Raw genomic sequence first — 288358 nt, 5'->3', positions numbered from 1 at the left:
CTCATCTGTCTCGTACTTTCGCATTTTTCGCATACTTGTTGTCCAGATCCTGGCCTTTTTCTGGCTTGGACCACGTAGTGATGTGGTACCACACCGAAACAGTCAATAGAAGCTGGTTGCGATTAACATTTTAGAGGATAACGCTGGTTATGGCTGGGTTAGTTCTGGTATTTGTAATCATCTGGCACGTACTTTCGCATTTCTCGCATACTTGTTGGCCAGATCCTGCCCTTCTTCTGGCTTGTACCACCTAGTGATGTGGTACCACACCGAAACAGTCAATAGAAGCTGGTTGCGATTAATATTTTATAGGATAACGCTGGTTATGTCTGGGTTAGTTCTGGTATTTGCAATCATCTGGCTCGTACCTTCGCATTCTCCGCCAACTTGTTGGCAAGATCCCGGGCTTTTTCTGGTTTGGATCACGTAGTAATGCGGTACCACACCGAAACAGTCAATTAATCCTGGTTGCGATTAATATTTTAGAGGATAACGCCGGTTATGTCTCGGTTAGTTCTGGGATTTGCCTTCATCTGGCTAGCACCTTCGCATTTTTCGCCTACTTGTTGGCTAGATCCTGGCCTTTTTCTGGGTTGGACCACGTAGTAATGTGGTACCACGCCAAAACAGGCAATTAAACCTGGTTGCGATTAATATTTTAGAGGAGAACACAGGTTATGTCTCGGTTAGTTCTGGTATATGCAATCATCTGGCTCATACTTTCGCGTTTTTCGAATACATGTTGGCCAGAACCAGGCCTTTTTCTGGTTTAGATCACGTAGTAATGCGGTACCACACTGAAACAGTCAATTAAACCTGGTTGCGATTAACATTTTGGAGGATAACGCCGGTTATGTCTCGGTTAGGTCTGGGATTTGCCCTCATCTGGCTCGTACCTTCGCATTTTTCGCCTACTTGTTGGCAAGATCCTGGGCTTTTTCTGGTTTGGATCACGTAGTAATGCGGTACCACACCGTAACAATCAATTAAACCTGGTTGCGGTTAATATTTTGGAGGATAACGCCGGTTATGTCTGGGTTAGGTCTGGGATTTTCCCTCATCTGGCTCGTATTTTCGCATTTTTCGCATACTTGTTGTCCAGATCCTGGCCTTTTTCTGGCTTGGACCACGTAGTGATGTGGTACCTCACCGAAACAGTCAATAGAAGCTGGTTGCGATTAATATTTTAGAGGATAACGCCGGTCATGTCTCGGTTATGTCTGGGATTTGCCCTTATCTGGCTCGTACTTTCGCATTTTTCGCATACTTGTTGGCCAGATCGTGGCCTTTTTCTGGTCTGTATCACGTAGTAATGCGGTACCACACCGAAACAGTCAATTGAACCTGGTTGCGATTAATATATTAAAGGATAACGCCTGTTATGTCTGGGTTAGTTCTGGTATTTGCAATCATCTGGCTCATACTTTCGCAATTTTCGCGTACTTGTTGGCCAGATCTTGGGTTTCTGGTCGTTTGGATCCCGTCGTAATGTGGATCCACACCGTAGCAGTCAATTAAACCTGGTTGCGATTAATATTTTAGAGGATAACGCTGGTTATGTCTGGGTTAGTTCTGGTATTTGCAATCATCTGGCTCATACTTTCGCAATTTTCGCGTACTTGTTGGCCAGATCTTGGGTTTCTTGTGGTTTGGATCCCGTCCTAATGTGGATCCACACCGAAGCAGTCAATTAAGCCTGGCTGCGATGAATATTTTAGAGGATAACGGTGGTTATGTTTGGGTTAGTTCTGCTATTTGCAATCATCTGGCTCGTACTTTCGCATTTCTCGCATACTTGTAGGCAGATCCTGGGCTTTTTCTTGTTTGGATCACGTAGTAATGCGGTACCACACTCAAACTGTCAATTAAACCTGGTGGCGATTAATATTTTAGACGATAACGCCGGTTATGTCACGGTTAGGTCTCGGATTTGCCGTCATCAAGCTCGCATTTTCGCATTTTTCGCATACTTGCTGGCCAGATCCTGGCCTTTTTCTGGGTTGGACCACGTAGTAATGTGGTACCACGCCAAAACAGGCAATTAAACCTGGTTGCGATTAATATTTTAGAGGAGAACACTGGTTATGTCTCGGTTAGTTCTGGTATATGCAATCATCTGGCTCATACTTTCGCGTTTTTCGAATATATGGTGGCCAGAACCAGGCCTTTTTCTGGTTTGGATCACGTAGTAATGCGGTACCACACTGAAACAGTCAATTAAACCTGGTTGCGATTAACATTTTGGAGGATAACGCTGGTTATGTCTCGGTTAGGTCTGGGATTTGCCCTCACCTGGCTCGTTCCTTCGCATTTTTCGCCTACTTGTTGGCAAGATCCTGGGCTTTTTCTGGTTTGGATCACGTAGTAATGCGGTACCACACCGAAGCAGTCAATTAAACCTGGTTGCGATTAATATTTTAGAGGATAAGGCCTGTTATGTCTTGGTTAGGTTTGGTATTTGGCCTCATCTGGCTCGTACTTTCGCATTTCTCGCATACTTGTTGGCCAGATCCTTGCCTTTTCCTGGTTTGGATCACGTAGTAATGCGGTACCACACTGAAACAGTCAATTAAACCTGGTTGTGATTAATATTTTGGAGGATAACGCTGGTTATGTTTGGGTTAGTTCCGGTATTTGCAACCATCTGGCTGATACTTTCGCATTTTTTGCATACTTGTTGGCCAGATCCTGGGCTTTTTCATGCTTGGACCACGTAGTAATGTGGTACCACACTGAAGCAGTCAAATAAACCTGGTTCCGAGTAATATTTTACAGGATAACGCCGGTTATGTCTGGGTTAGGTGTGGGATTTGCCCTCACCTGGCTCGTACTTTCGCATTTCTCGCATACTTGTCGGCCAGATCCAGGTCTTTTTCTGGTTTGGATCACGTAGTGATGCGGTACCACACCGAAACAGTCAATTAAACCTGGTTGCGATTAATATTTTAGAGGATAAAGCCGGTTATGTCTCGGTTATGTCTGGGATTTGCCGTCATCTGGCTCGTATTTTCGCATTTTTCGCATACTTGTTGGCCAGATCCTGGCCTTTTTCTGGCTTGGACCACGTAGTAATGTGGTATCACACTGAAACAGTCAATTAAACCTGTTTGTGATTAACATTTTGGAGGATAACGCCGGTTATGTCTCGGTTAGGTCTGGGATTTGCCCTCATCTGGCTCGTACCTTCGCATTTTTCGCCTACTTGTTGGCAAGATCCTGGGCTTTTTCTGGTTTGGATCACGTAGTAATGCGGTACCACACCGAAGCAGTCAATTAAACCTGGTTGCGATTAATATTTTAGAGGATAACGCCGGTTATGTCTTGGTTAGGTCTGGTATTTAGCCTCATCTGGCTCGTACTTACGCATTTCTCGCATACTTGTTGGCCAGATCCTTGCCTTTTCCTGGTTTGGATCACGTAGTAATGCGGTACCACACTGAAACAGTCAATTAAACCTGGTTGTGATTAATATTTTGGAGGATAACGCTGGTTATGTTTGGGTTAGTTCCGGTATTTGCAACCATCTGGCAGATACTTTCGCATTTTTTGCATACTTGTTGGCCAGATCCTGGCCTTTTTCTGGTTTGGATCACGTAGTAATGCGGTGCCACACCGAAACAGTCAATAAAACCTGGTTGCGATTAATATTTTAGACGATAAAGCCGGTTATGTCACGGTTAGGTCTGGGATTTGCCGTCATCTGGCTCGAATTTTCGCATTTCTCGCATACTAGTTGGCCAGATCCTGGGCTTTTTCTGGTTTGGATCACGTAGTAATGTGGTACCACACTGAAACAGTCAATAGAAGCTGGTTCCGATTAGTATTTTATAGGTTAACGCTGGTTATGACTGGTTTAGATCTGGTATTTGCAATCATCTGGCTCGTACCTTCGCATTTTTCGCCTACTTATTGGCAAGATCCTGGGCTTTTTCATGCTTGGACCACGTAGTAATGTGGTACCACACTCTAACAGTCAAATAAACCTGGTTCCGATTAATATTTTACAGGATAACACCGGTTATGTCTGGGTTAGGTCTGGGATTTGCCGTCATCTGGCTCGTATTTTCGCATTTTTCGCATACTTGTTGGCCAGATCCTGGCCTTTTTCTGGCTTGGACCACATAGTAATGTGGTACCACACCAAAACAGTCAGTACATGCTGGTTGCGATTAATATTTTAGAGGATAACGCCGGTTATGTCTGGGTTAGGTCTGGTATTTGCCCCTCATCTGGCTCGTACTTTCGCATTTTTCGCATACTTGTTCTTCAGATCCTGGGCTTTTTCTGGTTTGGATCACGTAGTAATGTGGTACCACACAGAAACAGTCAATAAAAGCTGGTTCCGACTAGTATTTTAGAGGATAACGCTGGTTATGTCTGGTTTAGTTCTGGTATTTGCAATCATCTGGCTCGTACCTTCTCATTTTTCGCCTACTTGTGGCAAGATCCTGGGCTTTTTCTGGTTTGGATCAGGTAGTAATGCGGTACCACACCTTAACAGTCAATTAAACCTGGTTCCGAATAGTATTTTAGAGTATAACGCAGGTTACGTCTGGGTTGGTTCTGGTATTTGCAATCATCTGGCACATACTTTCGCGTTTTTCGCATACTTGTTGGGCAGATCCTGGGTTTTTTCTGGTTTGGATCCCGTAGTAATGAGGTTCCACACCGAAGCAGTCAATTATACCTGGCGGCGATTAATATTTTAGAGGATAACGCCGGTTATGTCTCGGATAGGTCTGGGATTTGGCCTCATCTGGCTCATACTTTCGCATTTCTCGCATACTTGTTGGCCAGATCCAGGGCTTTTTCTGGTTTGTATCCCGTCGTAATGTGGTTCCACACCGAAACAGTCAATTAAACCAGGTTGCGATTAATATTTTAGAGGATGACGCCGGTTATGTCTGGGTTAGGTCTGGGATTTGCCCTTATCTGGCTCGTATTTTCGCATTTCTCGCCTACTTGATGGCAAGATCCTGGGCTTTTTCATGCTTCGACCACGTAGTAATGTGGTACCACACTGAAACAGTCAAATAAACCTGGTTCCGATTAATATTTTACAGGATAACGCCGGCTATGTCTCGGTTAGGTCTGGGATTTTCCCTCATCTGGCTCGTACCTTCGCATTTTTCGCCTATTTGTTGGCAAGATCCTGGGCTTTTTCATGCTTGGACCACGTAGTAATGTGGTACCACACTGAAACAGTCAAATAAACCTGGTTCCGATTAATATTTAAGAGGATAACGCCGGCTATGTCTCGGTTAGGTCTGGGATTTTCCCTCATCTGGCTCGTACCTCCGCATTTTTCGCATACTTGTTGGCAAGATCCTGGGCATTTTCTGGTTTGGATCACGTAGTAATGCGGTACCACAACGAAGCGGTCAATTCAACCTCGTGGCGATTAATATTTTAGAGGATAACGCCGGTTATGTCTCCGTTAGGTTTGGGATTTTCCCTTATCTGGCTCGTAATTTCGCATCTTTCGCATACTTGTTGGCCAGATCCAGGCCTTTTTCATGCTTGGACCACGTAGTAATGTGGTACCACACTGAAACAGTCAAATAAACCTGGTTCCGATTAGTATTTTAGAGGATAACGCTGGTTATGTCTGGTTTAGTTCTGGTATTTGCAATCATCTGGCTCTTACCTTCTCATTTTTCGCCTACTTGTGGCAAGATCCTGGGCTTTTTTTGGTTTGGATCAGGCAGTAATGCGGTACCACACCTTAACAGTCAATTAAACCTGGTTCCGAATAGTATTTTATAGGATAACGCTGGTTATGTCTGGTTTAGTTCTGGTATTTGCAATCATCTGGCTCGTACCTTCACATTTTTCGCCTATTTGTTGGCAAGATCCTGGGCTTTTTCTGGTTTGGACCACGTAGTAATGTGGTGCCACACTGAAACAGTCAAATAAACCTGGTTCCGATCAATATTTTACAGGATAACGCCGGTTTTGTCTCGGTTAGGTCTGGGATTTTCCCTCATCTGGCTCGTACTTTCGCATTTTTCGCTTACTTGTTGGCCAGATCCTGGCCTTTTTTCTGGTTTGGATCACGTAGTAATGTGGTAACACACTGAGACAGTCAAATAAACATGGTTCCGATTAATATTTTACAGGATAACGCCGGCTATGTCTGGGTTAGGTCTGGTATTTGCCCTCATCTGGCTCATACTTTCTCGTTTTTCGCATACATCTTGGCAGGATCCTGGCCTTTTTCTGGTTTGGATCACGTAGTAATGCGGTACCACACCGAAACAGTCAATTAAACCTGGTTGCGATTAATATTTTAGAGGATAACGCCGGTTATGTCTGGGTTAGGTCTAGGATTTGCCCCCATCTGGCACGTACTTTCGCATTTTTCGCATACTTGTTGGCCAGATCCTGGGCTTTTTCTGGTTTAGATCATGTAGTAATGTGGTTCCACACCGAAACAGTCAATTAAACCTGGTTGCGATTAATATTTTAGAGGATAACGCCGGTTATGTCTGGGTTAGGTCTGGTATTTAGCCTCATCTGGCTCGTACTTACGCATTTCTCGCATACTTGTTGGCCAGATCCTTGCCTTTTCCTGGTTTGGATCACGTAGTAATGCGGTACCACACTGAAACAGTCAATTAAACCTGGTTGTGATTAATATTTTGGAGGATAACGCTGGTTATGTTTGGGTTAGTTCCGGTATTTGCAACCATCTGGCAGATACTTTCGCATTTTTTGCATACTTGTTGGCCAGATCCTGGCCTTTTTCTGGTTTGGATCACGTAGTAATGCGGTGCCACACCGAAAGAGTCAATAAAACCTGGTTGCGATTAATATTTTAGACGATAAAGCCGGTTATGTCACGGTTAGGTCTGGGATTTGCCGTCATCTGGCTCGAATTTTCGCATTTCTCGCATACTAGTTGGCCAGATCCTGGGCTTTTTCTGGTTTGGATCACGTAGTAATGTGGTACCACACTGAAACAGTCAATAGAAGCTGGTTCCGATTAGTATTTTATAGGTTAACGCTGGTTATGACTGGTTTAGATCTGGTATTTGCAATCATCTGGCTCGTACCTTCGCATTTTTCGCCTACTTATTGGCAAGATCCTGGGCTTTTTCATGCTTGGACCACGTAGTAATGTGGTACCACACTCTAACAGTCAAATAAACCTGGTTCCGATTAATATTTTACAGGATAACACCGGTTATGTCTGGGTTAGGTCTGGGATTTGCCGTCATCTGGCTCGTATTTTCGCATTTTTCGCATACTTGTTGGCCAGATCCTGGCCTTTTTCTGGCTTGGACCACATAGTAATGTGGTACCACACCAAAACAGTCAGTACATGCTGGTTGCGATTAATATTTTAGAGGATAACGCCGGTTATGTCTGGGTTAGGTCTGGTATTTGCCCCTCATCTGGCTCGTACTTTCGCATTTTTCGCATACTTGTTCTTCAGATCCTGGGCTTTTTCTGGTTTGGATCACGTAGTAATGTGGTACCACACAGAAACAGTCAATAAAAGCTGGTTCCGACTAGTATTTTAGAGGATAACGCTGGTTATGTCTGGTTTAGTTCTGGTATTTGCAATCATTTGGCTCGTACCTTCGCATTTTCGCCTACTTGTTGGCAAGATCCTGGGCTTTTTCATGCTTGCACCACGTAGTAATGTGGTACCACACTGAAACAGTCAAATAAACCTGGTTCCGATTAATATTTTACAGGATAACGCCGGCTACGTCTCGGTTAGGTCTGGGATTTTCCCTCATCTGGCTCGTACCTCCGCATTTTTCGCATACTTGTTGGCAAGATCCTGGGCTTTTCCTGGATTGGATCACGTAGTAATGCGGTACCACACCGAAGCGGTCAATTCAACCTCGTGGCGATTAACATTTTAGAGGACAACGCCGGTTATGTCTCCGTTAGGTTTGGGATTTTCCCTCATCTGGCTCGTAATTTCGCATTTTTCGCATACTTGTTGGCCAGATCCTGGCCTTTTTCATGCTTGGACCACGTAGTAATGTGGTACCACACTGAAACAGTCAAATAAACCTGTTTCCGATTAGTATTTTAGAGGATAACGCTGGTTATGTCTGGTTTAGTTCTGGTATTTGCAATCATCTGGCTCGTACCTTCGCATTTTTCGCCTACTTGTGGCAATATCCTGGGCTTTTTCTGGTTTGGATCAGGTAGTAATGCGGTACCACACCTTAACAGTAAATTAAACCTGGTTCCGAATAGTATTTTAGAGGATAACGCTGGTTATGTCTGGGTTAGTTCTGGTAGTTGCAATCATCTGTCTCATACGTTCGCAATTTTCGCATACTCAATGGCAAGATCCTGGGCTTTTCCTGGTTTGGATCACGTAGTAATGCGGTACCACACCGTAGCGGTCAAATAAACCTGGTTGCGATTAGTATGTTGGAGGATAACGCCGGTTATGTCTCGGTTAGTTCTGGTATTTGCTATCATCTGGCTCGTACCTTCGCATTTTTCGCCTACTTGTTGGCAAGATCCTGGGCTTTTTCATGCTTGGACCACGTAGTAATGTGGTACCACACTGAAACAGTCAAATAAACCTGGTTCCGATTAATATTTAACAGGATAACGCCGGCTATGTCTCGGTTATGTCTGGGATTTTCCCTCATCTGGCTGGTACCTCCGCATTTTTCGCATACTTGTTGGCAAGATCCTGGGCATTTTCTGGTTTGGATCACGTAGTAATGCGGTACCACACCGAAGCGGTCAATTCAACCTCGTGGCGATCAATATTTTAGAGGATAACGCCGGTTATGTCTCCGTTAGGTTTGGGATTTTCCCTCATCTGGCTCGTAATTTCGCATTTTTCGCATACTTGTTGGCCAGATCCTGGCCTTTTTCATGCTTGGACCACGTAGTAATGTGGTACCACACTGAAACAGTCAAATAAACCAGGTTCCGAATAGTATTTTAGAGGATAACGCTGGTTATGTCTGGTTTAGTTCTGGTATTTGCAATCATCTGGCTCGTACCTTCTCATTTTTCGCCTACTTGTGGCAAGATCCTGGGCTTTTTCTGGTTTGGATCAGGTAGTAATGCGGTACCACACCTTAACAGTCAATTAAACCTGGTTCCGAATAGTATTTTAGAGTATAACGCAGGTTACGTCTGGGTTGGTTCTGGTATTTGCAATCATCTGGCACATACTTTCGCGTTTTTCGCATACTTGTTGGGCAGATCCTGGGTTTTTTCTGGTTTGGATCCCGTAGTAATGAGGTTCCACACCGAAGCAGTCAATTATACCTGGCGGCGATTAATATTTTAGAGGATAACGCCGGTTATGTCTCGGATAGGTCTGGGATTTGGCCTCATCTGGCTCATACTTTCGCATTTCTCGCATACTTGTTGGCCAGATCCAGGGCTTTTTCTGGTTTGTATCCCGTCGTAATGTGGTTCCACACCGAAACAGTCAATTAAACCAGGTTGCGATTAATATTTTAGAGGATGACGCCGGTTATGTCTGGGTTAGGTCTGGGATTTGCCCTTATCTGGCTCGTATTTTCGCATTTCTCGCCTACTTGATGGCAAGATCCTGGGCTTTTTCATGCTTCGACCACGTAGTAATGTGGTACCACACTGAAACAGTCAAATAAACCTGGTTCCGATTAATATTTTACAGGATAACGCCGGCTATGTCTCGGTTAGGTCTGGGATTTTCCCTCATCTGGCTCGTACCTTCGCATTTTTCGCCTATTTGTTGGCAAGATCCTGGGCTTTTTCATGCTTGGACCACGTAGTAATGTGGTACCACACTGAAACAGTCAAATAAACCTGGTTCCGATTAATATTTAAGAGGATAACGCCGGCTATGTCTCGGTTAGGTCTGGGATTTTCCCTCATCTGGCTCGTACCTCCGCATTTTTCGCATACTTGTTGGCAAGATCCTGGGCATTTTCTGGTTTGGATCACGTAGTAATGCGGTACCACAACGAAGCGGTCAATTCAACCTCGTGGCGATTAATATTTTAGAGGATAACGCCGGTTATGTCTCCGTTAGGTTTGGGATTTTCCCTTATCTGGCTCGTAATTTCGCATCTTTCGCATACTTGTTGGCCAGATCCAGGCCTTTTTCATGCTTGGACCACGTAGTAATGTGGTACCACACTGAAACAGTCAAATAAACCTGGTTCCGATTAGTATTTTAGAGGATAACGCTGGTTATGTCTGGTTTAGTTCTGGTATTTGCAATCATCTGGCTCTTACCTTCTCATTTTTCGCCTACTTGTGGCAAGATCCTGGGCTTTTTTTGGTTTGGATCAGGCAGTAATGCGGTACCACACCTTAACAGTCAATTAAACCTGGTTCCGAATAGTATTTTATAGGATAACGCTGGTTATGTCTGGTTTAGTTCTGGTATTTGCAATCATCTGGCTCGTACCTTCACATTTTTCGCCTATTTGTTGGCAAGATCCTGGGCTTTTTCTGGTTTGGACCACGTAGTAATGTGGTGCCACACTGAAACAGTCAAATAAACCTGGTTCCGATCAATATTTTACAGGATAACGCCGGTTTTGTCTCGGTTAGGTCTGGGATTTTCCCTCATCTGGCTCGTACTTTCGCATTTTTCGCTTACTTGTTGGCCAGATCCTGGCCTTTTTCTGGTTTGGATCACGTAGTAATGTGGTAACACACTGAGACAGTCAAATAAACATGGTTCCGATTAATATTTTACAGGATAACGCCGGCTATGTCTGGGTTAGGTCTGGTATTTGCCCTCATCTGGCTCATACTTTCTCGTTTTTCGCATACATCTTGGCAGGATCCTGGCCTTTTTCTGGTTTGGATCACGTAGTAATGCGGTACCACACCGAAACAGTCAATTAAACCTGGTTGCGATTAATATTTTAGAGGATAACGCCGGTTATGTCTGGGTTAGGTCTAGGATTTGCCCCCATCTGGCACGTACTTTCGCATTTTTCGCATACTTGTTGGCCAGATCCTGGGCTTTTTCTGGTTTAGATCATGTAGTAATGTGGTTCCACACCGAAACAGTCAATTAAACCTGGTTGCGATTAATATTTTAGAGGATAACGCCGGTTATGTCACGGTAAGGTCTGGGATTTGCCGTCATCTGGCTCGTATATTCGCATTTTTCGCATACTTGTTGGCTAGATCCTGGCCTTTTTCTGGCTTGGACAACGTAGTAATGTGGTATCACACTGAAACTGTCAATTATACCTGGTTGCGATTAATACTTTGGAGGATAACGCCGGTTATGTCTCGGTTAGGTCTGGGATTTGCCCTCATCTGGCTCGTACCTTCGCATTTTTCGCCTACTTGTTGGCAAGATCCTGGGCTTTTTCTGGTTTGGATCACATAGTAATGTGGGACCACACTCAGACAGTCAATTAAACCTGGTTGCGATTAATATTTTAGAGGATAGCGCCGGTTATTTCTCGGTTAGGTCTGGGATTTGCCCTCATCTGTCTCGTGCCTTCGCATTTTTCGCCAACTTGTTGGCAGGATCCTGGGCTTTTTCATGCTTGGATCACGTAGTAATGTGGTACGACACTGAAACAGTCAAATAAACCTGGTTCCGATTAATATTTTACAGGATAACGCCGGCTATGTCTCGGTTAGGTCTGGGATTTTCCCACATCTGCCTCGTACCACCGCATTTTTCGCATACTTGTTGGCGAGATCCTGGGCTTTTTCTGGTTTTGATCACGTAGTAATGCGGTACCACACCGAAGCAGTCAATTCAACCTGGTGGCGATTAATATTTTAGAGGATAACGCCGGTTATGTCTGCGTTAGGTTTGGGATTTTCCCTCATCTGGCTCGTAATTTCGCATTTTTCGCATACTTGTTTGCCAGATCCTGGCCTTTTTCATGCTTGGACCACGTTGTAATGTGGTACCACAATGAAACAGTCAAATAAACCTGGTTCCGATTAGTATTTTAGAGGATAACGCTGGATATGCCTGGTTTAGTTCTGGTATTTGCAATCATCTGGCTCGTACCTTCGCATTTTTCGCCTAGTTGTGGCAAGATCCTGGGCTTTTTCTGGTTTGGATCAGGTAGTAATGCGGTACCACACCTTAACAGTCAATTAAACCTGGTTCCGAATAGTATTTTAGAGGATAACGCCGGTTACGTCTGGGTTAGTTCTGGTATTTGCAATCATCTGGCACATACTTTCGCGTTTTTCGCATACTTGTTGGGCAGATCCTGGGTTTTTTCTGGTTTGGATCCCGTAGTAATGAGGTTCCACACCGAAGCAGTCAATTAAACCTGGTTGCGATTAATATTTTAGACGATAACGCAGGTTATGTCACGGTCAGGTCTGGGATTTGCCGTCATCTGGCTCGAATTTTCGCATTTCTCGCATACTTGTTGGCCAGATCCTGGGCTTTTTCTGGTTTGGATCACGTAGTAATGTGGTACCACACTGAAACAATCAATAAAAGCCGGTTCCGAATAGTATTTTAGAGGATAACGCTGGTTATGTCTGGTTTAGTTCTGGTATTTGCAATCATCTGGCTCGTACCTTCGCATTTTTCGCCTACTTGATGGGAAGATCCTGGGCTTTTTCATGCTTGGACCACGTAGTAATGTGGTACCACACTGAAACAGTCAAATAAACCTGGCTCCGATTAATATTTTACAGGATAACGCCGGCTATGTCTCGGTTAGGTCTGGGATTTTCCCTCATCTGGCTCGTACCTTCGCATTTTTCGCCTATTTGTTGGCAAGATCCTGGGCTTTTTCTGGTTTGGATCACGTAGTAATGCGGTACCACACCTAAACAGTCAATTAAACCTGGATGCGATTAATATTTTAGAGGATAACGCCGGTTATGTCTGGGTTAGGTCTAGGATTTGCCCCCATCTGGCTCGTACTTTCGCATTTTTCGCATACTTATTGGCCAGATCCTGGGCTTTTTCTGGTTTAGATCATGTAGTAATGTGGTTCCACACCGAAAAAGTCAATTAAACCTGGTTGCGATTAATATTTTAGAGGATAACGCCGGTTATGTCTCGGTTAGGTCTGGGATTTGCCCTCATCTGGCTCGTACCTTCGCATTTTTTGCCTACTTGTTGGCAAGATCGTGGGCTTTTTCTGGTTTGGATCACGTAGTAATGCGGTACCACACCGAAGCAGTCAATTAAACCTGGTGGCGATTAATATTTTAGAGGATAACGCCGGTTTTTTCTCGGTTAGGTCTGGGATTTTCCCTCATCTGGCTCGTAATTTCGCATTTTTCGCATACTTGTGGCAAGATCCTGGGCTTTTTCTGGTTTGGATCAGGTAGTAATGCGGTACCACACCGTAACAGTCAATTAAACCTGGTTCCGAATAGTATTTTAGAGGATAATGCAGGTTACGTCTGGGTTAGTTCTGGTATTTGCAATCATCTGGCTCATACTTTCGCGTTTTTCGCACACTTCTTGGCCAGATCCTGGGTTTTTTCTGGTTTGGATCCCGTAGTAATGAGGTTCCATACCGAAACAGTCAACTAACCTGGTGGTGATTAATATTTTAGAGGATAACGCCGGTTATGTCTCGGTTGGGTCTGGGATTTTCCCTCATCTGTCTCGTACTTTCGCGTTTTTCGCATACATCTTGGCAAGATCCTGGCCTTTTTCTGGCTTGGACAACGTAGTAATGTGGTACCACACCTAAACAGTCAATTAAACCTGGTTGCGATTAACATTTTAGAGGATAACGCCGGTTATGTCACGGTTAGGTCTGGGATTTGCCGTGATCTGGCTCGAATTTTCGCATTTCTCTCATACTTGTTGGCCAGATCCTGGACTTTTTCTGGCTTGGACCACGCAATAATGTGGTATCACACTGAAACAGTCAATTAAACCTGGTTGCGATTAATTTTTTGGAGGATAACGCTGGTTATGTTTGGGTTAGTTCCGGTACTTGCAACCATCTGGCTGATACTTTCGCATTTCTCGCATACTTGATGACCAGATCCTGGCCTTTTTCTGGCTTGGACCACGTAGTGATGTGGTACCACACCGAAACAGTCAATAGAAGCTGGTTGCGATTAATATTTTAGAGGATAACGCTGGTTATGGCTGGGTTAGTTCTGGTATTTGTAATCATCTGGCACGTACTTTCGCATTTCTCGCATACTTGTTGGCCAGATCCTGCCCTTCTTCTGGCTTGTACCACCTAGTGATGTGGTACCACACCGAAACAGTCAATAGAAGCTGGTTGCGATTAATATTTTATAGGATAACGCTGGTTATGTCTGGGTTAGTTCTGGTATTTGCAATCATCTGGCTCGTACCTTCGCATTCTCCGCCAACTTGTTGGCAAGATCCCGGGCTTTTTCTGGTTTGGATCACGTAGTAATGCGGTACCACACCGAAACAGTCAATTAATCCTGGTTGCGATTAATATTTTAGAGGATAACGCCGGTTATGTCTCGGTTAGTTCTGGGATTTGCCTTCATCTGGCTAGCACCTTCGCATTTTTCGCCTACTTGTTGGCTAGATCCTGGCCTTTTTCTGGGTTGGACCACGTAGTAATGTGGTACCACGCCAAAACAGGCAATTAAACCTGGTTGCGATTAATATTTTAGAGGAGAACACAGGTTATGTCTCGGTTAGTTCTGGTATATGCAATCATCTGGCTCATACTTTCGCGTTTTTCGAATACATGTTGGCCAGAACCAGGCCTTTTTCTGGTTTAGATCACGTAGTAATGCGGTACCACACTGAAACAGTCAATTAAACCTGGTTGCGATTAACATTTTGGAGGATAACGCCGGTTATGTCTCGGTTAGGTCTGGGATTTGCCCTCATGTGGCTCGTACCTTCGCATTTTTCGCCTACTTGTTGGCAAGATCCTGGGCTTTTTCATGCTTGGACCACGTAGTAATGTGGTACCACACTGAAACAGTCAAATAAACCTGGTTCCGATTAATATTTAAGAGGATAACGCCGGCTATGTCTCGGTTAGGTCTGGGATTTTCCCTCATCTGGCTCGTACCTCCGCATTTTTCGCATACTTGTTGGCAAGATCCTGGGCATTTTCTGGTTTGGATCACGTAGTAATGCGGTACCACAACGAAGCGGTCAATTCAACCTCGTGGCGATTAATATTTTAGAGGATAACGCCGGTTATGTCTCCGTTAGGTTTGGGATTTTCCCTTATCTGGCTCGTAATTTCGCATCTTTCGCATACTTGTTGGCCAGATCCAGGCCTTTTTCATGCTTGGACCACGTAGTAATGTGGTACCACACTGAAACAGTCAAATAAACCTGGTTCCGATTAGTATTTTAGAGGATAACGCTGGTTATGTCTGGTTTAGTTCTGGTATTTGCAATCATCTGGCTCTTACCTTCTCATTTTTCGCCTACTTGTGGCAAGATCCTGGGCTTTTTTTGGTTTGGATCAGGCAGTAATGCGGTACCACACCTTAACAGTCAATTAAACCTGGTTCCGAATAGTATTTTAGAGGATAACGCTGGTTATGTCTGGTTTAGTTCTGGTATTTGCAATCATCTGGCTCGTACCTTCACATTTTTCGCCTATTTGTTGGCAAGATCCTGGGCTTTTTCTGGTTTGGACCACGTAGTAATGTGGTGCCACACTGAAACAGTCAAATAAACCTGGTTCCGATCAATATTTTACAGGATAACGCCGGTTTTGTCTCGGTTAGGTCTGGGATTTTCCCTCATCTGGCTCGTACTTTCGCATTTTTCGCTTACTTGTTGGCCAGATCCTGGCCTTTTTCTGGTTTGGATCACGTAGTAATGTGGTAACACACTGAGACAGTCAAATAAACATGGTTCCGATTAATATTCTACAGGATAACGCCGGCTATGTCTGGGTTAGGTCTGGTATTTGCCCTCATCTGGCTCATACTTTCTCGTTTTTCGCATACATCTTGGCAGGATCCTGGCCTTTTTCTGGTTTGGATCACGTAGTAATGCGGTACCACACCGAAACAGTCAATTAAACCTGGTTGCGATTAATATTTTAGAGGATAACGCCGGTTATGTCTGGGTTAGGTCTAGGATTTGCCCCCATCTGGCACGTACTTTCGCATTTTTCGCATACTTGTTGGCCAGATCCTGGGCTTTTTCTGGTTTAGATCATGTAGTAATGTGGTTCCACACCGAAACAGTCAATTAAACCTGGTTGCGATTAATATTTTAGAGGATAACGCCGGTTATGTCACGGTAAGGTCTGGGATTTGCCGTCATCTGGCTCGTATATTCGCATTTTTCGCATACTTGTTGGCTAGATCCTGGCCTTTTTCTGGCTTGGACAACGTAGTAATGTGGTATCACACTGAAACTGTCAATTATACCTGGTTGCGATTAATACTTTGGAGGATAACGCCGGTTATGTCTCGGTTAGGTCTGGGATTTGCCCTCATCTGGCTCGTACCTTCGCATTTTTCGCCTACTTGTTGGCAAGATCCTGGGCTTTTTCTGGTTTGGATCACATAGTAATGTGGGACCACACTCAGACAGTCAATTAAACCTGGTTGCGATTAATATTTTAGAGGATAGCGCCGGTTATTTCTCGGTTAGGTCTGGGATTTGCCCTCATCTGTCTCGTGCCTTCGCATTTTTCGCCAACTTGTTGGCAGGATCCTGGGCTTTTTCATGCTTGGATCACGTAGTAATGTGGTACGACACTGAAACAGTCAAATAAACCTGGTTCCGATTAATATTTTACAGGATAACGCCGGCTATGTCTCGGTTAGGTCTGGGATTTTCCCACATCTGCCTCGTACCACCGCATTTTTCGCATACTTGTTGGCGAGATCCTGGGCTTTTTCTGGTTTTGATCACGTAGTAATGCGGTACCACACCGAAGCAGTCAATTCAACCTGGTGGCGATTAATATTTTAGAGGATAACGCCGGTTATGTCTGCGTTAGGTTTGGGATTTTCCCTCATCTGGCTCGTAATTTCGCATTTTTCGCATACTTGTTTGCCAGATCCTGGCCTTTTTCATGCTTGGACCACGTTGTAATGTGGTACCACAATGAAACAGTCAAATAAACCTGGTTCCGATTAGTATTTTAGAGGATAACGCTGGATATGCCTGGTTTAGTTCTGGTATTTGCAATCATCTGGCTCGTACCTTCGCATTTTTCGCCTAGTTGTGGCAAGATCCTGGGCTTTTTCTGGTTTGGATCAGGTAGTAATGCGGTACCACACCTTAACAGTCAATTAAACCTGGTTCCGAATAGTATTTTAGAGGATAACGCCGGTTACGTCTGGGTTAGTTCTGGTATTTGCAATCATCTGGCACATACTTTCGCGTTTTTCGCATACTTGTTGGGCAGATCCTGGGTTTTTTCTGGTTTGGATCCCGTAGTAATGAGGTTCCACACCGAAGCAGTCAATTAAACCTGGTTGCGATTAATATTTTAGACGATAACGCAGGTTATGTCACGGTCAGGTCTGGGATTTGCCGTCATCTGGCTCGAATTTTCGCATTTCTCGCATACTTGTTGGCCAGATCCTGGGCTTTTTCTGGTTTGGATCACGTAGTAATGTGGTACCACACTGAAACAATCAATAAAAGCCGGTTCCGAATAGTATTTTAGAGGATAACGCTGGTTATGTCTGGTTTAGTTCTGGTATTTGCAATCATCTGGCTCGTACCTTCGCATTTTTCGCCTACTTGATGGGAAGATCCTGGGCTTTTTCATGCTTGGACCACGTAGTAATGTGGTACCACACTGAAACAGTCAAATAAACCTGGCTCCGATTAATATTTTACAGGATAACGCCGGCTATGTCTCGGTTAGGTCTGGGATTTTCCCTCATCTGGCTCGTACCTTCGCATTTTTCGCCTATTTGTTGGCAAGATCCTGGGCTTTTTCTGGTTTGGATCACGTAGTAATGCGGTACCACACCTAAACAGTCAATTAAACCTGGATGCGATTAATATTTTAGAGGATAACGCCGGTTATGTCTGGGTTAGGTCTAGGATTTGCCCCCATCTGGCTCGTACTTTCGCATTTTTCGCATACTTATTGGCCAGATCCTGGGCTTTTTCTGGTTTAGATCATGTAGTAATGTGGTTCCACACCGAAAAAGTCAATTAAACCTGGTTGCGATTAATATTTTAGAGGATAACGCCGGTTATGTCACGGTAAGGTCTGGGATTTGCCGTCATCTGGCTCGTATTTTCGCATTTTTCGCATACTTGTTGACTAGATCCTGGCCTTTTTCTGGCTTGGACAACGTAGTAATGTGGTATCACACTGAAACTGTCAATTAAACCTGGTTGCGATTAATACTTTGGAGGATAACGCCGGTTATGTCTCGGTTAGGTCTGGGATTTGCCCTCATCTGGCTCGTACCTTCGCATTTTTTGCCTACTTGTTGGCAAGATCGTGGGCTTTTTCTGGTTTGGATCACGTAGTAATGCGGTACCACACCGAAGCAGTCAATTAAACCTGGTGGCGATTAATATTTTAGAGGATAACGCCGGTTTTTTCTCGGTTAGGTCTGGGATTTTCCCTCATCTGGCTCGTAATTTCGCATTTTTCGCATACTTGTGGCAAGATCCTGGGCTTTTTCTGGTTTGGATCAGGTAGTAATGCGGTACCACACCGTAACAGTCAATTAAACCTGGTTCCGAATAGTATTTTAGAGGATAATGCAGGTTACGTCTGGGTTAGTTCTGGTATTTGCAATCATCTGGCTCATACTTTCGCGTTTTTCGCACACTTCTTGGCCAGATCCTGGGTTTTTTCTGGTTTGGATCCCGTAGTAATGAGGTTCCATACCGAAACAGTCAACTAACCTGGTGGTGATTAATATTTTAGAGGATAACGCCGGTTATGTCTCGGTTGGGTCTGGGATTTTCCCTCATCTGTCTCGTACTTTCGCGTTTTTCGCATACATCTTGGCAAGATCCTGGCCTTTTTCTGGCTTGGACAACGTAGTAATGTGGTACCACACCTAAACAGTCAATTAAACCTGGTTGCGATTAACATTTTAGAGGATAACGCCGGTTATGTCACGGTTAGGTCTGGGATTTGCCGTGATCTGGCTCGAATTTTCGCATTTCTCTCATACTTGTTGGCCAGATCCTGGACTTTTTCTGGCTTGGACCACGCAATAATGTGGTATCACACTGAAACAGTCAATTAAACCTGGTTGCGATTAATTTTTTGGAGGATAACGCTGGTTATGTTTGGGTTAGTTCCGGTACTTGCAACCATCTGGCTGATACTTTCGCATTTCTCGCATACTTGATGACCAGATCCTGGCCTTTTTCTGGCTTGGACCACGTAGTGATGTGGTACCACACCGAAACAGTCAATTAAACCTGGTTGCGATTAATATTTTAGAGGATAACGCTGGTTATGTCTGGGTTAGGTCTGGGATTTGCCCTCATCTGTCTCGTACTTTCGCATTTTTCGCATACTTGTTGTCCAGATCCTGGCCTTTTTCTGGCTTGGACCACGTAGTGATGTGGTACCACACCGAAACAGTCAATAGAAGCTGGTTGCGATTAATATTTTAGAGGATAACGCTGGTTATGGCTGGGTTAGTTCTGGTATTTGTAATCATCTGGCACGTACTTTCGCATTTCTCGCATACTTGTTGGCCAGATCCTGCCCTTCTTCTGGCTTGTACCACCTAGTGATGTGGTACCACACCGAAACAGTCAATAGAAGCTGGTTGCGATTAATATTTTATAGGATAACGCTGGTTATGTCTGGGTTAGTTCTGGTATTTGCAATCATCTGGCTCGTACCTTCGCATTCTCCGCCAACTTGTTGGCAAGATCCCGGGCTTTTTCTGGTTTGGATCACGTAGTAATGCGGTACCACACCGAAACAGTCAATTAATCCTGGTTGCGATTAATATTTTAGAGGATAACGCCGGTTATGTCTCGGTTAGTTCTGGGATTTGCCTTCATCTGGCTAGCACCTTCGCATTTTTCGCCTACTTGTTGGCTAGATCCTGGCCTTTTTCTGGGTTGGACCACGTAGTAATGTGGTACCACGCCAAAACAGGCAATTAAACCTGGTTGCGATTAATATTTTAGAGGAGAACACAGGTTATGTCTCGGTTAGTTCTGGTATATGCAATCATCTGGCTCATACTTTCGCGTTTTTCGAATACATGTTGGCCAGAACCAGGCCTTTTTCTGGTTTAGATCACGTAGTAATGCGGTACCACACTGAAACAGTCAATTAAACCTGGTTGCGATTAACATTTTGGAGGATAACGCCGGTTATGTCTCGGTTAGGTCTGGGATTTGCCCTCATCTGGCTCGTACCTTCGCATTTTTCGCCTACTTGTTGGCAAGATCCTGGGCTTTTTCTGGTTTGGATCACGTAGTAATGCGGTACCACACCGTAACAATCAATTAAACCTGGTTGCGGTTAATATTTTGGAGGATAACGCCGGTTATGTCTGGGTTAGGTCTGGGATTTTCCCTCATCTGGCTCGTATTTTCGCATTTTTCGCATACTTGTTGTCCAGATCCTGGCCTTTTTCTGGCTTGGACCACGTAGTGATGTGGTACCTCACCGAAACAGTCAATAGAAGCTGGTTGCGATTAATATTTTAGAGGATAACGCCGGTCATGTCTCGGTTATGTCTGGGATTTGCCCTTATCTGGCTCGTACTTTCGCATTTTTCGCATACTTGTTGGCCAGATCGTGGCCTTTTTCTGGTCTGTATCACGTAGTAATGCGGTACCACACCGAAACAGTCAATTGAACCTGGTTGCGATTAATATATTAAAGGATAACGCCGGTTATGTCTGGGTTAGTTCTGGTATTTGCAATCATCTGGCTCATACTTTCGCAATTTTCGCGTACTTGTTGGCCAGATCTTGGGTTTCTGGTCGTTTGGATCCCGTCGTAATGTGGATCCACACCGTAGCAGTCAATTAAACCTGGTTGCGATTAATATTTTAGAGGATAACGCTGGTTATGTCTGGGTTAGTTCTGGTATTTGCAATCATCTGGCTCATACTTTCGCAATTTTCGCGTACTTGTTGGCCAGATCTTGGGTTTCTTGTGGTTTGGATCCCGTCCTAATGTGGATCCACACCGAAGCAGTCAATTAAGCCTGGCTGCGATGAATATTTTAGAGGATAACGGTGGTTATGTTTGGGTTAGTTCTGCTATTTGCAATCATCTGGCTCGTACTTTCGCATTTCTCGCATACTTGTAGGCAGATCCTGGGCTTTTTCTTGTTTGGATCACGTAGTAATGCGGTACCACACTCAAACTGTCAATTAAACCTGGTGGCGATTAATATTTTAGACGATAACGCCGGTTATGTCACGGTTAGGTCTCGGATTTGCCGTCATCAAGCTCGCATTTTCGCATTTTTCGCATACTTGCTGGCCAGATCCTGGCCTTTTTCTGGGTTGGACCACGTAGTAATGTGGTACCACGCCAAAACAGGCAATTAAACCTGGTTGCGATTAATATTTTAGAGGAGAACACTGGTTATGTCTCGGTTAGTTCTGGTATATGCAATCATCTGGCTCATACTTTCGCGTTTTCCGAATATATGGTGGCCAGAACCAGGCCTTTTTCTGGTTTGGATCACGTAGTAATGCGGTACCACACTGAAACAGTCAATTAAACCTGGTTGCGATTAACATTTTGGAGGATAACGCTGGTTATGTCTCGGTTAGGTCTGGGATTTGCCCTCACCTGGCTCGTTCCTTCGCATTTTTCGCCTACTTGTTGGCAAGATCCTGGGCTTTTTCTGGTTTGGATCACGTAGTAATGCGGTACCACACCGAAGCAGTCAATTAAACCTGGTTGCGATTAATATTTTAGAGGATAAGGCCTGTTATGTCTTGGTTAGGTTTGGTATTTGGCCTCATCTGGCTCGTACTTTCGCATTTCTCGCATACTTGTTGGCCAGATCCTTGCCTTTTCCTGGTTTGGATCACGTAGTAATGCGGTACCACACTGAAACAGTCAATTAAACCTGGGTGTGATTAATATTTTGGAGGATAACGCTGGTTATGTTTGGGTTAGTTCCGGTATTTGCAACCATCTGGCTGATACTTTCGCATTTTTTGCATACTTGTTGGCCAGATCCTGGGCTTTTTCATGCTTGGACCACGTAGTAATGTGGTACCACACTGAAGCAGTCAAATAAACCTGGTTCCGAGTAATATTTTACAGGATAACGCCGGTTATGTCTGGGTTAGGTGTGGGATTTGCCCTCACCTGGCTCGTACTTTCGCATTTCTCGCATACTTGTCGGCCAGATCCAGGTCTTTTTCTGGTTTGGATCACGTAGTGATGCGGTACCACACCGAAACAGTCAATTAAACCTGGTTGCGATTAATATTTTAGAGGATAAAGCCGGTTATGTCTCGGTTATGTCTGGGATTTGCCGTCATCTGGCTCGTATTTTCGCATTTTTCGCATACTTGTTGGCCAGATCCTGGCCTTTTTCTGGCTTGGACCACGTAGTAATGTGGTATCACACTGAAACAGTCAATTAAACCTGTTTGTGATTAACATTTTGGAGGATAACGCCGGTTATGTCTCGGTTAGGTCTGGGATTTGCCCTCATCTGGCTCGTACCTTCGCATTTTTCGCCTACTTGTTGGCAAGATCCTGGGCTTTTTCTGGTTTGGATCACGTAGTAATGCGGTACCACACCGAAGCAGTCAATTAAACCTGGTTGCGATTAATATTTTAGAGGATAACGCCGGTTATGTCTTGGTTAGGTCTGGTATTTAGCCTCATCTGGCTCGTACTTACGCATTTCTCGCATACTTGTTGGCCAGATCCTTGCCTTTTCCTGGTTTGGATCACGTAGTAATGCGGTACCACACTGAAACAGTCAATTAAACCTGGTTGTGATTAATATTTTGGAGGATAACGCTGGTTATGTTTGGGTTAGTTCCGGTATTTGCAACCATCTGGCAGATACTTTCGCATTTTTTGCATACTTGTTGGCCAGACCCTGGCCTTTTTCTGGTTTGGATCACGTAGTAATGCGGTGCCACACCGAAACAGTCAATAAAACCTGGTTGCGATTAATATTTTAGAGGATAACGCCGGTTATGTCTCGGTTATGTCTGGGATTTGCCCTCATCTGACACATGCCTTCGCATTTCTCGCATACTTGATGGCCAGATCCTGGCCTTTTTCTGGCTTGGACCACGTAGTAATGTGGTACCACACCGAAACAGTCAATACAAGCTGGTGGCGATTAATATTTTAGAGGATAACGCCGGTTATGTCTCGGTTAGGTCTGGGATTTGGCCTCATCTGGCACATACTTTCGCATTTCTCGCATACTTGTTGGCCAGATCCAGGGCTTTTTCTGGTTTGTATCCCGTCGTAATGTGGTTCCACACCGAAACAGTCAATTAAACCCGGTTGCGATTAATATTTTAGAGGATAACGCCGGTTATGTCTGGGTTAGGTCTGGGATTTGCCCTCATCTGGCTCGTACTTTCGCATTTCTCGCATACTAGTTGGCCAGATCCTGGGCTTTTTCTGGTTTGGATCACGTAGTAATGTGGTACCACACTGAAACAGTCAATAGAAGCTGGTTCCGATTAGTATTTTATAGGTTAACGCTGGTTATGACTGGTTTAGATCTGGTATTTGCAATCATCTGGCTCGTACCTTCGCATTTTTCGCCTACTTATTGGCAAGATCCTGGGCTTTTTCATGCTTGGACCACGTAGTAATGTGGTACCACACTCTAACAGTCAAATAAACCTGGTTCCGATTAATATTTTACAGGATAACACCGGTTATGTCTGGGTTAGGTCTGGGATTTGCCGTCATCTGGCTCGTATTTTCGCATTTTTCGCATACTTGTTGGCCAGATCCTGGCCTTTTTCTGGCTTGGACCACATAGTAATGTGGTACCACACCAAAACAGTCAGTACATGCTGGTTGCGATTAATATTTTAGAGGATAACGCCGGTTATGTCTGGGTTAGGTCTGGTATTTGCCCCTCATCTGGCTCGTACTTTCGCATTTTTCGCATACTTGTTCTTCAGATCCTGGGCTTTTTCTGGTTTGGATCACGTAGTAATGTGGTACCACACAGAAACAGTCAATAAAAGCTGGTTCCGACTAGTATTTTAGAGGATAACGTTGGTTATGTCTGGTTTAGTTCTGGTATTTGCAATCATTTGGCTCGTACCTTCGCATTTTTCGCCTACTTGTTGGCAAGATCCTGGGCTTTTTCATGCTTGCACCACGTAGTAATGTGGTACCACACTGAAACAGTCAAATAAACCTGGTTCCGATTAATATTTTACAGGATAACGCCGGCTACGTCTCGGTTAGGTCTGGGATTTTCCCTCATCTGGCTCGTACCTCCGCATTTTTCGCATACTTGTTGGCAAGATCCTGGGCTTTTCCTGGTTTGGATCACGTAGTAATGCGGTACCACACCGAAGCGGTCAATTCAACCTCGTGGCGATTAACATTTTAGAGGACAACGCCGGTTATGTCTCCGTTAGGTTTGGGATTTTCCCTCATCTGGCTCGTAATTTCGCATTTTTCGCATACTTGTTGGCCAGATCCTGGCCTTTTTCATGCTTGGACCACGTAGTAATGTGGTACCACACTGAAACAGTCAAATAAACCTGTTTCCGATTAGTATTTTAGAGGATAACGCTGGTTATGTCTGGTTTAGTTCTGGTATTTGCAATCATCTGGCTCGTACCTTCGCATTTTTCGCCTACTTGTGGCAATATCCTGGGCTTTTTCTGGTTTGGATCAGGTAGTAATGCGGTACCACACCTTAACAGTAAATTAAACCTGGTTCCGAATAGTATTTTAGAGGATAACGCAGGTTACGTCTGGGTTAGTTCTGGTATTTGCAATCATCTGGTACATAGTTTCGCGTTTTTCGCATACTTGTTGGGCAGATCCTGGGTTTTTTCTGGTTTGGATCCCGTAGTAATGAGGTTCCACACCGAAGCTGTCAATTAAACCTGGTGGCGATTAATATTTTAGAGGATAACGCCGGTTATGTCTGGGTTAGGTCTGGGGTTTGCCCTCATCTGGCTCGTACCTTCGCATTTTTCGCATACTTGTTGGCCAGATCCTGGGCTTTTTCTGGTTTGGATAACGTAGTAATGTGGTACCACACCGAAACAGTCAATTAAACCTGGTTGCGATTAATATTTTAGAGGATGACGCCGGTTATGTCTCGGTTAGGTCTGGGATTTGCCCTCATCTGGCACGTACTTTCGCACTTTCGCATACTTGTTGGCCAGATCCTGGCTTTTTCTGGTTTAGATCATGTAGTAATGTGGTTCCACACCGAAACAGTCAATTAAACCTGGATGCGATTAATATTTTAGAGGATGACGCCGGTTATGTCTCGGTTAGGTCTGGGATTTGCCCTCATCTGGCACGTACTTTCGCATTTTTCGCCTACTTGTTGGCAAGATCCTGGGCTTTTTCATGCTTGGACCACGTAGTAATGTGGTACCACACTGAAACAGTCAAATAAACCTGGTTCCGATAAATATTTTACAGGATAACGCCGGTTATGTCACGGTAAGGACTGGGATTTGGCGCCATCTGGCTCGTATTTTCGCATTTTTCGCATACTTGTTGGCTACATACAGGCCTTTTTCTGGCTTGGACCACGTAGTAATGTGGTATCACACTGAAACTGTCAATTAAACCTGGTTGCGAATAATACTTTGGAGGATAACGCCTGTTATGTCTCGGTTAGGTCTGGGGTTTGCCCTCATCTGGCTCGTACTTTCGCATTTTTCCCCTACTGATTGGCAGGATCCTGGGCTTTTTCTGGTTTGGATCACGTAGTAATGCGGTACCACACCGAAGCAGTCAATTAAACCTGGTTCCGATTAATATTTTAGAGGATAACGCCGGTTATGTCTGGGTTAGGTCTGGGGTTTGCCCTCATCTGGCTCGTACTTTCGCATTTTTCGCATACTTCTTGGCCAGATCCTGGGCTTTTTCTGGTTTGGGTAACGTAGTAATGTGGTACCACACCGAAACAGTCAATTAGACCTGGTTGCGATTAATATTTTAGAGGATGACGCCGGTTATGTCTCGGTTAGGTCTGGGATTTGCCCTCATCTGGCACGTACTTTCGCATTTCTCGCATACTTGTTGGCCAGATCCTGGGCTTTTTCTGGCTTGGACCACGTAGTAATGTGGTACCACACCGAAACAGTCAATAGAAGCTGGTTGCGATTAATATTTTAGAGGATAACGCCGGTTATGTCTGGGTTAGTTCTCGTATTTGCCCTCATCTGGCTCGTACTTTCGCATTTCTCGCATACTCGGTGACCAGATCCTGGCCTTTTTCTGGCTTGGACCACGTAGTAATGTGGGACCACACTCAGACAGTCAATTAAACCTGGTTGCGATTAATATTTTAGAGGATGACGCCGGTTATGTCTCGGTTAGGTCTGGGATTTGCCCTCATCTGGCACGTACTTTCGCATTTTTCGCCTACTTGTTGGCAAGATCCTGGGCTTTTTCATGCTTGGACCACGTAGTAATGTGGTACCACACTGAAACAGTCAATTAAACCTGGTTCCGATAAATATTTTACAGGATAACGCCGGCTATGTCTCGGATATGTCTGGGATTTTCCCTGATCTGGCTCGTACCTTCGCATATTTCGCCTATTTGTTGGCAAGATCCTGGGCTTTTTCTGGTTTGGACCACGTAGTAATGTGGTGCCACACTGAGACAGTCAATAAAATCTGGTTCCGGTTAGTATTTTAGAGTATAACGCCGGTTATGTCACGGTAAGGTCTGGGATTTGGCGCCATCTGGCTCGTATTATCGCATTTTTCGCATACTTGTTGGCTACATACAGGCCTTTTTCTGGCTTGGACCACGTAGTAATGTGGTATCACACTGAAACCGTCAATTAAACCTGGTTGCGAATAATACTTTGGAGGATAACGCCTGTTATGTCTCGGTTAGGTCTGGGGTTTGCCCTCATCTGGCTCGTACTTTCGCATTTTTCCCCTACTGATTGGCAGGATCCTGGGCTTTTTCTGGTTTGGATCACGTAGTAATGCGGTACCACACCGAAGCAGTCAATTAAACCTGGTTCCGATTAATATTTTAGAGGATAACGCCGGTTATTGTTGGGTTAGGTCTGGGGTTTGCCCTCATCTGGCTCGTACTTTCGCATTTTTCGCATACTTGTTGGCCAGATCCTGGGCTTTTTCTGGTTTGGGTAACGTAGTAATGTGGTACCACACCGAAACAGTCAATTAGACCTGGTTGCGATTAATATTTTAGAGGATGACGCCGGTTATGTCTCGGTTAGGTCTGGGATTTGCCCTCATCTGGCACGTACTTTCGCATTTCTCGCATACTAGTTGGCCAGATCCTGGGCTTTTTCTGGTTTGGATCACGTAGTAATGTGGTACCACACTGAAACAGTCAATAGAAGCTGGTTCCGATTAGTATTTTATAGGTTAACGCTGGTTATGACTGGTTTAGATCTGGTATTTGCAATCATCTGGCTCGTACCTTCGCATTTTTCGCCTACTTATTGGCAAGATCCTGGGCTTTTTCATGCTTGGACCACGTAGTAATGTGGTACCACACTCTAACAGTCAAATAAACCTGGTTCCGATTAATATTTTACAGGATAACACCGGTTATGTCTGGGTTAGGTCTGGGATTTGCCGTCATCTGGCTCGTATTTTCGCATTTTTCGCATACTTGTTGGCCAGATCCTGGCCTTTTTCTGGCTTGGACCACATAGTAATGTGGTACCACACCAAAACAGTCAGTACATGCTGGTTGCGATTAATATTTTAGAGGATAACGCCGGTTATGTCTGGGTTAGGTCTGGTATTTGCCCCTCATCTGGCTCGTACTTTCGCATTTTTCGCATACTTGTTCTTCAGATCCTGGGCTTTTTCTGGTTTGGATCACGTAGTAATGTGGTACCACACAGAAACAGTCAATAAAAGCTGGTTCCGACTAGTATTTTAGAGGATAACGCTGGTTATGTCTGGTTTAGTTCTGGTATTTGCAATCATTTGGCTCGTACCTTCGCATTTTTCGCCTACTTGTTGGCAAGATCCTGGGCTTTTTCATGCTTGCACCACGTAGTAATGTGGTACCACACTGAAACAGTCAAATAAACCTGGTTCCGATTAATATTTTACAGGATAACGCCGGCTACGTCTCGGTTAGGTCTGGGATTTTGCCTCATCTGGCTCGTACCTCCGCATTTTTCGCATACTTGTTGGCAAGATCCTGGGCTTTTCCTGGTTTGGATCACGTAGTAATGCGGTACCACACCGAAGCGGTCAATTCAACCTCGTGGCGATTAACATTTTAGAGGACAACGCCGGTTATGTCTCCGTTAGGTTTGGGATTTTCCCTCATCTGGCTCGTAATTTCGCATTTTTCGCATACTTGTTGGCCAGATCCTGGCCTTTTTCATGCTTGGACCACGTAGTAATGTGGTACCACACTGAAACAGTCAAATAAACCTGTTTCCGATTAGTATTTTAGAGGATAACGCTGGTTATGTCTGGTTTAGTTCTGGTATTTGCAATCATCTGGCTCGTACCTTCGCATTTTTCGCCTACATGTGGCAATATCCTGGGCTTTTTCTGGTTTGGATCAGGTAGTAATGCGGTACCACACCTTAACAGTAAATTAAACCTGGTTCCGAATAGTATTTTAGAGGATAACGCAGGTTACGTCTGGGTTAGTTCTGGTATTTGCAATCATCTGGTACATAGTTTCGCGTTTTTCGCATACTTGTTGGGCAGATCCTGGGTTTTTTCTGGTTTGGATCCCGTAGTAATGAGGTTCCACACCGAAGCTGTCAATTAAACCTGGTGGCGATTAATATTTTAGAGGATAACGCCGGTTATGTCTGGGTTAGGTCTGGGGTTTGCCCTCATCTGGCTCGTACCTTCGCATTTTTCGCATACTTGTTGGCCAGATCCTGGGCTTTTTCTGGTTTGGATAACGTAGTAATGTGGTACCACACCGAAACAGTCAATTAAACCTGGTTGCGATTAATATTTTAGAGGATGACGCCGGTTATGTCTCGGTTAGGTCTGGGATTTGCCCTCATCTGGCACGTACTTTCGCATTTCTCGCATACTTGTTGGCCAGATCCTGGGCTTTTTCTGGCTTGGACCACGTAGTAATGTGGTACCACACCGAAACAGTCAATAGAAGCTGGTTGCGATTAATATTTTAGAGGATAACGCCGGTAATGTCTGGGTTAGGTCTGGGATTTGCCCTCATCTGGCACGTACTTTCGCATTTCTCGCATACTTGTTGGCCAGATCCTGGCCTTTTCCTGGTTTGGATCACGTAGTGTTGCGGTACCACACTGAAACAGTCAATTAAACCTGGTTGTGATTAATATTTTGGAGGATAACGCTGGTTATGTTTGGGTTAGTTCCGGTATTTGCAACCATCTGGCTGATACTTTCGCATTTTTTGCATACTTGTTGGCCAGATCCTGGCCTTTTTCTGATTTGGATCACGTAGTAGTGCGGTACCACACCGAAACAGTCAATAAAACCTGGTTGCGATTAATATTTTAGAGGATAACGCCGGTTATGTCTCGGATATGTCTGGGATTTTCCCTGATCTGGCTCGTACCTTCGCATATTTCGCCTATTGGTTGGCAAGATCCTGGGCTTTTTCTGGTTTGGACCACGTAGTAATGTGGTGCCACACTGAGACAGTCAATAAAATCTGGTTCCGGTTAGTATTTTAGAGTATAACGCCGGTTATGTCACGGTAAGGTCTGGGATTTGGCGCCATCTGGCTCGTATTATCGCATTTTTCGCATACTTGTTGGCTACATACAGGCCTTTTTCTGGCTTGGACCACGTAGTAATGTGGTATCACACTGAAACTGTCAATTAAACCTGGTTGCGAATAATACTTTGGAGGATAACGCCTGTTATGTCTCGGTTAGGTCTGGGGTTTGCCCTCATCTGGCTCGTACTTTCGCATTTTTCCCCTACTGATTGGCAGGATCCTGGGCTTTTTCTGGTTTGGATCAAGTAGTAATGCGGTACCACACCGAAGCAGTCAATTAAACCTGGTTCCGATTAATATTTTAGAGGATAACGCCGGTTATGTCTGGGTTAGGTCTGGGGTTTGCCCTCATCTGGCTCGTACTTTCGCATTTTTCGCATACTTGTTGGCCAGATCCTGGGCTTTTTCTGGTTTGGGTAACGTAGTAATGTGGTACCACACCGAAACAGTCAATTAGACCTGGTTGCGATTAATATTTTAGAGGATGACGCCGGTTATGTCTCGGTTAGGTCTGGGATTTGCCCTCATCTGGCACGTACTTTCGCATTTCTCGCATACTTGTTGGCCAGATCCTGGGCTTTTTCTGGCTTGGACCACGTAGTAATGTGGTACCACACCGAAACAGTCAATAGAAGCTGGTTGCGATTAATATTTTAGAGGATAACGCCGGTTATGTCTGGGTTAGTTCTGGTATTTGCCCTCATCTGGCTCGTACTTTCGCATTTCTCGCATACTCGGTGACCAGATCCTGGCCTTTTTCTGGCTTGGACCACGTAGTAATGTGGGACCACACTCAGACAGTCAATTAAACCTGGTTGCGATTAATATTTTAGAGGATGACGCCGGTTATGTCTCGGTTAGGTCTGGGATTTGCCCTCACCTGGCACGTACTTTCGCATTTTTCGCATACTTGTTGGCCAGATCCTGGCCTATTTCTGGTCTGTATCACGTAGTAATGTGGTACCACACTGAAACAGTCAAATAAACCTGGTTCCGATTAATATTTTACAGGATAACGCCGGCTATGTGTCGGTTAGGTCTGGGATTTTCCCTTATCTGGCTCGTAATTTCGCATTTTTCGCATACTAGTGGCAAGATCCTGGGCTTTTTCTTGTTTGGATCAGGTAGTAATGCGATACCACACCGAAGCAGTCAATTACACCTGGTTGCGATTAATATTCTAGAGGATAACGCCGGTTATGTCTGGGTTAGGTCTGGGATTTGCCCTCATCTGGCTCGTACTTTCGCATTTTTCGCATACTTGTTGGCCAGATCCTGGGCTTTTTCTTGTTTAGATCATGTAGTAATGTGGTTCCACACCGAAACAGTCAATTAAACCTGAATGCGATTAATATTTTAGAGGATAACGCCGGTTATGTCTCGGTTGGGTCTGGGATTTTCCCTCATCTGGCTCGTAATTTCGCATTTTTCGCATACTTATGGGTCAGATCCTGGCCTTTTTCATGCTTGGACCACGTAGTAATGTGGTATCACACTGAAACAGTCAATTAAACCTGGTTGCGATTAATTTTTTGGAGGATAACGCTGGTTTGACTTAGTTCCGGTACTTGCAACCATCTGGCTCATACTTTCGCATTTCTCGCATACTTGGTGACCAGATCCTGGCCTTTTTCTGGCATGGACCAAGTAGTAATGTGGGACCACACTCAGACAGTCAATTAAACCTGGTTGCGATTAATATTTTAGAGGATAACGCCGGTTATGTCTGGTTTAGGTCTGGGATTTGCCCACATCTGGCACGTACTTTCGCATTTTTCGCATACTTGTTGGCCAGATCCTGGGCTTTTTCTGGTTTGGATAATGTAGTAATGTGGTACCACACCGAAACAGTCAATTAAACCTGGTTGCGATTAATATTTTAGAGGATAACGCCGGTTATGTCTCGGTTAGTTCTGGGATTTGCCCTCATCTGGCTAGTACTTTCGCATTTCTCGCTTACTTGTTGGCCAGATACTGGGCTTTTTCTGGTTTGGATCACGTAGTTATGTGGTACCACACTGAAACAGTCAATAAATCTGGTTCCGATTAGTATTTCAGAGGATAACACTGGTTATGTCTGGGTTAGTTCTGGTATTTGCAAACATATGTCACATACTTTCGCGTTTTTCGCATACTTCTTGGCGAGATCCAGGGTTCTTTCTGGTTTGGATCCCGTAATAATGACGCTCCACACCGAAACAGTCAATTAAACCTGGTTGTGATTAATATTTTGCAGGATAACGCTGGTTATGTCTGGGTTAGTTCTGGTATTTGCAATCATCTGTCTCATACGTTCGCAATTTTCGCATACTTGTTGGCCAGATCCCGGGCTTTTTCTGGTTTGGATCACGTAGTAATGTGGTACCACACCAAAACAGTCAATACAAGCTGGTTGCGATTAATATTTTAGAGGATAACGCCGGTTATGTCTGGGTTAGTTCTGGTATTTGCAATCATCTGTCTCATACGTTCGCAATTTTCGCATACTTGTTGGCCAGACCCCGGGCTTTTTCTGGTTTGGATCACGTAGTAATGTGGTACCACACTGAAACAGTCAATAAAAGCTGGTTCCGATTAGTATTTTAGAGGATAACGCTGGTTATGTCTGGTTTAGTTCTGGTATTTGCAATCATCTGGCTCGTACCTTCGCATTTTTCGCCTACTTGTTGGCAAGATCCTGGGCTTTTTCATGCTTGCACCACGTAGTAATGTGGTACCACACTGAAACAGTCAAATAAACCTGGTTCCGATTAATATTTTACAGGATAACGCCGGCTATGTCTCGGTTAGGTCTGGGATTTTCCCTCATCTGGCTCGTACCTCCGCATTTCTCGCATACTTGGTGACCAGATCCTGGCCTTTTTCTGGCATGGACCAAGTAGTAATGTGGGACCACACTCAGACAGTCAATTAAACCTGGTTGCGATTAATATTTTAGAGGATAACGCCGGTTATGTCTGGTTTAGGTCTGGGATTTGCCCACATCTGGCACGTACTTTCGCATTTTTCGCATACTTGTTCTTCAGATCCTGGGCTTTTTCTGGTTTGGATCACGTAGTAATGTGGTACCACACAGAAACAGTCAATAAAAGCTGGTTCCGACTAGTATTTTAGAGGATAACGCTGGTTATGTCTGGTTTAGTTCTGGTATTTGCAATCATTTGGCTCGTACCTTCGCATTTTTCGCCTACTTGTTGGCAAGATCCTGGGCTTTTTCATGCTTGCACCACGTAGTAATGTGGTACCACACTGAAACAGTCAATAAATCTGGTTCCGATTAGTATTTCAGAGGATAACACTGGTTATGTCTGGGTTAGTTCTGGTATTTGCAAACATATGTCACATACTTTCGCGTTTTTCGCATACTTCTTGGCCAGATCCAGGGTTCTTTCTGGTTTGGATCCCGTAATAATGACGCTCCACACCGAAACAGTCAATTAAACCTGGTTGTGATTAATATTTTGCAGGATAACGCTGGTTATGTCTGGGTTAGTTCTGGTATTTGCAATCATCTGTCTCATACGTTCGCAATTTTCGCATACTTGTTGGCCAGATCCCGGGCTTTTTCTGGTTTGGATCACGTAGTAATGTGGTACCACACCAAAACAGTCAATACAAGCTGGTTGCGATTAATATTTTAGAGGATAACGCCGGTTATGTCTGGGTTAGTTCTGGTATTTGCAATCATCTGTCTCATACGTTCGCAATTTTCGCATACTTGTTGGCCAGACCCCGGGCTTTTTCTGGTTTGGATCACGTAGTAATGTGGTACCACACTGAAACAGTCAATAAAAGCTGGTTCCGATTAGTATTTTAGAGGATAACGCTGGTTATGTCTGGTTTAGTTCTGGTATTTGCAATCATCTGGCTCGTACCTTCGCATTTTTCGCCTACTTGTTGGCAAGATCCTGGGCTTTTTCATGCTTGCACCACGTAGTAATGTGGTACCACACTGAAACAGTCAAATAAACCTGGTTCCGATTAATATTTTACAGGATAACGCCGGCTATGTCTCGGTTAGGTCTGGGATTTTCCCTCATCTGGCTCGTACCTCCGCATTTTTCGCATACTAGTGGCAAGATCCTGGGCTTTTTCTGGTTTGTGTCAGGTAGTAATGCGGTACCACACCGTAACAGTCAATTAAACCTGGTTCCGAATAATATTTTAGAGGATAATGCAGGTTACGTCTGGGTTAGTTCTGGTGTTTGCAATCATCTGGCTCATACTTTCGCGTTTTTCGCACACTTGTTGGCCAGATCCTGGGTTTTCTCTGGTTTGGATCCCGTAGTAATGAGGTCCCATACCGAAACAGTCAATTAAACCTGGTGGTGATTAATATTTTAGAGGATAACGCCGGTTATGTCTCGGTTGGGTCTGGGATTTTCCCTCATCTGGCTCGTAATTTCGCATTTTTCGCATACTGGTGGCAAGATCCGGGGCTTTTTCTTGTTTGGATCAGGTAGTAATGCGATACCACACCGAAGCAGTCAATTACACCTGGTTGCGATTAATATTCTAGAGGATAACGCCGGTTATGTCTGGGTTAGGTCTGGGATTTGCCCTCATCTGGCTCGTACTTTCGCATTTTTCGCATACTTGTTGGCCAGATCCTGGGCTTTTTCTGGTTTAGATCATGTAGTAATGTGGTTCCACACCGAAACAGTCAATTAAACCTGAATGCGATTAATATTTTAGAGGATAACGCCGGTTATGTCTCGGTTGGGTCTGGGATTTTCCCTCATCTGGCTCGTAATTTCGCATTTTTCGCATACTTATGGGTCAGATCCTGGCCTTTTTCATGCTTGGACCACGTAGTAATGTGGTACCACACTGAAACAGTCAAATAAACCTGGTTCCGATTAATATATTACAGGATAACGCCGGCTATGTTTGGGTTAGTTCCGGTACTTGCAACCATCTGGCTCATACTTTCGCATTTCTCGCATACGTGGTGACCAGATCCTGGCCTTTTTCTGGCTTGGACCAAGTAGTAATGTGGGACCACACTCAGACAGTCAATTAAACCTGGTTGCGATTAATATTTTAGAGGATAACGCCGGTTATGTCTCGGTTAGTTCTGGTATTTGCAATCATCTGTCTCATACGTTCGCAATTTTCGCATACTTGTTGGCCAGATCCCGGGCTTTTTCTGGTTTGGATCACGTAGTAATGTGGTACCACACCAAAACAGTCAATACAAGCTGGTTGCGATTAATATTTTAGAGGATAACGCCGGTTATGTCTGGGTTAGTTCTGGTATTTGCAATCATCTGTCTCATACGTTCGCATTTTTCGCATACTTGTTGGCCAGATCCTGGGCTTTTTCTGGTTTAGATCATGTAGTAATGTGGTTCCAAACCGAAACGGTCAATTAAACCTGGATGCGATTAATATTTCAGAGGATAACGCTGCTTATGTCTGGTTTAGTTCTGGTATTTGCAATCATCTGGCTCGTACCTTCGCATTTTTCGCCTACTTGTTGGTAGGATCCTGGGCTTTTTCATGCTTGGATCACGTAGTAATGCGGTACCACACCGAAGCAGTCAATCAAACCTGGTGGCGATTAATATTTTAGAGGATAGCGCCGGGTTTGTCTCGGTTAGGTCTGGGATTTTCCCTCATCTGGCTCGTAATTTCGCATTTTTCGCATACTTGTGGCAAGATCCTGGGCTTTTTCTGGTTTGGATCAGGTTGTAATGCGGTACCACACCGTAACAGTCAATTAAACCTGGTTCAGAATAGTATTTTAGAGGATAATGCAGGTTACGTCTGGGTTAGTTCTGGTATTTGCAATCACCTGGCTCATACTTTCGCGTTTTTCGCACACTTGTTGGCCAGATCCTCGGTTTTTTCTGGTTTGGATCCCGTAGTAATGAGGTTCCATACCGAAACAGTCAATTAAACCTGGTGGTGATTAATATTTTAGAGGATAACGCCGGTTATGTCTCGGTTAGGTCTGGGATTTTCCCTCATTTGGCTCGTAATTTCGCATTTTTCGCATACTTGTGGGCCAGATCCTGGCGTTTTTCATGCTTGGACCACGCAGTAATGTGGTATCACACTGTAACTGTCAACTAAACCTGGTTGCGATTAATTTTTTGGAGGATAACGCTGGTTTGACTTAGCTCCGGTACTTGCAACCATCTGGCTCATACTTTCGCATTTCTCGCATACTTGGTGACCAGATCCTGGCCTTTTTCTGGCTTGGACCAAGTAGTAATGTGGTACCACACCAAAACAGTCAATACAAGCTGGTTGCGATTAATATTTTAGAGGACAACGCCGGTTATGTCTCCGTTAGGTTTGGGATTTTCCCTCATCTGGCTCGTAATTTCGCATTTTTCGCATACTTGTTGGCCAGATCCTGGGCTTTTTCTGGTTTGGATAACGTAGTAATGTGGTACCACATTGAAACAGTCAATAAAAGCTGGTTCCGATTAGTATTTTAGAGGATAATGCTGGTTATGTCTGGTTTAGTTCTGGTATTTGCAATCATCTGGCTCGTACCTTCGCATTTTTCGCCTACTTGTTGGCAAGATCCTGGGCTTTTCCTGGTTTGGATCACGTAGTAATGCGGTACCACACCGTAACAGTCAATTAGACCTGGTTGCGATTAATATGTTGGAGGATAACGCCGGTTATGTCTTGGTTAGGTCTGGGATTTGCCGTCATCTGGCTCGTATTTTCGCATTTTTCGCATACTTGTTGGCCAGATCCTGGCCTTTTTCTGGCTTGGACAACGTAGTAATGTGGTATCACACTGAAACAGTCAATTAAACCTAGTTGTGATTAACATTTTGGAGGATAACGCCGGTTATGTCTTGGTTAGTTCCGGTATTTGCAACCATGTGGCTGATACTTTCGCATTTTTTGCATACTTGTTGGCCAGATCCTGGCCTTTTTCTGGTTTGGATCACGTAGCAATGCGGTACCACACCGAAACAGTCAATAAAACCTGGTTGCGATTAATATTTTAGAGGATAACGCAGGTTATGTCTCGGTTATGTCTGGGATTTGCCCTCATCTGGCACATACTTTCGCATTTCTCGCATACTTGATGGCCAGATCCTGGCCTTTTTCTGGCTTGGACCACATAGTAATGTGGTACCACACCAAAACAGTCAATACAAGCTGGTTGCGATTAATATTTTAGAGGACAACGCCGGTTATGTCTCCGTTAGGTTTGGGATTTTCCCTCATCTGGCTCGTAATTTCGCATTTTTCGCATACTTGTTGGCCAGATCCTGGGCTTTTTCTGGTTTGGATAACGTAGTAATGTAGTACCACACCGAAACAGTCAATTAAACCTGGTTGCGATTAATATTTTAGAGGATAACGCCGGTTATGTCTCGGTTAGTTCTGGGATTTGCCCTCATCTGGCCAGTACTTTCGCATTTCTCGCATACTTGTTGGCCAGATCCTGGGCTTTTTCTGGTTTGGATCACGTAGTAATGTGGTACCACACTGAAACAGTCAATAAAAGCTGGTTCCGATTAGTATTTCAGAGGATAACGCTGGTTACGTCTGGGTTAGTTCTGGTATTTGCAAACATATGTCACATACTTTCGCGTTTTTCGCATACTTCTTGGCCAGATCCAGGGTTCCTTCTGGTTTGGATCCCGTAATAATGACGCTCCACACCGAAACAGTCAATTAAACCTGGTTGTGATTAATATTTTGCAGGATAACGCTGGTTATGTCTGGGTTAGTTCTGGTATTTGCAATTATCTGTCTCATACGTTCGCAATTTTCGCATACTTGTTGGCCAGATCCCGGGCTTTTTCTGGTTTGGATCACGTAGTAATGTGGTACCACACTGAAACAGTCAATAAAAGCTGGTTCCGATTAGTATTTTAGAGGATAACGCTGGTTATGTCTGGTTTAGTTCTGGTATTTGCAATCATCTGGCTCGTACCTTCGCATTTTTCGCCTACTTGTTGGCAAGATCCTGGTCTTTTCCTGGTTTGGATCACGTAGTAATGCGGTACCACACCGTAACAGTCAATTAAACCTGGTTGCGATTAATATGTTGGAGGATAACGCCGGTTATGTCACGGTTAGGTCTGGGATTTGCCCTCATCTGGCTAGTACTTTCGCATTTTTTGCATACTTGTTGGCAAGATCCTGGGCTTTTCCTGGTTTGGATCACGTAGTAATGCGGTACCACACCGTAACAGTCAATTAAACCTGGTTGCGATTAATATGTTGGAGGATAACGCCGGTTATGTCTCGATTAGGTCTGGGATTTGCCCTCATCTGGCTAGTACTTTCGCATTTTTTGCATACTTGTTGGCCAGATCCTGGCCTTTTTCTGGTTTGGATCACGTAGTAATGCGGTACCACACCGAAACAGTCAATAAAACCTTGTTGCGATTAATATTTTAGAGGATAACGCCGGTTATGTCTCGGTTAGTTCTGGGATTTGCCCTCATCTGGCCAGTACTTTCGCATTTCTCGCATACTTGTTGGCCAGATCCTGGGCTTTTTCTGGTTTGGATCACGTAGTAATGTGGTACCACACTGAAACAGTCAATAAAAGCTGGTTCCGATTAGTATTTCAGAGGATAACGCTGGTTACGTCTGGGTTAGTTCTGGTATTTGCAAACATATGTCACATACTTTCGCGTTTTTCGCATACTTCTTGGCCAGATCCAGGGTTCCTTCTGGTTTGGATCCCGTAATAATGACGCTCCACACCGAAACAGTCAATTCAACCTGGTTGTGATTAATATTTTGCAGGATAACGCTGGTTATGTCTGGGTTAGTTCTGGTATTTGCAATCATCTGTCTCATACGTTCGCAATTTTCGCATACTTGTTGGCCAGATCCCGGGCTTTTTCTGGTTTGGATCACGTAGTAATGTGGTACCACACTGAAACAGTCAATAAAAGCTGGCTCCGATTAGTATTTTAGTGGATAACGCTGGTTATGTCTGGTTTAGTTCTGGTATTTGCAATCATCTGGCTAGTACTTTCGCATTTTTTGCATACTTGTTGGCAAGTTCCTGGGCTTTTTCATGCTTGGACCACCTAGTAATGTGGTACCACACTGAAACAGTCAAATAAACCTGGTTCCGATTAATATTTTACAGGATAACGCCGGCTATGTCTCGGTTAGGTCTGGGATTTTCCCTCATCTGGCTCGTACCTCCGCATTTTTCGCATACTTGTTGGCAAGATCCTGGGCTTTTTCTGGTTTGGATCACGTAGTAATGCGGTACCACACCGAAGCAGTCAATTCAACCTGGTGGCGAATAATATTTTAGAGCATAACGCCGGTTATGTCTCCGTTAGGTTTGGGATTTTCCCTCATCTGGCTCGTAATTTCGCATTTTTCGCATACTTGTTGGCCAGATCCAAGGCTTTTTCTGGTTTGCATCCCGTCGTAATGTGGTTCCACACCGAAACAGTCAATTAAACCTGGTTGCGATTAATATTTTAGACGATAACGCCGGTTATGTCACGGTCACGTCTGAGATTTGACCTCATCTGGCTCGAATTTTCGCATTTTTCGCCTATTTGTTGGCATGATCCAGGGCTTTTTCTGGTTTGGACCACGTAGTAATGTGGTGCCACACTGAAACAGTCAAATAAACCTGGTTCCGATTAATATTTTACAGGATAACGCCGGCTATATCAAGGTTAGGTCTGGTATTTGCCATCATCTGGCTCGTACTTTCGCATTTTTCGCTTACTTTTTGGCCAGATCCTGGCCTTTTTCTGGTTTGGATCACGCAGTAATGTGGTACCACACTGAGACAGTCAATAAAATCTGGTTCCGGATAGTATTTTAGAGGATAACGCCGGTTATGTCACGGTAAGTTCTGGGATTTGCCGTCATCTGGCTCGTATTTTCGCATTTCTCGCATACTTGTTGGCTAGATCCTGGCCTTTTTCTAGCTTGGACCACGTAGTAATGTGGTATCACACCGTAACAGTCAGTTAAACCTGGTTCCGAATAGTATTTTAGAAGATAATGCAGGTTACGTCTGGGTTAGTTCTGGTATTTGCAATCATCTGGCTCATACTTTCGCGTTTTTCGCACACTTCTTGGCCAGATCCTGGGTTTTTTCTGGTTTGGATCCCGTAGTAATGAGGTTCCATACCGAAACAGTCAAGTAAACCTGGTTGCGATTAATATTTTAGAGGATAACGCCGGTTATGTCTGGGTTAGGTCTGGTATTTGCCCCCCATCTGGCTCGTACCTTCGCATTTTTCGCCTACTTGTTTGCAAGATCCTGGGCTTTTTCATGCTTGGACCACGTAGTAATGCGGTATCACACAGAAACTGTCAATTAAACCTGGTTCCGATTAATATTTTACAGGATAACGCCGGCTATGTCTCGGTTAGGTCTGGGATTTTCCCTCATCTGGCTCGTACCATCGCATTTTTCGCCTATTTGTTGGCAAGATCCTGGGCTTTTTCTGGTTTGGACCATGTAGTAATGTGGTGCCACACTGAAACAGTGAAAAAAACCTGGTTCCGATCAATATTTTACAGGATAACGCCGGCTATATCTGGGTTAGTTCTGGTATTTGCAATCATCTGGCTCATACTTTCGCGTTTTTCGCATACATCTTGGCAAGATCCTGGCCTTTTTCTGGTTTGGATCACGTAGTAATGCGGTACCACACCGAAACAGTCAATAAAACCTTGTTGCGATTAATATTTTAGAGGATAACGCCGGTTATGTCTCGGTTAGTTCTGGGATTTGCCCTCATCTGGCCAGTACTTTCGCATTTCTCGCATACTTGTTGGCCAGATCCTGGGCTTTTTCTGGTTTGGATCACGTAGTAATGTGGTACCACACTGAAACAGTCAATAAAAGCTGGTTCCGATTAGTATTTCAGAGGATAACGCTGGTTACGTCTGGGTTAGTTCTGGTATTTGCAAACATATGTCACATACTTTCGCGTTTTTCGCATACTTCTTGGCCAGATCCAGGGTTCCTTCTGGTTTGGATCCCGTAATAATGACGCTCCACACCGAAACAGTCAATTAAACCTGGTTGTGATTAATATTTTGCAGGATAACGCTGGTTATGTCTGGGTTAGTTCTGGTATTTGCAATCATCTGTCTCATACGTTCGCAATTTTCGCATACTTGTTGGCCAGATCCCGGGCTTTTTCTGGTTTGGATCACGTAGTAATGTGGTACCACACTGAAACAGTCAATAAAAGCTGGCTCCGATTAGTATTTTAGTGGATAACGCTGGTTATGTCTGGTTTAGTTCTGGTATTTGCAATCATCTGGCTCGTACCATCACATTTTTCGCCTACTTGTTGGCAAGTTCCTGGGCTTTTTCATGCTTGGACCACCTAGTAATGTGGTACCACACTGAAACAGTCAAATAAACCTGGTTCCGATTAATATTTTACAGGATAACGCCGGCTATGTCTCGGTTAGGTCTGGGATTTTCCCTCATCTGGCTCGTACCTCCGCATTTTTCGCATACTTGTTGGCAAGATCCTGGGCTTTTTCTGGTTTGGATCACGTAGTAATGCGGTACCACACCGAAGCAGTCAATTCAACCTGGTGGCGAATAATATTTTAGAGCATAACGCCGGTTATGTCTCCGTTAGGTTTGGGATTTTCCCTCATCTGGCTCGTAATTTCGCATTTTTCGCATACTTGTTGGCCAGATCCAAGGCTTTTTCTGGTTTGCATCCCGTCGTAATGTGGTTCCACACCGAAACAGTCAATTAAACCTGGTTGCGATTAATATTTTAGACGATAACGCCGGTTATGTCACGGTCACGTCTGAGATTTGACCTCATCTGGCTCGAATTTTCGCATTTTTCGCCTATTTGTTGGCATGATCCAGGGCTTTTTCTGGTTTGGACCACGTAGTAATGTGGTGCCACACTGAAACAGTCAAATAAACCTGGTTCCGATTAATATTTTACAGGATAACGCCGGCTATATCAAGGTTAGGTCTGGTATTTGCCATCATCTGGCTCGTACTTTCGCATTTTTCGCTTACTTTTTGGCCAGATCCTGGCCTTTTTCTGGTTTGGATCACGCAGTAATGTGGTACCACACTGAGACAGTCAATAAAATCTGGTTCCGGATAGTATTTTAGAGGATAACGCCGGTTATGTCACGGTAAGTTCTGGGATTTGCCGTCATCTGGCTCGTATTTTCGCATTTCTCGCATACTTGTTGGCTAGATCCTGGCCTTTTTCTAGCTTGGACCACGTAGTAATGTGGTATCACACCGTAACAGTCAGTTAAACCTGGTTCCGAATAGTATTTTAGAAGATAATGCACGTTACGTCTGGGTTAGTTCTGGTATTTGCAATCATCTGGCTCATACTTTCGCGTTTTTCGCACACTTCTTGGCCAGATCCTGGGTTTTTTCTGGTTTGGATCCCGTAGTAATGAGGTTCCATACCGAAACAGTCAAGTAAACCTGGTTGCGATTAATATTTTAGAGGATAACGCCGGTTATGTCTGGGTTAGGTCTGGTATTTGCCCCCCATCTGGCTCGTACCTTCGCATTTTTCGCCTACTTGTTTGCAAGATCCTGGGCTTTTTCATGCTTGGACCACGTAGTAATGCGGTATCACACAGAAACTGTCAATTAAACCTGGTTCCGATTAATATTTTACAGGATAACGCCGGCTATGTCTCGGTTAGGTCTGGGATTTTCCCTCATCTGGCTCGTACCATCGCATTTTTCGCCTATTTGTTGGCAAGATCCTGGGCTTTTTCTGGTTTGGACCATGTAGCAATGTGGTGCCACACTGAAACAGTGAAAAAAACCTGGTTCCGATCAATATTTTACAGGATAACGCCGGCTATATCTGGGTTAGTTCTGGTATTTGCAATCATCTGGCTCATACTTTCGCGTTTTTCGCATACATCTTGGCAAGATCCTGGCCTTTTTCTGGTTTGGATCACGTAGTAATGCGGTACCACACCGAAACAGTCAATTAATCCTGGTTGCGATTAATATTTTAGAGCATAACGCCGGTTATGTCTCGGTTAGGTCTGGGATTTGCCCTCATCTGGCTAGTACTTTCGCATTTCTCGCATACTTTTTGGCCAGATCCTGGACTTTTTCTGGCTTGGGCCAAGTAGTAATGAGGGACCACACTCAGACAGTCAGTTAAACCTGGTTGCGATTAATATTTTAGAGGATAGCGCCGGTTATTTCTCGGTTAGGTCTGGGATTTGCCCTCATCTGTCTCGTACTTTCGCATTTTCCGCATACCTGTTGGCCAGATCCTGGCCTTTTTCTGGTCTGTATCACGTAGTAATGCGGTACCGCGCCGAAACAGTCAATTAAACCTGGTGGCGATTAATATTTTAGAGGATAACGCCGGTTTTGTCTCGGTTAGGTCTGGGATTTTCGTTCATCAGGCTGGTAATTTCGCATTTTTCGCATACTTGTGGCAAGATCCTGGGCTTTTTCTGGTTTGGATCAGGCAGTAATGCGGTACCACACCGTAACAGTCAATTAAACCTGGTTCAGAATAGTATTTTAGAGGATAATGCAGGTTACGTCTGGGATAGTTCTGGTATTTGCAATCATCTGGCTGATACTTTCGCGTTTTTCGCACACTTGTTGGCCAGATCCTGGGTTTTTTCTGGTTTGGATCCCGTTGTAATGAGGTTCCATACCGAAACAGTCAATTAAACCTGGTGGCGATTAATAGTTTAGAGGATAACGCCGGTTATGTCTCGGTTAGGTCTGGGATTTGCCCTCATCTGGCTCGTACATTCGCATTCTTCGCATACTTGTTGGCAAGATCCTGGGCTTTTTCTGGTTTGGATCAGTTAGTAATGCGGTACCACACCGAAACAGTCAATTAAACCTGGTTGCGATTAATATTTTAGACGATAACGCCGGTTATGTCACGGTCATGTCTGGGATTTGCCGTCATCTGGCTCGAATTTTCGCATTTCTCGCATACTTGTTGGCCAGATCCTGGGCTTTTTCTGGTTTGGATCACGTAGTAATGTGGTACCACACTGAAACAGTCAATTAAAGCTGGTTCCGAATAGTATTTTAGAGGATAACGCTGGTTATGTCTGGTTTAGTTCTGGTATTTGCAATCATCTGGCTCGTACCTTCGCATTTTTCGCCTACTTGTTGTCAAGATCCTGGGCTTTTTCATGCTTGGACCACGTAGTAATGTGGTACCACACTGAAACAGTCAAATAAACCTGGTTCCGATTAATATTTTACAGGATAACGCCGGCTATGTCTCGGTTAGATCTGGGATTTTCCCTCATCTGGCTCGTACCTTCGCATTTTTCGCCTATTTGTTGGCATGATCCTGGGCTTTTTCTGGTTTGGACCACGTAGTAATGTGGTACCACACTGAAACAGTCAAATAAACCTGGCTCCGATCAATATTTTACAGGATAACGCCGGCTATGTCTGGGTTAGGTCTGGTATTTGCCATAATCTGGCTCGTACTTTCGCATTTTTCGCTTACTTGTTGGCCAGATCCTGGCCTTTTTCTGGTTTGGATCACGTAGTAATGTGGTACCACACTGAGACAGTCAATAAAATCTTGTTCCGGTTAGTATTTTAGAGGATAACGCCGGTTATGTCACGGTAAGGTCTGGGATTTGCCGTCATCTGGCTCGTATTTTCGCATTTTTCGCATACTTGTTGGCTAGATCCTGGCCTTTTTCTGGCTTGGACAACGTAGTAATGTGGTATCACACTGAAACTGTCAATTAAACCTGGTTGCGATTAATACTGTGGAGGATAACGCTGGTTATGTCTCGGTTAGGTCTGGGATTTGCCCTCATCTGGCTCATACTTTCGCGTTTTTCGCATACATCTTGGCAAGATCCTGGCCTTTTTCTGGTTTGGATCACGTAGTAATGCGGTACCACAACTAAACAGTCAATTAAACCTGGTTGCGATTAGTATTTTAGAGGATAACGCCGGTTATGTCTGGGTCAGGTCTGGGATTTGCCCACATCTGTCTCGTACTTTCGCATTTTTCGCATACTTGTTGGCCAGATCCTGGCCTTTTTCTGGTCTGTATCACGTAGTAATGCGGTACCACACCGTAACAGTCAATTAAACCTGGTTCAGAATAGTATTTTAGAGGATAATGCAGGTTACGTCTGTGTTAGTTCTGGTATTTGCAATCATCTGGCTCATACTTTCGCATTTTTCGCCTACTTGTTGGCAGGATCCTGGGCTTTTTCATGCTTGGATCACGTAGTAATGCGGTACCACACCGAAGCAGTCAATTAAACCTGGTGGCGATTAATATTTTAGAGGATTTCGCCGGTTTTGTCTCGGTTAGGTCTGGGATTTTCCATCATCTGGCTCGTAATTTCGCATTTTTCGCATACTTGTGGCAAGATCCTGGGCTTTTTCTGGTTTGGATCAGGCAGTAATGCGGTACCACACCGTAACAGTCAATTAAACCTGGTTCAGAATAGTATTTTAGAGGGTCATGCAGGTTACGTCTGGGTTAGTTCTGGTATTTGGAATCATCTGGCTCATACTTTCGCGTTTTTCGCACACTTGTTGGCCAGATCCTGGGTTTTTTCTGGTTTGGATCCCGTAGTAATGAGGTTCCATACCGAAACAGTCAATTAAACCTGGTGGGGATTAATATTTTAGCGGATAACGCCGGTTATGTCTGGGTTAGGTCTGGGATTTGCCCTCATCTGGCTCGTACCTTCGCATTTCTCGCATACTTGTTGGCCAGATCCTGGGCTTTTTCTGGTTTAGATCACGTAGTAATGTTGTTCCACACCGAAACAGTCAATTAAACCTGGTTGCGATTAATATTTTAGACGATAACGCCGGTTATGTCACGGTCAGGTCTGGGATTTGCCCACATCTGGCTCGTACTTTCGCATTTTTCGCTTACTTGTTGGCCAGATCCTGGCCTTTTTCTGGTTTGTATCCCGTCGTAATGTGGTTCCGCACCGAAACAGTCAATTAAACCTGGTTGCGATTATTATTTTAGACGATAACGCCGGTTATGTCACGGTCAGGTCTGGGATTTGCCGTCATCTGGCACGAATTTTCTCATTTCTCGCATACTTGTTGGCCAGATCCTGGGCTTTTTCTGGTGTGGATCACGTAGTAATGTGATGCCACACTGAAACAGTCAAATAAACCTGGTTCCGATCCATATTTTACAGGATAACGCCGGCTATGTCTGGGTTAGGTCTGGTATTTGCCATCATCTGGCTCGTACTTTCGCATTTTTCGCTTACTTGTTGGCCAGATTCTGGCCGTTTTCTGGTTTGGATCACGTAGTAATGTGGTACCACACTGAGACAGTCAATAAAATCTGGTTCCGGTTAGTATTTTAGAGGATAACGCCGGTTATGTCACGGTAAGGTCTGGGATTTGCCGTCATCTGGCTCGTAATTTCGCATTTTTCGCATACTTGTTGGCCAGATCCTGGCCTTCTTCATGCTTGGACCACGTTGTAATGTGGTACCACACTGAAACAGTCAAATAAACCTGGATCCGATTAGTATTTTAGAGGATAACGCTGGTTATGTCTGGTTTAGTTCTGGTATTTGCAATCATCTGGCTCGTACCTTCGCATTTTTCCCCTACTTGTGGCAAGATCCTGGGCTTTTTCTGGTTTAGATCACGTAGTAATGTGGTTCCACACCGAAACAGTCAATTAAACCTGGTTGCGATTAATATTTTAGACGATAACGCCGGTTATGTCACGGTCAGGTCTGGGATTTGCCGTCATCTGGCACGAATTTTCGCATTTCTCGCATACTTGTTGGCCAGATCCTGGGCTTTTTCTGGTGTCGATCACGTAGTAATGTGGTACCACACTCAAACAGGCAATAAAAGCTGGTTCCGATTAGTATTTTACAGGATAACGCTGGTTATGTCTGGTTTAGTTCTGGTATTTGCAATCATCTGGCTCGTACCTTCGCATTTTTCACCTACTTGTTGGCAAGATCCTGGGATTTTCCATGCTTGGACCACGTAGTAATGTGGTGCCACACTGAAACAGTCAAATAAACCTGGTTCCGATCCATATTTTACAGGATAACGCCGGCTATGTCTGGGTTAGGTCTGGTATTTGCCATCATCTGGCTCGTACTTTCGCATTTTTCGCTTACTTGTTGGCAAGATCCTGGGCTTTTTCATGCTTGGACCACGTAGTGATGTGGTACCACACTGAGACAGTCAATAAAATCTGGTTCCGGTTAGTATTTTAGAGGATAACGCCGGTTATGTCACGGTAAGGTCTGGGATTTGCCGTCATCTGGCTCGTAATTTCGCATTTTTCGCATACTTGTTGGCCAGATCCTGGCCTTCTTCATGCTTGGACCACGTTGTAATGTGGTACCACACTGAAACAGTCAAATAAACCTGGATCCGATTAGTATTTTAGAGGATAACGCTGGTTATGTCTGGTTTAGTTCTGGTATTTGCAATCATCTGGCTCGTACCTTCGCATTTTTCCCCTACTTGTGGCAAGATCCTGGGCTTTTTCTGGTTTGGATCAGGTAGTAATGCGGTACCACACCATAACACTCAATTAAACATGGTTCCGAATAGTATTTTAGAGGATAACGCAGGTTACGTCTGGGTTAGTTCTGGTATTTGCAATCATCTGGCACATACTTTCGCGTTTTTCGCATACTTCTTGGGCAGATCCTCGGTTTTTTCTGGTTTGGATCCCGTAGTAATGAGGTTGCACACCGAAGCAGTCAGTTAAACCTGGTTGCGATTAATATTTTAGACGATAACGCCGGTTATGTCACGGTCAGGTCTGGGATTTGCCCTCATCTGGCTCGTACTTTCGCATTTTTCGCATACTTGTGGCAAGATCCTGGCCTTTTTCTGGCTTGGACCACGCAGTAATGTGGTATCACACTGAAACAGTCAATTAAACCTGGTTGCGATTAATTTTTTCGAGGATAACGCTGGTTATGTTTGGGTTAGTTCCGGTACTTGCAACCATCTGGCTCATACTTTCGCATTTCTCGCATACTTGGTGACCAGATCCTGGCCTTTTTCTGGCTTGGACCAAGTAGTAATGTGGGACCACACTCGGACAGTCAATTAAACATGGTTGCGATTAATATTTTAGAGGATAGCGCCTGTTATTTCTCGGTTAGGTCTGGGATTTGCCCTCATCTGTCTCGTACTTTCGCATTTTTCGCATACTTGTTGGCCAGATCCTGGCCTTTTTCTGGGCTGTATCACGTAGTAATGCGGTACCACGCCGAAACAGTCAATTAAACCTGGTTGCGATTAATATTTTAGAGGATAACGCCGGTTATGTCTCGGTTAGTTCTGGGATTTGCCCTCATCTGGCTAGTACTTTCGCATTTCTCGCATACTTTTTGGCCAGATCCTGGGCTTTTTCTGGTTTGGATCACGTAGTAATGTGGTATCACACTGAAACAGTCAATAAAAGCAGGTCCCGATTAGTATTTCAGATGATAACGCTGGTTATGTCTGGTTTAGTTCTGGTATTTGCAATCATGTGGGTCGTACCTTCGCATTTTTCGCCTACTTGTTGGCAGGATCCTGGGCTTTTTCATGCTTGGATCACGTAGTAATGCGGTACCACACCGAAGCAGTCAATTAAACCTGGTGGCGATTAATATTTTAGAGGATAACGCCGGTTTTGTCTCGGTTAGGTCTGGGATTTTCCCTCATCTGGCTCGTAATTTCGCATTTTTCGCATACTTGTGGCAAGATCCTGGGTTTTTTCTGGTTTGGATCAGGTAGTAATGCGGTACCACACCGTAACAGTCAATTAAACCTGGTTCAGAATAGCATTTTAGAGGATAATGCAGGTTACGTCTGGGTAATTTCTGGTATTTGCAATCATCTGGCTCATACTTTCGCGTTTTTCGCACACTTGTTGGCCAGATCCTGGGTTTTTTCTGGTTTGGATCCCGTAGTAATGAGGTTCCATACCGGAACAGTCAATTAAACCAGGTGGTGATTAATATTTTAGAGGATAACGCCGGTTATGTCTCGGTTGGGTCTGGGATTTTCCCTCATCTGGCTCGTAATATCGCATTTTTCGCATACTTGTGGGCCAGATCCTGGCCTTTTTCATGCTTGGACCGCGTAGTAATGTGGGACCACACTCGGACAGTCAAATAAACATGGTTCCGATTAATATTTTACAGGATAACGCCGGCTATGTCTGGGTTAGGTCTGGTATTTGCCCTCATCTGGCTCATACTTTCGCGGTTTTTCGCATACATCTTGGCAAGATCCTGGCCTTTTTCTGGTTTGGATCACGTAGTAATGCGGTACCACAACTAAACAGTCAATTAAACCTGGTTGCGATTAATATTTTAGAGGATAACGCCGGTTATGTCTGGGTTAGGTCTGGGATTTGCCCTCATCTGGCTCGTACTTTCGCATTTCTCTCATACTTGTTGGCCATATCCTGGCCTTTTTCTGGCTTGGACCACGCAGTAATGTGGTATCACACTGAAACAGTCAATTAAACCTGGTTGCGATTAATTTTTTGGAGGATAACGCTGGTTATGTTTGTGTTAGTTCCGGTACTTGCAACCATATGGCTCATACTTTCGCATTTCTCGCATACTTGGTGACCAGATCTTGGCCTTTTTCTGGCTTGGACCAAGGAGTAATGTGGGACCACACTCAGACAGTCAATTAAACCTGGTTGCGATTAATATTTTAGAGGATAGCGCCGGTTATTTCTCGGTTGGGTCTGGGATTCGCCGTCATCTGGCTCGAATTTTCGCATTTCTCTCATACTTGTTGGCCATATCCTGGCCTTTTTCTGGCTTGGACCACGCAGTAATGTGGTATCACACTGAAACAGTCAATTAAACCTGGTTGCGATCAATTTTTTGGAGGATAACGCTGGTTATGTTTGGGTTAGTTCCGGTACTTGCAACCATCTGGCTCATACTTTCGCATCTCTCGCATACTTGGTGACCAGATCTTGGCCTTTTTCTGGCTTGGACCAAGTAGTAATGTGGGACCGCACTCAGACAGTCAATTAAACCTGGTTGCGATTAATATTTTAGAGGATAGCGCCGGTTATTTCTCGGTTAGGTCTGGGATTTGCCCTCATCTGTCTCGTAGTTTCGCATTTTTCGCATACTTGTTGGCCAGATCCTGGCCTTTTTGTGGTCTGTATCACGTAGTAATGAGGTTCCATACCGAAACAGTCAATAAAACCTGGTGGGGATTAATATATTAGCGGATAACGCCGGTTATGTCTGGGTTAGGTCTGGGATTTGCGCTCATCTGGCTCGTACCTTCGCATTTTTCGCATACTTGTTGGCCAGATCCTGGGCTTTTTCTGGTTTGGATAACGTAGTAATGTGGTACCACACCGAAACAGTCAATTAAACCTGGTTGCGATTAATAGCTTAGAGGATAACGCCGGTTATGTCTCGGTTAGTTCTGGGATTTGCCCTCATCTGGCTAGTACTTTCGCATTTCTCGCATACTTGTTCGCCAGATCCTGGGCTTTTTCTGGTTTGGATCACGTAGTAATGTGGTACCACACTGAAACAGTCAATAAAAGCTGGTTCCGATTAGTATTTTAGAGGTTAACGCTGGTTGTGTCTGGGTTAGTTCTGGTATTTGCAATCATCTGGCACATACTTTCGCGTTTTTCGCATACTTCTTGGCCAGATCCAGGGTTCTTTCTGGTTTGGATCCCGTAATAATGACGCTCCACACCGAAACAGTAAATTAAACCTGGTTGCGATTAATATTTTGGAGGATAACGCTGGTTATGTCTGGGTTAGTTCTGGTATTTGCAATCATCTGTCTCATACGTTCGCAATTATCGCATACTTGTTGGCCAGATCCCGGGCTTTTTCTGGTTTGGATCACGTAGTAATGTGGTACCACACTGAAACAGTCAATTAAACCTGGTTGCGAGTAATATTTTGGAGGATAACGCTGGTTATGTCGGGGTTAGTTCTGGTATTTGCAATCATCTGTCTCATACGTTCGCAATTACCGCATACTTATTGGCCAGATCCTGGGCTTTTCCTGGTTTGGATCACGTAGTAATGCGGTACCACACCGCAACAGTCAATTAAACCTGGTTGCGATTAATATGTTGGAGGATAACGCCGGTTATGTCTCGGTTAGGTCTGGGATTTGCCATCATCTGGCTAGTACTTTCGCATTTTTTGCATACTTGTTGGCCAGATCCTGGCCTTTTTCTGGTTTGGATCACGTAGTAATGCGGTACCACACCGAAACAGTCAATAAAACCTGGTTGCGATTAATATTTTAGAGGATAGCGCCGGTTATGTCTGGGTTAGGTCTGGTATTTGCCCCTCATCTGGCTCGTACTTTCGCATTTTTCGCATACTTCTCCTTCAGATCCTGGCCTTTTTTTGGTTTGGATCACGTAGTAATGTGGTACCACACTGAGACAGTCAATAAAATCTTGTTCCGGTTAGTATTTTAGAGGATAACGCCGGTTATGTCACGGTAAGGTCTGGGATTTGCCGTCATCTGGCTCGTATTTTCGCATTTTTCGCATACTTGTTGGCTAGATCCTGGCCTTTTTCTGGCTTGGACAACGTAGTAATGTGGTATCACACTGAAACTGTCAATAAAAGCTGGTTCCGATTAGTATTTTAGAGGATAACGCTGGTTGTGTCTGGGTTAGTTCTGGTATTTGCAATCATCTGGCACATACTTTCGCGTTTTTGCATACTTCTTGGCCAGATCCAGGGTTCTTTCTGGTTTGGATCCCGTAATAATGACGCTCCACACCGAAACAGTTAATTTATTCTGGTTGCGATTAATATTTTGGAGGATAACGCTGGTTATGTCTGGGTTAGTTCTGGTATTTGCAATCATCTGTCTCATACGTTCGCAATTATCGCATACTTGTTGGCCAGATCCCGGGCTTTTTCTGGTTTGGATCACGTAGTAATATGGTACCACACTGAAACAGTCAATTAAACCTGGTTGCGAGTAATATTTTGGAGGATAACGCTGGTTATGTCGGGGTTAGTTCTGGTATTTGCAATCATCTGTCTCATACGTTCGCAATTATCGCATACTTATTGGCCAGATACTGGGCTTTTCCTGGTTTGGATCACGTAGTAATGCGGTACCACACCGTAACAGTCAATTAAACCTGGTTGCGATTAATATGTTGGAGGATAACGCCGGTTATGTCTCGGTTAGGTCTGGGATTTGCCCTCATCTGGCTAGTACTTTCGCATTTTTTGCGTACTTGTTGGCCAGATCCTGGCCTTTTTCTGGTTTGGATCACGTAGTAATGCGGTACCACACCGAAACAGTCTATAAAACCTGGATGCGATTAATATTTTAGAGGATAGCGCCGGTTATGTCTGGGTTAGGTCTGGTATTTTCCCTCATCTGGCTCGTACCTCCGCATTTTTCGCATACTTGTTGGCCAGATCCTGGGCTTTTTTTGTTTGGATCACGTAGTAATGCGGTACCACACCGAAGCAGTCATTTCAACCTGGTTGCGAGTAATATTTTGGAGGATAACGCCGGTTATGTCTCGGTTAGGTCTAGGATTTGACCTCATCTGGCTCATACTTTCGCATTTCTCGCGTACTTGTTGGCCAGATCCAGGGCTTTTTCTGGTTTGTATCCCGTCGTAATGTGGTTCCACACCGAAACAGTCAATTAAACCTGGTTGCGATTATTATTTTAGACGATAACGCCGGTTATGTCACGGTCAGGTCTGGGATTTGCCGTCATCTGGCACGAATTTTCGCATTTCTCGCATACTTGTTGGCCAGATCCTGGGCTTTTTCTGGTGTGGATCACGTAGTAATGTGGTACCACACTGAAACAGGCAATAAAAGCTGGTTCCGATTAGTATTTTAGAGGATTACGCTGGTTATGTCTGGTTTAATTCTGGTATTTGCAATCATCTGGCTCGTACCTTCGCATTTTTCGCCTACTTGTTGGCAAGATCCTGGGCTTTTTCATGCTTGGACCACGTAGTAATGTGGTGCCACACTGAAACAGTCAAATAAACCTGGTTCCGATCCATATTTTACAGGATAACGCCGGCTATGTCTGGGTTAGGTCTGGTATTTGCCATCATCTGGCTCGTACTTTCGCATTTTTCGCTTACTTGTTGGCCAGATTCTGGCCTTTTTCTGGTTTGGATCACGTAGTAATGTGGTACCACACTGAGACAGTCAATAAAATCTGGTTCCGGTTAGTATTTTAGAGGATAACGCCGGTTATGTCACGGTAAGGTCTGGGATTTGCCGTCATCTGGCTCGTAATTTCGCATTTTTCGCATACTTGTTGGCCAGATCCTGGCCTTCTTCATGCTTGGACCACGTTGTAATGTGGTACCACACTGAGACAGTCAAATAAACCTGGATCCGATTAGTATTTTAGAGGATAACGCTGGTTATGTCTGGTTTAGTTCTGGTATTTGCAATCATCTGGCTCGTACCTTCGCATTTTTCCCCTACTTGTGGCAAGATCCTGGGCTTTTTCTGGTTTAGATCACGTAGTAATGTGGTTCCACACCGAAACAGTCAATTAAACCTGGTTGCGATTAATATTTTAGAAGATAACGCCGGTTATGTCACGGTCAGGTCTGGGATTTGCCGTCATCTGGCACGAATTTTCGCAATTCCCGCATACTTGTTGGCCAAATCCTGGGCTTTTTCTGGTGTGGATCACGTAGTAATGTGGTACCACACTGAAACAGGCAATAAAGGCTGGTTCCGATTAGTATTTTACAGGATAACGCTGGTTATGTCTGGTTTAGTTCTGGTATTTGCAATCATCTGGCTCGTACCTTCGCATTTTTCGCCTACTTGTTGGCAAGATCCTGGGCTTTTTCATGCTTGGACCACGTAGTAATGAGGTGCCACACTGAAACAGTCAAATAAACCTGGTTCCGATCCATATTTTACAGGATAACGCCGGCTATGTCTGGGTTAGGTCTGGTATTTGCCATCATCTGGCTCGTACTTTCGCATTTTTCGCTTACTTGTTGGCAAGATCCTGGGCTTTTTCATGCTTGGACCACGTAGTAATGTGGTACCACACTGAGACAGTCAATAAAATCTGGTTCCGGTTAGTATTTTAGAGGATAACGCCGGTTATGTCACGGTAAGGTCTGGGATTTGCCGTCATCTGGCTCGTAATTTCGCATTTTTCGCATACTTGTTGGCCAGATCCTGGCCTTCTTCATGCTTGGACCACGTTGTAATGTGGTACCACACTGAAACAGTCAAATAAACCTGGATCCGATTAGTATTTTAGAGGATAACGCTGGTTATGTCTGGTTTAGTTCCGGTACTTGCAACCATCTGGCTCATACTTTCGCATTTCTCGCATACTTGGTGACCAGATCCTGGCCTTTTTCTGGCTTGGACCAAGTAGTAATGTGGGACCACACTCAGACAGTCAATTAAACCTGGTTGCGATTAATATTTTAGAGGATAGCGCCTGTTATTTCTCGGTTAGGTCTGGGATTTGCCCTCATCTGTCTCGTACTTTCGCATTTTTCGCATACTTGTTGGCCAGATGCTGGCCTTTTTCTGGGCTGTATCACGTAGTAATGCGGTACCACGCCGAAACAGTCAATTAAACCTGGTTGGGATTAATAGCTTAGAGAATAACGCCGGTTATGTCTCGGTTAGTTCTGGGATTTGCCCTCATCTGGCTAGTACTTTCGCATTTCTCGCATACTTGTTCGCCAGATCCTGGGCTTTTTCTGGTTTGGATCACGTAGTAATGTGGTACCACACTGAAACAGTCAATAAAAGCTGGTTCCGATTAGTATTTTAGAGGTTAACGCTGATTGTGTCTGGGTTAGTTCTGGTATTTGCAATCATCTGGCACATACTTTCGCGTTTTTCGCATACTTCTTGGCCAGATCCAGGGTTCTTTCTGGGTTGGATCCCGTAATAATGACGCTCCACACCGAAACAGTAAATTAAACCTGGTTGCGATTAATATTTTGGAGGATAACGCTGGTTATGTCTGGGTTAGTTCTGGTATTTGCAATCATCTGTCTCATACGTTCGCAATTATCGCATACTTGTTGGCCAGATCCCGGGCTTTTTCTGGTTTGGATCACGTAGTAATGTGGTACCACACTGAAACAGTCAATTAAACCTGGTTGCGAGTAATATTTTGGAGGATAACGCTGGTTATGTCGGGGTTAGTTCTGGTATTTGCAATCATCTGTCTCATACGTTCGCAATTACCGCATACTTATTGGCCAGATCCTGGGCTTTTCCTGGTTTGGATCACGTAGTAATGCGGTACCACACCGCAACAGTCAATTAAACCTGGTTGCGATTAATATGTTGGAGGATAACGCCGGTTATGTCTCGGTTAGGTCTGGGATTTGACATCATCTGGCTAGTACTTTCGCATTTTTTGCATACTTGTTGGCCAGATCCTGGCCTTTTTCTGGTTTGGATCACGTAGTAATGCGGTACCACACCGAAACAGTCAATAAAACCTGGTTGCGATTAATATTTTAGAGGATAGCGCCGGTTATGTCTGGGTTAGGTCTGGTATTTGCCCCTCATCTGGCTCGTACTTTCGCATTTTTCGCATACTTCTCCTTCAGATCCTGTGCTTTTTCTGGTTTGGATCACGTTGTAATGCGGTACCACACCGTAACAGTCAATTAAACCTGGTTGCGATTAATATCTTGGAGGATAACGCCGGTTATGTCTCCGTTAGGTCTGGGATTTGCCCTCATCTGGCTCGTACCTCCGCATTTTTCGCATACTTGTTGGCAAGATCCTGGGCTTTTTCTGGTTTGGATCACGTAGTAATGCGGTACCACACCGAAGCAGTCATTTCAACCTGGTTGCGAGTAATATTTTGGAGGATCACGCTGGTTATGTCGGGGTTAGTTCTGCTATTTGCAATCATCTGTCTCATACGTTCGCAATTATCGCATACTTGTTGGCCAGATCCTGGGCTTTTCCTGGTTTGGATCACGTAGTAATGCGGTACCACACCGTAACAGTCAATTAAACCTGGTTGCGATTAATATGTTGGAGGATAACGCCGGTTATGTCTGGGTTAGGTCTGGGATTTGCCCTCATCTGGCTCGTACTTTCGCATTTCTCGCATACTTGTTGGCCAGATCCTGGGCTTTTTCTGGTTTAGATGACGTAGTAATGTGGTTCCACACCGAAACAGACAATTAAACCTGGTTGCGATTAATATTTTAGACGATAACGCCGGTTATGTCACGGTCAGGTCTGGGATTTGCCGTCATCTGGCACGAATTTTCGCATTTCTCGCATACTTGTTGGCCAGATCCTGGGCTTTTTCTGGTTTGGATCACGTAGTAATGTGGTACCACACTGAAACAGGCAATAAAAGCTGGTTCCGATTAGTATTTTAGAGGATAACGCTGGTTATGTCTGGTTTAGTTCTGGTTTTTGCAATCATCTGGCTCGTACCTTCGCATTTTTCGCCTACTTGTTGGCAAGATCCTGGGCTTTTTCATGCTTGGACCACGTTGTAATGTGGTGCCACACTGAAACAGTCAAATAAACCTGGTTCCGATCCATATTTTACAGGATAACGCCGGCTATGTCTGGGTTAGGTCTGGTATTTGCCATCATCTGGCTCGTACTTTCGCATTTTTCGCTTACTTGTTGGCCAGATCCTGGCCTTTTTCTGGTTTGGATCACGTAGTAATGTGGTACCACACTGAGACAGTCAATAAAATCTGGTTACGGTTAGTATTTTAGAGGATAACGCCGGTTATGTCACGGTCAGGTCTGGGATTTGCCCTCATCTGGCTCGTACTTTCGCATTTCTCGCATACTTGTTGGCCAGATCCTGGGCTTTTTCTGGTTTAGATCACGTAGTAATGTGGTCCCACACCGAAACAGTCAATTAAACCTGGTTGCGATTAATATTTTAGACGATAACGCCGGTTATGTCACGGTCAGGTCTGGGATTAGCCGTCATCTGGCTCGAATTTTCGCATTTCTCGCATACTTGTTGGCCAGATCCTGGGCTTTTTCTGGTTTGGATCACGTAGTAGTGTGGTACCACACTGAAACAGTCAAATAAACCTGGTTCCGATCCATATTTTACAGGATAACGCCGGCTATGTCTGGGTTAGGTCTGGTATTTGCCATCATCTGGCTCGTACTTTCGCATTTTTCGCTTACTTGTTGGCCAGATCCTGGCCTTTTTCTGGTTTGGATCACGTAGTAATGTGGTACCACACTGAGACAGTCAATAAAATCTGGTTGCGATTAATATTTTAGACGATAACGCCGGTTATGTCACGGTCAGGTCTGGGATTTGCCGTCACCTGGCTCGAATTTTCGCATTTCTCACATACTTGTTGGCCAGATCCTGGCCTTTTTCATGCTTGGACCACGTAGTAATGTGGTACCACACTGAAACAGTCAAATAAACCTGGTTCCGATTAGTATTTTAGAGGATAACGCTGGTTACGTCTGGGTTAGTTCTGGTATTTGCAATCATCTGGCACATACTTTCGCGTTTTTCGCATACTTGTTGGGCAGATCCCGGGTTTTTTCTGGTTTGGATCCCGTAGTAATGAGGTTCCACACCGAAGCAGTCAATTCAACCTTGTGGCGATTAATATTTTAGAGGATAACGCCGGTTATGTCTCGGTTAGGTCTGGGATTTGACCTCATCTGGCTCATACTTTCGCATTTCTCGCATACTTGTTGGCCAGATCCAGGGCTTTTTCTGGTTTGGATCACGTAGTAGTGTGGTACCACACTGAAACAGTCAAATAAACCTGGTTCCGATCCATATTTTACAGGATAACGCCGGCTATGTCTGGGTTAGGTCTGGTATTTGCCATCATCTGGCTCGTACTTTCGCATTTTTCGCTTACTTGTTGGCCAGATCCTGGCCTTTTTCTGGTTTGGATCACGTAGTAATGTGGTACCACACTGAGACAGTCAATAAAATCTGGTTGCGATTAATATTTTAGACGATAACGCCGGTTATGTCACGGTCAGGTCTGGGATTTGCCGTCACCTGGCTCGAATTTTCGCATTTCTCACATACTTGTTGGCCAGATCCTGGCCTTTTTCATGCTTGGACCACGTAGTAATGTGGTACCACACTGAAACAGTCAAATAAACCTGGTTCCGATTAGTATTTTAGAGGATAACGCTGGTTACGTCTGGGTTAGTTCTGGTATTTGCAATCATCTGGCACATACTTTCGCGTTTTTCGCATACTTGTTGGGCAGATCCCGGGTTTTTTCTGGTTTGGATCCCGTAGTAATGAGGTTCCACACCGAAGCAGTCAATTCAACCTTGTGGCGATTAATATTTTAGAGGATAACGCCGGTTATGTCTCGGTTAGGTCTGGGATTTGACCTCATCTGGCTCGTACTTTCGCATTTCTCGCATACTTGTTGGCCAGATCCTGGGCTTTTTCTAGTTTAGAACACGTAGTAATGTGGTTCCACAGCGAAACAGTCAATTAAACCTGGTTGCGATTAATATTTTAAACGATAACGCCGGTTATGTCACTGTCAGGTCTGGGATTTGCCGTCATCTGGCTCGAATTTTCGCATTTCTCGCATACTTGTTGGCCAGATCCTGGGCTTTTTCTGGTTTGGTTTCGTAGTAATGTGGTACCACACTGAAACAGTCAATAAAAGCTGGTTCCGATTAGTATTTTAGAGGATAACGCTGGTTATGTCTGGTTTAGTTCTGGTATTTGCAATCATCTGGCTCGTACCTTCGCATTTTCCGCCTACTTGTTGGCATGATCCTGGGCTTTTTCATGCTTGGACCACGTAGTAATGTGGTACCACACTGAAGCAGTCAAATAAACCTGGTTCCGATCAATATTTTACAGGATAACGCCGGCTATGTCTGGTTTAGTTCTGGTATTTGCAATCATCTGGCATATACTTTCGTGTTTTTCGCACACTTGTTGGGCAGATCCTGGCCTTTTTCTGGCTTGGACCAAGTAGAAATGTGGGACCACACTCAGACAGTCAATAAAACCTGGTTGCGATTAATATTTTAGAGGATAGCGCCGGTTATTTCTCGGTTAGGTCTGGGATTTGCCCTCATCTGTCTCGTACTTTCGCATTTTTCGCATACTTGTTGGCCAGATCCTGGCCTTTTTCTGGTCTCAATCACGTAGTAATGCGGTACCACGCCGAAACTGTCAATTAAACCTGGTTGCGATTAATATTTTAGAGGATAGCGCCGGTTATTTCTCGGTTAGGTCTGGGATTTGCCCTCATCTGGCACGTACTTTCGCATTTCTCGCATACTTGTTGGCCAGATCCTGGGCTTTTTCTGGTTTGGATCATGTAGTAATGTGGTAACACACTGAAACAGTCAATAAAAGCAGGTTCTGATTAGTATTTTAGAGGATAACGCTGGTTATGTCTGGTTTAGTTCTGGTATTTGCCCTCATCTGGCTCGTACTTTCGCATTTCTCGCATACTTGGTGACCAGATCCTCGCCTTTTTCATGCTTGGACCACGTAGTAATGTGGTACCACACTGAAACAGTCAAATAAACATGGTTCCGATTAATATTTTACAGGATAACGCCGGTTATGTCTCCGTTAGGTTTGGGATTTTCCCACATCTGGCTCGTAATTTCGCATTTTTCTCATACTTGTTGGCCAGATCCTGGCCTTTTTCATGCTTGGACCACGTAGTAATGTGGTACCACACCGAAACAGTCAATTAAACCTGGTTGCGATTAATATTTTAGAGGATAACGCCGGTAATGTCTGGGTTAGGTCTGGGATTTGCCCTCATCTGGCTCGTACTTTCGCATTTTTCGCATACTTGTTGGCCAGATCCTGGCCTTTTTCATGCTTGGACCACGTAGTAATGTGGTACCACACTGAAACAGTCAAATAAACATGGTTCCGATTAATATTTTACAGGATAACGCCGGTTATGTCTCCGTTAGGTTTGGGATTTTCCCACATCTGGCTCGTAATTTCGCATTTTTCTCATACTTGTTGGCCAGATCCTGGCCTTTTTCATGCTTGGATCACGTAGTAATGTGGTACCACACCGAAACAGTCAATTAAACCTGGTTGCGATTAATATTTTAGAGGATAACGCCGGTAATGTCTGGGTTAGGTCTGGGATTTGCCCTCATCTGGCTCGTACTTTCGCATTTTTCGCATACTTGTTGGCCAGATCCTGGCCTTTTTCTGGTCTGTATCACGTAGTAATGCGGTACCACGCCGAAACAGTCAATTAAACCTGGTTGCGATTAATATTTTAGAGGATAACGCCGGTTATGTCTCGGTTAGTTCTGGGATTTGCCCTCATCTGGCTAGTACTTTCGCATTTCTCGCATACTTTTTGGCCAGATCCTGGGCTTTTTCTGGTTTGGATCACGTAGTAATGTGGTAACACACTGAAACAGTCAATAAAAGCAGGTTCAGATTAGTAGTTCAGAGGATAACGCTGGTTATGTCTGGTTTAGTTCTGGTATTTGCAATCATCTGGCTCGTACCTTCGCATTTTTCGCCTACTTGTTGGCAGGATCCTGGGCTTTTTCATGCTTCGATCACGTAGTAATGCGGTACCACACCGAAGCAGTCAATTGAACCTGGTGGCGATTAATATTTTAGAGGATAACGCCGGTTTTGTCTCGGTTAGGTCTGGGATTTTCCCTCATCTGGCTCGTAATTTCGCATTTTTCGCATACTTGTGGCAAGATCCTGGGCTTTTTCTGGTTTGGACCACGTAGTAATGTGTTACCACACTGAAACAGTCAAATAAACATGGTTCCGATTAACATTTAACAGGATAACGCCGGCTATGTCTGGGTTAGGTCTGGTATTTACCCCTCATCTGGCTCCTACTTTCGCATTTTTCGCATACTTGTTCTTCAGATGCTGGGCTTTCTCTGGTTTGGATCACGTAGTAATGTGGTACCACACTGAAACAGTCAATTCAACCTGGTGGCGATTAATATTTTAAAGGATAACGCCGGTTATGTCTCCGTTAGGTTTGGGATTTTCCCACATCTGGCTCGTAATTTCGCATTTTTCGCATACTTGTTGGCCAGATCCTGGCCTTTTTCATGCTTGGACCACGTAGTAATGTGGTACCACACTGAAACAGTCAAATAAACCTGGTTCCGATTAGTATTTTAGAGGATAACGCTGGTTATGTCTGGTTTAGTTCTGGTATTTGCAATCTTCTGGCTCGTACCTTCGCATTTTTCGCCAACTTGTGGCAAGATCCTGGGCTTTTTCAGGTTTGGATCAGGTAGTAATGCGGTACCACACCTTAACAGTCAATTAAACCTGGTTCCGAATAGTATTTTAGAGGATAACGCAGGTTACGTCTGGGTTAGTTCTGGTATTTGCAATCATCTGGCTCGTACCTTCGCATTTTTCGCCTACCTGTGGCAAGATCCTGGGCTTTTTCTGGTTTGGATCAGGTAGTAATGCGGTACCACACCTTAACAGTCAATTAAACATGGTTCCGAATAGTATTTTAGGGGATAACGCCGGTTATGTCCCGTTTAGGTCTGGGATTTGCCCTCATCTGGCACGTACTTTCGCATTTTTCGCATACTTGTTGGGCAGATCCTGGGTTTTTTCTGGTTTGGATCCCGTAGTAATGAGGATCCACACCGAAGCAGTCAGTTCAACCTGGTGGCGATTAATATTTTAGAGGATAACGCCGGTTATGTCTCGGTTAGGTCTGGGATTTGACCTCATCTGGCTCATACTTTCGCATTTCTCGCATACTTGTTGGCCAGATCCAGGGCTTTTTCTGGTTTGTATCCCGTCGTAATGTGGTTCCACACCGAAACAGTCAATTAAACCCGGTTGCGATTAATATTTTAGAGGATAACGCCGGTTATGTCTGGGTTAGGTCTGGGATTTGCCCTCATCTGACTCGTACTTTCGCATTTCTCGCATACTTGTTGGCCAGATCCTGGGCTTTTTCTGGTTTAGAACACGTAGTAATGTGGTTCCACACCGAAACAGTCAATTAAACCTGGTTGCGATTAATATTTTAAACGATAACGCCGGTTATGTCACTGTCAGGTCTGGGATTTGCCGTCATCTGGCTCGAATTTTCGCATTTCTCGCATACTTGTTGGCCAGATCCTGGGCTTTTTCTGGTTTGGATTCGTAGTAATGTGGTACCACACTGAAACAGTCAATAAAAGCTGGTTCCGATTAGTATTTTAGAGGATATCGCTGGTTATGTCTGGATTAGTTCTGGTATTTGCAATCATCTGGCTCGTACCTTCGCATTTTCCGCCTACTTGTTGGCATGATCCTGGGCTTTTTCATGCTTTGACCACGTAGTAATGTGGTACCACACTGAAGCAGTCAAATAAACCTGGTTCCGATTAATATTTTACAGGATAACGCCGGCTATGTCTCGGTTAGGTCTGGGATTTTCCCTCATCTGGCTCGTACCTTCGCATTTTTCGCCTATTTGTTGGCAATATCCTGGGCTTTTTCTGGTTTGGACCACGTAGTAATGTGGTGCCACACTGTAACAGTCAAATAAACCTGGTTCCGATCAATATTTTACAGGATAACGCCGGCTATGTCTGGTTTAGTTCTGGTATTTGCAATCATCTGGCTCGTACCTTCGCATTTTTCGCCTACCTGTGGCAAGATCCTGGGCTTTTTCTGGTTTGGATCAGGTAGTAATGCGGTACCACACCTTAACAGTCAATTAAACATGGTTCCGAATAGTATTTTAGGGGATAACGCCGGTTATGTCCCGTTTAGGTCTGGGATTTGCCCTCATCTGGCACGTACTTTCGCATTTCTCGCATACTTGTTGGCCAAATCCTGGGTTATTTTCTGGTTTGGATCACATAGTAATGTGGTACCACACTGAATCAGTCGATTAAACCAGGTTTCGATCAATATTTTTGAGGATAACGCATGTTAGGTCTAGGATAGGCCGGGGTTTTTCACTCATCAGACCCATACTTTCGCATTCTTCACATACTTGTTGAACGGATCCTGGGTTTTTACTGGTTTGGAACACGTAGTAATGTGGGACCACACTGAAACAATCAATTAAACCTGGTCTTGATAAATATTTTAGAGGATAACGCATATTAGGTCTGGGTTAGGTCTAGGATTTGCCATCGTCAGTCTCATACTTTCGCATATTTCTCATACTTGATGGCTAGATCCTGGGCTTTTTCTGGATTGCATCACGCAGTAATGAAGTACAACACTGAAACAGTCAATTAAACCTGGTTTCCATCAATATTTTAGAGGACAACGCATGTTAGGTCTAGGTTAGCCCTGGGATTTTCACTCATCAGACTCATACATTCGCATTCTTCACATACTTGTTGAACTGATCCTGGGTTTTTTCTGGATTGGTTCGCGTAGTAATGTGGTACCACACTGGAACATTCAATTAAACCTGGTTTCGTTCAATATTTTAGAGGATAACGCATGTTAGGTCTGGGTTAGTTCTAGGATTTGCCCTCATCAGGCTCATACTTTCGCATATTTCTCTTACTTCATGGCTAGATCCTCGGCTGTTTCTGGATTGTGTTACGTAGTAATGTGGTACCATGCTGAAACAGTCAATTAAACCTGGTTTCGTTCAATATTTTAGAGGATAACGCAAGTTAGGTCTGGGATAGGTCTGGGATATGCCCTCAACAGGCTCATACTTTCGCGTTTTTCACATACTTGTTGAACAGATCCTGGGTTTTTTCCGGTTTGGGTCACGTAGTAGTGTGGTACCACACTGAAACAGTCGATTAAACCTGGTGTCGATCAATATTTTTGAGGATAACGCATGTTAGGTCTAGGTTAGGCCGGGGATTTTCACTCATCAAACTCATACTTTCGCATTCTTCAAATACTTGTTGAACGGATCCTGGGTTCTTTTCTGGTTTCGATCACGTAGTAATGTGGGACCACACTGAAACAATCAATTAAACCTGGTCATGATAAATATTTTAGAGGATAACACATGTTAGGTCTGGGTTAGGACTAGGTTTCGCCCTCGTCAGGCTCATACTTTCGCATATTTCTCATACTTCATGGCTAGATCCTGGGCTGTTTCTGGATTGTATCACGTAGTAATGTGGTACCACGCTGAAACAGTCAATTAAACCTGGTTTCGATCAATATTTTAGAGGATAACGCAAGTTAGGTCTGGGATAGGTCTGGGATTCGCCCCCATCAGGCTCATACTTTCGCGTTTTTCACATACTTGTTGAACAGATCCTGGGTTTTTTCTGGTTTGGATCACGTAGTAGTGTGGTACCACACTGAAACAGTCCATTAAACCTGGTTTGGATCAATATTTTAGAGGATAACGCATGTTAGGTCTAGGTTAGGTCTGGGATTTTCACTCATCAGACTCATACTTTCGCATTCTTCACATACTTGTTGAACGGATCCTGGGTTTTTTCTGGTTTGGATCACGTAGTAATGTGGGACCACACTGAAACAATCAATTAAACCTGGTCTTGATAAATATTTCAGAGGATAACGCATGTTAGGTCTGGGATAGGTCTGGGATTTGCCCTCATCAGGCTCATACTTTCGCGTTTTTCACATACTTGTTGAACAGATCCTGGGTTTTTTCCGGTTTGGGTCACGTAGTAGTGTGGTACCACACTGAAACAGTCGATTAAACCTGGTTTCGATCAATATTTTTGAGGATAACGCATGTTAGGTCTAGGTTAGGCCGGGGATTTTCACTCATCAAACTCATACTTTCGCATTCTTCAAATACTTGTTGAACGGATCCTGGGTTTTTTTCTGGTTTGGATCACGAAATAATGTGGTACCACACTGAAACATTCAATTAAACCTGGTCTTGATAAATATTTTAGAGGATAACGCATGTTAGGTCTGGGTTAGGTCTAGGATTTGCCCTCATCAGGCTCATGCTTTCGCATATTTCTCATACTTCATGCCTGGATCCTGGGCAATTTCTGGATTGGATCACGTAGTAATGTGGTACCACACTGAAACAGTCAATTAAACCTGGTTTTGATCAATATTTTAGAGAACAATTCATGCTAGGTCTAGGTTAGGTCTGGGATTTGCTCTCATCAGGCTCACTCTTTCTCATATTTCTCATACTTGATGGCTAGATCCTGGGCTTTTTCTGGATTGCATCACGTAGTAATGAAGTACAACACTGAAACAGTCAACTAAACCTGGTTTCCATCAATATTTTAGAGGACAACGCATGTTAGGTCTAGGTTAGGCCTGGGATTTGCCCTCATCAGGGTCATACTTTCGCAGTTTTAACATACATGTTGACCTGATCGAGGGTTTTTCCTGCTTTGGATCACGTAGTAAAGTGGTACCACACTGAAACAGTCCATTAAACCTGGTTTGGATCAATATTTTAGAGGATAACGCATGTTAGGTCTAGGTTAGCCCTGGGATTTTCACTCATCAGACTCATACATTCGCATTCTTCACATACTTGTTGAACAGATCCTGGGTTTTTTCTGGATTGGTTCGCGTAGTAGTGTGGTACCACACTGGAACATTCAACTAAACCTGGTTTCGATCAATATTTTTGAGGATAACGCATGTTAGGTCTAGGTTAGGCCGGGGATTTTCACTCATCAAACTCATACTTTCGCTTTCTTCAAATACTTGTTGAACGGATCCTGGGTTTTTTCTGGTTTGGATCACGTAGTAATGTGGGACCACACTGAAACAATCAATTAAACCTGGTCTTGATAAATATTTTAGAGGATAACGCATGTTAGGTCTGGGATAGGTCTGGGATTTGCCCTCATCAGACTCATACTTTCGCACACTTCACATACTCGTTGAACAGATCCTGGGTTATTTTCTGGTTTGGATCACATAGTAATGTGGTACCACACTGAAACAGTCCATTAAACCTGGTTTGGATCAATATTTTAGAGGATAACGCATGTTAGGTCTAGGTTAGGTCTGGGATTTTCACTCATCAGACTCATACTTTCGCATTCTTCACATACTTGTTGAACGGATCCTGGGTTTTTCCTGCTTTGGATCACGTAGTAATGTGGGACCACACTGAAACAATCAATTAAACCTGGTCATGATAAATATTTTAGAGGATAACAAATGTTAGGTCTGGGTTAGGACTAGGTTTTGCCCTCGTCAGGCTCATACTTTCGCATATTTCTCATACTTCATGGCTAGATCCTGGGCTGTTTCTGGATTGTATCACGTAGTAATGTGGTACCACGCTGAAACAGTCAATTAAACCTGGTTTCGATCAATATTTTAGAGGATAACGCAAGTTAGGTCTGGGATAGGTCTGGGATTCGCCCCCATCAGGCTCATACTTTCGCGTTTTTCACATACTTGTTGAACAGATCCTGGGTTTTTTCTGGTTTGGATCACGTAGTAGTGTGGTACCACACTGAAACAGTCCATTAAACCTGGTTTGGATCAATATTTTAGAGGATAACGCATGTTAGGTCTAGGTTAGGTCTGGGATTTTCACTCATCAGACTCATACTTTCGCATTCTTCACATACTTGTTGAACGGATCCTGGGTTTTTTCTGGTTTGGATCACGTAGTAATGTGGGACCACACTGAAACAATCAATTAAACCTGGTCTTGATAAATATTTTAGAGGATAACGCATGTTAGGTCTGGGATAGGTCTGGGATTTGCCCTCATCAGACTCATACTTTCGCACACTTCACATACTCGTTGAACAGATCCTGGGTTATTTTCTGGTTTGGATCACATAGTAATGTGGTACCACACTGAAAAAGTCGATTAAACCAGGTTTTGATCAATATTTTTGAGGATAACGCACGTTAGGTCTAGGTTAGGCCTGGGATATTCACTCATCAGACTCATACTTTCTTCACATTCTTGTTGAACGGATCCTGGGTTTTTTCTGGTTTGGATGACGTAGTAATGTGGACCACACTGAAACAATCAATTAAACCTGGTCTTGATAAATATTTTAGAGGATAACGCATATTAGGTCTGGGTTAGGTCTAGGATTTGCCCTCGTCAGGCTCATACTTTCGCATATTTCTCATACTTCATGGCTAGATCCTGGGCTATTTCTGGATTGGATCACGTAGTAATGTGGTACCACACTGAAACAGTCGATTAAACCAGGTTTCGATCAATATTTTTGAGGATAACGCAAGTTAGGTATGGGATAGGTCTGGGATTTGCCCTCACCAGGCTCATACTTTCGCGTTTTTCACATACTTGTTGAACAGATCCTGGGTTTTTTCTGGTTTGGATCACGTAGTAATGTGGGACCACACTGAAGCAGTCAATTAAACCTGGTTTCGAACAATATTTTAGAGAATAATTCATGTTAGGTCTAGGTTAGGTCTGGGATTTGCTTTCATCAGGCTCATTCTTTCGCATATTTCTCATACTTGATGGCTAGACCCTGGGCTTTTTCTGGATTGCATCACGCAGTAATGAAGTACAACACTGAAACAGTCAATTAATCCTGGTTTCCATCAATTTTTTAGAGGATAACGCATGTTAGGTCTGGGTTAGGTCTAGGATTTGCCCTCATCAGGCTCATGCTTTCGCATATTTCTCATACTTCATGGCTGGATCCTGGGCAATTTCTGGATTGGATCACGTAGTAGTGTGGTACCACACTGAAACAGTCAATTAAACCTGGTTTTGATCAATATTTTAGCGAACAAATCATGCTAGGTCTAGGTTAGGTCTGGGATTTGCTCTCATCAGGCTCATTCTTTCTCATATTTCTCATACTTGATAACTAGATCCTGGGCTTTTTCTGGATTGCATCACGTAGTAATGAAGTACAACACTGAAACAGTCAACTAAACCTGGTTTCCATCAATATTTTAGAGGACAACGCATGTTAGGTCTAGGTTAGACCTGGGATTTGCCCTCATCAGGGTCATACTTTCGCAGTTTTAACATACATGTTGACCTGATCGAGGGTTTTTTCTGCTTTGGATCACGTAGTAAAGTGGTACCACACTGAAACAGTCCATTAAACCTGGTTTGGATCAATATTTTAGAGAATAATTCATGTTAGGTCTGGGATAGGTCTGGGATTTGCCCTCATCAGACTCATACTTTCGCACACTTCACATACTCGTTGAACAGATCCTGGGTTATTTTCTGGTTTGGATCACATAGTAATGTGGTACCACACTGAATCAGTCGATTAAACCAGGTTTCGATCAATATTTTTGAGGATAACGCATGTTAGGTCTAGGATAGGTCGGGGTATTTCACTCATCAGACTCATACTTTCGCATTCTTCACATACTTGTTGAACGGAACCTGGGTTTTTACTGGTTTGGATCACGTAGTAATGTGGTACCACACTGAAACATTCAATTAAACCTGGTCTTGATAAATATTTTAGAGGATAACGCATGTTAGGTCTGGGTTAGGTCTAGGATTTGCGCTCATCAGGCTCATACTTTCGCATATTTCTCATACTTCATGGCTAGATCCTGGGCTGTTTCTGGATTGTATCACGTAGTAATGTGGTACCACGCTGAAACAGTCAATTAAACCTGGTTTCGTTCAATGTTTTAGAGGATAACGCAAGTTAGGTCTGGGATAGGTCTGGGATTTGCCCTCATCAGGCTCATACTTTCGCGTTTTTCACATACTTGTTGAACAGATCCTGGGTTTTTTCCGGTTTGGGTCACGTAGTAGTGTGGTACCACACTGAAACAGTCCATTAAACCTGGTCTTGATAAATATTTTAGAGGATAACGCATGTTAGGTCTGGGTTAGGTCTAGGATTTGCCCTCATCAGGCTCATGCTTTCGCATATTTCTCATACTTCATGCCTGGATCCTGGGCAATTTCTGGATTGGATCACGTAGTAATGTGGTACCACACTGAAACAGTCAATTAAACCTGGTTTTGATCAATATTTTAGAGAACAATTCATGCTAGGTCTAGGTTAGGTCTGGGATTTGCTCTCATCAGGCTCACTCTTTCTCATATTTCTCATACTTGATGGCTAGATCCTGGGCTTTTTCTGTATTGCATCACGTAGTAATGAAGTACAACACTGAAACAGTCAACTAAACCTGGTTTCCATCAATATTTTAGAGGACAACGCATGTTAGGTCTAGGTTAGGCCTGGGATTTGCCCTCATCAGGGTCATACTTTCGCAGTTTTAACATACATGTTGACCTGATCGAGGGTTTTTCCTGCTTTGGATCACGTAGTAAAGTGGTACCACACTGAAACAGTCCATTAAACCTGGTTTGGATCAATATTTTAGAGGATAACGCATGTTAGGTCTAGGTTAGCCCTGGGATTTTCACTCATCAGACTCATACATTCGCATTCTTCACATACTTGTTGAACAGATCCTGGGTTTTTTCTGGATTGGTTCGCGTAGTAATGTGGTACCACACTGGAACATTCAATTAAACCTGGTCTTGATAAATATTTTAGAGGATAACGCATCTTAGGCTTGGGTTAGTTCTAGGATTTGCCCTCATCAGGCTCATACTTTCGCATATTTCTCATACTTCATGGCTAGATCCTCGGCTGTTTCTGGATTGTGTCACGTAGTAATGTGGTACCACGCTGAAACAGTCAATTAAACCTGGATTCGTTCAATATTTTAGAGGATAACGCAAGTTAGGTCTGGGATAGGTCTGGGATTTGCCCTCATCAGGCTCATACTTTCGCGTTTTTCACATACTTGTTGAACAGATCCTGGGATTTTTCCGGTTTGGGTCACGTAGTAGTGTGGTACCACACTGAAACAGTCGATTAAACCTGGTTTCGATCAATATTTTTGAGGATAACGCATGTTAGGTCTAGGTTAGGCCGGGGATTTTCACTCATCAAACTCATACTTTCGCATTCTTCAAATACTTGTTGAACGGATCCTGGGTTCTTTTCTGGTTTGGATCACGTAGTAATGTGGGACCACAATGAAACAATCAATTAAACCTGGTCATGATAAATATTTTAGAGGATAACAAATGTTAGGTCTGGGTTAGGACTAGGTTTTGCCCTCGTCAGGCTCATACTTTCGCATATTTCTCATACTTCATGGCTAGATCCTGGGCTGTTTCTGGATTGTATCACGTAGTAATGTGGTACCACGCTGAAACAGTCATTTAAACCTGGTTTCGATCAATATTTTAGAGGATAACGCAAGTTAGGTCTGGGATAGGTCTGGGATTCGCCCCCATCAGGCTCATACTTTCGCGTTTTTCACATACTTGTTGAACAGATCCTGGGTTTTTTCTGGTTTGGATCACGTAGTAGTGTGGTACCACACAGAAACAGTCCATTAAACCTGGTTTGGATCAATATTTTAGAGGATAACGCATGTTAGGTCTAGGTTAGGTCTGGGATTTTCACTCATCAGACTCATACTTTCGCATTCTTCACATACTTGTTGAACGGATCCTGGGTTTTTTCTGGTTTGGATCACGTAGTAATGTGGGACCACACTGAAACAATCAATTAAACCTGGTCTTGATAAATATTTTAGAGGATAACGCATGTTAGGTCTGGGATAGGTCTGGGATTTGCCCTCATCAGACTCATACTTTCGCACACTTCGCATACTCGTTGAACAGATCCTGGGTTATTTTCTGGTTTGGATCACATAGTAATGTGGTACCACACTGAAAAAGTCGATTAAACCAGGTTTTGATCAATATTTTTGAGGATAACGCACGTTAGGTCTAGGTTAGGCCTGGGATATTCACTCATCAGACTCATACTTTCTTCACATTCTTGTTGAACGGATCCTGGGTTTTTTCTGGTTTGGATGACGTAGTACTGTGGACCACACTGAAACAATCAATTAAACCTGGTCTTGATAAATATTTTAGAGGATAACGCATATTAGGTCTGGGTTAGGTCTAGGATTTGCCCTCGTCAGGCTCATACTTTCGCATATTTCTCATACTTCATGGCTAGATCCTGGGCTATTTCTGGATTGGATCACGTAGTAATGTGGTACCACACTGAAACAGTCGATTAAACCAGGTTTCGATCAATATTTTTGAGGATAACGCAAGTTAGGTATGGGATAGGTCTGGGATTTGCCCTCATCAGGCTCATACTTTCGCGTTTTTCACATACTTGTTGAACAGATCCTGGGTTTTTTCTGGTTTGGATCACGTAGTAATGTGGGACCACACTGAAGCAGTCAATTAAACCTGGTTTCGAACAATATTTTAGAGAATAATTCATGTTAGGTCTAGGTTAGGTCTGGGATTTGCTTTCATCAGGCTCATTCTTTCGCATATTTCTCATACTTGATGGCTAGATCCTGGGCTTTTTCTGGATTGCATCACGCAGTAATGAAGTACAACACTGAAACAGTCAATTAATCCTGGTTTCCATCAATTTTTTAGAGGACAACGCATGTTAGGTCTAGGTTAGGCATGGGATTTGCCCTCATCAGGGTCATACTATCGCAGTTTTAATATACATGTTGACGTGATTGAGGGTTTTTCCTGCTTTGGATCACGTAGTAAAGTGGTACCACACTGAAACAGTCCATTAAACCTGGTTTGGATCAATATTTTAGAGGATAACGCAAGTTAGGTCTGGGATAGGTCTGGGATTTGCCCTCATCAGGCTCATACTTTCGCGTTTTTCACATACTTGTTGAACAGATCCTGGGTTTTTTCCGGTTTGGGCCACGTAGTAGTGTGGTACCACACTGAAACAGTCGATTAAACCTGGTTTCGATCAATATTTTTGAGGATAACGCATGTTAGGTCTAGGTTAGGCCGGGTATTTTCACTCATCAAACTCATACTTTCGCAGTCTTCAAATACTTGTTGAACGGATCCTGGGTTTTTTTTCTGGTTTGGATCACGTGATAATGTGGTACCACACTGAAACATTCAATTAAACCTGGTCTTGATAAATATTTTAGAGGATAACGCATGTTAGGTCTGGGTTAGGTCTAGGATTTGCCCTCATCAGGCTCATGCTTTCGCATATTTCTCATACTTCATGGCTGGATCCTGGGCAATTTCTGGATTGGATCACGTAGTAGTGTGGTACCACACTGAAACAGTCAATTAAACCTGGTTTTGATCAATATTTTAGCGAACAAATCATGCTAGGTCTAGGTTAGGTCTGGGATTTGCTCTCATCAGGCTCAGTCTTTCTCATATTTCTCATACTTGATAACTAGATCCTGGGCTTTTTCTGGATTGCATCACGTAGTAATGAAGTACAACACTGAAACAGTCAACTAAACCTGGTTTCCATCAATATTTTAGAGGACAACGCATGTTAGGTCTAGGTTAGGCCTGGGATTTGCCCTCATCAGGGTCATACTTTCGCAGTTTTAACATACATGTTGACCTGATCGAGGGTTTTTTCTGCTTTGGATCACGTAGTAAAGTGGTACCACACTGAAACAGTCCATTAAACCTGGTTTGGATCAATATTTTAGAGAATAATTCATGTGAGGTCTGGGATAGGTCTGGGATTTGCCCTCATCAGACTCATACTTTCGCACACTTCACATACTCGTTGAACAGATCCTGGGTTATTTTCTGGTTTGGATCACATAGTAATGTGGTACCACACTGAATCAGTCGATTAAACCAGGTTTCGATCAATATTTTTGAGGATAACGCATGTTAGGTCTAGGATAGGTCGGGGTATTTCACTCATCAGACTCATACTTTCGCGTTTTTCACATACTTGTTGAACAGATCCTGGGTTTTTTCCGGTTTGGGTCACGTAGTAGTGTGGTACCACACTGAAACAGTCCATTAAACCTGGTCTTGATAAATATTTTAGAGGATAACGCATGTTAGGTCTGGGTTAGGTCTAGGATTTGCCCTCATCAGGCTCATGCTTTCGCATATTTCTCATACTTCATGCCTGGATCCTGGGCAATTTCTGGATTGGATCACGTAGTAATGTGGTACCACACTGAAGCAGTCAATTAAACCTGGTTTTGATCAATATTTTAGAGAACAATTCATGCTAGGTCTAGGTTAGGTCTGGGATTTGCTCTCATCAGGCTCACTCTTTCTCATATTTCTCATACTTGATGGCTAGATCCTGGGCTTTTTCTGGATTGCATCACGTAGTAATGAAGTACAACACTGAAACAGTCAACTAAACCTGGTTTCCATCAATATTTTAGAGGACAACGCATGTTAGGTCTAGGTTAGGCCTGGGATTTGCCCTCATCAGGGTCATACTTTCGCAGTTTTAACATACATGTTGACCTGATCGAGGGTTTTTCCTGCTTTGGATCACGTAGTAAAGTGGTACCACACTGAAACAGTCCATTAAACCTGGTTTGGATCAATATTTTAGAGGATAACGCATGTTAGGTCTAGGTTAGCCCTGGGATTTTCACTCATCAGACTCATACATTCGCATTCTTCACATACTTGTTGAACAGATCCTGGGTTTTTTCTGGATTGGTTCGCGTAGTAATGTGGTACCACACTGGAACATTCAATTAAACCTGGTCTTGATAAATATTTTAGAGGATAACGCATCTTAGGCTTGGGTTAGTTCTAGGATTTGCCCTCATCAGGCTCATACTTTCGCATATTTCTCATACTTCATGGCTAGATCCTCGGCTGTTTCTGGATTGTGTCACGTAGTAATGTGGTACCACGCTGAAACAGTCAATTAAACCTGGTTTCGTTCAATACTTTAGAGGATAACGCAAGTTAGGTCTGGGATAGGTCTGGGATTTGCCCTCATCAGGCTCATACTTTCGTGTTTTTCACATACTTGTTGAACAGATCCTGGGTTTTTTCCGGTTTGGGTCACGTAGTAGTGTGGTACCACACTGATACAGTCCATTAAACCTGGTTTGGATCAATATTTTGGAGGATAACGCATGTTAGGTCTAGGTTAGGTCTGGGATTTGCCCTCATCAGACTCATACTTTCGCACACTTCACATACTCGTTGAACAGATCCTGCGTTATTTTCTGGTTTGGAACACATATTAATGCGGTACCACACTGAATCAGTCGATTAAACCAGGTTTCGATCAATATTTTTGAGGATAACGCATGTTAGATCTAGGATAGGCCTGGGATTTTCACTCATCTGACTCATACTTTCGCATTCTTCACATACTTGTTGAACGAATCCTGGGTTTTTTCTGGTTTGGATCACGTAGTAATGTGGGACCACACTGAAACAGTCAATTAAACCTGGTATCGATCAATATTTTAGAGAATAATTCATGTTAGGTCTAGGTTAGGTCTGCGATTTGCTCTCATCAGGCTCATTCTTTCGCATATTTCTCATACTTGATGGCTAGATCCCGGGCTTTTTCTGGATTGCATCACGTAGTAATGAAGTACACACTGAAACAGTCAATTAAAACTGGTTTCCATCAATATCTTAGATGACAACGCAAGTTAGGTTTGGGATAGGTCTGGGATTTGCCCTCATCAGGCTCATACTTTCGCGTTTTTCACATACTTGTTGAACAGATCCTGGGTTTTTTCTGGTTTGGATCACGTAGTAATGTGGGACCACACTGAAGCAGTCAATTAAACCTGGTTTCGATCAATATTTTAGAGAATAATTCATGTTAGGTCTAGGCTAGGTCTAGGATTTGCCCTCGTCAGGCTCATACTTTCGCATATTTCTCATACTTCATGGCTAGATCCTGGGCTGTTTCTGGATTGTATCACGTATTAATGTGGTACCACGCTGAAACAGTCAATTAAACCTGGTTTCGATCAATATTTTGGAGGACAACGCATGTTAGGTCTAGGTTAGGCCTGGGATTTGCCCTCATCTGGGTCATACTTTCGCAGTTTTAATATATATGTTGACGTGATCGAGGGTTTTTTCTGGTTTGGATCATGTAGTAGAGTGGTACCACACTGAAACAGTCCATTAAACCTGGTTTGGATCAATATTTTAGAGGATAACGCATGTTAGGTCTAGGTCAGGTCTGGGATTTAAACTCATGAGACACATACTTTCGCATTCTTCACATACTTGCTGAACGGATCCTGGGTTTTTTCTGGTTTGGACCACGTAGTAATGTGGGACCACACTGAAACAGTCCATTAAACCTGGTTTGGATCAATATTTTAGAGGATAACGCATGTTATGTCTAGGTTAGGTCTGGGATTTGCCCTCATCAGACTCATACTTTCGCACACTTCACATACTCGTTGAACAGATCCTGCGTTATTTTCTGGTTTGGAACACATAATAATGCGGTACCACACTGAATCAGTCGATTAAACCAGGTTTCGATCAATATTTTTGAGGATAACGCATGTTAGGTCTAGGATAGGCCTGGGATTTTCACTCATCAGACTCATACTTTCGCATTCTTCACATGCTTCTTGAACGGATCCTGGGTTTTTTCTGGTTTGGATCACGTAGTAATGTGGGACCACACTGAAACAGTCAATTAAACCTGGTTTCGATCAATATTTTAGAGAATAATTCATGTTAGGTCTAGGTTAGGTCTGCGATTTGCTCTCATCAGGCTCATTCTTTCGCACACTTCACATACTCGTTGAACGGATCCTGTGTTTTCTCTGGTTTGGAACACATATCAATGCGGTACCACACTGAATCAGTCGATTAAACCAGGTTTCGATCAATATTTTTGAGGATAACGCATGTTAGGTCTAGGATAGGCCTGGGATTTTCACACATCAGACTCATACTTTCGCATTCTTCACATACTTGTTGAACGAATCCTGGGTTTTTTCTGGTTTGGATCACGTAGTAATATGGTACCACACTGAAACAGTCGATTAAACCTGGTTTCGATTAATATTTTTGAGGATATCGCATGTTAGGTCTGGGACAGGTCTGGGATTTGCCCTCATCAGGCTCATACTTTCGCAGTTTTAACATGCATGTTGACGTGATCGAGTGTTTTTTCTGGTTTGGGTCACGTAGTAATGTGGTACCACACTGAAACAGTGGATTAAACCAGGTTTCGATCAATATTTTGGAGGATAACGCATGTTAGGTCTAGGTCAGGCCTGGGATTTTCACTCATCAGACTCATATTTTCGCATTCTTCACATACTTGTTGAACGGATCCTGGGTTTTTTCTGGTTTGGATCACGTAGTAATGTGGTACCACACTGAAACAGTCAATTAAACCTGGTTTCGATCAATATTTTAGAGAATAACGCATGTTAGGTCTAGGTTAGGTCTGGGATTTGCCCTTATCAGGCTCATACTTTCGCGTTTTTCACATACTTGTGGAACAGATCCTGGGTTTTTACTGGTTTGGATCACGTAGTAATGTGGTACCACACTGAAACATTCAATTAAACCTGGTCTTGATAAATATTTTAGAGGATAACGCATGTTAGGTCTGGGTTAGGTCTAGGATTTGCCCTTGTCAGGCTCATACTTTCGCATATTTCTCATACTTCATGGCTAGATCCTGGGCTATTTCTGGATTGGATCACGTAGTAATGTGGTACCACACTGAAACATTCAATTAAACCTGGTCTTGATAAATATTTTAGAGGATAACGCATGATATGTCTGGGTTAGGTCTAGGATTTACCCCCATCAGGCTCACACTTTCGCATATTTCTCATACTTCATGGCTGGATCCTGGCCTATTTCTGGATTGGATCACGTAGAAATGTAGTACCACACTGAAACAGTCCATTAAACCTGGTTTGGATCAATATTTTAGAGGATAACGCATGTTAGGTCTAGGTTAGGTCTGGGATTTTCACTCATCAGACACATACTTTCGCATTCTTCACATACTTGCTGAACGGATCCTGGGTTTTTTCTGGTTTGGACCACGTAGTAATGTAGGACCACACTGAAACAATCAATTAAACCTGGTCTTGATAAATATTTCAGAGGATAACGCATGTTAGGTCTGGGATAGGTCTGGGATTTGCCCTCATCCGACTCATACTTTCGCACACTTCACATACTCGTTGCACAGATCCTGGGTTATTTTCTGGTTTGGATCACATAGTAATGTGGTACCACACTGAATCAGTCGATTAAACCAGGTTTCGATCAATATTTTTGAGGATAACGCATGTTAGGTCTAGGATAGGTCGGGGGTTTTCACTCATCAGACTCATACTTTCGCATTCTTCACATGCTTGTTGAACGGAACCTGGGTTTTTACTGGTTTGGATCACGTAGTAATGTGGGACCACACTGAAACAATCAATTAAACCTGGTCTTGATAAATATTTTAGAGGATAACGCATGTTAGGTTTGGGTTAGGTCTAGGATTTGCCCTCACCAGGCTCATACTTTCGCATATTTCTCATACTTCATGGCTAGATCCTGTGCTGTTTCTGGATTGTATCACGTAGTAATGTGGTACCACGCTGAAACAGTCAATTAAACCTGGTTTCGTTCAATATTTTAGAGGATAACGCATGTTAGGTCTGGGTTAGGTCTAGGATTTGCTCTCGTCAGGCTCATACTTTCGCATATTTCTCATACTTCATGGCCAGATCCTGGGCTGTTCCTGGATTGTATCACGTATTAATGTGGTACCACGCTGAAACAGTCAATTAAACCTGGTTTCGATCAATATTTTGGAGGATAACGCAAGTTAGGTCTGGGATAGGTCTGGGATTCGCCCTCAGCAGGCTCATACTTTCGCTTTTTCACATACTTGTTGAACAGATCCTAGGTTTTTTCTGGTTTGGATCACGTAGTAGAGTGGTACCACACTGAAACAGTCCATTAAACCTGGTTTGGATCAATATTTTAGAGGATAACGCATGTTAGGTCTAGGTCAGGTCTGGGATTTTCACTCATCAGACACATACTTTCGCATTCTTCACATACTTGTTGAACGGAACCTGGGTTTTTACTGGTTTGGATCACGTAGTAATGTGGTACCACACTGAAACATTCAATTAAACCTGGTCTTGATAAATATTTTAGAGGATAACGCATGTTAGGTCTGGGTTAGGTCTAGGATTTGCCCTCATCAGGCTCATACTTTCGCATATTTCTCATACTTCATGGCTAGATCCTGGGCTGTTTCTGGATTGTATCACGTAGTAATGTAGTACCACGCTGAAACAGTCAATTAAACCTGGTTTCGTTCAATATTTTAGAGGATAACGCAAGTTAGGTCTGGGATAGGTCTGGGATTTGCCCTCATCAGGCTCATACTTTCGCGTTTTTCACATACATGTTGAACAGATCCTGGGTTTTTTCCGGTTTGGGTCACATAGTAGTGTGGTACCACACTGAAACAGTCCATTAAACCTGGTTTGGATCAATATTTTAGAGGATAACGCATGTTAGGTCTAGGTTAGGTCTGGGATTTGCCCTCATCAGACTCATACTTTCGCACACTTCACATACTCGTTGAACAGATCCTGCGTTATTTTCTGGTTTGGAACACATATTAATGCGGTACCACACTGAATCAGTCGATTAAACCAGGTTTCGATCAATATTTTTGAGGATAACGCATGTTAGGTCTAGGATAGGCCTGGGATTTTCACTCATCAGACTCATACTTTCGCATTCTTCACATACTTGTTGAACGGATCCTGGGTTTTTTCTGGTTTGGATCACGTAGTAATGTGGGACCACACTGAAACTGTCAATTAAACCTGGTTTCGATCAATATTTTAGAGAATAATTCATGTTAGGTCTAGGTTAGGTCTGCGATTTGCTCTCATCAGGCTCATTCTTTCGCACACTTCACATACTCGTTGAACGGATCCTGTGTTTTCTCTGGTTTGGAACACATATTAATGCGGTACCACACTGAATCAGTCGATTAAACCAGGTTTCGATCAATATTTTTGAGGATAACGCATGTTAGGTCTAGGATAGGCCTGGGATTTTCACACATCAGACTCATACTTTCGCATTCTTCACATACTTGTTGAACGAATCCTGGGTTTTTTCTGGTTTGGATCACGTAGTAATATGGTACCACACTGAAACAGTCGATTAAACCTGGTTTCGATTAATATTTTTGAGGATATCGCATGTTAGGTCTGGGACAGGTCTGGGATTTGCCCTCATCAGGCTCATACTTTCGCAGTTTTAACATGCATGTTGACCTGATCGAGGGTTTTTTCTGGTTTGGGTCACGTAGTAATGTGGTACCACACTGAAACAGTGGGTTAAACCAGGTTTCGATCAATATTTTGGAGGATAACGCATGTTAGGTCTAGGTTAGGCCTGGGATTTTCACTCATCAGACTCATATTTTCGCATTCTTCACATACTTGTTGAACGGATCCTGGGTTTTTTCTAGTTTGGATCACGTAGTAATGTGGTACCACACTGAAACAGTCAATTAAACCTGGTTTCGATCAATATTTTAGAGAATAACGCATGTTAGGTCTAGGTTAGGTCTGGGATTTGCCCTCATCAGGCTCATACTTTCGCGTTTTTCACATACTTGTGGAACAGATCCTGGGTTTTTACTGGTTTGGATCACGTAGTAATGTGGTACCACACTGAAACATTCAATTAAACCTGGTCTTGATAAATATTTTAGAGGATAACGCATGTTAGGTTTGGGTTAGGTCTAGGATTTGCCCTCACCAGGCTCATACTTTCGCATATTTCTCATACTTCATGGCTAGATCCTGTGCTGTTTCTGGATTGTATCACGTAGTAATGTGATACCACGCTGAAACAGTCAATTAAACCTGGTTTCGTTCAATATTTTAGAGGATAACGCAAGTAAGGTCTGGGATAGGTCTGGGATTTGCCATCATCAGGCTCATACTTTCGCGTTTTTCACATACGTGTTGAACAGATCCTAGGTTTTTTTCCGGTGTGGGCCACGCAGTAGTGTTGTACCACACTGGAACATTCAATTAAACCTGGTCTTGATAAATATTTTAGAGGATAACGCATGTTAGGTTTGGGTTAGGTCTAGGATTTGCCCTCACCAGGCTCATACTTTCGCATTCTTCACATACTTGTTGAACGGATCCTGGGTATTTTCTGGTTTGGATCACGTAGTAATGTGGGACCACACTGAAACAATCAATTAAACCTGGTCATGATAAATATTTTAGAGGATAACGCATGTTAGGTCTGGGTTAGGTCTAGGATTTGCCCTCGTCAGGCTCATACTTTCGCATATTTCTCATACTTCATGGCTAGATCCTGGGCTGCTTCTGGATTGTATCACGTATTAATGTGGTACCACGCTGAAACAGTCAATTAAACCTGGTTTCGATCATTATTTTAGAGGATAACGCAAGTTAGGTCTGGGATAGGTCTAGAATTCGCCCTCAGCAGGCTCATACTTTCGCGTTTTTCACATACTTGTTGAACAGATCCTAGGTTTTTTCTGGTTTGGATCACGTAGTAGAGTGGTACCACACTGAAACAGTCCATTAAACCTGGTTTGGATCAATATTTTAGAGGATAACGCATGTTAGGTCTAGGTTAGGTCTGGGATTTTCACTCATCAGACACATACTTTCGCATTCTTCACATACTTGCTGAGCGGATCCTGGGTTTTTTCTGGTTTGGATCACGTAGTAATGTGGGACCACACTGAAACAATCAATTAAACCTGGTCTTGATAAATATTTCAGAGGATAACGCATGTTAGGTCTGGGATAGGTCTGGGATTTGCCCTCATCAGACTCATACTTTCGCACACTTCACATACTCGTTGAACAGATCCTGGGTTATTTTCTGGTTTGGATCACATAGTAATGTGGTACCACACTGAATCAGTCGATTAAACCAGGTTTCGATCAATATTTTTGAGGATAACGCATGCTAGGTCTAGGATAGGTCGGGGTTTTTCACTCATCAGACTCATACTTTCGCATTCTTCACATACTTGTTGAACGGAACCTGGGTTTTTACTGGTTTGGATCACGTAGTAATGTGGTACCACACTGAAACATTCAATTAAACCTGGTCTTGATAAATATTTTAGAGGATAACGCATGTTAGGTCTGGGTTAGGTCTAGGATTTGCCCTCATCAGGCTCATACTTTCGCATATTTCTCATACTTCATGGCTAGATCCTGGGCTGTTTCTGGATTGTATCACGTAGTAATGTAGTACCACGCTGAAACAGTCAATTAAACCTGGTTTCGTTCAATATTTTAGAGGATAACGCAAGTTAGGTCTGGGATAGGTCTGGGATTTGCCCTCATCAGGCTCATACTTTCGCGTTTTTCACATACATGTTGAACAGATCCTGGGTTTTTTCCGGTTTGGGTCACATAGTAGTGTGGTACCACACTGAAACAGTCCATTAAACCTGGTTTGGATCAATATTTTAGAGGATAACGCATGTTAGGTCTAGGTTAGGTCTGGGATTTGCCCTCATCAGACTCATACTTTCGCACACTCCACATACTCGTTGAACAGATCCTGCCTTATTTTCTGGTTTGGAACACATATTAATGCGGTACCACACTGAATCAGTCGATTAAACCAGGTTTCGATCAATATTTTTGAGGATAACGCATGTTAGGTCTAGGATAGGCCTGGGATTTTCACTCATCAGACTCATACTTTCGCATTCTTCACATACTTGTTGAACGGATCCTGGGTTTTTTCTGGTTTGGATCACGTAGTAATGTGGGACCACACTGAAACTGTCAATTAAACCTGGTTTCGATCAATATTTTAGAGAATAATTCATGTTAGGTCTAGGTTAGGTCTGCGATTTGCTCTCATCAGGCTCATTCTTTCGCACACTTCACATACTCGTTGAACGGATCCTGTGTTTTCTCTGGTTTGGAACACATATTAATGCGGTACCACACTGAATCAGTCGATTAAACCAGGTTTCGATCAATATTTTTGAGGATAACGCATGTTAGGTCTAGGATAGGCCTGGGATTTTCACACATCAGACTCATACTTTCGCATTCTTCACATACTTGTTGAACGAATCCTGGGTTTTTTTCTGGTTTGGATCACGTAGTAATATGGTACCACACTGAAACAGTCGATTAAACCTGGTTTCGATTAATATTTTTGAGGATATCGCATGTTAGGTCTGGGACAGGTCTGGGATTTGCCCTCATCAGGCTCATACTTTCGCAGTTTTAACATGCATGTTGACCTGATCGAGGGTTTTTTCTGGTTTGGGTCACGTAGTAATGTGGTACCACACTGAAACAGTGGGTTAAACCAGGTTTCGATCAATATTTTGGAGGATAACGCATGTTAGGTCTAGGTTAGGCCTGGGATTTTCACTCATCAGACTCATATTTTCGCATTCTTCACATACTTGTTGAACGGATCCTGGGTTTTTTCTGGTTTGGATCACGTAGTAATGTGGTACCCCACTGAAACAGTCAATTAAACCTGGTTTCGATCAATATTTTAGAGAATAACGCATGTTAGGTCTAGGTTAGGTCTGGGATTTGCCCTCATCAGGCTCATACTTTCGCGTTTTTCACATACTTGTGGAACAGATCCTGGGTTTTTACTGGTTTGGATCACGTAGTAATGTGGTACCACACTGAAACATTCAATTAAACCTGGTCTTGATAAATATTTTAGAGGATAACGCATGTTAGGTTTGGGTTAGGTCTAGGATTTGCCCTCACCAGGCTCATACTTTCGCATATTTCTCATACTTCATGGCTAGATCCTGTGCTGTTTCTGGATTGTATCACGTAGTAATGTGGTACCACGCTGAAACAGTCGATTAAACCTGGTTTCGATTAATATTTTTGAGGATATCGCATGTTAGGTCTGGGACAGGTCTGGGATTTGCCCTCATCAGGCTCATACTTTCGCAGTTTTAACATGCATGTTGACCTGATCGAGGGTTTTTTCTGGTTTGGGTCACGTAGTAATGTGGTACCACACTGAAACAGTGGGTTAAACCAGGTTTCGATCAATATTTTGGAGGATAACGCATGTTAGGTCTAGGTTAGGCCTGGGATTTTCACTCATCAGACTCATATTTTCGCATTCTTCACATACTTGTTGAACGGATCCTGGGTTTTTTCTAGTTTGGATCACGTAGTAATGTGGTACCACACTGAAACAGTCAATTAAACCTGGTTTCGATCAATATTTTAGAGAATAACGCATGTTAGGTCTAGGTTAGGTCTGGGATTTGCCCTCATCAGGCTCATACTTTCGCGTTTTTCACATACTTGTGGAACAGATCCTGGGTTTTTACTGGTTTGGATCACGTAGTAATGTGGTACCACACTGAAACATTCAATTAAACCTGGTCTTGATAAATATTTTAGAGGATAACGCATGTTAGGTTTGGGTTAGGTCTAGGATTTGCCCTCACCAGGCTCATACTTTCGCATATTTCTCATACTTCATGGCTAGATCCTGTGCTGTTTCTGGATTGTATCACGTAGTAATGTGATACCACGCTGAAACAGTCAATTAAACCTGGTTTCGTTCAATATTTTAGAGGATAACGCAAGTAAGGTCTGGGATAGGTCTGGGATTTGCCATCATCAGGCTCATACTTTCGCGTTTTTCACATACGTGTTGAACAGATCCTAGGTTTTTTTCCGGTGTGGGCCACGCAGTAGTGTTGTACCACACTGGAACATTCAATTAAACCTGGTCTTGATAAATATTTTAGAGGATAACGCATGTTAGGTTTGGGTTAGGTCTAGGATTTGCCCTCACCAGGCTCATACTTTCGCATTCTTCACATACTTGTTGAACGGATCCTGGGTATTTTCTGGTTTGGATCACGTAGTAATGTGGGACCACACTGAAACAATCAATTAAACCTGGTCATGATAAATATTTTAGAGGATAACGCATGTTAGGTCTGGGTTAGGTCTAGGATTTGCCCTCGTCAGGCTCATACTTTCGCATATTTCTCATACTTCATGGCTAGATCCTGGGCTGCTTCTGGATTGTATCACGTATTAATGTGGTACCACGCTGAAACAGTCAATTAAACCTGGTTTCGATCATTATTTTAGAGGATAACGCAAGTTAGGTCTGGGATAGGTCTAGAATTCGCCCTCAGCAGGCTCATACTTTCGCGTTTTTCACATACTTGTTGAACAGATCCTAGGTTTTTTCTGGTTTGGATCACGTAGTAGAGTGGTACCACACTGAAACAGTCCATTAAACCTGGTTTGGATCAATATTTTAGAGGATAACGCATGTTAGGTCTAGGTTAGGTCTGGGATTTTCACTCATCAGACACATACTTTCGCATTCTTCACATACTTGCTGAGCGGATCCTGGGTTTTTTCTGGTTTGGATCACGTAGTAATGTGGGACCACACTGAAACAATCAATTAAACCTGGTCTTGATAAATATTTCAGAGGATAACGCATGTTAGGTCTGGGATAGGTCTGGGATTTGCCCTCATCAGACTCATACTTTCGCACACTTCACATACTCGTTGAACAGATCCTGGGTTATTTTCTGGTTTGGATCACATAGTAATGTGGTACCACACTGAATCAGTCGATTAAACCAGGTTTCGATCAATATTTTTGAGGATAACGCATGCTAGGTCTAGGATAGGTCGGGGTTTTTCACTCATCAGACTCATACTTTCGCATTCTTCACATACTTGTTGAACGGAACCTGGGTTTTTACTGGTTTGGATCACGTAGTAATGTGGTACCACACTGAAACATTCAATTAAACCTGGTCTTGATAAATATTTTAGAGGATAACGCATGTTAGGTCTGGGTTAGGTCTAGGATTTGCCCTCATCAGGCTCATACTTTCGCATATTTCTCATACTTCATGGCTAGATCCTGGGCTGTTTCTGGATTGTATCACGTAGTAATGTAGTACCACGCTGAAACAGTCAATTAAACCTGGTTTCGTTCAATATTTTAGAGGATAACGCAAGTTAGGTCTGGGATAGGTCTGGGATTTGCCCTCATCAGGCTCATACTTTCGCGTTTTTCACATACATGTTGAACAGATCCTGGGTTTTTTCCGGTTTGGGTCACATAGTAGTGTGGTACCACACTGAAACAGTCCATTAAACCTGGTTTGGATCAATATTTTAGAGGATAACGCATGTTAGGTCTAGGTTAGGTCTGGGATTTGCCCTCATCAGACTCATACTTTCGCACACTCCACATACTCGTTGAACAGATCCTGCCTTATTTTCTGGTTTGGAACACATATTAATGCGGTACCACACTGAATCAGTCGATTAAACCAGGTTTCGATCAATATTTTTGAGGATAACGCATGTTAGGTCTAGGATAGGCCTGGGATTTTCACTCATCAGACTCATACTTTCGCATTCTTCACATACTTGTTGAACGGATCCTGGGTTTTTTCTGGTTTGGATCACGTAGTAATGTGGGACCACACTGAAACTGTCAATTAAACCTGGTTTCGATCAATATTTTAGAGAATAATTCATGTTAGGTCTAGGTTAGGTCTGCGATTTGCTCTCATCAGGCTCATTCTTTCGCACACTTCACATACTCGTTGAACGGATCCTGTGTTTTCTCTGGTTTGGAACACATATTAATGCGGTACCACACTGAATCAGTCGATTAAACCAGGTTTCGATCAATATTTTTGAGGATAACGCATGTTAGGTCTAGGATAGGCCTGGGATTTTCACACATCAGACTCATACTTTCGCATTCTTCACATACTTGTTGAACGAATCCTGGGTTTTTTTCTGGTTTGGATCACGTAGTAATATGGTACCACACTGAAACAGTCGATTAAACCTGGTTTCGATTAATATTTTTGAGGATATCGCATGTTAGGTCTGGGACAGGTCTGGGATTTGCCCTCATCAGGCTCATACTTTCGCAGTTTTAACATGCATGTTGACCTGATCGAGGGTTTTTTCTGGTTTGGGTCACGTAGTAATGTGGTACCACACTGAAACAGTGGGTTAAACCAGGTTTCGATCAATATTTTGGAGGATAACGCATGTTAGGTCTAGGTTAGGCCTGGGATTTTCACTCATCAGACTCATATTTTCGCATTCTTCACATACTTGTTGAACGGATCCTGGGTTTTTTCTGGTTTGGATCACGTAGTAATGTGGTACCCCACTGAAACAGTCAATTAAACCTGGTTTCGATCAATATTTTAGAGAATAACGCATGTTAGGTCTAGGTTAGGTCTGGGATTTGCCCTCATCAGGCTCATACTTTCGCGTTTTTCACATACTTGTGGAACAGATCCTGGGTTTTTACTGGTTTGGATCACGTAGTAATGTGGTACCACACTGAAACATTCAATTAAACCTGGTCTTGATAAATATTTTAGAGGATAACGCATGTTAGGTTTGGGTTAGGTCTAGGATTTGCCCTCACCAGGCTCATACTTTCGCATATTTCTCATACTTCATGGCTAGATCCTGTGCTGTTTCTGGATTGTATCACGTAGTAATGTGGTACCACGCTGAAACAGTCAATTAAACCTGGTTTCGTTCAATATTTTAGAGGATAACGCAAGTAAGGTCTGGGATAGGTCTGGGATTTGCCATCATCAGGCTCATACTTTCGCGTTTTTCACATACGTGTTGAACAGATCCTGGGTTTTTTTCCGGTGTGGGCCACGCAGTAGTGTTGTACCACACTGGAACATTCAATTAAACCTGGTCTTGATAAATATTTTAGAGGATAACGCATGTTAGGTTTGGGTTAGGTCTAGGATTTGCCCTCGTCAGGCTCATACTTTCGCATATTTCTCATACTTCATGGCTAGATCCTGGGCTGCTTCTGGATTGTATCACGTATTAATGTGGTACCACGCTGAAACAGTCAATTAAACCTGGTTTCGATCATTATTTTAGAGGATAACGCAAGTTAGGTCTGGGATAGGTCTAGAATTCGCCCTCAGCAGGCTCATACTTTCGCGTTTTTCACATACTTGTTGAACAGATCCTAGGTTTTTTCTGGTTTGGATCACGTAGTAGAGTGGTACCACACTGAAACAGTCCATTAAACCTGGTTTGGATCAATATTTTAGAGGATAACGCATGTTAGGTCTAGGTTAGGTCTGGGATTTTCACTCATCAGACACATACTTTCGCATTCTTCACATACTTGCTGAACGGATCCTGGGTTTTTTCTGGTTTGGATCACGTAGTAATGTGGGACCACACTGAAAGAATCAATTAAACCTGGTCTTGATAAATATTTTAGAGGATAACGCATGTTAGGTCTGGGTTAGGTCTAGGATTTGCCCTCATCAGGCTCATGCTTTCGCATATTTCTCATACTTCATGCCTGGATCCTGGGCAATTTCTGGATTGGATCACGTAGTAATGTGGTACCACACTGAAACAGTCAATTAAACCTGGTTTTGATCAATATTTTAGAGAACAATTCATGCTAGGTCTAGGTTAGGTCTGGGATTTGCTCTCATCAGGCTCACTCTTTCTCATATTTCTCATACTTGATGGCTAGATCCTGGGCTTTTTCTGGATTGCATCACGTAGTAATGAAGTACAACACTGAAACAGTCAACTAAACCTGGTCTTGATAAATATTTTAGAGGATAACGCATGTTAGGTCTGGGTTAGGTCTAGGATTTGCCCTCATCAGGCTCATACTTTCGCATATTTCTCATACTTCATGGCTAGATCCTGGGCTGTTTCTGGATTGTATCACGTAGTAATGTGGTACCACGCTGAAACAATCAATTAAACCTGGTTTCGTTCAATATTTTAGAGGATAACGCAAGTTAGGTCTGGGATAGGTCTGGGATTTGCCCTCATCAGGCTCATACTTTCGCGTTTTTCACGTACTTGTTGAACAGATCCTGGGTTTTTTCCGGTTTGGGTCACGTAGTAGTGTGGTACCACACTGAAACAGTCCATTATACCTGGTTTGGATCAATATTTTAGAGGATAACGCATGTTAGGTCTAGGTTAGGTCTGGGACTTGCCCTCATCAGACTCATACTTTCGCACAGTTCACATACTCGTTGAACAGATCCTGCGTTATTTTCTGGTTTGGAACACATATTAATGTGGTACCACACTGAATCAGTCGATTAAACCAGGTTTCGATCAATATTTTTGAGGATAACGCATGTTAGGTCTAGGATAGGTCGGGGGTTTTCACTCATCAGACTCAAACCTTCGCATTCTTCACATGCTTGTTGAACGGAACCTGGGTTTTTACTGGTTTGGATCACGTAGTAATGTGGTACCACACTGAAACATACAATTAAACCTGGTCTTGATAAATATTTTAGAGGATAACGCATGTTAAGTCTGGGTTAGGTCTAGGATTTGCCCACATCAGGCTCATACTTTCGCATATTTCTCATACTTCATGGCTGGATCCTGGGCTATTTCTGGATTGGATCACGTAGTAATGTGGTACCACACTGAAACAGTCCATTAAACCTGGTTTGTATCAATATTTTACAGGATAACGCATGTTAGGTCTGGGATAGGTCTGGGATTTGCCCTCATCGGACACATACTTTCGCGTTTTTCACATACTTGTTGAACAGATCCTGGGTTTTTTCTGGTTTGGATCACGTAGTAGTGTGGTACCACACTGAAACAGTCCACTAAACCTGGTTTGGATCAATATTTTAGAGGATAACGCATGTTAGGTCTAGGTGAGGGCTTGGAATTTTCACTCATCAGACTCATACATTCGCATTCTTCACATACTTGTTGAACGGATCCTGTGTTTTCTCCGGTTTGGATCACGTAGTAATATGGTACCACACTGAAACAGTCGATTAAACCTGGTTTCGATTAATATTTTTGAGGATATCGCATGTTAGGTCTGGGATAGGTCTGGGATTTGCCCTCATCAGGCTCATACTTTCGCAGTTTTAACATGCATGTTGACCTGATCGAGGGTTTTTTCTGGTTTGGGTCACGTAGTAATGTGGTACCACACTGAAACAGTGGATTAAACCAGGTTTCGATCAATATTTTGGAGGATAACGCATGTTAGGTCTAGGTTAGGCCTGGGATTTTCACTCATCGGACTCATACTTTCGCGTTTTTCACATACTTGTGGAACAGAACCTGGGTTTTTACTGGTTTGGATCACGTAGTAATGTGGTACCACACTGAAACATTCAATTAAACCTGGTCTTGATAAATATTTTAGAGGATAACGCATGTTAGGTCTGGGTTAGGTCTAGGATTTGCCCTTGTCAGGCTCATACTTTCGCATATTTCTCATACTTCATGGCTAGATCCTGGGCTATATCTGGATTGGATCACGTAGTAATGTGGTACCACACTGAAACATTCAATTAAACCTGGTCTTGATAAATATTTTAGAGGATAACGCATGTTAGGTCTGGGTTAGGTCTAGGATTTGCCCCCATCAGGCTCACACTTTCGCATATTTCTCATACTTCATGGCTGGATCCTGGGCTATTTCTGGATTGGATCGCGTAGTAATGTGGTACCACACTGAAACAGTCAATTAAACCTGGTCTTGATAAATATTTTAGAGGATAACGCAAGTTAGGTCTGGGATAGGTCTGGGATTTGCCCTCATCAGGCACATACTTTCACGTTTTTCACATACCTGTTGAACAGATCCTGGGTTTTTTCCGGTTTGGATTACGTAGTAATGTAGTACCACACTGAAACAGTCCATTTAACATGGTTTGGATCAATATTTTAGAGGATAACGCATGTTAGGTCTAGGTTAGGTCTGGGATTTTCACTCATCAGACTCATACTTTCGCATTCTTCACATACTTGTTGAACGGATCCTGGGTTTTTTCTGGTTTGGGTCACGTAGTAATGTTGGACCACACTGAAACAATCAATTAAACCTGGTCTTGATAAATATTTTAGAGGATGACGCATGTTAGGTCTGGGATAGGTCTGGGATTTGCCCTCATCAGACTCATACTTTCGCACACTTCACATACTCGTTGAACAGATCCTGGGTTATTTTCTGGTTTGGATCACGTAGTAATGTGGGACCACACTGAAACAGTCAATTAAACCTGGTTTCGATCAATATTTTAGAGAATAATTCATGTTAGGTCTAGGTTAGGTCTGGGATTTGCTCTCATCAGGCTCATTCTTTCGCATATTTCTCATACTTGACGGCTAGATCCCGGGCTTTTTCTGGATTGCATCACGTAGTAATGAAGTACAACACTGAAACAGTCAATTAAACCTGGTTTCCATCAATATCTTAGAGGACAACGCAAGTTAGGTCTGGGATAGGTCTGGGATTTGCCCTCATCAGGCTCATACTTTCGCGTTTTTCACATACTTGTTGAACAGATCCTGGGTTTTTTCTGGTTTGGATCACGTAGTAGTGTGGTACCACACTGAAACCGTCGATTAAACCAGGTTTCGATGAATATTTTTGGGGATAACGCATGTTAGGTCTAGGTTAGGCCTGGGATTTTCACTCATCAGACTCATACTTTCGCATTCTTCACATACTTGTTGAACGGATCCTGGGTTTTTTCTGGTTTGGATCACGTAGTAATGTGGGACCACACTGAAACAGTCAATTAAACCTGGTTTCTATCAACATTTTAAAGAATAATTCACGTTAGGTCTCGGTTAGGTGTGGGATTTGCTCTCATCAGGCTCATTCTTTCGCATATTTCTCATACTTGATGGCTAGATCCTGAGCTGTTTCTGGATTGCATCACGTAGTAATGAAGTACAACACTGAAACAGTCAATTAAACCTGGTTTCCATCAATATCTTAGAGGACAACGCAAGTTAGGTCTGGGATAGGTCTGGGATTTGCCCTCATCAGGCTCATACTTTCGCGTTTTTCACATACTTGTTGAACAGATCCTGGGTTTTTTCTGGTTTGGATCACGTAGTAGTGTGGTACCACACTGAAACAGTCCACTAAACCTGGTTTGGATCAATATTTTAGAGGATAACGCATGTTAGGTCTAGGTGAGGGCTTGGAATTTTCACTCATCAGACTCATACATTCGCATTCTTCACATACTTGTTGAACGGATCCTGTGTTTTCTCCGGTTTGGATCACGTAGTAATATGGTACCACACTGAAACAGTCGATTAAACCTGGTTTCGATTAATATTTTTGAGGATATCGCATGTTAGGTCTGGGATAGGTCTGGGATTTGCCCTCATCAGGCTCATACTTTCGCAGTTTTAACATGCATGTTGACCTGATCGAGGGTTTTTTCTGGTTTGGGTCACGTAGTAATGTGGTACCACACTGAAACAGTGGATTAAACCAGGTTTCGATCAATATTTTGGAGGATAACGCATGTTAGGTCTAGGTTAGGCCTGGGATTTTCACTCATCGGACTCATACTTTCGCGTTTTTCACATACTTGTGGAACAGATCCTGGGTTTTTACTGGTTTGGATCACGTAGTAATGTGGTACCACACTGAAACATTCAATTAAACCTGGTCTTGATAAATATTTTAGAGGATAACGCATGTTAGGTCTGGGTTAGGTCTAGGATTTGCCCTTGTCAGGCTCATACTTTCGCATATTTCTCATACTTCATGGCTAGATCCTGGGCTATTTCTGGATTGGATCACGTAGTAATGTGGGACCACACTGAAACAATCAATTAAACCTGGCCATGATAAATATTTTAGAGGATAACGCATGTTAGGTCTGGGTTAGGTCTAGGATTTGCCCTCGTCAGGCTCATACTTTCGCATATTTCTCATACTTCATGACTAGATCCTGAGCTGTTTCTGGATTGTATCACGTATTAATGTGGTACCACGCTGAAACAGTCATTTAAACCTGGTTCCGATCAATATTTTAGAGGATAACGCAAGTTAGGTCTGGGATAGGTCTGGGATTCGCCCTCAGCAGGCTCATACTTTCGCGTTTTTCACATACTTGTTGAACAGATCCTAGGTTTTTTCTGGTTTGGATCACGTAGTAGAGTGGTACCACACTGAAACAGTCCATTAAACCTGGTTTGGATCAATATTTTAGAGGATAACGCATGTTAGGTCTAGGTTAGGTCTGGGATTTTCACTCATCAGACACATATTTTCGCATTCTTCACATACTTGCTGAACGGATCCTGGGTTTTTTCTGGTTTGGATCACGTAGTAATGTGGGACCGCACTGAAACAATCAATTAAACCTGGTCTTGATAAATATTTCAGAGGATAACGCATGTTAGGTCTGGGATAGGTCTGGGATTTGCCCTCATCCGACTCATACTTTCGCACACTTCACATACTCGTTGCACAGATCCTGGGTTATTTTCTGGTTTGGATCACATAGTAATGTGGTACCACACTGAATCAGTCGATTAAACCAGGTTTCGATCAATATTTTTGAGGATAACGCATGTTAGGTCTAGGATAGGTCGAGGGTTTTCACTCATCAGACTCATACTTTCGCATTCTTCACATGCTTGTTGAACGGAACCTGGGTTTTTACTGGTTTGGATCACGTAGTAATGTGGTACCACACTGAAACATACAATTAAACCTGGTCTTGATAAATATTTTAGAGGATAACGCATGTTAGGTCTGGGTTAGGTCTAGGATTTGCCCTCATCAGGCTCATACCTTCGCATATTTCTCATACTTCATGGCTAGATCCTGGGCTGTTTCTGGATTGTATCACGTAGTAATGTGGTACCACGCTGAAACAATCAATTAAACCTGGTTTCGTTCAATATTTTAGAGGATAACGCAAGTTAGGTCTGGGATAGGTCTGGGATTTGCCCTCATCAGGCTCATACTTTCGCGTTTTTCACGTACTTGTTGAACAGATCCTGGGTTTTTTCCGGTTTGGGTCACGTAGTAGTGTGGTACCACAGTGAAACAGTCCATTATACCTGGTTTGGATCAATATTTTAGAGGATAACGCATGTTAGGTCTAGGTTAGGTCTGGGACTTGCCCTCATCAGACTCATACTTTCGCACAGTTCACATACTCGTTGAACAGATCCTGCGTTATTTTCTGGTTTGGAACACATATTAATGTGGTACCACACTGAATCAGTCGATTAAACCAGGTTTCGATCAATATTTTTGAGGATAACGCATGTTAGGTCTAGGATAGGTCGGGGGTGTTCACTCATCAGACTCATACTTTCGCATTCTTCACATGCTTGTTGAACGGAACCTGGGTTTTTACTGGTTTGGATCACGTAGTAATGTGGTACCACACTGAAACATACAATTAAACCTGGTCTTGATAAATATTTTAGAGGATAACGCATGTTAAGTCTGGGTTAGGTCTAGGATTTGCCCACATCAGGCTCATACTTTCGCATATTTCTCATACTTCATGGCTGGATCCTGGGCTATTTCTGGATTGGATCACGTAGTAATGTGGTACCACACTGAAACAGTCCATTAAACCTGGTTTGTATCAATATTTTACAGGATAACGCATGTTAGGTCTGGGATAGGTCTGGGATTTGCCCTCATCGGACACATACTTTCGCGTTTTTCACATACTTGTTGAACAGATCCTGGGTTTTTTCTGGTTTGGATCACGTAGTAGTGTGGTACCACACTGAAACAGTCCACTAAACCTGGTTTGGATCAATATTTTAGAGGATAACGCATGTTAGGTCTAGGTGAGGGCTTGGAATTTTCACTCATCAGACTCATACATTCGTATTCTTCACATACTTGTTGAACGGATCCTGTGTTTTCTCCGGTTTGGATCACGTAGTAATATGGTACCACACTGAAACAGTCGATTAAACCTGGTTTCGATTAATATTTTTGAGGATATCGCATGTTAGGTCTGGGATAGGTCTGGGATTTGCCCTCATCAGGCTCATACTTTCGCAGTTTTAACATGCATGTTGACCTGATCGAGGGTTTTTTCTGGTTTGGGTCACGTAGTAATGTGGTACCACACTGAAACAGTGGATTAAACCAGGTTTCGATCAATATTTTGGAGGATAACGCATGTTAGGTCTAGGTTAGGCCTGGGATTTTCACTCATCGGACTCATATTTTCGCATTCTTCACATACTTGTTGAACGGATCCTGGGTTTTTTCTGGTTTGGATCACGTAGTAATGTGGTACCACACTGAAACAGTCAATTAAACCTGGTTTCGATCAATATTTTAGAGAATAACGCATGTTAGGTCTAGGTTAGGTCTGGGATTTGCCCTCATCAGGCTCATACTTTCGCGTTTTTCACATACTTGTGGAACAGATCCTGGGTTTTTACTGGTTTGGATCACGTAGTAATGTGGTACCACACTGAAACATTCAATTAAACCTGGTCTTGATAAATATTTTAGAGGATAACGCATGTTAGGTCCGGGTTAGGTCTAGGATTTGCCCTTGTCAGGCTCATACTTTCGCATATTTCTCATACTTCATGGCTAGATCCTGGGCTATTTCTGGATTGGATCACGTAGTAATGTGGTACCACACTGAAACATTCAATTAAACCTGGTCTTGATAAATATTTTAGAGGATAACGCATGTTAGGTCTGGGTTAGGTCTAGGATTTGCCCCCATCAGGCTCACACTTTCGCATATTTCTCATACTTCATGGCTGGATCCTGGGCTATTTCTGGATTGGATCGCGTAGTAATGTGGTACCACACTGAAACAGTCAATTAAACCTGGTCTTGATAAATATTTTAGAGGATAACGCAAGTTAGGTCTGGGATAGGTCTGGGATTTGCCCTCATCAGGCTCATACTTTCACGTTTTTCACATACCTGTTGAACAGATCCTGGGTTTTTTCCGGTTTGGATCACGTAGTAATGTAGTACCACACTGAAACAGTCCATTAAACATGGTTTGGATCAATATTTTAGAGGATAACGCATGTTAGGTCTAGGTTAGGTCTGGGATTTTCACTCATCAGACTCATACTTTCGCATTCTTCACATACTTGTTGAACGGATCCTGGGTTTTTTCTGGTTTGGATCACGTAGTAATGTTGGACCACACTGAAACAATCAATTAAACCTGGTCTTGATAAATATTTTAGAGGATGACGCATGTTAGGTCTGGGATAGGTCTGGGATTTGCCCTCATCAGACTCATACTTTCGCACACTTCACATACTCGTTGAACAGATCCTGGGTTATTTTCTGGTTTGGATCACGTAGTAATGTGGGACCACACTGAAACAGTCAATTAAACCTGGTTTCTATCAATATTTTAAAGAATAATTCACGTTAGGTCTCGGTTAGGTCTGGGATTTGCTCTCATCAGGCTCATTCTTTCGCATATTTCTCATACTTGATGGCTAGATCCTGGGCTTTTTCTGGATTGTATCACGTAGTAATGTGGTACCACGCTGAAACAGTCAATTAAACCTGGTTTCGTTCAATATTTTAGAGGATAGCGCAAGTTAGGTCTGGGATAGGTCTGGGATTTGCCCTCATCAGGCTCATACTTTCGCGTTTTTCACATACGTGTTGACCAGATCCTGGGTTTTTTCCGGTGTGTGTCACGCAGTAGTGTGGTACCACACTGGAACATTCAATTAAACCTGGTCTTGATAAATATTTTAGAGGATATCGCATGTTAGGTTTGGGTTAGGTCTAGGATTTGCCCTCACCAGGCACATACTTTCGCATTCTTCACATACTTGTTGAACGGATCCTGGGTTTTTTCTGGTCTGGATCACGTAGTAATGTGGGACCACACTGAAACAATCAATTAAACCTGGTCATGATAAATATTTTAGAGGATAACGCATGTTAGGTCTGGGTTAGGTCTAGGATTTGCCCTCGTCAGGCTCATACTTTCGCATATTTCTCATACTTCATGACTAGATCCTGAGCTGTTTCTGGATTGTATCACGTATTAATGTGGTACCACGCTGAAACAGTCATTTAAACCTGGTTTCGATTAATATTTTAGAGGATAACGCAAGTTAGGTCTGGGATAGGTCTGGGATTCGCCCTCAGCAGGCTCATACTTTCGCGTTTTTCACATACTTGTTGAACAGATCCTAGGTTTTTTCTGGTTTGGATCACGTAGTAGAGTGGTACCACACTGAAACAGTCCATTAAACCTGGTTTGGATCAATATTTTTGAGGATAACGCATGTTAGGTCTAGGTTAGGTCTGGGATTTTCACTCATCAGACACATATTTTCGCATTCTTCACATACTTGCTGAACGGATCCTGGGTTTTTTCTGGTTTGAATCACGTAGTAATGTGGGACCACACTGAAACAATCAATTAAACCTGGTCTTGATAAATATTTCAGAGGATAACGCATGTTAGGTCTGGGATAGGTCTGGGATTTGCCCTCATCAGACTCATACTTTCGCACACTTCACATACTCGTTGAACAGATCCTGGGTTATTTTCTGGTTTGGATCACATAGTAATGTGGTACCACACTGAATCAGTCGATTAAACCAGGTTTCGATCAATATTTTTGAGGATAACGCATGTTAGGTCTAGGATAGGTCGGGGTTGTTCACTCTTCAGACTCATACTTTCGCATTCTTCACATACTTGTTGAACGGAACCTGGGTTTTTACTGGTTTGGATCACGTAGTAATGTGGTACCACACTGAAACATTCAATTAAACCTGGTCTTGATAAATATTTTAGAGGATAACGCATGTTAGGTCTGGGTTAGGTCTAGGATTTGCCCACATCAGGCTCATGCTTTCGCATATTTCTCATACTTCATGGCTGGATCCTGGGCTATTTCTGGATTGGATCACGTAGTAATGTGGTACCACACTGAAACAGTCCATTAGACCTGGTTTGTATCAATATTTTACAGGATAACGCATGTTAGGTCTGGGATAGGTCTGGGATTTGCCCTCATCAGACTCATACTTTCGCGTTTTTCACATACTTGTTGAACAGATCCTGGGTTTTTTCTGGTTTGGATCACGTAGTAGTGTGGTACCACACTGAAGCAGTCCACTAAACCTGGTTTGGATCATTATTTTAGAGGATAACGCGTGTTAGGTCTAGGTTAGGTCTGGGATTTTCACTCATCAGACTCATACTTTCGCATTCTTCACATACTTGTTGAACGGATCCTGTGTTTTCTCTGGTTTGGATCACGTAGTAATATGGTACCACACTGAAACAGTCGATTAAACCTGGTTTCGATTAATATTTTTGAGGATCTCGCATGTTAGGTCTGGGACAGGTCAGGGATTTGCCCTCATCAGGCTCATACTTTCGCATATTTCTCATACTTCATGGCTGGATCCTGGGCTATTTCTGGATTGGATCACGTAGTAATGTGGTACCACACTGAAACAGTCCATTAAACCTGGTTTGTATCAATATTTTACAGGATAACGCATGTTAGGTCTGGGATAGGTCTGGGATTTGCCCTCATCGGACACATACTTTCGCGTTTTTCACATACTTGTTGAACAGATCCTGGGTTTTTTCTGGTTTGGATCACGTAGTAGTGTGGTACCACACTGAAACAGTCCACTAAACCTGGTTTGGATCAATATTTTAGAGGATAACGCATGTTAGGTCTAGGTGAGGGCTTGGAATTTTCACTCATCAGACTCATACATTCGTATTCTTCACATACTTGTTGAACGGATCCTGTGTTTTCTCCGGTTTGGATCACGTAGTAATATGGTACCACACTGAAACAGTCGATTAAACCTGGTTTCGATTAATATTTTTGAGGATATCGCATGTTAGGTCTGGGATAGGTCTGGGATTTGCCCTCATCAGGCTCATACTTTCGCAGTTTTAACATGCATGTTGACCTGATCGAGGGTTTTTTCTGGTTTGGGTCACGTAGTAATGTGGTACCACACTGAAACAGTGGATTAAACCAGGTTTCGATCAATATTTTGGAGGATAACGCATGTTAGGTCTAGGTTAGGCCTGGGATTTTCACTCATCGGACTCATATTTTCGCATTCTTCACATACTTGTTGAACGGATCCTGGGTTTTTTCTGGTTTGGATCACGTAGTAATGTGGTACCACACTGAAACAGTCAATTAAACCTGGTTTCGATCAATATTTTAGAGAATAACGCATGTTAGGTCTAGGTTAGGTCTGGGATTTGCCCTCATCAGGCTCATACTTTCGCGTTTTTCACATACTTGTGGAACAGATCCTGGGTTTTTACTGGTTTGGATCACGTAGTAATGTGGTACCACACTGAAACATTCAATTAAACCTGGTCTTGATAAATATTTTAGAGGATAACGCATGTTAGGTCCGGGTTAGGTCTAGGATTTGCCCTTGTCAGGCTCATACTTTCGCATATTTCTCATACTTCATGGCTAGATCCTGGGCTATTTCTGGATTGGATCACGTAGTAATGTGGTACCACACTGAAACATTCAATTAAACCTGGTCTTGATAAATATTTTAGAGGATAACGCATGTTAGGTCTGGGTTAGGTCTAGGATTTGCCCCCATCAGGCTCACACTTTCGCATATTTCTCATACTTCATGGCTGGATCCTGGGCTATTTCTGGATTGGATCGCGTAGTAATGTGGTACCACACTGAAACAGTCAATTAAACCTGGTCTTGATAAATATTTTAGAGGATAACGCAAGTTAGGTCTGGGATAGGTCTGGGATTTGCCCTCATCAGGCTCATACTTTCACGTTTTTCACATACCTGTTGAACAGATCCTGGGTTTTTTCCGGTTTGGATCACGTAGTAATGTAGTACCACACTGAAACAGTCCATTAAACATGGTTTGGATCAATATTTTAGAGGATAACGCATGTTAGGTCTAGGTTAGGTCTGGGATTTTCACTCATCAGACTCATACTTTCGCATTCTTCACATACTTGTTGAACGGATCCTGGGTTTTTTCTGGTTTGGATCACGTAGTAATGTTGGACCACACTGAAACAATCAATTAAACCTGGTCTTGATAAATATTTTAGAGGATGACGCATGTTAGGTCTGGGATAGGTCTGGGATTTGCCCTCATCAGACTCATACTTTCGCACACTTCACATACTCGTTGAACAGATCCTGGGTTATTTTCTGGTTTGGATCACGTAGTAATGTGGGACCACACTGAAACAGTCAATTAAACCTGGTTTCTATCAATATTTTAAAGAATAATTCACGTTAGGTCTCGGTTAGGTGTGGGATTTGCTCTCATCAGGCTCATTCTTTCGCATATTTCTCATACTTGATGGCTAGATCCTGGGCTTTTTCTGGATTGTATCACGTAGTAATGTGGTACCACGCTGAAACAGTCAATTAAACCTGGTTTCGTTCAATATTTTAGAGGATAGCGCAAGTTAGGTCTGGGATAGGTCTGGGATTTGCCCTCATCAGGCTCATACTTTCGCGTTTTTCACATACGTGTTGAACAGATCCTGGGTTTTTTCCGGTGTGTGTCACGCAGTAGTGTGGTACCACACTGGAACATTCAATTAAACCTGGTCTTGATAAATATTTTAGAGGATATCGCATGTTAGGTTTGGGTTAGGTCTAGGATTTGCCCTCACCAGGCACATACTTTCGCATTCTTCACATACTTGTTGAACGGATCCTGGGTTTTTTCTGGTCTGGATCACGTAGTAATGTGGGACCACACTGAAACAATCAATTAAACCTGGTCATGATAAATATTTTAGAGGATAACGCATGTTAGGTCTGGGTTAGGTCTAGGATTTGCCCTCGTCAGGCTCATACTTTCGCATATTTCTCATACTTCATGACTAGATCCTGAGCTGTTTCTGGATTGTATCACGTATTAATGTGGTACCACGCTGAAACAGTCATTTAAACCTGGTTTCGATTAATATTTTAGAGGATAACGCAAGTTAGGTCTGGGATAGGTCTGGGATTCGCCCTCAGCAGGCTCATACTTTCGCGTTTTTCTCATACTTGTTGAACAGATCCTAGGTTTTTTCTGGTTTGGATCACGTAGTAGAGTGGTACCACACTGAAACAGTCCATTAAACCTGGTTTGGATCAATATTTTAGAGGATAACGCATGTTAGGTCTAGGTTAGGTCTGGGATTTTCACTCATCAGACACATATTTTCGCATTCTTCACATACTTGCTGAACGGATCCTGGGTTTTTTCTGGTTTGAATCACGTAGTAATGTGGGACCACACTGAAACAATCAATTAAACCTGGTCTTGATAAATATTTCAGAGGATAACGCATGTTAGGTCTGGGATAGGTCTGGGATTTGCCCTCATCAGACTCATACTTTCGCACACTTCACATACTCGTTGAACAGATCCTGGGTTATTTTCTGGTTTGGATCACATAGTAATGTGGTACCACACTGAATCAGTCGATTAAACCAGGTTTCGATCAATATTTTTGAGGATAACGCATGTTAGGTCTAGGATAGGTCGGGGTTGTTCACTCTTCAGACTCATACTTTCGCATTCTTCACATACTTGTTGAACGGAACCTGGGTTTTTACTGGTTTGGATCACGTAGTAATGTGGTACCACACTGAAACATTCAATTAAACCTGGTCTTGATAAATATTTTAGAGGATAACGCATGTTAGGTCTGGGTTAGGTCTAGGATTTGCCCACATCAGGCTCATGCTTTCGCATATTTCTCATACTTCATGGCTGGATCCTGGGCTATTTCTGGATTGGATCACGTAGTAATGTGGTACCACACTGAAACAGTCCACTAGACCTGGTTTGTATCAATATTTTACAGGATAACGCATGTTAGGTCTGGGATAGGTCTGGGATTTGCCCTCATCAGACTCATACTTTCGCGTTTTTCACATACTTGTTGAACAGATCCTGGGTTTTTTCTGGTTTGGATCACGTAGTAGTGTGGTACCACACTGAAGCAGTCCACTAAACCTGGTTTGGATCATTATTTTAGAGGATAACGCGTGTTAGGTCTAGGTTAGGTCTGGGATTTTCACTCATCAGACTCATACTTTCGCATTCTTCACATACTTGTTGAACGGATCCTGTGTTTTCTCTGGTTTGGATCACGTAGTAATATGGTACCACACTGAAACAGTCGATTAAACCTGGTTTCGATTAATATTTTTGAGGATCTCGCATGTTAGGTCTGGGACAGGTCAGGGATTTGCCCTCATCAGGCTCATACTTTCGCGTTTTTCACATACTTGTGGAACAGATCCTGGGTTTTTACTGGTTTGGATCACGTAGTATTGTGGTACCACACTGAAACATTCAATTAAACCTGGTCTTGATAAATATTTTAGAGGATAACGCATGTTAGGTCTGGGTTAGGTCTAGGATTTCCCCTTGTCAGGCTCATACTTTCGCATATTTCTCATACTTCATGGCTAGATCCTGGGCTATTTCTGGATTGGATCACGTAGTAATGTGGTACCACACTGAAACATTCAATTAAACCTGGTCTTGATAAATATTTTAGAGGATAACGCATGTTAGGTCTGGGTTAGGTCTAGGATTTACCCCCATCAGGCTCACACTTTCGCATATTTCTCATACTTCATGGCTGGATCCTGGGCTATTTCTGGATTGGATCACGTAGTAATGTGGTACCACACTGTAACAGTCCATTAAACCTGGTTTGTATCAATATTTTACAGGATAACGCATGTTAGGTCTGGGATAGGGCTGGGATTTGCCCTCATCAGACTCATACTTTCGCGTTTTTCACATACTTGTTGAACAGATCCTGGGTTTTTTCTGGTTTGGATCACGTAGTAGTGTGGTACCACACTGAAACAGTCCACTAAACCTGGTTTGGATCAATATTTTAGAGGATAACGCATGTTAGGTCTAGGTTAGGTCTGGGATTTTCACTCATCAGACTCATACTTTCGCACTCTTCACATACTTGTTGAACGGATCCTGTGTATTCTCTGGTTTGGATCACGTAGTAATATGGTACCACACTGAAACAGTCGATTAAACCTGGTTTCGATTAATATTTTTGAGGATATCGCATGTTAGGTCTGGGATAGGTCTGGGATTTGCCCTCATCAGGCTCATACTTTCGCAGTTTTAACATGCATGTTGACCTGATCGAGGGTTTTTTCTGGCTTGGATCACGTAGTAATGTGGGACCACACTGAAACAATCAATTAAACCTGGTCTTGATAAATATTTCAGAGGATAACGCATGTTAGGTCTGGGTTAGGTCTGGGATTTGCCCTCATCAGACTCATACTTTCGCACACTTCACATACTCGTTGAACAGATCCTGCGTTATTTTCAGGTTTGGAACACATATTAATGTGGTACCACACGGAATCAGTCGATTAAACCAGGTTTCGATGAATATTTTTGAGGATAGCGCATGTTAGGTCTAGGATAGGCCGGGGTTTTTCACTCATCATACTCATACTTTCGCATTCTTCACATACTTGTTGAACGGATCCTGGGTTTTTACTGGTTTGGATCACGTAGTAATGTGGTACCACACTGAAACATTCAATTAAACCTGGTCTTGATAAATATTTTAGAGGATAACGCATGTTAAGTCTGGGTTAGGTCTAGGATTTGCCCACATCAGGCTCATACTTTCGCATATTTCTCATACTTCATGGCTGGATCCTGGGCTATTTCTGGATTGGATCACGTAGTAATGTGGTACCACACTGAAACAGTCCATTAAACCTGGTTTGTATCAATATTTTACAGGATAACGCATGTTAGGTCTGGGATAGGTCTGGGATTTGCCCTCATCGGACTCATACTTTTTTTTTTTTTTTTTTTTTTTGTCGTGGGGAAAATCTTCGAAAGACTCCCTCCCACCTCCTTGGGGAGAGGTGGGAGGGGTGTGTGGGATTCCCCGCGCCCGTACAACGACAGGCGCGGGACCTACCCACTAAAAACCCCACGGTGACCCTTCGGCACGCTTTGGGAGGATACCGGGAATCGCTCGAAGCATTCTTCCGGTATCCTCCCCGTGCCCGCGCTTTCGCGCCCATCCCCCGGGGGGACCGGTCCCCCCAGTAGACACACTGCCTCATAGCGGCGGGACGGGGCCACTCCATCCCGCCGCTATCCGTCCCGGGGTCGCGTTTAGTGGCGGCTGCGAGCCCCAACTCGCAACCGCCCGCGACCCCGTTTCCACCCCTCGGCGGCCGGGCGTTCATGGCCGCACCAGACCGCCGAGGGTGCCTCCCCTTGCGTCGGACCGGTGGGGGGAGGCACTCCTACCCCCAACCGGTCCGACCCGGCGCCGCCTGGCGGGAGGAGGGTCCCCTCAGGACCCCCCTCCCAGCCTAGGTCATCCGCCACGCCGAGGCGGCCGCCCGCGACGCCTCGCGACCGGGCGACGACCTCGGGCCACCGCACGAGCGCGCGCTTCAGCACGCCGCTGAAGCTCGCGCTCCCTCCCCGCGGCCTCCTTCTGCAACATTACGTTCTCGCAGAAGGAGGCCACGGCCCTCCACTTCTCCTCGCTGCCGAGCATGGCGCGCACCACGCCCGGCAGCGAGACATCCCGCCCGACGACGCCGACCAGGACACGGCGCTCCCCCTCCCACGCGGGGCATACCTCCAGGGTATGATCCGCCGTGTCCTGCTCAGCGTCGCAGTGGCAGCAACGCGCCGTCGGCTCCTTCCCTATCCGGCACAGGTATCTTCCGAAGCTGCCATGCCCGGAAAATACCTGTGCCAGCCGGTAGGTGAGGCTGCCATGGCCTCTGTCCAGCCACTCCTTCAGGAGTGGCCGAACAGCCCCGACAGTCCGGTGCCCCGCGGTTGGCAGAGCCAGCCGCTCCTGCCACGCGAGCAACACGGACTGCCGGGCCTGGCGCTTCAAATCGCCCCAAGCAGGTTCCTGCCCGCCCGGGACCGCCCCCACCCCCGCGCGACGGTCGACGCGGTGCCGGTACATCACCGCGTGCGACCGCGCGAGCAGGTCCATGGGCGGCATCCCCGCTAGAACCGTCGCCGCCTCATGTGACATGGTCCGATACCCGCGGACGACCCTGAGCGCCATGCGCCTCTGCACCCGACGCAGCATAGTCATGCTGCGCCGGGAGGCAGCCAGGTCGTCCGCCCAGACGGGGGCCCCGTATAGGGCCACCGACTGGACCATTGCCACATAGAGGCGACGAACTCGGCCCGCCGGGCCCCCCAGGTTGGGCAGGATCCGGCCCAGAGCCGCAACCATCCTTTCCAACCGGGGGACCAGGCAGCGGAAATGCTTCTCGAAACGCCAGTGGCTATCGAGGATCAGCCCCAGATACCTGATCTGGGGCTTCACCTCGATGTCAGCCCCACCCACCCGAATCAGAGGGGGTGGCGGATCCTGCCGAGGTGAATGAAACGCAATCACCTCGGTCTTATGGACCGCCACCGTCATCCCCATCCCCCTGATCCGGTCGACGACGCGTTGCGACCCCTCCTCCGCGCGACGCATGGCCCTCCCCCAGTGCGCCCCGACGGCCAGCACCAGTGTGTCATCCGCATAACACACCGTGCTGACGCCGTCGGGGAGGCCGGCCCGCAACACCGAGTCGTACGCGATGTTCCACAGGAGTGGCCCGAGGACCGACCCCTGCGGAACACCGCAGTACACCTCCCTCCGCATATCACCATCCCGGCCCGGATACTCGATCCACCTGCCGCGGAGATAATCCCCGACGACCGCCCTGAGACAAGGGGGGACTCGATGATATTCGAGTCCCCTCCTTATCTCTTCCCAGGGGAGGGTGTTAAAAGCATTGGCAATATCCAAGGATATTGCCAATGCCACCCCTCCCCGGGAGACGGCCGCCTCCGAGAGGGCCCTCACACGACCTATCGCGTCGATAGTCGATCGGCCCCCCCGGAAACCGAACTGGCAGTCGGCCAGACCGGGATCACCCCGCGACAGGTGCTCGACGAGGCGGGCAGCAATCACACGCTCGAAGAGCTTGCCCACCTCGTCGAGGAGACAAATGGGCCGGTATGCGGAGGGAGACTCCGCGGGCCGACCCTCCTTCCGGAGGAGGACCATCCTCGCCACCTTCCAACTGGGGGGGAATCGCCCGTCCCTCAGGCAGCGGTCGAACAACCGCCTGAGGTCGGCCCCAAGGACGCCCTGGGTCAAGACCCAAACCCGGCCGGGCACACCATCCGGACCCGGGGCCGTGTTACGAACCCCGAGCCGTCTGATGGCCGCTGCCAGCTCCTCCTGCGTGACCCCCAGCTCGGCCGTCCACTCCACTGGGACAGCCGCCGCCGCCGGAGGACGCGGTCCCCTCTCCCCAATTGGGAAGAGTGTATTGACCACGTCCTCCAGCAGCCGGGGGTCAAGACCCTCGGTGACGGGGGGCGCCCACGGGCGGAGCTTATTCAGCACCACCTTATATGGGCGCCCCCATGGATCGTCATCAAGGGTCTGGAGGAGCTCCTTCCATGCCTGGGTCTTGGCCCGTTTGATGGCGACCTGCAGAGCAACCCGCGCCACGCGGTATGCTCCATACAGGTCATCAGCTGCCCTCGCTCGCGCCACGCCGTCGCCTGTACGTTGACGACGGCGCGCGCGGGTGTACTGGCGTCGGGCGCGGACAGTCGCGACTCGCAACTCCGCGATCGCGTCCGACCACCAGTACACCGCCCGGCGAGGATCGGACTCATACTTTCGCGTTTTTCACATACTTGTTGAACAGATCCTGGGTTTTTTCTGGTTTGGATCACGTAGTAGTGTGGTACCACACTGAAACAGTCCACTAAACCTGGTTTGGATCAATATTTTAGAGGACAACGCATGTTAGGTCTAGGTGAGGGCTTGGAATTTTCACTCATCCGACTCATACATTCGCATTCGTCACATACTTGTTGAACGGATCCTGTGTTTTCTCTGGTTTGGATCACGTAGTAATATGGTACCACACTGAAACAGTCGATTAAACCTGGTTTCGATTAATATTTTTGAGGATATCGCATGTTAGGTCTGGGATAGGTCTGGGATTTACCCTCATCAGGCTCATACTTTCGCAGTTTTAACATGCATCTTGACCTGATCGAGGGTTTTTTCTGGTTTGGGTCACGTAGTAATGTGGTACCACACTGAAACAGTGTATTAAACCAGGTTTCGATCAATATTTTAGAGAATAACGCATGTTAGGTCTAGGTTAGGTCTGGGATTTGCCCTCATCAGGCTCATACTTTCGCGTTTTTCACATACTTGAGAACAGATCCTGGGTTTTTACTGGTTTGGATCACGTAGTAATGTGGTACCACACTGAAACATTCAATTAAACCTGGTCTTGATAAATATTTTAGAGGATAACGCATGTAAGGTCTGGGTTAGGTCTAGGATTTGCCCCCATCAGGCTCACACTTTCGCATATTTCTCATATTTCATGGCTGGATCCTGGGCTATTTCTGGATTGGATCGCGTAGTAATGTGGTACCACACTGAAACAGTCAATTAAACCAGGTCTTGATAAATATTTTAGAGGATAACGCAAGTTAGGTCTGGGATAGGTCTGGGATTTGCCCTCATCAGGCTCATACTTTCGCGTTTTTCACATACTTGTTGAACAGATCCTGGGTTTTTTCCGGTTTGGATCACGTAGTAATGTAGTACCACACTGAAACAGTCCATTAAACATGGTTTGGATCAATATTTTAGTGGATAACGCATGTTAGGTCTAGGTTAGGTCTGGGATTTTCACTCATCAGACTCATACTTTCGCATTCTTCACATACTTGTTGAACGGATCCTGGGTTTTTTCTGGTTTGGATCACGTAGTAATGTTGGACCACACTGAAACAATCAATTAAACCTGGTCTTGATAAATATTTTAGAGGATAACGCATGTTAGGTGTGGGATAGGTCTGGGATTTGCCCTCATCAGACTCATACTTTCGCACACATCACATACTCGTTGAACATATCCTGGGTTATTTTATGGTTTGGATCACGTAGTAATGTGGGACCACACTGAAACAGTCAATTAAACCTGGTTTCGATCAATATTTTAGAGAATAATTCATGTTAGGTCTAGGTTAGGTCTGGGATTTGCTCTCATCAGGCTCATTCTTTCGCATATTTCTCATACTTGACGGCTAGATCCCGGGCTTTTTCTGGATTGCATCACGTAGTAATGAAGTACAACACTGAAACAGTCAATTAAACCGGGTTTCCATCAATATCTTAGAGGACAACGCAAGTTAGGCCTGGGATAGGTCTGGGATTTGCCCTCATCAGGCTCATACTTTCGCGTTTTTCACATACTTGTTGAACAGATCCTGGGTATTTTCTGGTTTGGATCACGTAGTAGTGTGGTACCACACTGAAACAGTCGATTAAACCAGGTTTCGATCAATATTTTTGAGGATAACGCATGTTAGGTCTAGGTTAGGCCTGGGATTTTCACTCATCAGACTCATACTTTCGCATTCTTCACATACTTGTTGAACGGATCCTGGGTTTTTTCTGGTTTGGATCACGTAGTAATGTGGTACCACTCTGAAACAGTCAATTAAACCTGGTCTTGATAAATATTTTAGAGGATAACGCATGTTAGGTCTGGGATAGGTCTGGGATTTGCCCTCGCCAGGCTCATACTTTCGCACACTTCACATACTCGTTGAACAGATCCTGGGTTATTTTCTGGTTTGGATCACGTAGTAATGTGGGACCACACTGAAACAGTCAATTAAACCTGGTTTCGATCAATATTTTAGAGAATAATTCATGTTAGGTCTAGGTTAGGTCTGGGATTTGCTCTCATCAGGCTCATTCATTCGCATATTTCTCATACTTGACGGCTAGATCCCGGGCTTTTTCTGGATTGCATCACGTAGTAATGAAGTACAACACTGAAACAGTCAATTAAACCTGGTTTCCATCAATATCTTAGAGGACAACGCAAGTTAGGTCTGGGATAGGTCTGGGATTTGCCCTCATCAGGCTCATACTTTCGCGTTTTTCACATACTTGTTGAACAGATCCTGGGTTTTTTCTGGTTTGGATCACGTAGTAGTGTGGTACCACACTGAAACCGTCGATTAAACCAGGTTTCGATCAATATTTTTGGGGATAACGCATGTTAGGTCTAGGTTAGGCCTGGGATTTTCACTCATCAGACTCATACTTTCGCATTCTTCACATACTTGTTGAACGGATCCTGGGTTTTTTCTGGTTTGGATCACGTAGTAATGTGGGACCACACTGAAACAGTCAATTAAACCTGGTTTCTATCAATATTTTAAAGAATAATTCACGTTAGGTCTCGGTTAGGTGTGGGATTTGCTCTCATCAGGCTCATTCTTTCGCATATTTCTCATACTTGATGGCTAGATCCTGGGCTTTTTCTGGATTGTATCACGTAGTAATGTGGTACCACGCTGAAACAGTCAATTAAACCTGGTTTCGTTCAATATTTTAGAGGATAGCGCAAGTTAGGTCTGGGATAGGTCTGGGATTTGCCCTCATCAGGCTCATACTTTCGCGTTTTTCACATACGTGTTGAACAGATCCTGGGTTTTTTCCGGTGTGTGTCACGCAGTAGTGTGGTACCACACTGGAACATTCAATTAAACCTGGTCTTGATAAATATTTTAGAGGATATCGCATGTTAGGTTTGGGTTAGGTCTAGGATTTGCCCTCACCAGGCTCATACTTTCGCATTCTTCACATACTTGTTGAACGGATCCTGGGTTTTTTCTGGTTTGGATCACGTAGTAATGTGGGACCACACTGAAACAATCAATTAAACCTGGTCATGATAAATATTTTAGAGGATAACGCATGTTAGGTCTGGGTTAGGTCTAGGATTTGCCCTCGTCAGGCTCATACTTTCGCATATTTCTCATACTTCATGACTAGATCCTGAGCTGTTTCTGGATTGTATCACGTATTAATGTGGTACCACGCTGAAACAGTCATTTAAACCTGGTTTCGATCAATATTTTAGAGGATAACGCAAGTTAGGTCTGGGATAGGTCTGGGATTCGCCCTCAGCAGGCTCATACTTTCGCGTTTTTCACATACTTGTTGAACAGATCCTAGGTTTTTTCTGGTTTGGATCACGTAGTAGAGTGGTACCACACTGAAACAGTCCATTAAACCTGGTTTGGATCAATATTTTAGAGGATAACGCATGTTAGGTCTAGGTTAGGTCTGGGATTTTCACTTATCAGACACATATTTTCGCATTCTTCACATACTTGCTGAACGGATCCTGGGTTTTTTCTGGTTTGGATCACGTAGTAATGTGGGACCGCACTGAAACAATCAATTAAACCTGGTCTTGATAAATATTTCAGAGGATAACGCATGTTAGGTCTGGGATAGGTCTGGGATTTGCCCTCATCCGACTCATACTTTCGCACACTTCACATACTCGTTGCACAGATCCTGGGTTATTTTCTGGTTTGGATCACATAGTAATGTGGTACCACACTGAATCAGTCGATTAAACCAGGTTTCGATCAATATTTTTGAGGATAACGCATGTTAGGTCTAGGATAGGTCGAGGGTTTTCACTCATCAGACTCATACTTTCGCATTCTTCACATGCTTGTTGAACGGAACCTGGGTTTTTACTGGTTTGGATCACGTAGTAATGTGGTACCACACTGAAACATACAATTAAACCTGGTCTTGATAAATATTTTAGAGGATAACGCATGTTAGGTCTGGGTTAGGTCTAGGATTTGCCCTCATCAGGCTCATACCTTCGCATATTTCTCATACTTCATGGCTAGATCCTGGGCTGTTTCTGGATTGTATCACGTAGTAATGTGGTACCACGCTGAAACAATCAATTAAACCTGGTTTCGTTCAATATTTTAGAGGATAACGCAAGTTAGGTCTGGGATAGGTCTGGGATTTGCCCTCATCAGGCTCATACTTTCGCGTTTTTCACGTACTTGTTGAACAGATCCTGGGTTTTTTCCGGTTTGGGTCACGTAGTAGTGTGGTACCACAGTGAAACAGTCCATTATACCTGGTTTGGATCAATATTTTAGAGGATAACGCATGTTAGGTCTAGGTTAGGTCTGGGACTTGCCCTCATCAGACTCATACTTTCGCACAGTTCACATACTCGTTGAACAGATCCTGCGTTATTTTCTGGTTTGGAACACATATTAATGTGGTACCACACTGAATCAGTCGATTAAACCAGGTTTCGATCAATATTTTTGAGGATAACGCATGTTAGGTCTAGGATAGGTCGGGGGTGTTCACTCATCAGACTCATACTTTCGCATTCTTCACATGCTTGTTGAACGGAACCTGGGTTTTTACTGGTTTGGATCACGTAGTAATGTGGTACCACACTGAAACATACAATTAAACCTGGTCTTGATAAATATTTTAGAGGATAACGCATGTTAAGTCTGGGTTAGGTCTAGGATTTGCCCACATCAGGCTCATACTTTCGCATATTTCTCATACTTCATGGCTGGATCCTGGGCTATTTCTGGATTGGATCACGTAGTAATGTGGTACCACACTGAAACAGTCCATTAAACCTGGTTTGTATCAATATTTTACAGGATAACGCATGTTAGGTCTGGGATAGGTCTGGGATTTGCCCTCATCGGACACATACTTTCGCGTTTTTCACATACTTGTTGAACAGATCCTGGGTTTTTTCTGGTTTGGATCACGTAGTAGTGTGGTACCACACTGAAACAGTCCACTAAACCTGGTTTGGATCAATATTTTAGAGGATAACGCATGTTAGGTCTAGGTGAGGGCTTGGAATTTTCACTCATCAGACTCATACATTCGTATTCTTCACATACTTGTTGAACGGATCCTGTGTTTTCTCCGGTTTGGATCACGTAGTAATATGGTACCACACTGAAACAGTCGATTAAACCTGGTTTCGATTAATATTTTTGAGGATATCGCATGTTAGGTCTGGGATAGGTCTGGGATTTGCCCTCATCAGGCTCATACTTTCGCAGTTTTAACATGCATGTTGACCTGATCGAGGGTTTTTTCTGGTTTGGGTCACGTAGTAATGTGGTACCACACTGAAACAGTGGATTAAACCAGGTTTCGATCAATATTTTGGAGGATAACGCATGTTAGGTCTAGGTTAGGCCTGGGATTTTCACTCATCGGACTCATATTTTCGCATTCTTCACATACTTGTTGAACGGATCCTGGGTTTTTTCTGGTTTGGATCACGTAGTAATGTGGTACCACACTGAAACAGTCAATTAAACCTGGTTTCGATCAATATTTTAGAGAATAACGCATGTTAGGTCTAGGTTAGGTCTGGGATTTGCCCTCATCAGGCTCATACTTTCGCGTTTTTCACATACTTGTGGAACAGATCCTGGGTTTTTACTGGTTTGGATCACGTAGTAATGTGGTACCACACTGAAACATTCAATTAAACCTGGTCTTGATAAATATTTTAGAGGATAACGCATGTTAGGTCCGGGTTAGGTCTAGGATTTGCCCTTGTCAGGCTCATACTTTCGCATATTTCTCATACTTCATGGCTAGATCCTGGGCTATTTCTGGATTGGATCACGTAGTAATGTGGTACCACACTGAAACATTCAATTAAACCTGGTCTTGATAAATATTTTAGAGGATAACGCATGTTAGGTCTGGGTTAGGTCTAGGATTTGCCCCCATCAGGCTCACACTTTCGCATATTTCTCATACTTCATGGCTGGATCCTGGGCTATTTCTGGATTGGATCGCGTAGTAATGTGGTACCACACTGAAACAGTCAATTAAACCTGGTCTTGATAAATATTTTAGAGGATAACGCAAGTTAGGTCTGGGATAGGTCTGGGATTTGCCCTCATCAGGCTCATACTTTCACGTTTTTCACATACCTGTTGAACAGATCCTGGGTTTTTTCCGGTTTGGATCACGTAGTAATGTAGTACCACACTGAAACAGTCCATTAAACATGGTTTGGATCAATATTTTAGAGGATAACGCATGTTAGGTCTAGGTTAGGTCTGGGATTTTCACTCATCAGACTCATACTTTCGCATTCTTCACATACTTGTTGAACGGATCCTGGGTTTTTTCTGGTTTGGATCACGTAGTAATGTTGGACCACACTGAAACAATCAATTAAACCTGGTCTTGATAAATATTTTAGAGGATGACGCATGTTAGGTCTGGGATAGGTCTGGGATTTGCCCTCATCAGACTCATACTTTCGCACACTTCACATACTCGTTGAACAGATCCTGGGTTATTTTCTGGTTTGGATCACGTAGTAATGTGGGACCACACTGAAACAGTCAATTAAACCTGGTTTCTATCAATATTTTAAAGAATAATTCACGTTAGGTCTCGGTTAGGTGTGGGATTTGCTCTCATCAGGCTCATTCTTTCGCATATTTCTCATACTTGATGGCTAGATCCTGGGCTTTTTCTGGATTGTATCACGTAGTAATGTGGTACCACGCTGAAACAGTCAATTAAACCTGGTTTCGTTCAATATTTTAGAGGATAGCGCAAGTTAGGTCTGGGATAGGTCTGGGATTTGCCCTCATCAGGCTCATACTTTCGCGTTTTTCACATACGTGTTGAACAGATCCTGGGTTTTTTCCGGTGTGTGTCACGCAGTAGTGTAGTACCACACTGGAACATTCAATTAAACCTGGTCTTGATAAATATTTTAGAGGATATCGCATGTTAGGTTTGGGTTAGGTCTAGGATTTGCCCTCACCAGGCACATACTTTCGCATTCTTCACATACTTGTTGAACGGATCCTGGGTTTTTTCTGGTCTGGATCACGTAGTAATGTGGGACCACACTGAAACAATCAATTAAACCTGGTCATGATAAATATTTTAGAGGATAACGCATGTTAGGTCTGGGTTAGGTCTAGGATTTGCCCTCGTCAGGCTCATACTTTCGCATATTTCTCATACTTCATGACTAGATCCTGAGCTGTTTCTGGATTGTATCACGTATTAATGTGGTACCACGCTGAAACAGTCATTTAAACCTGGTTTCGATTAATATTTTAGAGGATAACGCAAGTTAGGTCTGGGATAGGTCTGGGATTCGCCCTCAGCAGGCTCATACTTTCGCGTTTTTCACATACTTGTTGAACAGATCCTAGGTTTTTTCTGGTTTGGATCACGTAGTAGAGTGGTACCACACTGAAACAGTCCATTAAACCTGGTTTGGATCAATATTTTTGAGGATAACGCATGTTAGGTCTAGGTTAGGTCTGGGATTTTCACTCATCAGACACATATTTTCGCATTCTTCACATACTTGCTGAACGGATCCTGGGTTTTTTCTGGTTTGAATCACGTAGTAATGTGGGACCACACTGAAACAATCAATTAAACCTGGTCTTGATAAATATTTCAGAGGATAACGCATGTTAGGTCTGGGATAGGTCTGGGATTTGCCCTCATCAGACTCATACTTTCGCACACTTCACATACTCGTTGAACAGATCCTGGGTTATTTTCTGGTTTGGATCACATAGTAATGTGGTACCACACTGAATCAGTCGATTAAACCAGGTTTCGATCAATATTTTTGAGGATAACGCATGTTAGGTCTAGGATAGGTCGGGGTTGTTCACTCTTCAGACTCATACTTTCGCATTCTTCACATACTTGTTGAACGGAACCTGGGTTTTTACTGGTTTGGATCACGTAGTAATGTGGTACCACACTGAAACATTCAATTAAACCTGGTCTTGATAAATATTTTAGAGGATAACGCATGTTAGGTCTGGGTTAGGTCTAGGATTTGCCCACATCAGGCTCATGCTTTCGCATATTTCTCATACTTCATGGCTGGATCCTGGGCTATTTCTGGATTGGATCACGTAGTAATGTGGTACCACACTGAAACAGTCCATTAGACCTGGTTTGTATCAATATTTTACAGGATAACGCATGTTAGGTCTGGGATAGGTCTGGGATTTGCCCTCATCAGACTCATACTTTCGCGTTTTTCACATACTTGTTGAACAGATCCTGGGTTTTTTCTGGTTTGGATCACGTAGTAGTGTGGTACCACACTGAAGCAGTCCACTAAACCTGGTTTGGATCATTATTTTAGAGGATAACGCGTGTTAGGTCTAGGTTAGGTCTGGGATTTTCACTCATCAGACTCATACTTTCGCATTCTTCACATACTTGTTGAACGGATCCTGTGTTTTCTCTGGTTTGGATCACGTAGTAATATGGTACCACACTGAAACAGTCGATTAAACCTGGTTTCGATTAATATTTTTGAGGATCTCGCATGTTAGGTCTGGGACAGGTCAGGGATTTGCCCTCATCAGGCTCATACTTTCGCATATTTCTCATACTTCATGGCTGGATCCTGGGCTATTTCTGGATTGGATCACGTAGTAATGTGGTACCACACTGAAACAGTCCATTAAACCTGGTTTGTATCAATATTTTACAGGATAACGCATGTTAGGTCTGGGATAGGTCTGGGATTTGCCCTCATCGGACACATACTTTCGCGTTTTTCACATACTTGTTGAACAGATCCTGGGTTTTTTCTGGTTTGGATCACGTAGTAGTGTGGTACCACACTGAAACAGTCCACTAAACCTGGTTTGGATCAATATTTTAGAGGATAACGCATGTTAGGTCTAGGTGAGGGCTTGGAATTTTCACTCATCAGACTCATACATTCGTATTCTTCACATACTTGTTGAACGGATCCTGTGTTTTCTCCGGTTTGGATCACGTAGTAATATGGTACCACACTGAAACAGTCGATTAAACCTGGTTTCGATTAATATTTTTGAGGATATCGCATGTTAGGTCTGGGATAGGTCTGGGATTTGCCCTCATCAGGCTCATACTTTCGCAGTTTTAACATGCATGTTGACCTGATCGAGGGTTTTTTCTGGTTTGGGTCACGTAGTAATGTGGTACCACACTGAAACAGTGGATTAAACCAGGTTTCGATCAATATTTTGGAGGATAACGCATGTTAGGTCTAGGTTAGGCCTGGGATTTTCACTCATCGGACTCATATTTTCGCATTCTTCACATACTTGTTGAACGGATCCTGGGTTTTTTCTGGTTTGGATCACGTAGTAATGTGGTACCACACTGAAACAGTCAATTAAACCTGGTTTCGATCAATATTTTAGAGAATAACGCATGTTAGGTCTAGGTTAGGTCTGGGATTTGCCCTCATCAGGCTCATACTTTCGCGTTTTTCACATACTTGTGGAACAGATCCTGGGTTTTTACTGGTTTGGATCACGTAGTAATGTGGTACCACACTGAAACATTCAATTAAACCTGGTCTTGATAAATATTTTAGAGGATAACGCATGTTAGGTCCGGGTTAGGTCTAGGATTTGCCCTTGTCAGGCTCATACTTTCGCATATTTCTCATACTTCATGGCTAGATCCTGGGCTATTTCTGGATTGGATCACGTAGTAATGTGGTACCACACTGAAACATTCAATTAAACCTGGTCTTGATAAATATTTTAGAGGATAACGCATGTTAGGTCTGGGTTAGGTCTAGGATTTGCCCCCATCAGGCTCACACTTTCGCATATTTCTCATACTTCATGGCTGGATCCTGGGCTATTTCTGGATTGGATCGCGTAGTAATGTGGTACCACACTGAAACAGTCAATTAAACCTGGTCTTGATAAATATTTTAGAGGATAACGCAAGTTAGGTCTGGGATAGGTCTGGGATTTGCCCTCATCAGGCTCATACTTTCACGTTTTTCACATACCTGTTGAACAGATCCTGGGTTTTTTCCGGTTTGGATCACGTAGTAATGTAGTACCACACTGAAACAGTCCATTAAACATGGTTTGGATCAATATTTTAGAGGATAACGCATGTTAGGTCTAGGTTAGGTCTGGGATTTTCACTCATCAGACTCATACTTTCGCATTCTTCACATACTTGTTGAACGGATCCTGGGTTTTTTCTGGTTTGGATCACGTAGTAATGTTGGACCACACTGAAACAATCAATTAAACCTGGTCTTGATAAATATTTTAGAGGATGACGCATGTTAGGTCTGGGATAGGTCTGGGATTTGCCCTCATCAGACTCATACTTTCGCACACTTCACATACTCGTTGAACAGATCCTGGGTTATTTTCTGGTTTGGATCACGTAGTAATGTGGGACCACACTGAAACAGTCAATTAAACCTGGTTTCTATCAATATTTTAAAGAATAATTCACGTTAGGTCTCGGTTAGGTGTGGGATTTGCTCTCATCAGGCTCATTCTTTCGCATATTTCTCATACTTGATGGCTAGATCCTGGGCTTTTTCTGGATTGTATCACGTAGTAATGTGGTACCACGCTGAAACAGTCAATTAAACCTGGTTTCGTTCAATATTTTAGAGGATAGCGCAAGTTAGGTCTGGGATAGGTCTGGGATTTGCCCTCATCAGGCTCATACTTTCGCGTTTTTCACATACGTGTTGAACAGATCCTGGGTTTTTTCCGGTGTGTGTCACGCAGTAGTGTGGTACCACACTGGAACATTCAATTAAACCTGGTCTTGATAAATATTTTAGAGGATATCGCATGTTAGGTTTGGGTTAGGTCTAGGATTTGCCCTCACCAGGCACATACTTTCGCATTCTTCACATACTTGTTGAACGGATCCTGGGTTTTTTCTGGTCTGGATCACGTAGTAATGTGGGACCACACTGAAACAATCAATTAAACCTGGTCATGATAAATATTTTAGAGGATAACGCATGTTAGGTCTGGGTTAGGTCTAGGATTTGCCCTCGTCAGGCTCATACTTTCGCATATTTCTCATACTTCATGGCTAGATCCTGAGCTGTTTCTGGATTGTATCACGTATTAATGTGGTACCACGCTGAAACAGTCATTTAAACCTGGTTTCGATTAATATTTTAGAGGATAACGCAAGTTAGGTCTGGGATAGGTCTGGGATTCGCCCTCAGCAGGCTCATACTTTCGCGTTTTTCACATACTTGTTGAACAGATCCTAGGTTTTTTCTGGTTTGGATCACGTAGTAGAGTGGTACCACACTGAAACAGTCCATTAAACCTGGTTTGGATCAATATTTTAGAGGATAACGCATGTTAGGTCTAGGTTAGGTCTGGGATTTTCACTCATCAGACACATATTTTCGCATTCTTCACATACTTGCTGAACGGATCCTGGGTTTTTTCTGGTTTGAATCACGTAGTAATGTGGGACCACACTGAAACAATCAATTAAACCTGGTCTTGATAAATATTTCAGAGGATAACGCATGTTAGGTCTGGGATAGGTCTGGGATTTGCCCTCATCAGACTCATACTTTCGCACACTTCACATACTCGTTGAACAGATCCTGGGTTATTTTCTGGTTTGGATCACATAGTAATGTGGTACCACACTGAATCAGTCGATTAAACCAGGTTTCGATCAATATTTTTGAGGATAACGCATGTTAGGTCTAGGATAGGTCGGGGTTGTTCACTCTTCAGACTCATACTTTCGCATTCTTCACATACTTGTTGAACGGAACCTGGGTTTTTACTGGTTTGGATCACGTAGTAATGTGGTACCACACTGAAACATTCAATTAAACCTGGTCTTGATAAATATTTTAGAGGATAACGCATGTTAGGTCTGGGTTAGGTCTAGGATTTGCCCACATCAGGCTCATGCTTTCGCATATTTCTCATACTTCATGGCTGGATCCTGGGCTATTTCTGGATTGGATCACGTAGTAATGTGGTACCACACTGAAACAGTCCACTAGACCTGGTTTGTATCAATATTTTACAGGATAACGCATGTTAGGTCTGGGATAGGTCTGGGATTTGCCCTCATCAGACTCATACTTTCGCGTTTTTCACATACTTGTTGAACAGATCCTGGGTTTTTTCTGGTTTGGATCACGTAGTAGTGTGGTACCACACTGAAGCAGTCCACTAAACCTGGTTTGGATCATTATTTTAGAGGATAACGCGTGTTAGGTCTAGGTTAGGTCTGGGATTTTCACTCATCAGACTCATACTTTCGCATTCTTCACATACTTGTTGAACGGATCCTGTGTTTTCTCTGGTTTGGATCACGTAGTAATATGGTACCACACTGAAACAGTCGATTAAACCTGGTTTCGATTAATATTTTTGAGGATCTCGCATGTTAGGTCTGGGACAGGTCAGGGATTTGCCCTCATCAGGCTCATACTTTCGCGTTTTTCACATACTTGTGGAACAGATCCTGGGTTTTTACTGGTTTGGATCACGTAGTATTGTGGTACCACACTGAAACATTCAATTAAACCTGGTCTTGATAAATATTTTAGAGGATAACGCATGTTAGGTCTGGGTTAGGTCTAGGATTTCCCCTTGTCAGGCTCATACTTTCGCATATTTCTCATACTTCATGGCTAGATCCTGGGCTATTTCTGGATTGGATCACGTAGTAATGTGGTACCACACTGAAACATTCAATTAAACCTGGTCTTGATAAATATTTTAGAGGATAACGCATGTTAGGTCTGGGTTAGGTCTAGGATTTACCCCCATCAGGCTCACACTTTCGCATATTTCTCATACTTCATGGCTGGATCCTGGGCTATTTCTGGATTGGATCACGTAGTAATGTGGTACCACACTGTAACAGTCCATTAAACCTGGTTTGTATCAATATTTTACAGGATAACGCATGTTAGGTCTGGGATAGGGCTGGGATTTGCCCTCATCAGACTCATACTTTCGCGTTTTTCACATACTTGTTGAACAGATCCTGGGTTTTTTCTGGTTTGGATCACGTAGTAGTGTGGTACCACACTGAAACAGTCCACTAAACCTGGTTTGGATCAATATTTTAGAGGATAACGCATGTTAGGTCTAGGTTAGGTCTGGGATTTTCACTCATCAGACTCATACTTTCGCACTCTTCACATACTTGTTGAACGGATCCTGTGTATTCTCTGGTTTGGATCACGTAGTAATATGGTACCACACTGAAACAGTCGATTAAACCTGGTTTCGATTAATATTTTTGAGGATATCGCATGTTAGGTCTGGGATAGGTCTGGGATTTGCCCTCATCAGGCTCATACTTTCGCAGTTTTAACATGCATGTTGACCTGATCGAGGGTTTTTTCTGGCTTGGATCACGTAGTAATGTGGGACCACACTGAAACAATCAATTAAACCTGGTCTTGATAAATATTTCAGAGGATAACGCATGTTAGGTCTGGGTTAGGTCTGGGATTTGCCCTCATCAGACTCATACTTTCGCACACTTCACATACTCGTTGAACAGATCCTGCGTTATTTTCAGGTTTGGAACACATATTAATGTGGTACCACACGGAATCAGTCGATTAAACCAGGTTTCGATCAATATTTTTGAGGATAGCGCATGTTAGGTCTAGGATAGGCCGGGGTTTTTCACTCATCATACTCATACTTTCGCATTCTTCACATACTTGTTGAACGGATCCTGGGTTTTTACTGGTTTGGATCACGTAGTAATGTGGTACCACACTGAAACATTCAATTAAACCTGGTCTTGATAAATATTTTAGAGGATAACGCATGTTAAGTCTGGGTTAGGTCTAGGATTTGCCCACATCAGGCTCATACTTTCGCATATTTCTCATACTTCATGGCTGGATCCTGGGCTATTTCTGGATTGGATCACGTAGTAATGTGGTACCACACTGAAACAGTCCATTAAACCTGGTTTGTATCAATATTTTACAGGATAACGCATGTTAGGTCTGGGATAGGTCTGGGATTTGCCCTCATCGGACTCATACTTTCGCGTTTTTCACATACTTGTTGAACAGATCCTGGGTTTTTTCTGGTTTGGATCACGTAGTAGTGTGGTACCACACTGAAACAGTCCACTAAACCTGGTTTGGATCAATATTTTAGAGGACAACGCATGTTAGGTCTAGGTGAGGGCTTGGAATTTTCACTCATCAGACTCATACATTCGCATTCGTCACATACTTGTTGAACGGATCCTGTGTTTTCTCTGGTTTGGATCACGTAGTAATATGGTACCACACTGAAACAGTCGATTAAACCTGGTTTCGATTAATATTTTTGAGGATATCGCATGTTAGGTCTGGGATAGGTCTGGGATTTACCCTCATCAGGCTCATACTTTCGCAGTTTTAACATGCATCTTGACCTGATCGAGGGTTTTTTCTGGTTTGGGTCACGTAGTAATGTGGTACCACACTGAAACAGTGTATTAAACCAGGTTTCGATCAATATTTTAGAGAATAACGCATGTTAGGTCTAGGTTAGGTCTGGGATTTGCCCTCATCAGGCTCATACTTTCGCGTTTTTCACATACTTGAGAACAGATCCTGGGTTTTTACTGGTTTGGATCACGTAGTAATGTGGTACCACACTGAAACATTCAATTAAACCTGGTCTTGATAAATATTTTAGAGGATAACGCATGTAAGGTCTGGGTTAGGTCTAGGATTTGCCCCCATCAGGCTCACACTTTCGCATATTTCTCATATTTCATGGCTGGATCCTGGGCTATTTCTGGATTGGATCGCGTAGTAATGTGGTACCACACTGAAACAGTCAATTAAACCAGGTCTTGGTAAATATTTTAGAGGATAACGCAAGTTAGGTCTGGGATAGGTCTGGGATTTGCCCTCATCAGGCTCATACTTTCGCGTTTTTCACATACTTGTTGAACAGATCCTGGGTTTTTTCCGGTTTGGATCACGTAGTAATGTAGTACCACACTGAAACAGTCCATTAAACATGGTTTGGATCAATATTTTAGTGGATAACGCATGTTAGGTCTAGGTTAGGTCTGGGATTTTCACTCATCAGACTCATACTTTCGCATTCTTCACATACTTGTTGAACGGATCCTGGGTTTTTTCTGGTTTGGATCACGTAGTAATGTTGGACCACACTGAAACAATCAATTAAACCTGGTCTTGATAAATATTTTAGAGGATAACGCATGTTAGGTGTGGGATAGGTCTGGGATTTGCCCTCATCAGACTCATACTTTCGCACACATCACATACTCGTTGAACATATCCTGGGTTATTTTATGGTTTGGATCACGTAGTAATGTGGGACCACACTGAAACAGTCAATTAAACCTGGTTTCGATCAATATTTTAGAGAATAATTCATGTTAGGTCTAGGTTAGGTCTGGGATTTGCTCTCATCAGGCTCATTCTTTCGCATATTTCTCATACTTGACGGCTAGATCCCGGGCTTTTTCTGGATTGCATCACGTAGTAATGAAGTACAACACTGAAACAGTCAATTAAACCGGGTTTCCATCAATATCTTAGAGGACAACGCAAGTTAGGCCTGGGATAGGTCTGGGATTTGCCCTCATCAGGCTCATACTTTCGCGTTTTTCACATACTTGTTGAACAGATCCTGGGTATTTTCTGGTTTGGATCACGTAGTAGTGTGGTACCACACTGAAACAGTCGATTAAACCAGGTTTCGATCAATATTTTTGAGGATAACGCATGTTAGGTCTAGGTTAGGCCTGGGATTTTCACTCATCAGACTCATACTTTCGCATTCTTCACATACTTGTTGAACGGATCCTGGGTTTTTTCTGGTTTGGATCACGTAGTAATGTGGTACCACTCTGAAACAGTCAATTAAACCTGGTCTTGATAAATATTTTAGAGGATAACGCATGTTAGGTCTGGGATAGGTCTGGGATTTGCCCTCGCCAGGCTCATACTTTCGCACACTTCACATACTCGTTGAACAGATCCTGGGTTATTTTCTGGTTTGGATCACGTAGTAATGTGGGACCACACTGAAACAGTCAATTAAACCTGGTTTCGATCAATATTTTAGAGAATAATTCATGTTAGGTCTAGGTTAGGTCTGGGATTTGCTCTCATCAGGCTCATTCATTCGCATATTTCTCATACTTGACGGCTAGATCCCGGGCTTTTTCTGGATTGCATCACGTAGTAATGAAGTACAACACTGAAACAGTCAATTAAACCTGGTTTCCATCAATATCTTAGAGGACAACGCAAGTTAGGTCTGGGATAGGTCTGGGATTTGCCCTCATCAGGCTCATACTTTCGCGTTTTTCACATACTTGTTGAACAGATCCTGGGTTTTTTCTGGTTTGGATCACGTAGTAGTGTGGTACCACACTGAAACCGTCGATTAAACCAGGTTTCGATCAATATTTTTGGGGATAACGCATGTTAGGTCTAGGTTAGGCCTGGGATTTTCACTCATCAGACTCATACTTTCGCATTCTTCACATACTTGTTGAACGGATCCTGGGTTTTTTCTGGTTTGGATCACGTAGTAATGTGGGACCACACTGAAACAGTCAATTAAACCTGGTTTCTATCAATATTTTAAAGAATAATTCACGTTAGGTCTCGGTTAGGTGTGGGATTTGCTCTCATCAGGCTCATTCTTTCGCATATTTCTCATACTTGATGGCTAGATCCTGGGCTTTTTCTGGATTGTATCACGTAGTAATGTGGTACCACGCTGAAACAGTCAATTAAACCTGGTTTCGTTCAATATTTTAGAGGATAGCGCAAGTTAGGTCTGGGATAGGTCTGGGATTTGCCCTCATCAGGCTCATACTTTCGCGTTTTTCACATACGTGTTGAACAGATCCTGGGTTTTTTCCGGTGTGTGTCACGCAGTAGTGTGGTACCACACTGGAACATTCAATTAAACCTGGTCTTGATAAATATTTTAGAGGATATCGCATGTTAGGTTTGGGTTAGGTCTAGGATTTGCCCTCACCAGGCTCATACTTTCGCATTCTTCACATACTTGTTGAACGGATCCTGGGTTTTTTCTGGTTTGGATCACGTAGTAATGTGGGACCACACTGAAACAATCAATTAAACCTGGTCATGATAAATATTTTAGAGGATAACGCATGTTAGGTCTGGGTTAGGTCTAGGATTTGCCCTCGTCAGGCTCATACTTTCGCATATTTCTCATACTTCATGACTAGATCCTGAGCTGTTTCTGGATTGTATCACGTATTAATGTGGTACCACGCTGAAACAGTCATTTAAACCTGGTTTCGATCAATATTTTAGAGGATAACGCAAGTTAGGTCTGGGATAGGTCTGGGATTCGCCCTCAGCAGGCTCATACTTTCGCGTTTTTCACATACTTGTTGAACAGATCCTAGGTTTTTTCTGGTTTGGATCACGTAGTAGAGTGGTACCACACTGAAACAGTCCATTAAACCTGGTTTGGATCAATATTTTAGAGGATAACGCATGTTAGGTCTAGGTTAGGTCTGGGATTTTCACTCATCAGACACATATTTTCGCATTCTTCACATACTTGCTGAACGGATCCTGGGTCTTTTCTGGTTTGGATCAAGTAGTAATGTGGGACCACACTGAAACAATCAATTAAACCTGGTCTTGATAAATATTTCAGAGGATAACGCATGTTAGGTCTGGGATAGGTCTGGGATTTGCCCTCATCCGACTCATACTTTCGCACACTTCACATACTCGTTGCACAGATCCTGGGTTATTTTCTGGTTTGGATCACATAGTAATGTGGTACCACACTGAATCAGTCGATTAAACCAGGTTTCGATCAATATTTTTGAGGATAACGCATGTTAGGTCTAGGATAGGTCGAGGGTTTTCACTCATCAGACTCATACTTTCGCATTCTTCACATGCTTGTTGAACGGAACCTGGGTTTTTACTGGTTTGGATCACGTAGTAATGTGGTACCACACTGAAACATACAATTAAACCTGGTCTTGATAAATATTTTAGAGGATAACGCATGTTAGGTCTGGGTTAGGTCTAGGATTTGCCCTCATCAGGCTCATACCTTCGCATATTTCTCATAATTCATGGCTAGATCCTGGGCTGTTTCTGGATTGTATCACGTAGTAATGTGGTACCACGCTGAAATAATCAATTAAACCTGGTTTCGTTCAATATTTTAGAGGATAACGCAAGTTAGGTCTGGGATAGGTCTGGGATTTGCCCTCATCAGGCTCATACTTTCGCGTTTTTCACGTACTTGTTGAACAGATCCTGGGTTTTTTCCGGTTTGGGTCACGTAGTAGTGTGGTACCACACTGAAACAGTCCATTATACCTGGTTTGGATCAATATTTTAGAGGATAACGCATGTTAGGTCTAGGTTAGGTCTGGGACTTGCCCTCATCAGACTCATACTTTCGCACAGTTCACATACTCGTTGAACAGATCCTGCGTTATTTTCTGGTTTGGAACACATATTAATGTGGTACCACACTGAATCAGTCGATTAAACCAGGTTTCGATCAATATTTTTGAGGATAACGCATGTTAGGTCTAGGATAGGTCGGGGGTGTTCACTCATCAGACTCATACTTTCGCATTCTTCACATGCTTGTTGAACGGAACCTGAGTTTTTACTGGTTTGGATCACGTAGTAATGTGGTACCACACTGAAACATACAATTAAACCTGGTCTTGATAAATATTTTAGAGGATAACGCATGTTAAGTCTGGGTTAGGTCTAGGATTTGCCCACATCAGGCTCATACTTTCGCATATTTCTCATACTTCATGGCTGGATCCTGGGCTATTTCTGGATTGGATCACGTAGTAATGTGGTACCACACTGAAACAGTCCATTAAACCTGGTTTGTATCAATATTTTACAGGATAACGCATGTTAGGTCTGGGATAGGTCTGGGATTTGCCCTCATCGGACACATACTTTCGCGTTTTTCACATACTTGTTGAACAGATCCTGGGTTTTTTCTGGTTTGGATCACGTAGTAGTGTGGTACCACACTGAAACAGTCCACTAAACCTGGTTTGGATCAATATTTTAGAGGATAACGCATGTTAGGTCTAGGTGAGGGCTTGGAATTTTCACTCATCAGACTCATACATTCGTATTCTTCACATACTTGTTGAACGGATCCTGTGTTTTCTCCGGTTTGGATCACGTAGTAATATGGTACCACACTGAAACAGTCGATTAAACCTGGTTTCGATTAATATTTTTGAGGATATCGCATGTTAGGTCTGGGATAGGTCTGGGATTTGCCCTCATCAGGCTCATACTTTCGCAGTTTTAACATGCATGTTGACCTGATCGAGGGTTTTTACTGGTTTGGATCACGTAGTAATGTGGTACCACACTGAAACATTCAATTAAACCTGGTCTTGATAAATATTTTAGAGGATAACGCATGTTAGGTCTGGGTTAGGTCTAGGATTTGCCCTTGTCAGGCTCATACTTTCGCATATTTCTCATACTTCATGGCTAGATCCTGGGCTATTTCTGGATTGGATCACGTAGTAATGTGGTACCACACTGAGACATTCAATTAAACCTGGTCTTGATAAATATTTTAGAGGATAACGCATGTTAGGTCTGGGTTAGGTCTAGGATTTGCCCCCATCAGGCTCACACTTTCGCATATTTCTCATACTTCATGGCAGGATCCTGGGCTATTTCTGGATTGGATCGCGTAGTAATGTGGTACCACACTGAAACAGTCAACTAAATCTGGTCTTGATAAATATTTTAGAGGATAACGCAAGTTAGGTCTGGGATAGGTCTGGGATTTGCCCTCATCAGGCTCATACTTTCGCGTTTTTCACATACTTGTTGAACAGATCCTGGGTTTTTTCCGGTTTGGATCACGTAGTAATGTAGTACCACACTGAAACAGTCCATTAAACATGGTTTGCATCAATATTTTAGAGGATAACGTATGTTAGGTCTAGGTTAGGTCTGGGATTTTCACTCATCAGACTCATACTTTCGCATTCTTCACATACTTGTTGAACGGATCCTGGTTTTTGTCTGGTTTGGATCACGTAGTAATGTTGGACCACACTGAAACAATCAATTAAACCTGGTCTTGATAAATATTTTAGAGGATAACGCATGTTAGGTCTGGGATAGGTCTGGGATTTGCCCTCATCAGACTCATACTTTCGCACACTTCACATACTCGTTGAACAGATCCTGGGTTATTTTCTGGTTTGGATCACGTAGTAATGTGGGACCACACTGAAACAGTCAATTAAACCTGGTTTCGATCAATATTTTAGAGAATAATTCATGTTAGGTCTAGGTTAGGTCTGGGATTTGCTCTCATCAGGCTCATTCTTTCGCATATTTCTCATACTTGACGGCTAGATCCCGGGCTTTTTCTGGATTGCATCACGTAGTAATAAAGTACAACACTGAAACAGTCAATTAAACCTGGTTTCCATCAATATCTTAGAGGACAACGCAAGTTAGGTCTGGGATAGGTCTGGAATTTGCCCTCATCAGGCTCATACTTTCGCGTTTTTCACATACTTGTTGAACAGATCCTGGGTTTTTTCTGGTTTGGATCACGTAGTAGTGTGGTACCACACTGAAACAGTCGATTAAACCAGGTATCGATCAATATTTTCGAGGATAACGCATGTCAGGTCTAGGTTAGGCCTGGGATTTTCACTCATCAGACTCATACTTTCGCATTCTTCACATACTTGTTGAACGGATCCTGGGTTTTTTCTGGTTTGGATCACGTAGTAATGTGGGACCACACTGAAACAGTCAATTAAACCTGGTTTCTATCAATATTTTAAAGAATAATTCATGTTAGGGCTCGGTTAGGTGTGGGATTTGCTCTCATCAGGCTCATTCTTTCGCATATTTCTCATACTTGATGGCTAGATCCTGGGCTTTTTCTGGATTGCATCACGTAGTAATAAAGTACAACACTGAAACAGTCAATTAAAACTGGTTTCCATCAATATCTTAGAGGACAACGCAAGTTAGGTCTGGGATAGGTCTGGGATTTGCCCTCATCAGGCTCATACTTTCGCGTTTTTCACATACTTGTTGAACAGATCCTGGGTTTTTTACTGGTTTGGATCACGTAGTAATGTGGTACCACACTGAAACATTCAATTAAACATGGTCTTGATAAATATTTTAGAGGATAACGCATGTAAGGTCTGGGTTAGGTCTAGGATTTGCCCCCATCAGGCTCACACTTTCGCATATTTCTCATATTTCATGGCTGGATCCTGGGCTATTTCTGGATTGGATCGCGTAGTAATGTGGTACCACACTGAAACAGTCAATTAAACCAGGTCTTGATAAATATTTTAGAGGATAACGCAAGTTAGGTCTGGGATAGGTCTGGGATTTGCCCTCATCAGGCTCATACTTTCGCGTTTTTCACATACTTGTTGAACAGATCCTGGGTTTTTTCCGGTTTGGATCACGTAGTAATGTAGTACCACACTGAAACAGTCCATTAAACATGGTTTGGATCAATATTTTAGTGGATAACGCATGTTAGGTCTAGGTTAGGTCTGGGATTTTCACTCATCAGACTCATACTTTCGCATTCTTCACATACTTGTTGAACGGATCCTGGGTTTTTTCTGGTTTGGATCACGTAGTAATGTTGGACCACACTGAAACAATCAATTAAACCTGGTCTTGATAAATATTTTAGAGGATAACGCATGTTAGGTGTGGGATAGGTCTGGGATTTGCCCTCATCAGACTCATACTTTCGCGTTTTTCACATACTTGTTGAACAGATCCTGGGTTTTTTCCGGTTTGGATCACGTAGTAATGTAGTACCACACTGAAACAGTCCATTAAACATGGTTTGGATCAATATTTTAGTGGATAACGCATGTTAGGTCTAGGTTAGGTCTGGGATTTTCACTCATCAGACTCATACTTTCGCATTCTTCACATACTTGTTGAACGGATCCTGGGTTTTTTCTGGTTTGGATCACGTAGTAATGTTGGACCACACTGAAACAATCAATTAAACCTGGTCTTGATAAATATTTTAGAGGATAACGCATGTTAGGTGTGGGATAGGTCTGGGATTTGCCCTCATCAGACTCATACTTTCGCACACATCACATACTCGTTGAACATATCCTGGGTTATTTTATGGTTTGGATCACGTAGTAATGTGGGACCACACTGAAACAGTCAATTAAACCTGGTTTCGATCAATATTTTAGAGAATAATTCATGTTAGGTCTAGGTTAGGTCTGGGATTTGCTCTCATCAGGCTCATTCTTTCGCATATTTCTCATACTTGACGGCTAGATCCCGGGCTTTTTCTGGATTGCATCACGTAGTAATGAAGTACAACACTGAAACAGTCAATTAAACCTGGTTTCCATCAATATCTTAGAGGACAACGCAAGTTAGGCCTGGGATAGGTCTGGGATTTGCCCTCATCAGGCTCATACTTTCGCGTTTTTCACATACTTGTTGAACAGATCCTGGGTATTTTCTGGTTTGGATCACGTAGTAGTGTGGTACCACACTGAAACAGTCGATTAAACCAGGTTTCGATCAATATTTTTGAGGATAACGCATGTTAGGTCTAGGTTAGGCCTGGGATTTTCACTCATCAGACTCATACTTTCGCATTCTTCACATACTTGTTGAACGGATCCTGGGTTTTTTCTGGTTTGGATCACGTAGTAATGTGGTACCACTCTGAAACAGTCAATTAAACCTGGTTTGGATTAATATTTTAGAGGATAACGCATGTTAGGTCTAGTTTAGGTCTGGGATTTTCACTCATCAGACTCATACTTTCGCATTCTTCACATACTTGTTGAACGGATCCTGGGTTTTTACTGGTTTGGATCACGTAGTAATGTTGGACCACACTGAAACAATCAATTAAACCTGGTCTTGATAAATATTTTAGAGGATAACGCAAGTTAGGTCTGGGATAGGTCTGGGATTCGCCCTCATCAGGCTCATACTTTCGCGTTTTTCACATACTTGTTGAACTGATCCTGGGTTTTTTCTGGATTGGATCACGTAGCAATGTGGTACCACGCTGAAACAGTCAATTAAACCTGGTTTCGATGAATATTTTAGAGGATATCGCAAGTTAGGTCTGGGATAGGTCTGGGATTCGCCCTCATCAGGCTCATACTTTCGCACACTTCACATACTCGTTGAACAAATCCTGGGTTATTTTCTGGTTTGGATCACATAGTAATGTGGTACCACACTGAAACAGTCGATTAAACCAGATTTCGATCAATATTTTTGAGGATAACGCATGTTAGGTCTAGGTTAGGCCGGGGTTTTTCACTCATCAGACTCATACTTTCGCATATTTCACATACTTGTTGAACAGATCCCTGGCTTTTTCTGGTTTGGATCACGCAGTAAAGTGGTACCACACTGAAACGGTCGATTAATCCTGGTCTCGTTCAACATTTTATAGGATATCGCCGGTTAGGACACGGTTAGGTGTGGGATTTGCCCTCATCAGGCTCATACTGTCGCATATTTCTCATACTTGTTAGCCAGATCCATTGCTTTTTCTGCTTTGGATCACGTAGTAAAGTGGTACCACACTGAAACAGTCCATTAAACCTGGTTTGGATCCATATTTTAGAGGATAACGCATGTTAGGTCTAGGTTAGCCCTGGGATTTTCACTCATCAGACTCACACTTTCGCATTCTTCACATACTTGTTGAACGGATCCTGGGATTTTTCTGGTTCGGTTCACGTAGTAATGTGGTACCACACTGAAACACTCAATTAAACCTGGTCTTGATAAATATTTTAGAGGATAACGCATGTTAGGTTTGGGTTAGGTCTAGGATTTGCCCTCATCAGGCTCATGCTTTCGCATATTTCTCATACTTCATGGCTAGATCCTGGGCTGTTTCTGGATTGTAACACGTAGTAATGTGGTACCACGCTGAGACAGTGAATTAATCTTGATTTCGATCAATATTTTAGAGGATAACGCAAGTTAGGTCAGGGATAGGTCTGGGATTCGCCCTCATCAGGCTCGTACCTTCGCATTTTTGGCATACTTGTGGCAAGATCCTGGGCTTTTTCTGGTTTGGACCAGGTAGTAATGCGGTACCACACCGTAACAGTCAATTAAACCTGGTTCCGAATAGTATTTTAGAGGATAATGCGGGTTACGTCTGGGTTAGTTCTGGTATTCGCAATCATCTGGCTCATACTTTCGCGTTTTTCGCACACTTGTTGGTCAGATCCTGGGTTTTTTCTGGTTTGGATCCCGTAGTAATGTGGTACCACACTGAAACAGTCAAATAAACATGGTTCCGATTAATATTTTACAGGATAACGCAGGCTATGTCTGGGTTAGGTCTGGTATTTGCCCTCATCTGGCTCATACTTTCGCGTTTTTCGCATACATCTTGGCAAGATCCTGGCCTTTCTCTGGTTTGGATCACGTAGTAATGCGGTACCACACCGATACAGTCAATTAAACCTGGTTGCGATTAATATTTTAGAGGATAACGACGGTTATGTCTGGGTTAGGTCTGGGATTTGCCCTCATCTGGCTCGTACTTTCGCATTATTCGCATACTTGTTGGCCAGATCCAGGGCTTTTTCTGGTTTAGATCATGGAGTAATGTGGTTCCACACCGAAACAGTCAATTAAACCAGGTTGCGATTAATATTTTAGAGGATAAAACCGGTTATGTCACGGTTAGGTCTGGGATTTGCCGTCATCTGGCTCGAACTTTCGCATTTTTATCATACTTGGTGACCAGGTCTTGGCCTTTTTCTGGCTTGGACCAAGTAGTAATGTGGGACCACACTCAGACAGTCAATTAAACCTGGTTGCGATTAATATTTTACAGGATAGCGCCGGTTATTTCTCGGTTAGGTCTGGGACTTGCCCTCATCTGTCTCGTACTTTCGCGTTTTTCGCATACTTGTTGGGCAGATTCTGGGTTTTTTCTGGTTTGGATCCCGTAGTAATTAGGTTCCACACCGAAGCAGTCAATTCAACCTGGTGGCGATTATTATTTTAGAGGATAACGCCGGTTATGTCTCGGTTAGGTCTGGGATTTGACCTCATCTGGCTCATACTTTCGCATTTCTCGCATACTTGTTGGCCAGACCCAGGGCTTTTTCTGGTTTATATCCCGTCGTAATGTGGTTCCACACCGAAACAGTCAATTAAACCCGGTTGCGATTAATATTTTAGAGGATAACGACGGCTATATCCGGGTTAGGTCTGGGATTTGCCCTCATCTGGCTCGTACTTTCGCATTTTTCCCCTACTTGTGGCAAGATCCTGGGCTTTTTCTGGTTTGGATCAGGTAGTAATGCGGTACCACACTGAGACAGTCAATAAAATCTGGTTCCGGTTAGTATTTTAGAGGATAACGCCGGTTATGTCACGGTAAGGTCTGGGATTTCCCGTCATCTGGCTCATACTTTCGCATTTCTCGCATACTTGTTGGCCAGATCCTGGGCCTTTTCTGGTTTAGATCACGTAGTAATGTGGTTCCACACCGAAACAGTCAATTAAACTTGGTTGCGATTAATATTTTAGATGATAACGCCAGTTATGTCACGGTCAGGTCTGGGATTTGCCGTCATCTGGCTCGAATTTTCGCATTTCTCGCATACTTGTTGGCCAGATCCTGGGCTTTTTCTGGCTTGGACCACGTAGTAATGTGGTATCACACTGAAACTGTTAATTAAACCTGGTTGCGATTAATACTTTGGAGGATAACGCCGGTTATGTCTCGGTTAGGTCAGGGATTTGCCCTCATCTGGCTCGTACCTTCGCATTTTTCGCCTACTTGTTGGCACGATCCTGGGCTTTTTCTGGCTTGGATCACGTAGTAATGCGGTACCACACTGAAACAGTCAAATAAACATGGTTCCGATTAATATTTTACAGGATAACGCCGGCTATGTCTGGGTTAGGACTGGTATTTGCCCTCATCTGGCTCATACCTTCGCGTTTTTCGCATACATCTTGGCAAGATCCTGGCCTTTTTCTGGTTTGGATCACGTAGTAATGCGGTACCACACCGAAACAGTCAATTAAACCTGGTTGCGATTAATATTTTAGAGGATAACGCCGGTTATGTCTGATTTAGGTCTGAGATTTGCCCCTATCTGGCTCGTACTTTCGCATTTTTCGCATACTTGTTGGCCAGATCCTGGGCTTTTTCTGGTTTAGATCATGTAGCAATGTGGCTCCACACCGAAACAGTCAATTAAACCTGGTTGCGATTAATATTTTAGAGGATAACGCCGTTTACGTCACGGTTAGGTCTGGGATTTGCCGTCATTTGGCTCGAATTTTCGCATTTTTCTCATACTTCTTGGCCAGATCCTGGCCTTTTTCTGGTTTGGACCACGCAGTAATGTGGTATCACACTGAAACAGACAATTAAACCTGGTTGCGATTAATTTTTTGGAGGATAACGCTGGTTATGTTTGAGTTTGTTCCGGTACTTGCAACCATCTGGCTCATACTTTCGCATTTTTTGCATACTTGTTGGCCAGATCCTAGCCTTTTTCTGGTTTGGATCACGTAGTAATGCGGTACCACACCGAAACAGTCAATTAAACCTGGTTGCGATTAATATTTTAGAGGATAACGCCGGTTATGTCTGGGTTAGGTCTGGGATTTGCCCTCATCTGCCTAGTACTTTCGCATTTCTCGCATACTTGTTGGCCAGATCCTGGGCTTTTTCTGGTTTGGATCACGTAGTAATGTGGTGTCACACTGAAACAGTCAATAAAAGCTGGTTGCGATTAATATTTTAGAGGATAACGCCGGCTATGTCCGGGTTAGGTCTGGGATTTGCCCTCATCTGGCTCGTACTTTCGCATTTCTCGCATACTTGTTGGCCAGATCCTGGGCCTTTTCTGGTTTAGATCACGTAGTAATGTGGTACCACACTGAGACAGTCAATAAAATCTGGTTCCGGTTAGTATTTTAGAGGATAACGCAGGTTATGTCACGGTAAGGTCTGGGATTTGCCGTCATCTGGCTCGTATTTTCGCATTTTTCGCATACTTGTTCGCTAGATCCTGGCCTCTTTCTGGCTTGGACCACGTAGTAATGTGGTATCACACTGAAACTGTTAATTAAACCTGGTTGCGATTAATACTTTGGAGGATAACGCCGGTTATGTCTCGGTTAGGTCAGGGATTTGCCCTCATCTGGCTCGTACCTTCGCATTTTTCGCCTACTTGTTGGCACGATCCTGGGCTTTTTCTGGCTTGGATCACGTAGTAATGCGGTACCACACTGAAACAGTCAAATAAACATGGTTCCGATTAATATTTTACAGGATAACGCCGGCTATGTCTGGGTTAGGACTGGTATTTGCCCTCATCTGGCTCATACCTTCGCGTTTTTCGCATACATCTTGGCAAAATCCTGGCCTTTTTCTGGTTTGGATCACGTAGTAATGCGGTACCACACCGAAACAGTCAATTAAACCTGGTTGCGATTAATATTTTAGAGGATAACGCCGGTTATGTCTGATTTAGGTCTGAGATTTGCCCCTATCTGGCTCGTACTTTCGCATTTTTCGCATACTTGTTGGCCAGATCCTGGGCTTTTTCTGGTTTAGATCATGTAGCAATGTGGCTCCACACCGAAACAGTCAATTAAACCTGGTTGCGATTAATATTTTAGAGGATAACGCCGTTTATGTCACGGTTAGGTCTGGGATTTGCCGTCATTTGGCTCGAATTTTCGCATTTTTCTCATACTTCTTGGCCAGATCCTGGCCTTTTTCTGGTTTGGACCACGCAGTAATGTGGTATCACACTGAAACAGACAATTAAACCTGGTTGCGATTAATTTTTTGGAGGATAACGCTGGTTATGTTTGAGTTTGTTCCGGTACTTGCAACCATCTGGCTCATACTTTCGCATTTTTTGCATACTTGTTGGCCAGATCCTAGCCTTTTTCTGGTTTGGATCACGTAGTAATGCGGTACCACACCGAAACAGTCAATTAAACCTGGTTGCGATTAATATTTTAGAGGATAACGCCGGTTATGTCTGGGTTAGGTCTGGGATTTGCCCTCATCTGCCTAGTACTTTCGCATTTCTCGCATACTTGTTGGCCAGATCCTGGGCTTTTTCTGGTTTGGATCACGTAGTAATGTGGTGTCACACTGAAACAGTCAATAAAAGCTGGTTGCGATTAATATTTTAGAGGATAACGCCGGCTATGTCCGGGTTAGGTCTGGGATTTGCCCTCATCTGGCTCGTACTTTCGCATTTCTCGCATACTTGTTGGCCAGATCCTGGGCCTTTTCTGGTTTAGATCACGTAGTAATGTGGTTCCACACCGAAACAGTCAATTAAACTTGGTTGCGATTAATATTTTAGACGATAACGCCGGTTATGTCACGGTCAGGTCTGGGATTTGCCGTCATCTGGCTCGAATTTTCGCATTTCTCGCATACTTGTTGGCCAGATCCTGGGCTTTTTCTGGTTTGGATCACGTAACAATGTGGTACCACACTGAAACAGGCAATACAAGCTGGTACCGATTAGTATTTTAGAGGATAACGCTGGTTATGCCTGGTTTAGTTCTGGTATTTGCAATCATCTGGCTCGTATCTTCGCATTTTTCCCCTACTTGTGGCAAGATCCTGGGCTTTTTCTGGTTTGGATCAGGTAGTAATGCGGTACCACACTGAGACAGTCAATAAAATCTGGTTCCGGTTAGTATTTTAGAGGATAACGCCGGTTATGTCACGGTAAGGTCTGGGATTTCCCGTCATCTGGCTCGTAATTTCGCATTTTTCGCGTATTTGTTGGCAAGATCCTGGGCTTTTTCTGGTTTGGACAACGTAGTAATGTGGTGCCACACTGAAACAGTCAAATAAACCTGGTTCCGATCCATATTTTACAGGACAACGCCGGCTATGCCTGGGTTAGGTCTGGTATTTGCCATCATCTGGCTCGTACTTTCGCATTTTTCGCTTACTTGTTGGCCAGATCCTGGCCTTTTTCTGGTTTGGATCACGTAGTAATGTGGTACCACACTGAGACAGTCAATAAAATCTGGTTCCGGTTAGTATTTTAGAGGATAACGCAGGTTATGTCACGGTAAGGTCTGGGATTTGCCGTCATCTGGCTCGTATTTTCGCATTTTTCGCATACTTGTTCGCTAGATCCTGGCCTCTTTCTGGCTTGGACCACGTAGTAATGTGGTATCACACTGAAACTGTTAATTAAACCTGGTTGCGATTAATACTTTGGAGGATAACGCCGGTTATGTCTCGGTTAGGTCAGGGATTTGCCCTCATCTGGCTCGTACCTTCGCATTTTTCGCCTACTTGTTGGCACGATCCTGGGCTTTTTCTGGCTTGGATCACGTAGTAATGCGGTACCACACTGAAACAGTCAAATAAACATGGTTCCGATTAATATTTTACAGGATAACGCCGGCTATGTCTGGGTTAGGACTGGTATTTGCCCTCATCTGGCTCATACCTTCGCGTTTTTCGCATACATCTTGGCAAGATCCTGGCCTTTTTCTGGTTTGGATCACGTAGTAATGCGGTACCACACCGAAACAGTCAATTAAACCTGGTTGCGATTAATACTTTGGAGGATAACGCCGGTTATGTCTCGGTTAGGTCAGGGATTTGCCCTCATCTGGCTCGTACCTTCGCATTTTTCGCCTACTTGTTGGCAAGATCCTGGGCTTTTTCTGGTTTGGATCACGTAGTAATGTGGTGTCACACTGAAACAGTCAATTCAACCTGGTGGCGATTAATATTTTAGGGGATATCGCCGGTTATGTCTCCGTTAGGTTTGGGATTTTCCCTCATCTGGCTCGTAATTTTGCATTTTTCGCATACTTGTTGGCCAGATCCTGGCCTTTTTCATGCTTGGACCACGTAGTAATGTGGTACCACACTGAAACAGTCAAATAAACCTGGTTCCGATTAATATTTTACAGGATAATGCCGGCTATGTCTCGGTTAGGTCTGGGATTTTCCCTCATCTGGCTCGTACCTCCGCATTTTTCGCCAACTTGTGGCAAGATCCTGGGCTTTTTCTGGTTTGGATCAGGTAGTAATGCGGTACCACACCTTAACAGTCAATTAAACCCGGTTGCGATTAATATTTTAGAGGATAACGCCGGTTATGTCTGGGTTAGGTCTGGGATTTGCCCTCATCTGGCTCGTACTTTCGCATTTCTCGCATACTTGTTGGCCAGATCCTGGGCTTTTTCTGGTTTAGAACACGTAGTAATGTGGTTCCACACCGAAACAGTCAATTAAACCTGGTTGCGATTAATATTTTAGACGATAACGCCGGTTATGTCTCTGTCAGGTCTGGGATTTGCCGTCATCTGGCTCCAATTTTCGCATTTCTCGCATACTTGTTGGCCAGATCCTGGGCTTTTTCTGGTTTGGATTCGTAGTAATGCGGTACCACACTGAAACAGTCAATAAAAGCTGGTTCCGATCAATATTTTACAGGATAACGCCGGCTACGTCTGGGTTAGGTCTGGTATTTGCCATTATCTGGCTCGTACTTTCGCATTCTACGCTTACTTGTTGGCAAGATCCTGGGCTTTTTCTGGTTTGGACCACGTAGTAATGTGGTGCCACACTGAAACAGTCAAATAAACCTGGTTCCGATCAATATTTTACAGGATAACGCCGGCTATGTCTGGGTTAGGTCTCGTATTTGCCATTATCTGGCTCGTGCTTTCGCATTTTTCGATTACTTGTTGGCCAGATCCTGGCCTTTTTCTGGTTTGGATCACGTAGTAATGTGGTACCACACTGAGACAGTCAATAAAATCTGGTCCCGGTTAGTATTTTAGAGGATAACGCCGGTTATGTCTCGGTTAGGTCTGGGATTTGCCGTCATCTGGCTCGTACCTTCGCATTTTTCGCCTACTTGTTGGCAAGATCCTGGGCTCTTTCTGGCTTGGATCACGTAGTAATGCGGTACCACACCGAAGCAGTCAATTAAACCTGGTTCCGATTAATATTTTAGAGGATAACGCCGGTTATGTCTGGGTTAGGTCTGGGATTTGCCCTCATCTGGCTCGTACTTTCGCATTCTTCACATACTTGTTGAACGGATCCTGGGTTTTTTCTGGTTTGGATCACGTAGTAATGTGGGACCACACTGAAACAATCAATTAAACCTGGTCATGATAAATATTTTAGAGGATAACGCATGTTTGGTCTGGGTTAGGTCTAGGATTTGCCCTCGTCAGGCTCATACTTTCGCATATTTCTCATACTTCGTGGCTAGATCCTGGGCTATTTCTGGATTGGATCACGTAGTAATGTGGTACCACACCGAAACAGTCAATTACACCTGGTTGCGATTGATATTTTAGAGGATAACGCCGGTAATGTCTGGGTTAGGTCTGGGATTTGCCCTCATCTGGCTCGTACTTTCGCATTTTTCGCATACTTGTTGGCCAGATTCTGGGCTTTTTCTGGTCTGTATCACGTAGTAATGCGGTACCACGCCGAAACAGTCAATTAAACCTGGTTGCGATTAATATTTTAGAGGATAACGCCGGTTATTTCTCGGTTAGGTCTGGGATTTGCCCTCATCTGTCTCGTACTCTCGTATTTTTCACATACTTGTTGGCCAGATCCTGGCCTTTTTCTGGTCTGTATCACGTAGTAATGCGGTACCACGCCGAAACTGTCAATTAAACCTGGTTGCGATTAATATTTTAGAGGATAACGCCGGTTATGTCTCGGTTAGTTCTGGGATTTGCCCTCATCTGGCTAGTACTTTCGCATTTCTCGCATACTTTTTGGCCAGATCCTGGGCTTTCTCTGGTTTGGACCACGTAGTAATGTGGTAACACACTGAAACAGTCAATAAAAGCAGTTTCAGATTAGTATTTCAGAGGATAACGCTGGTTATGTCAGGTTTAGTTCTGGTATTTGCAATTATCTGGCTCGTACCTTCGCATTTTTCGCATACTTGTTCTTCAGATCCTGGGCTTTTTCTGGTTTGGATCACGTAGTAATGTGGTACCACACTGAAACAGTCAATAAAAGCTGGTTCCGATTAGTATTTTAGAGGATAACGCTGGATATGTCTGGTTTAGTTCTGGTATTCGCAATCATCTGGCTCGTACCTTCGCATTTTTCGCCTACTTGTTGGCAAGATCCTGGGCTTTTTCATGCTTGGACCACGTACTAATGTGGTACCATACTGAAATAGTCAAATAAACATGGTTCCAATTAATATTTTACAGGATAACGCCGGCTATATCTGGGTTAGGTCTGGTATTTGCCCTCATCTAGCTCATACCTTCGCGTTTTTCGCATATATCTCGGCAAGATCCTGACCTTTTTCTGGTTTGGATCACGTAGTAATGCGGTACCACACCGAAACAGTCAATTAAACCTGGTTGCGATTGATATTTTAGAGGATAACGCCGGTAATGTCTGGGTTAGGTCTGGGATTTGCCCTCATCTGGCTCGTACTTTCGCATTTTTCGCATACTTGTTGGCCCGATCCCGGGCTTTTTCTGGTTTAGATCATGTAGTAATGTGGTTCCACACCCACACAGTCAAATAAACATGGCTCCGATTAATATTTTACATGATATCGCCGGCTATGTCTCGGTTAGGTCGGGGATTTTCCCTCATCTGGCTCGTACCTCCGCATTTTTCGCATACTTGTTGACAAGATCCGGGCTTTTTCTGGTTTGGATCACGTAGTAATGCGGTACCACACCGAAGCAGTCAATTCAACCTGGTGGCGATTAATATTTTAGTGGATAACGCCGGTTATGTCTCCGTTAGGTTTGGGATTTTCCCTCATCTGGCTCGTAATTTCGCATTTTTCGCATACTTGTTGGCCAGATCCTGGCCTCTTTCATGCTTGGACCAAGTAGTAATATGGTACCACACTGAAACAGTCAAATAAACCTGGTTCCGATTAGTATTTTAGAGGATAACGCTGGTTATGTCTGGTTTAGTTCTGGTATTAGCAATCATCTGGCTCGTACCTTCGCATTTTTCGCCTACTTGTGGCAAGATCCTGGGCTTTTTCTGGTTTGGATCAGGTAGTAATGCGGTACCACACCTTAACAGTCAATTAAACCTGGTTCCGAATAGTATTTTAGAGGATAACGCAGGTTACGTCTGGGTTAGTTCTGGTATTTGCAATCATCTGGCACATACTTTCGCGTTTTTCGCATACGTGTTGGGCAGATCCTGGGTTTTTTCTGGTTTGGATCCCGTAGTAATGAGGTTCCACACCGAAGCAGTCAATTCAACCTGGTGGCGATTAATATTTTATAGGATAACGCCGGTTATGTCACGGTTAGGTCTGGGATTTGACCTCATCTGGCTCATTCTTTCGCATTTCTCGCATACTTGTTGGCCAGATTCAGGGCTTTTTCTGGTTTGTATCCCGTCGTAATGTGGTTCCACACCGAAACAGTCAATTAAACCCGGTTGCGATTAATATTTTAGAGGATAACGCCGGTTATGTCTGGGTTAGGTCTGGGATTTGCCCTCATCTGGCTCGTACTTTCGCATTTCTCGCATACTTGTTGGCCAGATCCTGGGCTTTTTCTGGTTTAGATCACGTAGTAATGTGGTTCCACACCGAAACAGTCAATTAAACCTGGTTGCGATTAATATTTTAGACATTAACGCCAGTTATGTCACGGTCAGGTCTGGGATTTGCAGTCATCTGGCTCGTAATTTCGCATTTTTCGCATACTTGTTGGCCAGATCCTGGCCTTTTTCATGCTTGGACCACGTAGTAATGTGGTACCACACTGAAACAGTCAAATGAACCTGGTTCCGATTAATATTTTACAGGATAACGCCGGCTATGTCTCGGTTAGGTCTGGGATTTTCCCTCATATGGCTCGTACCTCCGCATTTTTCGCATACTTGTTGGCCAGATCCTGGGCTTTTTCTGGTTTAGATCACGTAGTAATGTGGTTCCACACCGAAACAGTCAATTAAACCTGGTTGCGATTAATATTTTAGACATTAACGCCAGTTATGTCACGGTCAGGTCTGGGATTTGCAGTCATCTGGCTCGTAATTTCGCATTTTTCGCATACTTGTTGGCCAGATCCTGGCCTTTTTCATGCTTGGACCACGTAGTAATGTGGTACCACACCGAAGCAGTCAATTCAACCTGGTGGCGATTAATATTTTAGAGGATAACGGCGGTTATGTCTCCGTTAGGTTTGGGATTTTCCCTCATCCGGCTCGTAATTTCGCATTTTTCGCATACTTGTTGGCCAGATCCTGGCCTTTTTCATGCTTGGACCACGTAGTAATGTGGTACCACACTGAAACAGTAAAATAAACCTGGTTCCGATTAGTATTTTAGAGGATAACGCTGGTTATGTCTGGTTTAGTTCTGGTATTTGCAATCATCTGGCTCGTACCTTCGCATTTTTGGCCTACTTGTGGCAAGATCCTGGGCTTTTTCTGGTTTGGATCAGGTAGTAATGCGGTACCACACCTTAACAGTCAATTAAACCTGGTTCCGAATAGTATTTTAGAGGATAACGCAGGTTACGTCTGGGTTAGTTCTGGTATTTGCAATCATCTGGCACATACTTTCGCGTTTTTCGCATACTTGTTGGGCAGATCCAGGGGTTTTTCTGGTTTGGATCCCGTAGTAATGAGGTTCCACACCGAAGCAGTCAATTCAACCTGGTGGCGATTAATATTTTAGAGGATAACGCCGGTTATGTCACGGTTAGGTCTGGGATTTGACCTCATCTGGCTCATTCTCTCGCATTTCTCGCATACTTGTCGGCCAGATTCAGTGCTTTTTCTGGTTTGTATCCCGTCGTAATGTGGTTCCACACCGAAACAGTCAATTAAACCCGGTTGCGATTAATATTTTAGAGTATAACGCCGGTTATGTCTGGGTTAGGTCTGGGATTTGCCCTCATCTGGCTCGTACTTTCGCATTTCTCGCATACTTGTCGGCCAGATCCTGGTCTTTTTCTGGTTTAGATCACGTAGTAATGTGGTTCCACACCGAAACAGTCAATTAAACCTGGTTGCGATTAATATTTTAGACATTAACGCCAGTTATGTCACGGTCAGGTCTGGGATTTGCAGTCATCTGGCTCGTAATTTCGCATTTTTCGCATACTTGATGGCCAGATTCTGGCCTTTTTCATGCTTGGACCACGTAGTAATGTGGTACCACACTGAAACAGTCAAATAAACCTGGTTCCGATTAATATTTTACAGGATAACGCCGGCTATGTCTCGGTTAGGTCTGGGATTTTCCCTCATCTGGCTCGTACCTCCGCATTTTTCGCCAACTTGTGGCAAGATCCTGGGCTTTTTCTGGTTTGCATCAGGTAGTAATGCGGTACCACACCTTAACAGTCAATTAAACCCGGTTGCGATTAATATTTTAGAGGATAACGCCGGTTATGTCTGGGTTAGGTCTGGGATTTGCCCTCATCTGGCTCGTACTTTCGCATTTCTCGCATACTTGTTGGCCAGATCCTGGGCTTTTTCTGGTTTAGAACACGTAGTAATGTGGTTCCACACCGAAACAGTCAATTAAACCTGGTTGCGATTAATATTTTAGACGATAACGCCGGTTATGTCTCTGTCAGGTCTGGGATTTGCCGTCATCTGGCTCCAATTTTCGCATTTCCCGCATACTTGTTGGCCAGATCCTGGGCTTTTTCTGGTTTGGATTCGTAGTAATGCGGTACCACACTGAAACAGTCAATAAAAGCTGGTTCCGATTAGTATTTTAGAGGATAACGCTGGTTATGTCTGGTTTAGTTCTGGTATTTGCAATCATCTGGGTCGTACCTTCGCATTTTTCGCCTACTTGTTGGCAAGATCCTGGGCTTTTTCATGCTTGGACCACGTAGTAATGTGGTTCCACACTGAAACAGTCAAATAAACCTGGTTCCGATTAATATTTTACAGGATAACGCCGGCTATGTCTCGGTTAGGTCTGGGATTTTCCCTCATCTGGCTCGTACCTTCGCATTTTTCGCCTATTTGTTGGCAAGATCCTGGGCTTTTTCTGGTTTGGACCACGTAGTAATGTGGTGCCACACTGTAACAGTCAAATAAACCTGGTTCCGATAAATATTTTACAGGATAACGCCGGCTACGTCTGGGTTAGGTCTGGTATTTGCCATTATCTGGCTCGTACTTTCGCATTCTATGCTTACTTGTTGGCAAGATCCTGGGCTTTTTCTGGTTTGGACCACGTAGTAATGTGGTGCCACACTGAAACAGTCAAATAAACCTGGTTCCGATCAATATTTTACAGGATAGCGCCGGCTATGGCTGGGTTAGGTCTCGTATTTGCCATTATCTGGCTCGTGCTTTCGCATTTTTCGCTTACTTGTTGGCCAGATCCTGGCCTTTTTCTGGTTTGGATCACGTAGTATTGTGGTACCACACTGAGACAGTCAATAAAATCTGGTCCCGGTTAGTATTTTAGAGGATAACGCCGGTTATGTCACGGTAAGGTCTGGGATTTGCCGTCGTCTGGCTCGTATTTTCGCATTTTTGCATACTTGTTGGCTAGATCCTGGCCTTTTTCTGGCATGGACCACGTAGTAATGTGGTATCACACTGAAACTGTCAATTAAACCTGGTTGCGATTAATACTTTGGAGGATAACGCCGGTTATGTCTCGGTTAGGTCTGGGATTTGCCGTCATCTGGCTCGTACCTTCGCATTTTTCGCCTACTTGTTGGCAAGATCCTGGGCTCTTTCTGGCTTGGATCACGTAGTAATGCGGTACCACACCGAAGCAGTCAATTAAAACTGGTTCCGATTAATATTTTAGAGTATAACGCCGGTTATGTCTGGGTTAGGTCTGGGATTTGCCCTCATCTGGCTCGTACTTTCGCATTTTTCGCATACTTGTTGGCCAGATCCTGGGCTTTTTCTGGTTTGGATAACGTAGTAATGTGGTACCACACCGAAACAGAGAATTAAACCTGGTTGCGATTAATATTTTAGAGGATAACGCCGGTTATGTCTCGGTTAGGTCTGGGATTTGCCCTCATCTGGCACGTACTTTTGCATTTCTCGCATACTTGTTGGCCAGATCCTGGGCTTTTTCTGGTTTGGATCACGTAGTAATGTGGTAACACACTGAAACAGTCAATAAAAGCAGTTTCAGATTAGTATTTCAGAGGATAACGCTGGTTATGTCAGGTTTAGTTCTGGTATTTGCAATTATCTGGCTCGTACCTTCGCATTTTTCGCATACTTGTTCTTCAGATCCTGGGCTTTTTCTGGTTTGGATCACGTAGTAATGTGGTACCACACTGAAACAGTCAATAAAAGCTGGTTCCGATTAGTATTTTAGAGGATAACGCTGGATATGTCTGGTTTAGTTCTGGTATTTGCAATCATCTGGCTCGTACCTTCGCATTTTTCGCCTACTTGTTGGCAAGATCCTGGGCTTTTTCATGCTTGGACCACGTAGTAATGTGGTACCACACTGAAATAGTCAAATAAACATGGTTCCGATTAATATTTTACAGGATAACGCCGGCTATATCTGGGTTAGGTCTGGTATTTGCCCTCATCTGGCTCATACCTTCGCGTTTTTCGCATATATCTCGGCAAGATCCTGACCTTTTTCTGGTTTGGATCACGTAGTAATGCGGTACCACACCGAAACAGTCAATTAAACCAGGTTGCGATTGATATTTTAGAGGATAACGCTGGTTATGTCTGGGTTAGTTCTGGTATTTGCAATCATCTGTCTCATACCTTCGCAATTTTCGCATACTTGTTGGCCAGATCCCGGGCTTTTTCTGGTTTGGATCACGTAGTAATGTGGTATCACACTGAAACAGTCAATAAAAGCTGGTTCCGATTAGTATTTTAGAGGATAACGCTGGTTATGTCTGGTTTAGCCCTGGTATTTGCAATCATCTGGCTCGTACCTTCGCATTTTTCGCCTACTTGTGGCAAGATCCTGGGCTTTTTCTGGTTTGGATCAGGTAGTAATGCGGTACCACACCTTAACAGTCAATTAAACCTGGTTCCGAATAGTATTTTAGAGGATAACGCAGGTTACGTCTGGGTTAGTTCTGGTATTTGCAATCATCTGGCACATACTTTCGCGTTTTTCGCATACTTGTTGGGCAGATCCTGGGTTTTTTCTGGTTTGGATCCCGTAGTAATGAGGTTCCACACCGAAGCAGTCAATTCAACCTGGTGGCGATTAATATTTTATAGGATAACGCCGGTTATGTCACGGTTAGGTCTGGGATTTGACCTCATCTGGCTCATTCTTTCGCATTTCTCGCATTCTTGTTGGCCATATTCAGGACTTTTTCTGGTTTGTATCCCGTCGTAATGTGGTTCCACACCGAAACAGTCAATTAAACCCGGTTGCGATTAATATTTTAGAGGATAACGCCGGTTATGTCTGGGTTAGGTCTGGGATTTGCCCTCATCTGCCTCGTACTTTCGCATTTCTCGCATACTTGTTGGCCAGATCCTGAGCTTTTTCTGGTTTAGATCACGTAGTAATGTGGTTCCACACCGAAACAGTCAATTAAACCTGGTTGCGATTAATATTTTAGACATTAACGCCAGTTATGTCACGGTCAGGTCTGGGATTTGCAGTCATCTGGCTCGTAATTTCGCATTTTTCGCATACTTGTTGGCCAGATCCTGGCCTTTTTCATGCTTGGACCACGTAGTAATGTGGTACCACACTGAAACAGTCAAATAAACCTGGTTCCGATTAATATTTTACAGGATAACGCCGGCTATGTCTCGGTTAGGTCTGGGATTTTCCCTCATCTGGCTCGTACCTCCGCATTTTTCGCATACTTCTTGGCAAGATCCTGGGCTTTTTCTGGTTTGGATCACGTAGTAATGCGGTACCACACCGAAGCAGTCAATTCAACCTGGTGGCGATTAATATTTTAGGGGATAACGCCGGTTATGTCTCCGTTAGGTTTGGGATTTTCCCTCATCTGGCTCGTAATTTCGCATTTTTCGCATACTTGTTGGCCAGATCCCGGCCTTTTTCATGCTTGGACCACGTAGTAATGTGGTACCACACTGAAACAGTCAAATAAACCTGGTTCCGATTAGTATTTTAGGGGATAACGCTGGTTATGTCTGGTTTAGTTCTGGTATTTGCAATCTTCTGGCTCGTACCTTCGCATTTTTCGCCAACTTGTGGCAAGATCCTGGGCTTTTTCTGGTTTGGATCAGGTAGTAATGCGGTACCACACCTTAACAGTCAATTAAACCCGGTTGCGATTAATAATTTAGAGGATAACGCCGGTTATGTCTGGGTTAGGTCTGGGATTTGCCCTCATCTGGCTCGTACTTTCGCATTTCTCGCATACTTGTTGGCCAGATCCTGGGCTTTTTCTGGTTTAGAACACGTAGTAATGTGGTTCCACACCGAAACAGTCAATTAAACCTGGTTGCGATTAATATTTTAGACGATAACGCCGGTTATGTCTCTGTCAGGTCTGGGATTTGCCGTCATCTGGCTCGAATTTTCGCATTTCTCGCATACTTGTTGGCCAGATCCTGGGCTTTTTCTGGTTTGGACCACGTAGTAATGTGGTGCCACACTGTAACAGTCAAATAAACCTGGTTCCGATCAATATTTTACAGGATAACGCCGGCTACGTCTGGGTTAGGTCTGGTATTTGCAATCATCTGGGTCGTTCCTTCGCATTTTTCGCCTACTTGTTGGCAAGATCCTGGACTTTTTCATGCTTGGACCACGTAGTAATGTGGTTCCACACTGAAGCAGTCAAATAAACCTGGTTCCGATTAATATTTTACAGGATAACGCCGGCTGTGTCTCGGTTAGGTCTGGGATTTTCCCTCATCTGCCTCGTACCTTCGCATTTTTCGCCTATTTGTTGGCAAGATCCTGGGCTTTTTCTGGTTTGGACCACGTAGTAATGTGGTGCCACACTGTAACAGTCAAATAAACCTGGTTCCGATCAATATTTTACAGGATAACGCCGGCTACGTCTGGGTTAGGTCTGGTATTTGCCATTATCTGGCTCGTACTTTCGCATTTTACGCTTACTTGTTGGCAAGATCCTGGGCTTTTTCTGGTTTGGACCACGTAGTAATGTGGTGCCACACTGAAACAGTCAAATAAACCTGGTTCCGATCAATATTTTACAGGATAACGCCGGCTATGTCTGGGTTAGGTCTCGTATTTGCCATTATCTGGCTCGTTCTTTCGCATTTTTCGCTTACTTGTCGGCAAGATCCTGACCTTTTTCTGGTTTGGATCACGTAGTAATTCGGTACCACACCGAAACAGTCAATTAAGCCTGGTTGCGATTGATATTTTAGAGGATAACGCCGGTAATGTCTGGGTTAGGTCTGGGATTTGCCCTCATCTGGCTCGTACTTTCGCATTTTTCGCATACTTGTTGGCCAGATCCTGGGCTTTTTCTGGTTTAGATCATGTAGTAATGTGGTTCCACACCGAAACAGTCAATTAAACCTGGTTGCGATTAATATTTTAGAGGATAACGCCGGTTATGTCACGGTTAGGTCTGGGATTTGCCGTCATCTGGCTCGAATTTTCGCATTTTTCTCATACTTGTTGGCCAGATCCTGGCCTTTTTCTGGCTTGGACCACGCAGTAATGTGGTCTCACACTGAAACAGTCAATTAAACCTGGTTGCGATTAATTTTTTGGAGGATAACGCTGGTTATGTTTGGGTTAGTTCCGGTACTTGCAACCATCTGGCTCATACTTTGGGATTTCTCGCATACTTGGTGACCAGATCCTGGCCTTTTTCTGGCTTGGACCAAGTAGTAATGTGGGACCACACTCAGACAGTCAATTAAACTTGGTTGCGATTAATATTTTAGAGGATAGCGCCGGTTATTTCTCGGTTAGGTCTGGGATTTGCCCTCATCTGTCTCGTACTTTCGTATTTTTCACATACTTGTTGGCCAGATCCTGGCCTTTTTCTGGTCTGTATCACATAGTAATGCGGTACCACGCCGAAACAGTCAATTAAACCTTGCGATTAATATTTTAGAGGATAACGCCGGTTATGTCTCGGTTAGTTCTGGGATTTGCCCTCATCTGGCTCGTACCTTCGCATATTTCGCCTACTTGTTAGCAAGATCCTGGGCTCTTTCTGGCTTGGATCACGTAGTAATGCGGTACCACACCGAAGCAGTCAATTAAACCTGGTTCCGATTAATATTTTAAAGGATAACGCCGGTTATGTCTGGGTTAGGTCTGGGATTTGCCCTCATCTAGCTCGTACTTTCGCATTTTTCGCATACTTGTTGGCCAGATCCTGGGCTTTTTCTGGTTTGGATAGCGTAGTAATGTGGTACCACACCGAAACAGTCAATTAAACCTGGTTGCGATTAATATTTTAGAGGATAACGCCGGTTATATCTCGGTTAGGTCTGGGATTTGCCCTCATCTGGCACGTACTTTCGCATTTCTCGCATACTTGTTGGCCAGATCCTGGGCTTTTTCTGGTTTGGATCACGTAGTAATGTGGTAACACACTGAAACAGTCAATAAAAGCAGGTTCTGATTAGTATTTTAGAGGATAACGCTGGTTATGTCTGGTTTAGTTCTGGTATTTGCCCTCATCTGGCTCGTACTTTCGCATTCTTCACATACTTGTTGAACGGATCCTGGGTTTTTTCTGGTTTGGGTCACGTAGTAATGTGGGACCACACTGAAACAGTCCATTGAACCTGGTTTCGATCAATATATTAGAGGATAACGCATGTTATGTCTAGGTTAGGCCTGGGATTTGCCCACATCTGATTCATACCTTCGCATTCTTCACTTACTTGTTGAACAGATCCTGAGTTTTTCTGGTTTGGACGACGTAGTAATGTGGTACCACACTGAAACAGTCCATTAAACCGGGTTTCGATCAATATTTTAGAGGATAACGCATGTTAGGTCTAGGTTACGCCAGGGATTTGCCCACATCAGGGTCATACTTTCACATTTTTCGCATACATGTTGGCCAGATCCTGGGTTTTCTCTGGTTTGGATCACGTAGTAGTGTGGTACCACACTGAAACAGTCGATTAATCCTGGTTTCGATCAATATCTTAGATGATTAGGCATGTTTGGTGTAGGTTAGGCCTGGGATTTGCCCCCATCAGATTCATACTTTGGCATTCTTCACATACATGTTGGCCAGATCCTGGGTTTATTCTAGTTTGGATCACGTAGTAATGTGGCACCACACTGAAACAGTCCATTAAACCTGGTTTCGATCAATATTTTAGAGGATAACGCATGTTAGGTCTAGGATAGGCCAGGGATTTGCCACATCCGGGTCATACTTTCACATTTTTCGCATACATGATGGCCATATCCTGGGTTTTTTCTGGTTTGGATCACGTAGTAATGTGGTACCACACTGAAACAGTCGATTAAACCTGGTTTCGATGAGTGTCTTAAATGATTAGGCATGTTAGGTCTAGGTTAGGCCTGGGATTTGCCCCCATCAGATTCATACTTTCGCATTCTTCACATACTTGTTGAACAGATCCTGGGTTTATTCTACTTTGGATCACGTAGTAATGTGGTACCACACGGAAACAGTCGACTAAACCTGGTATCGATCAATATTTTTGAGGATAACGCATGTTAGGTCTAGGTTAGGTCTAGGATTTGCCCTCATCAGTCTCATACTTTCGCATTCTTCACATACATCTTGAACAGATCCTGGGTTTTTTCTTGTTTCGATCACGTAGTAATGTGGTACCACACTGAAACAGTCGATTAAACCTGGTTTCGATTAATATTTTAGAGGATAGCGCATGTTAGGTCTAGGTTAGGCCGGGGATTTGCCCTCATCAGTCTCATACTTTCGCATTCTTCACATACATCTTGAACAGATCCTGGGTTTTTTCTTGTTTCGATCACGTAGTAATGTGGTACCACACTGAAACAGTCGATTAAACCTGGTTTCGATTAATATTTTAGAGGATAGCGCATGTTAGGTCTACGTTAGGCCAGGGATTTGCCCTCATCAGTCTCATACTTTCGCATTCTTCACATACATCTTGAACAGATCCTGGGTTTTTTCTGGTTTGGATCACGTAGTAATGTGGTACAACACTGAAACAGTCGATTAAACCTGGTTTCGATCAATATTTTTGAGGATAACGCATGTTAGGTCTAGGTTAGGCCTGGGATTTGCCCCCATCAGATTCATACTTTCGCGTTTTTCACATACTTGTTGGACAGATCCCTGGCTTTTTCAGGTTTGGATCACGAACTAATGTGGTACCACACTGAAACAGTCAATTAAACCTGGTCTTGATAAATATTTTAGAGGATAACGCACGTTAGGTCTAGGTTAGGCCTGGGATTTGCCCCCATCAGGGTCATATTTTCGCATTTTTTACATACCTGTTGAACAGATCCTGGGCTTTTCTGGTTTGGATCACGTAGTAATGTGGTAACACACTGAAACAGTCAATAAAAGCAGGTTCTGATTAGTATTTTAGAGGATGGCGCCGGTTATTTCTCGGTTAGGTCTGGGATTTGCCCTCATCTGTCTCGTACTTTCGCATATTTCTCATACCTGATGGCCAGATCCTGGGCTTTTTCTGGTTTGGGTCACGTAGTAATGTGGGACCACACTGAAACAGTCCATTGAACCTGGTTTCGATCAATATATTAGAGGATAACGCATGTTATGTCTAGGTTAGGCCTGGGATTTGCCCACATCTGATTCATACCTTCGCATTCTTCACTTACTTGTTGAACAGATCCTGAGTTTTTCTGGTTTGGACGACGTAGTAATGTGGTACCACACTGAAACAGTCCATTAAACCGGGTTTCGATCAATATTTTAGAGGATAACGCATGTTAGGTCTAGGTTACGCCAGGGATTTGCCCACATCAGGGTCATACTTTCACATTTTTCGCATACATGTTGGCCAGATCCTGGGTTTTCTCTGGTTTGGATCACGTAGTAGTGTGGTACCACACTGAAACAGTCGATTAATCCTGGTTTCGATCAATATCTTAGATGATTAGGCATGTTTGGTGTAGGTTAGGCCTGGGATTTGCCCCCATCAGATTCATACTTTGGCATTCTTCACATACATGTTGGCCAGATCCTGGGTTTATTCTAGTTTGGATCACGTAGTAATGTGGCACCACACTGAAACAGTCCATTAAACCTGGTTTCGATCAATATTTTAGAGGATAACGCATGTTAGGTCTAGGTTAGGCCAGGGATTTGCCACATCAGGGTCATACTTTCACATTTTTCGCATACATGATGGCCAGATCCTGGGTTTTTTCTGGTTTGGATCACGTAGTAATGCGGTACCACACCGAAACAGTCAATAAAACCTGGTTGCCATTAATATTTTAGAGAATAATTCATGTTAGGTCTAGGTTAGGTCTGTGATTTGTTCTCATCAGGCTCGCACATTCGCATTTTTCGCATACTTGTTGACAAGATCCTGGGCTTTTTCTGGTTTAGATCATGTAGTAATGTGGCTCCACACCGAAACAGTCAATTAAACCTGGTTGCGATTAATATTTTAGAGGATGGCGCCGGTTATTTCTCGGTTAGGTCTGGGATTTGCCCTCATCTGTCTCGTACTTTCGCATATTTCTCATACCTGATGGCCAGATCCTGGGCTTTTTCTGGTTTGTATCACGTAGTAATGTGGTACCACACTGAAACAGTCCATTGAACCTGGTTTCGATCAATATATTAGAGGATAACGCATGTTATGTCTAGGTTAGGCCTGGGATATGCCCACATCTGATTCATACCTTCGCATTCTTCGCTTACTTGTTGAACAGATCCTGAGTTTTTCTGGTTTGGACGACGTAGTAATGTGGTACCACACTGAAACAGTCCATTAAACCGGGTTTCGATCAATATTTTAGAGGATAACGCATGTTAGGTCTAGGTTAGGCCAGGGATTTGCCCACTTCAGGGTCATACTTTCATATTTTTCGCATACATGTTGGCCAGATCCTGGGTTCTCTCTGGTTTGGATCACGTAGTAATGTGGTACCACACTGAAACAGTCGATTAATCCTGGTTTCGGTCAATATCTTAGATGATTAGGCATGTTTGGTCTAGGTTAGGCCTGGGATTTGCCCCCATCAGATTCATACTTTGGCATTCTTCACATACATGTTGGCCAGATCCTGGGTTTATTCTAGTTTGGATCACGTAGTAATGTGGCACCACACTGAAACAGTCCATTAAACCTGGTTTCGATCAATATTTTAGAGGATAACGCATGTTAGGTCTAGGATAGGCCAGGGATTTGCCACATCCGGGTCATACTTTCACATTTTTCGCATACATGATGGCCATATCCTGGGTTTTTTCTGGTTTGGATCACGTAGTAATGTGGTACCACACTGAAACAGTCGATTAAACCTGGTTTCGATGAGTGTCTTAAATGATTAGGCATGTTAGGTCTAGGTTAGGCCTGGGATTTGCCCCCATCAGATTCATACTTTCGCATTCTTCACATACTTGTTGAACAGATCCTGGGTTTATTCTACTTTGGATCACGTAGTAATGTGGTACCACACGGAAACAGTCGACTAAACCTGGTATCGATCAATATTTTTGAGGATAACGCATGTTAGGTCTAGGTTAGGTCTAGGATTTGCCCTCATCAGTCTCATACTTTCGCATTCTTCACATACATCTTGAACAGATCCTGGGTTTTTTCTTGTTTCGATCACGTAGTAATGTGGTACCACACTGAAACAGTCGATTAAACCTGGTTTCGATTAATATTTTAGAGGATAGCGCATGTTAGGTCTAGGTTAGGCCGGGGATTTGCCCTCATCAGTCTCATACTTTCGCATTCTTCACATACATCTTGAACAGATCCTGGGTTTTTTCTTGTTTCGATCACGTAGTAATGTGGTACCACACTGAAACAGTCGATTAAACCTGGTTTCGATTAATATTTTAGAGGATAGCGCATGTTAGGTCTACGTTAGGCCAGGGATTTGCCCTCATCAGTCTCATACTTTCGCATTCTTCACATACATCTTGAACAGATCCTGGGTTTTTTCTGGTTTGGATCACGTAGTAATGTGGTACAACACTGAAACAGTCGATTAAACCTGGTTTCGATCAATATTTTTGAGGATAACGCATGTTAGGTCTAGGTTAGGCCTGGGATTTGCCCCCATCAGATTCATACTTTCGCGTTTTTCACATACTTGTTGGACAGATCCCTGGCTTTTTCAGGTTTGGATCACGAACTAATGTGGTACCACACTGAAACAGTCAATTAAACCTGGTCTTGATAAATATTTTAGAGGATAACGCACGTTAGGTCTAGGTTAGGCCTGGGATTTGCCCCCATCAGGGTCATATTTTCGCATTTTTTACATACCTGTTGAACAGATCCTGGGCTTTTCTGGTTTGGATCACTTAGTAATGTGGTACCACACTGAAACAGTCGATTAATCCTGATTTCGATCAATATTTAAGAGGATAACACATGTTAAGTCTAGGTTACGTCTAGGATTTGCCCCCACCAGTCCCATACTTTCGCATTCTTCACATACATCTTGAACAGATCTTGGGTTTTTTCTTGTTTCGATCACGTAGTAATGTGGTACCACACTGAGACAGTCAATTAGACCTGGTTTCGATGAGTATTTTAGAGGATAACACATGTTAGGTCTAGGTTAGGTCTGGGATTTGCCTTCATCAGGGTCATACTTTCGCAGTTTTAAAATACATGTTGACCTGATCGATGGTTTTTTCTGCTTTGGATCACGTAGTAATGTGGTACCACCCTGAAACATTCAATTAAACCTGGTTTCGATGAGTATTTTAGAGGATAACACATGTTAGGCCTAGGATAGGTCTGGGATTTGCCTTCATCAGGGTCTTACTTTCGTAGTTTTAAAATACATGTTGACCTGATCGATGGTTTTTTCTGCTTTGGATCACGTAGTAATGTGGTACCGACTGTGAAACAGTCCATTCAACCTGGTTTCGATCAATATTTTAGAGGATAACGCATGTTAGGTCCAGGTTAGGCCAGGGATTTGCCCTCATCAGGGTCATACTTCAGCAGTCTTAACATACATGTTCAACGGATCCTGGGTTTTTTCTGGTTTGGTTCACGTAGTAATGTGGTACCACACTGAAACATTCAATTAAACCTGGTCTTGATAAATATTTTAGAGGATAACGCATGTTAGGTTTGGGTTAGGTCTTGGATTTGCCCTCATAAGGCTCATACTTTGGTACATTTCTCATTCTTCATGGCTAGATCCTGGGCTGTTTCTGGATTGTATCACGTTGTAATGTGGTACCACGCTGAAACGGTCAATTAAACCTGGTTTCCATAATTATTTTAGAGGACAACGCATGTTAGGTCTAGGTTTGGCCTGGGATTTGCCCTCATCAGGGTCATACTTCAGCAGTCTTAACATACATGTTCAACGGATCCTGGGTTTTTTCTGGTTTGGATCACGTAGTAATGTGGTACCACACTGAAACAGTCGATTAAACCTGGTTTCGATAAATATTTTTGAGGATAGCGAAAGTTAGGTCTAGGTTAGGCCAGGGATTTGCCCTCATCAGGGTCATACTTTCGCAGTTTTAACATACATGTTGGCCTGAGCGAGGTTTTTTTCTGCTTTGGATCACGTAGTAATGTGGTACCACACTGAAACAGTCAATTAAACCTGGTCTTGATAAATATTTTAGAGGATAACGCATGTTAGATCTGGGTTAGGTTTACGATTTGCCCTCATCAGGCTCATACTTTCGCATATTTCTCATACTTGTTGGCTAGATCCTGGGCTTTTTCTGGATTGGAACACGTAGTAATGTGGTACAACACAGAAACTGTCAATTAGACGTGGTTTCCGTCAATATTTTATAGGATAACACATGTTAGGTCTAGGTTAGGTCTAGGGTTTGCCCTGATCAGTCTCATACTTTCGCATTCTTCACATACTTCTTGAACTGATCCTGGGTTTTTTCTTGTTTCGATCACGTAGTAATGTGGTACCACACTGAAACAGACCATTAAACCTGGTTTCGATTTATATTTTAGAGGATAACACATGTTAGGTCTAGGTTAGGTCTGGGATTTGCCCTCATCTGGGTCATACATTCGCAGTTTTAAAATACATGTTGACCTGATCGATGGTTTCTTCTGCTTTGGATCACGTAGTAAAGTGGTACCACACTGAAACAGTCAATTAAACCTGGTTTCGATCGATATTTTAGAGGATAGGACATGTTAGGTCTAGGTTAAAACTGGGATTTGCACTCATCAGGCTCATACTTTCGTATATTTCTCATTCTTGTTGGCCAGATCCTAGGCTTCCACTGGTTTGCATCACGTAGTAACGTGGTACCACACTGAAACAGTCAATCAAACCTGGTCTTGATAAATATTTTAGAGGATAACGCACGTTAGGTCTAGGTTGGGCCTGGGATTTGCCCTCATCAGGGTCATATTTTCGCAATTTTTACATACTTGTTGAACAGATCCTGGGCTTTTCTGGTTTGGATCACGTAGTAATGTGGTACCACACTGAAACAGTTGATTAATCCTGATTTCGTTCAATATTTAAGAGGATAACGCATGTTAAGTCTAGGCTACGTCTAGGATTTGCCCCCACCAGTCTCATACTTTTTTTTTTTTTTTTTTTTTTTGTCGTGGGGAAAATCTTCGAAAGACTCCCTCCCACCTCCTTGGGGAGAGGTGGGAGGGGTGTGTGGGATTCCCCGCGCCCGTACAACGACAGGCGCGGGACCTACCCACTAAAAACCCCACGGTGACCCTTCGGCACGCTTTGGGAGGATACCGGGAATCGCTCGAAGCATTCTTCCGGTATCCTCCCCGTGCCCGCGCTTTCGCGCCCATCCCCCGGGGGGACAATCGGTCCCCCCAGTAGACACACTGCCTCATAGCGGCGGGACGGGGCCACTCCATCCCGCCGCTATCCGTCCCGGGGCCGCGTTTAGTGGCGGCTGCGAGCCCCAACTTGCAACCGCCCGCGACCCCGTTTCCACCCCTCGGCGGCCGGGACCAGTCTCATACTTTCGCATTCTTCACATACATCTTGAACAGATCTTGGGTTTTTTCTTGGTTCGATCACGTAGTAATGTGGTACCACACTGAGACAGTCAATTAAACCTGGTTTCGATGAGTATTTTAGAGGATAACACATGTTAGGCCTAGGATTGGTCTGGGATTTGCCTTCATCAGGGTCATACTTTCGCAGTTTTAAAATACATGTTGACCTGATCGATGGTTTTTTCTGCTTTGGATCACGTAGTAATGTGGTACCACCCTGAAACAGTCAATTAAACCTGGTTTCGATGAGTATTTTAGAGGATAACACATGTTAGGCCTAGGATTGGTCTGGGATTTGCCTTCATCAGGGTCTTACTTTCGCAGTTTTAAAATACATGTTGACCTGATCGATGGTTTTTTCTGCTTTGGATCACGTAGTAGTGTGGTACCACTGTGAAACAGTCCATTCAACCTGGTTTCGATCAATATTTTAGAGGATAACGCATGTTAGGTCCAGGTTAGGCCAGGGATTTGCCCTCATCAGGGTCATACTTCAGCAGTCTTAACATACATGTTCAACGGATCCTGGGTTTTTTCTGGTTTGGTTCACGTAGTAATGTGGTACCACACTGAAACATTCAATTAAACCTGGTCTTGATAAATATTTTAGAGGACAACGCAAGTTAGGTACCACACCGAAACAGTCAATTAAACCTGGTTGCGATTAATATTTTAGAGGATAACGCCTGTTATGTCTCGGTTAGGTCTGGGATTTGCCCTCATCTGGCTCATACCTTCGCGTTTTTCGCATACATCTTGGCAAGATCCTGGCCTTTTTCTGGTTTGGATCATGTAGTAATGTGGTGCCACACTGTAACAGTCAAATAAACCTGGTTCCGCTCAATATTTTACAGGATAACGCCGGCTACGTCTGGGTTAGGTCTGGTATTTGCCATTATCTGGCTCGTACTTTCGCATTTTTCGCTTGCTTGTTGGCAAGATCCTGTGCTTTTTCTGGTTTGGACCACGTAGTAATGTGGTGCCACACTGAAACAGTCAAATAAACTTGGTTCCGATCAATATTTTACAGGATAACGCCGGCTATGTCTGGGTTAGGTCTGGTATTTGCCGTCATCTGGCTCGTATTTTCGCATTTTTGCATACTTGTTGGCTAGATCCTGGCCTTTTTCTGGCTTGGACCACGTAGTAATGTGGTATCACACTGAAACTGTCAATTAAACCTGGTTGCGATTAATACTTTGGAGGATAACGCCGGTTATGTCTCGGTTAGGTCTGGGATTTGCCGTCATCTGGCTCGTACCTTCGCATTTTTCGCCTACTTGTTGGCAAGATCCTGGCCTCTTTCTGGCTTGGGTCACGTAGTAATGCGGTACCACACCGAAACAGTCAATAAAAGCAGTTTCAGATTAGTATTTCAGAGGATAACGCTGGTTATGTCAGGTTTAGTTCTGGTATTTGCAATTATCTGGCTCGTACCTACGCATATTTCGCATACTTGTTCTTCAGATCCTGGGCTTTTTCTGGTTTGGATCACGTAGTAATGTGGTACCACACTGAAACAGTCAAGAAAAGCTGGTTCCGATTAGTATTTTAGAGGATAACGCTGGATATGTCTGGTTTAGTTCTGGTATTTGCAATCATCTGGCTCGTACCTTCGCATTTTTCGCCTACTTGTTGGCAAGATCCTGGGCTTTTTCATGCTTGGACCACGTAGTAATGTGGTAACACACTGAGATAGTCAAATAAACATGGTTCCGATTAATATTTTACAGGATAACGCCGGCTATATCTGGGTTAGGTCTGGTGTTTGCCCTCATCTGGCTCATACCTTCGCGTTTTTCGCATACATCTCGGCAAGATCCTGACCTCTTTCTGGTTTGGATCACGTAGTAATGCGGTACCACACCGAAACAGTCAATTAAACCTGGTTGCGATTGATATTTTAGAGGATAACGCCGGTAATGTCTGGGTTAGGTTTGGGATTTGCCCTCATCTGGCTCGTACTTTCGCATTTTTCGCATACTTGTTGGCCAGATCCTGGGCTTTTTCTGGTTTAGATCATGTAGTAATGTGGTTCCACACCGAAACAGTCAATTAAACCTGGTTGCGATTAACATTTTAGAGAATAATTCATGTTAGGTCTAGGTTAGGTCTGGGATTTGTTCTCATCAGGCTCGCACATTCGCATTTTTCGCATACTTGTTGACAAGATCCTGGGCTTTTTCTGGTTTAGATCATGTAGTAATGTGGCTCCACACCGAAACAGTCAATTAAACCTGGTTGCGATAAATATTTCAGAGGATAACGCCGGTTATGTCACGGTTAGGTCTGGGATTTGCCCTCATCAGGGTCATACTTTCGCGTTTTTCACATACTTGAACAGATCCTGGGTTTTTTCTGCTTTGGATCACGTAGTAAAGTGGTACCACACTGAAACAGTCCATTAAACCTGGTTTGGATCAATATTTTAGAGGATAACGCATGCTAGGTCTAGGTTAGCCCTGGGATTTTCACTCAGCAGACTCATACTTTCGCATTCCTCACATACTTGTTGAACTGATCCTGGGTTTTTTCTAGATTGGTTCACGTAGTAATGTGGTACCACACTGGAACATTCAATTAAACCTGGTATTGATAAATATTTTAGAGGATAACGCATGTTAGGTTTGGGTTAGGTCTAGGATTTGCCCTCACCAGGCTCATACTTTCGCATATTTCTCATACTTCATGGCTAGATCCTGGGCTGTTTCTGGATTGTATCACGTAGTAATGAGGTACCACGCTGAAACTGTCAATTAAACCTGGATTCGTTCAATATTTTAGAGGATAACGCAAGTTAGGTCTGGGATAGGTCTGGGATTTGCCCTCATCAGGCTCATAGTTTCGCGTTTTTCACATACTTGTTGAACAGATCCTGGGTTTTTTCCGGTTTGGGTCACGTAGTAGTGTGGTACCACACTGAAACTGTCGATTAAACCTGGTTTCGATCAATATTTTTGAGGATAACGTATGTTAGGTCTAGGTTAGGCCGGGGATTTTCACTCAACAAACTCATACTTTCGCATTCTTCACATACTTGTTGAACGGATCCTGGGTTTTTTCTGGTTTGGATCACGTAGTAATGTGGGACCACACTGAAACAATCAATTAAACCTGGTCATGACAAATATTTTAGAGGAAAACGCATGTTAGGTCTGGGTCAGGTCTAGGATTTGCCCTCGTCAGGCTCATACTTTCGCATATTTCTCGTACTTCATGGCTAGATCCTGGGCTGTTTCTGGATTGTATCACGTAGTAATGTGGTACCACGCTGAAACAGTCAATTAAACCTGGTTTCGATCAATATTTTAGAGGATAACGCAAGTTAGGTCTGGGATAGGTCTGGGATTCGCCCTCATCAGTTCCATACTTTCGCGTTTTTCACATACTTGTTGAACAGATCCCGGGTTTTTTCTGGTATGGATCACGTAGTAGTGTGGTACCACACTGAAACAGTCGATTAAACCTGGTTTCGATCAATATTTTTGAGGATAACGCATGTTAGGTCTAGGTTAGGTCTGGGATTTTCACTCATCAGACTCATACTTTCGCATTCTTCACATACTTGTTGAACGGATCCTGGGTTTTTTCTGGTTTGGATCACGTAGTAATGTGGGACCACACTGAAACAATCAATTAAACCTGGTCATGATAAATATTTTAGAGGATAACGCATGTTAGGTCTGGGTTAGGTCTAGGATTTGCCCTCGTCAGGCTCATACTTTCGCATATTTCTCATACTTCATGGCTAGATCCTGGGCTATTTCTGGATTGGATCACGTAGTAATGTGGTACCACACCGAAACAGTCAATTAAACCTGGTTGCGATTGATATTTTAGAGGATAACGCCGGTAATGTCTGGGTTAGGTCTGGGATTTGCCCTCATCTGGCTCGTACTTTCGCATTTTTCGCATACTTGTTGGCCAGATCCTGGGCTTCTTCTGGTTTAGATCATGTAGTAATGTGGTTCCACACCGAAACAGTCAATTAAACCTGGTTGCGATTAATATTTTAGAGGATAACGCCGGTTATGTCACGGTTAGGTCTGGGATTTGCCGTCATCTGGCTCGAATTTTCGCATTTTTCTCATACTTGTTGGCCAGATCCTGGCCTTTTTCTGGCTTGGACCACGCAGTAATGTGGTCTCACACTGAAACAGTCAATTAAACCTGGTTGCGATTAATTTTTTGGAGGATAACGCTGGTTATGTTTGGGTTAGTTCCGGTACTTGCAACCATCTGGCTCATACTTTCGCATTTCTCGCATACTTGGTGACCAGATCCTGGCCTTTTTCTGGCTTGGACAAAGTAGTAATGTGGGACCACACTCAGACAGTCAATTAAACCTGGTTGCGATTAATATTTTAGAGGATAGCGCCGGTTATTTCTCGGTTAGGTCTGGGATTTGCCGTCATTTGTCTCGTACTTTCGCATATTTCTCATACCTGATGGCCAGATCCTGGGCTTTTTCTGGTTTGGATCACGTAGTAATGTGGTACCACACTGAAACAGTCCATTGAACCTGGTTTCGATCAATATTTTAGAGGATAACGCATGTTAGGTCTAGGTTAGGCCAGGGATTTGCCCACATCAGGGTCATACTTTCACATTTTTCGCATACATGTTGGCCAGATCCTGGGTTTTTTCTGGTTTGGATCACGTAGTAATGTGGTACCACACTGAAACAGTCGATTAATCCTGGTTTCGATCAATATCTTAGATGATTAGGCATGTTTGGTCTAGGTTAGGCCTGGGATTTGCCCCCATCAGATTCATACTTTCGCATTCTTCACATACATGTTGGCCAGATCCTGGGTTTATTCTAGTTTGGATCAGGTAGTAATGTGGCACCACACTGAAACAGTCCATTAAACCTGTTTTCGATCAATATTTTAGAGGATAACGCATGTTAGGTCTAGGTTAGGCCAGGGATTTGCCACATCAGGGTCATACATTCACATTTTTCGCATACATGATGGCCATATCCTGGGTTTTTTCTGGTTTGGATCACGTAGTAATGTGGTACCACACTGAAACAGTCGATTAAACCTGGTTTCGATGAGTATCTTAGATGATTAGGCATGTTAGGTCTAGGTTGGGCCTGGGATTTGCCCCCATCAGATTCATACTTTCGCATTCTTCACATACTTGTTGGACAGATCCCTGGCTTTTTCAGGTTTGGATCACGAACTAATGTGGTACCACACGGAAACAGTCGACTAAACCTGGTATCGATCAATATTTTTGAGGATAACGCATGTTAGGTCTAGGTTAGGTCTAGGATTTGCCCTCATCAGTCTCATACTTTCGCATTCTTCACATACATCTTGAACAGATCCTGGGTTTTTTCTTGTTTCGATCACGTAGTAATGTGGTACCACACTGAAACAGTCGATTAAACCTGGTTTCGATTAATATTTTAGAGGATAGCGCATGTTAGGTCTAGGTTAGGCCAGGGATTTGCCCTCATCAGTTTCATACTTTCGCATTCTTCACATACATCTTGAACAGATCCTGGGTTTTTTCTTGTTTCGATCACGTAGTAATGCGGTACCACACTGAAACAGTCGATTAAACCTGGTTTCGATTAATTTTTTGGAGGATAACGCTGGTTATGTTTGGGTTAGTTCCGGTACTTGCAACCATCTGGCTCATACTTTCGCATTTCTCGCATACTTGGTGACCAGATCCTGGCCTTTTTCTGGCTTGGACAAAGTAGTAATGTGGGACCACACTCAGACAGTCGATTAAACCTGGTTTCGATTAATATTTTAGAGGATAGCGCATGTTAGGTCTAGGTTAGGCCAGGGATTTACCCTCATCAGCCTCATACTTTCGCATTCTTCACATACATCTCGAACAGATCCTGGGTTTTTTCTGGTTTGGATCACGTAGTAATGTGGTACCACACTGAAACAGTCGATTAAACCTGGTTTCGATCAATATTTTTGAGGATAATGCATGTTAGGTCTAGGTTAGGCCTGGGATTTGCCCCCATCAGATTCATACTTTCGCGTTTTTCACATACTTGTTGGACAGATACCTGGCTTTTTCAGGTTTGGATCACAAACTAATGTGGTACCACACTGAAACAGTCCATTAAACCTGGTTTCGATCAATATTTTAGAGGATAGCGAAAGTTAGGTCTAGGTTAGGCCAGGGATTTGCCCTCATCAAGGTCATACTTTCGCAGTTTTAACATACATGTTGACCTGAGCGAGGTTTTTTTCTGCTTTGGATCACGTAGTAATGTGGTACCACACTGAAACAGTCAATTAAACCTGGTCTTGATAAATATTTTAGAGGATAACGCCGGTTATGTCACGGTTAGGTCTGGGATTTGCCGTCATCTGGCTCGAATTTTCGCATTTTTCTCATACTTATTGGCCAGATCCTGGCCTTTTTCTGGCTTGGACCACGCAGTAATGTGGTCTCACACTGAAACAGTCAATTAAACCTGGTTGCGATTAATTTTTTGGAGGATAACGCTGGTTATGTTTGGGTTAGTTCCGGTACTTGCAACCATCTGGCTGATACTTTCGCATTTCTCGCATACTTGGTGACCAGATCCTGGCCTTTTTCTGGCTTGGACAAAGTAGTAATGTGGGACCACACTCAGACAGTCAATTAAACCTGGTTGCGAATAATATTTCAGAGGATGGCGCCGGTTATTTCTCGGTTAGGTCTGGGATTTGCCGTCATTTGTCTCGTACTTTCGCATATTTCTCATACCTGATGGCCAGATCCTGGGCTTTTTCTGGTTTGGATCACGTAGTAATGTGGTACCACACTGAAACAGTCCATTGAACCTGGTTTCGATCAATTTATTAGAGGATAACGCATGTTATGTCTAGGTTAGGCCTGGGATTTGCCCACATCAGATTCATACCTTCGCATTCTACACTTACTTGTTGCACAGATCCTGAGTTTTTCTGGTTTGGATGACGTAGTAATGTGGTACCACACTGAAACAGTCCATTAAACCGGGTTTCGATCAATATTTTAGAGGATAACGCATGTTAGGTCTAGGTTAGGCCAGGGATTTGCCCACATCAGGGTCATACTTTCACATTTTTCGCATACATGTTGGCCAGATCCTTGGGTTTTTTCTGGTTTGGATCACTTAGTAATGTGGTACCACACTGAAACAGTCGATTAATCCTGGTTTCGATCAATATCTTAGATGATTAGGCATGTTTGGTCTAGGTTAGGCCTGGGATTTGCCCCCATCAGATTTATACTTTCGCATTCTTCACATACATGTTGGCCAGATCCTGGGTTTATTCTAGTTTGGATCACGTAGTAATGTGGCACCACACTGAAACAGTCCATTAAACCTGTTTTCGATCAATATTTTAGAGGATAACGCATGTTAGGTCTAGGTTAGGCCAGGGATTTACCCTCATCAGGGTCATACTTTCGCAGTTTTAACATACATGTTGACCTGAGCGAGGTTTTTTTCTGCTTTGGATCACGTAGTAATGTGGTACCACACTGAAACAGTCAATTAAACCTGGTCTTGATAAATATTTTAGAGGATAACGCATGTTAGATCTGGGTTAGGTCTACGATTTGCCCTCATCAGGCTCATACTTTCGCATATTTCTCATACTTGTTGGCTAGATCCTGGGCTTTTACTGGATTGGAACACGTAGTAATGTGGTACAACACAGAAACTGTCAATTAGACGTGGTTTCCGTCAATATTTTATAGGATAACACATGTTAGGTCTAGGTTAGGTCTAGGGTTTGCCCTCATCAGTCTCATACTTTCGCATTCTTCACATACTTCATGAACTGATCCTGGGTTTTTTCTTGTTTCGATCACGTAGTAATGTGGTACCACACTGAAACAGACCATTAAACCTGGTTTCGATTTATATTTTAGAGGATAACACATGTTAGGTCTAGGTTAGGTCTGGGATTTGCCCTCATCTGGGTCATACATTCGCAGTTTTAAAATACATGTTGACCTGATCGATGGTTTCTTCTGCTTTGGATCACGTAGTAAAGTGGTACCACACTGAAACAGTCAATTAAACCTGGTTTCGATCGATATTTTAGAGGATAGGACATGTTAGGTCTAGGTTAAAACTGGGATTTGCTCTCATCAGGCTCATACTTTCGTATATTTCTCATTCTTGTTGGCCAGATCCTAGGCTTCCACTGGTTTGCATCACGTAGTAATGTGGTACCACACTGAAACAGTCGATTAAACCTGGTTTCGATTAATATTTTAGAGGATAGCGCATGTTAGGTCTAGGTTAGGCCAGGGATTTGCCCTCATCAGTCTCATACTTTCGCATTCTTCACATACATCCTGAACAGATCCTGGGTTTTTTCTTGTTTCGATCACGTAGTAATGTGGTACCACACTGAAACAGTCGATTAAACCTGGTTTCGATTAATATTTTAGAGGATAGCGCATGTTAGGTCTAGGTTAGGCCAGGGATTTGCCCTCATCAGTCTCATACTTTCGCATTCTTCACATACATCTTGAACAGATCCTGGGTTTTTTCTGGTTTGGATCACGTAGTAATGTGGTACCACACTGAAACAGTCGATTAAACCTGGTTTCGATCAATATTTTTGAGGATAACGCATGTTAGGTCTAGGTTAGGCCTGGGATTTGCCCCCATAAGATTCATACTTTCGCGTTTTTCACATACTTGTTGGACAGATCCCTGGCTTTTTCAGGTTTGGATCACGAACTAATGTGGTACCACACTGAAACAGTCCATTAAACCTGGTTTCGATCAATATTTTAGAGGATAGCGAATGTTAGGTCTAGGTTAGGCCAGGGATTTACCCTCATCAGGGTCATACTTTCGCAGTTTTAACATACATGTTGACCTGAGCGAGGGTTTTTTCTGCTTTGGATCACGTAGTAATGCGGTACCACACTGAAACAGTCAATTAAACCTGGTCTTCATAAATATTTTAGAGGATAACGCATGTTAGATCTGGGTTAGGTCTACGATTTGCCCTCATCAGGCTCATACTTTCGCATATTTCTCATACTTGTTGGCTAGATCCTGGGCTTTTTCTGGATTGGAACACGTAGTAATGTGGTACAACACTGAAACTGTCAATTAGACGTGGTTTCCGTCAATATTTTAGAGGACAACACATGTTAGGTCTAGGTTAGGTCTAGGGTTTGCCTTCATCAGGCTCATACTTTCGCATTCTTCACATACTTCTTGAACTGATCCTGGGTTTTTTCTTGTTTCGATCACGTAGTAATGTGGTACCACACTGAAACAGACCATTAAACCTGGTTTTGATCAATATTTTAGAGAACAATTCATGTTAGGTCTAGGTTAGGTCTGGGATTTGCTCTCATCAGGCACATTCTTTCGCATATTTCTCATACTTGAAAGCTAGGTCCTAGGCTTTTTCTGGATTGCATCACGTAGTAATGAAGTACAACACTGAAACAGTCAAATAAACCTGGTTTCCATCAATATTTTAGAGGACAACGCATGTTAGGTCTAGGTTAGGCCTGGGATTTGCCCTCATCAGGGTCATACTTTCGCAGTTTTAACATACATGTTGACCTGATCGAGGGTTTCTTCCTCTTTGGATCACGTACTAAAGTGGTACCACACTGAAACAGTCGATTAAACCTGGTTTCGATTAATATTTTAGAGGATAGCGCATGTTAGGTCTAGGTTAGGCCAGGGATTTGCCCTCATCAGTCTCATACTTTCGCATTCTTCACATACATCTTGAACAGATCCTGGGTTATTTTCTGGTTTGGATCACATAGTAATGTGGTACCACACTGAATCAGTCGATTAAACCAGGTTTCGATCATTATTATTGAAGATAACGCATGTTAGGTCTAGGATAGGCCGGGGTTTTTCACTCATCAGACTCATATTTTCGCATTCTTCACATACTTGTTGAATGGATCCTGGGTTTTTACTGGTTTGGATCAAGTAGTAATGTGATACCACACTGAAACATTCAATTAAACCTGGTCTTGATAAATATTTTAGAGAATAACGCATGTTAGGTCTGGGTTAGGTCTGGTATTTGCCCTCATTAGGCTCATACTTTCGCATATTTCTCATACTTCATGGCTAGATCCTGGGCTGTTTCTGGATTGTATCACGTAGTAATGTGGTACCACGCTGAAACAGTCAATTAAACCTGGTTTCGTTCATTATTTTAGAGGATAACGCAAGTTAGGTCTGGGATAGGTCTGGGATTTGCCCTCATCAGGCTCATACTTTCGCGTTTTTCACATACTTGTTGAACAGATCCTGGGTTTTTTCCGGTTTGGGTCGCGAAGTAGTGTGGTACCACACTGAAACAGTCCATTAAACCTGGTTTGGATCAATATTTTAGAGGATAACGCATGTTAGGTCTGGGATAAGTCTGGGATTTGCCCTCATCAGGCTCATACTTTCGCGTTTTTCACATACTTGTTGAACAGATCCTGGGTTTCTTCCGGTTTGGGTCACGTAGTAATGTGGGACCACACTGAAACAATCAATTAAACCTGGTCTTGATAAATATTTTAGAGGATAACACATGTTAGGTCTGGGATAGGTCTGGGATTTGCCCTCATCAGACTCATACTTTCGCACACTTCACATACTTGTCGAACAGATCCTGGGTTATTTTCTGGTTTGGATCACATAGTAATGTGGTACCACACTGAAACAGTGAATTAAACCTGGTTTCGTTCATTATTTTAGAGGATAACGCAAGTTAGGTCTGGGATAGGTCTGGGATTTGCCCTCATCAGGCTCATACTTTCGCGTTTTTCACATACTTGTTAAACAGATCCTGGGTTTTTTCCGGTTTGGGTCGCGTAGTAGTGTGGTACCACACTGAAACAGTCCATTAAACCTGGTTTGGATCAATATTTTAGAGGATAACGCATGTTAGGTCTGGGATAGGTCTGGGATTTGCCCTCATCAGGCTCATACTTTCGCGTTTTTCACATACTTGTTGAACAGATCCTGGGTTTTTTCCGGTTTGGGTCACGTAGTAATGTGGGACCACACTGAAACAATCAATTAAACCTGGTCTTGTTAAATATTTTAGCGGATAACGCATATTAGGTCTGGGTTAGCCCTGGGATTTTCAGTCATCAGACTCATACTTTCGCACACTTCACATACTCGGTGAACAGATCCTGGGTTTTTTCTGGTTTGGATCACGTAGTAATGTGGGACCACACTGAAACAATCAATTAAACCTGGTCTTGATAAATATTTTAGAGGATAACGCATATTAGGTCTGGGTTAGGTCTAGGATTTGCCCTCGTCAGGCTCATACTTTCGCATATTTCTCTTACTTCATGGCTGGATCCTGGGCTATTTCTGGTTTGGATCACGTAGTAATGTAGGACCACACTGAAACAATCAATTAAACCTGGTCTTGATAAATATTTTAGAGGATAACGCATATTAGGCCTGGGATAGGTCTGGGATTTGCCCTCATCAGACTCATACTTTCGCACACTTCACATACTCGTTGAACAGATCCTGGGTTATTTTCTGGTTTGGATCACATAGTAATGTGGTACCACACTGAATCAGTCGATTAAACCAGGTTTCGATCAATATTATTGAAGATAACGCATGTTAGGTCTGGGTTAGGTCTGGGATTTGCCCTCATCTGGGTCATACATTCGCAGTTTTAAAATACATGTTGACCTGATCGATGGTTTCTTCTGCTTTGGATCACGTAGTAAAGTGGTACCACACTGAAACAGTCAATTAAACCTGGTTTCGATCGATATTTTAGAGGATAGGACATGTTAGGTCTAGGTTAAAACTGGGATTTGCTCTCATCAGGCTCATACTTTCGTATATTTCTCATTCTTGTTGGCCAGATCCTAGGCTTCCACTGGTTTGCATCACGTAGTAATGTGGTACCACACTGAAACAGTCGATTAAACCTGGTTTCGATTAATATTTTAGAGGATAGCGCTTGTTAGGTCTAGGTTAGGCCAGGGATTTGCCCTCATCAGTCTCATACTTTCGCATTCTTCACATACATCCTGAACAGATCCTGGGTTTTTTCCGGTTTGGGTCGCGTAGTAGTGTGGTACCACACTGAAACAGTCCATTAAACCTGGTTTGGATCAATATTTTAGAGGATAACGCATGTTAGGTCTGGGATAGGTCTGGGATTTGTCCTCATCAGGCTCATACTTTCGCGTTTTTCACATACTTGTTGAACAGATCCTGGGTTTTTTCCGGTTTGGGTCACGTAGTAATGTGGGACCACACTGAAACAATCAATTAAACCTGGTCTTGATAAATATTTTAGCGGATAACGCATATTAGGTCTGGGTTAGGTCTAGGATTTGCCCTCGTCAGGCTCATGCTTTCGCATATTTCTCATACTTCATGGCTGGATCCTGGGCTATTTCTGGTTGGATCACGTAGTAATGTGGTACCACACTGAAACAGTCAATTAAACCTGGTTTCCATTAATATTTTAGAGGACAACGCATGTTAGGTCTAGGTTAGGCTTGGGATTTGCCCTCATGAGGGTCATACTTTCGCAGTTTTAACATACATGTCGACCTGATCCATGGTTTTTTCTGCTTTGGATCACGTAGTAAAGTGGTACCACACTGAAACAGTCCATTAAACCTGGTTTGGATCAATATTTTAGAGGATAACGCATGTTAGGTCTAGGTTAGCCCTGGGAATTTCACCCATCAGACTCATAATTTCGCATTCTTCACATACTTGTTGAACGGATCCTGGGTTTTTTCTGGTTTGGATCACGTAGTAATGTGGGACCACACTGAAACAATCAATTAAACCTGGTCTTGATAAATATTTTAGAGGATAACACATGTTAGGTCTGGGATAGGTCTGGGATTTGCCCTCATCAGACTCATACTTTCGCACACTTCACATACTTGTTGAACAGATCCTGGGTTATTTTCTGGTTTGGATCACATAGTAATGTGGTACCACACTGAAACAGTCAATTAAACCTGGTTTCCATCAATATTTTAGAGGACAACGCATGTTAGGTCTAGGTTAGGCCTGGGATTTGCCCTCATAAGGGTCATACTTTCGCGTTTTTCACATACTTGAACAGATCCTGGGTTTTTTCTGCTTTGGATCACGTAGTAAAGTGGTACCACACTGAAACAGTCCATTAAACCTGGTTTCGATCAATATTTTAGAGGATAACGCAAGTTAGGTCTGGGATAGGTCTAGGATTTGCCCTCGTCAGGCTCATACTTTCGCATATTTCTGTATACTTCATGGCTAGATCCTGGGCTATTTCTGGATTGGATCACGTAGTAATGTGGTACCACACTCAAACAGTCGATTAAACCTGGTTTCGATCAATATTTTTGAGGATAACGCATGTTAGGTCTAGGTTAGGCCGGGGATTTTCACTCATCAGACTCATACTTTCGCGTTTTTCACATACTTGAACAGATCCTGGGTTTTTTCTGCTTTGGATCACGTAGTAAAGTGGTACCACACTGAAACAGTCCATTAAACCTGGTTTCGATCAATATTTTAGAGGATAACGCAAGTTAGGTCTGGGATAGGTCTAGGATTTGCCCTCGTCAGGCTCATACTTTCGCATATTTCTGTATACTTCATGGCTAGATCCTGGGCTATTTCTGGATTGGATCACGTAGTAATGTGGTACCACACTCAAACAGTCGATTAAACCTGGTTTCGATCAATATTTTTGAGGATAACGCATGTTAGGTCTAGGTTAGGCCGGGGATTTTCACTCATCAGACTCATACATTCGCATTCTTCACATACTTGTTGAACGGATCCTGGGTTTTTACTGGTTTGGAACACGTAGTAATGTGGGACCACACTGAATCAGTCGATTAAACCAGGTTTCGATCAATATTATTGAAGATAACGCATGTTAGGTCTAGGATAGGCCGGGGTTTTTCACTCATCAGACTCATATTTTCGCATTCTTCACATACTTGTTGAATGGATCCTGGGTTTTTACTGGTTTGGATCACGTAGTAATGTGATACCACACTGAAACATTCAATTAAACCTGGTCTTGATAAATATTTTAGAGAATAACGCATGTTAGGTCTGGGTTAGGTCTAGTATTTGCCCTCATTAGGCTCATACTTTCGCATATTTCTCATACTTCATGGCTAGATCCTGGGCTGTTTCTGGATTGTATCACGTAGTAATGTGGTACCACGCTGAAACAGTCAATTAAACCTGGTTTCGTTCATTATTTTAGAGGATAACGCAAGTTAGGTCTGGGATAGGTCTGGGATTTGCCCTCATCAGGCTCATACTTTCGCGTTTTTCACATACTTGTTAAACAGATCCTGGGTTTTTTCCGGTTTGGGTCGCGTAGTAGTGTGGTACCACACTGAAACAGTCCATTAAACCTGGTTTGGATCAATATTTTAGAGGATAACGCATGTTAGGTCAGGGATAGGTCTGGGATTTGCCCTCATCAGGCTCATACTTTCGCGTTTTTCACATACTTGTTGAACAGATCCTGGGTTTTTTCCGGTTTGGGTCACGTAGTAATGTGGGACCACACTGAAACAATCAATTAAACCTGGTCTTGTTAAATATTTTAGCGGATAACGCATATTAGGTCTGGGTTAGCCCTGGGATTTTCAGTCATCAGACTCATACTTTCGCACACTTCACATACTCGGTGAACAGATCCTGGGTTTTTTCTGGTTTGGATCACGTAGTAATGTGGGACCACACTGAAACAATCAATTAAACCTGGTCTTGATAAATATTTTAGAGGATAACGCATATTAGGTCTGGGTTAGGTCTAGGATTTGCCCTCGTCAGGCTCATACTTTCGCATATTTCTCTTACTTCATGGCTGGATCCTGGGCTATTTCTGGTTTGGATCACGTAGTAATGTAGGACCACACTGAAACAATCAATTAAACCTGGTCTTGATAAATATTTTAGAGGATAACGCATATTAGGCCTGGGATAGGTCTGGGATTTGCCCTCATCAGACTCATACTTTCGCACACTTCACATACTCGTTGAACAGATCCTGGGTTATTTTCTGGTTTGGATCACATAGTAATGTGGTACCACACTGAATCAGTCGATTAAACCAGGTTTCGATCAATATTATTGAAGATAACGCATGTTAGGTCTGGGTTAGGTCTGGGATTTGCCCTCATCTGGGTCATACATTCGCAGTTTTAAAATACATGTTGACCTGATCGATGGTTTCTTCTGCTTTGGATCACGTAGTAAAGTGGTACCACACTGAAACAGTCAATTAAACCTGGTTTCGATCGATATTTTAGAGGATAGGACATGTTAGGTCTAGGTTAAAACTGGGATTTGCTCTCATCAGGCTCATACTTTCGTATATTTCTCATTCTTGTTGGCCAGATCCTAGGCTTCCACTGGTTTGCATCACGTAGTAATGTGGTACCACACTGAAACAGTCGATTAAACCTGGTTTCGATTAATATTTTAGAGGATAGCGCATGTTAGGTCTAGGTTAGGCCAGGGATTTGCCCTCATCAGTCTCATACTTTCGCATTCTTCACATACATCCTGAACAGATCCTGGGTTTTTTCCGGTTTGGGTCGCGTAGTAGTGTGGTACCACACTGAAACAGTCCATTAAACCTGGTTTGGATCAATATTTTAGAGGATAACGCATGTTAGGTCTGGGATAGGTCTGGGATTTGTCCTCATCAGGCTCATACTTTCGCGTTTTTCACATACTTGTTGAACAGATCCTGGGTTTTTTCCGGTTTGGGTCACGTAGTAATGTGGGACCACACTGAAACAATCAATTAAACCTGGTCTTGATAAATATTTTAGCGGATAACGCATATTAGGTCTGGGTTAGGTCTAGGATTTGCCCTCGTCAGGCTCATGCTTTCGCATATTTCTCATACTTCATGGCTGGATCCTGGGCTATTTCTGGTTGGATCACGTAGTAATGTGGTACCACACTGAAACAGTCAATTAAACCTGGTTTCCATTAATATTTTAGAGGACAACGCATGTTAGGTCTAGGTTAGGCTTGGGATTTGCCCTCATGAGGGTCATACTTTCGCAGTTTTAACATACATGTCGACCTGATCCATGGTTTTTTCTGCTTTGGATCACGTAGTAAAGTGGTACCACACTGAAACAGTCCATTAAACCTGGTTTGGATCAATATTTTAGAGGATAACGCATGTTAGGTCTAGGTTAGCCCTGGGATTTTCACTCTTCAGACTCATACTTTCGCATTCTTCACATACTTGTTGAACTGATCCTGGGTTTTTTCTGGATTGGTTCACGTAGTAATGTGGTACCACACTGTAACATTCTATTAAACCTGGTCTTGATAAATATTTTAGCGGATAACGCATGTTAGGTTTGTGTTAGGTCTAGGATTTGCCCTCACCAGGCTCATACTTTCGCATATTTCTCATACTTCATGACTAGATCCTGGGCTGTTTCTGGATTGTATAACGTAGTAATGTGGTACCACGCTGAAAGAGTCAATTAAACCTGGTTTCGTTCAATATTTTAGAGGATAACGCAAGTTAGGTCTGGGATAGGTCTGGGATTTGCCCTCATCAGGCTCATACTTTCGTGTTTTTCACATACTTGTTGAACGGATCCTGGGTTTTTTCTGGTTTGGATCACGTAGTAATGTGGGACAACACTGAAACAATCAATTAAACCTGGTCTTGATAAATATTTTAGAGGATAACGCATGTTAGGTCTGGGTTAGCCCTGGGATTTTCAGTCATCAGACTCATACTTTCGCACACTTCACATACTCGGTGAACAGATCCTGGGTTTTTTCTGGTTTGGATCACGTAGTAATGTGGGACCACACTGAAACAATCAATTAAACCTGGTCTTGATAAATATTTTAGAGGATAACGCATATTAGGTCTGGGTTAGGTCTAGGATTTGCCCTCGTCAGGCTCATACTTTCGCATATTTCTCTTACTTCATGGCTGGATCCTGGGCTATTTCTGGTTTGGATCACGTAGTAATGTAGGACCACACTGAAACAATCAATTAAACCTGGTCTTGATAAATATTTTAGTGGATAACGCATATTAGGCCTGGGATAGGACTGGGATTTGCCCTCATCAGACTCATACTTTCGCACACTTCACATACTCGTTGAACAGATCCTGGGTTATTTTCTGGTTTGGATCACATAGTAATGTGGTACCACACTGAATCAGTCGATTAAACCAGGTTTCGATCATTATTATTGAAGATAACGCATGTTAGGTCTAGGATAGGCCGGGGTTTTTCACTCATCAGACTCATATTTTCGCATTCTTCACATACTTGTTGAATGGATCCTGGGTTTTTACTGGTTTGGATCACGTAGTAATGTGATACCACACTGAAACATTCAATTAAACCTGGTCTTGATAAATATTTTAGAGAATAACGCATGTTAGGTCTGGGTTAGGTCTGGTATTTGCCCTCATTAGGCTCATACTTTCGCATATTTCTCATACTTCATGGCTAGATCCTGGGCTGTTTCTGGATTGTATCACGTAGTAATGTGGTACCACGCTGAAACAGTCAATTAAACCTGGTTTCGTTCATTATTTTAGAGGATAACGCAAGTTAGGTCTGGGATAGGTCTGGGATTTGCCCTCATCAGGCTCATACTTTCGCGTTTTTCACATACTTGTTGAACAGATCCTGGGTTTTTTCCGGTTTGGGTCGCGTAGTAGTGTGGTACCACACTGAAACAGTCCATTAAACCTGGTTTGGATCAATATTTTAGAGGATAACGCATGTTAGGTCTGGGATAAGTCTGGGATTTGCCCTCATCAGGCTCATACTTTCGCGTTTTTCACATACTTGTTGAACAGATCCTGGGTTTCTTCCGGTTTGGGTCACGTAGTAATGTGGGACCACACTGAAACAATCAATTAAACCTGGTCTTGATAAATATTTTAGCGGATAACGCATATTAGGTCTGGGTTAGGTCTAGGATTTGCCCTCGTCAGGCTCATGCTTTCGCATATTTCTCATACTTCATGGCTGGATCCTGGGCTATTTCTGGTTTGGATCACGTAGTAATGTGGTACCACACTGAAACAGTCAATTAAACCTGGTGTCCATTAATATTTTAGAGGACAACGCATGTTAGGTCTAGGTTAGGCTTGGGATTTGCCCTCATGAGGGTCATACTTTCGCAGTTTTAACATACATGTCGACCTGATCCATGGTTTTTTCTGCTTTGGATCACGTAGTAAAGTGGTACCACACTGAAACAGTCCATTAAACCTGGTTTGGATCAATATTTTAGAGGATAACGCATGTTAGGTCTAGGTTAGCCCTGGGATTTTCACTCTTCAGACTCATACTTTCGCATTCTTCACATACTTGTTGAACTGATCCTGGGTTTTTTCTGGATTGGTTCACGTAGTAATGTGGTACCACACTGTAACATTCAATTAAACCTGGTCTTGATAAATATTTTAGCGGATAACGCATGTTAGGTTTGTGTTAGGTCTAGGATTTGCCCTCACCAGGCTCATACTTTCACATATTTCTCATACTTCATGACTAGATCCTGGGCTGTTTCTGGATTGTATAACGTAGAAATGTGGTACCACGCTGAAACAGTCAATTAAACCTGGTTTCGTTCAATATTTTAGAGGATAACGCAAGTTAGGTCTGGGATAGGTCTGGGATTTGCCCTCATCAGGCTCATACTTTCGCGTTTTTCACATACTTGTTGAACTGATCCTGGGTTTTTTCTGGATTGGTTCACGTAGTAATGTGGTACCACACTGTAACATTCAATTAAACCTGGTCTTGATAAATATTTTAGCGGATAACGCATGTTAGGTTTGTGTTAGGTCTAGGATTTGCCCTCACCAGGCTCATACTTTCGCATATTTCTCATACTTCATGACTAGATCCTGGGCTGTTTCTGGATTGTATAACGTAGTAATGTGGTACCACGCTGAAACAGTCAATTAAACCTGGTTTCGTTCAATATTTTAGAGGATAACGCAAGTTAGGTCTGGGATAGGTCTGGGATTTGCCCTCATCAGGCTCATACTTTCGTGTTTTTCACATACTTGTTGAACGGATCCTGGGTTTTTTCTGGTTTGGATCACGTAGTAATGTGGGACTACACTGAAACAATCAATTAAACCTGGTCTTGATAAATATTTTAGAGGATAACGCATGTTAGGTCTGGGTTAGCCCTGGGATTTTCAGTCATCAGACTCATACTTTCGCACACTTCACATACTCGGTGAACAGATCCTGGGTTTTTTCTGGTTTGGATCACGTAGTAATGTGGGACCACACTGAAACAATCAATTAAACCTGGTCTTGATAAATATTTTAGAGGATAACGCATATTAGGTCTGGGTTAGGTCTAGGATTTGCCCTCGTCAGGCTCATACTTTCGCATATTTCTCTTACTTCATGGCTAGATCCTGGGCTATTTCTGGATTGGATCACGTAGTAATGTGGTACCACACTGAAACAGTCGATTAAGCCAGGTTTCGATCAATATTTTTGAGGATAACGCAAGTTAGGTATGGGATAGGTCTGGGATTTGCCCACATCAGGCTCATACTTTCGCATTGTTCACATACTTGTTGAACGGATCCTGGGTTTTTTCTGGTTTGGATCACGTAGTAATGTGGGACCACACTGAAGCAGTCAATTAAACCTGGTTTCCATCAATATTTTAGAGGACAACGCATGTTAGGTCTAGCTTAGGCCTGGGATTTGCTCTCATCAGGCTCATTCTTTCGCATATTTCTCATACTTGATGGCTAGATCCTGGGCTTTTTCTGGATTGTATCACGCAGTAATGAAGTACAACACTGAAACAGTCCATTAAACCTGGTTTGGATCAATATTTTAGAGGATAACGCATGTTAGGTCTAGGATAGGTCTGGGATTTTCACTCATCAGACACATACTTTCGCATTCTTCACATACTTGCTGAACGGATCCTGGGTTTTTTCTGGTTTGGATCACGTAGTAATGTGGGACCACACTGAAACAATCAATTAAACCTGGTCTTGATAAATATTTTAGAGGATAACGCATGTTAGGTCTGGGTTAGGTCTAGGATTTGCCCTCATCAGGCTCATACTTTCGCATGTTTCTCTTACTTCATGGCTAGATCCTGGGCTATTTCTGCTTTGGATCACGTAGTAAAGTGGTACCACACTGAAACAGTCCATTAAACCTGGTTTGGATCAATATTTTAGAGGATAACGCATGTTAGGTCTAGGTTAGCCCTGGGATTTTCAGTCATCAGACTCATACTTTCGCACACTTCACATACTCGGTGAACAGATCCTGGGTTATTTTCTGGTTTGGATCACATAGTAATGTGGTACCACACTGAAAAAGTCGATTAAACCAGGTTCTGATCAATATTTTTGAGGATAACGCATGTTAGGTCTAGGCTAGGCCTGGGATTTTCACTCATCAGACTCATACTTTCGCATTCTTCACATACTTGTTGAACGGATCCTGGGTTTTTTCTGGTTTGGATCACGTAGTAATGTGGGACCACACTGAAACAATCAATTAAACCTGGTCTTGATAAATATTTTAGAGGATAACGCATATTAGGTCTGGGTTAGGTCTAGGATTTGCCCTTGTCAGGCTCATACTTTCGCATATTTCTCTTACTTCATGGCTAGATCCTGGCCTATTTCTGGATTGGATCACGTAGTAATGTGGTACCACACTGAAGCAGTCGATTAAACCAGGTTTCGATCAATATTTTTGAGGATAACGCAAGTTAGGTATGGGATAGGTCTGGGATTTGCCCTCATCAGGCTCATACTTTCGCGTTTTTCACATACTTGTTGAACAGATCCTGGGTTTTTTCTGGTTTGGAGCACGTAGTAATGTGGGACCACACTGAAGCTGTCAATTAAACCTGGTTTCAATCAATATTTTAGAGAATAATTCATGTTAGGTCTAGGCTAGGTCTGGGATTTGCTCTCATCAGGCTCATTCTTTCGCATATTTCTCATACTTGATGGCTAGATCCTGGGCTTTTTCTGGATTGTATCACGCAGTAATGAGGTACAACACTGAAACAGTCAATTAAACCTGGTTTCCATTAATATTTTAGAGGACAACGCATGTTAGGTCTAGGTTAGGCTTGGGATTTGCCCTCATGAGGGTCATACTTTCGCAGTTTTAACATACATGTCGACCTGATCCATGGTTTTTTCTGCTTTGGATCACGTAGTAAAGTGGTACCACACTGAAACAGTCCATTAAACCTGGTTTGGATCAATATTTTAGAGGATAACGCATGTTAGGTCTGGGATAAGTCTGGGATTTGCCCTCATCAGGCTCATACTTTCGCGTTTTTCACATACTTGTTGAACAGATCCTGGGTTTCTTCCGGTTTGGGTCACGTAGTAATGTGGGACCACACTGAAACAATCAATTAAACCTGGTCTTGATAAATATTTTAGCGGATAACGCATATTAGGTCTGGGTTAGGTCTAGGATTTGCCCTCGTCAGGCTCATGCTTTCGCATATTTCTCATACTTCATGGCTGGATCCTGGGCTATTTCTGGTTTGGATCACGTAGTAATGTGGTACCACACTGAAACAGTCAATTAAACCTGGTGTCCATTAATATTTTAGAGGACAACGCATGTTAGGTCTAGGTTAGGCTTGGGATTTGCCCTCATGAGGGTCATACTTTCGCAGTTTTAACATACATGTCGACCTGATCCATGGTTTTTTCTGCTTTGGATCACGTAGTAAAGTGGTACCACACTGAAACAGTCCATTAAACCTGGTTTGGATCAATATTTTAGAGGATAACGCATGTTAGGTCTAGGTTAGCCCTGGGATTTTCACTCTTCAGACTCATACTTTCGCATTCTTCACATACTTGTTGAACTGATCCTGGGTTTTTTCTGGATTGGTTCACGTAGTAATGTGGTACCACACTGTAACATTCAATTAAACCTGGTCTTGATAAATATTTTAGCGGATAACGCATGTTAGGTTTGTGTTAGGTCTAGGATTTGCCCTCACCAGGCTCATACTTTCACATATTTCTCATACTTCATGACTAGATCCTGGGCTGTTTCTGGATTGTATAACGTAGAAATGTGGTACCACGCTGAAACAGTCAATTAAACCTGGTTTCGTTCAATATTTTAGAGGATAACGCAAGTTAGGTCTGGGATAGGTCTGGGATTTGCCCTCATCAGGCTCATACTTTCGCGTTTTTCACATACTTGTTGAACTGATCCTGGGTTTTTTCTGGATTGGTTCACGTAGTAATGTGGTACCACACTGTAACATTCAATTAAACCTGGTCTTGATAAATATTTTAGCGGATAACGCATGTTAGGTTTGTGTTAGGTCTAGGATTTGCCCTCACCAGGCTCATACTTTCGCATATTTCTCATACTTCATGACTAGATCCTGGGCTGTTTCTGGATTGTATAACGTAGTAATGTGGTACCACGCTGAAACAGTCAATTAAACCTGGTTTCGTTCAATATTTTAGAGGATAACGCAAGTTAGGTCTGGGATAGGTCTGGGATTTGCCCTCATCAGGCTCATACTTTCGTGTTTTTCACATACTTGTTGAACGGATCCTGGGTTTTTTCTGGTTTGGATCACGTAGTAATGTGGGACTACACTGAAACAATCAATTAAACCTGGTCTTGATAAATATTTTAGAGGATAACGCATATTAGGTCTGGGTTAGGTCTAGGATTTGCCCTCGTCAGGCTCATACTTTCGCATATTTCTCTTACTTCATGGCTGGATCCTGGGCTATTTCTGGTTTGGATCACGTAGTAATGTAGGACCACACTGAAACAATCAATTAAACCTGGTCTTGATAAATATTTTAGAGGATAACGCATATTAGGCCTGGGATAGGTCTGGGATTTGCCCTCATCAGACTCATACTTTCGCACACTTCACATACTCGTTGAACAGATCCTGGGTTATTTTCTGGTTTGGATCACATAGTAATGTGGTACCACACTGAATCAGTCGATTAAACCAGGTTTCGATCAATATTATTGAAGATAACGCATGTTAGGTCTGGGTTAGGTCTGGGATTTGCCCTCATCTGGGTCATACATTCGCAGTTTTAAAATACATCGGGGTCGCGAGCGGTTGCGAGTTGGGGCTCGCAGCCGCCACTAAACGCGGCCCCGGGACGGATAGCGGCGGGATGGAGTGGCCCCGTCTCGCCGCTATGAGGCAGTGTGTCTACTGGGGGGACCGATTGTCCCCCCGGGGGATGGGCGCGAAAGCGCGGGCACGGGGAGGATACCGGAAGAATGCTTCGAGCGATTCCCGGTATCCTCCCAAAGCTTGCCGAAGGGTCACCGCGGGGTTTTTAGTGGGTAGGTCCCGCGCCTGTCGTTGTACGGGCGCGGGGAATCCCACACACCCCTCCCATCTCTCCCCAAGGAGGTGGGAGGGAGTCTTTCGAAGATTTTCCCCACGACAAAAAAAAAAAAAAAAAAAAAAAAAAAAAAAAAAAAAAAAAGTTTTAAAATACATGTTGACCTGATCGATGGTTTCTTCTGCTTTGGATCACGTAGTAAAGTGGTACCACACTGAAACAGTCAATTAAACCTGGTTTCGATCGATATTTTAGAGGATAGGACATGTTAGGTCTAGGTTAAAACTGGGATTTGCTCTCATCAGGCTCATACTTTCGTATATTTCTCATTCTTGTTGGCCAGATCCTAGGCTTCCACTGGTTTGCATCACGTAGTAATGTGGTACCACACTGAAACAGTCGATTAAACCTGGTTTCGATTAATATTTTAGAGGATAGCGCATGTTAGGTCTAGGTTAGGCCAGGGATTTGCCCTCATCAGTCTCATACTTTCGCATTCTTCACATACATCCTGAACAGATCCTGGGTTTTTTCCGGTTTGGGTCGCGTAGTAGTGTGGTACCACACTGAAACAGTCCATTAAACCTGGTTTGGATCAATATTTTAGAGGATAACGCATGTTAGGTCTGGGATAGGTCTGGGATTTGTCCTCATCAGGCTCATACTTTCGCGTTTTTCACATACTTGTTGAACAGATCCTGGGTTTTTTCCGGTTTGGGTCACGTAGTAATGTGGGACCACACTGAAACAATCAATTAAACCTGGTCTTGATAAATATTTTAGCGGATAACGCATATTAGGTCTGGGTTAGGTCTAGGATTTGCCCTCGTCAGGCTCATGCTTTCGCATATTTCTCATACTTCATGGCTGGATCCTGGGCTATTTCTGGTTGGATCACGTAGTAATGTGGTACCACACTGAAACAGTCAATTAAACCTGGTTTCCATTAATATTTTAGAGGACAACGCATGTTAGGTCTAGGTTAGGCTTGGGATTTGCCCTCATGAGGGTCATACTTTCGCAGTTTTAACATACATGTCGACCTGATCCATGGTTTTTTCTGCTTTGGATCACGTAGTAAAGTGGTACCACACTGAAACAGTCCATTAAACCTGGTTTGGATCAATATTTTAGAGGATAACGCATGTTAGGTCTAGGTTAGCCCTGGGATTTTCACTCTTCAGACTCATACTTTCGCATTCTTCACATACTTGTTGAACTGATCCTGGGTTTTTTCTGGATTGGTTCACGTAGTAATGTGGTACCACACTGTAACATTCTATTAAACCTGGTCTTGATAAATATTTTAGCGGATAACGCATGTTAGGTTTGTGTTAGGTCTAGGATTTGCCCTCACCAGGCTCATACTTTCGCATATTTCTCATACTTCATGACTAGATCCTGGGCTGTTTCTGGATTGTATAACGTAGTAATGTGGTACCACGCTGAAAGAGTCAATTAAACCTGGTTTCGTTCAATATTTTAGAGGATAACGCAAGTTAGGTCTGGGATAGGTCTGGGATTTGCCCTCATCAGGCTCATACTTTCGTGTTTTTCACATACTTGTTGAACGGATCCTGGGTTTTTTCTGGTTTGGATCACGTAGTAATGTGGGACAACACTGAAACAATCAATTAAACCTGGTCTTGATAAATATTTTAGAGGATAACGCATGTTAGGTCTGGGTTAGCCCTGGGATTTTCAGTCATCAGACTCATACTTTCGCACACTTCACATACTCGGTGAACAGATCCTGGGTTTTTTCTGGTTTGGATCACGTAGTAATGTGGGACCACACTGAAACAATCAATTAAACCTGGTCTTGATAAATATTTTAGAGGATAACGCATATTAGGTCTGGGTTAGGTCTAGGATTTGCCCTCGTCAGGCTCATACTTTCGCATATTTCTCTTACTTCATGGCTGGATCCTGGGCTATTTCTGGTTTGGATCACGTAGTAATGTAGGACCACACTGAAACAATCAATTAAACCTGGTCTTGATAAATATTTTAGTGGATAACGCATATTAGGCCTGGGATAGGACTGGGATTTGCCCTCATCAGACTCATACTTTCGCACACTTCACATACTCGTTGAACAGATCCTGGGTTATTTTCTGGTTTGGATCACATAGTAATGTGGTACCACACTGAATCAGTCGATTAAACCAGGTTTCGATCATTATTATTGAAGATAACGCATGTTAGGTCTAGGATAGGCCGGGGTTTTTCACTCATCAGACTCATATTTTCGCATTCTTCACATACTTGTTGAATGGATCCTGGGTTTTTACTGGTTTGGATCACGTAGTAATGTGATACCACACTGAAACATTCAATTAAACCTGGTCTTGATAAATATTTTAGAGAATAACGCATGTTAGGTCTGGGTTAGGTCTGGTATTTGCCCTCATTAGGCTCATACTTTCGCATATTTCTCATACTTCATGGCTAGATCCTGGGCTGTTTCTGGATTGTATCACGTAGTAATGTGGTACCACGCTGAAACAGTCAATTAAACCTGGTTTCGTTCATTATTTTAGAGGATAACGCAAGTTAGGTCTGGGATAGGTCTGGGATTTGCCCTCATCAGGCTCATACTTTCGCGTTTTTCACATACTTGTTGAACAGATCCTGGGTTTTTTCCGGTTTGGGTCGCGTAGTAGTGTGGTACCACACTGAAACAGTCCATTAAACCTGGTTTGGATCAATATTTTAGAGGATAACGCATGTTAGGTCTGGGATAAGTCTGGGATTTGCCCTCATCAGGCTCATACTTTCGCGTTTTTCACATACTTGTTGAACAGATCCTGGGTTTCTTCCGGTTTGGGTCACGTAGTAATGTGGGACCACACTGAAACAATCAATTAAACCTGGTCTTGATAAATATTTTAGCGGATAACGCATATTAGGTCTGGGTTAGGTCTAGGATTTGCCCTCGTCAGGCTCATGCTTTCGCATATTTCTCATACTTCATGGCTGGATCCTGGGCTATTTCTGGTTTGGATCACGTAGTAATGTGGTACCACACTGAAACAGTCAATTAAACCTGGTGTCCATTAATATTTTAGAGGACAACGCATGTTAGGTCTAGGTTAGGCTTGGGATTTGCCCTCATGAGGGTCATACTTTCGCAGTTTTAACATACATGTCGACCTGATCCATGGTTTTTTCTGCTTTGGATCACGTAGTAAAGTGGTACCACACTGAAACAGTCCATTAAACCTGGTTTGGATCAATATTTTAGAGGATAACGCATGTTAGGTCTAGGTTAGCCCTGGGATTTTCACTCTTCAGACTCATACTTTCGCATTCTTCACATACTTGTTGAACTGATCCTGGGTTTTTTCTGGATTGGTTCACGTAGTAATGTGGTACCACACTGTAACATTCAATTAAACCTGGTCTTGATAAATATTTTAGCGGATAACGCATGTTAGGTTTGTGTTAGGTCTAGGATTTGCCCTCACCAGGCTCATACTTTCACATATTTCTCATACTTCATGACTAGATCCTGGGCTGTTTCTGGATTGTATAACGTAGAAATGTGGTACCACGCTGAAACAGTCAATTAAACCTGGTTTCGTTCAATATTTTAGAGGATAACGCAAGTTAGGTCTGGGATAGGTCTGGGATTTGCCCTCATCAGGCTCATACTTTCGCGTTTTTCACATACTTGTTGAACTGATCCTGGGTTTTTTCTGGATTGGTTCACGTAGTAATGTGGTACCACACTGTAACATTCAATTAAACCTGGTCTTGATAAATATTTTAGCGGATAACGCATGTTAGGTTTGTGTTAGGTCTAGGATTTGCCCTCACCAGGCTCATACTTTCGCATATTTCTCATACTTCATGACTAGATCCTGGGCTGTTTCTGGATTGTATAACGTAGTAATGTGGTACCACGCTGAAACAGTCAATTAAACCTGGTTTCGTTCAATATTTTAGAGGATAACGCAAGTTAGGTCTGGGATAGGTCTGGGATTTGCCCTCATCAGGCTCATACTTTCGTGTTTTTCACATACTTGTTGAACGGATCCTGGGTTTTTTCTGGTTTGGATCACGTAGTAATGTGGGACTACACTGAAACAATCAATTAAACCTGGTCTTGATAAATATTTTAGAGGATAACGCATGTTAGGTCTGGGTTAGCCCTGGGATTTTCAGTCATCAGACTCATACTTTCGCACACTTCACATACTCGGTGAACAGATCCTGGGTTTTTTCTGGTTTGGATCACGTAGTAATGTGGGACCACACTGAAACAATCAATTAAACCTGGTCTTGATAAATATTTTAGAGGATAACGCATATTAGGTCTGGGTTAGGTCTAGGATTTGCCCTCGTCAGGCTCATACTTTCGCATATTTCTCTTACTTCATGGCTAGATCCTGGGCTATTTCTGGATTGGATCACGTAGTAATGTGGTACCACACTGAAACAGTCGATTAAGCCAGGTTTCGATCAATATTTTTGAGGATAACGCAAGTTAGGTATGGGATAGGTCTGGGATTTGCCCACATCAGGCTCATACTTTCGCATTGTTCACATACTTGTTGAACGGATCCTGGGTTTTTTCTGGTTTGGATCACGTAGTAATGTGGGACCACACTGAAGCAGTCAATTAAACCTGGTTTCCATCAATATTTTAGAGGACAACGCATGTTAGGTCTAGCTTAGGCCTGGGATTTGCTCTCATCAGGCTCATTCTTTCGCATATTTCTCATACTTGATGGCTAGATCCTGGGCTTTTTCTGGATTGTATCACGCAGTAATGAAGTACAACACTGAAACAGTCCATTAAACCTGGTTTGGATCAATATTTTAGAGGATAACGCATGTTAGGTCTAGGATAGGTCTGGGATTTTCACTCATCAGACACATACTTTCGCATTCTTCACATACTTGCTGAACGGATCCTGGGTTTTTTCTGGTTTGGATCACGTAGTAATGTGGGACCACACTGAAACAATCAATTAAACCTGGTCTTGATAAATATTTTAGAGGATAACGCATGTTAGGTCTGGGTTAGGTCTAGGATTTGCCCTCATCAGGCTCATACTTTCGCATGTTTCTCTTACTTCATGGCTAGATCCTGGGCTATTTCTGCTTTGGATCACGTAGTAAAGTGGTACCACACTGAAACAGTCCATTAAACCTGGTTTGGATCAATATTTTAGAGGATAACGCATGTTAGGTCTAGGTTAGCCCTGGGATTTTCAGTCATCAGACTCATACTTTCGCACACTTCACATACTCGGTGAACAGATCCTGGGTTATTTTCTGGTTTGGATCACATAGTAATGTGGTACCACACTGAAAAAGTCGATTAAACCAGGTTCTGATCAATATTTTTGAGGATAACGCATGTTAGGTCTAGGCTAGGCCTGGGATTTTCACTCATCAGACTCATACTTTCGCATTCTTCACATACTTGTTGAACGGATCCTGGGTTTTTTCTGGTTTGGATCACGTAGTAATGTGGGACCACACTGAAACAATCAATTAAACCTGGTCTTGATAAATATTTTAGAGGATAACGCATATTAGGTCTGGGTTAGGTCTAGGATTTGCCCTTGTCAGGCTCATACTTTCGCATATTTCTCTTACTTCATGGCTAGATCCTGGCCTATTTCTGGATTGGATCACGTAGTAATGTGGTACCACACTGAAGCAGTCGATTAAACCAGGTTTCGATCAATATTTTTGAGGATAACGCAAGTTAGGTATGGGATAGGTCTGGGATTTGCCCTCATCAGGCTCATACTTTCGCGTTTTTCACATACTTGTTGAACAGATCCTGGGTTTTTTCTGGTTTGGAGCACGTAGTAATGTGGGACCACACTGAAGCAGTCAATTAAACCTGGTTTCAATCAATATTTTAGAGAATAATTCATGTTAGGTCTAGGCTAGGTCTGGGATTTGCTCTCATCAGGCTCATTCTTTCGCATATTTCTCATACTTGATGGCTAGATCCTGGGCTTTTTCTGGATTGTATCACGCAGTAATGAGGTACAACACTGAAACAGTCAATTAAACCTGGTTTCCATTAATATTTTAGAGGACAACGCATGTTAGGTCTAGGTTAGGCTTGGGATTTGCCCTCATGAGGGTCATACTTTCGCAGTTTTAACATACATGTCGACCTGATCCATGGTTTTTTCTGCTTTGGATCACGTAGTAAAGTGGTACCACACTGAAACAGTCCATTAAACCTGGTTTGGATCAATATTTTAGAGGATAACGCATGTTAGGTCTGGGATAAGTCTGGGATTTGCCCTCATCAGGCTCATACTTTCGCGTTTTTCACATACTTGTTGAACAGATCCTGGGTTTCTTCCGGTTTGGGTCACGTAGTAATGTGGGACCACACTGAAACAATCAATTAAACCTGGTCTTGATAAATATTTTAGCGGATAACGCATATTAGGTCTGGGTTAGGTCTAGGATTTGCCCTCGTCAGGCTCATGCTTTCGCATATTTCTCATACTTCATGGCTGGATCCTGGGCTATTTCTGGTTTGGATCACGTAGTAATGTGGTACCACACTGAAACAGTCAATTAAACCTGGTGTCCATTAATATTTTAGAGGACAACGCATGTTAGGTCTAGGTTAGGCTTGGGATTTGCCCTCATGAGGGTCATACTTTCGCAGTTTTAACATACATGTCGACCTGATCCATGGTTTTTTCTGCTTTGGATCACGTAGTAAAGTGGTACCACACTGAAACAGTCCATTAAACCTGGTTTGGATCAATATTTTAGAGGATAACGCATGTTAGGTCTAGGTTAGCCCTGGGATTTTCACTCTTCAGACTCATACTTTCGCATTCTTCACATACTTGTTGAACTGATCCTGGGTTTTTTCTGGATTGGTTCACGTAGTAATGTGGTACCACACTGTAACATTCAATTAAACCTGGTCTTGATAAATATTTTAGCGGATAACGCATGTTAGGTTTGTGTTAGGTCTAGGATTTGCCCTCACCAGGCTCATACTTTCACATATTTCTCATACTTCATGACTAGATCCTGGGCTGTTTCTGGATTGTATAACGTAGAAATGTGGTACCACGCTGAAACAGTCAATTAAACCTGGTTTCGTTCAATATTTTAGAGGATAACGCAAGTTAGGTCTGGGATAGGTCTGGGATTTGCCCTCATCAGGCTCATACTTTCGCGTTTTTCACATACTTGTTGAACTGATCCTGGGTTTTTTCTGGATTGGTTCACGTAGTAATGTGGTACCACACTGTAACATTCAATTAAACCTGGTCTTGATAAATATTTTAGCGGATAACGCATGTTAGGTTTGTGTTAGGTCTAGGATTTGCCCTCACCAGGCTCATACTTTCGCATATTTCTCATACTTCATGACTAGATCCTGGGCTGTTTCTGGATTGTATAACGTAGTAATGTGGTACCACGCTGAAACAGTCAATTAAACCTGGTTTCGTTCAATATTTTAGAGGATAACGCAAGTTAGGTCTGGGATAGGTCTGGGATTTGCCCTCATCAGGCTCATACTTTCGTGTTTTTCACATACTTGTTGAACGGATCCTGGGTTTTTTCTGGTTTGGATCACGTAGTAATGTGGGACTACACTGAAACAATCAATTAAACCTGGTCTTGATAAATATTTTAGAGGATAACGCATGTTAGGTCTGGGTTAGCCCTGGGATTTTCAGTCATCAGACTCATACTTTCGCACACTTCACATACTCGGTGAACAGATCCTGGGTTTTTTCTGGTTTGGATCACGTAGTAATGTGGGACCACACTGAAACAATCAATTAAACCTGGTCTTGATAAATATTTTAGAGGATAACGCATATTAGGTCTGGGTTAGGTCTAGGATTTGCCCTCGTCAGGCTCATACTTTCGCATATTTCTCTTACTTCATGGCTAGATCCTGGGCTATTTCTGGATTGGATCACGTAGTAATGTGGTACCACACTGAAACAGTCGATTAAGCCAGGTTTCGATCAATATTTTTGAGGATAACGCAAGTTAGGTATGGGATAGGTCTGGGATTTGCCCACATCAGGCTCATACTTTCGCATTGTTCACATACTTGTTGAACGGATCCTGGGTTTTTTCTGGTTTGGATCACGTAGTAATGTGGGACCACACTGAAGCAGTCAATTAAACCTGGTTTCCATCAATATTTTAGAGGACAACGCATGTTAGGTCTAGCTTAGGCCTGGGATTTGCTCTCATCAGGCTCATTCTTTCGCATATTTCTCATACTTGATGGCTAGATCCTGGGCTTTTTCTGGATTGTATCACGCAGTAATGAAGTACAACACTGAAACAGTCCATTAAACCTGGTTTGGATCAATATTTTAGAGGATAACGCATGTTAGGTCTAGGATAGGTCTGGGATTTTCACTCATCAGACACATACTTTCGCATTCTTCACATACTTGCTGAACGGATCCTGGGTTTTTTCTGGTTTGGATCACGTAGTAATGTGGGACCACACTGAAACAATCAATTAAACCTGGTCTTGATAAATATTTTAGAGGATAACGCATGTTAGGTCTGGGTTAGGTCTAGGATTTGCCCTCATCAGGCTCATACTTTCGCATGTTTCTCTTACTTCATGGCTAGATCCTGGGCTATTTCTGCTTTGGATCACGTAGTAAAGTGGTACCACACTGAAACAGTCCATTAAACCTGGTTTGGATCAATATTTTAGAGGATAACGCATGTTAGGTCTAGGTTAGCCCTGGGATTTTCAGTCATCAGACTCATACTTTCGCACACTTCACATACTCGGTGAACAGATCCTGGGTTATTTTCTGGTTTGGATCACATAGTAATGTGGTACCACACTGAAAAAGTCGATTAAACCAGGTTCTGATCAATATTTTTGAGGATAACGCATGTTAGGTCTAGGCTAGGCCTGGGATTTTCACTCATCAGACTCATACTTTCGCATTCTTCACATACTTGTTGAACGGATCCTGGGTTTTTTCTGGTTTGGATCACGTAGTAATGTGGGACCACACTGAAACAATCAATTAAACCTGGTCTTGATAAATATTTTAGAGGATAACGCATATTAGGTCTGGGTTAGGTCTAGGATTTGCCCTTGTCAGGCTCATACTTTCGCATATTTCTCTTACTTCATGGCTAGATCCTGGCCTATTTCTGGATTGGATCACGTAGTAATGTGGTACCACACTGAAGCAGTCGATTAAACCAGGTTTCGATCAATATTTTTGAGGATAACGCAAGTTAGGTATGGGATAGGTCTGGGATTTGCCCTCATCAGGCTCATACTTTCGCGTTTTTCACATACTTGTTGAACAGATCCTGGGTTTTTTCTGGTTTGGAGCACGTAGTAATGTGGGACCACACTGAAGCAGTCAATTAAACCTGGTTTCAATCAATATTTTAGAGAATAATTCATGTTAGGTCTAGGCTAGGTCTGGGATTTGCTCTCATCAGGCTCATTCTTTCGCATATTTCTCATACTTGATGGCTAGATCCTGGGCTTTTTCTGGATTGTATCACGCAGTAATGAGGTACAACACTGAAACAGTCAATTAAACCTGGTTTCCATTAATATTTTAGAGGACAACGCATGTTAGGTCTAGGTTAGGCTTGGGATTTGCCCTCATGAGGGTCATACTTTCGCAGTTTTAACATACATGTCGACCTGATCCATGGTTTTTTCTGCTTTGGATCACGTAGTAAAGTGGTACCACACTGAAACAGTCCATTAAACCTGGTTTGGATCAATATTTTAGAGGATAACGCATGTTAGGTCTAGGTTAGCCCTGGGATTTTCACTCTTCAGACTCATACTTTCGCATTCTTCACATACTTGTTGAACTGATCCTGGGTTTTTTCTGGATTGGTTCACGTAGTAATGTGGTACCACACTGTAACATTCTATTAAACCTGGTCTTGATAAATATTTTAGCGGATAACGCATGTTAGGTTTGTGTTAGGTCTAGGATTTGCCCTCACCAGGCTCATACTTTCGCATATTTCTCATACTTCATGACTAGATCCTGGGCTGTTTCTGGATTGTATAACGTAGTAATGTGGTACCACGCTGAAAGAGTCAATTAAACCTGGTTTCGTTCAATATTTTAGAGGATAACGCAAGTTAGGTCTGGGATAGGTCTGGGATTTGCCCTCATCAGGCTCATACTTTCGTGTTTTTCACATACTTGTTGAACGGATCCTGGGTTTTTTCTGGTTTGGATCACGTAGTAATGTGGGACAACACTGAAACAATCAATTAAACCTGGTCTTGATAAATATTTTAGAGGATAACGCATGTTAGGTCTGGGTTAGCCCTGGGATTTTCAGTCATCAGACTCATACTTTCGCACACTTCACATACTCGGTGAACAGATCCTGGGTTTTTTCTGGTTTGGATCACGTAGTAATGTGGGACCACACTGAAACAATCAATTAAACCTGGTCTTGATAAATATTTTAGAGGATAACGCATATTAGGTCTGGGTTAGGTCTAGGATTTGCCCTCGTCAGGCTCATACTTTCGCATATTTCTCTTACTTCACGGCTGGATCCTGGGCTATTTCTGGTTTGGATCACGTAGTAATGTAGGACCACACTGAAACAATCAATTAAACCTGGTCTTGATAAATATTTTAGTGGATAACGCATATTAGGCCTGGGATAGGACTGGGATTTGCCCTCATCAGACTCATACTTTCGCACACTTCACATACTCGTTGAACAGATCCTGGGTTATTTTCTGGTTTGGATCACATAGTAATGTGGTACCACACTGAATCAGTCGATTAAACCAGGTTTCGATCATTATTATTGAAGATAACGCATGTTAGGTCTAGGATAGGCCGGGGTTTTTCACTCATCAGACTCATATTTTCGCATTCTTCACATACTTGTTGAATGGATCCTGGGTTTTTACTGGTTTGGATCACGTAGTAATGTGATACCACACTGAAACATTCAATTAAACCTGGTCTTGATAAATATTTTAGAGAATAACGCATGTTAGGTCTGGGTTAGGTCTGGTATTTGCCCTCATTAGGCTCATACTTTCGCATATTTCTCATACTTCATGGCTAGATCCTGGGCTGTTTCTGGATTGTATCACGTAGTAATGTGGTACCACGCTGAAACAGTCAATTAAACCTGGTTTCGTTCATTATTTTAGAGGATAACGCAAGTTAGGTCTGGGATAGGTCTGGGATTTGCCCTCATCAGGCTCATACTTTCGCGTTTTTCACATACTTGTTGAACAGATCCTGGGTTTTTTCCGGTTTGGGTCGCGTAGTAGTGTGGTACCACACTGAAACAGTCCATTAAACCTGGTTTGGATCAATATTTTAGAGGATAACGCATGTTAGGTCTGGGATAAGTCTGGGATTTGCCCTCATCAGGCTCATACTTTCGCGTTTTTCACATACTTGTTGAACAGATCCTGGGTTTCTTCCGGTTTGGGTCACGTAGTAATGTGGGACCACACTGAAACAATCAATTAAACCTGGTCTTGATAAATATTTTAGCGGATAACGCATATTAGGTCTGGGTTAGGTCTAGGATTTGCCCTCGTCAGGCTCATGCTTTCGCATATTTCTCATACTTCATGGCTGGATCCTGGGCTATTTCTGGTTTGGATCACGTAGTAATGTGGTACCACACTGAAACAGTCAATTAAACCTGGTGTCCATTAATATTTTAGAGGACAACGCATGTTAGGTCTAGGTTAGGCTTGGGATTTGCCCTCATGAGGGTCATACTTTCGCAGTTTTAACATACATGTCGACCTGATCCATGGTTTTTTCTGCTTTGGATCACGTAGTAAAGTGGTACCACACTGAAACAGTCCATTAAACCTGGTTTGGATCAATATTTTAGAGGATAACGCATGTTAGGTCTAGGTTAGCCCTGGGATTTTCACTCTTCAGACTCATACTTTCGCATTCTTCACATACTTGTTGAACTGATCCTGGGTTTTTTCTGGATTGGTTCACGTAGTAATGTGGTACCACACTGTAACATTCAATTAAACCTGGTCTTGATAAATATTTTAGCGGATAACGCATGTTAGGTTTGTGTTAGGTCTAGGATTTGCCCTCACCAGGCTCATACTTTCACATATTTCTCATACTTCATGACTAGATCCTGGGCTGTTTCTGGATTGTATAACGTAGAAATGTGGTACCACGCTGAAACAGTCAATTAAACCTGGTTTCGTTCAATATTTTAGAGGATAACGCAAGTTAGGTCTGGGATAGGTCTGGGATTTGCCCTCATCAGGCTCATACTTTCGCGTTTTTCACACACTTGTTGAACTGATCCTGGGTTTTTTCTGGATTGGTTCACGTAGTAATGTGGTACCACACTGTAACATTCAATTAAACCTGGTCTTGATAAATATTTTAGCGGATAACGCATGTTAGGTTTGTGTTAGGTCTAGGATTTGCCCTCACCAGGCTCATACTTTCGCATATTTCTCATACTTCATGACTAGATCCTGGGCTGTTTCTGGATTGTATAACGTAGTAATGTGGTACCACGCTGAAACAGTCAATTAAACCTGGTTTCGTTCAATATTTTAGAGGATAACGCAAGTTAGGTCTGGGATAGGTCTGGGATTTGCCCTCATCAGGCTCATACTTTCGTGTTTTTCACATACTTGTTGAACGGATCCTGGGTTTTTTCTGGTTTGGATCACGTAGTAATGTGGGACTACACTGAAACAATCAATTAAACCTGGTCTTGATAAATATTTTAGAGGATAACGCATGTTAGGTCTGGGTTAGCCCTGGGATTTTCAGTCATCAGACTCATACTTTCGCACACTTCACATACTCGGTGAACAGATCCTGGGTTTTTTCTGGTTTGGATCACGTAGTAATGTGGGACCACACTGAAACAATCAATTAAACCTGGTCTTGATAAATATTTTAGAGGATAACGCATATTAGGTCTGGGTTAGGTCTAGGATTTGCCCTCGTCAGGCTCATACTTTCGCATATTTCTCTTACTTCATGGCTAGATCCTGGGCTATTTCTGGATTGGATCACGTAGTAATGTGGTACCACACTGAAACAGTCGATTAAGCCAGGTTTCGATCAATATTTTTGAGGATAACGCAAGTTAGGTATGGGATAGGTCTGGGATTTGCCCACATCAGGCTCATACTTTCGCATTGTTCACATACTTGTTGAACGGATCCTGGGTTTTTTCTGGTTTGGATCACGTAGTAATGTGGGACCACACTGAAGCAGTCAATTAAACCTGGTTTCCATCAATATTTTAGAGGACAACGCATGTTAGGTCTAGCTTAGGCCTGGGATTTGCTCTCATCAGGCTCATTCTTTCGCATATTTCTCATACTTGATGGCTAGATCCTGGGCTTTTTCTGGATTGTATCACGCAGTAATGAAGTACAACACTGAAACAGTCCATTAAACCTGGTTTGGATCAATATTTTAGAGGATAACGCATGTTAGGTCTAGGATAGGTCTGGGATTTTCACTCATCAGACACATACTTTCGCATTCTTCACATACTTGCTGAACGGATCCTGGGTTTTTTCTGGTTTGGATCACGTAGTAATGTGGGACCACACTGAAACAATCAATTAAACCTGGTCTTGATAAATATTTTAGAGGATAACGCATGTTAGGTCTGGGTTAGGTCTAGGATTTGCCCTCATCAGGCTCATACTTTCGCATGTTTCTCTTACTTCATGGCTAGATCCTGGGCTATTTCTGCTTTGGATCACGTAGTAAAGTGGTACCACACTGAAACAGTCCATTAAACCTGGTTTGGATCAATATTTTAGAGGATAACGCATGTTAGGTCTAGGTTAGCCCTGGGATTTTCAGTCATCAGACTCATACTTTCGCACACTTCACATACTCGGTGAACAGATCCTGGGTTATTTTCTGGTTTGGATCACATAGTAATGTGGTACCACACTGAAAAAGTCGATTAAACCAGGTTCTGATCAATATTTTTGAGGATAACGCATGTTAGGTCTAGGCTAGGCCTGGGATTTTCACTCATCAGACTCATACTTTCGCATTCTTCACATACTTGTTGAACGGATCCTGGGTTTTTTCTGGTTTGGATCACGTAGTAATGTGGGACCACACTGAAACAATCAATTAAACCTGGTCTTGATAAATATTTTAGAGGATAACGCATATTAGGTCTGGGTTAGGTCTAGGATTTGCCCTTGTCAGGCTCATACTTTCGCATATTTCTCTTACTTCATGGCTAGATCCTGGCCTATTTCTGGATTGGATCACGTAGTAATGTGGTACCACACTGAAGCAGTCGATTAAACCAGGTTTCGATCAATATTTTTGAGGATAACGCAAGTTAGGTATGGGATAGGTCTGGGATTTGCCCTCATCAGGCTCATACTTTCGCGTTTTTCACATACTTGTTGAACAGATCCTGGGTTTTTTCTGGTTTGGAGCACGTAGTAATGTGGGACCACACTGAAGCAGTCAATTAAACCTGGTTTCAATCAATATTTTAGAGAATAATTCATGTTAGGTCTAGGCTAGGTCTGGGATTTGCTCTCATCAGGCTCATTCTTTCGCATATTTCTCATACTTGATGGCTAGATCCTGGGCTTTTTCTGGATTGTATCACGCAGTAATGAGGTACAACACTGAAACAGTCAATTAAACCTGGTTTCCATCAATATTTTAGAGGACAACGCATGTTAGGTCTAGGTTAGGCCTGGGATTTGCCCTCATCAGGGTCATACTTTCGCAGATTTAATATATATGTTGACGTGATCGAGGGTTTTTTCTGCTTTGGATCACGTAGTAAAGTGGTACCACACTGAAACAGTCCATTACCTGGTTTAGATCAATATTTTAGAGGATAACGCTTGTTAGGTCTAGGTTAGCCCTGGGATTTTCACTCATCAGACTCATACTTTCGCATTCTTCACATACTTGCTGAACGGATCCTGGGTTTTTTCTGGTTTGGATCACGTAGTAATGTGGGACCACACTGAAACAATCAATTAAACCTGGTCTTGATAAATATTTTAGAGGATAACGCATGTTAGGTATGGGTTAGGTCTAGGATTTGCCCTCATCAGGCTCATACTTTCGCATGTTTCTCATAGTTCATGGCTAGATCCTGGGCTGTTTCTGGATTGTATCACGTAGTAATGTGGTACCACGCTGAAACAGTCAATTAAACCTGGTTTCGTTCAATATTTTAGAGGATAACGCAAGTTAGGTCTGGGATAGGTCTGGGATTTGCCCTCATCAGGCTCATACTTTCGCCTTTTTCACATACTTGTTGAACAGATCCTAGGTTTTTTCCCGTTTGGATCACGTAGTAGTGTGGTACCACACTGAAACAGTCCATTAAACCTGGTCTTGATAAATATCTTAAAGGATAACGCATGTTAGGTCTAGGTTAGCCCTGGGATTTTCACTCATCAGACCCATACTTTCGCATTCTTCACATACTTGTTGAACTGATCCTGGGTTTTTTCTGGATTGTTTCACGTAGTAATGTGGTACCACACTGGAACATTCAATTAAACCTGGTCTTGATAAATACTTTAGAGGATAACGCATGTTAGGTTTGGGTTAGGTCTAGGATTTGCCCTCACCAGGCTCATACTTTCGCATATTTCTCATACTTCATGGGTAGATCCTGGGCTGTTTCTGGATTGTATCACGTAGTAATGTGGTACCACGCTGAAACAGTCAATTAAACCTGGTTTCGTTCAATATTTTAGAGGATAACGCAAGTTAGGTCTGGGATAGGTCTGGGATTTGCCCTCATCAGGCTCATACTTTCGCGTTTTTCACATTCTTGTTGAACAGATCCTAGGTTTTTTCTGGTTTGGATCACGAAGTAGTGTGGTACCACACTGAAACAGTCCATTAAACCTGGTTTGGATCAATATTTTAGAGGATAACGCATGTAAGGTCTAGGTTAGGTCTGGGATTTTCACTCATCAGACACATACTTTCGCATTCTTCACATACTTGCTGAACGGATCCTGGGTTTTTTCTGGTTTGGATCACGTAGTAATGTGGGACCACACTGAAGCAGTCAATTAAACCTGGTTTCCATCAATATTTTAGAGGATAACGCATATTAGGTCTGGGTTAGGTCTAGGATTTGCCCTCGTCAGGCTCATACTTTCGCATATTTCTCATACTTCATGGCTGGATCCTGGGCTATTTCTGGTTTGGATCACGTAGTAATGTGGTACCACACTGAAACAGTCAATTAAACCTGGTGTCCATTAATATTTTAGAGGACAACGCATGTTAGGTCTAGGTTAGGCTTGGGATTTGCCCTCATGAGGGTCATACTTTCGCAGTTTTAACATACATGTCGACCTGATCCATGGTTTTTTCTGCTTTGGATCACGTAGTAAAGTGGTACCACACTGAAACAGTCCATTAAACCTGGTTTGGATCAATATTTTAGAGGATAACGCATGTTAGGTCTAGGTTAGCCCTGGGATTTTCACTCTTCAGACTCATACTTTCGCATTCTTCACATACTTGTTGAACTGATCCTGGGTTTTTTCTGGATTGGTTCACGTAGTAATGTGGTACCACACTGTAACATTCAATTAAACCTGGTCTTGATAAATATTTTAGCGGATAACGCATGTTAGGTTTGTGTTAGGTCTAGGATTTGCCCTCACCAGGCTCATACTTTCACATATTTCTCATACTTCATGACTAGATCCTGGGCTGTTTCTGGATTGTATAACGTAGAAATGTGGTACCACGCTGAAACAGTCAATTAAACCTGGTTTCGTTCAATATTTTAGAGGATAACGCAAGTTAGGTCTGGGATAGGTCTGGGATTTGCCCTCATCAGGCTCATACTTTCGCGTTTTTCACATACTTGTTGAACTGATCCTGGGTTTTTTCTGGATTGGTTCACGTAGTAATGTGGTACCACACTGTAACATTCAATTAAACCTGGTCTTGATAAATATTTTAGCGGATAACGCATGTTAGGTTTGTGTTAGGTCTAGGATTTGCCCTCACCAGGCTCATACTTTCGCATATTTCTCATACTTCATGACTAGATCCTGGGCTGTTTCTGGATTGTATAACGTAGTAATGTGGTACCACGCTGAAACAGTCAATTAAACCTGGTTTCGTTCAATATTTTAGAGGATAACGCAAGTTAGGTCTGGGATAGGTCTGGGATTTGCCCTCATCAGGCTCATACTTTCGTGTTTTTCACATACTTGTTGAACGGATCCTGGGTTTTTTCTGGTTTGGATCACGTAGTAATGTGGGACTACACTGAAACAATCAATTAAACCTGGTCTTGATAAATATTTTAGAGGATAACGCATGTTAGGTCTGGGTTAGCCCTGGGATTTTCAGTCATCAGACTCATACTTTCGCACACTTCACATACTCGGTGAACAGATCCTGGGTTTTTTCTGGTTTGGATCACGTAGTAATGTGGGACCACACTGAAACAATCAATTAAACCTGGTCTTGATAAATATTTTAGAGGATAACGCATATTAGGTCTGGGTTAGGTCTAGGATTTGCCCTCGTCAGGCTCATACTTTCGCATATTTCTCTTACTTCATGGCTAGATCCTGGGCTATTTCTGGATTGGATCACGTAGTAATGTGGTACCACACTGAAACAGTCGATTAAGCCAGGTTTCGATCAATATTTTTGAGGATAACGCAAGTTAGGTATGGGATAGGTCTGGGATTTGCCCACATCAGGCTCATACTTTCGCATTGTTCACATACTTGTTGAACGGATCCTGGGTTTTTTCTGGTTTGGATCACGTAGTAATGTGGGACCACACTGAAGCAGTCAATTAAACCTGGTTTCCATCAATATTTTAGAGGACAACGCATGTTAGGTCTAGCTTAGGCCTGGGATTTGCTCTCATCAGGCTCATTCTTTCGCATATTTCTCATACTTGATGGCTAGATCCTGGGCTTTTTCTGGATTGTATCACGCAGTAATGAAGTACAACACTGAAACAGTCCATTAAACCTGGTTTGGATCAATATTTTAGAGGATAACGCATGTTAGGTCTAGGATAGGTCTGGGATTTTCACTCATCAGACACATACTTTCGCATTCTTCACATACTTGCTGAACGGATCCTGGGTTTTTTCTGGTTTGGATCACGTAGTAATGTGGGACCACACTGAAACAATCAATTAAACCTGGTCTTGATAAATATTTTAGAGGATAACGCATGTTAGGTCTGGGTTAGGTCTAGGATTTGCCCTCATCAGGCTCATACTTTCGCATGTTTCTCTTACTTCATGGCTAGATCCTGGGCTATTTCTGCTTTGGATCACGTAGTAAAGTGGTACCACACTGAAACAGTCCATTAAACCTGGTTTGGATCAATATTTTAGAGGATAACGCATGTTAGGTCTAGGTTAGCCCTGGGATTTTCAGTCATCAGAGTCATACTTTCGCACACTTCACATACTCGGTGAACAGATCCTGGGTTATTTTCTGGTTTGGATCACATAGTAATGTGGTACCACACTGAAAAAGTCGATTAAACCAGGTTCTGATCAATATTTTTGAGGATAACGCATGTTAGGTCTAGGCTAGGCCTGGGATTTTCACTCATCAGACTCATACTTTCGCATTCTTCACATACTTGTTGAACGGATCCTGGGTTTTTTCTGGTTTGGATCACGTAGTAATGTGGGACCACACTGAAACAATCAATTAAACCTGGTCTTGATAAATATTTTAGAGGATAACGCATATTAGGTCTGGGTTAGGTCTAGGATTTGCCCTTGTCAGGCTCATACTTTCGCATATTTCTCTTACTTCATGGCTAGATCCTGGCCTATTTCTGGATTGGATCACGTAGTAATGTGGTACCACACTGAAGCAGTCGATTAAACCAGGTTTCGATCAATATTTTTGAGGATAACGCAAGTTAGGTATGGGATAGGTCTGGGATTTGCCCTCATCAGGCTCATACTTTCGCGTTTTTCACATACTTGTTGAACAGATCCTGGGTTTTTTCTGGTTTGGAGCACGTAGTAATGTGGGACCACACTGAAGCAGTCAATTAAACCTGGTTTCAATCAATATTTTAGAGAATAATTCATGTTAGGTCTAGGCTAGGTCTGGGATTTGCTCTCATCAGGCTCATTCTTTCGCATATTTCTCATACTTGATGGCTAGATCCTGGGCTTTTTCTGGATTGTATCACGCAGTAATGAGGTACAACACTGAAACAGTCAATTAAACCTGGTTTCCATCAATATTTTAGAGGACAACGCATGTTAGGTCTAGGTTAGGCCTGGGATTTGCCCTCATCAGGGTCATACTTTCGCAGATTTAATATATATGTTGACGTGATCGAGGGTTTTTTCTGCTTTGGATCACGTAGTAAAGTGGTACCACACTGAAACAGTCCATTACCTGGTTTAGATCAATATTTTAGAGGATAACGCTTGTTAGGTCTAGGTTAGCCCTGGGATTTTCACTCATCAGACTCATACTTTCGCATTCTTCACATACTTGCTGAACGGATCCTGGGTTTTTTCTGGTTTGGATCACGTAGTAATGTGGGACCACACTGAAACAATCAATTAAACCTGGTCTTGATAAATATTTTAGAGGATAACGCATGTTAGGTATGGGTTAGGTCTAGGATTTGCCCTCATCAGGCTCATACTTTCGCATGTTTCTCATAGTTCATGGCTAGATCCTGGGCTGTTTCTGGATTGTATCACGTAGTAATGTGGTACCACGCTGAAACAGTCAATTAAACCTGGTTTCGTTCAATATTTTAGAGGATAACGCAAGTTAGGTCTGGGATAGGTCTGGGATTTGCCCTCATCAGGCTCATACTTTCGCCTTTTTCACATACTTGTTGAACAGATCCTAGGTTTTTTCCCGTTTGGATCACGTAGTAGTGTGGTACCACACTGAAACAGTCCATTAAACCTGGTCTTGATAAATATCTTAAAGGATAACGCATGTTAGGTCTAGGTTAGCCCTGGGATTTTCACTCATCAGACCCATACTTTCGCATTCTTCACATACTTGTTGAACTGATCCTGGGTTTTTTCTGGATTGTTTCACGTAGTAATGTGGTACCACACTGGAACATTCAATTAAACCTGGTCTTGATAAATACTTTAGAGGATAACGCATGTTAGGTTTGGGTTAGGTCTAGGATTTGCCCTCACCAGGCTCATACTTTCGCATATTTCTCATACTTCATGGGTAGATCCTGGGCTGTTTCTGGATTGTATCACGTAGTAATGTGGTACCACGCTGAAACAGTCAATTAAACCTGGTTTCGTTCAATATTTTAGAGGATAACGCAAGTTAGGTCTGGGATAGGTCTGGGATTTGCCCTCATCAGGCTCATACTTTCGCGTTTTTCACATTCTTGTTGAACAGATCCTAGGTTTTTTCTGGTTTGGATCACGAAGTAGTGTGGTACCACACTGAAACAGTCCATTAAACCTGGTTTGGATCAATATTTTAGAGGATAACGCATGTAAGGTCTAGGTTAGGTCTGGGATTTTCACTCATCAGACACATACTTTCGCATTCTTCACATACTTGCTGAACGGATCCTGGGCTTTTTCTGGTTTGGATCTCGTAGTAATGTGGGACCACACTGAAACAATCAATTAAACCTGGTCTTGATAAATATTTTAGAGGATAACGCATGTTAGGTCTGGGTTAGGTCTAGGATTTGCCCTCATCAGGCTCATACTTTCGCATGTTTCTCATACTTCATGGCTAGATCCTGGGCTGTTTCTGGATTGTATCACGTAGTAATGTGGTACCACGCTGAAACAGTCAATTAAACCTGGTTTCGTTCAATATTTTAGAGGATAACGCAAGTTAGGTCTGGGATAGGTCTGGGATTTGCCCTCATCAGGCTCATACTTTCGCGTTTTTCACATACTTGTTGACCTGATCCTGGGTTTTTTCTGGATTGGTTCACGTAGTAATGTGGTACCACACTGTAACATTCAATTAAACCTGGTCTTGATAAATATTTTAGCGGATAACGCATGTTAGGTTTGTGTTAGGTCTAGGATTTGCCCTCACCAGGCTCATACTTTCGCATATTTCTCATACTTCATGACTAGATCCTGGGCTGTTTCTGGATTGTATAACGTAGTAATGTGGTACCACGCTGAAACAGTCAATTAAACCTGGTTTCGTTCAATATTTTAGAGGATAACGCAAGTTAGGTCTGGGATAGGTCTGGGATTTGCCCTCATCAGGCTCATACTTTCGTGTTTTTCACATACTTGTTGAACGGATCCTGGGTTTTTTCTGGTTTGGATCACGTAGTAATGTGGGACTACACTGAAACAATCAATTAAACCTGGTCTTGATAAATATTTTAGAGGATAACGCATGTTAGGTCTGGGTTAGCCCTGGGATTTTCAGTCATCAGACTCATACTTTCGCACACTTCACATACTCGGTGAACAGATCCTGGGTTTTTTCTGGTTTGGATCACGTAGTAATGTGGGACCACACTGAAACAATCAATTAAACCTGGTCTTGATAAATATTTTAGAGGATAACGCATATTAGGTCTGGGTTAGGTCTAGGATTTGCCCTCGTCAGGCTCATACTTTCGCATATTTCTCTTACTTCATGGCTAGATCCTGGGCTATTTCTGGATTGGATCACGTAGTAATGTGGTACCACACTGAAACAGTCGATTAAGCCAGGTTTCGATCAATATTTTTGAGGATAACGCAAGTTAGGTATGGGATAGGTCTGGGATATGCCCACATCAGGCTCATACTTTCGCATTGTTCACATACTTGTTGAACGGATCCTGGGTTTTTTCTGGTTTGGATCACGTAGTAATGTGGGACCACACTGAAGCAGTCAATTAAACCTGGTTTCCATCAATATTTTAGAGGACAACGCATGTTAGGTCTAGCTTAGGCCTGGGATTTGCTCTCATCAGGCTCATTCTTTCGCATATTTCTCATACTTGATGGCTAGATCCTGGGCTTTTTCTGGATTTTATCACGCAGTAATGAAGTACAACACTGAAACAGTCCATTAAACCTGGTTTGGATCAATATTTTAGAGGATAACGCATGTTAGGTCTAGGATAGGTCTGGGATTTTCACTCATCAGACACATACTTTCGCATTCTTCACATACTTGCTGAACGGATCCTGGGTTTTTTCTGGTTTGGATCACGTAGTAATGTGGGACCACACTGAAACAATCAATTAAACCTGGTCTTGATAAATATTTTAGAGGATAACGCATGTTAGGTCTGGGTTAGGTCTAGGATTTGCCCTCATCAGGCTCATACTTTCGCATGTTTCTCTTACTTCATGGCTAGATCCTGGGCTATTTCTGCTTTGGATCACGTAGTAAAGTGGTACCACACTGAAACAGTCCATTAAACCTGGTTTGGATCAATATTTTAGAGGATAACGCATGTTAGGTCTAGGTTAGCCCTGGGATTTTCAGTCATCAGACTCATACTTTCGCACACTTCACATACTCGGTGAACAGATCCTGGGTTATTTTCTGGTTTGGATCACATAGTAATGTGGTACCACACTGAAAAAGTCGATTAAACCAGGTTCTGATCAATATTTTTGAGGATAACGCATGTTAGGTCTAGGCTAGGCCTGGGATTTTCACTCATCAGACTCATACTTTCGCATTCTTCACATACTTGTTGAACGGATCCTGGGTTTTTTCTGGTTTGGATCACGTAGTAATGTGGGACCACACTGAAACAATCAATTAAACCTGGTCTTGATAAATATTTTAGAGGATAACGCATATTAGGTCTGGGTTAGGTCTAGGATTTGCCCTTGTCAGGCTCATACTTTCGCATATTTCTCTTACTTCATGGCTAGATCCTGGCCTATTTCTGGATTGGATCACGTAGTAATGTGGTACCACACTGAAGCAGTCGATTAAACCAGGTTTCGATCAATATTTTTGAGGATAACGCAAGTTAGGTATGGGATAGGTCTGGGATTTGCCCTCATCAGGCTCATACTTTCGCGTTTTTCACATACTTGTTGAACAGATCCTGGGTTTTTTCTGGTTTGGAGCACGTAGTAATGTGGGACCACACTGAAGCAGTCAATTAAACCTGGTTTCAATCAATATTTTAGAGAATAATTCATGTTAGGTCTAGGCTAGGTCTGGGATTTGCTCTCATCAGGCTCATTCTTTCGCATATTTCTCATACTTGATGGCTAGATCCTGGGCTTTTTCTGGATTGTATCACGCAGTAATGAGGTACAACACTGAAACAGTCAATTAAACCTGGTTTCCATCAATATTTTAGAGGACAACGCATGTTAGGTCTAGGTTAGGCCTGGGATTTGCCCTCATCAGGGTCATACTTTCGCAGATTTAATATATATGTTGACGTGATCGAGGGTTTTTTCTGCTTTGGATCACGTAGTAAAGTGGTACCACACTGAAACAGTCCATTACCTGGTTTAGATCAATATTTTAGAGGATAACGCTTGTTAGGTCTAGGTTAGCCCTGAGATTTTCACTCATCAGACTCATACTTTCGCATTCTTCACATACTTGCTGAACGGATCCTGGGTTTTTTCTGGTTTGGATCACGTAGTAATGTGGGACCACACTGAAACAATCAATTAAACCTGGTCTTGATAAATATTTTAGAGGATAACGCATGTTAGGTATGGGTTAGGTCTAGGATTTGCCCTCATCAGGCTCATACTTTCGCATGTTTCTCATAGTTCATGGCTAGATCCTGGGCTGTTTCTGGATTGTATCACGTAGTAATGTGGTACCACGCTGAAACAGTCAATTAAACCTGGTTTCGTTCAATATTTTAGAGGATAACGCAAGTTAGGTCTGGGATAGGTCTGGGATTTGCCCTCATCAGGCTCATACTTTCGCCTTTTTCACATACTTGTTGAACAGATCCTAGGTTTTTTCCCGTTTGGATCACGTAGTAGTGTGGTACCACACTGAAACAGTCCATTAAACCTGGTCTTGATAAATATCTTAAAGGATAACGCATGTTAGGTCTAGGTTAGCCCTGGGATTTTCACTCATCAGACCCATACTTTCGCATTCATCACATACTTGTTGAACTGATCCTGGGTTTTTTCTGGATTGTTTCACGTAGTAATGTGGTACCACACTGGAACATTCAATTAAACCTGGTCTTGATAAATACTTTAGAGGATAACGCATGTTAGGTTTGGGTTAGGTCTAGGATTTGCCCTCACCAGGCTCATACTTTCGCATATTTCTCATACTTCATGGGTAGATCCTGGGCTGTTTCTGGATTGTATCACGTAGTAATGTGGTACCACGCTGAAACAGTCAATTAAACCTGGTTTCGTTCAATATTTTAGAGGATAACGCAAGTTAGGTCTGGGATAGGTCTGGGATTTGCCCTCATCAGGCTCATACTTTCGCGTTTTTCACATTCTTGTTGAACAGTTCCTAGGTTTTTTCTGGTTTGGATCACGAAGTAGTGTGGTACCACACTGAAAGAGTCCATTAAACCTGGTTTGGATCAATATTTTAGAGGATAACGCATGTAAGGTCTAGGTTAGGTCTGGGATTTTCACTCATCAGACACATACTTTCGCATTCTTCACATACTTGCTGAACGGATCCTGGGCTTTTTCTGGTTTGGATCTCGTAGTAATGTGGGACCACACTGAAACAATCAATTAAACCTGGTCTTGATAAATATTTTAGAGGATAACGCATGTTAGGTCTGGGTTAGGTCTAGGATTTGCCCTCATCAGGCTCATACTTTCGCATGTTTCTCATACTTCATGGCTAGATCCTGGGCTGTTTCTGGATTGTATCACGTAGTAATGTGGTACCACGCTGAAACAGTCAATTAAACCTGGTTTCGTTCAATATTTTAGAGGATAACGCAAGTTAGGTCTGGGATAGGTCTGGGATTTGCCCTCAACAGGCTCATACTTTCGCGTTTTTCACATACTTGTTGAACAGATCCCGGGTTTTTTCCCGTTTGGCTCACGTAGTAGTGTGGTACCACACTGAAACAGCCCATTAAACCTGGTTTGGATCAATATCTTAGAGGATAACGCATGTTAGGTCTAGGTTAGGTCTGGGATTTGCCCTCATCAGACTCATACTTTCGCACACTTCACATACTCGTTGAACAGATCCTGCGTTATTTTCTGGTTTGGATCACATATTAATGTGGTACCACACTGAATCAGTCGATTAAACCAGGTTTCAATCAATATTTTTGAGGATAACGCATGTTAGGTCTAGGATAGGCCGGGGTTTTTCACTCATCATACTCATACTTTCGCATTCTTCACATACTTGTTGAACGGATCCTGGGTTTTTACTGGTTTGGATCACGTAGTAATGTGGTACCACATTGAAACATTCAATTAAACCTGGTCATGATAAATATTTTAGAGGATAACGCATGTTAGGTCTGGGTTAGGTCTAGGATTTGCCACATCAGGCTCATACTTTCGCATATTTCTCATACTTCATGGCTGGAACCTGGGCTATTTCTGCTTTGAATCACGTAGTAAAGTGGTACCACACTGAAACAGTCCATTAAACCTGGTTTGGATCAATATTTTAGAGGATAACGCATGTTAGGTCTAGGTTAGCCCTGGGATTTTCAGTCATCAGACCCATACTTTCGCACACTTCACATACTCGGTGGACAGATCCTGGGTTATTTTCTGGTTTGGATCACATAGTAATGTGGTACCACACTGAAAAAGTCGATTAAACCAGGTTCTGATCAATATTTTTGAGGATAACGCATGTTAGGTCTAGGCTAGGCCTGGGATTTTGCCTCATCAGACTCATTCTTTCGCATTCTTCACATACTTGTTGAACGGATCCTAGGTTTTTTCTGGTTTGGATCACGTAGTAATGTGGGACCACACTGAAACAATCAATTAAACCTGGTCTTGATAAATATTTTAGAGGATAACGCATATTAGGTCTGGGTTAGGTCTAGGATTTGCCCTCGTCAGGCTCATACTTTCGCATATTTCTCTTACTTCTTAGCTAGATCCTGGGCTATTTCTGGATTGGATCACGTAGTAATGTGGTACCACACTGAAGCAGTCGATTAAACCAGGTTTCGATCAATATTTTTGAGGATAACGCAAGTTAGGTATGGGATAGGTCTGGGATTTGCCCTCATCAGGTTCATACTTTCGCGTTTTTCACATACTTGTTGAACAGATCCTGGGTTTTTTCTGGTTTGGATCACGCAGTAATGTGGGGCCACACTGAAGCAGTCAATTAAACCTGGTTTCGATCAATATTATAGAGAATAATTCATGTTAGGTCTAGGCTAGGTCTGGGATTTGCTCTCATCAGGCACATTCTTTCGCATATTTTCCATACTTGATGGCTAGATCCTGGGCTTTTTCTGGATTGTATCACGCAGTAATGAAGTACAACACTGAAACAGTCAATTAAACCAGGTTTCCATCAATATTTTAGAGGACAACGCATGTTAGGTCTAGGTTAGGCCTGGGATTTGCCCTCATCAGGGTCATACTTTCGCAGATTTAATATATATGTTGACGTGATCGAGGGTTTTTCTGCTTTGGATCACGTAGTAAAGTGGTACCACACTGAAACAGTCCATTAAACCTGGTCTTGATAAATATTTTAGAGGATAACGCATGTTAGGTTTGGGTTAGGTCTAGGATTTGCACTCACCAGGCTCATACTTTCGCATATTTCTCATACTTCATGGGTAGATCCTGGGCTGTTTTTGGATTGTATTTCGTAGTAATGTAGTTCCACGCTGAAACAGTCAATTAAACCTGGTTTCGTTCAATATTTTAGAGGATAACGCAAGTTAGGTCTGGGATAGGTCTGGGATTTGCCCTCATCAGGGTCATACTTTCGCAGATTTAATATATATGTTGACGTGATCGAGGGTTTTTTCTGCTTTGGATCACGTAGTAAAGTGGTACCACACTGAAACAGTCCATTAAACCTGGTCTTGATAAATACTTTAGAGGATAACGCATGTTAGGTTTGGGTTAGGTCTAGGATTTGCACTCACCAGGCTCATACATTCGCATATTTCTCATACTTCATGGGTAGATCCTGGGCTGTTTCTGGATTGTATAACGTATTAATGTGGTACCACGCTGAAACAGTCAATTAAACCTGGTTTCGATCAATATTATAGAGGATAACGCAAGTTAGGTCTGGGATAGGTCTGGGATTCGCCCTCAGCAGGCTCATACTTTCGCGTTTTTCACATACTTGTTGAACAGATCCTAGGTTTTTTCTGGTTTGGATCACGTAGTAGTGTGGTACCACACTGAAACAGTCCATTAAACCTGGTTTGGATCAATATTTTAGAGGATAACGCATGTTAGGTCTAGGTTAGGTCTGGGATTTTCACTCATCAGACACATACTTTCGCATTCTTCACATACTTGCTGAACGGATCCTGGGTTTTTTCTGGTTTGGATCACGTAGTAATGTGGGACCACACTGAAACAATCAATTAAACCTGGTCTTGATAAATATTTTGGAGGATAACGCATGTTAGGTCTGGGATAGGTCTGGGATTTGCCCACATCAGACTCGTACTTTCGCACACTTCACATACTCGTTGAACACATCCTGGGTTATTTTCTGGTTTGGATCACATAGTAATGTGGTACCACACTGAATCAGTCGATTAAACCTGGTCTTGATAAATATTTTAGAGGATAACGCATGTTAGGTCTGGGTTAGGTCTAGGATTTGCCCACATCAGGCTCATACATTCGCATATTTCTCATGCTTCATGGCTGGATCCTGGTCTATTTCTGGATTGGATCACGTAGTAATGTGGTACCACACTGAAACAGTCAATTAAACCTGGTTTTGATCAATATTTTAGAGAATAATTCATGTTAGGTCTAGGTTAGGTCTGGGATTTGCTCTCATCAGGCTCATACTTTCGCGTTTTTCACATACTTGTTGAACAGATCCTGGGTTTTTACTGGTTTGGGTCACATAGTAATGTGGTACCACACTGAAACAGTCGATTAAACCTGGTTTCGATTAATATTTTTGAGGATAACGAATGTTAGGTCTAGGTTAGGCCTGGGATTTTCACTCATCAGACTCATACTTTCGCATTCTTCACATACTTGTTGAACGGATCCTGGGTTTTTTCTGGTTTGGATCACGTAGTAATGTGGGACCACACTGAAACAGTCAATTAAACCTGGTTTCGATCAATATTTTAGAGAATAATTCATGTTAGGTCTAGGTTAGGTCTGCGAGTTGCTCTCATCAGGCTCATTCCTTCGCATATTTCTCATACTTGATGGCTAGATCCTGGGCTTTTTCTGGATTGCATCACGTAGTAATGAAGTACAACACTGAAACAGTCAATTAAAACTGGTTTCCATCAATATCTTAGAGGACAACGCAAGTTAGGTCTGGGATAGGTCTGGGATTTGCCCTCATCAGGCTCATACTTTCGCATTCTTCACATACTTGTTGAACGGAACCTGGGTTTTTACTGGTTTGGATCACGTAGTAATGTGGTACCACACTGAAACATTCAATTAAACCTGGTCTTGATAAATATTTTAGAGGATAACGCATGTTAGGTCTGGGTTAGGTCTAGGATTGGCCCTCATCAGGCTCATACTTTCGCATGTTTCTCATACTTCATGGCTAGATCCTGGGCTGTTTCTGGATTGTATCACGTAGTAATGTGGTACCACACTGAAACAGTCAATTAAACCTGGTCTTGATAAATATTTTAGAGGATAACGCAAGTTAGGTCTGGGATAGGTCTGGGATTTGCCCTCATCAGGCTCATACTTTCGCGTTTTTCACATACTTGTTGAACAGATCCTGGGTTTTTACTGGTTTGGGTCACGTAGTAATGTGGTACCACACTGAAACAGTCGATTAAACCAGGTTTCGATCAATATTTTTGAGGATAACGCATGTTAGGTCTAGGTTAGGCCTGGGATTTTCACTCATCAGACTCATATTTTCGCATTCTTCACATACTTGTTGAACGGATCCTGGGTTTTTTCTGGTTTGGATCACGTAGTAATGTGGTACCACACTGAAACAGTCAATTAAACCTGGTTTCGACCAATATTTTAGAGAATAACGCATGTTAGGTCTAGGTTAGGTCTGGGATTTGCCCTCATCAGGCTCATACTTTCGCGTTTTTCACATACTTGTGGAACAGATCCTGGGTTTCTACTGATTTGGATCACGTAGTAATGTGGTACCACACTGAAACATTCAATTAAACCTGGTCTTGATAAATATTTTAGAGGATAACGCATGTTAGGTCTGGGTTAGGTCTAGGATTTGCCCTCGTCAGGCTCATACTTTCGCATATTTCTCATACTTCATGGCTAGCTCCTGGGCTATTTCTGGATTGGATCACGTAGTAATGTGGTACCACACTGAAACATTCAATTAAACCTGGTCTTGATAAATATTTTAGAGGATAACGCATGTACGTCTGGGTTAGGTCTAGGATTTGCGCCCATCAGGCTCATACTTTCCCATATTTCTCATACTTCATGGCTGGATCCTGGGCTATTTCTGGATTGGATCACGTAGTAATGTGGTACCGCACTGAAACAGTCAATTAAACCTGGTCTTGATAAATATTTTAGAGGATAACGCAAGTTAGGTCTGGGATAGGTCTGGGATTTGCCCTCATCAGGCTCATACTTTCGCGTTTTTCACATACTTGTTGAACAGATCCTGGGTTTTTTCTGGTTCGGATCACGTAGTAATGTGGTACCACACTGAAACAGTCCATTAAACCTGGTTTGGATCAATATTTAAGAGGATAACGCATGTTAGGTCTGGGATAGGTCTGGGATTTGCCCTCATCAGACTCATACTTTCGCACACTTCACATACTCGTTGAACAGATCCTGGGTTATTTTCTGGTTTGGATCACATAGTAATGTGGTACCACACTGAAACAGTCGATTAAACCTGGTTTCGATTAATATTTTTGAGGATAACGCATGTTAGGTCTAGGTTAGGCCTGGGATTTTCACTCATCAGACTCATACTTTCGCATTCTTCACATACTTGTTGAACGGATCCTCGGTTTTCTCCGGTTTGGATCACGTAGTAATGTGGGACCACACTGAAACAGTCAATTAAACCTGGTTTCGATCAATTTTTTTGAGAATAATTCATGTTAGGTCTAGGTTAGGTCTGCGACTTGCTCTCATCAGGCTCATTCCTTCGCATATTTCTCATACTTGATGGCTAGATCCTGGGCTTTTTCTGGATTGCATCACGTAGTAATGAAGTACAACACTGAAACAGTCAATTAAAACTGGTTTCCATCAATATCTTAGAGGACAACGCAAGTTAGGTCTGGGATAGGTCTGGGATTTGCCCTCATCAGGCTCATACTTTCGCGTTTTTCACATACTTGTTGAACAGATCCTGGGTTTTTTCTGGTTTGGATCACGTAGTAGTGTGGTACCACACTGAAACAGTCGATTAAACCAGGTTTCGATCAATATTTTTGAGGATAACGCATGTTAGGTCTAGGTTAGGCCTGGGATTTTCACTCATCAGACTCATATTTTCGCATTCTTCACATACTTGTTGGACGGATCCTGGGTTTTTTCTGGTTTGGATCACGTAGTAATGTGGTACCACACTGAATCAGTCGATTAAACCAGGTTTCGATCAATATTTTTGAGAATAATTCATGTTAGGTCTAGGTTAGGTCTAGGATTGGCCCTCATCAGGCTCATACTTTCGCATATTTCTCATACTTCATGGCTAGATCCTGGGCTGTTTCTGGATTGTGTCACGTAGTAATGTGGTACCACGCTGAAACAGTCAATTAAACCTGGTTTCGTTCAATATTTTAGAGGATAACGCAAGTTAGGTCTGGGATAGGTCTGGGATTTGCCCTCATCAGGCTCATACTTTCGCGTTTTTCACATACTTGTTGAACAGATCCTCGGTTTTTTCCGGTTTGGGTCACATATTAATGTGGTACCACACTGAATCAGTCGATTAAACCAGGTTTCGATCAATATTTTTGTGGATAACGCATGTTAGGTCTAGGATAGGCCGGGGTTTTTCACTCATCATACTCATACTTTCGCATTCTTCACATACTTGTTGAACGGATCCTGGGCTTTTACTGGTTTGGATCACGTAGTAATGTGGTACCATACTGAAACATTCAATTAAACCTGGTCTTGATAAATATTATAGAGGATAACGCATGTTAGGTCTGGGTAAGATCTAGGATTTGCCCACATCAGGCTCATACTTTCGCATATTTCTCATACTTCATGGCTGGGTCCTGGGCTATTTTTGGATTGGATCACGTAGTAATGTGGTACCACACTGAAACAGTCAATTAAACCTGGTTTTGATCAATATTTTTGAGAATAATTCATGTTAGGTCTAGGTTAGGTCTGGGATTTGCTCTCATCAGGCTCATTCTTTCGCATATTTCTCATACTTGATGGCTAGATGCTGGGCTTTTTCTGGATTGCATCACGTAGTAATAAAGTACAACACTGAAACAGTCAATTAAACCTGGTTTCCATTAATATTTTAGAGGACAACGCAGGTTAGGACTGGGATAGGTCTGGGATTTGCCCTCATCAGGCTCATACTTTCCGTTTTTCACATACTTGTTGAACAGATCCTGGGTTATTTTCTGGTTTGGATCACGTAGTAGTGTGGTACCACACTGAAACAGTCGATTAAACCTGGTTTCGATTAATATTTTTGAGGATAACGCATGTTAGATCTAGGTTAGGCCTGGGATTTTCACTCATCAGACTCATACTTTCGCACACTTCACATACTCGTTGGACAGATCCTGGGTTATTTTCTGGTTTGGATCACATAGTAATGTGGTACCATACTGAAACAGTCGATTAAACCAGGTTTCGATGAATATTTTTGAGGATAACGCATGTTAGGTCTAGGTTAGGCCTGGGATTTTCACTCATCAGACTCATATTTTCGCATTCTTCACATACTTGTTGAACGGATCCTGGGTTTTTTCTGGTTTGGATCACGTAGTAATGTGGTACCACACTGAAACAGTCAATTAAACTTACTTTCGATCAATATTTTAGAGAATAACGCATGTTAGGTCTAGGTTAGGTCTGGGATTTGCTCTCATCAGGCTCATTCTTTCGCATATTTCTCATACTTGATGGCTAGATCCTGGGCTTTTTCTGGATTGCATCACGTAGTAATGAAGTACAAGACTGAAACAGTCAATTAAACCTGGTTTCCATTAATATTTTAGAGGACAACGCATGTTAGGACTGGGATAGGTCTGGGATTTGCCCTCATCAGGCTCATACTTTCGCGTTTTTCACATACTTGTTGAACAGATCCTGGGTTATTTTCTGGTTTGGATCACGGAGTAGTGTGGTACCAAACGGAAACAGTCGATTAAACCTGGTTTCGATTAATATTTTTGAGGATAACGCATGTTAGGTCTAGGTTAGGCCTGGGATTTTCACTCATCAGACTCATACTTTCGCACACTTCACATACTCGTTGGACAGATCCTGGGTTATTTTCTGGTTTGGATCACATAGTAATGTGGTACCACACTGAAGCAGTCGATTAAACCAGGTTTCGATGAATATTTTTGAGGTTAACGCATATTAGGTCAAGGTTAGGCCTGGGATTTTCAATCATCAGACTCATATTTTCGCATTCTTCACATACTTGTTGAACGGATCCTGGGTTTTTTCTGGTTTGGATCACGTAGTAATGTGGTACCACACCGATACAGTCAATTAAACCTAGTTTCGATCAATATTTTAGAGAATAACGCATGTTAGGTCTAGGTTAGGTCTGGGATTTGCCCTCATCAGGCTCATACTTTCGCACACTTCACATACTCGTTGAACAGATCCTGGGTTATTTTCTGGTTTGGATCACATAGTAATGTGGTACCATACTGAAACAGTCGATTAAACCAGGTTTCGATGAATATTTTTGAGGATAACGCATGTTAGGTCTAGGTTAGGTCTGGGATTTGCTCTCATCAGGCTCATTCTTTCGCATATTTCTCATACCTGTTGAACGGATCCTGGGTTTTTTCTGGTTTGGATCACGTAGTAATGTGGTACCACACTGAAACAGTCCATTAAACCTGGTTTGGATCAATATTTTAGAGGATAACGGATGTTAGGTCTAGGTTAGGTCTGGGATTTTCACTCATGAGACTCATACTTTCGCATTCTTCACATACTTGTTTAACGGATCCTGGGTTTTTACTGGTTTGGGTCACGTAGTAATGTGGTACCACACTGAAACAGTCAATTAAACCTGGTTTCGATCAATATTTTAGAGAATAACGCATGTTAGGTCTAGGTTAGGTCTGGGATTTGCCCTCATCAGGCTCATACTTTTGCGTTTTTCACATACTTGTGGAACAGATCCTGGGTTTTTACTGATTTGGATCACGTAGTAATGTGGGACCGCACTGAAACATTCAATTAAACCTGGTCTTGATAAATATTTTAGAGGATAACGCTTGTTAGGTCTAGGTTAGCCCTGGGATTTTCACTCATCAGACTCATACTTTCGCATTCTTCACATACTTGTTGAACTGATCCTGGGCTTTTTCCGGATTGCATCACGTAGTAATGAAGTACAACACTGATGCAGTCAATTAAGCCTGGTCTTGATAAATATTTTAGAGGATAACGCAAGTTAGGTCTGGGATAGGGCTGGGATTTGCCCTCATCAGGCTCATACCTTCGCGTTTTTCACATACTTGATGAACAGATCCTGGGTTTTTTATGGTTTGGATCACGTAGTAATGTGGTACCACACTGAAACAGTCAATTAAACCTGGTTTCGATGAATATTTTTGAGGATAACGCATATTAGGTCAAGGTTAGGCCTGGGATTTTCACTCATCAGACTCATATTTTCGCATTCTTCACATACCTGTTGAACGGATCCTGGGTTTTTTCTGGTTTGGATCACGTAGTAATGTGGTACCACACTGAAACAGTCAATTAAACCTGGTTTCGGTCAATATTTTAGAGAATAACGCATGTTAGGTCTAGGTTAGGTCTGGGATTTGCCCTCATTAGGCTCATACTTTCGCACACTTCACATACTCGTTGAACAGATCCTGGGTTATTTTCTGGTTTGGATCACGTAGTAGTGTGGTACCACACTGAAACAGTCCATTAAACCTGGTTTGGATCAATATTTTAGAGGATAACGGATGTTAGGTCTAGGTTAGGTCTGGGATTTTCACTCATGAGACTCATACTTTCGCATTCTTCACATACTTGTTTAACGGATCCTGGGTTTTTACTGGTTTGGGTCACGTAGTAATGTGGTACCACACTGAAACAGTCAATTAAACCTGGTTTCGATCAATATTTTAGAGAATAACGCATGTTAGGTCTAGGTTAGGTCTGGGATTTGCCCTCATCAGGCTCATACTTTTGCGTTTTTCACATACTTGTGGAACAGATCCTGGGTTTTTACTGATTTGGATCACGTAGTAATGTGGTACCGCACTGAAACATTCAATTAAACCTGGTCTTGATAAATATTTTAGAGGATAACGCTTGTTAGGTCTAGGTTAGCCCTGGGATTTTCACTCATCAGACTCATACTTTCGCATTCTTCACATACTTGTTGAACTGATCCTGGGCTTTTTCCGGATTGCATCACGTAGTAATGAAGTACAACACTGATGCAGTCAATTAAGCCTGGTCTTGATAAATATTTTAGAGGATAACGCAAGTTAGGTCTGGGATAGGGCTGGGATTTGCCCTCATCAGGCTCATACCTTCGCGTTTTTCACATACTTGATGAACAGATCCTGGGTTTTTTATGGTTTGGATCACGTAGTAATGTGGTGCCACACTGAAACAGTCCATTAAACCTGGTTTGGATCAATATTTTAGAGGATAACGCAAGTTAGGTCTGGGATAGGTCTGGGATTTGCCCTCATCAGACTCATACTTTCGCATTCTTCACATACTTGTTGAACGGATCCTGGGTTTTTTCTGGTTTGGATCTCGTAGTAATGTGGGACCACACTGAAACAGTCAATTAAACCTGGTTTCGATCAATATTTTAGAGAATAATTCATGTTAGGTCTAGGTTAGGTCTGCGATTTGCTCTCATCAGGCTCATTCCCTCGCATATTTCTCATACTTGATGGCTAGATCCTGGGCTTTTTCTGGATTGCATCACGTAGTAATGAAGTACAACACCGAAACAGTCAATTAAAACTGGTTTCCATCAATATCTTAGAGGACAACGCAAGTTAGGTCTGGGATAGGTCTGGGATTTGCCCTCATCAGGCTCATACTTTCGCGTTTTTCACATACTTGTTGAACAGATCCTGGGTTTTTTTCTGGTTTGGATCACGTAGTAGTGTGGTACCACACTGAAACAGTCGATTAAACCAGGTTTCGATCAATATTTTTGAGGATAACGCATGTTAGCTCTAGGTTAGGCCTGGGATTTTCACTCATCAGACTCATATTTTCGCATTCTTCACATACTTGTTGAACGGATCCTGGGTTTTTCCTGGTTTGGATCACGTAGTAATGTGGTACCACACTGATACAGTCAATTAAACCTGGTTTCGATCAATATTTTAGAAAATAACGCATGTTAGGTCTAGGTTAGGTCTGGGATTTGCCCTCATCAGGCTCATACTTTCGCACACTTCACATACTCGTTGAACAGATCCTGGGTTATTTTCTGGTTTGGATCACATAGTAATGTGGTACCACACTGAAACAGTCGATTAAACCAGGTTTCGATGAATATTTTTGAGGATAACGTATGTTAGGTCTAGGTTAGGACTGAGATTTTCACTCATCAGACTCATATTTTCGCATTCTTCACATACTTGTTGAACGGATCCTGGGTTTTTTCTGGTTTGGATCACGTAGTAATGTGGTACCACACTGATACAGTCAATTAAACCTGGTTTCGATCAATATTTTAGAAAATAACGCATGTTAGGTCTAGGTTAGGTCTGGGATTTGCCCTCATCAGGCTCATACTTTCGCACACTTCACATACTCGTTGAACAGATGCTGGGTTATTTTCTGGTTTGGATCACATAGTAATGTGGTACCACACTGAAACAGTCGATTAAACCAGGTTTCGATGAATATTTTTGAGGATAACGCATGTTAGGTCTAGGTTAGGCCTGGGATTTTCACTCATCAGACTCATACTTTCGCATTCTTCACATACTTGTTGAACGGATCCTGGGTGTTTTCTGGTTTGGATCACGTAGTAATGTGGGACCTCACTGAAACAGTCAATTAAACCTGGTTTCGATCAATATTTTAGAGAATAATTCATGTTAGGTCTAGGTTAGGTCTAGGATTGGCCCTCATCAGGCTCATACTATCGCATGTTTCTCATACTTCATGGCTAGATCCTGGGCTGTTTCTGGATTGTATCACGTAGTAATGTGAGACCACACTGAAACAGTCAATTAAACCTGGTTTCGATCAATATTTTAGAGAATAATTCATGTTAGGTCTAGGTTAGGTCTGCGATTTGCTCTCATCAGGCTCATTCCCTCGCATATTTCTCATACTTGATGGCTAGATCCTGGGCTTTTCCTGGATTGCATCACGTAGTAATGAAGTACAACACCGAAACAGTCAATTAAAACTGGTTTCCATCAATATCTTAGAGGACAACGCAAGTTAGGTCTGGGATAGGTCTGGGATTTGCCCTCATCAGGCTCATACTTTCGCGTTTTTCACATACTTGTTGAACAGATCCTGGGTTTTTTTCTGGTTTGGATCACGTAGTAGTGTGGTACCACACTGAAACAGTCGATTAAACCAGGTTTCGATCAATATTTTTGAGGATAACGCATGTTAGGTCTAGGTTAGGCCTGGGATTTTCACTCATCAGACTCTTATTTTCGCATTCTTCACATACTTGTTGAACGGATCCTGGGTTTTTCCTGGTTTGGATCACGTAGTAATGTGGTACCACACTGATACAGTCAATTAAACCTGGTTTCGATCAATATTTTAGAAAATAACGCATGTTAGGTCTAGGTTAGGTCTGGGATTTGCCCTCATCAGGCTCATACTTTCGCACACTTCACATACTCGTTGAACAGATCCTGGGTTATTTTCTGGTTTGGATCACATAGTAATGTGGTACCACACTGAAACAGTCGATTAAACCAGGTTTCGATGAATATTTTTGAGGATAACGGATGTTAGGTCTAGGTTAGGACTGGGATTTTCACTCATCAGACTCATATTTTCGCATTCTTCACATACTTGTTGAACGGATCCTGGGTTTTTTCTGGGTTGGATCACGTAGTAATGTGGTACCACACTGATACAGTCAATTAAACCTGGTTTCGATCAATATTTTAGAAAATAACGCATGTTAGGTCTAGGTTAGGTCTGGGATTTGCCCTCATCAGGCTCATACTTTCGCACACTTCACATACTCGTTGAACAGATGCTGGGTTATTTTCTGGTTTGGATCACATAGTAATGTGGTACCACACTGAAACAGTCGATTAAACCAGGTTTCGATGAATATTTTTGAGGATAACGCATGTTAGGTCTAGGTTAGGCCTGGGATTTTCACTCATCAGACTCATACTTTCGCATTCTTCACATACTTGTTGAACGGATCCTGGGTGTTTTCTGGTTTGGATCACGTAGTAATGTGGGACCTCACTGAAACAGTCAATTAAACCTGGTTTCGATCAATATTTTAGAGAATAATTCATGTTAGGTCTAGGTTAGGTCTAGGATTGGCCCTCATCAGGCTCATACTATCGCATGTTTCTCATACTTCATGGCTAGATCCTGGGCTGTTTCTGGATTGTAGCACGTAGTAATGTGGTACCACGCTGAAACAGTCAATTAAACCTGGTTTCGTTCAATATTTTAGAGGATAACGCAAGTTAGGTCTGGGATAGGTCTGGGATTTGCCCTCATCAGGCTCATACTTTCGCGTTTTTCACATACTTGTTGAACAGATCCTGGGTTTTTTCCGGTTTGGGTCACGTAGTAGTGTGGTACCACACTGAAACAGTCCATTAAACCTGGTTTGGATCAATATTTTAGAGGATAACGCATGTTAGGTGTAGGTTAGGTCTGGGATTTGCCCTCATCAGACTCATACTTTCGCACACTTCACATACTCGTTGAACAGATCCTGCGTTATTTTCTGGTTTGGATCACATATTAATGTGGTACCACACTGAATCAGTCGATTAAACCAGGTTTCGATCAATATTTTTGTGGATAACGCATGTTAGGTCTAGGATAGGCCGGGGTTATTCACTCATCATACTCATACTTTCGCATTCTTCACATACTTGTTGAACGGATCCTGGGCTTTTACTGGTTTGGATCACGTAGTAATGTGTTACCTCACTGAAACATTCAATTAAACCTGGTCTTGATAAATATTTTAGAGGATAACGCATGTTAGGTCTGGGTTAGGTCTAGGATTTGCCCACATCAGGCTCATACTTTCGCATATTTCTCATACTTCATGGCTGGATCCTGGGCTATTTTTGGATTGGATCACGTAGTAATGTGGTACCACACTGAAACAGTCAATTAAACCTGGTTTTGATCAATATTTTTGAGAATAATTCATGTTAGGTCTAGGTTAGGTCTGGGATTTTCACTCATCAGACTCATACTTTCGCATTCTTCACATACTTGTTTCACGGATCCTGGGTTTTTACTGGTTTGGGTGTCGTAGTAATGTGGTACCACACTGAAACAGTCGATTAAACAAGGTTTCGATCAATATTTTTGAGGATAACGCATGTTAGGTCTAGGTTAGGCCTGGGATTTTCACTCATCAGACTCATATTTTCGCATTCTTCACATACTTGTTGAACGGATCCTGGGTTTTTTCTGGTTTGGATCACGTAGTAGTGTGGTACCACACTGAAACAGTCAATTAAACCTGGTTTCGATCAATATTTTAGAGAATAACGCATGTTAGGTCTAGGTTAGGTCTGGGATTTGCCCTCATCAGGCTCATACTTTCGCGTTTTTCACATACTTGTGGAACAGATCCTGGGTTTTTACTGATTTGGATCACGTAGTAATGTGGTACCACACTGAAACATTCAATTAAACCTGGTCTTGATAAATATTTTAGAGGGTAACGCATGCTAGGTCTGGGTTAGGTCTAGGATTTGCCCTCGTCAGGCTCATACTTTCGCATATTTCTCATACTTCATGGCTAGATCCTGGGCTATTTCTGGATTCGATCACGTAGTAATGTGGTACCACACTGAAACATTCAATTAAACCTGGTCTTGATAAATATTTTAGAGGATAACGCATGTTAGGTCTGGGTTAGGTCTAGGATTTGCCCCCATCAGAATCATACTTTCGCATATTTCTCATACGTCATGGCTGGATCCTGGGCTATTTCTGGATTGGATCACGTAGTAATGTGGTACCGCACTGAAACAGTCGATTAAACCTGGTTTCCAGGAATATTTTAGAGGACAACGCATGTTAGGTCTAGGTTAGCCCTGAGATTTTCACTCATCAGACTCATACTTTCGCATTCTTCACATACTTGTTGAACGGATCCTGGATTTTTTCTGGTTTGGATCACGTAGTAATGTGGTACCACACTGAAACAGTCAACTAAACCTGGTTTCGATTAATATTTTTGAGGATAACGCATGTTAGGTCTGGGATAGGTCTGGGATTTGCCCTCATCAGGCTCATACTTTCGCAGTTTTAACGTGCATGTTGACCTAATCGAGGGTTTTTTCTGGTTTGGGTCACGTAGTAATGTGGTACTACACTGAAACAGTCGATTAAACCAGGTTTCGATCAATATTTTTGAGGATAACGCATGTTAGGTCTAGGTTAGGCCTGGGTTTTTCACTCATCAAACTCATACTTTCGCAGTTTTAACGTGCATGTTGACCTGATCGAGGGTTTTTTCTGGTTTGGGTCACGTAGTAATGTGGTACCACACTGAAACAGTCGATTAAACCAGGTTTCGATCAATATTTTTGAGGATAACGCATGTTAGGTCTAGGTTAGGCCTGGGATTTTCACCCATCAGACTCATACTTTCGCATTCTTCACATACATGTTGAACGGATCCTGGGATTTTTCTGGTTTGGATCACGTCGTAATGTGGTACCACACTGAAACAGTCCATTAGACCTGGTTTAGATCAATATTTTAGAGGATAACGCATGTTAGGTCTAGGTTAGGTCTGGGATTTTCACTCATCAGACTCATACTTTCGCATTCTTCACATACTTGTTGAACGGATCCTGTGTTTTCTCTGGTTTGGGTCACGTAGTAATGTGGTACCACACTGGAACAGTCCATTAAACCTGGTTTGGATCAATATTTTAGAGGATAACGCATGTTAGGTCTAGGTTAGGTCTGGGATTTTCACTCATCAGACTCATACTTTCGCATTCTTCACATACTTCTTGAACGGATCCTGGGTTTTTTCTGGTTTGGATCACGTAGTAATGTAGTACCACACTGAAACAGTCAATTAAACCTGGTTTCGATCAATATTTTAGAGAATAACGCATGTTAGGTCTAGGTTAGGTCTGGGATTTGCCCTCATCAGGCTCATACTTTCGCGTTTTTCACATACTTTTGGAACAGATCCTGGGCAATTTCTGGATTGGATCACGTAGTAATGTGGTACCACACTGAAACAGTCAATTAAACCTGGTTTCCATCAATATCTTAGAGGACAACGCAAGTTAGGTCTGGGATAGGTCTGGGATTTGCCCTCATCAGGCTCATAGTTTCGCGTTTTTCACATACTTGTTGAACAGATCCTGGGTTTTTTCTGGTTTGGATCACGTAGTAGTGTGGTACCACACTGAAACAGTCCATTAAACCTGGTTTGGATCAATATTTTAGAGGATAACGCATGTTAGGTCTAGGTTAGGTCTGGGATTTTCACACATCAGACTCATACTTTCGCATTCTTCACATACTTGTTGAACGGATCCTGGGTTTTTTCTGGTTTGGTTAACGTAGTAATGTGGTACCACACTGAAACATTCAATTAAACCTGGTCTTGATAAATATTTTAGAGGATAACGCATGTTAGGTTTGGGTTAGATCTAGGATTTGCCCTCATCAGGCTCATACTTTCGCATATTTCTCATACTTCATGGCTAGATCCTGGGCTATTTCTGGATTGGATCACGTAGTAATGTGGTACCACACTGAAACAGTCAATTAAACCTGGTTTCCATCAATATCTTAGAGGACAACGCAAGTTAGGTCTGGGATAGGTCTGGGATTTGCCCTCATCAGGCTCATACTTTCGCGTTTTTCACATACTTGTTGAACAGATCCTGGGTTTTTTCTGGTTTGGATCACGTAGTAGTGTGGTACCACACTGAAACAGTCAATTAAACCTGGTTTCGATCAATATTTTAGAGAATAACGCATGTTAGGTCTAGGTTAGGTCTGGGATTTGCTCTCATCAGGCTCATTCTTTCGCATATTTCTCATACTTGATGGCTAGATCCTGGGCTTTTTCTGGATTGCATCACGTAGTAATGAAGTACAACACTGAAACAGTCAATTAAACCTGGTTTCCATTAATATTTTAGAGGACAACGCATGTTAGGACTGGGATAGGTCTGGGATTTGCCCTCATCAGGCTCATTCTTTCGCGTTTTTCACATACTTGTTGAACAGATCCTGGGTTATTTTCTGGTTTGGATCACATAGTAATGTGGTTCCACACTGAAACAGTCGATTAAACCTGGTTTCGATTAATATTTTTGAGGATAACGCATATTAGGTCAAGGTTAGGCCTGGGATTTTCACTCATCAGACTCATACTTTCGCACACTTCACATACTCGTTGAACAGATCCTGGGTTATTTTCTGGTTTGGATCACATAGTAATGTGGTACCACACTGAAACAGTCGATTAAACCAGGTTTCGATGAATATTTTTGAGGATAACGCATGTTAGGTCTCGGTTAGGTCTAGGATTTGCCCTCATCAGGCTCATACTTTCGCATATTTCTCATACTTCATGGCTAGACCCTGGGCTATTTCTGGATTGGATCACCTAGTAATGTGGTACCACACTGAAACAGTCAATTAAACCTGGTTTCGCTCAATATTTTAGAAGATAGCGCATGTTAGGTCTAGGTTAGGACTGGGATTTGCCCTCATCATGGTCATACTTTCGCAGTTTTAACATGCATGTTGACCTGATCGAGGGTTTTTTCTGCTTTGAATCACGTAGTAAAGTGGTACCACAACTAAAACAGTCAATTAAACCTGGTCATGATAAATGTTTTAGAGGATAACGCATGTTAGGTCTGGGTTAGGTCTAGGATTTGCCCTCGTCAGGCTCATACTTTCGCATACTTCTCATACTTCATGGCTAGATCCTGGGCTATTTCTGGATTGGATCACGTAGTAATGTGGTACCACACTGAAACAGTCAATTAAACCTGGTTTCCATCAATATCTTAGAGGACAACGCAAGTTAGGTCTGGGATAGGTCTGGGATTTGCCCTCATCAGGCTCATAGTTTCGCGTTTTTCACATACTTGTTGAACAGATCCTGGGTTTTTTCTGGTTTGGATCACGTAGTAGTGTGGTACCACACTGAAACAGTCCATTAAACCTGGTTTGGATCAATATTTTAGAGGATAACGCATGTTAGGTCTAGGTTAGGTCTGGGATTTTCACTCATCAGACTCATACTTTCGCATTCTTCACATACTTGTTGAACGGATCCTGGGTTTTTTCTGGTTTGGTTCACGTAGTAATGTGGTACCACACTGAAACAGTCAATTAAACCTGGTTTCCATCAATATCTTAGAGGACAACGCAAGTTAGGTCTGGGATAGGTCTGGGATTTGCCCTCATCAGGCTCATAGTTTCGCGTTTTTCACATACTTGTTGAACAGATCCTGGGTTTTTTCTGGATTGGATCACGTAGTAATGTGGTACCACACTGAAACAGTCGATTAAACCAGGTTTCGATGAATATTTTTGAGGATAACGCATGTTAGGTCTAGGTTAGGCCTGGGATTTTCACTCATCAGACTCATATTTTCGCATTCTTCACATACTTGTTGAACGGATCCTGGGTTTTTTCTGGTTTGGATCACGTAGTAATGTGGTACCACACTGAAACAGTCAATTAAACCTGGTTTCGATCAATATTTTAGAGAATAACGCATGTTAGGTCTAGGTTAGGTCTGGGATTTGCCCTCATTAGGCTCATACTTTCGCACACTTCACATACTCGTTGAACAGATCCTGGGTTATTTTCTGGTTTGGATCACATAGTAATGTGGTACCACACTGAAACAGTCGATTAAACCAGGTTTCGATGAATATTTTTGAGGATAACGCATGTTAGGTCTAGGTTAGGCCTGGGATTTTCACTCATCAGACTCATCCTTTCGCATTCTTCACATACTTGTTGATCGGATCCTGGGTTTTTTCTGGTTTGGATCACGTAGTAATGTGGGACCACACTGAAACAGTCAATTAAACCTGGTTTCGATCAATATTTTAGAGAATAATTCATGTTAGGTCTAGGTTAGGTCTAGGATTTGCCCTCATCAGGCTCATACTTTCGCACACTTCACATACTCGTTGAACAGATCCTGGGTTATTTTCTGGTTTGGATCACATAGTAATGTGTTACCACACTGAAACAGTCGATTAAACCAGGTTTCGATGAATATTTTTGAGGATAACGCATGTTAGGTCTAGGTTAGGCCTGGGATTTTCACTCATCAGACTCATACTTTCGCACACTTCACATACTCGTTGAACAGATCCTGGGTTTTTTCTGGTTTGGATCACGTAGTAATGTGGTACCACAAAGAAACAGTCAATTAAACCTGGTTTCGATCAATATTTTAGAGAATAACGCATGTTAGGTCTAGGTTAGGTCTGGGATTTGCCCTCATCAGGCTCATACTTTCGCACCCTTCACATACTCGTTGAACAGATCCTGGGTTATTTTCTGGTTTGGATCACATATTAATGTGGTACCACACTGAATCAGTCGATTAAACCAGGTTTCGATCAATATTTTTGTGGATAACGCATGTTAGGTCTAGGATAGGCCGGGGTTTTTCACTCATCATACTCATACTTTCGCATTCTTCACATACTTGTTGAACGGATCCTGGGCTTTTACTGGTTTGGATCACGTAGTAATGTGGGACCACACTGAAACATTCAATTAAACCTGGTCTTGATAAATATTTTAGAGGATAACGCATGTTAGGTCTGGGTTAGGTCTAGGATTTGCCCACATCAGGCTCATACTTTCGCATATTTCTCATACTTCATGGCTGGGTCCTGGGCTATTTTTGGATTGGATCACGTAGTAATGTGGTACCACACTGAAACGGTCAATTAAACCAGGTTTTGATCAATATTTTTGAGAATAATTCTTGTTAGGTCTAGGTTAGGTCTGGGATTTGCTCTCATCAGGCTCATTCTTTCGCATATTTCTCATACTTGATGGCTAGATCCTGGGCTTTTTCTGGATTGCATCACGTAGTAATGAAGTACAACACTTAAACAGTCAATTAAAACTGGTTTCCATCAATATCTTAGAGGACAACGCAAGTTAGGTCTGGGATAGGGCTGGGATTTGCCCTCATCAGGCTCATACCTTCGCGTTTTTCACATACTTGTTGAACAGATCCTGGGTTTTTTATGGCTTGGATCACGTAGTAATGTGGTGCCACACTGAAACTGTCCATTAAACCTGGTTTGGATCAATATTTTAGAGGATAACTCATGTTAGGTCTGGGATAGGTCTGGGATTTGCCCTCATCAGACTCATACTTTCGCACACTTCACATACTCGTTGAACAGATCCTGGGTTATTTTCTGGTTTGGATCACGTAGTAGTGTGGTACCACACTGAAACAGTCGATTAAACCAGGTTTCGATCAATATTTTTAAGGATAACGCATGTTAGGTCTAGGTTAGGCCTGGGATTTTCACTCATCAGGCTCATACTTTCGCATTCTTCACATACTTGTTGAACGGATCCTGGGTGTTTTCTGGTTTGGATCACGTAGTAATGTGGGACCACACTGAAACAGTCAATTAAACCTGGTTTCGATCAATATTTTAGAGAATAATTCATGTTAGGTCTAGGTTAGGTCTAGGATTGGCCCTCATCAGGCTCATACTTTCGCATGTTTCTCATACTTCATGGCTAGATCCTGGGCTGTTTCTGGATTGTATCACGTAGTAATGTGGTACCACACTGAAACAGTCAATTAAACCTGGTTTCGATCAATATTTTAGAGAATAACGCATGTTAGGTCTAGGTTAGGTCTGGGATTTGCCCTCATTAGGCTCATACTTTCGCGTTTTTCACATACTTGTGGAACAGATCCTGGGTTTTTACTGATTTGGATCACGTAGTAATGTGGTACCACACTGAAACATTCAATTAAACCTGGTCTTGATAAATATTTTAGAGGATAACGCATGTTAGGTCTGGGTTAGGTCTAGGATTTGCCCTCGTCAGGCTCATACTTTCGCATATTTCTCATACTTCATGGCTAGATCCTGGGCTATTTCTGGATTCGATCACGTAGTAATGTGGTACCACACTGAAACATTCAATTAAACCTGGTCTTGATAAATATTTTAGAGGATAACGCATGTTAGGTCTGGGTTAGGTCTAGGATTTGCCCCCATCAGAATCATACTTTCGCATATTTCTCATACGTCATGGCTGGATCCTGGGCTATTTCTGGATTGGATCACGTAGTAATGTGGTACCGCACTGAAACAGTCAATTAAACCTGGTCTTGATAAATATTTTAGAGGATAACGCAAGTTAGGTCTGGGATAGGTCTGGGATTTGCCCTCATCAGGCTCATACTTTCGCGTTTTTCACATACTTGTTGAACAGATCCTGGGTTTTTTCCGGTTTGGATCACGTAGTAATGTGGTACCACACTGAAACAGTCCATTAAACCTGGTTTCGATTAATATTTTTGAGGATAACGCATGTTAGGTCTGGGATAGATCTGGGATTTGCCCTCATCAGACTCATACTTTCGCACACTTCACATACTCGTTGAACAGATCCTGGGCTTTTTCTGGATTGCATCACGTAGTAATGAAGTACAACACTGAAACAGTCGATTAAAACTGGTTTCCAGGAATATTTTAGAGGACAACGCATGTTAGGTCTAGGTTAGCCCTGAGATTTTCACTCATCAGACTCATACTTTCGCATTCTTCACATACTTGTTGAACGGATCCTGGGTTTTTTCTGGTTTGGATCACGTAGTAATGTGGTAACACACTGAAACAGTCAATTAAACCTGGTTTCGATTAATATTTTTGAGGATAACGCATGTTAGGTCTGGGATAGGTCTGGGATTTGCCCTCATCAGGCTCATACTTTCGCAGTTTTAACGTGCATGTTGACCTGATCGAGGGTTTTTTCTGGTTTGGGTCACGTAGTAATGTGGTACCACACTGAAACAGTCGATTAAACCAGGTTTCGATCAATATTTTTGAGGATAACGCATGTTAGGTCTAGGTTAGGCCTGGGATTTTCACTCATCAAACTCATACTTTCGCAGTTTTAACGTGCATGTTGACCTGATCGAGGGTTTTTTCTGGTGTGGGTCACGTAGTAATGTGGTACCACACTGAAACAGTCGATTAAACCAGGTTTCGATCAATATTTTTGAGGATAACGCATGTTAGGTCTAGGTTAGGCCTGGGATTTTCACTCATCAGACTCATACTTTCGCATTCTTCACATACTTGTTGAACGGATCCTGGGTTTTTTCTGGTTTGGATCACGTAGTAATGTGGTACCACACTGAAACAGTCAATTAAACCTGGTTTCGATCAATATTTTAGAGAATAATTCATCTTAGGTCTGTGTTAGGTCTGGGATTTGCTCTCATCAGGCTCATTCTTTCGCATATTTCTCATACTTGATAGCTAGATCCTGGGCTTTTTCTGGATTGCATCACGTAGTAATGAAGTACAACACTGAAACAGTCAATTAAACCTGGTTTCCAGGAATATTTTAGAGGACAACGCATGTTAGGTCTAGGTTAGGCCTGGGATTTGCCCTCATCAGGGTCATACTTTCGCAGTTCTAACATACATGTTGACCTGATCGAGGGTTTTTTCTGCTTTGGATCACGTAGTAAAGTGGTACCCCACAGAAACAGTCCACTAAACCTGGTTTGGATCAATATTTTAGAGGATAACGCATGTTAGGTCTAGGTTAGGTCTGGGATTTGCCCTCATCAGGCTCATACTTTCGCGTTTTTCACATACTTTTGAAACAGATCCTGGGTTTTTACTGGTTTGGATCACGTAGTAATGTGGTACCACACTGAAACATTCAATTAAACCTGGTTTCGATTAATATTTTAGAGGATAACGCATGTTAGGTCTGGGTTAGGTCTAGGATTTGCCCTCGTCAGGCTCATACTTTCGCATATTTCTCATACTTCAAGGCTAGATCCTGGGCTATTTCTGGATTGGATCACGTAGTAATGTGGTACCACACTGAAACAGTCAATTAAACCTGGTTTGGATCGATATTTTTGAGGATAACGCATGTTAGGTCTAGGTTAGGCCGAGGATTTTCACTCATCAGACTCATACTTTCGCATACTTCACATACTTGTTGAACGGATCCTGGGTTTTTTCTGGTTTGGTTCACGTAGTAATGTGGTACCACACTGAAACATTCAATTAAACCTGGTCTTGATAAATATTTTAGAGGATAACGCATGTTAGGTTTGGGTTAGGTCTAGGATTTGCCCTCATCAGACTCATACTTTCGCATATTTCTCATACTTCATGGCTAGATCCTGGGCTGTTTCTGGATTGTATCACGTAGTAATGTGGTACCACGCTGAAACATTCAATTAAACCTGATTTCGATCAATATTTTAGAGGATAACGCAAGTTAGGTCCGGGATAGGTCTGGGATTCGCCCTCATCAGGCTCATACTTTCGCATATTTCTCATACTTGATGGCTAGATCCTGGGTTTTTTCCGGTTTGTGTCACGTAGTAGTGTGGTACCACACTGAAACAGTCGATTAAACCTGGTTTCGATCAATATTTTTGTGGATAACGCATGTTAGGTCTAGGATAGGCCGGGGTTTTTCACTCATCATACTCATACTTTCGCATTCTTCACATACTTGTTGAACGGATCCTGGGCTTTTACTGGTTTGGATCACGTAGTAATGTGGGACCACACTGAAACATTCAATTAAACCTGGTCTTGATAAATATTTTAGAGGATAACGCATGTTAGGTCTGGGTTAGGTCTAGGATTTGCCCACATCAGGCTCATACTTTCGCATATTTCTCATACTTCATGGCTGGGTCCTGGGCTATTTTTGGATTGGATCACGTAGTAATGTGGTACCACACTGAAACGGTCAATTAAACCTGGTTTTGATCAATATTTTTGAGAATAATTCTTGTTAGGTCTAGGTTAGGTCTGGGATTTGCTCTCATCAGGCTCATTCTTTCGCATATTTCTCATACTTGATGGCTAGATCCTGGGCTTTTTCTGGATTGCATCACGTAGTAATGAAGTACAACACTTAAACAGTCAATTAAAACTGGTTTCCATCAATATCTTAGAGGACAACGCAAGTTAGGTCTGGGATAGGGCTGGGATTTGCCCTCATCAGGCTCATACCTTCGCGTTTTTCACATACTTGTTGAACAGATCCTGGGTTTTTTATGGCTTGGATCACGTAGTAATGTGGTGCCACACTGACACTGTCCATTAAACCTGGTTTGGATCAATATTTTAGAGGATAACTCATGTTAGGTCTGGGATAGGTCTGGGATTTGCCCTCATCAGACTCATACTTTCGCACACTTCACATACTCGTTGAACAGATCCTGGGTTATTTTCAGGTTTGGATCACGTAGTAGTGTGGTACCACACTGAAACAGTCGATTAAACCAGGTTTCGATCAATATTTTTAAGGATAACGCATGTTAGGTCTAGGTTAGGCCTGGGATTTTCACTCACCAGGCTCATACTTTCGCATTCTTCACATACTTGTTGAACGGATCCTGGGTGTTTTCTGGTTTGGATCACGTAGTAATGTGGGACCACACTGAAACAGTCAATTAAACCTGGTTTCGATCAATATTTTAGAGAATAACGCATGTTAGGTCTAGGTTAGGTCTGGGATTTGCCCTCATTAGGCTCATACTTTCGCGTTTTTCACATACTTGTGGAACAGATCCTGGGTTTTTACTGATTTGGATCACGTAGTAATGTGGTACCACACTGAAACATTCAATTAAACCTGGTCTTGATAAATATTTTAGAGGATAACGCATGTTAGGTCTGGGTTAGGTCTAGGATTTGCCCTCGTCAGGCTCATACTTTCGCATATTTCTCATACTTCATGGCTAGATCCTGGGCTATTTCTGGATTGTATCACGTAGTAATGTGGTACCACACTGAAACAGTCAATTAAACCTGGTTTCGATCAATATTTTAGAGAATAACGCATGTTAGGTCTAGGTTAGGTCTGGGATTTGCCCTCATTAGGCTCATACTTTCGCGTTTTTCACATACTTGTGGAACAGATCCTGGGTTTTTACTGATTTGGATCACGTAGTAATGTGGTACCACACTGAAACATTCAATTAAACCTGGTCTTGATAAATATTTTAGAGGATAACGCATGTTAGGTCTGGGTTAGGTCTAGGATTTGCCCTCGTCAGGCTCATACTTTCGCATATTTCTCATACTTCATGGCTAGATCCTGGGCTATTTCTGGATTCGATCACGTAGTAATGTGGTACCACACTGAAACATTCAATTAAACCTGGTCTTGATAAATATTTTAGAGGATAACGCATGTTAGGTCTGGGTTAGGTCTAGGATTTGCCCCCATCAGAATCATACTTTCGCATATTTCTCATACGTCATGGCTGGATCCTGGGCTATTTCTGGATTGGATCACGTAGTAATGTGGTACCGCACTGAAACAGTCAATTAAACCTGGTCTTGATAAATATTTTAGAGGATAACGCAAGTTAGGTCTGGGATAGGTCTGGGATTTGCCCTCATCAGGCTCATACTTTCGCAGTTTTAACGTGCATGTTGACCTGATCGAGGGTTTTTTCTGGTTTGGGTCACGTAGTAATGTGGTACCACACTGAAACAGTCGATTAAACCAGGTTTGGATCAATATTTTTGAGGATAACGCATGTTAGGTCTAGGTTAGGCCTGGGATTTTCACTCATCAAACTCATACTTTCGCAGTTTTAACGTGCATGTTGACCTGATCGAGGGTTTTTTCTGGTGTGGGTCTCGTAGTAATGTGGTACCACACTGAAACAGTCGATTAAACCAGGTTTCGATGAATATTTTTGAGGATAACGCATGTTAGGTCTAGGTTAGGCCTGGGATTTTCACTCATCAGACTCATACTTTCGCATTCTTCACATACTTGTTGAACGGATCCTGGGTTTTTTCTGGTTTGGATCACGTAGTAATGTGGTACCACACTGAAACAGTCAATTAAACCTGGTTTCGATCAATATTTTAGAGAATAATTCATCTTAGGTCTGTGTTAGGTCTGGGATTTGCTCTCATCAGGCTCATTCTTTCGCATATTTCTCATACTTGATAGCTAGATCCTGGGCTTTTTCTGGATTGCATCACGTAGTAATGAAGTACAACACTGAAACAGTCAATTAAACCTGGTTTCCAGGAATATTTTAGAGGACAACGCATGTTAGGTCTAGGTTAGGTCTGGGATTTGCCCTCATTAGGCTCATACTTTCGCGTTTTTCACATACTTGTGGAACAGATCCTGGGTTTTTACTGATTTGGATCACGTAGTAATGTGGTACCACACTGAAACATTCAATTAAACCTGGTTTCGATTAATATTTTAGAGGATAACGCATGTTAGGTCTGGGTTAGGTCTAGGATTTGCCGTCGTCAGGCTCATACTTTCGCATATTTCTCATACTTCAAGGCTAGATCCTGGGCTATTTCTGGATTGGATCACGTAGTAATGTGGTACCACACTGAAACAGTCAATTAAACCTGGTTTGGATCGATATTTTTGAGGATAACGCATGTTAGGTCTAGGTTAGGCCGAGGATTTTCACTCATCAGACTCATACTTTCGCATACTTCACATACTTGTTGAACGGATCCTGGGTTTTTTCTGGATTGTATCACGTAGTAATGTGGTACCACGATGAAACATTCAATTAAACCTGATTTCGATCAATATTTTAGAGGATAACGCAAGTTAGGTCCGGGATAGGTCTGGGATTCGCCCTCATCAGGCTCATACTTTCGCATATTTCTCATACTTCATGGCTGGATCCTGGGCTCTTTCTGGATTGGATCACGTAGTAATGTGGTGCCACACTGAAACAGTCAATTAAACCTGGTTTCGATCACTATTTTAGAGAATAATTCATGTTAGGTCTAGGTTAGGTCTGGGATTTGCTCTCATCAGGCTCATTCTTTCGCATATTTCACATACTTGACGGCTAGATCCTGGGCTTTTTCTGGATTGTATCACGTAGTAATGAAGTACAACACTGAAACAGTCAATTAAACCTGGTTTCCATCAATATCTTAGAGGACAACGCAAGTTAGGTCTGGGATAGGTCTGGGATTTGCCCTCATCAGGCTCATACTTTCGCGTTTTTCACATACTTGTTGAACAGATCCTGGGTTTCTTCTGGTTTGGATCACGTAGTAATGTGGTACCACACTGAAACAGTCAATTAAACCTGGTTTCGATCAATAGTTTTGAGGATAACGCATGTTAGGTCTAGGTTAGGCCGGGGATTTTCACTCATCAGACTCATACTTTCGCATTCTTCTCATACTTGTTGAACGGATCCTGGGTTTTTGCTGGTTTGGATCACGTAGTAATGTGGTACCACACTGAAACATTCAATTAAACCTGGTCTTGATAAATATTTTAGAGAATAACGCATGTTAGGTCTGGGTTAGGTCTAGGATTTGTCCCCATCAGGCTCATACTTTCGCATATTTCTCATACTTCATGGCTGGATCCTGGGCTCTTTCTGGATTGGATCACGTAGTAATGTGGTGCCACACTGAAACAGTCAATTAAACCTGGTTTCGATCACTATTTTAGAGAATAATTCATGTTAGGTCTAGGTTAGGTCTGGGATTTGCTCTCATCAGGCTCATTCTTTCGCATATTTCACATACTTGACGGCTAGATCCTGGGCTTTTTCTGGATTGTATCACGTAGTAATGAAGTACAACACTGAAACAGTCAATTAAACCTGGTTTCCATCAATATCTTAGAGGACAACGCAAGTTAGGTCTGGGATAGGTCTGGGATTTGCCCTCATCAGGCTCATACTTTCGCGTTTTTCACATACATGTTGAACAGATCCTGGGTTTCTTCTGGTTTGGATCACGTAGTAATATGGTACCACACTGAAACAGTCAATTAAACCTGGTTTCGATTAATATTTTTGAGGATAACGCATGTTAGGTCTGGGATAGGTCTGGGATTTGCCCTCATCAGGCTCATAGTTTCGCGTTTTTCACATACTTGTTGAACAGATCCTGGGTTTTTTCTGGTTTGGATCACGTAGTAGTGTGGTACCACACTGAAACAGTCCATTAAACCTGGTTTGGATCAATATTTTAGAGGATAACGCATGTTAGGTCTAGGTTAGGTCTGGGATTCGCCCTCATCAGGCTCATACTTTCGCGTTTTTCACATACTTGTTGAACTGATCCTGGGTTTTTTCAGGTTTGGATCACGTAGTAATGTGGTACCACACTGAAACAGTCGATTAAACCTGGTTTCGATCAATATTTTAGAGGATAACGCAAGTTAGGTCTGGGATAGGTCTGGGATTTGCCCTCATCAGACTCATACTTTCGCAAACTTCACATACTCGTTGAACAGATCCTGGGTTATTTTCTGGTTTGGATCACGTAGTAATGTGGGACCACACTGAAACAATCAATTAAACCTGGTCTTGATAAATATTTTAGAGGACATCGCATGTTAGGTCTGGGTTAGGTCTAGGATTTGCCCTCATCAGGCTCATACTTTCGCATATTTCTCATACTTCATGGCTAGACCCTGGGCTATTTCTGGATTGGATCACCTAGTAATGTGGTACCACACTGAAACAGTCAATTAAACCTGGTTTCGCCCAATATTTTAGAAGATAGCGCATGTTAGGTCTAGGTTAGGACTGGGATTTGCCCTCATCATGGTCATACTTTCGCAGTTTTAACATGCATGTTGACCTGATCGAGGGTTTTTTTCTGCTTTGAATCACGTAGTAAAGTGGTACCACAACTAAAACAGTCAATTAAACCTGGTCATGATAAATATTTTAGAGGATAACGCATGTTAGGTCTGGGTTAGGTCTAGGATTTGCCCTCGTCAGGCTCATACTTTCGCATACTTCTCATACTTCATGGCTAGATCCTGGGCTATTTCTGGATTGGATCACGTAGTAATGTGGTACCACACTGAAACAGTCAATTAAACCTGGTTTCCATCAATATCTTAGAGGACAACGCAAGTTAGGTCTGGGATAGGTCTGGGATTTGCCCTCATCAGGCTCATAGTTTCGCGTTTTTCACATACTTGTTGAACGGATCCTGGGTTTTTTCTGGTTTGGTTCACGTAGTAATGTGGTACCACACTGAAACATTCAATTAAACCTGGTCTTGATAAATATTTTAGAGGATAACGCATGTTAGGTTTGGGTTAGGTCTAGGATTTGCCCTCATCAGGCTCATACTTTCGCATATTTCTCATACTTCATGGCTAGATCCTGGGCTATTTCTGGATTGGATCACGTAGTAATGTGGTACCACACTGAAACAGTCAACTAAACCTGGTTTCCATCAATATCTTAGAGGACAACGCAAGTTAGGTCTGGGATAGGTCTGGGATTTGCCCTCATCAGCCTCATACTTTCGCGTTTTCCACATACTTGTTGAACAGATCCTGGGTTTTTTCTGGTTTGGATCACGTAGTAGTGTGGTACCACACTGAAACAGTCAATTAAACCTGGTTTCGATCAATATTTTAGAGAATAACGCATGTTAGGTCTAGGTTAGGTCTGGGATTTGCTCTCATCAGGCTCATTCTTTCGCATATTTCTCATACTTGATGGCTAGATCCTGGGCTTTTTCTGGATTGCATCACGTAGTAATGAAGTACAACACTGAAACAGTCAATTAAACCTGGTTTCCATTAATATTTTAGAGGACAACGCATGTTAGGACTGGGATAGGTCTGAGATTTGCCCTCATCAGGCTCATACTTTCGCGTTTTTCACATACTTGTTGAACAGATCCTGGGTTATTTTCTGGTTTGGATCACATAGTAATGTGGTACCACACTGAAACAGTCGATTAAACCTGGTTTCGATTAATATTCTTAAGGATAACGCATGTTAGGTCTAGGTTAGGCCTGGGATTTTCACTCATCAGACTCATACTTTCGCACACTTCACATACTCGTTGAACAGATCCTGGGTTATTTTCTGGTTTGGATCACATAGTAATGTGGTACCACACTGAAACAGTCGATTAAACCAGGTTTCGATGAATATTTTTGAGGATAACGCATATTAGGTCAAGGTTAGGCCTGGGATTTTCACTCATCAGACTCATATTTTCGCATTCTTCACATACATGTTGAACGGATCCTGGGTTTTTTCTGGTTTGGATCACGTAGTAATGTGGTACCACACTGAAACAGTCAATTAAACCTGGTTTCGATCAATATTTTAACGAATAACGCATGTTAGGTCTAGGTTAGGCCTGGGATTTTCACTCATCAGAGTCATATTTTCGCATTCTTCACATACTTGTTGAACGGATCCTGGGTTTTTTCTGGTTTGGATCACGTAGTAATGTGGTACCATACTGATACAGTCAATTAAACCTGGTTTCGATCAATATTTTAGAGAATAACGCATGTTAGGTCTAGGTTAGGTCTGGGATTTGCCCTCATTAGGCTCATACTTTCGCACACTTCACATACTCGTTGAACAGATCCTGGGTTATTTTCTGGTTTGGATCACATAGTAATGTGGTACCACACTGAAACAGTCGATTAAACCAGGTTTCGATGAATATTTTTGAGGATAACGCATGTTAGGTCTAGGTTAGGCCTGGGATTTTCACTCATCAGACTCATACTTTCGCATTCTTCACATACTTGTTGATCGGATCCTGGGTTTTTTCTGGTTTGGATCACGTAGCAATGTGGGACCACACTGAAACAGTCAATTAAACCTGGTTTCGATCAATATTTTAGAGAATAATTCATGTTAGGTCTAGGTTAGGTCTAGGATTTGCCCTCATCAGGCTCATACTTTCGCACACTTCACATACTCGTTGAACAGATCCTGGGTTATTTTCTGGTTTGGATCACATAGTAATGTGTTACCACACTGAAACAGTCGATTAAACCAGGTTTCGATGAATATTTTTGAGGATAACGCATGTTAGGTCTAGGTTAGGCCTGGGATTTTCACTCATCAGACTCATACTTTCGCACACTTCACATACTCGTTGAACAGATCCTGGGTTTTTTCTGGTTTGGATCACGTAGTAATGTGGTACCACAAAGAAACAGTCAATTAAACCTGGTTTCGCTCAATATTTTAGAAGATAACGCATGTTAGGTCTAGGTTAGGCCAGGGATTTGCCCTCATCAGGGTCATACTTTCGCAGTTTTAACATGCATGTTGACCTGATCGAGGGTTTTTTCTGCTTTGAATCACGTCTTAAAGTGGTACCACAACTAAAACAGTCAATTAAACCTGGTCATGATAAATATTTTAGAGGATAACGCATGTTAGGTCTGGGTTAGGTCTAGGATTTGCCCTCGTCAGGCTCATACTTTCGCATATTTCTCATACTTCATGGCTAGATCCTGGGCTATTTCTGGATTGGATCACGTAGTAAAGTGGTACCACACTGAAACATTCAATTAAACCTGGTTTTGATCAATATTTTAGAGGATAACGCATGTTAGGTTTGGGTTAGGTCTAGGATTTGCCCTCATCAGGCTCATTCTTTCGCATATTTCTCATACTTGATGGCTAGATCCTGGGCTTTTTCTGGATTGCATCACGTAGTAATGAAGTACAACACTGAAACAGTCAATTAAACCTTGTTTCCATCAATATTTTAGAGGATAACGCAAGTTAGGTCTGGGATAGGTCTGGGATTCGCCCTCATCAGACTCATACTTTCGCATACTTCACATACTTGTTGAACAGATCCTGGGTTTTTTTCTGGTTGGGACCACGTAGTAAAGTGGTACCACACTGAAACAGTCCATTAAATCTGGTTTGGATCGATATTTTAGAGGATAACGCATGTTAGGTCTAGGTTAGCCCTGGGATTTTCACTCATCAGACTCATACTTTCGCATTCTTCACATAGTTGTTGAACGGATCCTGGGTTTTTACTGGTTTGGATCACGTAGTTATGTGGTACCACACTGAAACAATCAATTAAACCTGGTCATGATAAATATTTTAGAGGATAACGCATGCTAGGTCTAGGTTAGGTCTGGGCTTTGCTCTCATCACGCTCATACTTTCGCATATTTCTCATACTTCATGTCTAGATCCTGGGCTATTTCTCGATTGGATCACGTAGTAATGTGGTACCACAGTGAAACAGTCAATTAAACCTGGTTTCGATCAATATTTTAGAGGATAACGCAAGTTAGGTCTGGGATAGGTCTGGGATTTGCCCTCATCAGGCTCATACTTTCGCGTTTTTCACATACTTGTTGAACAGATCCTGGGTTTTTTCTGGTTTGGGTCACGTAGTAATGTGGTACCACACTGAAACAGTCCATTAAACCAGGTTTCGATCAACATTTTTGAGGATAACGCATGTTAGGTCTAGGTTGGGCCTGGGATTTGCCCACATCAGGGTCATACTTTCGCAGTTTTAACATACATGTTGACCTGATCGAGGGTTTTTTCTGGTTTGGATCACGTAGTAAAGTGGTACCACACTGAAACAGTCCATTAAACCTGGTTTGGATCAATATTTTAGAGGATAACGCATGTTAGGTCTAGGTTAGCCCAGGGATTTTCACTCATCAGACTCATACTTTCGCATTCTTCACATACTTGTTGAACGGATCCTGGGTTTTTTCTGGTTTGGTTCACGTAGTAATGTGGTACCACACTGGAACATTCAATTAAACCAGGTCTTGATAAATATTTTAGAGGATAACGCATGTCAGGTTTGGGTTAGGTCTAGGATTTGCCCTCAACAGGGTTATACTTTCGCATATTTCTCATACTTCATGGCTAGATCCTGGGCTATTTCTCGATTGGATCACGTAGTAATGTGGTACCACAGTGAAACAGTCAATTAAACCTGGTTTCGATCAATATTTTAGAGGATAACGCAAGTTAGGTCTGGGATAGGTCTGGGATTTGCCCTCATCAGGCTCATACTTTCGCGTTTTTCACATACTTGTTGAACAGATCCTGGGTTTTTTCTGGTTTGGATCACGTAGTAATGTGGTACCACACTGAAACAGTCAATTAAACCTGGTTTTGATCAATATTTTAGAGAACAATTCATGTTAGGTCTATATTAGGTCTGGGATTTGCTCTCATCAGGCTCATTCTTTCGCATATTTCTCATACTTGATGGCTAGATCCTGGGCTTTTTCTGGATTGCATCACGTAGTAATGAAGTACAACACTGAAACAGTCAATTAAACCTGGTTTCCATCAATATTTTAGAGGACAACGCAGGTTAGGTCTAGGTTAGGCCTGGGATTTGCCCTCATCAGGGTCATACTATCGCAGTTTTAACATACATGTTGACCTGAACGAGTGTTCTTTCTGCTTTGGATCACGTAGTAAAGTGGTACCACACTGAAACATTCAATTAAACCTGGTTTTGATCAATATTTTAGAGGATAACGCATGTTAGGTTTGGGTTAGGTCTAGGATTTGCCCTCATCAGGCTCATTCTTTCGCATATTTCTCATACTTGATGGCTAGATCCTGGGCTTTTTCTGGATTGCATCACGTAGTAATGAAGAACAACACTGAAACAGTCAATTAAACCTGGATTCCATCAATATGTTAGAGGACAACGCATGTTAGGTCTAGGCTAGCCCTGGGATTTTCACTCATCAAACTCATACTTTCGCATTCTTCAAATACTTGTTGAACGGATCCTGGGTTTTTTTCTGGTTTGGATCACGTAGTAATGTGGGACCACACTGAAACAATCAATTAAACCTGGTCATGATAAATATTTTAGAGGATAACGCATGTTAGGTCTAGGTTAGCCCTGGGATTTTCACTCATCAGACTCATACTTTCGCATTCTTCACATACTTGTTGAACGGATCCTGGGTTTTTTCTGGTTTGGTTCACGTAGTAATGTGGTACCACGCTGAAACAGTCAATTAAACCTGGTCTTGATAAATATTTTAGAGGATAACGCATGTTAGGTTTGGGTTAGGTCTAGGATTTGCCCTCGTCAGGCTCATACTTTCGCATATTTCTCATACTCCATGGCTAGATCCTGGGCTATTTCTGGATTGGATCACGTAGTAATGTGGTACCACACTGAAACATTCAATTAAACCTGGTTTCCATCAATATCTTAGAGGACAACGCAAGTTATGTCTGGGATAGGTCTGGGATTTGCCCTCATCAGGCTCATACTTTCGCGTTTTTCACATACTTGTTGAACGGATCCTGGGTTTTTTCTGGTTTGGATCACGTAGTAATGTGGGACCACACTAAAACAATCAATTAAACCTGGTCTTGATAAATATTTTAGAGGATAACGCATGTTAGGTTTGGGTTAGGTCTAGGATTTGCCCTCGTCAGGCTCATACTTTCGCATATTTCTCATACTCCATGGCTAGATCCTGGGCTATTTCTGGATTGGATCACGTAGTAATGTGGTACCACACTGAAACATTCAATTAAACCTGGTTTCCATCAATATCTTAGAGGACAACGCAAGTTAGGTCTGGGATAGGTCTGGGATTTGCCCTCATCAGGCTCATACTTTCGCGTTTTTCACATACTTGTTGAACAGATCCTGGGTTTTTTTCTGGTTTGGACCACGTAGTAAAGTGGTACCACACAGAAACAGTCCATTAAACCTGGTTTGGATCGATATTTTTGAGGATAACGCATGTTAGGTCTAGGTTAGGCCGAGGATTTTCACTCATCAGACTCATACTTTCGCATTCTTCACATAGTTGTTGAACGGATCCTGGGTTTTTACTGGTTTGGATCACGTAGTTATGTGGTACCACACTGAAACAATCAATTAAACCTGGTCATGATAAATATTTTAGAGGATAACGCATGCTAGGTCTGGGTTAGGTCTAGGATTTGCCCTCAACAGGCTCATACTTTCGCATATTTCTCATACTTCATGGCTAGATCTTGGGCTATTTCTGGATTGGATCACGTAGTAATGTGGTACCACACTGAAGCAGTCATTAAACCTGGTTTGGATCAATATTTTAGAGGATAACGCATGTTAGGTCTAGGTTAGGTCTGGGATTTTCACTCATCAGACTCATACTTTCGCATTCTTCAAATACTTGTTGGACGGATCCTGGGTTTTTTTTCTGGTTTGGATCACGTAGTAATGTGGGACCACACTGAAACAATCAATTAAACCTGGTCATGATAAATATTTTAGAGGATAACGCATGTTAGGTCTGGGTTAGGTCTAGGATTTGCCCTCAACTAGCTCATACTTTCGCATATTTCTCATACTTCATGGCTAGATCCTGGGCTGTTTCAGGATTTTATCACGTAGTAATGTGGTATCACACTGAAACAGTCAATTAAACCTGGTTTTGATCAATATTTTAGAGAATAATTCATGTTAGGTCTAGGTTAGGTCTGGGATTTTCACTCATCAAACTCATACTTTCGCATTCTTCAAATACTTGTTGAACGGATCCTGGGTTTTTTTCTGGTTTGGATCACGTAGTAATGTGGGACCACACTGAAACAATCAATTAAACCTGGTCATGATAAATATTTTAGAGGATAACGCATGTTAGGTCTGGGTTAGGTCTAGGATTTGCCCTCAACTAGCTCATACTTTCGCATATTTCTCATACTTCATGGCTAGATCCTGGGCTGTTTCAGGATTTTATCACGTAGTAATGTGGTACCACACTGAAACAGTCAATTAAACCTGGTTTTGATCAATATTTTAGAGAATAATTCATGTTAGGTCTAGGTTAGGTCTGGGCTTTGCTCTCATCAGGCTCATACTTTCGCATATTTCTCATACTTCATGACTAGATCCTGGGCTATTTCTCGATTGGATCACGTAGTAATGTGGTACCACAGTGAAACAGTCAATTAAACCTGGTTTCGATCAATATTTTAGAGGATAACGCAAGTTAGGTCTGGGATAGGTCTGGGATTTGCCCTCATCAGGCTCATTCTTTCGCGTTTTTCACATACTTGTTGAACAGATCCTCGGTTTTTTCCTGTTTGGGTCACGCAGTAGTGTGGGACCACACGGAAACAATCAATTAAACCTGGTCTTGATAAATATTTTAGAGGATAACGCATGTTAGGTGTGGGTTAGGTCTAGGATTTGCCCTCGTCAGGCTCATACTTTCGCATATTTCTCATACTTCATGGCTAGATCCTGGCCTATATCTGGTTTGGAACACGTAGTAATGTGGGACCACACTGAAACAATCAATTAAACCTGGTCATGAAAAATATTTTAGAGGATATCGCATGTTAGGTCTGGGTTAGGTCTAGGATTTGCCCTCATCAGGCTCATTCTTTCGCATATTTCTCATACTTCATGGCTAGATCCTGGGCTATTTCTGGATTGGATCACGTAGTAATGTGGGACCACACTGAAACAGTCAATTAAACCCGGTTTCGATCAATATTTTAGAGACTAATTCATGTTAGGTCTAGGTTAGGACTAGGATTTGCCCTCGTCAGGCTCATACTTTCGCATATTTCTCATACTTCATGGCTAGATCCTGGGCTATTTCTGGATTGGATCACGTAGTAATGTGGGACCACACTGAAACAGTCAATTAAACCTGGTTTCGATCAATATTTTAGAGAATAATTCTTGTTAGGTCCAGGTTAGGTCTAGGATTTGCCCTCGTCAGGCTCATACTTTCGCATATTTCTCATACTTCATGGCTAGATCCTGGGCTATTTCTGGATTGGATCACGTAGTAATGTGGTACCACACTGAAACAGTCAATTAATCCTGGTTTCGATCAATATTTTAGAGGATAACGCAAGTTAGGTCTGGGATAGGTCTGGGATTTGCCCTCATCAGGCTCATACTTTCGCGTTTTTCAAATACTTGTTAAACAGATCCTGGGTTTTCTCTGGTTTGGGTCACGTAGTAATGTGGTACCACACTAGAACAGTCGATTAAACCAGGTTTCGATCAATATTTTTGAGGATAACGCATGTTAGGTCTAGGTTAGGCCTGGGATTTTCACTCATCAGACTCATACTTTCGCATTCTTCACATACTTGTTGAACGGATCCTGGGTTTTTTCCGGTTTGGGTCACGTAGTAGTGTGGGACCACACTGAAACAATCAATTAAACCTGGTCTTGATAAATATTTTAGAGGATAACGCATGTTAGGTGTGGGTTAGGTCTAGAATTTGCCCTCGTCAGGCTCATACTTTCGCATATTTCTCATACTTCATGGCTAGATACTGGGCTATTTCTGGATGGATCACGTAGTAATGTGGTACCACACTGAAACAGTCAATTAAACCTGGTTTCCATCAATATTTTAGAGGACAACGCATGTTAGGTCTAGGTAAGGCCTGGGGTTTGCCCCCATCAGGGTCATACTTTCGCAGTTTTAACATACATGTTGACCTGATCGAGGGTTTTTTCTGCTTTGGATCACGTAGTAAAGTGGTACCACACTGAAACAGTCCATTAAACCTGGTTTGGATCAATATTTTAGAGGATAACGCATGTTAGGTCTAGGTTAGGTCTGGGATTCGCCCTCATCAGGCTCATACTTTCGCGTTTTTCACATACTTGTTGAACTGATCCTGGGTTTTTTCAGGTTTGGATCACGTAGTAAAGTGGTACCACACTGAAACAGTCCATTAAACCTGGTTTGGATCAATATTTTAGAGGATAACGCATGTTAGGTCTAGGTTAGGTCTGGGATTCGCCCTCATCAGGCTCATACTTTCGCGTTTTTCACATACTTGTTGAACTGATCCTGGGTTTTTTCTGGTTTGGATCACGTAGTAATGTGGGACCACACTGAAACAATCAATTAAACCTGGTCTTGATAAATATTTTAGAGGACAACGCATGTTAGGTCTGGGATAGGTCTGGGATTTGCCCTCAACAGGCTCATACTTTCGCGTTTTTCTCATACTTGTTGAACGGATCCTGGGTTTTTTCAGGTTTGGATCACGTATTAATGTGGCACCACACTGAAACATTCAATTCAACCTGGTCTTGATAAATATTTTAGAGGATAACGCATGTTAGGTCTGGGATAGGTCTGGTATTCGCCCTCATCAGGATCATACTTTCGCATATTTCTCATACTTGATGGCTAGATCCTGGGCTTTTTCTGCATTGCATCACGTAGTAATGAAGTACAACACTGAAACAGTCAATTAAACCTGGATTCCATCAATATGTTAGAGGACAACGCATGTTAGGTCTAGATTAGGCCAGGGATTATCACTCATCAGACTCATACTTTCGCATTCTTCACATACTTGTTGAAGGGATCTTGGGTTTTTTCTGGTGTGGATCACGTAGTAATGTGGTACCACACTGAAACAATCAATTAAACCTGGTCTTGATAAATATTTTAGAGGATAACGCATGTTAGGTCTAGGTTAGGTCTAGGATTAGCCCTCATCAGGCTCATACTTTCGCATATTTCTCATACTTCATGGCTGGATCCTGGGCTATTTCTGGATTGGATCACGTAGTAATGTGGTACCACACTGAAACAGTCAATCAAACCTGGTTTCGATCAATATTTTAGAGAATAATTCATGTTAGGCCTGGGTTAGGTCTGGGATTTGCTCTCATCAGGCTCATTCTTTCGCATATTTCTCATACCTGATGGCTAGATCCTGGGCTTTTTCTGGATTGCATCACGTAGTAATGTGGTACCACACTAAAACAGTCAATTAAACCTGGTGTCGATCAATATTTTAGAGGATAACGCAAATTAGGTCTGGGATAGGTCTAGGATGTGCCCTCATCAGGCTCATTCTTTCGTATATTTCTCATACTTGATGGCTAGATCCTGGGCTTTTTCTGGATTGCATCACGTAGTAGTGTGGTGCCACACTGAAACAGTCGATTAAACCAGGTTTCGATCAATATTTTTGAGGATAACGCATGTTAGGTCTAGGTTAGGCCTGGCATTTTCATTCATCACACTCATACTTTCGCATTCTTAACATACTTGTTGACAAGATCCAGGGTTTTTTCTGGTTTGGTTCACGTAGTAATGTGGGACCACACTGAAACAATCAATTATACCAGGTTTTGATAAATATTTTAGAGGATAACGCATGTTAGGTCTGGGTTAGGTCTAGGATTTGCCCTCATCAGGCTCATTCTTTCGCATATTTCTCATACTTGATGGCTTGATCCTGGGCTTTTTCTGGATTGCATCACGTAGTAATGAAGTACAACACAGAAACAGTCAATAAAACCTGGTTTCCATCAATATCTTAGAGGACAACGCAAGTTAGGTCTGGGTTAGGCCTGGGATTTGCCCTCATCAGACTCATACTTTCGCATTCTTCACATACTTGTTGAACGGATCCAGGGTTTTTTCTGGTTTGTATCACGTAGTAATGTGGGACCACACTGAAACAATCAATTAAACCTGGTCTTGATAAATATTTTAGAGGATAACGCATGTTAGGTCTGGGATAGGTCTGCGATTTGCCCTCATCAGGCTCATACTATCGCGTTTTTCACATACTTGTTGAACAGATCCTGGGTTTTTTCTGGTTTGGATCTCGTAGTAGTGTGGTACCACACAGAAACAGCCCATTAAACCTGGTTGCAATCAATATTTTAGAGGATAACGCATGTTAGGTCTGGGTTAGGTCGAGGATTTGCCCTCATCGGGCTCATTCTTTCGCATATTTCTCATACTTGATGGCTAGATCCGGGGTTTTTCTGGATTGGATCACGTAGTAATGTGGTACCACACTGAAACATTCAATTAAACCTGGTTTCGATCTATATTTTAGAGGATAACGCATCTTAGGTCTGGGTTAGGTCTAAGATTTGCCCTCATCAGGCTCACATTTTCGCGTTTTTCGCATACTTGTTGAACAGATCCTGGGTTTTTTCTGGTTTGGATCACGAAGTAATGAGGTACAACACTGAAACAGTCAATTAAACCTGGTTTCCATCAATATTTTAGAGGGCAACGCATGCTAGGTCTCGGTTAGGCCTGGGATTTGCCCTCATCAGGGTCATACTTTCGCAGTTCTAACATACATGTTGACCTGATCGAGGGTTTTTTCTGCTTTGGATCACGTAGTAAAGTGGTACCACAGTGAAACAATCAATTAAACCAGGTCTTGATAAATATTTTGGAGGATAACGCATGTTAGGTCTAGGTTGGCCCTGAGATTTTCACTCATCACACTCATACTTTCGCATTCTTCACATACTTGTTGAACGGATCCAGGGTTTTTTCTGGTTTGTATCACGTAGTAATGTGGGACCACACTGAAACAATCAATTACACCAGGTCTTGATAAATATTTTAGAGGATAACGCATGTTAGGTCTGGGTTAGGTCTAGGATTTGCCCTCATCAGGCTCATTCTTTCGCATATTTCTCATACTTGATGGCTTGATCCTGGGCTTTTTCTGGATTGCATCACGTAGTAATGAAGTACAACACAGAAACAGTCAATAAAACCTGGTTTCCATCCATATCTTAGAGGACAACGCAAGTTAGGTCTGGGTTAGGCCTGGGATTTGCCCTCATCAGACTCATACTTTCGCATTCTTCACATACTTGTTGAACGGATCCAGGGTTTTTTCTGGTTTGTATCACGTAGTAATGTGGGACCACACTGAAACAATCAATTAAACCTGGTCTTGATAAATATTTTAGAGGATAACGCATGTTAGGTCTGGGATAGGTCTGGGATTTGCCCTCATCAGGCTCATACTTTCGCATTCTTCACATACTTGTTGAACGGATCCTGGGTTTTTTCTGGTTTGGATCACGTAGTAATGTGGGACCACACTGAAACAATCAATTAAACCTGGTCTTGATAAATATTTTAGAGGATAACGCATGTTTGGTCTGGGTTAGGTCTAGGATTTGCCCTCGTCAGGCTCATACTTTCGCATATTTCTCATACTTCATGGCTAGATCCTCGGCTATTTCTGGATTGGATCACGTAGTAATGTGGTACCACACTGAAACAGTCAATTAAACCTGGTTTCGATCAATATTTTAGAGGATAACGCAAGTTATGTCTGGCATAGGTATGGGATTTGCCCTCATCAGGCTCATACTTTCGCGTTTTTCACATACTTGTTGAACAGATCCTGGGCTATTTCTGGATTGGATCACGTAGTAATGTGGTACCACACTGAAACAGTCAATTAAACCTGGTTTCGATCAATATTTTAGAGGATAGCGCAAGTTAGGTCTGGGATAGGTCTGGGATTCGCCCTCATCAGGCTCATACTTTCGCGTTCTTCACATACGTGTTGAACTGATCCTGGGTTTTTTCTGGATTGCATCACGTAGTAATGAAGTACAACACTGAAACAGTCAATTAAACCTGGTTTCCATCAATATTTTGGAGGACAACGCATGTCAGGTCTGGGTTACGCCTGGGATTTGCCCTCATCAGGGTCATACTTTCGCAGTTTTAACAGACATGTTGACCTGATCGAGGGTTTTTCTGCTTTGGATCACGTAGTAAAGTGGTACCACACTGAAACAGTCCATTAAACCTGGTTTGGATCATTATTTTGGAGTATAACGCATGTTAGGTCTAGGTTAGCCCTGGGATTTTCACTCATCAGACTCATACATTCGCATTCTTCACATACTTGTTGAACGGATCCTGGGTTTTCTCTGGTTTGGTTCACGTAGTAATGTGGTACCACACTGAAACATTCAATTAAACCTGGTCTTGATAAATATTTTAGAGAATAACGCATCTTAGGTCTGGGTTAGGTCTAGGATTTGCCCTCATCAGGCTCATACTTTCGCATATTTATCATACTTCATGGCTAGATCCTGGGCTGTTTCTGGATTGTATCACGTAGTAATGTGGTACCACGCTGAAACAGTCAACTAAACCTTGTTTCGATCAATATTTTAGAGGATAACGCAAGTTAGGTCTGGGATAGGTCTGGGATTCGCCCTCATCAGGCTCATACTTTCGCGTTTTTCACATACTTGTTGAACTGATCCTGGGTTTTTTCTGGTTTGGATCACGTAGTAATGTGGTACCACACTGGAACAGCCCACTAAACCTGGTTTCGATCAATATTTTAGAGGATAATATAAGTTAGGTCTGGGATAGCTCTGGGATTCGCCCTCATCAGGCTCATACTTTCGCGTTCTTCACATAAGTGTTGAACAGATCCTGGGTTTTTTCTGGATTGCGTCACGCAGTAATGAAGTACAACACTGAAACAGTCGATTAAACCTGGTTTCGATCAATATTTTAGAGGATAACGCAAGTTAGGTCTGGGATAGGTCTGGCATTTGCCCTCATCAGGCTCATTCATTCGCATATTTCTCATACTTCATGGCTAGATCCTGGGCTGTTTCTGGATTGTATCACGTAGTAATGTGGTACCACGCTGAAACAGTCAATTAAACATTGTTTCGATCAATATTTTAGAGGATAACGCAAGTTAGGTCTGGGATAGGTCTAGGATTTGCCCTCATCAGGCTCATTCATTCGCATATTTCTCATACTTGATGGCTAGATCCTGGGCTTTTTCTGGATTGCATCACGTAGTAGTGTGGTACCACACTGAAACAGTCGATTAAACCAGGTTTCGATCAATATTTTTGAGGATAACGCATGTTAGGTCTAGGTCAGGCCTGGGATTTTCACTCATCAGACTCATACATTCGCATTCTTCACATACTTGTTGAACGGATCCTGGGTTTTTTCTGGATTGGGTCACGTAGTAATGTGGTACCACACTGAAACAATCAATTAAACCTGGTCTTGATAAATATTTTAGAGGATAACGCATGTTAGGTCTGGGTTAGGTCTAGGATTTGCCCTCGTCAGGCTCATACTTTCGCATATTTCTCATACTTCGTGGCTAGATCCCGGGCTATTTCTGGATTGTATCACGTAGTAATGTGGTACCACGCTGAAACAGTCAATTAAACCTTGTTTCGATCAATATTTTAGAGGATAACGCAAGTTAGGTCTGGGATAGGTCTGGGAGTCGCCCTCATCAGGCTCATACCTTCGCGTTTTTCACATACTTGTTGAACTGATCCTGGGTTTTTTCTGGTTTGGAACACGTAGTAATGTGGTACCACACTGGAACAGATCACTAAACCTGGTTTCGATCAATATTTTAGAGGATAATACAAGTTAGGTCTGGGATAGGTCTGGGATTTGCCCTCATCAGACTCATACTTTCGCACACTTCACATACTCGTTGAACAGATCCTGAGTTATTTTCTGGTTTGGATCACATAGTAATGTGGTACCAAACTGAAACAGTCGATTAAACCTGGTTTCGTTCAATATTTTAGAGGATAACGCAAGTTAGATCTGGGATAGGTCTGGGATTTGCCCTCATCAGGCTCATTCTTTCGCATATTTCTCATACTTCATGGCTAGATCTTGGGCTATTTCTGGATTGGATCACGTAGTAATGTGGTACCACACTGAAACATTCAATGAAACCTGGTCTGGATAAATATTTTAGAGAATAACGCATCTTAGGTCTGGGTTAGGTCTTTGATTTGCCCTCATCAGGCTCATACTTTCGCGTTTTTCACATACTTGTTGAATTGATCCTGGGTTTTTTCTGGTTTGGATCACGTAGAAATGTGGGACCACACTGAAACAATCAATTAAACCTGGTCTTGATAAATATTTTAGAGGATAACGCATGTTAGGTCTGGGTTAGGTCTAGGATTTGCCCTCGTCAGGCTCATACTTTCGCATATTTCTCATACTTCATGGCTAGATCCCGGGCTATTTCTGGATTGGGTCACGTAGTAATGTGGTACCACACTGAAACAGTCAATTAAGCCTGGTTTCGATCAATATTTTAGAGGATAACGCATGTTAGGTCTAGGTTAGGTCTAGGATTTGCCCTCATCATGCTCATACTTTCGCGTTTTTCACATACTTGTTGAACAGATCCTGGGTTTTTTCTGGTTTGGGTCACGTAGTAATGTGGTGCCACACTGAAACATTCAATTAAACCTGGTTTCGATCAATATTTTAGAGGATAACGCATGTTAGGTCTGGGTTAGGTCTAGGATTTGCCCTCATCAGGCTTATACTTTCGCATATTTCTCATACTTCATGGCTAGATCCTGAGCTATTTCTGGATTGGATCACGTAGTTATGTGGTACCACACTGAAACAGTCAATTAAACCTGGTTTCGATCATTATTTTAGAGGATAACGCAAGTTAGGTCTGGGATAGGTCTGGGATTTGCCCTCATCAGACTCACACTTTCGCACACTTCACATACTCGTTGAACAGATCCTGGCTTATTTTCTGGTTTGGATCACGTAGTAATGTGGTACCACGCTGAAACAGTCAATTAAACATTGTTTCGATCAATATTTTAGAGGATAACGCAAGTTAGGTCTGGGATAGATCTAGGATTTGCCCTCATCAGGCTCATTCATTCGCATATTTCTCATACTCGATGGCTAGATCCTGGGCTTTTTCTGGATTGCATCACGTAGTAGTGTGGTACCACACTGAAACAGTCGATTAAACCAGGTTTCGATCAATATTTTTGAGGATAACGCATGTTAGGTCTAGGTCAGGCCTGGGATTTTCACTCATCAGACTCATACATTCGCATTCTTCACATACTTGTTGAACGGATCCTGGGTTTTTTCTGGATTGGGTCACGTAGTAATGTGGTACCACACTGAAACAATTAATTAAACCTGGTCTTGATAAATATTTTAGAGGATAACGCATGTTAGGTCTGGGTTAGGTCTAGGATTTGCCCTCGTCAGGCTCATACTTTCGCATATTTCTCATACTTCGTGGCTAGATCCCGGGCTATTTCTGGATTGTATCACGTAGTAATGTGGTACCACGCTGAAACAGTCAATTAAACCTTGTTTCGATCAATATTTTAGAGGATAACGCAAGTTAGGTCTGGGATAGGTCTAGGATTTGCCCTCATCAGGCTCATTCATTCGCATATTTCTCATACTTGATGGCTAGATCCTGGGCTTTTTCTGGATTGCATCACGTAGTAGTGTGGTACCACACTGAAACAGTCGATTAAACCAGGTTTCGATCAATATTTTTGAGGATAACGCATGTTAGGTCTAGGTCAGGCCTGGGATTTTCACTCATCAGACTCATACATTCGCATTCTTCACATACTTGTTGAACGGATCCTGGGGTTTTTCTGGATTGGGTCACGTAGTAATGTGGTACCACACTGAAACAATCAATTAAACCTGGTCTTGATAAATATTTTAGAGGATAACGCATGTTAGGTCTGGGTTAGGTCTAGGATTTGCCCTCGTCAGGCTCATACTTTCGCATATTTCTCATACTTCGTGGCTAGATACCGGGCTATTTCTGGATTGTATCACGTAGTAATGTGGTACCACGCTGAAACAGTCAATTAAACCTTGTTTCGATCAATATTTTAGAGGATAACGCAAGTTAGGTCTGGGATAGGTCTGGGAGTCGCCCTCATCAGGCTCATACCTTCGCGTTTTTCACATACTTGTTGAACTGATCCTGGGTTTTTTCTGGTTTGGAACACGTAGTAATGTGGTACCACACTGGAACAGATCACTAAACCTGGTTTCGATCAATATTTTAGAGGATAATACAAGTTAGGTCTGGGATAGGTCTGGGATTTGCCCTCATCAGACTCATACTTTCGCACACTTCACATACTCGTTGAACAGATCCTGAGTTATTTTCTGGTTTGGATCACATAGTAATGTGGTACCACACTGAAACAGTCGATTAAACCTGGTTTCGATCAATATTTTAGAGGATAACGCAAGTTAGATCTGGGATAGGTCTGGGATTTGCCCTCATCAGGCTCATTCTTTCGCATATTTCTCATACTTCATGGCTAGATCTTGGGCTATTTCTGGATTGGATCACGTAGTAATGTGGTACCACACTGAAACATTCAATGAAACCTGGTCTGGATAAATATTTTAGAGAATAACGCATCTTAGGTCTGGGTTAGGTCTTTGATTTGCCCTCATCAGGCTCATACTTTCGCGTTTTTCACATACTTGTTGAATTGATCCTGGGTTTTTTCTGGTTTGGATCACGTAGAAATGTGGGACCACACTGAAACAATCAATTAAACCTGGTCTTGATAAATATTTTAGAGGATAACGCATCTTAGGTCTGGGTTAGGTCTTTGATTTGCCCTCATCAGGCTCATACTTTCGCGTTTTTCACATACTTGTTGAATTGATCCTGGGTTTTCTCTGGTTTGGTTCACGTAGTAATGTGGTACCTCACTGAAACATTCAATTAAACCTGGTCTTGATAAATATTTTAGAGAATAACGCATCTTAGGTCTGGGTTAGGTCTAGGATTTGCCCTCATCAGGCTCATACTTTCGCATATTTATCATACTTCATGGCTAGATCCTGGGCTGTTTCTGGATTGTATCACGTAGTAATGTGGTACCACGCTGAAACAGTCAATTAAACCTTGTTTCGATCAATATTTTAGAGGATAACGCAAGTTAGGTCTGGGATAGGTCTGGGAGTCGCCCTCATCAGGCTCATACCTTCGCGTTTTTCACATACTTGTTGAACTGATCCTGGGTTTTTTCTGGTTTGGAACACGTAGTAATGTGGTACCACACTGGAACAGCCCACTAAACCTGGTTTCGATCAATATTTTAGAGGATAATACAAGTTAGGTCTGGGATAGGTCTGGGATTTGCCCTCATCAGACTCATACTTTCGCATATTTCTCATACTTGATGGCTTGATCCTGGGCTTTTTCTGGATTGCATCACGTAGTAATGAAGTACAACACAGAAACAGTCAATAAAACCTGGTTTCCATCCATATCTTAGAGGACAACGCAAGTTAGGTCTGGGTTAGGCCTGGGATTTGCCCTCATCAGACTCATACTTTCGCATTCTTCACATACTTGTTGAACGGATCCAGGGTTTTTTCTGGTTTGTATCACGTAGTAATGTGGGACCACACTGAAACAATCAATTAAACCTGGTGTTGATAAATATTTTAGAGGATAACGCATGTTAGGTCTGGGATAGGTCTGGGATTTGCCCTCATCAGGCTCATACTTTCGCATTCTTCACATACTTATTGAACGGATCCTGGGTTTTTTCTGGTTTGGATCACGTAGTAATGTGGGACCACACTGAAACAATCAATTAAACCTGGTCTTGATAAATATTTTAGAGGATAACGCATGTTTGGTCTGGGTTAGGTCTAGGATTTGCCCTCGTCAGGCTCATACTTTCGCATATTTCTCATACTTCATGGCTAGATCCTCGGCTATTTCTGGATTGGATCACGTAGTAATGTGGTACCACACTGAAACAGTCAATTAAACCTGGTTTCGATCAATATTTTAGAGGATAACGCAAGTTATGTCTGGCATAGGTATGGGATTTGCCCTCATCAGGCTCATACTTTCGCGTTTTTCACATACTTGTTGAACAGATCCTGGGCTATTTCTGGATTGGATCACGTAGTAATGTGGTACCACACTGAAACAGTCAATTAAACCTGGTTTCGATCAATATTTTAGAGGATAGCGCAAGTTAGGTCTGGGATAGGTCTGGGATTCGCCCTCATCAGGCTCATACTTTCGCGTTCTTCACATACGTGTTGAACTGATCCTGGGTTTTTTCTGGATTGCATCACGTAGTAATGAAGTACAACACTGAAACAGTCAATTAAACCTGGTTTCCATCAATATTTTGGAGGACAACGCATGTCAGGTCTGGGTTACGCCTGGGATTTGCCCTCATCAGGGTCATACTTTCGCAGTTTTAACAGACATGTTGACCTGATCGAGGGTTTTTCTGCTTTGGATCACGTAGTAAAGTGGTACCACACTGAAACAGTCCATTAAACCTGGTTTGGATCATTATTTTGGAGTATAACGCATGTTAGGTCTAGGTTAGCCCTGGGATTTTCACTCATCAGACTCATACATTCGCATTCTTCACATACTTGTTGAACGGATCCTGGGTTTTCTCTGGTTTGGTTCACGTAGTAATGTGGTACCACACTGAAACATTCAATTAAACCTGGTCTTGATAAATATTTTAGAGAATAACGCATCTTAGGTCTGGGTTAGGTCTAGGATTTGCCCTCATCAGGCTCATACTTTCGCATATTTATCATACTTCATGGCTAGATCCTGGGCTGTTTCTGGATTGTATCACGTAGTAATGTGGTACCACGCTGAAACAGTCAATTAAACCTTGTTTCGATCAATATTTTAGAGGATAACGCAAGTTAGGTCTGGGATAGGTCTGGGAGTCGCCCTCATCAGGCTCATACCTTCGCGTTTTTCACATACTTGTTGAACTGATCCTGGGTTTTTTCTGGTTTGGAACACGTAGTAATGTGGTACCACACTGGAACAGCCCACTAAACCTGGTTTCGATCAATATTTTAGAGGATAATACAAGTTAGGTCTGGGATAGGTCTGGGATTTGCCCTCATCAGACTCATACTTTCGCATATTTCTCATACTTGATGGCTTGATCCTGGGCTTTTTCTGGATTGCATCACGTAGTAATGAAGTACAACACAGAAACAGTCAATAAAACCTGGTTTCCATCCATATCTTAGAGGACAACGCAAGTTAGGTCTGGGTTAGGCCTGGGATTTGCCCTCATCAGACTCATACTTTCGCATTCTTCACATACTTGTTGAACGGATCCAGGGTTTTTTCTGGTTTGTATCACGTAGTAATGTGGGACCACACTGAAACAATCAATTAAACCTGGTCTTGATAAATATTTTAGAGGATAACGCATGTTAGGTCTGGGATAGGTCTGGGATTTGCCCTCATCAGGCTCATACTTTCGCATTCTTCACATACTTATTGAACGGATCCTGGGTTTTTTCTGGTTTGGATCACGTAGTAATGTGGGACCACACTGAAACAATCAATTAAACCTGGTCTTGATAAATATTTTAGAGGATAACGCATGTTTGGTCTGGGTTAGGTCTAGGATTTGCCCTCGTCAGGCTCATACTTTCGCATATTTCTCATACTTCATGGCTAGATCCTCGGCTATTTCTGGATTGGATCACGTAGTAATGTGGTACCACACTGAAACAGTCAATTAAACCTGGTTTCGATCAATATTTTAGAGGATAACGCAAGTTATGTCTGGCATAGGTATGGGATTTGCCCTCATCAGGCTCATACTTTCGCGTTTTTCACATACTTGTTGAACAGATCCTGGGCTATTTCTGGATTGGATCACGTAGTAATGTGGTACCACACTGAAACAGTCAATTAAACCTGGTTTCGATCAATATTTTAGAGGATAGCGCAAGTTAGGTCTGGGATAGGTCTGGGATTCGCCCTCATCAGGCTCATACTTTCGCGTTCTTCACATACGTGTTGAACTGATCCTGGGTTTTTTCTGGATTGCATCACGTAGTAATGAAGTACAACACTGAAACAGTCAATTAAACCTGGTTTCCATCAATATTTTGGAGGACAACGCATGTCAGGTCTGGGTTACGCCTGGGATTTGCCCTCATCAGGGTCATACTTTCGCAGTTTTAACAGACATGTTGACCTGATCGAGGGTTTTTCTGCTTTGGATCACGTAGTAAAGTGGTACCACACTGAAACAGTCCATTAAACCTGGTTTGGATCATTATTTTGGAGTATAACGCATGTTAGGTCTAGGTTAGCCCTGGGATTTTCACTCATCAGACTCATACATTCGCATTCTTCACATACTTGTTGAACGGATCCTGGGTTTTCTCTGGTTTGGTTCACGTAGTAATGTGGTACCACACTGAAACATTCAATTAAACCTGGTCTTGATAAATATTTTAGAGAATAACGCATCTTAGGTCTGGGTTAGGTCTAGGATTTGCCCTCATCAGGCTCATACTTTCGCATATTTATCATACTTCATGGCTAGATCCTGGGCTGTTTCTGGATTGTATCACGTAGTAATGTGGTACCACGCTGAAACAGTCAACTAAACCTTGTTTCGATCAATATTTTAGAGGATAACGCAAGTTAGGTCTGGGATAGGTCTGGGATTCGCCCTCATCAGGCTCATACTTTCGCGTTTTTCACATACTTGTTGAACTGATCCTGGGTTTTTTCTGGTTTGGATCACGTAGTAATGTGGTACCACACTGGAACAGCCCACTAAACCTGGTTTCGATCAATATTTTAGAGGATAATATAAGTTAGGTCTGGGATAGCTCTGGGATTCGCCCTCATCAGGCTCATACTTTCGCGTTCTTCACATAAGTGTTGAACAGATCCTGGGTTTTTTCTGGATTGCGTCACGCAGTAATGAAGTACAACACTGAAACAGTCGATTAAACCTGGTTTCGATCAATATTTTAGAGGATAACGCAAGTTAGGTCTGGGATAGGTCTGGCATTTGCCCTCATCAGGCTCATTCATTCGCATATTTCTCATACTTCATGGCTAGATCCTGGGCTGTTTCTGGATTGTATCACGTAGTAATGTGGTACCACGCTGAAACAGTCAATTAAACATTGTTTCGATCAATATTTTAGAGGATAACGCAAGTTAGGTCTGGGATAGGTCTAGGATTTGCCCTCATCAGGCTCATTCATTCGCATATTTCTCATACTTGATGGCTAGATCCTGGGCTTTTTCTGGATTGCATCACGTAGTAGTGTGGTACCACACTGAAACAGTCGATTAAACCAGGTTTCGATCAATATTTTTGAGGATAACGCATGTTAGGTCTAGGTCAGGCCTGGGATTTTCACTCATCAGACTCATACATTCGCATTCTTCACATACTTGTTGAACGGATCCTGGGTTTTTTCTGGATTGGGTCACGTAGTAATGTGGTACCACACTGAAACAATCAATTAAACCTGGTCTTGATAAATATTTTAGAGGATAACGCATGTTAGGTCTGGGTTAGGTCTAGGATTTGCCCTCATCAGGCTCATTCATTCGCATATTTCTCATACTTGATGGCTAGATCCTGGGCTTTTTCTGGATTGCATCACGTAGTAGTGTGGTACCACACTGAAACAGTCCATTAAACCTGGTTTGGATCATTATTTTGGAGTATAACGCATGTTAGGTCTAGGTTAGCCCTGGGATTTTCACTCATCAGACTCATACATTCGCATTCTTCACATACTTGTTGAACGGATCCTGGGTTTTCTCTGGTTTGGTTCACGTAGTAATGTGGTACCACACTGAAACATTCAATTAAACCTGGTCTTGATAAATATTTTAGAGAATAACGCATCTTAGGTCTGGGTTAGGTCTAGGATTTGCCCTCATCAGGCTCATACTTTCGCATATTTATCATACTTCATGGCTAGATCCTGGGCTGTTTCTGGATTGTATCACGTAGTAATGTGGTACCACGCTGAAACAGTCAACTAAACCTTGTTTCGATCAATATTTTAGAGGATAACGCAAGTTAGGTCTGGGATAGGTCTGGGATTCGCCCTCATCAGGCTCATACTTTCGCGTTTTTCACATACTTGTTGAACTGATCCTGGGTTTTTTCTGGTTTGGATCACGTAGTAATGTGGTACCACACTGGAACAGCCCACTAAACCTGGTTTCGATCAATATTTTAGAGGATAATATAAGTTAGGTCTGGGATAGCTCTGGGATTCGCCCTCATCAGGCTCATACTTTCGCGTTCTTCACATAAGTGTTGAACAGATCCTGGGTTTTTTCTGGATTGCGTCACGCAGTAATGAAGTACAACACTGAAACAGTCGATTAAACCTGGTTTCGATCAATATTTTAGAGGATAACGCAAGTTAGGTCTGGGATAGGTCTGGCATTTGCCCTCATCAGGCTCATTCATTCGCATATTTCTCATACTTCATGGCTAGATCCTGGGCTGTTTCTGGATTGTATCACGTAGTAATGTGGTACCACGCTGAAACAGTCAATTAAACATTGTTTCGATCAATATTTTAGAGGATAACGCAAGTTAGGTCTGGGATAGGTCTAGGATTTGCCCTCATCAGGCTCATTCATTCGCATATTTCTCATACTTGATGGCTAGATCCTGGGCTTTTTCTGGATTGCATCACGTAGTAGTGTGGTACCACACTGAAACAGTCGATTAAACCAGGTTTCGATCAATATTTTTGAGGATAACGCATGTTAGGTCTAGGTCAGGCCTGGGATTTTCACTCATCAGACTCATACATTCGCATTCTTCACATACTTGTTGAACGGATCCTGGGTTTTTTCTGGATTGGGTCACGTAGTAATGTGGTACCACACTGAAACAATCAATTAAACCTGGTCTTGATAAATATTTTAGAGGATAACGCATGTTAGGTCTGGGTTAGGTCTAGGATTTGCCCTCGTCAGGCTCATACTTTCGCATATTTCTCATACTTCGTGGCTAGATCCCGGGCTATTTCTGGATTGTATCACGTAGTAATGTGGTACCACGCTGAAACAGTCAATTAAACCTTGTTTCGATCAATATTTTAGAGGATAACGCAAGTTAGGTCTGGGATAGGTCTGGGAGTCGCCCTCATCAGGCTCATACCTTCGCGTTTTTCACATACTTGTTGAACTGATCCTGGGTTTTTTCTGGTTTGGAACACGTAGTAATGTGGTACCACACTGGAACAGCCCACTAAACCTGGTTTCGATCAATATTTTAGAGGATAATACAAGTTAGGTCTGGGATAGGTCTGGGATTTGCCCTCATCAGACTCATACTTTCGCACACTTCACATACTCGTTGAACAGATCCTGAGTTATTTTCTGGTTTGGATCACATAGTAATGTGGTACCACACTGAAACAGTCGATTAAACCTGGTTTCGATCAATATTTTAGAGGATAACGCAAGTTAGATCTGGGATAGGTCTGGGATTTGCCCTCATCAGGCTCATTCTTTCGCATATTTCTCATACTTCATGGCTAGATTCTGGGCTATTTCTGGATTGGATCACGTAGTAATGTGGTACCACACTGAAACATTCAATGAAACCTGGTCTGGATAAATATTTTAGAGAATAACGCATCTTAGGTCTGGGTTAGGTCTTTGATTTGCCCTCATCAGGCTCATACTTTCGCGTTTTTCACATACTTGTTGAATTGATCCTGGGTTTTTTCTGGTTTGGATCACGTAGAAATGTGGGACCACACTGAAACAATCAATTAAACCTGGTCTTGATAAATATTTTAGAGGATAACGCATGTTAGGTCTGGGTTAGGTCTAGGATTTGCCCTCGTCAGGCTCATACTTTCGCATATTTCTCATACTTCATGGCTAGATCCCGGGCTATTTCTGGATTGGGTCACGTAGTAATGTGGTACCACACTGAAACAGTCAATTAAGCCTGGTTTCGATCAATATTTTAGAGGATAACGCATGTTAGGTCTAGGTTAGGTCTAGGATTTGCCCTCATCATGCTCATACTTTCGCGTTTTTCACATACTTGTTGAACAGATCCTGGGTTTTTTCTGGTTTGGGTCACGTAGTAATGTGGTGCCACACTGAAACATTCAATTAAACCTGGTTTCGATCAATATTTTAGAGGATAACGCATGTTAGGTCTGGGTTAGGTCTAGGATTTGCCCTCATCAGGCTTATACTTTCGCATATTTCTCATACTTCATGGCTAGATCCTGAGCTATTTCTGGATTGGATCACGTAGTTATGTGGTACCACACTGAAACAGTCAATTAAACCTGGTTTCGATCATTATTTTAGAGGATAACGCAAGTTAGGTCTGGGATAGGTCTGGGATTTGCCCTCATCAGACTCACACTTTCGCACACTTCACATACTCGTTGAACAGATCCTGGCTTATTTTCTGGTTTGGATCACATAGTAATGTGGTACCACACTGAAACAGTCGATCAAACCTGGTGTCGATCAATATTTTAGGGGATAACGCAAGTTATGTCTGGGATAGGTCTGGGATTTGCCCTCATCAGGCTCATTCTTTCCCATATTTCTCATACTTCATGGCTAGGTCCTGGGCTATTTCTGGATTGGATCACGTAGTAATGTGGTACCACACTGAAACATTCATTGAAACCTGGTCTGGATAAATATTTTAGAGGATAACGCATCTTAGGTCTGGGTTAGGTCTAAGATTTGCCCTCATCAGGCTCACAGTTTCGCGTTTTACGCATACTTGTTGGACAGATCCTGGATTTTTTCTGGTTTGGATCACGAAGTAGTGAGGTACCACATTGAAACAGTCCATTAAACCTGGTTTCGCACAATATTTTAGAAGATAACGCATGTTAGGTCTAGGTTAAGCCTGGGATTTGCCCTCATCAGGGTCATACTTTCGCTGTTTTAACATGCATGTTGACCTGATCGAGGGTTCTTTCTGCTTTGGATCACGTAGTAATGTGGTACCACACTGAAACAGTCAATTAAACCTGGTTTCGATGAATATTTTAGAGGATGACGCATGTTAGGTCTGGGATAGGTCTAGGATTTGCCCTCATCAGGCTCATTCTTTCGCATATTTGTCATACTTGATGGCTAGATCCTGGGCTTTTTCTGGATTGCATCACGTAGTAGTGTGGTACCACACTGAAACAGTCAACTAAACCTTGTTTCGATCAATATTTTAGAGGATAACGCAAGTAAGGTCTGGGGTAGGTCTGGGATTCGCCCTCATCAGGCTCATACTTTCGCGTTTTTCACATACTTGTTGAACTGATCCTGGGTTTTTTCTGGTTTGGATCACGTAGTAATGTGGTACCACGCTGAAACAGTCAATTAAACCTTGTTTCGATCAATATTTTAGAGGATAACGCAAGTTAGGTCTGGGATAGGTCTGGGAGTCGCCCTCATCAGGCTCATACCTTCGCGTTTTTCACATACTTGTTGAACTGATCCTGGGTTTTTTCTGGTTTGGAACACGTAGTAATGTGGTACCACACTGGAACAGCCCACTAAACCTGGTTTCGATCAATATTTTAGAGGATAATACAAGTTAGGTCTGGGATAGGTCTGGGATTTGCCCTCATCAGACTCATACTTTCGTACACTTCACATACTCGTTGAACAGATCCTGAGTTATTTTCTGGTTTGGATCACATAGTAATGTGGTACCACACTGAAACAGTCGATTAAACCTGGTTTCGATCAATATTTTAGAGGATAACGCAAGTTAGATCTGGGATAGTTCTGGGATTTGCCCTCATCAGGCTCTTTCTTTCGCATATTTCTCATACTTCATGGCTAGATCCTGGGCTATTTCTGGATTGGATCACGTAGTAATGTGGTACCACACTGAAACATTCAATGAAACCTGGTCTGGATAAATATTTTAGAGAATAACGCATCTTAGGTCTAGGTTTGGCCTGGGATTTTCACTCATCAGACTCATACTTTCGCATTCTTCACATACTTGTTGAACGGATCCTGGGTTTTTTCTGGTTTGGATCACGTAGAAATGTGGGACCACACTGAAACAATCAATTAAACCTGGTCTTGATAAATATTTTAGAGGATAACGCATGTTAGGTCTGGGTTAGGTCTAGGATTTGCCCTCGTCAGGCTCATACTTTCGCATTTTTCTCATACTTCATGGCTAGATCCCGGGCTATTTCTGGATTGGGTCACGTAGTAATGTGGTACCACTCTGAAACAGTCAATTAAGCCTGGTTTCGATCAATATTTTAGAGGATAACGCATGTTAGGTCTAGGTTAGGTCTAGGATTTGCCCTCATCATGCTCATACTTTCGCGTTTTTCACATACTTGTTGAACAGATCCTGGGTTTTTTCTGGTTTGGGTCACGTAGTAATGTGGTGCCACACTGAAACATTCAATTAAGCCTGGTTTCGATCAATATTTTAGAGGATAACGCATGTTAGGTCTAGGTTAGGTCTAGGATTTGCCCTCATCATGCTCATACTTTCGCGTTTTTCACATACTTGTTGAACAGATCCTGGGTTTTTTCTGGTTTGGGTCACGTAGTAATGTGGTGCCACACTGAAACATTCAATTAAACCTGGTTTCGATCATTATTTTAGAGGATAACGCAAGTTAGGTCTGGGATAGGTCTGGGATTTGCCCTCATCAGACTCACACTTTCGCACACTTCACATACTCGTTGAACAGATCCTGGCTTATTTTCTGGTTTGGATCACATAGTAATGTGGTACCACACTGAAACAGTCGATTAAACCTGGTGTCGATCAATATTTTAGGGGATAACGCATGTTAGGTCTGGATAGGTCTGGGATTTGCCCTCATCAGGCTCATTCTTTCGCATATTTCTCATACTTCATGGCTAGATCCTGGACTGTTTCTGGATTGTATCACGTAGTAATGTGGTACCACGCTGAAACAGTCAATTAAACCTGGTTTCGATCAATATTTTAGAGAATAATTCATGTTAGGCCTGGGTTAGGTCTGGGATTTGCTCTCATCAGGCTCATTCTTTCGCATATTTCTCATACTTGATGGCTAGATCCTGGGCTTTTTCTGGATTGCATCACGTTGTAATGAAGTACAACACTGAAACAGTCAATTAAACCTGGTTTCCATCAATATTTTAGAGGGCAACGCATGCTAGGTCTCGGTTAGGCCTGGGATTTACCCTCATCAGGGTCATACTTTCGCAGTTCTAACATACATGTTGACCTGATCGAGGGTTTTTTCTGCTTTGGATCACGTAGTAAAGTGGTACCACACTGAAACAGTCCACTAAACCTGGTTTGGATCAATATTTTAGAGGATAACGCATGTTAGGTCTTGGAAAGGTCTAGGATTTGCCCTCATGAGGCTCATTCTTTCGCAAATTTCTCATACTTCATGGCTAGATCCTGGGCTACTTCTGGATTGGATCACGTAGTAATGTGGTACCACACTGAAACATTCAATGAAACCTGGTCTGGATAAATATTTTAGAGGATATCGCATCTTAGGTCTGTGTTAGGTCTAAGATTTACCCTCATCAGGCTCACAGTTTCGCGTTTTTCGCATACTTGTTGAACAGATCCTGGGTTTTTTCTGGTTTGGATCACGAAGTAATGAGGTACAACACTGAAACAGTCAATTAAACCTGGTCTTGATAAATATTTTAGAGGATAACGCATGCTTGGTCTGGGTTAGGTCTAGGATTTGCCCTCGTCAGGCTCATACTTTCGCATATTTCTCATACTTCATGGCTAGATCCTCGGCTATTTCTGGATTGGATCACGTAGTAATGTGGTACCACAGTGAAACAGACCACTAAACCTGGTTTGGATCAATATTTTAGAGGATAACGCAAGTTAGGTCTGGGATAGGTCTAGGATTTGCCCTCATCAGGCTCATTCATTCGCATATTTCTCATACTTGATGGCTAGATCCTGGGCTTTTTCTGGATTGCATCACGTAGTAGTGTGGTACCACACTGAAACAGTCGATTAAACCAGGTTTCGATCAATATTTTTGAGGATAACGCATGTTAGGTCTAGGTCAGGCCTGGGATTTTCACTCATCAGACTCATACATTCGCATTCTTCACATACTTGTTGAACGGATCCTGGGTTTTTTCTGGATTGGGTCACGTAGTAATGTGGTACCACACTGAAACAATCAATTAAACCTGGTCTTGATAAATATTTTAGAGGATAACGCATGTTAGGTCTGGGTTAGGTCTAGGATTTGCCCTCGTCAGGCTCATACTTTCGCATATTTCTCATACTTCGTGGCTAGATCCCGGGCTATTTCTGGATTGTATCACGTAGTAATGTGGTACCACGCTGAAACAGTCAATTAAACCTTGTTTCGATCAATATTTTAGAGGATAACGCAAGTTAGGTCTGGGATAGGTCTGGGAGTCGCCCTCATCAGGCTCATACCTTCGCGTTTTTCACATACTTGTTGAACTGATCCTGGGTTTTTTCTGGTTTGGAACACGTAGTAATGTGGTACCACACTGGTACAGATCACTAAACCTGGTTTCGATCAATATTTTAGAGGATAATACAAGTTAGGTCTGGGATAGGTCTGGGATTTGCCCTCATCAGACTCATACTTTCGCACACTTCACATACTCGTTGAACAGATCCTGAGTTATTTTCTGGTTTGGATCACATAGTAATGTGGTACCAAACTGAAACAGTCGATTAAACCTGGTTTCGTTCAATATTTTAGAGGATAACGCAAGTTAGATCTGGGATAGGTCTGGGATTTGCCCTCATCAGGCTCATTCTTTCGCATATTTCTCATACTTCATGGCTAGATCTTGGGCTATTTCTGGATTGGATCACGTAGTAATGTGGTACCACACTGAAACATTCAATGAAACCTGGTCTGGATAAATATTTTAGAGAATAACGCATCTTAGGTCTGGGTTAGGTCTTTGATTTGCCCTCATCAGGCTCATACTTTCGCGTTTTTCACATACTTGTTGAATTGATCCTGGGTTTTTTCTGGTTTGGATCACGTAGAAATGTGGGACCACACTGAAACAATCAATTAAACCTGGTCTTGATAAATATTTTAGAGGATAACGCATGTTAGGTCTGGGTTAGGTCTAGGATTTGCCCTCGTCAGGCTCATACTTTCGCATATTTCTCATACTTCATGGCTAGATCCCGGGCTATTTCTGGATTGGGTCACGTAGTAATGTGGTACCACACTGAAACAGTCAATTAAGCCTGGTTTCGATCAATATTTTAGAGGATAACGCATGTTAGGTCTAGGTTAGGTCTAGGATTTGCCCTCATCATGCTCATACTTTCGCGTTTTTCACATACTTGTTGAACAGATCCTGGGTTTTTTCTGGTTTGGGTCACGTAGTAATGTGGTGCCACACTGAAACATTCAATTAAACCTGGTTTCGATCAATATTTTAGAGGATAACGCATGTTAGGTCTGGGTTAGGTCTAGGATTTGCCCTCATCAGGCTTATACTTTCGCATATTTCTCATACTTCATGGCTAGATCCTGAGCTATTTCTGGATTGGATCACGTAGTTATGTGGTACCACACTGAAACAGTCAATTAAACCTGGTTTCGATCATTATTTTAGAGGATAACGCAAGTTAGGTCTGGGATAGGTCTGGGATTTGCCCTCATCAGACTCACACTTTCGCACACTTCACATACTCGTTGAACAGATCCTGGCTTATTTTCTGGTTTGGATCACGTAGTAATGTGGTACCACGCTGAAACAGTCAATTAAACATTGTTTCGATCAATATTTTAGAGGATAACGCAAGTTAGGTCTGGGATAGATCTAGGATTTGCCCTCATCAGGCTCATTCATTCGCATATTTCTCATACTCGATGGCTAGATCCTGGGCTTTTTCTGGATTGCATCACGTAGTAGTGTGGTACCACACTGAAACAGTCGATTAAACCAGGTTTCGATCAATATTTTTGAGGATAACGCATGTTAGGTCTAGGTCAGGCCTGGGATTTTCACTCATCAGACTCATACATTCGCATTCTTCACATACTTGTTGAACGGATCCTGGGTTTTTTCTGGATTGGGTCACGTAGTAATGTGGTACCACACTGAAACAATCAATTAAACCTGGTCTTGATAAATATTTTAGAGGATAACGCATGTTAGGTCTGGGTTAGGTCTAGGATTTGCCCTCGTCAGGCTCATACTTTCGCATATTTCTCATACTTCGTGGCTAGATCCCGGGCTATTTCTGGATTGTATCACGTAGTAATGTGGTACCACGCTGAAACAGTCAATTAAACCTTGTTTCGATCAATATTTTAGAGGATAACGCAAGTTAGGTCTGGGATAGGTCTAGGATTTGCCCTCATCAGGCTCATTCATTCGCATATTTCTCATACTTGATGGCTAGATCCTGGGCTTTTTCTGGATTGCATCACGTAGTAGTGTGGTACCACACTGAAACAGTCGATTAAACCAGGTTTCGATCAATATTTTTGAGGATAACGCATGTTAGGTCTAGGTCAGGCCTGGGATTTTCACTCATCAGACTCATACATTCGCATTCTTCACATACTTGTTGAACGGATCCTGGGTTTTTTCTGGATTGGGTCACGTAGTAATGTGGTACCACACTGAAACAATCAATTAAACCTGGTCTTGATAAATATTTTAGAGGATAACGCATGTTAGGTCTGGGTTAGGTCTAGGATTTGCCCTCGTCAGGCTCATACTTTCGCATATTTCTCATACTTCGTGGCTAGATCCCGGGCTATTTCTGGATTGTATCACGTAGTAATGTGGTACCACGCTGAAACAGTCAATTAAACCTTGTTTCGATCAATATTTTAGAGGATAACGCAAGTTAGGTCTGGGATAGGTCTGGGAGTCGCCCTCATCAGGCTCATACCTTCGCGTTTTTCACATACTTGTTGAACTGATCCTGGGTTTTTTCTGGTTTGGAACACGTAGTAATGTGGTACCACACTGGAACAGATCACTAAACCTGGTTTCGATCAATATTTTAGAGGATAATACAAGTTAGGTCTGGGATAGGTCTGGGATTTGCCCTCATCAGACTCATACTTTCGCACACTTCACATACTCGTTGAACAGATCCTGAGTTATTTTCTGGTTTGGATCACATAGTAATGTGGAACCACACTGAAACAGTCGATTAAACCTGGTTTCGATCAATATTTTAGAGGATAACGCAAGTTAGATCTGGGATAGGTCTGGGATTTGCCCTCATCAGGCTCATTCTTTCGCATATTTCTCATACTTCATGGCTAGATCTTGGGCTATTTCTGGATTGGATCACGTAGTAATGTGGTACCACACTGAAACATTCAATGAAACCTGGTCTGGATAAATATTTTAGAGAATAACGCATCTTAGGTCTGGGTTAGGTCTTTGATTTGCCCTCATCAGGCTCATACTTTCGCGTTTTTCACATACTTGTTGAATTGATCCTGGGTTTTTTCTGGTTTGGATCACGTAGAAATGTGGGACCACACTGAAACAATCAATTAAACCTGGTCTTGATAAATATTTTAGAGGATAACGCATCTTAGGTCTGGGTTAGGTCTTTGATTTGCCCTCATCAGGCTCATACTTTCGCGTTTTTCACATACTTGTTGAATTGATCCTGGGTTTTCTCTGGTTTGGTTCACGTAGTAATGTGGTACCTCACTGAAACATTCAATTAAACCTGGTCTTGATAAATATTTTAGAGAATAACGCATCTTAGGTCTGGGTTAGGTCTAGGATTTGCCCTCATCAGGCTCATACTTTCGCATATTTATCATACTTCATGGCTAGATCCTGGGCTGTTTCTGGATTGTATCACGTAGTAATGTGGTACCACGCTGAAACAGTCAATTAAACCTTGTTTCGATCAATATTTTAGAGGATAACGCAAGTTAGGTCTGGGATAGGTCTGGGAGTCGCCCTCATCAGGCTCATACCTTCGCGTTTTTCACATACTTGTTGAACTGATCCTGGGTTTTTTCTGGTTTGGAACACGTAGTAATGTGGTACCACACTGGAACAGCCCACTAAACCTGGTTTCGATCAATATTTTAGAGGATAATACAAGTTAGGTCTGGGATAGGTCTGGGATTTGCCCTCATCAGACTCATACTTTCGCATATTTCTCATACTTGATGGCTTGATCCTGGGCTTTTTCTGGATTGCATCACGTAGTAATGAAGTACAACACAGAAACAGTCAATAAAACCTGGTTTCCATCCATATCTTAGAGGACAACGCAAGTTAGGTCTGGGTTAGGCCTGGGATTTGCCCTCATCAGACTCATACTTTCGCATTCTTCACATACTTGTTGAACGGATCCAGGGTTTTTTCTGGTTTGTATCACGTAGTAATGTGGGACCACACTGAAACAATCAATTAAACCTGGTCTTGATAAATATTTTAGAGGATAACGCATGTTAGGTCTGGGATAGGTCTGGGATTTGCCCTCATCAGGCTCATACTTTCGCATTCTTCACATACTTATTGAACGGATCCTGGGTTTTTTCTGGTTTGGATCACGTAGTAATGTGGGACCACACTGAAACAATCAATTAAACCTGGTCTTGATAAATATTTTAGAGGATAACGCATGTTTGGTCTGGGTTAGGTCTAGGATTTGCCCTCGTCAGGCTCATACTTTCGCATATTTCTCATACTTCATGGCTAGATCCTCGGCTATTTCTGGATTGGATCACGTAGTAATGTGGTACCACACTGAAACAGTCAATTAAACCTGGTTTCGATCAATATTTTAGAGGATAACGCAAGTTATGTCTGGCATAGGTATGGGATTTGCCCTCATCAGGCTCATACTTTCGCGTTTTTCACATACTTGTTGAACAGATCCTGGGCTATTTCTGGATTGGATCACGTAGTAATGTGGTACCACACTGAAACAGTCAATTAAACCTGGTTTCGATCAATATTTTAGAGGATAGCGCAAGTTAGGTCTGGGATAGGTCTGGGATTCGCCCTCATCAGGCTCATACTTTCGCGTTCTTCACATACGTGTTGAACTGATCCTGGGTTTTTTCTGGATTGCATCACGTAGTAATGAAGTACAACACTGAAACAGTCAATTAAACCTGGTTTCCATCAATATTTTGGAGGACAACGCATGTCAGGTCTGGGTTACGCCTGGGATTTGCCCTCATCAGGGTCATACTTTCGCAGTTTTAACAGACATGTTGACCTGATCGAGGGTTTTTCTGCTTTGGATCACGTAGTAAAGTGGTACCACACTGAAACAGTCCATTAAACCTGGTTTGGATCATTATTTTGGAGTATAACGCATGTTAGGTCTAGGTTAGCCCTGGGATTTTCACTCATCAGACTCATACATTCGCATTCTTCACATACTTGTTGAACGGATCCTGGGTTTTCTCTGGTTTGGTTCACGTAGTAATGTGGTACCACACTGAAACATTCAATTAAACCTGGTCTTGATAAATATTTTAGAGAATAACGCATCTTAGGTCTGGGTTAGGTCTAGGATTTGCCCTCATCAGGCTCATACTTTCGCATATTTATCATACTTCATGGCTAGATCCTGGGCTGTTTCTGGATTGTATCACGTAGTAATGTGGTACCACGCTGAAACAGTCAATTAAACCTTGTTTCGATCAATATTTTAGAGGATAACGCAAGTTAGGTCTGGGATAGGTCTGGGAGTCGCCCTCATCAGGCTCATACCTTCGCGTTTTTCACATACTTGTTGAACTGATCCTGGGTTTTTTCTGGTTTGGAACACGTAGTAATGTGGTACCACACTGGAACAGCCCACTAAACCTGGTTTCGATCAATATTTTAGAGGATAATACAAGTTAGGTCTGGGATAGGTCTGGGATTTGCCCTCATCAGACTCATACTTTCGCATATTTCTCATACTTGATGGCTTGATCCTGGGCTTTTTCTGGATTGCATCACGTAGTAATGAAGTACAACACAGAAACAGTCAATAAAACCTGGTTTCCATCCATATCTTAGAGGACAACGCAAGTTAGGTCTGGGTTAGGCCTGGGATTTGCCCTCATCAGACTCATACTTTCGCATTCTTCACATACTTGTTGAACGGATCCAGGGTTTTTTCTGGTTTGTATCACGTAGTAATGTGGGACCACACTGAAACAATCAATTAAACCTGGTCTTGATAAATATTTTAGAGGATAACGCATGTTAGGTCTGGGATAGGTCTGGGATTTGCCCTCATCAGGCTCATACTTTCGCATTCTTCACATACTTATTGAACGGATCCTGGGTTTTTTCTGGTTTGGATCACGTAGTAATGTGGGACCACACTGAAACAATCAATTAAACCTGGTCTTGATAAATATTTTAGAGGATAACGCATGTTTGGTCTGGGTTAGGTCTAGGATTTGCCCTCGTCAGGCTCATACTTTCGCATATTTCTCATACTTCATGGCTAGATCCTCGGCTATTTCTGGATTGGATCACGTAGTAATGTGGTACCACACTGAAACAGTCAATTAAACCTGGTTTCGATCAATATTTTAGAGGATAACGCAAGTTATGTCTGGCATAGGTATGGGATTTGCCCTCATCAGGCTCATACTTTCGCGTTTTTCACATACTTGTTGAACAGATCCTGGGCTATTTCTGGATTGGATCACGTAGTAATGTGGTACCACACTGAAACAGTCAATTAAACCTGGTTTCGATCAATATTTTAGAGGATAGCGCAAGTTAGGTCTGGGATAGGTCTGGGATTCGCCCTCATCAGGCTCATACTTTCGCGTTCTTCACATACGTGTTGAACTGATCCTGGGTTTTTTCTGGATTGCATCACGTAGTAATGAAGTACAACACTGAAACAGTCAATTAAACCTGGTTTCCATCAATATTTTGGAGGACAACGCATGTCAGGTCTGGGTTACGCCTGGGATTTGCCCTCATCAGGGTCATACTTTCGCAGTTTTAACAGACATGTTGACCTGATCGAGGGTTTTTCTGCTTTGGATCACGTAGTAAAGTGGTACCACACTGAAACAGTCCATTAAACCTGGTTTGGATCATTATTTTGGAGTATAACGCATGTTAGGTCTAGGTTAGCCCTGGGATTTTCACTCATCAGACTCATACATTCGCATTCTTCACATACTTGTTGAACGGATCCTGGGTTTTCTCTGGTTTGGTTCACGTAGTAATGTGGTACCACACTGAAACATTCAATTAAACCTGGTCTTGATAAATATTTTAGAGAATAACGCATCTTAGGTCTGGGTTAGGTCTAGGATTTGCCCTCATCAGGCTCATACTTTCGCATATTTATCATACTTCATGGCTAGATCCTGGGCTGTTTCTGGATTGTATCACGTAGTAATGTGGTACCACGCTGAAACAGTCAACTAAACCTTGTTTCGATCAATATTTTAGAGGATAACGCAAGTTAGGTCTGGGATAGGTCTGGGATTCGCCCTCATCAGGCTCATACTTTCGCGTTTTTCACATACTTGTTGAACTGATCCTGGGTTTTTTCTGGTTTGGATCACGTAGTAATGTGGTACCACACTGGAACAGCCCACTAAACCTGGTTTCGATCAATATTTTAGAGGATAATATAAGTTAGGTCTGGGATAGCTCTGGGATTCGCCCTCATCAGGCTCATACTTTCGCGTTCTTCACATAAGTGTTGAACAGATCCTGGGTTTTTTCTGGATTGCGTCACGCAGTAATGAAGTACAACACTGAAACAGTCGATTAAACCTGGTTTCGATCAATATTTTAGAGGATAACGCAAGTTAGGTCTGGGATAGGTCTGGCATTTGCCCTCATCAGGCTCATTCATTCGCATATTTCTCATACTTCATGGCTAGATCCTGGGCTGTTTCTGGATTGTATCACGTAGTAATGTGGTACCACGCTGAAACAGTCAATTAAACATAGTTTCGATCAATATTTTAGAGGATAACGCATGTTAGGTCTGGGATAGGTCTAGGATTTGCCCTCATCAGGCTCATTCATTCGCATATTTCTCATACTTGATGGCTAGATCCTGGGCTTTTTCTGGATTGCATCACGTAGTAGTGTGGTACCACACTGAAACAGTCGATTAAACCAGGTTTCGATCAATATTTTTGAGGATAACGCATGTTAGGTCTAGGTCAGGCCTGGGATTTTCACTCATCAGACTCATACATTCGCATTCTTCACATACTTGTTGAACGGATCCTGGGTTTTTTCTGGATTGGGTCACGTAGTAATGTGGTACCACACTGAAACAATCAATTAAACCTGGTCTTGATAAATATTTTAGAGGATAACGCATGTTAGGTCTGGGTTAGGTCTAGGATTTGCCCTCATCAGGCTCATTCATTCGCATATTTCTCATACTTGATGGCTAGATCCTGGGCTTTTTCTGGATTGCATCACGTAGTAGTGTGGTACCAGACTGAAACAGTCCATTAAACCTGGTTTGGATCATTATTTTGGAGTATAACGCATGTTAGGTCTAGGTTAGCCCTGGGATTTTCACTCATCAGACTCATACATTCGCATTCTTCACATACTTGTTGAACGGATCCTGGGTTTTCTCTGGTTTGGTTCACGTAGTAATGTGGTACCACACTGAAACATTCAATTAAACCTGGTCTTGATAAATATTTTAGAGAATAACGCATCTTAGGTCTGGGTTAGGTCTAGGATTTGCCCTCATCAGGCTCATACTTTCGCATATTTATCATACTTCATGGCTAGATCCTGGGCTGTTTCTGGATTGTATCACGTAGTAATGTGGTACCACGCTGAAACAGTCAACTAAACCTTGTTTCGATCAATATTTTAGAGGATAACGCAAGTTAGGTCTGGGATAGGTCTGGGATTCGCCCTCATCAGGCTCATACTTTCGCGTTTTTCACATACTTGTTGAACTGATCCTGGGTTTTTTCTGGTTTGGATCACGTAGTAATGTGGTACCACACTGGAACAGCCCACTAAACCTGGTTTCGATCAATATTTTAGAGGATAATATAAGTTAGGTCTGGGATAGCTCTGGGATTCGCCCTCATCAGGCTCATACTTTCGCGTTCTTCACATAAGTGTTGAACAGATCCTGGGTTTTTTCTGGATTGCGTCACGCAGTAATGAAGTACAACACTGAAACAGTCGATTAAACCTGGTTTCGATCAATATTTTAGAGGATAACGCAAGTTAGGTCTGGGATAGGTCTGGCATTTGCCCTCATCAGGCTCATTCATTCGCATATTTCTCATACTTCATGGCTAGATCCTGGGCTGTTTCTGGATTGTATCACGTAGTAATGTGGTACCACGCTGAAACAGTCAATTAAACATTGTTTCGATCAATATTTTAGAGGATAACGCAAGTTAGGTCTGGGATAGGTCTAGGATTTGCCCTCATCAGGCTCATTCATTCGCATATTTCTCATACTTGATGGCTAGATCCTGGGCTTTTTCTGGATTGCATCACGTAGTAGTGTGGTACCACACTGAAACAGTCGATTAAACCAGGTTTCGATCAATATTTTTGAGGATAACGCATGTTAGGTCTAGGTCAGGCCTGGGATTTTCACTCATCAGACTCATACATTCGCATTCTTCACATACTTGTTGAACGGATCCTGGGTTTTTTCTGGATTGGGTCACGTAGTAATGTGGTACCACACTGAAACAATCAATTAAACCTGGTCTTGATAAATATTTTAGAGGATAACGCATGTTAGGTCTGGGTTAGGTCTAGGATTTGCCCTCGTCAGGCTCATACTTTCGCATATTTCTCATACTTCGTGGCTAGATCCCGGGCTATTTCTGGATTGTATCACGTAGTAATGTGGTACCACGCTGAAACAGTCAATTAAACCTTGTTTCGATCAATATTTTAGAGGATAACGCAAGTTAGGTCTGGGATAGGTCTGGGAGTCGCCCTCATCAGGCTCATACCTTCGCGTTTTTCACATACTTGTTGAACTGATCCTGGGTTTTTTCTGGTTTGGAACACGTAGTAATGTGGTACCACACTGGAACAGCCCACTAAACCTGGTTTCGATCAATATTTTAGAGGATAATACAAGTTAGGTCTGGGATAGGTCTGGGATTTGCCCTCATCAGACTCATACTTTCGCACACTTCACATACTCGTTGAACAGATCCTGAGTTATTTTCTGGTTTGGATCACATAGTAATGTGGTACCACACTGAAACAGTCGATTAAACCTGGTTTCGATCAATATTTTAGAGGATAACGCAAGTTAGATCTGGGATAGGTCTGGGATTTGCCCTCATCAGGCTCATTCTTTCGCATATTTCTCATACTTCATGGCTAGATTCTGGGCTATTTCTGGATTGGATCACGTAGTAATGTGGTACCACACTGAAACATTCAATGAAACCTGGTCTGGATAAATATTTTAGAGAATAACGCATCTTAGGTCTGGGTTAGGTCTTTGATTTGCCCTCATCAGGCTCATACTTTCGCGTTTTTCACATACTTGTTGAATTGATCCTGGGTTTTTTCTGGTTTGGATCACGTAGAAATGTGGGACCACACTGAAACAATCAATTAAACCTGGTCTTGATAAATATTTTAGAGGATAACGCATGTTAGGTCTGGGTTAGGTCTAGGATTTGCCCTCGTCAGGCTCATACTTTCGCATATTTCTCATACTTCATGGCTAGATCCCGGGCTATTTCTGGATTGGGTCACGTAGTAATGTGGTACCACACTGAAACAGTCAATTAAGCCTGGTTTCGATCAATATTTTAGAGGATAACGCATGTTAGGTCTAGGTTAGGTCTAGGATTTGCCCTCATCATGCTCATACTTTCGCGTTTTTCACATACTTGTTGAACAGATCCTGGGTTTTTTCTGGTTTGGGTCACGTAGTAATGTGGTGCCACACTGAAACATTCAATTAAACCTGGTTTCGATCAATATTTTAGAGGATAACGCATGTTAGGTCTGGGTTAGGTCTAGGATTTGCCCTCATCAGGCTTATACTTTCGCATATTTCTCATACTTCATGGCTAGATCCTGAGCTATTTCTGGATTGGATCACGTAGTTATGTGGTACCACACTGAAACAGTCAATTAAACCTGGTTTCGATCATTATTTTAGAGGATAACGCAAGTTAGGTCTGGGATAGGTCTGGGATTTGCCCTCATCAGACTCACACTTTCGCACACTTCACATACTCGTTGAACAGATCCTGGCTTATTTTCTGGTTTGGATCACATAGTAATGTGGTACCACACTGAAACAGTCGATCAAACCTGGTGTCGATCAATATTTTAGGGGATAACGCAAGTTATGTCTGGGATAGGTCTGGGATTTGCCCTCATCAGGCTCATTCTTTCCCATATTTCTCATACTTCATGGCTAGGTCCTGGGCTATTTCTGGATTGGATCACGTAGTAATGTGGTACCACACTGAAACATTCATTGAAACCTGGTCTGGATAAATATTTTAGAGGATAACGCATCTTAGGTCTGGGTTAGGTCTAAGATTTGCCCTCATCAGGCTCACAGTTTCGCGTTTTACGCATACTTGTTGGACAGATCCTGGATTTTTTCTGGTTTGGATCACGAAGTAGTGAGGTACCACATTGAAACAGTCCATTAAACCTGGTTTCGCACAATATTTTAGAAGATAACGCATGTTAGGTCTAGGTTAAGCCTGGGATTTGCCCTCATCAGGGTCATACTTTCGCTGTTTTAACATGCATGTTGACCTGATCGAGGGTTCTTTCTGCTTTGGATCACGTAGTAATGTGGTACCACACTGAAACAGTCAATTAAACCTGGTTTCGATGAATATTTTAGAGGATGACGCATGTTAGGTCTGGGATAGGTCTAGGATTTGCCCTCATCAGGCTCATTCTTTCGCATATTTGTCATACTTGATGGCTAGATCCTGGGCTTTTTCTGGATTGCATCACGTAGTAGTGTGGTACCACACTGAAACAGTCAACTAAACCTTGTTTCGATCAATATTTTAGAGGATAACGCAAGTAAGGTCTGGGGTAGGTCTGGGATTCGCCCTCATCAGGCTCATACTTTCGCGTTTTTCACATACTTGTTGAACTGATCCTGGGTTTTTTCTGGTTTGGATCACGTAGTAATGTGGTACCACGCTGAAACAGTCAATTAAACCTTGTTTCGATCAATATTTTAGAGGATAACGCAAGTTAGGTCTGGGATAGGTCTGGGAGTCGCCCTCATCAGGCTCATACCTTCGCGTTTTTCACATACTTGTTGAACTGATCCTGGGTTTTTTCTGGTTTGGAACACGTAGTAATGTGGTACCACACTGGAACAGCCCACTAAACCTGGTTTCGATCAATATTTTAGAGGATAATACAAGTTAGGTCTGGGATAGGTCTGGGATTTGCCCTCATCAGACTCATACTTTCGTACACTTCACATACTCGTTGAACAGATCCTGAGTTATTTTCTGGTTTGGATCACATAGTAATGTGGTACCACACTGAAACAGTCGATTAAACCTGGTTTCGATCAATATTTTAGAGGATAACGCAAGTTAGATCTGGGATAGGTCTGGGATTTGCCCTCATCAGGCTCTTTCTTTCGCATATTTCTCATACTTCATGGCTAGATCCTGGGCTATTTCTGGATTGGATCAAGTAGTAATGTGGTACCACACTGAAACATTCAATGAAACCTGGTCTGGATAAATATTTTAGAGAATAACGCATCTTAGGTCTAGGTTTGGCCTGGGATTTTCACTCATCAGACTCATACTTTCGCATTCTTCACATACTTGTTGAACGGATCCTGGGTTTTTTCTGGTTTGGATCACGTAGAAATGTGGGACCACACTGAAACAATCAATTAAACCTGGTCTTGATAAATATTTTAGAGGATAACGCATGTTAGGTCTGGGTTAGGTCTAGGATTTGCCCTCGTCAGGCTCATACTTTCGCATATTTCTCATACTTCATGGCTAGATCCCGGGCTATTTCTGGATTGGGTCACGTAGTAATGTGGTACCACACTGAAACAGTCAATTAAGCCTGGTTTCGATCAATATTTTAGAGGATAACGCATGTTAGGTCTAGGTTAGGTCTAGGATTTGCCCTCATCATGCTCATACTTTCGCGTTTTTCACATACTTGTTGAACAGATCCTGGGTTTTTTCTGGTTTGGGTCACGTTGTAATGTGGTGCCACACTGAAACATTCAATTAAGCCTGGTTTCGATCAATATTTTAGAGGATAACGCATGTTAGGTCTAGGTTAGGTCTAGGATTTGCCCTCATCATGCTCATACTTTCGCGTTTTTCACATACTTGTTGAACAGATCCTGGGTTTTTTCTGGTTTGGGTCACGTAGTAATGTGGTGCCACACTGAAACATTCAATTAAACCTGGTTTCGATCATTATTTTAGAGGATAACGCAAGTTAGGTCTGGGATAGGTCTGGGATTTGCCCTCATCAGACTCACACTTTCGCACACTTCACATACTCGTTGAACAGATCCTGGCTTATTTTCTGGTTTGGATCACATAGTAATGTGGTACCACACTGAAACAGTCGATTAAACCTGGTGTCGATCAATATTTTAGGGGATAACGCATGTTAGGTCTGGATAGGTCTGGGATTTGCCCTCATCAGGCTCATTCTTTCGCATATTTCTCATACTTCATGGCTAGATCCTGGACTGTTTCTGGATTGTATCACGTAGTAATGTGGTACCACGCTGAAACAGTCAATTAAACCTGGTTTCGATCAATATTTTAGAGAATAATTCATGTTAGGCCTGGGTTAGGTCTGGGATTTGCTCTCATCAGGCTCATTCTTTCGCATATTTCTCATACTTGATGGCTAGATCCTGGGCTTTTTCTGGATTGCATCACGTTGTAATGAAGTACAACACTGAAACAGTCAATTAAACCTGGTTTCCATCAATATTTTAGAGGGCAACGCATGCTAGGTCTCGGTTAGGCCTGGGATTTACCCTCATCAGGGTCATACTTTCGCAGTTCTAACATACATGTTGACCTGATCGAGGGTTTTTTCTGCTTTGGATCACGTAGTAAAGTGGTACCACACTGAAACAGTCCACTAAACCTGGTTTGGATCAATATTTTAGAGGATAACGCATGTTAGGTCTTGGAAAGGTCTAGGATTTGCCCTCATGAGGCTCATTCTTTCGCAAATTTCTCATACTTCATGGCTAGATCCTGGGCTACTTCTGGATTGGATCACGTAGTAATGTGGTACCACACTGAAACATTCAATGAAACCTGGTCTGGATAAATATTTTAGAGGATATCGCATCTTAGGTCTGTGTTAGGTCTAAGATTTACCCTCATCAGGCTCACAGTTTCGCGTTTTTCGCATACTTGTTGAACAGATCCTGGGTTTTTTCTGGTTTGGATCACGAAGTAATGAGGTACAACACTGAAACAGTCAATTAAACCTGGTCTTGATAAATATTTTAGAGGATAACGCATGCTTGGTCTGGGTTAGGTCTAGGATTTGCCCTCGTCAGGCTCATACTTTCGCATATTTCTCATACTTCATGGCTAGATCCTCGGCTATTTCTGGATTGGATCACGTAGTAATGTGGTACCACAGTGAAACAGACCACTAAACCTGGTTTGGATCAATATTTTAGAGGATAACGCATGTTAGGTCTAGGTTAGCCCTGAGATTTTCAAATATCAGACTCATACTTTCGAATTCTTCACATACTTGTTGAACGGATCCTGGGTTTCTTCTGGTTTGGATCACGTAGTAATGTGGGACCACACTGAACCAATCAATTAAACCTGGTCTTGATAAATATTTTAGAGGATAACACATGTTAGGTCTGGGTTAGGTCTAGGATTTGCCCTCATCAGGCTCATACTTTCGCATATTTCTCATATTTCATGGCTAGATCCTGGGCTATTTCTGGATTGGATCACGTAGTAATGTGGTACCACACTGAAACAGTCGATTAAACCTGGTTTCGATCAATATTTTAGAGGATAACGCAAGATAGGTCTGGGATTGGTCTGGGATTTGCCCTCATCAGACTCAAACTCTCGCACACTTCACATACTCGTTGAACAGATCCTGGGCTATTTTCTGGTTTGGATCACATAGTAATGTGGTACCACACTGAAACAGTCGATTAAACCAGGTTTCGATCAATATTTTAGTGGATAACGCAAGTTATGTCTGGCATAGGTGTGGGATTTGCCCTCATCAGGCTCATACTTTCGCGTTTTTCACATACTTGTTGAACAGATCCTGGGCTATTTCTGGATTGGATCACGTAGTAATGTGGTACCACACTGAAACAGTCAATTAATCCTGGATTCGATCAATATTTTAGAGGATAACGCAAGTTAGGTCTGGGATAGGTCTGGGATTCGCCCTCATCAGGCTCATACTTTCGCGTTCTTCACATACGTGTTGAACTGATCCTGGGTTTTTTCGGGATTGCATCACGTAGTAATGAAGTACAACACTGAAACAGTCAATTAAACCTGGTTTCCATCAATATTTTGGAGGACAACGCATGTCAGGTCTGGGTTAGGCCTCGGATGTGCCCTCATCAGGGTCATACTTTCGCAGTTCTAACATACCTGTTGACCTTATCGAGGGTTTTTTCTGCTTTGGATCACGTAGTAAAGTGGTACCACAGTGAAACAGACCACTAAACCTGGTTTGGATCAATATTTTAGAGGATAACGCATGTTAGGTCTAGGTTAGCCCTGAGATTTTCACACATCAGACTCATACTTTCGAATTCTTCACATACTTGTTGAACGGATCCTGGGTTTCTTCTGGTTTGGATCACGTAGTAATGTGGGACCACACTGAACCAATCAATTAAACCTGGTCTTGATAAATATTTTAGAGGATAACGCATGTTAGGTCTGGGTTAGGTCTAGGATTTGCCCTCGTCAGGCTCATACTTTCGCATATTTCTCATACTTCATGGCTAGATCCTCGGCTATTTCTGGATTGGATCACGTAGTAATGTGGTACCACACTGAAACAGTCGATTAAACCTGGTTTCGATCAATATTTTAGAGGATAACGCAAGATAGGTCTGGGATTGGTCTGGGATTTGCCCTCATCAGACTCAAACTCTCGCACACTTCACATACTCGTTGAACAGATCCTGGGCTATTTTCTGGTTTGGATCACATAGTAATGTGGTACCACACTGAAACAGTCGATTAAACCAGGTTTCGATCAATATTTTTACGATTAACGCATGTTAGGTCTAGGTTTGGCCTGGGATTTTCACTCATCAGACTCATACTTTCGCATTCTTCACATACTTGTTTAACGGATCCTGGGTTTTTTCTGGTTTGGATCACGTAGTAATGTGGGACCACACTGAAACAATCAATTAAACCTGGTCTTGATAAATATTTTAGAGGATAACGCAAGATAGGTCTGGGATTGGACTGGGATTTGCCCTCATCAGACTCAAACTCTCGCACACTTCACATACTCGTTGAACAGATCCTGGGCTATTTTCTGGTTCGGATCACATAGTAATGTGGTACCACACTGAAACAGTCGATTAAACCAGGTTTCGATCAATATTTTTACGATTAACGCATGTTAGGTCTAGGTTTGGCCTGGGATTTTCACTCATCAGACTCATACTTTCGCATTCTTCACATACTTGTTGAACGGATCCTGGGTTTTTTCTGGTTTGGATCACGTAGTAATGTGGGACCACACTGAAACAATCAATTAAACCTGGTCTTGATAAATATTTTAGAGGATAACGCATGTTAGGTCTGGGTTAGGTCTAGGATTTGCCCTCGTCAGGCTCATACTTTCGCATATTTCTCATACTTCATGGCTAGATCCTCGGCTAATTCTGGATTGGATCACGTAGTAATGTGGTACCACACTGAAACAGTCAATTAAACCTGGTTTCGATCAATATTTTAGAGGATAACGCAAGTTATGTCTGGCATAGGTATGGGATTTGCCCTCATCAGGCTCATACTTTCGCGTTTTTCACATACTTGTTGAACAGATCCTGGGCTATTTCTGGATTGCATCACGTAGTAATGTGGTACCACACTGAAACAGTCAATTAATCCTGGTTTCGATCAATATTTTAGAGGATAACGCAAGTTAGGTCTGGGATAGGTCTGGGATTCGCCCTCATCAGGCTCATACTTTCGCGTTCTTCACATACTTGTTGAACAGATCCTGGGTTTTTTCTGGTTTGGATCACGTAGTAATGTGGTACCACACTGAAACAATCCATTAAACCTGGTTTCGATCAATATTTTAGAGGATAACGCATGTTAGGTCTAGGTTAGCCCTGAGATTTTCACTCATCAGACTCATACTTTCGAATTCTTCACATACTTGTAGAACTGATCCTGGGTTTTTTCTCGTTTGGATCACGTAGTAATGTGGTACCACACTGGAACAGCCCACTAAACCTGGTTTCGATCAATATTTTAGAGGATATTACAAGTTAGGTCTGGGATAGGTCTGGGATTTGCCCTCATCAGGCTCATTCTTTCGCATATTTCTCATACTTCATGACTAGATCCTGGGCTGTTTTTGGATTGTATCACGTAGTAATGTGGTACCACGCTGAAACAGTCAATTGAACCTTGTTTCGATCAATATTTTAGAGGATAACGCAAGTTAGGTCTGGGATAGGTCTAGGATTTGCCCTCATCAGGCTCATTCATTCGCATATTTCTCATACTTCATGACTAGATCCTGGGCTGTTTTTGGATTGTATCACGTAGTAGTGTGGCACCACACTGAAACAGTCGATTAAACCAGGTTTCGCTCAATATTTTTGAGGATAACGCATGTTAGGTCTAGGTTAGGCCTGGGATTTTCTCTCATCAGACTCATACTTTCGCATTCTTCACATACTTGTTGAACGGATCCTGGGTTTTTTCTGGTTTGGATCACGTAGAAATGTGGGACCACACTAAAACAATCAATTAAACCTGGTCTTGATAAATATTTTAGAGGATAACGCATGTTAGGTCTGGGTTAGGTCTAGGATTTGCCCTCATCAGACTCATGCTTTCGTATTTTTCACTTACTTGTTGAACAAATCCTGAGTTTTTTCTGGTATGGATCACGTAGTAATGTGGTACCACACTGAAACATTCAATTAAACCTGGTTTCGATCAATATTTTAGAGGATAACGCATGTTAGGTCTGGGTTAGGTCTAGGATTTGCCCTCATCAGACTCATGCTTTCGTATTTTTCACATACTTGTTGAACAAATCCTGAGTTTTTTCTGGTATGGATCACGTAGTAATGTGGTACCACACTGAAACAATAAATTAAACCTGGTCTTGATAAATATTTTAGAGGATAACGCATGTTAGGTCTGGGTTAGGTCTAGGATTTGCCCTCATCAGACTCATGCTTTCGTATTTTTCACTTACTTGTTGAACAAATCCTGAGTTGTTTCTGGTATGGATCACGTAGTAATGTGGTACCACACTGAAACATTCAATTAAACCTGGTCTTGATAAATATTTTTGAGGATAACGCATGTTAGGTCTGGGGTAGGTCTAGGATTTGCCCTCATCAGGCTCATACTTTCGCATATTTCTCATACTTCATGGCTAGATCCTGGGCTATTTCTGGATTGTATCACGTAGTAATGTGGTACCACGCTGAAACAGTCAATTAAACCTGGTTTCGATCAATATTTTACAGGATAACGCAAGTAAGGTCTGAGATAGGTCTAGGATTCGCCCTCATCAGGCTCATACTATCGCGTTTTCCACATACTTGTTGAACTGATCCTGGGTTTTTACTGGTTTCGATCGCGTAGTAATGCGGTACCACACTGAAAAAGTCGATTAAACCTGGTTTCGATCAGTATTTTAGAGGATAACGCAAGTTAGGTCTGGGATAGGTCTGGGATTTACCCTCATCAGGCTCATTCTTTCGCATATTTCTCATACTTCATGGCTAGATCCTGGGCTATTTCTGGATGGGGTCACGTAGTAATGTGGGACCACACTGAAACAATCAATTAAAACTGGTCTTGATAAATATTTTAGAGGATAACGCATGTTAGGTCTGGGTTAGGTCTAGGATTTGCCCTCATCAGGCTCATTCTTTCGCATATTTCTCATACTTGATGGCTAGATCCTGGGCTTTTTCTGGATTGCATCACGTAGTAGTGTGGTACCACACTGAAACAGTCGATTAAACCAGGTTTCGATCAATATTTTTGAGGATAACGCATGTTAGGTCTAGGTTAGGCCTGGGATTTTCACTCATCAGACTCATACTTTCGCATTCTTCACATACTTGTTGAACGGAACCTGGGTTTTTTCTGGTTTGGATCACGTAGTAATGTGGGACCACACTCAAACAATCAATTAAACCTGGTCTTGATAAATATTTTAGAGGATAACGCATGTTAGGTCTGGGTTAGGTCTAGGATTTGCCCTCATCAGGCTCATACTTTCGCATATTTCTCATACTTCATGGCTGGATCCTGGGCTATTTCTGGATTGGATCGCGTAGTAATGTGGTGCCACACCGAAACAGTCAATTAAACCTGGTTTCGATCAATATTTTAGAGAATAATTCATGTTAGGTCTGGGTTAGGTCTGGGATTTGCTCTCAACAGGCTGATTCTTTCGCATATTTCTCATACTTGATGGCTAGATCCTGGGCTTTTTCTGGATTGCATCACGTAGTAATGAAGTACAACACTGAAACAGTCAATTAAACCTGGTTTCCATCAATATTTTAGAGGGCAACGCATGTTAGGTCTAGGTTAGGCCTGGGATTTGCCCTCATCAGGGTCATACTTTCGCAGTTCTAACATACATGTCGACCTGATCGAAGGTTTTTTCTGCTTTCAATCACGTAGTAAAGTGGTACCACACTGAAACAGTCCATTAAACCTGGTCTTGATAAATATTTTAGAGGATAACGCATGTTAGGTCTGGGTTAGGTCTAGGATTTGCCCTCATCAGACTCATGCTTTCGTATTTTTCACTTACTTGTTGAACAAATCCTGAGTTTTTTCTGGTATGGATCACGTAGTAATGTGGTACCACACTGAAACATTCAATTAAACCTGGTTTCGATCAATATTTTAGAGGATAACGCATGTTAGGTCTGGGTTAGGTCTAGGATTTGCCCTCATCAGACTCATGCTTTCGTATTTTTCACATACTTGTTGAACAAATCCTGAGTTTTTTCTGGTATGGATCACGTAGTAATGTGGTACCACACTGAAACAATAAATTAAACCTGGTCTTGATAAATATTTTAGAGGATAACGCATGTTAGGTCTGGGTTAGGTCTAGGATTTGCCCTCATCAGACTCATGCTTTCGTATTTTTCACTTACTTGTTGAACAAATCCTGAGTTTTTTCTGGTATGGATCACGTAGTAATGTGGTACCACACTGAAACATTCAATTAAACCTGGTCTTGATAAATATTTTTGAGGATAACGCATGTTAGGTCTGGGGTAGGTCTAGGATTTGCCCTCATCAGGCTCATACTTTCGCATATTTCTCATACTTCATGGCTAGATCCTGGGCTATTTCTGGATTGTATCACGTAGTAATGTGGTACCACGCTGAAACAGTCAATTAAACCTGGTTTCGATCAATATTTTAGAGGATAACGCAAGTAAGGTCTGAGATAGGTCTAGGATTCGCCCTCATCAGGCTCATACTATCGCGTTTTCCAGATACTTGTTGAACTGATCCTGGGTTTTTACTGGTTTCGATCGCGTAGTAATGCGGTACCACACTGAAAAAGTCGATTAAACCTGGTTTCGATCAGTATTTTAGAGGATAACGCAAGTTAGGTCTGGGATAGGTCTGGGATTTACCCTCATCAGGCTCATTCTTTCGCATATTTCTCATACTTCATGGCTAGATCCTGGGCTATTTCTGGATGGGGTCACGTAGTAATGTGGGACCACACTGAAACAATCAATTAAAACTGGTCTTGATAAATATTTTAGAGGATAACGCATGTTAGGTCTGGGTTAGGTCTAGGATTTGCCCTCATCAGGCTCATTCTTTCGCATATTTCTCATACTTGATGGCTAGATCCTGGGCTTTTTCTGGATTGCATCACGTAGTAGTGTGGTACCACACTGAAACAGTCGATTAAACCAGGTTTCGATCAATATTTTTGAGGATAACGCATGTTAGGTCTAGGTTAGGCCTGGGATTTTCACTCATCAGACTCATACTTTCGCATTCTTCACATACTTGTTGAACGGAACCTGGGTTTTTTCTGGTTTGGATCACGTAGTAATGTGGGACCACACTCAAACAATCAATTAAACCTGGTCTTGATAAATATTTTAGAGGATAACGCATGTTAGGTCTGGGTTAGGTCTAGGATTTGCCCTCATCAGGCTCATACTTTCGCATATTTCTCATACTTCGTGGCTGGATCCTGGGCTATTTCTGGATTGGATCGCGTAGTAATGTGGTGCCACACCGAAACAGTCAATTAAACCTGGTTTCGATCAATATTTTAGAGAATAATTCATGTTAGGTCTGGGTTAGGTCTGGGATTTGCTCTCAACAGGCTGATTCTTTCGCATATTTCTCATACTTGATGGCTAGATCCTGGGCTTTTTCTGGATTGCATCACGTAGTAATGAAGTACAACACTGAAACAGTCAATTAAACCTGGTTTCCATCAATATTTTAGAGGGCAACGCATGTTAGGTCTAGGTTAGGCCTGGGAATTGCCCTCATCAGGGTCATACTTTCGCAGTTCTAACATACATGTCGACCTGATCGAAGGTTTTTTCTGCTTTCAATCACGTAGTAAAGTGGTACCACACTGAAACAGTCCATTAAACCTAGTTTCCATCAATATCTTAGAGGACAACGCACGTTAGGTATAGGTTAGGCCTGGGATTTGCCCTCATCAGACTCATGCTTTCGCATTTTTCGCATACTTGTTGAACAAATCCTGAGTTTTTTCTGGTATCGATCACGTAGTAATGTGGCACCACACTGAAACATTCAATTGAACCTGGTTTCGATCAATATTTTAGAGGATAACGCAAGTTAGGTCTGGGATAGGTCTAGGATTTGCCCTCATCAGGCTCATTCTTTCGCATATTTCTCATACTTCATGGCTAGATCCTGGGCTGTTTCTGGATTGTATCACGTAGTAATGTGGTACCACGCTGTAACAGTCAATTAAACCTGGTTTCGATCAATATTTTAGAGGATAACGCAAGTTAGGTCTGAGATAGGTCTGGGATTCGCCCTCATCAGGCTCATACTATCGCGTTTTCCACATACTTGTTGAACTGATCCTGGGTTTTTTCTGGTTTGGATCACGAAGTAATGAGGTACAACACTGAAACAGTCAATTAAACCTGGTTTCCATCAATATTTTAGAGGGCAACGCATGCTAGGTCTCGGTTAGGCCTGGGATTTGCCCTCATCAGGGTCATACTTTCGCAGTTCTAACATACATGTTGACCTGATCGAGGGTATTTCTGCTTTGGATCACATAGTAATGTGGTACCACACTGAAACAGTCGATTAAACCAGGTTTCGATCAATATTTTTACGATTAACGCATGTTAGGTCTAGGTTAGGCCTGGGATTTTCACTCATCAGACTCATACTTTCGCATTCTTCACATACTTGTTGAACGGATCCTGGGTTTTTTCTGGTTTGGATCACGTAGTAATGTGGGACCACACTGAAACAATCAATTAAACCTGGTCTTGATAAATATTTTAGAGGATAACGCATGTTAGGTCTGGGTTAGGTCTAGGATTTGCCCTCGTCAGGCTCATGCTTTCGCATATTTCTCATACTTCATGGCTAGATCCTCGGCTATTTCTGGATTGGATCACGTAGTAATGTGGTACCACACTGAAACAGTCAATTAAACCTGGTTTCCATCAATATTTTGGAGGACAATGCATGTCAGGTCTGGGTTAGGCCTGGGATTTGCCCTCATCAGGGTCATACTTTCGCAGTTTTAACATACATGTTGACCTGATCGAGGGTTTTTCTGCTTTGGATCACGTAGTAAAGTGGTACCACACTGAAACAGTCCATTAAACCTGGTTTGGATCTTTATTTTGGAGGATAACGCATGTTAGGTCTAGGTTATCCCTGGGATTTTCACTCATCAGACTCATAATTTCGCATTCTACACATACTTGTTGAACGGATCCTGGGTTTTCTCTGGTTTGGTTCACGTAGTAATGTGGTACCACACTGAAACATTCAATTAAACCTGGTCTTGATAAATATTTTAGTGGATAACGCATGTTAGGTTTGGGTTAGGTCTAGGATTCGCCCTCATCAGGCTCATACTTTCGCATATTTCTCATACTTCATGGCTAGATCCTGGGCTGTTTCTGGATTGCATCACGTAGTAGTGTGGTACCACACTGAAACAGTCGATTAAACCAGGTTTCGATCAATATTTTTGAGGATAACGCATGTTAGGTGTAGGTTAGGCCTGGGATTTTCACTCATCAGACTCATACTTTCGCATTCTTCACATACTTGTTGAACGAATCCTGGGTTTTTTCTGGTTTGGATCACGTAGAAATGTGGGACCACACTGAAACAATCAATTAAACCTGGTCTTGATAAATATTTTAGAGGATAACGCATGTTAGGTCTGGGAAAGGTCTAGGATTTGCCCTCATCAGGCTCATTCTTTCGCATATTTCTGATACTTCATGGCTGGATCCTGGGCTATTTCTGGATTGGATCACGTAGTAATGTGGTACCGCACTGAAACAGTCAATTAAACCTGGTTTCGATCAATATTTTAGAGAATAATTCATGTTAGGCCTGGGTTAGGTCTGGGATTTGCTCTCATCAGGCTCATTCTTTCCCATATTTCTCATACTTGATGGCTAGATCCTGGGCTTTTTCTGGATTGCATCACGTTGTAATGAAGTACAACACTGAAACAGTCGATTAAACCTGGTTTCGATCAATATTTTAGAGGATAACGCAAGTTAGGTCTGGGATAGGTCTGGGATTTGCCCTCATCAGGCTCATTCTTTCGCATATTTCTCATACTTCATGGCTAGATCCTGGGCTGTTTTTGGATTGTATCACGTAGTAATGTGGTACCACGCTGAAACAGTCAATTGAACCTTGTTTCGATCAATATTTTAGAGGATAACGCAAGTTAGGTCTGGGATAGGTCTAGGATTTGCCCTCATCAGGCTCATTCATTCGCATATTTCTCATACTTGATGGCTAGATGCTGGGCTTTTTCTGGATTGCATCACGTAGTAGTGTGGCACCACACTGAAACAGTCGATTAAACCAGGTTTCGATCAATATTTTTGAGGATAACGCATGTTAGGTCTAGGTTAGGCCTGGGATTTTCTCTCATCAGACTCATACTTTCGCATTCTTCACATACTTGTTGAACGGATCCTGGGTTTTTTCTGGTTTGGATCACGTAAAAATGTGGGACCACACTGAAACAATCAATTAAACCTGGTCTTGATAAATATTTTAGAGGATAACGCATGTTAGGTCTGGGTTAGGTCTAGGATTTGCCCTCGTCAGGCTCATACTTTCGCATATTTCTCATACTTCATGGCTAGATCCCGGGCTATTTCTGGATTGTATCACGTAGTAATGTGGTACCACACTGAAACATTCAATTAAACCTGGTTTCGATCAATATTTTAGAGGATAACGCATCTTAGGTCTGGGTTAGGTCTAAGATTTGCCCTCATCAGGCTCATACTTTCGCGTTTTTCACATACTTGTTGAATTGATCCTGGGTTTTTTCTCGTTTGGATCACGTAGTAATGTGGTACCACACTCGAACAGCCCACTAAACCTGGTTTCGATCAATATTTTAGAGGATATTACAAGTTAGGTCTGGGATAGGTCTGGGATTCGCCCTCATCAGGCTCATACTTTCGCGTTCTTCACATACGTGTTGAACAGATCCTGGGTTTTTTCTGGATTGCATCACGCAGTAATGAAGTACAACACTGAAACAGTCGATTAAACCTGGTTTCGATCAATATTTTAGAGGATAACGCAAGTTAGGTCTGGGATAGGTCTGGGATTTGCCCTCATCAGGCTCATTCATTCGCATATTTCTCATACTTCATGGCTAGATCCTGGGCTGTTTTTGGATTGTATCACGTAGTAATGTGGTACCACGCTTAAACAGTCAATTGAACCTTATTTCGATCAATATTTTAGAGGATAACGCAAGTTAGGTCTGGGATAGGTCTGGGATTTACCCTCATCAGGCTCATTCTTTCGCATATTTCTCATACTTCATGGCTAGATCCTGGGCTATTTCTGGATTGGGTCACGTAGTAATGTGGTATCACACTGAAACAGTCAATTAAACCTGGTTTCGATCAATATTTTAGAGGATAACGCATGTTAGGTCTAGGTTAGGTCTAGGATTTGCCCTCATCAGGCTCATACTTTCGCGTTTTCCACATACTTGTTGAACAGATCCTGGGTTTTTTCTGGTTTGGGTCACGTAGTAATGTGGAACCACACTGAAACAATCCATTAAACCTGGTTTCGATCAATATTTTAGAGGATAACGCATGTTAGGTCTAGGTTAGGTCTGGGATTTGCTCTCATCAGGCTCATTCTTTCGCATATTTCTCATACTTGATGGCTAGATCCTGGGCTTTTTCTGGATTGCATCACGTAGTAATGTGGTGCCACACTGAAACATTCAATTAAACCTGGTTTCGATCAATATTATAGAGCATAACGCAAGTTAGGTCTAGGATAGGTCTGGGATTCGCCCTCATCAAGCTCATACTTTCGCATATTTCTCATACTTCATGGCTAGATCCTGGGCTATTTCTGGATTGGATCACGTAGTAATGTGGTACCACAATGAAACATTCAATTAAACCTGATCTTGATAAATATTTTAAAGGATAACGCATGTTAGGTCTAGGTTAGGTCTGGGATTTGCTGTCATCAGGCTCATTCTTTCGCATATTTCTCATACTTGATGGCTAGATCCTGGGCTTTTTCTGGACTGCATCACGTAGTAATGTGGTGCCACACTGAAACATTCAATTAAACCTGGTTTCGATCAATATTTTAGAGGATAACGCATGCTAGGTCTGGGTTAGGTCTAGGATTTGCCCTCATCAGACTCATGCTTTCGTATTTTTCACATACTTGTTGAACAAATCCTGAGTTTTTTCTGGTATGGATCACGTAGTAATGTGGTACCACACAGAAACAATAAATTAAACCTGGTCTTGATAAATATTTTAGAGGATAACGCATGTTAGGTCTGGGTTAGGTCTAGGATTTTCACTCATCAGGCTCATTCTTTCGCATATTTCTCATACTTCATGGCTAGATCCTGGGCTATTTCTGGATTGGATCACGTAGTAATGTGGTACCACAATGAAACATTCAATTAAACCTGATCTTGATAAATATTTTAAAGGATAACGCATGTTAGGTCTAGGTTAGGTCTGGGATTTGCTGTCATCAGGCTCATTCTTTCGCATATTTCTCATACTTGATGGCTAGATCCTGGGCTTTTTCTGGACTGCATCACGTAGTAATGTGGTGCCACACTGAAACATTCAATTAAACCTGGTTTCGATCAATATTTTAGAGGATAACGCATGCTAGGTCTGGGTTAGGTCTAGGATTTGCCCTCATCAGACTCATGCTTTCGTATTTTTCACATACTTGTTGAACAAATCCTGAGTTTTTTCTGGTATGGATCACGTAGTAATGTGGTACCACACAGAAACAATAAATTAAACCTGGTCTTGATAAATATTTTAGAGGATAACGCATGTTAGGTCTGGGTTAGGTCTAGGATTTTCACTCATCAGGCTCATTCTTTCGCATATTTCTCATACTTCATGGCTAGATCCTGGGCTATTTCTGGATTGGATCACGTAGTAATGTGGTACCACAATGAAACATTCAATTAAACCTGATCTTGATAAATATTTTAAAGGATAACGCATGTTAGGTCTAGGTTAGGTCTGGGATTTGCTGTCATCAGGCTCATTCTTTCGCATATTTCTCATACTTCATGGCTAGATCCTGGGCTGTTTCTGGATTGTATCACGTAGTAATGTGGTACCACGCTGTAACAGTCAATTAAACCTGGTTTCGATCAATATTTTAGAGGATAACGCAAGTTAGGTCTGAGATAGGTCTGGGATTCGCCCTCATCAGGCTCATACTATCGCGTTTTCCACATACTTGTTGAACTGATCCTGGGTTTTTTCTGGTTTGGATCACGAAGTAATGAGGTACAACACTGAAACAGTCAATTAAACCTGGTTTCCATCAATATTTTAGAGGGCAACGCATGCTAGGTCTCGGTTAGGCCTGGGATTTGCCCTCATCAGGGTCATACTTTCGCGTTCTTCACATACGTGTTGAACTGATCCTGGGTTTTTTCTGGATTGCATCACGTAGTAATGAAGTACAACACTGAAACAGTCAATTAAACCTGGTTTCCATCAATATTTTGGAGGACAACGCATGTCAGGTCTGGGTTAGGCCTGGGATTTGCCCTCATCAGGGTCATACTTTCGCATTCTTCACATACTTGTTGAACGGATCCTGGGTTTTTTCTGGTTTGGATCACGTAGAAATGTGGGACCACACTGAAACAATCAATTAAACCTGGTCTTGATAAATATTTTAGAGGATAACGCATGTTAGGTCTGGGAAAGGTCTAGGATTTGCCCTCATCAGGCTCATTCTTTCGCATATTTCTGATACTTCATGGCTGGATCCTGGGCTATTTCTGGATTGGATCACGTAGTAATGTGGTACCGCACTGAAACAGTCAATTAAACCTGGTTTCGATCAATATTTTAGAGAATAATTCATGTTAGGCCTGGGTTAGGTCTGGGATTTGCTCTCATCAGGCTCATTCTTTCCCATATTTCTCATACTTGATGGCTAGATCCTGGGCTTTTTCTGGATTGCATCACGTTGTAATGAAGTACAACACTGAAACAGTCAATTAAACCTGGTTTCCATCAATATTTTAGAGGGCAACGCATGCTAGGTCTCGGTTAGGCCTGGGATTTACCCTCATCAGGGTCATACTTTCGCAGTTCTAACATACATGTTGACCTGATCGAGGGTTTTCTCTGCTTTGGATCATGTAGTAAAGTGGTACCACACTGAAACAGTCCACTAAACCTGGTTTGGATCAATATTTTAGAGGATAACGCATGTTAGGTCTAGGTTAGCCCTGAGATTTTCACTCATCAGACTCATACTTTCGAATTCTTCACATACTTGTAGAACTGATCCTGGGTTTTTTCTCGTTTGGATCACGCAGTAATGTGGTACCACACTGGAACAGCCCACTAAACCTGGTTTCGATCAATATCTTAGAGGATATTACATGTTAGGTCTGGGATAGGTCTGGGATTCGCCCTCATCAGGCTCATACTTTCGCGTTCTTCACATACGTGTTGAACAGATCCTGGGTTTTTTCTGGATTGCATCACGCAGTAATGAAGTACAACACTGAAACAGTCGATTAAACCTGGTTTCGATCAATATTTTAGAGGATAACGCAAGTTAGGTCTGGGATAGGTCTGGGATTTGCCCTCATCAGGCTCATTCTTTCGCATATTTCTCATACTTCATGGCTAGATCCTGGGCTGTTTTTGGATTGTATCACGTAGTAATGTGGTACCACGCTGAAACAGTCAATTGAACCTTGTTTCGATCAATATTTTAGAGGATAACGCAAGTTAGGTCTGGGATAGGTCTAGGATTTGCCCTCATCAGGCTCATTCATTCGCATATTTCTCATACTTGATGGCTAGATGCTGGGCTTTTTCTGGATTGCATCACGTAGTAGTGTGGCACCACACTGAAACAGTCGATTAAACCAGGTTTCGATCAATATTTTTGAGGATAACGCATGTTAGGTCTAGGTTAG

The sequence above is a fragment of the Colletes latitarsis genome, chromosome 3, assembly GCF_051014445.1.
Source record: "Colletes latitarsis isolate SP2378_abdomen chromosome 3, iyColLati1, whole genome shotgun sequence".
Taxonomy (NCBI): domain Eukaryota; kingdom Metazoa; phylum Arthropoda; class Insecta; order Hymenoptera; family Colletidae; genus Colletes; species Colletes latitarsis.
Note: the sequence above shows the minus strand (reverse complement) of the source record.